General features: G+C 44.2%; 1 protein-coding gene across 1 annotated transcript; it reads right to left on the minus strand.

Annotated features, from left to right (window-relative positions):
- Nucleotides 1–81,136: 81,136 nt before the first annotated feature.
- ANTXR2 (ANTXR cell adhesion molecule 2) lies at nucleotides 81,137–238,450 on the minus strand. Its single transcript, XM_079990947.1, has 17 exons — nucleotides 237,388–238,450; nucleotides 226,454–226,525; nucleotides 220,828–220,899; nucleotides 216,155–216,236; nucleotides 215,448–215,555; nucleotides 214,393–214,461; nucleotides 212,780–212,860; nucleotides 189,456–189,513; nucleotides 187,773–187,862; nucleotides 183,764–183,833; nucleotides 159,863–159,941; nucleotides 156,400–156,495; nucleotides 151,416–151,460; nucleotides 146,937–147,032; nucleotides 143,992–144,159; nucleotides 140,018–140,098; nucleotides 81,137–84,511 (listed from the first exon to the last, which is right to left on the minus strand). The coding sequence occupies exons 1-17, from the start codon at nucleotides 237,588–237,590 to the stop codon at nucleotides 84,473–84,475; spliced, it is 1,509 nt and encodes a 502-aa protein (XP_079847073.1). The 5' UTR covers nucleotides 237,591–238,450; the 3' UTR covers nucleotides 81,137–84,472.
- Nucleotides 238,451–283,864: the final 45,414 nt, after the last annotated feature.

Consider the following 283,864-nt stretch of genomic DNA (forward strand, 5'->3'; position numbering starts at 1 on the left):
GCATGGCTCTTGGAGGGGAGAGGGAGAAAGAGAGCAGCCTTTTCGTGGGGGTTGTGTGTCATCGTTGTTGTTGTTGTTCCCCCCCCCTCCACCCGCCACCCAAACACTGTCTTAGGCTTGCCCCACTGCCTGGATGCTCAAGTCATCTGTCGAAACATCTGTGTTTATTTTGCATGACAAAGTTGTTCTTCGGCTTTGACAATTTGGGACCTGCCGGTTTTGCGGCTCTTCCACAGGCTCCTGCGGAAAGCTTCTGCGGCTGGCTTTTCCTTTCTCGATATAATACATATTACATGATCCCCATCCATATTTAATGACAAGTGTGCAATAGTTTTTTAATCTTTATAGCTTTAATGTGAGCGAGCGGTTTTAATAATTGGCGCTGCCATGGTGGCCTCTTCCCAGAAATAACCAGGAAAACTGCTGTGTTTTCAAACCCCCCTCAGTTGTGCAGGAGTGGGGGGCAGCGGCTGGGGGCTGTAAATTACAAAAACTAGGTTTCTAATAGAGTTGGCAGCCTCGCCTCGCTCTTTGGAAGTGCCAACCTGTAGCAATAATCAAAGACAGATGCCTTGACAGTTTGCAACAAAAAAGTTTTTGTGATGAGACGGCTCCAAGCTTCCAAGTCAAGAAAATTACACAGCAGGAGGGAGAAGGCCTTCAGAGACTTTCTGTCTATATGCTCATATATATTGATGTTTATATTGTACAAATGGCATCCTGAAAGAACATAAGATGAGGAGGAAAATTCTACTGGCTGAAACTGGCCTCCTGTTTCTTCCAGTGGCCACAAGCAGGAGAAGAACCACAATCCTTCTCTTCATTGCCTGGAAAGGGCACTGTGATGAGCTATGATGGAACCCAGTTAGTTTTTCCAAAGATTGGTGATTATCAGCTTGTGGTGCCACAATAGAAGAACTTTTTCTCTGTTCTTCTTGGATGCTCTCCCTGACAAAATGTAAGAGGCTCCATCAGTGTCCGCATTCTGACAGATATTGAAGACACACCCATTGAGGGAAGCATTCCCCTGAAATGAACTTCTGGTTTTATTGTTTTAACTGCTTTAACAACAACAAAAACAACTCTTTTATCTGTTATGCTTTTTAACTGTTTGCTTTGTTGCCTATTTTAATAAAGGATGTTCTAATGCCCCACCAGCGCTGATATTGTGTGTTTTAATTACGTATTGACTTAGTAGTTTTAAAGCCACTTAAAAGCCATTTGGGCACGTGAGCAGCATATAAATTAATAAATAATAACAGCAGTAATCGTTTCAGTGGGTCTACTCTGAGTAGGGCTAACTTTGGGAACGACCCCGGGGGCAGCAGCCATTATGACTACTAGTCACTGAAAGCGTTATTCTCCATGAATTTGTCTAGCTCAGTTATCTCAATTTCCACAGCAGTTTGTGATTTTTAAAAAACACTAAAAAGGAAGGGGGATCTGCATGAATTCTTACACATTTTGGGGGTGCATTTAATCTCATGTGCATGCTTCCATATACATTTTTGCCTATAGACATACTTTTTGCAAACAATTTCCCCCTAATGTGATTTTGTACATTATATTTCACTAGCAGGAGCATTTTTCTCTGCACTTACATACTTTTTAATACCCTTTTTGTGGGTGTGGGGTGGAGAACTGTGTCTCGAAATCTGGAGAAATGTAGATTTTAAAGGAGAGCTGAGTTTTGGTTTGTGTGCCGGTTTGAGAAATGCAAATGAGGTCGCTTCACCCTGAAATGAACACTTAAGTGCTTTATTTTTCCACCAGAAATGTTTTGTTTCGTAAGTTCATTAGTAACAGTTCATGGACACCAATGGCAAAACTTTTAAAATAAACAGACACACAATTTATCAAAATGTAAGCAAAACCAGCAGTTTAAAAACGAATAGACATAATAGAATTACATGTCTGGGTAGGCTTGCCTTAACAAAAAGTTTTTAGCAGGAGCCAAAAACAAGATAGTTCAGGCTCCTGCCTAATATTAATAAATAGAAGACAAGCTTGGCAGTTTCAAAGCTTTTAGTTTTGTATACTAACTACAAGTACAATAAGCATGCTAAATTAAATCACTTTAGGGCAGGGATGGAGAACCTGTGGATTTCTAGATATTTGCTGGACTATGGCCCGCATAACCCTTCGCCATAGGTTATGCTGTTCTGGTGTATTTTAATTATTTTAATTAATATATTTAAATATGTTCTGGTATGTTTCAATTATGGTTTATATTACTTTGTATTTTATGTTGTTTATAAATGTTGTAAGCTGCCTTGAATCTTAACTAGGAAGGCAAGACATAAATTCTAATAGTAATACTAATAATGAATGTTCCCTGATCCCTAGTGACTAGGGATCTTTTTTGCTCTAAATCTGTACCAGATAGACCTGTCCCCTTTGGTGGGACCATGCATGTCAACAAAAGTAAGGGAAAATTCATCAGCTTCCACGAGGACTCAAATTCTCAAATTCTCAAATTCAGGAATCTGTGGCCTTCCAGATGCTGGTAGACTACAACTCCCATCATCGCTGACAATTGGCCATGCTGGCTGGAGCTTATGGGAGTTGGAGTCTAACAACATCTGGAGGGCCATGGGTTCTCCATTCTTAGCTGAGACCTTTTATATGCACAGCGGTGTTAATGTAGGGTTGAGAACAGAAGGGCAGAGAGAGGCTGTGTAAAGCGTATTTACAAGCATTTTATTCAGCAGCAGGACAAAGGAAAAACATGTCTGCTCCCCTTCATGTCCAGGCAAACAGCATAAGCAAAAGCTATACACACAACGGAAGTTCCCAGCAAGCTGTGCTGTGCTGGAATGTAAACAGGCATGTGACATACAACAATCCACACATCTGTTCCTCTTAAGGTGGAATGGAATATCGTAACAGGCCCATCCATGAGGCAAACTGAGGCAGCTGCCTCATGGGGTGGCATCCAAGAGGCGCTGCCAGAGACATGTCCCCACCACCACCACCAGAGAAATGAGATGTGAATTCTGAGTTTCAGTGAGATCTCACAAGAGCACCACAAAATCTCACGAGACTCTGCGAAATTGGGCGAGAGCCCCCCTAAGTTCTGCAGAGGTCTACAGGGGCCTCGTGTGATCTCTCGCGAAATCTCTCAGAGCTTTGGTGTGATCTCACCAGAACCTGGAAGCTACAACCACACAACCCTGGTAAGCGAGGCTTTGGAGCAAGTGCCAAGGTGGTCAGGCAACACATGCATGACAGGTCAACATCTTCCTGTTTCACCTCAGGTGGAGGAATGGGATTGACCACCCCTAGGTGTGCATTCTTCTATGTGTGGGTCAGATAATAAAGTAACAGGGTCATTGGGGAATGGCCTTTCCTGAATTCATTGTCAATAAACCTCCCTGAATTGGATCAGAGTCCAGTCAAAGTCTTAAGTTGCTCTCTTGCTCTATTATTCATCTCCCTTTCTGTACCTTTCGTATGTTTTTCCTGGTCCATATCTTTGTGGCAGCACTGAAGTAGGGCTCACCTTTGGCGTAGCTCCTTTGGGATGGGTGCCCCAGAGCTGGCGCAGCGGTGCCATGTTCAGCTGCTCAGAGTCCTTCCAACCACCATCATCCCCATCAGTTCTCTCACAGGGGAAGGAACAAAGGGATGCCTTGTCACAGCCCTACTGCTGGCCAAAGGTATGCAATGGAAGTCATGTTGCAGCCATTCTTGTTTCAGGTTTCAAGAAATCACAAGAGAATCAACAGTCAAGTTAGCAACGTTGGATATGAAGGGCAGATGGGCTGCTCTGCTCCAGATGTTGTTACAGCTTGGGCTCAATAATTACAAACCTGTTAATAATACAGCAGAAGAGGGGGGGGGGACAACTGAAAGGAGCAAGAGGAACAGAGGGGTTTGCAAGAGCCAACAGCGCTGTGCAGGGACTGTCAGGAGTTCAGCCTACACTCGAGTAGGACCCTGGCAGAGACACATGTCCGACTGGCATGTTTTCTCCCTCCTGGTCATTTGTTCGGGCACTTCAGAAGCTTTCTTCAGCCTGAACATCACAGCAACCAATGCCAACCGACACTGGCACACTTGGGGATCCACAGAGTTTGCGCAACTTGCGTGACAGACCTTAGCAATTCAGCATTTTGGCTAATCTACTCTATTTACATATAAACACACACGGAGCACTGCAACATGGCTCTTTCTCTAGCATCAGACAGCAAAGAGAAAAAGAACAAAGGACAATAGTCCCACTTCATAGAACATCCTGTTTCTGTCACTTCCCACTCTGTGGAGTCAAAATATATACCGTCATGTGAAAGACAACAATCCCATGACTGCAATCATGGAGCCGGAATTCTAACAGGGGCTCCATGAGACCTGATGATCAGCTGATTGTTGAGCACTGTGAACCCAGGCTTTGCAAATTCTAGCAGGACCTGCAAAGTGCCTTTTTCTTGTCCCACACTTGACATCATGTAGTTTGTGAGGTGTGGGTCAGGTGGGTGGGTGTGGCTTAGCAGATCCAGCCTTAAAGAGGAGACCCCATAGTGCCACTAAGTATGGCTTTCACCAGCAAAATGGAGAGACGACCCAGTTTTTTACAATTCCCCACCACTGCACACACACTCTCCAGCCTCCCAATACATGAATCCTCTTGGGGGCTGCGGAGGAGAAGGGAATTGCTGAAAATTGTGTCCCTCCATGTTCTGCTAATGGCAGCCTTAACATCATTGGAGCAGCACCGTCAGTGACAACCTCAAGTAATAGGAAGCTAAATGCCTCTCAATGCCATTGAAAGATGGGCTGCTTGAAAGCGTATGTCAGAATTGTCCATTCTGCAGAATTTTCCGTCGCTTTCCCCTTCATTAGGGAATGCCTCAGAGGGATTCCTTTAAAGGCTCTGTCCTTTTCTGACTCTAATAGGCCCAAAGGACAAGGACGGGACACATTAATCAAGATTTCATTATACCTGGGGCAGAAGGACTGAAGCGACTGAAGAGGGGAAATTGGCAAAGGATGTTTTCATAGCAATAAGGCACATTATCCCTCGGTGTCCTGCAACAGGTTTTCCACTTATCCATCGAGCTCAGTAGTGCCTACACTGACTTGGCAGAGGCTCCCTGAGGTTTCAGGCAGGGGTTACTTCCACCATGACCCAGAAATGCCTGGGACTGAACCTGGAATTTCCTGCATGCAACACAGATGCTTTATCCTTTCCCTCAAAAATTGCACACTCCCCTCCCTCGTCCCTCTTTCTTTGACATTGTAAGGATGTGCCTATTCATAGCTGTCAATGTTTTCCTTTTTTAAAGGGAAATTCCCTTATTCTGAATAGGATTCCTCGCAAGAAAAGGGGAAAATTGACAGCTATACCTATGGTTGTGAGGAAAGATAATGATTTTAACATCTCAGTCCAAAGGCAGAAGTTCCTGTTGAAATAAACCCAAAGTTGGTGCGGTTGAGGGTAGCTGCCTTGTGACCAGTGTAGTCAAACTGAAATTTGCACCCTGATTCCCCCCTTTTGCATGTGCTTTCCTGCTCTCCCTTAGAGGAGACTGGCAGTGTATACTGAGGGGGCAGGTAATAATAAAATCATAGACCTGTAGAGTTGGAAGGGACCCTGAACATCTAGTCCAGCCCCCTGAAATGCAGGAATATGCAATTCTCCCATAGGGGGATTGAACCCACAACCTTGGGATCTGGCCCATTCGCTTGGCCCCGGGACCGTTAAATTGGATTTTACATAGCATTTAAGCTGAGCGACATTGGACCAGCAGAGCTTGGTGAAGCATTTTAGGGTTCTCCTTTATGCAAATAGCTTAGTGATATGCAAGTCATTATCATATTTGTTGGGATAGTTTATAGACTTCAGTATTAATTAGTTGTGACATTTTAAAAAGCAGCACATATAGGTAATTTCAATTTTTTTTTACCAGTTCTGCTTTCTACCAACCCAAATCAATATGACAGCTACTGCATCTAATGAGGGGGCAGAAAAAGAAAGGTTAACTAAAACACTATCAGTCTTCTTTCTGGGCAAACCAGGACAGTGACAGAAATGGACCAGGAACATTGCTTCTCATTAAGAATAAATGCAGCAAAACTGTTCCTTCTACTTTACCACCCATTTCCTTCTGGAAGGAAACCCAAAAGGACTTAAAGACTTTACATCACAATCCTATGTAATCTCCCCTGTATTGAAAGGGGCTTACTCTCTGGTAAAATTCTAGACTTAGGCCACACTCACAGAGAATCCTGGGAACTATAGTTGTTTACGGTGCTGGAAGTAGTAGCTCTGTGATGGGTAATCTATGGTTCCCAGCAGTGGTGTGTGGTCAGTGGACATGGGGACAAGGCTAGTCCCCTAAATGTTCCCAGTAAATTAGAGTATTAAAGTGTTATAGCCTGAAGCCTCCTTCACAAAACCCAGGGAGCTTCTGCTCAGCTTAGGGAGGTGTGATGCTAGTGGCTCTGGCCCTACGAAAAATTTCACCGCAAGCCACTGCTTCCCAATGTTCATTGTGGAAGCCACAACTATCAAAGTTGTATTGAAGTGCTTTTAACCTATAAAAGGTATAAAAGTCTGGTCAAAGGCGACTATGGGGTTGCTCATCTCGCTTTCAGGCTGAGGGAGCCGGCGTTTGTCCACAGACAGCTTTCCGAGTCATGTGGCCAGCAGGGCTAAACCACTTCTGGCACAACGGGACATGGTGACGGAAACTAGAGCGCACAGAAATGTCATTTACCTTCCTGCCACAGCGGTATCTATTTATCTACTTGCACTGGTGTGCTTTTGAACTGCTAGGTTGGCAGGAGCTGGGACAGAGCAACAGGAGCTCACCCTGTCACGGGGATTTGAACCGCCGACCTTTTGATCAGCAAGCCCAAGAGGCTCAGTGGTTTAGACCACACCGCCACCCGTGTCCTTTTAAACACATATGGTATATAATAAAGTATTGCTCTCACTTGTGGGGTGCCTCAGGGTTCTGTCCTCTCCCCCATGCTTTTCAACATTTACATGCAGCCGCTGGGAGAGATCATCAGGAGGTTTGGGCTGGGTGTTCATCAGTATGCGGATGATACCCAGCTCTACCTCTCTTTTAAATCAGAACCAGTGAAGGCAGTGAAGGTCCTGTGTGAGTGTCTGGAGGCGGTTGGGGGATGGATGGCGGCTAACAGATTGAGGTTGAATCCTGACAAGACAGAAGTACTGTTTTGGGGGGACAGGAGGCAGGCAGGTGTGGAGGATTCCCTGGTCCTGAATGGGGTAACTGTGCCCCTGAAGGACCAGGTGCGCAGCCTGGGAGTCATTTTGGACTCACAGCTGTCCATGGAGGCACAGGTCAAATCTGTATCCAGGGCAGCTGTTTACCAGCTCCATCTGGTACGTAGGCTGAGACCCTATCTGCCTGCGGACTGTCTCGCCAGAGTGGTGCATGCTCTGGTTATCTCCTGCTTGGACTACTGCAATGCACTCTACGTGGGGCTACCTTTGAAGGTGACTCGGAAACTACAACTAATCCAGAACGCGGCAGCTAGAGTGGTGACTGGGGGCGGCCGCCGAGACCACATAACACCGGTCTTGAAAAACCTACATTGGCTCCCAGTACGTTTCCGAGCACAATTCAAAGTGTTGGTGCTGACCTTTAAAGCCCTAAACGGCCTCGGTCTAGTATACCTGAAGGAGCGTCTCCACCCCCATCATTCTGCCCGGACGCTGAGGTCCAGCTCCGAGGGCCTTCTGGCGGTTCCCCCATTGTGAGAAGCAAAGCTACAGGGAACCAGGCAGAGGGCCTTCTCGGTAGTGGCACCTGCCCTGTGGAACGCCCTTCCAGCAGATGTCAAAGCGATAAACAACTACCTGACATTCAGAAGACATCTTAAGGCAGCCCTGTTTAGGGAAGTTTTTAACGTGTGATATTTTACTGTATTTTTGGTTTTTATGGAAGCCACCCAGAGTGGCTAGGGAGGCCCAGCCAGATGGGCGGGGTATAAATAATAAATTATTATTATTATTATTATTATTATTATTATTATTATTATTATTGTGTTGAAAATAAATGATTTGAGGTTTTGAAGATTCTCCTGTGAAAATAAAGCAAGTTTATTTTCAGCACCAGTGCACAATCCTTATAAAGGACAAAAAGGTGACCTACATCTTAGAGAGCAAGCTTCTCCATCGGCTCCCGTGAAAAGCCAACTCCGTCAGGCCTGCTCTCCTTCAACTGTCACCTGTCATTCCAGCAGGCTGCCTCCGTGGGAGAGATGAGCAGCAGGGCACCTTCCATTAGCTCCTTCCATAAGCTTCATGGACAGATTAGTTCCATCTGCCCCCCAACTATTTCCATTCCATCTGGTCATCATCAGAACCACTATTTTACCTTAAGAAATGGCTCCTGGGTCTGCTTCACCCCTCTTCCCTCCCTATCCCTTTTTCCTTTTGTGTCATGTCTTTCAGATTGCAAGCCTGCGGGCAGGGGCCACCTTATTCCAACTGCTTGCATGTAAGCTTTCGTGAGAGCCTTTTTGCCTAAAGAATCAGGTATGAAACAAACAAACAAACAAACAAAAACACAAAGCTATCATATAAAGATAAAGAAAGCCATATAAAAGCAGGTGAAACAAAAAGAAAATAAATCAGACTACAGTGCAATGGTCGAGTTGAGATTCTTGCATTACAGAGGGGTGGACTAGAGATGATCTTAGGGGTCCTTTACAACTCTACAATTCTATGTTAGGGTCTCAGGGATTGGGATGGAGAAAAGAAAACCAGTGTAAAAAAGGTCTGCATCCCCTACAAAATGCATGAACGATCCTTGTTGCAGAAATAGTCAAAGCTGCCTCAGGTGACAACAGTATATACTGGTATCAGCCTCTGGCTCCTGGCTATTTGCCCACAATCTCAGAAACTATTATTTTAGCCCTTGGGTAACATTTTCATGACTATGGTCCTCTTCAGCCAGTTTCGATCTGTCTGATGTCCTCCAGCTGATTCTAATCGTAGCCTGCAGGACATTATGTTGGGATTCTAAGGGTGCTCCCCTTTGCTGCTTTCATTCCCAACGTGTTGAACTCTTTGCGGAGATTACCATAGCCTTGAAAGGAGTAGGCACACGGAGTGAAAGGGAAGGTCACGGTGACTAAGAATAGGGGAGAAGTTGAGACTTAGCTTGCATTTAAAGCCAGATCTATCGAATGCACCCTTTCTGAAACAATGGGAGACTCATCTGAACTTTGCAATGCAGTTCTCCAATCAGTCAATGTTTGCAAATATGCAGCTATTGAGGGAAAGTCTGCATTATATTGGGGGCAAATGGTTGCAGAAAAAGAAATGTACTTTAATTAAAACTGCATCCAAAAAAAAAAAAAGGTTTTTAGGAGTAATTCACAGTAAAATGCTGATGAATTTTCATGAGGATATATAGATAGATGATAGATAGATAGAGATAGAGACAGAGATAGATGATAGATAGATAGATATAGATAGATGATAGATAAAGATAGATAGATGAGAGAGATGATAGATAGATAGATGATAGATAGATGATAGATAGATAGATAGATAGATAGATAGATAGATAGATGATAGATAGATAGATAGATAGATAGATAGATGATAGATAGATAGATAGATAGATAGATAGATAGATATAGATAGATGAGAGATAGATAGATGAGAGATATAGATAGATAGATGATAGATAGATGATAGATAGATAGATAGATAGATAGATAGATAGAGAGAGATGATAGATGATAGATGATAGATGATAGATGATAGATGATAGATGATAGATGATAGATAGATAGATGATAGATGGATAGATAGATAGATAGATAGATAGATGATAGATATAGATATAGATAAATGATAGACAGACAGAAAGACAGAAAGACAGACACACATCTAAAATTGCTGCAATGTGAACTCAATTTAAGATTGGAAAAATGAAAAACTGAGAGAACCAAAGACCCTTTGCATTCCTAATGATGACGAACAGCTACACTAATTGAAGTCAGTCTAAACCCTATTAAACTCTCATTGCTCCCAACTTGGGACATCTGATAACTGTAGCTTTAAGAAAATGAGAGCTTTTAAGAAGACATTTATGGCATTCTTTAGGGGAAGCCATGACAGTCCGGTTTGAAATGGATGAGAATTCACAGCGTATGGCTGCATTCAACAGGGGTACCCAACATGGTGCCCTGCAGACATTGCTGGACTACAGCTCTCATCATGCCCAGCCATTTGTCATGATGACTGGGGCCAATGGACACAGGATTCTAGCAGCACATTGGCTACCCTGTACACATTGGTGTACAGTTTCCATCCTGGTGTGCTAAGGAGCGTGCTTGCCATCCCATAGAACAGGGGTGGAGAACCAATAGTCCTTCAGATGTCAACCCAAGTTAGCATGGCCAATGGGCAGGAATGATGGGAGTTGTTACTTGACAACATCTGGAAGGCCACTAGTTCCCCAGCCACACCACAGAATAATGTGTGAGCTCATGCATGTTGAAAAATCAAGGCCTAAATCAAGGGCAAATTTCTCTGTTTTCTGAACATATGCAAGATCACAGCATATGTTCCACATCCCAACCTAGACACACTCAGTGTATGCATGTTGGTTTCTCTGCTTGATCAGGGGCCTGATCATGTACACAGAGTTCCTGATCATGTATACAGAGCTTGCATGCATGCATTCATGTATCGGATATAGATTGGAAAATGTTTTCTGTATCAGCATTTAGAGGGATCAAGCTGTGATCAGGTGTATTCACATTTTTCTATTAAGCAAAAATCACTTCCGCCGATCATTCTGTTATCTGGATAACTAAGAAAAACACAGGTTACTCTGTCATTCACTCAGCTTCCTTCCTTTAAAAGAATACTCCAAATTTTGGCTTCCTTTCAATCCCAGTTCAAAGACAAGCAGGTTTTGGATATCAAAGATTCACCAACAGCTTCTGCACAAGTGAAGCAACTTGATAACCCAGTGCTAGTTTCAGAAGCTCAACTGGCTCCAGCCAGAAGTCAGGAATGTAGCATTGCTGGTCCCAGAATGTGGAATACTCTTCCAGTGGAAATTTGGCAGGTATCCTTACTCCTAATTTTCAGGTATCAAGCTGACAGGTATGTTCAGTTGTTTAACCATTTGAAAGATGAGTCAGTCATTATTATGATTATTTTGTATTCTTTTTATGACAATTTGTGTATTATTTCACTTGTGCATTTTGTTGTATACCACTGTGGGTTAAACCACAGAGCCTAGGACTTACCGATCAGAAGGTCGGCGGTTCAAATCCCCGCGACGGGGTGAGCTCCCATTGCTTGGTCCCTGCTCCTGCCAACCTAGCAATTTGAAAGCACGTCAAAGTGCAAGTAGATAAATAGGTACCACTCCGGTGGGAAGGTAAACGGCGTTTGCGTGTGCTGCTCTGGTTCGCCAGAAGCGGCTTAGTCATGCTGGCCACATGACCCGGAAGCTGTACGCCGGCTCCCTCGGCCAATAAAGCGAGATGAGCGCCACAACCCCAGAGTCGGCCATGACTGGACCTAATGGTCAGGGGTCCCTTTACCTTTACCTTGATATTTTATATGAGGAGAAAATCTAGAATGTTATATATATACAATTTTTTACTGCTCTCTCACCCCCCCCCCCAGAAAAAGGAACCTTTTAAAAAGTGTTTCATAACCAGTTCATGAACTGCTTGAAACTGTTTAAACTGGAATAAAGGACTTTAATATTACCACTGACAATGAGGATTTCATATTATATGTCGAGCATACCAATTCTCAATATATTAAATTGATATTAAATACTAATTGTGTTAAGTCATCTTATGGGTGCCAATCTGCTTATTGCTGCTTTTGTTGCCTGTTCCCTTCTTAAAGTTAATTTAAGTCAAACTTTTCTTCTGAAAAATAATAATAAAAAGGTAAATATATTCAAGTCCTCATTTTATGATAAAAGAGTTTAGTGTGACAAAATCTGAGTTTCTTCCAGGTCCTGCTCATATCACCAAGTGTTGGGATTTCTTTATCAAGAAATGTTAAGTTGTATTTCTTTATTGTTATTTTTTAAAAATAAATTCTTATAACACCATGCCTATAAAAGGCTCATCACAACCCAAACACCATTCTAACCATTTAAGCATCTACAGTAAAAACTGTCTTTTTTTATTTATCTAAGGTGGGGAAAGATACAAATGCAATCATAACCCCCAAGGCGAAATTTTATGGCAGTTTTCAGAACTCCTCATAATAAAAAGTGCTCAAACCTACAAACATAAAAGTTTCCTATAAAATTTGTTTTAGATACAAGTCGTAAAGCATAAATTTCTTTCCCTTTCCCTCACCCGTCTCACTAGAAGGCAGGCTTGCCCAACTGCTAGAGGTGAATGATATTACAAATCCAGTGTTTACATAATCACCATAGCATAGGCCAACCCACACAAATCTTTCTCGATGTTGAAGTGGTTCCCTGATCCTCTCCACGTTCTTAAAGACTAGGGCAATGTCTTAACCAAACAGTTATTCATCTAGCAGCAGCAATTCCCATAACTGCAATGGGTCCCCCAAAAATGTCAACGTGACCGCAAGATATTGCTGCCATTTGCAGGTTATCCCTGGGCCCAGCAAACTGGGTATGTTTGGAATACTATTTGTCTGTGAGAAAATTTCCCTGGGCCCAGCAAACTGGGTATGTTTGGAATCCTATTTGTCTGTGAGAAAATTTCATCATAAAAAGGGTAGTCTGGATCGGAACTGCTCAAGTGGGAAATAAAATCCTATGTGAACCAGCTCTCTTAAGAGCATTGTAGCAAACCTGACGGCCAGTGGGACCACTAATAATGCGCCGAGGCCAAGACTGACTGACTTGACTTTATAAATGGTGTGAAGGAAAGGAGCAGAAAGAATTTCCACCCTTCTCTCATAGGGATGAGGGACATATTCCATTCAGTTCACATTTAAAGGCAAAACTACCGGACCTCCAGTTTCCGAAACCATGTAGGAACCAACACAGAGCTACACTGTGAATTCTCAATCTGAATCTGGCAATGCTCTGGCAGCGCTCTGAAGGATGTTGACAAGCTGGAACTTGTGCAGAGCTGGGTGACAAAGATAATCAAGGGTCTGGAAACCAAGCCACATGAGGAACGATTGAAGGAGCTGGGTGTGATGGCCTGGGACTTGGGCTCGGACTTGGAACCAGAGGATTCTCAGTCTGCACCGGATCCTTTGCCTCAGGCATCATCTGAACCAAGTCTGGGGCCTGATCCTGAAGAGTCCCAGTCTGCACAGGTTCCCCTGCAACAAACACCAGCTGGGCCGAGTCAGGGGCCTGAGCCTGCCCTGGCTCCAGATGCGGACATTACCTCTTTGCCTTCAGATGGGCCATCACTTACAGCTGCTCCACTACCAGTTGGGTCAGGGGAGGCTGAGGAGGCCCCTGGGTCTAGTAACCCACCAACATCTCCCGAGCTGCAGAGACTAAGGTTTGAGAGAAGGAGAGACCTGAGTACTCGCAGGAGGAGTGCTCACTTTCGGGAGAGACAGGGAGGTGAGTCACCGGTGGATCAGGACCATCCGCAACCCCGACAAAGATAAAAGGCTGTCGGACCCCGCCCCTGTACCTGTCTTTGCCTGGTCCTGCCTCGGCCCTGTTGGACTGACTCCTAGTGGAACCTTCGGATTCTGGACCGGTCCTGGACCACATTTCACGGGTTACCCCCAGGCCCAGCACACTGGGTATGTTTCACCTGGAAAAGAGGAGGTTGAGAGGAGATATGATAGCCATCTTCAAATATCTCAAGGGCTTTCACATGGAAGATGTTTTCTCCTGTTCTGGAGGGTAGGAGCCGAACCAATGGATTCAAGTTACAAGGAAGAAGATTCTGACTAAACATCAGGAAGAACTTTCTGACAGTAGGAGCTGCTTGACAGTGAAACAGACTCCCTCAGGAGGTTGTGGACTCTCCTTCATTGGATGTTTTGAAGCAGAGTTTGGATGGATGGCCATCCATCATGGATTTCTGCATTGCAGGGAGTTGGACTATATTACCCTCAGAATCCCTTCTAACTCTTCAATCCTATGATTCTGTGAAAGCCCTGAAGCACAGAAACCAACCCCAAGATCAGATCAGACTCTCGATCCCTCAGTGGGAATCAGTGTCATAGAGTTATTCCACTCAGTTCACTGTCTGAGCTGCCATGAACTGGGACTCCAAGTGACTCCAAGAGTTTTGCAGATAAATAGTCACCAAGTGTGATTATGATATTGATTCATGAGGTATTTTGCTCCTGTTTATCTTAAAGTAGACTGTAATTACCACTGGGCCTCCCCATTTGTGTCTTATGTAAGAAACTGGCTCTCGGAGTATTAACAAGCCAGCTGTTCACACTCCTTTAATATTTCCCTGTCTCCTGCTCCATTAGACGAGGGCTGGGTCTTTAAGTACCTGCTCGATTTGTTAATTATTAGTTGGCCCTGCGTACAGGGGACTGTCCAATTGGAAAATTTCTCACTTGTGCTTGTCAGTATTTATCATCTGGGATCTCGCCTTGCCACTTTAATGGATACCAATTAAAACAGAGATAAAAGAGCAAAGTTTCAAACTTGTTTAAAGGCATAGAACAAGGGAGGGGGTCTGCTAAACTTCAAGTGTACATCGTACAAACCCATGAGTGTCTGCAGAAAATAATGTTTTGGGAGCAAAGGAGTAGAAAGACTGGTGGGGGAGGGATAAAGGATTTTGGTTTTTTGCCCAACATGGCAGAGAATAATTGATTCAATGGGGAGTACCGTACGTTGGGAAGACATTCACTCAGCTTGTTGAAGCTGGATTTGCCTGAGCTAATATGTTGCAGCAAATCTGTCAGTACACGTTGGATTTCCAGAATTTGGTTTTTTCCGACACCTCCCTTTCCATGGAGGCACAGATTGCAGCTATAACAAAGGCGGCATTTTTTCATCTCCACCAAGCTAAGCAGTTGGCTCCTTACCTCTCTCTCCCTGACCTACCCACTGTGATCCACGCGACGGTCACCTCCAGACTGGATTATTGTAACTCGCTCTACGTGGGGCTGCCCTTGAGACTGATCCAGAAACTCCAGCGGGTGCTCCTTACAGGGTCCTCGCTGCGGGATCATATTCACCCAGTGCTATACCAGCTGCACTGGCTCCTGGTGGAGTACAGGATTAGGTTTAAGGTCTGGTTTTAACCTTTAAAGCCCTATATGGCCTAGGACCCTCATACCTACGGGACTGCCTCTCCTGGTATGTCCCACAGAGGACCTTGTGGTCTTCAGACAAAAACATCTTGGAGGTCCCAGGCCACAGGGAGGTTAGGCTGGTCTCAACCAGAGCCAGGACATTTATAGCTGTGGCTCCAATCTGGTGGAATGCTCTGTCACAAGAGACTAGGGCCCTGTGGGACTTGACATCTTTCTGCAGGGCCTGCAAGACAGAGCAGTTCCACCAGGCCTTTGGCCAAGGCACAACCTGACCCCCTCCTTTGGTAATCCTCACAGAACTCTAGCCCAATGGTTGCCATTAATTTGATTTGAACTGATTTTAGAATGAACTGATTTTAGAATGTTGTATTATTTTACTGTTGTTAGCCGCTCTGAGCCCGGCTTCGGCTGGGGAGGGCGGGATATAAATAATTTATTATTATTATTATTATTATTATTATTATTATTAATCAATAGCCGAAAGTGCCAAGTGTTTTTACCTGGTCCTGGAGTCAGCCGTCCTGCGACTGTTGAAGGTATTAGCCTGTTCTTGTCCTTGTGGCACTCAGCGGCACCAAATTATTCAAGGCAGTAAGAACAGAGAGGGATGGCAAGAAGTCCTCAATGGACTCAGCCCTGCCTTATAGTAAGCTGGACCATTCAGCCCAGCACTGTCTCCACCGATGGGTGGGTGTTCCTCAGGAGCAAACCATTCCCAGCCTAGCTACCTAAGGTTGTGTTTTCTAACAGCAGGTGTCAGGAGTTGAACCTGAGATCTCACACACACACGGAGCTGTTGCTCAACCGCTGTGATTTTAATATCAGTTGGACAGCCTGATCCCATCCCTGGCAGTAGCTGTCACTGGGCAAAGTACCCTGGCTGCCTTTGCAGCCTTCACAATGGGCCAAACTACATCTTCCATGGACAACACATGGTTTTCGGTGTCCTATGGTTCTTCATTGTGTAGCAAGCACACTGGAGGGGGTGAGGGATCAGCTGCTACATGTATTGGGAGTGAGGTTGCCATTGGCAGGAAAGAGGCCTCCTGCTGCCTGGTGTCAATTATAGGCCTGGCCTGCCCTACCATTGGGAAGAGTGAGGCAGACACAATGGACGGCACGTGCGGGGGGTGGGGGGTGGCAGGGAGCAATGTGTTGCTGGAGCAAAGTTTTATGTGTTATGTTTTCATGCCCTGGCCCTCCTAAGCTAGCCGGTATCCTTCAGGTACAGTGGAGGATACTCCCTGATCACTAGTTTTGAATTAAGATCTGATTCTTAGTATATAATAATACTAATACTACTACTAATACCACTACTACTACTACTACTACTACTACTAAATAAATAAATAACTATTTATACCCCGAGCATCTGGCTGGGTTTCCCCAGCCACTCTGGGTGGCTTCAAACAAAACACTAAAATACAATAACCTATTAAACATTAAAAGCTTCCCTGAACTTTTCTTCTAAAAGTTTGGTAGTTATTTTTCTTTTAGAAATATCAAGCCCTCAGCTGCCTAGGACCAGTTTACTTGAGGGATCGCCTTATTGCATATTGCCCAATCAACCACTCTGATTAGCGGAACTGGTACTTTCACAAGTGCCATGTAATATTTGTTCCACACTTGCAAGAAATCAATCATTCAGCATGGCAGCCCCTAGCCTCTGGAACTCCCTGCCTCTTGATATTAGGGCAGATGATTCAATCCAACTGTTTCCAATGCCTGTTAAAAACTTTTTTTTTGTTAAAGAACGTAAGAAGAGACCTACTGGATCAGGTTAAAAGCCCCTCTATCTTGTTCTCACAATGGCCAAACAGTTGCCTATAAGGAAGTCTCCAAAAAAAAGTCCACCCACACATGGAATGTAATGATGTGCACTTGTTTTCAAAATGTGTTAGTTTCATCTATGTCTTTTATCATTTCTTTCTGTCTACTGTTTTAAGGTCAATTTTTATTTCTTCTTTAAAATGAATATTTTAAATCCATTTCATGTATACCGCTTAGATTTTATAAAAAGTGGTCTATAAATCCTGTTAAATAAATAATTGACCTGCCAAGTCAGGGGTGCTTTCTGTACAAGTAGGGAGCTCTATCTTTTCCTTGGTCTCAGGTAGCAACATGTCTTGAGTAGGCTCAGATAATTGGATAGAAACATAGTATCATCCAGGTTTCAATCCTGGGAGGTGTAACGTTCCTAACAGCTTCAGATCATCTAAAGTGCAAGGGGATATGCCATCCTCACACAAAATTCCCTCTTGCTTTCTGTTCAGAATTTCGAAATACAGTGGTACCTTGGTTCTCAAATGCCTTGGTACTCAAACAACTTGGAACCCGAACATTGCAAACCCGGAAGTAAGTGTTCCGGTTTGCGAACTTTTTTCGGAAGCTGAACGTGCTCCATTTTGAGTGTTACTCTTCCGTTTTGAGTGCCACACTTCCGTTTTGAGTGTTACGCAAAGGTCTGTCTGTTTTTGCTATTTATTTTGTGTTTTTGTTTTTGCGACTCTTTCGTTTTTGTGACTGTGACTGTGTAGAACCCAGTTCAGTGACTGATTGATTGATTGATTGATTGCGTACATTGATTATTGCTTTCATTTTATGGATCAATGGTCTCGTTAGATAGTAAAATTCATCTTAAACCGCTGTTTTAGGGGTTTGTTTTTAAAAGTCTGGAACGGATTAATCCCCTTTGCATTACTTTCTATGGGAAAGCGTGCCTTGGTTTTGGAACGCTTTGGTTTTGGAATGGACTTCTGAAACGGATTAAGTTTCAGAACCAAGGTACTACTGTATAGGGGCTGAAATTTAAACCAGACAGCAGAAAAATGCAGAAGGGGACTAGTCTGAAAGCAGGCAGTTATTGCCCAATCGATGCACTCCATTCTTTTCAAAATGGAGGTTGAGCAACAACACCTTCCCTTCCCCAATATGACGAAGAAACAAAATTCGCTTGGGAATGGGGTGTGCAGTTTGTGCATTCTCAATGATTGAGAGCACAATACAGGAACCCTGGAGGAAACAGCCAAGCACCTGGGACTATGGATCCCAGCTGGAACCATCAGAGAGCTGGCTTGGCAGGAAGGTTTATTAAGCAGCGAGGGTGTTAGTGCAGAAGGGAGATGCTCACCTGCTAACCACAGCTGGAGGCACAAACACTGGGATCACTCCTAGGGGAGGTAGTAAAGGGATTAGTAGGCGTCCTGGGGAAATGGATGATATATTCCACACAGCAAAAGGGAATCTGAAATGAAAGGCCAGAGAAAAGAGTCCACTGATAAACAGGAATGGGGAACCTTTTTCAAGCAGGAGGCCCCATTCCTTCATAGACAATCTGCCAGGGGCCAGTGGAAGGCAGGGCCAGACGTGAAAGTGGGTGGAGCGCAGGTGGGACCTTGTACAGTAGGCTACATTCCTCCTCAAAGTCAGAGGTTCCTGCACACTCACATGGATCATTCTCCATCCTGGCAGTACCACAGTTCAAGGGCACATTCCAGCCAAGTAGAAGCACTTGATCGGGGTGCAGACCAGGGCCAAGATGTGGGAATGTTCAGGTTTGTAGGAAAAGATATATTGAATAAGTATTATCCTTCATTCACTCACGCTAGTGAGTGATATAGCACTGCAAATTCCCCTTAATATAGCTGGAAGCTAGTTTGCAGATTGTTTTGAATCTCTTAGGATTGTTTTCTGGTGCCCCCTTTTATCCCTCCTAAAAGAAGAATTGATGCTTTTGAATTATGGTGTTGGAGGAGACTCTTGAGAGTCCCATGGACTGCAAGGAGATCAAACCTCTCCATTCTGAAGGAAATCAGCCCTGAGTGCTCACTGGAAGGACAGATCCTGAAGCTGAGGCTCCAAGACTTATGAGAAGAGAAGACTCCCTGGAAAAGACCCTGATGTTGGGAAAGATGGAGGGCACAAGGAGAAGGGGATGGCAGAGGACGAGATGGTTGGACAGTGTTCTCGAAGCTACCAGCATGAGTTTGACCAAATTGCGGGAGGCAGTGGAAGACAGGAGTGCCTGGCATGCTCTGGTCCATGGGGTAACGAAGAGTCAGACACGACTAAACTACTAAACAACAGCAACAACAAAAGAATAAAGACACGAGAGCCTTTCTGAGTAAAGTAGCAACAAATTTTACTCACATTTCAGTTCACGATTAGATCCCTGAAAGGCAGGCTTTTCTTAATAGTTAACACAATAAACTGTGAGTTCATCTCATACAGAGACTGAGCTCATGCGCTGCTGGCTGAGAGCCAGCAGACAGAAAAATTACATTTAGAGTATAAAACGGCTGCAGGAGAGCAGCATGGCATCAGAATAGCAGCAACAAGAGATCAGCAGCATCTAGACGAACTGGAGACTGAGAAAATGACTGCGTGACTCGGCTCCCAGGTCACATGCAGGGGAAGGAAGCTCCAGACCAGTGGAACAGGAAGTTACTCTGATTGGATGTCCACCTGCCTGTGCCCACTCTAGGGAAATAAGGGATGTTGCATTTGACTGCACCAACGGATTACATCCCACACAAGAGAGGTGTGGCCTGTGAGAGTGATATGGCCTGGGAAGTGGGTGTGCCCAGGGCAGAATACCATTTAGATAGGTAAAGGTAAAGGGACCCCTGACCATTAGGTCCAGTCGCGGACGACTCTGGAGTTGTGGCGTTCATCTTGCTTTATTGGCCGAGGGAGCCGGCGTACAGCTTCTGGGTCATGTGGCCAGCATGACCAAGCTGCTTTTGGCGAACCAGAGCAGCGCACGGAAACGCTATTTACCTTCCCACCGGAGCGGTACCTATTTATCTACTTGCACTTGACGTGCTTTCAAACTGCTAGGTTGGCAGGAGCAGGGACTGAGTAACAGGAGCTCACCCCATCATGGGGATTCGAACCACCGACCTTCTGATTGGCAAGTCCTAGGCTCTGTGGTTTAACCCACAGCGCCACCCACATCCCACCATTTAGATACCCTCCAGCATTAGTCTGACAAAAATCAGGGTGTGTGTCTTTGGTGCAGTGCTGCCGCATGAGGCAACTGACTGACACAAGAGCGCCACACCAAAAGATGAGCATCTTTTGGTGCTGCACAAGTCACCTGCAAGCATCAATACTGTCTCATCCCCAGGACCTTCTGGAACCAAATTAGAAGCCAGGATGGCTTCTGTAATTCCGTGAATGTCCCGGGCAAAGAGGGACGGTTGGAGGGTATGCATTCAGCCCCTGGTTATAAAGTTATTCACCCTTGACTAATGCTTCTAAAAGTAACACAAAATAACCAGACAGGACGGTGGTGAGGAGCCCCAAGACTCAGTGGCTCTGTTTTTGCCAGATCACACTTTGTTTTGAAACATCTATATATCAGTGGTTTCTCGCACTCAAGTTGTAATGTTTCAGGCCTGATTCATATAATAATAATAATAATAATAATAATAATAATAATAATAATTTATTATTTATACCCCGCCCATCTGGCTGGGCCTCCCCAGCCACTCTGGGCGGCTTCCAAAAGAATATTAAAATACTATGATACATCAAACATTAAAAGCATCCCTGAACAGGGCTGCCTTCAGATGTCTTCTAAAAGTCTGGTAGTTGTTGTTCTCTTTGACATCTGGTGGGAGGGCATTCCACAAGGAGGGCGCCACTACCGAGAAGGCCCTCTGCCTGGTTCCCTGTAACTTGGCTTCTCGCAGTGAGGGAACCGCCAGAAGGCCCTTGGTGCTGGACCTCAGTGTCCGGGTAGAACGATGGGGGTGGAGACGCTCCTTCAGGTATACTGGACCGAGGCCGTTTAGGGCTTTAAAGGTCAGCACCAACACTTTGAATTGTGCTCGGAAACGTACTGGGAGCCAATGTAGGTCTTTCAAGACCGGTGTTATATGGTCTCGGTGGCCGCTCCCTGTCACCAGTCTGGCTGCTGCGTTCTGGATTAGTTGTAGTTTCCGGGTCACCTTCAAAGGTAGCCCCACGTAGAGTGCATTGCAGTAATCCAAGCGGGAGATAACCAGAGCATGCACCACTCTGGCGAGGCAGTCCACAGGCAGATAGGGTCTCAGCCTGCGTACCAGATGGAGCTGGTACACAGCTGCCCTGGACACGGATTTAACCTGTGCCTCCATGGACAGCTGTGAGTCCAAAATGACTCCCAGGCTGCGCACCTGGTCCTTCAGGGGCACAGTTACCCCATTCAGGACCAGGGAGTCCTCCACACCTGCCCACCTCCTGTCCCCCAGAAACAGTACTTCTGTCTTGTCAGGATTCAATCTCAATCTGTTAGCCGCCATCCATCCTCCAACCGCCTCCAGACACTTACACAGGACCTTCACCGCCTTCACTGGTTCTGATTTGAAAGAGAGGTAGAGCTGGGTATCATCCGCATACTGATGAACACCCAGCCCAAACCCCCTGATGATCTCTCCCAGCAGCTGCATGTAAATGTTGAAAAGCATGGGGGAGAGGACAGAACCCTGAGGCACCCCACAAGTGAGAGCCCAGGCGTCTGAACACTCATCCCCCACCACCACTTTCTGAACACGGCCCAGGAGGAAGGAGCGGAACCACTGTATGACAGTGCCCCCAGCTCCCAGCCCCTCAAGACGGTCCAGAAGGATGTTATGGTCGATGGTATCAAACGCCGCTGAGAGATCCAGCAGAACTAGGAAACAGCTCTCACCTTTGTCCCTAGCCCGCCGGAGATCATCAACCAGTGCGACCAAGGCAGTTTCAGTCCCATGATGAGGCCTGAATCCCGACTGGAAGGGATCCAAATGGTCCGCTTCTTCCAGGCGTGCCTGGAGTTGTTCAGCAACCACTCGCTCAATCACGCATGCCTTGCAAATGTGAGCTGAATTCACTTCAACTTCTGGCAGTGATGTAGTAACCACAACCTGCTCCCAAACACCTGGAATTCGAAGAAAAGGTTTTGTGAATGGAGTTCCAGGTTGCCTGCAGTAAATCCACTTCCCATGGGAACAGCCTTATACTGAGCCAGCCCATTGCCCCATCTTGCTCAATATTGTCTACACTGACCTCAAGGAGCTCTCTGGGATTTCAGACATTCCCAGCCTGACCTGGGGATGTCAGGGGTCAAACCCGGGACCTTCCGAATGCAAAGCAATTCCACTGATAAACGATAAAGCCTATTGTTCTATGAGGGCTTTCCAAGGCCACATAGTGGGCATCAAAGCCCAATTCTTCTACCTTCTAGAGCAACATGAACGGAATCTAAAGTGTGTGCTGGAGAGTCCCTTGGGTGCTAAGCAGCCTTCAGCAGACAAGTTCTAATGAAGCCACGTTAAAAATCTGCAATAAATTAATGAGAACGTTCCTTTTAGCAGCAATCATCCATACACTCCATTTGAGAGCCCCTTTTAATTATTGTTACTAATGGTAGAGTTTTGGGGTCACTGCTTTCCAGAAGAAGGAAGCTGAAAACTTCTTTCTGCTTGAAGCCAAGCAGCCAGCGGAATCGGCATCTTGCATATCTGGAACAACTAATATTTATTACCTAGAAGTCCCGCTTCATTTTGAGCAGCTGGGCAAGGGCATTGCCTCATTGGGATGCAAAGGAGAGCCTTCATGATTAGCTTTATTTTGTGCTCACTCTTGCTTTTACTACTTCCCCCATCTTCTGCTAAAATAATTGGTTTACAATGCTTCTGGAATCTCTGCTACCGCCTCCCAAGACTCTGCCCCTCCATTGTTTACTGTTATTAATTGCTACCCACATTTGCATGTTCTGATTGACTGGCTAAACTCAACAGGTGTTTTTTTCTTCCAGGATTTGATGTGTCATTTTCTCTCAAGGGAGAAGAAGGAAGAAGACCTGCCTGAAAGTGCAGAATAGTATTATTATTATTTTAAACTGACCCCGGCACATTGACCCATCAGCATCCTTGAACAACCAAGGAACCTGCACAACTCCGCGACTTCAGCGTTGCAGATGCCAGCTTGAAACTGGTTGCTGTTCAAGGATGGCCCTGAGGAAGAGCTCTGTCTTAAACATATTGAGCTTATTTAAATAAAAAACTCTGGTGCAGAGGTATATATTGGTAGATCCAGGGCCGTCTTTAGCATATGCACCACCAGGGTGCAAAGATCCACCCAGGGCCCCCAAATTTAGTTTAGCCACCCCTATTTTGGGGGGGAGCAAACTCAAAGTTGCTGAGCTTTTTGTGGGAAGGAAAATCGCTCACCTGTAACAATGATGCAGCAGAAATAGCTGCTTTTGTTTCCTGACTCATTGGGAATATTTGACACTACGGAGTAACAGAGCGATGGGGGGGGGGCAGAGACTTTTGCTCCATTACTTTTCACTGCCGCTGATCCAGAGGGACTGGTATACAGTAGGTATACATTTGGCGCCCCCCCCCATAATTTGGTGCCCCCCAGGAAAAGACAGCACCTCTTGCACCCCTAGGTAAAGACGGCTCTGGGTAGATCTCTGGCAGTAGTGGATGGCATGGTGGGGTGGAGGTACTTACCTGACCTCCTGGCAGGTGAGTCATTGCTGCTTGTTGGGAGTGGTGAGGTCAGCGCAGTGCAAACACACCAGTGGAGCCAATCCAGTGTTCCTGCCAGGCTGTTTGCACCACACTTCCAGTTCCTCTCCACACAGTTAGCAGCAATGACTCACCGGCAAGGAGGTTTGGGGTTGTTTGGGAGTGGTCAGAGTCCAGAAGGCTCATCCCTAACTTCAACTGCCCACCACCACAATCCTGCCCCCTCTAACTGGATATGAATCTTGGGGGGGGGGGTGGTTCAGACCCTCCAAGTGTGCCTATTTCCCAGGGACAGTCCCAGATTTACAGAAGCCATCCCAGTTTCTGATTTGATCCTAGAATGTCCTGCTTTTTCTTGCTGTTGTTTAGTCATTTAGTCATGTCCAACTCTTCGTGACCCCATGGACCAGAGCATGCCAGGCACTCCTGTCTTCCACTGCCTCCCGCAGTTTGGTCAAACTCATGCTGGTAGCTTTGAGAACACTGTCCAACCATCTCGTCCTCTGTCGTCCCCTTCTCCTTGTGCCCTCCATCTTTCCCAACATCAGGGTCTTTTCCAGGGAGTCTTCTCTTCTCATGAGGTGGCCAAAGTATTGGAGCCTCAGCTTCACGGTCTGTCCTTCCAGTGAGCACTCAGGGCTGATTTCCTTCAGAATGGATAGGTTTGATCTTCTTGCAGTCCATGGGACTCTCAAGAGTCTCCTCCAGCATCAGAATTCAAAAGCATCAATTCTTTGGCGATCAGCCTTCTTTATGGTCCAGCTCTCACTTCCATACATCACTACTGGGAAAACTATACGGACCTTGGTCGGCAAGGTTATGTCTCTGCTTTTTAGGATGCTGATGTCTCTGCTTTCCTATTTTCACTGGAGAAATGTTGGAGGGTATGGAGTTATGTGACCCTCGAGCCAAGGAGATAAGTAGCTATACAACTTTTAGGAGACACCTGAAGCTAGCCATGTATAGGGAAGCTTTTTTTAATGTTTAATGTTTTATTGTGCTTTTATATTGTTGGAAGCCACCCAGAGTGGATATGGAAGTTCTCAGTGGTGCCAATGATAACTTCTTCTTTTTTACTTATCCTCATAGGTGCATGGGGGATATTTAGAGGTGGGTGAGCAATGCCTTGGGATGGGAGGGACAACTCCCCTCTCCTCACATACTGTGGTCCCAGTCACAACCACACACCATGACTACGGGTAATTTAATAAAAACAAGAGAGGTAACAGCACACTGTGCGTTAAGCCTAATGTGTTGTATGACCTTATGTGCAGAATACAGAGGAGACAAGTGACTGAGGAAAAGCAAAGCCCTGCCCCCAGAGGTATTCGGCTGGCTAGTCTGAGAAACGGTGTTAAATAAGATTTCACTCCATCCAGCCAAGCAATTTTGACTCTCTTTGCATAAGCGAATATGGCCCGGAGAACAATATAAAAGGCATGCGATGCTGCAGAAGCTAAGTGGATACAGCTCTAGAAGTTGCCCAAATTGGACACCACCTGGGAACCATAGGTATGCAGCTCAGAGCTCCTGGAAAGAAGAGTGGTATATAAGAAATAATGGCAATGATCAACAATGGCAGGGGAGCAAATCTGAATAATAGAGGATATTTACTTATAGAAAGGAAAGTTGGCACTTCATGCTTTGCGTTATACCTGCTGTCAGCTAGACCCTGGAGTTCATTCTCTCCAGCTGTGTCTATCACCATCACACACACACACACACACACACACACACGCCCCATGTTTGTTTCCTTTTAATTTTAATCAGAGGGTGGCTCTCAGCTTCCCATCGGAATGAAATAGTAATGATTTTAGCAGGCGTTGTTTGTATTATTCATTGCTCTTGGCAAAGCAAACACCGATCTTATTATAATGCCACTGTTAAGATTTTGATAGCATAATGAAACCACCTGGATATACAGCAAACTCCGAGTCCTTGATAAGGTAATCTCTTTGTTTACAAGAGACAGAGTGTCAAAAATCCACCCGTTGCCAACAAATTTCACGCATCGTTCCCAGGACAGCAAACGGGAACCTGAGCACACTTGTTATCAACTCTTTTTTTGTTTTGTTTTCTTTTCTTTTTGTTTTACTTATCAGATTTATAAGCCACCTTTCCTCCCGTAGGAACCAACTGATTTATGGTTTATGATCAATTGCAATTCATAGCAGGGGGGTGGATGGCCTTTGAAACCCACCTAAACATTCCACAGAAGAAATGGTGAGGAATTGTTGAGTTATTCTTTGGTGAAATGTTATTAATTTAAATTTGTAGCTCAGCCTGAGTTGAAGGTTCAGGCTGGGTAATAACGAATCAATTTCCATCGCAGAGTAAAGAAAGCTTTCCGGGGAGATCAGTTGGGCCAATTTCTCAGTAAACATGAGAAGGATTCAAGTGTCAAAGAGATTACAACTACACAGATACATTTTACTGAAACAGAATAGTATCTAGTCATTCATCTACGGATGCCATCAGGAATGGACCAGAGTCTGACTGAGGAAATAGGTGAATCTATTTGTTCTCCATTTCTCATTTTTTCATTCTCTTTGCCCCATTTTTACATCTGTTTGCATTTTTTTTAAAAGTATGTGCAAACATTTGTATGCTGTGCTTTATGCAGGCTAGTTGATTTTGACACTGACAGAATTAACCTTAAGTTACAAATTGAAGGATCCCTGCTGCTGCACTTCCAACAGAAAATCCATTACAGTCCATTGTTCAACAGGGTTCCTCCTTTGATTTCCCTGCAGTGCCAAACTGCTTTTCAACCACCTCAAGCACAGACATGAAAGCAGTTTTGCAAGCCACTATTGCTAGCAGGTATTTCTGCTGGAGATGGGACAGTGGGAAATGAAGGAGAAATCCTACGTGGAATGGATACCCGCAGGGCAGGCGGGAAAAGGCAAAGTTTCAGCAAGCCCTCAATCTGTCTCCTGCTTGTCACTGAAGCTTCTCCCTGACCAGGGAGCAGAAGAGAAGTTGGTAACAGGCATTCAGATTCCTTCTGGCCCCAACTCTTCCCAACCCCCTCCTGTTATTGCTGCCTTCTTTCTGCTACTGCCATAAACAAATGCAATAAACTAGGCCACTGGTTTGCCCCAGTTTTCTGGCAGCCGTGCTCATTTTCCCTTGCCACTTCTTCCTTCCACTTGACAGACAAAAATGGAAAGAGAGCTTTTTGCCAGAACTGTCCAAAAAAAAAAAAAAAAGGCAGAAGGCCTTGGAGCTGAAACATAACTTACGAATTTTTAGAGCTCAGATCCAAGCGAGATCAACAAAAGTGACTCATTTGGAGCCCCCTAGTTTCCTGGGCACAGAGGTGCATGTCATTCTTCACTGCTTGAGTAGAAATGCTATATCGATCTCCTCTTGGAATTTCTAGAAATCTGTCCTCATATTTCCAGCAGACCACCCCAGAGAGCTACATGTCAGAAGGCAGGGAAGATCACTGAAGGTTTGCCCTACATTCCTGGAAACTGAGTGCTTACTTCAACCAGTTTTTCCTCAACAATAAGAAGATAAGAACATAAGAAGAGCCATGATGGTTCAGGTCAAAGGCTCATCTGGTTCAGGGCTCTGTTCTCACAGTAGCCAACCAAATGTCCCCAGTGAGAAACCTGCCAGCAGAAACCGAGGACAATGGTGGTCTCCCCACCTGCGATTCCATGCAACTGGAATTCGAAGGCATACTAGCTCCAGCAGTGGAGGTATAATATAAGAAATGCTTTTGGCCACATCAATGTTGATTATCTATAGATATAAATTGACTTTATTCCATTTACATTCCTAAGAATTTGGGTTGGGGTTGATGACAACTCTGTAAGCTCATCAAGAGGCCAATGATTTCAGAAGTTCAGGAAACCCTGGTTCAAGTCCTAAATAGGCCCAGAGACCCATCAACTCTACCCAAACAATACAAGTCAAGAGGAATGCTGGTCATTTTGTGAGTGGCCATTCTCTGACTGCAGCCATTTTGTGGCTGGCCATTTGTACACAGCAGCCATTTCGTGGCGACACCCTTGACACCTTCTCCAGATTTAATACATACAAATGGGTACAGAAAGGTTTGGTGGTAAAAATCAAAGGAAGCACTGTCCCTTAAAGTAAGCATACAAGTGGAACCTGTGGCCATCTATATATTGTTGGGCTCCAATTCCCCTCAGTCCCAGCCAACATGGCCAATGGCCAGGGATGGTGGAAATTGTAGCTCACCAACATCTGGAGGGAAACAAATTCTCCATCTCTGGCACACGGTCCAGGGAATCCTAAACTATGATTCTACACAGACTTACCTAGACAAAAAACCCCCCTGAAAATAGGGGAACTTAATTCTAAATAGACATACATAGGTTTGTGTTGTTATCTCTTCCTGCAAAAAAAAAGAAAAGCCTATAGGGTTGATGCGTAGGGGAAATGTGCCTTTTCTGGTGTGGTCGAAATCCCCATTGTAAGGTTCTTATTTCATCATAACATTCAACTCTTCTACTTTTCGCAAGTCAACTTCTTCTTTTTCCCCATCTTCAAACCTCGATATCACAAGTTCATTTTCCTTATTGTGCAGAAAGTCCAGAAGGGGTTGCCAATCATTAAGTTTTTTAAAGCTATTAGATGGCAAATCAGAAGTTTTCTCCCTTTTTCTTCTCTATCTATTTTCTTTTAATTTTTATGTTAAAAAAATGCTCAATCTTTGATGCTTATTTTTTTTTGGGGGGGGTGTAGTTATTCTTTCAAGCTTTAATAAAAATTCAACTGCAAAAAAAAAACACAACAGTCCTGATTGTAAGGCAGTTTTTCATGCCAGCAGCTTCTGAAAAGGTATGGGGATAATAGCATTTGCTCTTGCAGTGTCAACCATCACACTGATACAACACTGTAAGTGTAGGTGTTTATCCCAACTGATGGCTTGCACTGGAATTTAAATTGTTTTCAATTTCTCTTATAAATAAACTGCCTAAAAAGAAAATATGTAGTTGTTTCTCAACAGTGGCGAGGTTTCTTCTAGCCCAGGTTTGGAAACAGCAGCAATTACCAACAGTAGAAGAACGGCGACAGAAGGTAATGGAATATGCAGAAATAGCCAAACTAACAGGGGAAATTCGACAACAAAGCGAGGAAACATTTCAAAAAAATTGGGAAAAATTTATGTTGTATATAGGAAAGATAAGATGAAATAGTAAAACCAGTAGAATTGGAAACAAACCTCATAACGGGAAAGATTAAGAAAAGTGATGGATAATGAAAATAAGAAGCAAAATGTATAAGGAAACTAATATAGCTAACAGTAGTCGTAAATGAATACAGACAGACAACAAGAATTGTATAAACATGAGGACTTACTTGTTTATGGATACACTATGGACAAATATGGAAAATGAATAACAGTATATAAAATGGAAGAAAATAATGCGATAAAATTATATGTGATCTAAAAAACCAGAAGAAGGAAGGAGGGAAGTCAGCTCTGAAGAGCAAGTATAAATGTAAAATGTAATGCAATATGTGTATGTGGAGTATCTAACTGAAAAACTAATAAGGATTATTTTTTAAAAAATACGTAGTTGTTTCTAATGGCTTTTACATACTCAATAGTTGTTACTGTTTTATACATGTTTCCGTTGCATTGCGAAATCACTTTGAGCTTTTTTTCCCCCTAGGAAGCATTTTGCAAACGAAACAACGGCAATGACCACAACAGCAGCAGCAACAACAACAGAAGGAGCTTTGCATCAGCCTTGCACACATCCCATCCCCAGCAAGAGAGGCGATGTGAATATATGCAAATTCCATCGAAAGGCACTGGGACATTAGCCCGGGAACCTGACATGTAAATTAATTTCACTGCTCATTTTACTTTAAAATCACTGTTCCCCCCCCACGCTGCTGCATATGTGGGCTATGACTCTATCTTGTATTACCTTTCGGGTAAGGTTTAAAGCGGGAAGCCATGCAGAATAAATGCAAAGGGCGGAGGAGTGGGGGAGAATGCACATATGTTGTCAAGATCAGAACATTGGGGATGCTAAATAAAAAACCTCATAGGGCTTGGTTATTCTGCTTTCTACTTTTGACTCCTACCTGGAGAACAAATACTCAGGCGCTGCAATGAGGGGGTTGACTCTGATGATCCCTCTGGGCTTGTCATGTTGCCAGCACTGTGGAGGGGACTCTCAGGGATGCCACTGGGCAGCTATATGTCTTGGGGACTTACGTTTCCTTTCTTTCCTATTAACAAAGGAGATTTTGTACCTGATTTTTTTTAAAAAAAGAAGAAGAAGGCAAGGAAGACAGTTAATTATAGCTTAAGCTTCATATGCAGAGTTAATGAATTTTAACATGCACCAATTAATAACTAATTGAGTTTTGTGTCTTTGCAGCAAATGGAAGTTGGGGGGAGCATTCGAGGAGGGGAAATAGGTCTTGAAAGGGTTGGCTGCTTTAACTGTAATGCTGTTGGATCCATCTGGAAAAAGAATCTGCTTCTTTTGCCTTGTTTGTAATGATGTTCTCTCAACTAATATATATATATATATTATGGAGAAATAGGTGCTTGCGAGGGAATTAGGGGCTGTAGGGTGGGGGGTTGCCAAATATCTCAATTTCAGTTTCCCTTCCTTCCTTCCTTTCTTTCTCTCTCTCTCTCTCTCTCTCTCTCTCTCTCTCTCTCTCTCTCACACACACACACACACACATCCAGTTTTCCACATTCCCATATTGGTTTGCATTTTATTTAAAATTTTAAATAAGTCCTCAGGAAAATTCATCAGCAAGTTAGGTCAAATTTCTCCAAATATACCAATTTATGCGCAATTTCAGCTGATGAACATAATTCCGCAAATCAATTTTGCCTAATTGTAATGCATTTTTCAACGCTATCATATACAGTGGATGCTCGGGTTGTGAACATGATCCGTGCAGGAGGCATGTTCGCAACCTGCAGCATTCGCAACCCACAGCACCGTGTCTGCGCACACACGGGTCGCAATTCGGCATTTCTGTGCATGTGCAAAGCACGATTTAGCGCTTCTACGCATGCGTGAGCGTCGAAACCCGGAAGTAACCCGTTCTGGTACTTCAGGTTTGGCGCGGTGCGCAACCCGAAAACCCACAGCCTGAAGCATCTGTAACCCAAGGTATGACTGTATTATTATTATTATTATTAACCCACCCTTCACTCTAAGGTCCCAGAGTGGGCTATAGCATTAAAACTTTTAAAAACATTTTAAAACAACAGTTTCTACAGACATAGCATTGCTTGAAACATCAAATACAGTGGTACCTCGGGTTAAGAACTTAAGTCTGTTCTTAACCTGAAACTGTTCTTAACCTGAGCCTCCTGCTGCTGCCGCACCGCCGCCACATGATTTCCGTTCTCATCCTGAAGAAAAGTTCTTAACCTGAAGTACTATTTCTGGGTTAGCGGAGTCTGTAACCTGAAGCATATGTAACCTGAAGCATATGTAACCCGAGGTACCACTGTATTGGGAAATGGGGAGAAGAGACATGGAAACACCAAGTTAAAATCACATCTGAACAGAAGCCACCCAGGTCCAGGGGCAAACTGATTAAGTATAATCTGAGTTTTGCAGGTAAGTTTGAGTGGGCCCTAAGAAGTAAGCCAGCAATGGATTCACCATCAAGGCCATCAAAGCACTCCTACAGATCCTGCCCTGAAATTCCTGAAATTCACACAAAGAGCTGAAATTCAGTAAGCATAGGACTGCATCCAGACGGCCAGGTCTTTTGCACAATGTGCTTCTGATATGTGCACACACAAGAAGGGGGCAAGCCTGTACAACGACCCTGTGAAAACGCACCAATTTCATATATATATATACCGTATTTTTTGCTCTATAAGACTCACTTTTTCCCTCCTAAAAAGTAAGGGGAAATGTGTGTGTGTCTTATGGAGCAAATGCAGGCTGCACAGCTATCACAGCAAGAGGGATTGCTGATTTCACTGTGCAGCGATCCCTCTTGCTGTTCTGGCTTCTGAGATTCAGAATATTTTTTTTCTTGTTTTCCTCCTCCAAAAACTAGGTGCGTGTTGTGGTCTGGTGCGTCTTATAGAGCGAAAAATACGGTATTCCCCCCTTACCCAGAATGGCATAAACAGTATTAAGATCTCCTCGTGGCTGGCAGTTTCCAGCCTCCTCTTCTAGATCAGACAGATAAATATAACACGAGCCAAGAGGGAAGGGCTGGAAGCATGATAGTGACAATTTCACATGATAATAAAGTCAGAAGAACAGTAAATATCAAAGCCCTGCTCAGTCAGACATAGGAAGGTTTAGATCATTTAAATCCCTCAGCTAAAAGATGGCAAATGCCAGGAATGAATGCAGAATTCTAAGCAACTGATATAAAGGAACCAGCATAGCCAAAGGTAAATAGGTACCAAGGTGTGCAAAGAGATCAGGGAGGAAATTTTGGAATTGCATGGGAAATTCTCTACCAGCATTACGGACAGAGGAGGAACTTGATTCAGTTAGCATTTAAAGGTGGACGTACCTAATTCACATTTTCTGAAACAAGATGCACAAACCGAAATACAGCCTTCCTTGGAAATTCACACATCCCCGAATTTTGCAGTGCATCTCCCCATTTTTTACACACTCGGGTATATTTACACAGTAGGATAAAGTGTACATATAAATGGACATATTAGCAAAAACAACATACAAAAAAACACATTAAATTTGGGGGAAGTGCTTGCAACAATGTGTCTATTAGTCATACAAAAAATGCTTTTGTTAGGAGAAATCCACACCCAAATGCTGATTGGTTTTCATGGGAACAACGGCAGCAGCAAATTGCTGCAGAAATGTGGAGAGATGAATTTAAGACTGGAAAAAAATGAGAAATGTAGAGACCTGAAAATTGACAGATTTGACCATCACTACAACTCCTCTGCATGAATTGTAGTTCTGTAGCACCCTGCTTGTGGTTAACGCTTAGCTGGAATGAAATATTCAACGCAGCAATAGAGAAATTAAAATAATAATTTATTTGTCGGACAAATAAATATGAGGCACAGTGGTATATGGCTACCAAGCTCTGGCCTGGCCTCCTGCCATTCTGGCCAGCACTTATATTTCCTTAATCCAGCCCCCTTGCTCCTCTGTCCAATCAGCCTGGTTGAAATTCCTATTGGCTGTTTGCTAGAACCAATCACAAAAGATACACCCATTTCCTTTTGCCCTTTTATGGGAAACAAAAAGCTATATATTCTTCTATCTATAAATGACAAATAAGTAGTAATATATCTTACATGTGTCTCAACAAGGAACCTTAATTACCAGCTCACCTCACCCTATTGCCCTCCAAAACAGATGGTTTAATCTTAAATTTTTATCTTGAACAGATGTCAAGGATCTTGAGTTCACATCATCATTGAAAGATCTCCTTCTCTTGGAGGTCTTTAAACAAAGGCCTGACAACCATATGTGTGCTCTAATGATGTTTCCTGCTTGGCAGGGGGGCTGGGCTGATGGCTGATGGCCCCTGTGATCTCTTCCAACTATATGAAATAAGAATCTAGCATAAGGATTTAACATTTCTTAGCTTCTAATTCCTTTGCATAATTACATTTAAGCCAATATATTTAATACATAACATAGATAGCTTTTTAGAAGAATAAACCTTTTCAAAGTAAAAAAGGAAGGAACAGTTTCCAGCCTCAAAATAAGATAGGAAGAAACCTATCTTCTCCAGCCAAGCCAGTTGCCTTTTTCACTGCTCTTGACCTTTCAACCTTAGGAAAATATGGCTCAAGTTTAATGGGAGGCACATGGTTTTATTTTACTATTTATCAACTCTTAATTATGTTTATCTCTTTTTTATCTTCTGTAATATGTAGGGTCAGTGTAACCTTGGCTGTCAGCCTGTAATTCCCTTTTTACGACTTTGAGAATTGTTTTCTGCTATAAATCAGGGGGCCCCCTTGTCCAGGAGAATAAACATCTTGCCAAGGTTCTTAGGCAGCTGGTCTTCTGCCTGGCATGAACATTTGAAAATCTTTAAGCTCTTTTTAAGATACAGGCCTTAATCAAAAATATAAGCTTTGATAAAAATGCAGGCTTATGATTAGATGCCTCAGTTCAAGGCACTGATGGTGATGAGAAAAGCTCCTGATGTGCTCACAAACTTTTGCTTAAGGCAGAAGGAGCTGGTGGGCAGGAAGCTCAGTGCCCCTCCTGACCATATTTCTACACTCTAATTTAAACCTGTGATAAAATAAGGGCTCCAAAGGAGGTCTGGAGGGTGACAATGAGAGAAGGGGAGCTTTCTGTCGTAGCTTCCTATCTATGAAATGTTTTCTCCCCATGGAAATGAATTCCACTCAGTCTTCTGAGTGGAAGTAATAGTGCCACTGTATTCTGCTTTGGTCAGACCTCACCTGGAGTACTGTGTCCAGTTCTGGGCACCACAGTTCAAGAAGGACACTGACAAACTGGAACGTGTCCAGAGGAGGGCAACCAAAATGGTCAAAGGCCTGGAAACGATGCCTTATGAGGAACGGCTAAGGGAGCTGGGCATGTTTAGCCTGGAGAAGAGGAGGTTAAGGGGTGATATGATAGCCATGTTCAAATATATAAAAGAATGTCACATAGAGGAGGGAGAAAGGTTGTTTTCTGCTGCTCCAGAGAAGCGGACACGGAGCAATGGATCCAAACTACAAGAAAGAAGATTCCACCTAAACATTAGGAAGAACTTCCTGACAGTAAGAGCTGTCCGACAGTGGAATTTGCTTCCAAGGAGTGTGGTGGAGTCTCCTTCTTTGGAGGTCTTTAAGCAGAGGCTTGACAACCATATGTCAGGAGTGCTCTGATGGTGTTTCCTGCTTGGCAGGGGGTTGGACTCGATGGCCCTTGTGGTCTCTTCCAACTCTATGATTCTATGATTCTATGATTCTGTTGCTTTCCATGGAACTTAACTGTAGTTATCATTTGTTGGGCTGGCAATACCAGCAACCTTTAATATAGTAGACAGAAGGCCACTTGATTAAATGTTCTGTAAACCTAATCCACTAAAAGTCAGTGGGTAAACTCTCTTGCTGGGACTATACGTCTCTGTGTGTGTTCCTGTTGCAGCTGGCAAGTCTGGCAGAATTTGAGAGGGGGTCCTAATGGGTGGAGAGTGTCATTATATCATTTAGTCACCAGGTGGCATTGAATTAAGTTGTCTCTGGGTGGAATCAGGAGCTTCCTGCTGCCGTTCGGTTCTTATTTGACAATAAAGTTCTCTTCTAATTCCTCACTGGTGTGTCCTCCAAGTCTTCAGTGGCACCTTCAAGCTAGGGCCTGGCGATCTTCTAAATAAATTTACTACCCAAAATTATTTGGGGGAAACCAGAATAGTTAAACTCTTACAAAATCAATATAAGTCTTAAAGAAGTACCTACTGAGGCTTCTGTGCAGTTGTTTCTGAACAACACTTGGTGTCTGCAACATGCAACAGAATCCTATGCATGTTTACACAGAAGGAAGCCCTCATGGACTTACTCCCTGACAGAACAAGCCTTGCTGCCAATACTGAGGCTCTGCAGAGTGACAGAGCCACTAGTGCAGCGACAACCTGGGCACCCATTGGGAGAGCGGGCAGGCAAACTGGGCCCAATGGGCCCAGCTATGGGACTCGCTCAGGATCCAGCAAACCCCAGCCCAGTTCAGCACTCCCTGGTGTGAAGATCAAAACAGCTTGATGAAATGTTCTCCCTTTCTGAAAATGCTGAACCATCAAGATCAAAACTTTGGATGTTTATTATTGCATACCCTCCAACATTTCTCTGATGAAAACAAGGTTGTCCTATTCCATAATCAACATCATCATCATCATCATTTCATTCAAACCCCACCCATCTGACTGGATTGCCCCAGCCTCTCTGAGTAGCTTCCAACATTAAAAAAAAAAAAAACCCAACATAATAAAACTATACAGGGCTGCCTTCAGATGTTTTCTCAAGGATATATATCTCCTAGGCTTGGGGAGGTCGCATAACTCCATACTCTCCAATATTTCTCCGATGAAAACAGGGATGTCCAGGAGACTCTTGAGAGTCCCATGGATTGCAAAGATCAAACCTATCCATTCCTCGGGAAATCAGCCCTGAGTGCTCATTAGAAGGACAGATCCTGAAGCTGAGGCTCCAATACTTTGGCCACCTCATGAGAAGAGAAGACTCCCTGGAAAAGACCCTGATGTTGGGAAAGAGTGAGGGCACAAGGATAAGGGGATGACAGAGGGTGAGATGGTTGGACAGGGTTCTCGAAGCTACCAGCATGAGTTTGACCAAACTGCGGGAGGCAGTGGAAGACAGGAGTGCCTGGTGTGCTCTGGTCCATGGGGTCACAAAGAGTCGGACATGACTAAATGACTAAACAACAACAACAACAAGTTTTGCAGAACATTTCCAGAATCCAGGACTGTCCCTGGAAAATAGAGACACTTGATCCCGGAATGCCCCACTTTTCCTTAGGATGCCCCCATTTTCATCAGAGAAATGTTGGAGGGTATGGAGTTATGTCACATACACACACACACACACACACACACACACACACACACACACCAAGCCAAGGAGATAAGTAACTATACAACCTTTAGAGAAGACATCTAAAGGCAACCTTGTATAGGGAAGTTTTTAAATGTTATATTGTGTTTTTATATATGTTGGTAGCTGCCCAGAGTGGCTGGGGCAACCCAGTCAGGCAGGGGGCAAATATAGTAGTAGTAGTAGTAGTAGTAGTAGTAGTAGTAGTAATAGAATAGGACCCCCCTATTTTCATTGGAGAAATGTTGGAGGGTATGGAAATAGGGACACTTGGAGGGTCTGTTATTGTTCAGGATTTTTTTTAAGTGTACTGCTTGAGACTGTCTTGTTAACAGCCTCTAAGAAACCTTAACAACAACAACAACAACAACAACAACAACACAAGAATATCATAACAACAACTTTGGGGCAGTTCAAATTCTCTCTGTGAGGTTCTTAGTCTCAAGAAGTAGCCTCACAGTAAGAACATGTGTGTTGTTTTTTGACGTCCAGGCAAAAAGCGATGATATATTTGACTGCGGCCAGTCGAAGCTTAAAACAACTTGGGAACTTTGAGCAAGCATTTCTGCTCACACCAGTACCTGATATAAATATACACACCGACTGTGATTTTTCTTGTAACAAATGGCAAAAGATATGCTGGTGACAAGTCAGGTAGTTGTGGTAAAAGATGACTTTATTGCTTCCCTATAAGCCTGCTTCCTAAGCCACAGCCCCACCAATCACAGGCCAAGCAAGATCATTAGTTTTTGCACATGGCAGCAATGAAGTTGTCTCTACAGGTAAATCATCCCAGGATTTTTATAATCTGAGATAAAATTTTCAAACATTTCCCCCCTAAGTTCTCTTGGTTTAAGGTTTTAATCTTTGATTATTTATTGTACAGTCGTTTTTGAAAAGCACGACGAGTAGGACAATATACACAGTGGTTATGGCTGGCAAAACTGTGCATGACAATACTGTATTTTTAAAAAATAAAAGCCTTCAGTGGGTTTTGTAGGATAACAATGATCTTTTGCTTGCAAGTCCAACAGGACAAATAAAAAGCAGAAACACTGTCCAATGTGCATTGTGGTTGCCCACCCGTTAAACCAGCAGATAAATATTCTTTAGAAGCTGGATCCAAGAAAGAGCGTAAGATATCAATTTCCCCGTTTCCCCGACAAGGCTTCCAATGCATTTTATTCAAAAGAACATATTTTCTAGTGTTCTCTGTGATTGCAAGAGACAGAAAGCTATGTTAAGTTTCTGCCAGGATTAAATGTTGTTTCGAACTGTTACGTGAAAGATTTACCCTTTCTCTTTGTGCTGCCGTTGAAAGCGGGGATTGGGGCTGCAATTCTGCAATTTTCCGAGTTAAAGATATTGCTCTGCAAATTGTAGGGACCTCTCCGAGATATTATTCTTGTTTGATGTTCAGACAAAATGAAATAGGCATTTCAAAAATTGGGCATCCTCTGTTAAGCCCACCCTGCATTCGGAATGGATTGAGAAATGGCACTATATAGCTCCTACCTTAACTGGGAAAAGAGGCAATATAGAGTGCTTTTTCATTCTTCCTCTCTGCCAGGTTCATGGTATGCACTGGGGACTTGGCGGCACATCTTGCCACCACCTGGATTGCAGGAAGTTGCTCTTATCTTCAGTGTCCCAGCATACTGTCTCTTCAGTTCAGACAAAATGAAATAGGCATTTCAAAAATTGGGCATCCTCTGTTAAGCCCACCCTGCATTCGGAATGGATTGAGAAATGGCACTATATAGCTCCTACCTTAACTGGGAAAAGAGGCAATATAGAGTGCTTTTTCATTCTTCCTCTCTGCCAGGTTCATGGCATGCACTGGGGACTTGGCGGCACATCTTGCCACCACCTGGATTGCAGGAAGTTGCTCTTATCTTCAGTGTCCCAGCATACTGTCTCTTCATTTCCAAGAAAAAGCAATTTCTGCCCAGACACTGTTACCGGATGTTTGGTAACCCTACTTTAATTAATTTTGGGAATGTTTCACTCTGCTTGTGAACTGCTCAAATCAAGTAAATGAAATAAACCAGAATTTTTAAAATATACCTGCATTCTCAAAGGCGTGATCAAATAATAGCACACTTAACAGTAATGCACATTTGTCTGCAGTGGTGTAAACGTTGAGGAGATTTCACCCCTCCCATTCCAAGAATCTGCTGATGTTCTCTGCTGACTCTCCAGAGAGGAGGGGGCGGTTTCTGCTCACTACTTATTCCGCTTCAGCCTCACATCAATGAGAGAGACTGAGTGTTAGAGAGGGAGAGTGTTATCTCTGTATAGTTAAGGTTGCTGCTAACAGCAGCTGCAGACACTCAGTGCAGTTCAGCTTCTCCATTTAGCTCTGTATATAGTTTGTATGACAGTTGTAGATAGAATAAAAGTAGTTATTCTACAGAGCTGTTCTCCGAGTGGTTTGTGCTCTGCTGTACTCTGCTGTGCAACGACTGTCTTTGGGAGTGAATCTGGTGCTCACAGCTCTGAGTTGTGAGTCCACAGCACTTTGACCTGTTCCTGTGCAGAAGGTCACAGGAACTGTTCCTGGAAGTGCTACCCAGCTCGCCTAGCCCAGTCGGGGCTGAAGTGGATGAGTCCAGTCGGTGGCACTGGCTCAAGGGCAATGCTGACATTGGTTATGGGCCCAGTCGTTGTTCCAGTTGTTTCTGCAGTCGTCTCAGTCGTCCCAGTCACCAGAGGCTTCTGATGCTGATTGCGGGACGGCGGAATGGAGGCTGCGTGCTGGACTGATTTGCAGTGCCCGGAAGCAGAGCTGTTTCAGAGCAGAGTTTTCGAGCTGCAGTGGTGTAAACGTCACTGAGTTGAATAGGATATGGAGAGCAATTCTAACTCCTAATGGGCAGTGGCAGGACTTAACAGCACAATGGAATGTCCGCTGCATCCAGAGATTGACTCCTTCTGGCCAGAGCAGAAGGAATGAGAAAGTAAACTCTGATATTTTAGGCTCCAGGCTGGCACAGCAGAGAGACCCAGACCAGGTCCTTTTACATCTAGCTAAACAGGCTTAGGATCAGAGCTGGATTTACGTATAAGCCAAACAAGCTATAGCTTGGGCCCCACTCTCTTGGGGGCCTCCCAAAAAAATTAAAGGGGAAAAAACTGGATGTATATTTCCAAAATATAAGATAAAAAACAAATAAAATAAAACCTATATACAGCAACAGTGTTTTGTGTTGTGTAGGGTCCTATGATGTAAGGCATGGGCCCCGCTTGCTAGTCTGCTCCCTAAAATATCACTGGTTTCCTCATTTCTATATATAGGGTGCCTACATTCTGCATGGACTGGTTGCAGGGCAACATGTAGCATGCACCTGCAGACTGCAGTGTAGCACAGTTGAATGTAGGCCAAGCTGCTGTACCTGTTATTTAATATTAAAGAGTGCTTGTAGACTGATGATCAAGCAGCATAGACTGAAGGTATGAATCTTGTGCCTACTGACTGATTTCATGTAATACATAATTGCTTTATTTTGATCCCGTTATGGCTTTAGATACCTATTAGGTCCATAAATTACTGCATAACATATATTCGACACAAAAAACAGTGACAATTTGTTGTTGACAAAGGACAGCTGGACATATAAAGGGCCCCATTACCTTTAAATAGCTTAAGGTAAAGGTAAAGGGACCCCGGACTATTAGGTCCAGTCGTGGCTGACTCTGGGGTTGCAGCGCTCATCTCGCTTTATTGGCCGAGGGATGACTGGGGGGCGGGGGGCAGCATGACTAAGCCGCTTCTGGTGAACCAGACCAGCACACAGAAACGCCATTTACCTTCCTGCCGGAGCGGTACCTATTTATCTACTTGCACTTTGACGTGCTTTCGAACTGCTAGGTTGGCAGGAGCAGGGACCCAGCAACAGGAGCTCACCCTGTCGTGGGGATTCGAACCTCCAGCCTTCTGATTGGCAAGTCCTAGGCTCTGTGGTTTAACCCACAGCACCACCCACTAAATCCGGCCCTGCTTAGGATGCAGCAGACAATTGGCCAGCCCAGCTTCACCTCTGCTTCACTCTCAAAATGCCCATTTGGGGGGCATACACTGGAAAGAGCTTCTGCCAGATCATGATTTAGGTGGGCAGAAGAGTCCCCGCCACAGAGCCCGGGGCAGAGGGGCAGAGCTGGTTGAAGGCCAGCAGTGCTGCTCCATCCATACCAGTGTGATAAATTGGGCTTTGGGTTACTCAGTGAATCTCAGGAAAGTATTTTATGGGATTGTCAACTTTGCGCCAGCAAATCTGGAGGAATGCTCAACAATCAGGTCATCATGAGGAACTCAGAGAGGGCAGAGGAGCAATTGGCGAATTCCTTTTGTCAAGTGAGATAATAATGTCTTTTTGTTGTCTAATTTGTCACTTTTCCACTAAGAGCTGTTTGGAGAATTGTAAACAACCTTCATCTCCAGGGCAGTTCACCTGCGCAGTTCTGAAGTACAGGTTTGGATCTCTTGAAAGTATCACCTGCACGACTCCAGCACTCCTGACTCCCTGGAACACAGGCATCTGAGCACTATTTTCTAATATCTGCGAACAGTTAAATACACAAGTGAGGCTCTTTGCCAGCAAGTCTTTTATGATCAAACACCCATTGTTCCCTCTTTGAAGTGTATCACTTTAAAACCTAAATTAATTAACAATTAAAACATGGCTGGCGTGGTGGGCTCTCTTTTTTTCCCAGGAAGCCCACACATTTACAGAGAACCTCCGTAAACATATTTTGAGAGAGCTGTTTGGAAGCTAACGTGGGCACATAAAAGAGAATTTATTCATAGCTTTCTCTCTTACAATATGTATGTTGGTATCGTGGAACAACAGAGTCCTGCCTCTATTTTCTAAGCACTTGTGGGCAGAGTTTCATTGGATTGCATTTCCACAAGCTGTTACAAATGCAGTCTTTTCTGTCTTAATTTGTATTTGATTTTTGCATGCCCTCTCGCTCATCTAAAAGAATGATGCAGTCCATTCACATAAGATACAGAAAGCATGGTTCCAAATAACATTTGATGAAAGACACACACCCTCCTCCTGTCTCTTTCTTTCTCTTTCTTTCTTTTCATATTGTTGTTGTTGTTTAGTCGTTTAGTCGTGTCCAGCTCTTCGTGAGCCCCTGGACCAGAGCACGCCAGGCACTCCTGTCTTCCACTGCCTCCCGCAGTTTAGTCAAACTCATGCTGGTAGCTTCGAGAACACTATCCAACCATCTCATCCTCTGTCGTCCCCTTCTCCTTGTGCCCTCCATCTTTCGCAACACCAGGGTCTTTTCCAGGGAGTCTTCTCTTCTCATGAGGTGGCCAAAGTATCTTTTCATATATGAACCTCAAAAATTTTCAAAATATTTAGGCATGGCTCACAGTTCTCATCTGCCATTGAAATGGTACGCAAGCATTACTCTCCCGTAGTCCATTAAATCCAGTCCTGCTCTCTGGGATAACAGAGAACAAGTGCACTTCAGGTATCTGAAAAGTGCTATCTCGCACACCCTCAGTACGGCTGGGTGAGAAAATGGTTTTGGTGAAGATTATAATGTGACCTTCCCTAATTCACTCTTTCTGAAACAAGATGCAAACCAAAACACAGCTATCTTTCAAACTCTGCAGACCTCTGAATTTTGTGGTGCAGTTCTCCCACTAAATAATGTGTACATTATGGGAAAGCATGCATAAAAATGCATATATTTCACATACAGTGGTACCTCAGTTTACGAACTTAAACCATCCAGAAGTCTGTTCTTAAACCGAAACCGTTCTTAAACAGAGGTGCGCTTTCCCCAATGAGGCCTCGAGCTGCCGGTGCCCTTCCACCGTTAGGCTTCAGTTCTTAGACGGGGGTAAAGTTCGCAAACCGGGACACTACTGGTTTTGCGAAGTTCTTAAACCAAATAGTTCATAAACAGGGTTGTTCTTTAACTGAGGTACAACTGTGGGGGGGGGGACTGCTTGTAAAACATGGATATCAGGCTGAAAACTGATGCAGAAATGTGGGGAACCTGAGACTGGTAAAATGAAAAACCAAGAGAAACTGATTTGTCCATTTCTCCGTGTTTTGTTCTCCAGGCTAGACATGCACAGTTCCTTCAAACTATATTTAGAGTCCAGCACATGGGCAGCAACCAAAAAAACTCAAATAAATATTTTACGCCTCCAAGTTGTTTCGCTCCAGTGTCTGACAACAGATTCTACCTTCACTGCACATGCAAATTTCAAAGATGAAAATTGAAACTCGGAAACATTTGGCTCAGCCCCCATCATCTCTGACCGAAGTTTCAGCCTTCAGTCCTGGTACAATTCAATTTCACAGTTGTTGAGCAAGTTCGGAGAGCCTCTCTCCACACATCTGTATATGAGCAAGGAGCTCAGGCGCCCTCCCATCTAATGGCTGTGTTATTGCCTTGCTAGCAGCCCGTCCAACACCCCTTACAATTCTATTATGAATCATCCCATTTACAAGATGGCCATAATTAGCCAAGAATAGTGGCGGTGCAGGTGTGCTCCATGCCGCAAATTTCACCGTGTATTTAATTGACTCCTTTATGTGAGCAATGAACACATGGCACTTGGGTTATTGCGCTTCTTTAGAGGGTAATTTTCTCAAATGCTTTGTCTAAACATCATTTTTATCCACTTTCATATTTTTCAGGTGTGGCAGTGCCGGGCATCTGCTGGAAAAGGTAGAAAAGAAGGGAAAGCACAGCATGACATGGCCTTCTGTAGCCTGCGCAGCTTTAAGAAATTGATGGGTGCCATGCCTAAGTCAAAGCTTCCTGTCTTAGGTCATACCCCAATACAGTGGTACCTCAGGTTACAGACGCTTCAGGTTACAGACTCCGCTAACCCAGAAATAGTACCTCGGGTTAAGAACTTTGCTTCAGGATGAGAACAGAAATCGGGTGGCAGTGGGAGGCCCCATTAGCTAAAGTGGTATCTCGGGTTAAGAACTGTTTCAGTTTAAGAACGGACTTCCAGAACGAATTAAGTTCTTAACCCAAACTACCACTGCACATGGTACACTGATCCCATAGTCAGAATATATGAATTATATGAAGGCAGACTTCTTCACTGGTAGTACCAGTGTTGTGGAATGCCTGCCCTACTGAAATACAAGAGTCTCCAATCAGTATTGGCATTCCACCGGCCCTTGGAGACACACTCCCCTTCTGAGGGCCTGAGGGCCCCGTTCCTGCCTCTCTCCACCTGACCCAGGACAGGGCCTGACAGGCCTCATAAGGACTGTCGCTGCTGCCCAGCAAGGACTGGGGTATTTTGGAGGAAGTTTTGTTGGGAGTTTTTGCTGTTGTTACTGATATTAACTTAATTTGTATCTTTATTTTTATGTGAAAATTGTTCAGTTTGGTTATGCAGGTTTTAATGTTTCATTTATTTTTATGACTACAATGGACGCTTGGGTTGTGAACGTGATCGGTGCGGGATACACGTTCGTGACCTGCAGCATCCACAACCCGCAGCGGCGCGTCTGTGCATGTGTGGGTTGCAATTTGGCGCTTCTGTGAATGCGCAGCCGCCAAAACCTGGAAGTAACCCGTTCCGGTACTTCCATGTTTCGACGGTCCAGAACCCAAAAAAATGCAACTTGAAGCATCTGTAACCCATGGTATGACTGTACTTTGCTGTGTTTGTAATTATGTAAATCTTTTCATGTTGTAAGCAGCCTTGAGCATTGTTTTAACTGTGGAAAGGCGGCAAACAAATAAAATGATTATGGTGATGATGACAAGCATTCCCCTAAACACGAACTTTCTGATCTAACTGCTTTCATTGTTCTCCTAACTGGTTTAATTATTACACTTTTTAACAGGCTTGCATAAACCTCAGGGCTATTAACCTTGTTGTTGTTTAGTCGTTTAATCATGTCCGACTCTTCGTGACCCCATGGACCAGAGCACTCCAGGCACTTCTGTCTTCCACTGCCTCCCACAGTTTGGTCAAACTCATGCTGGTAGCTTCGAGAACACTGTCTAACCATCTCGTCCTCTGTCGTCCCCTTCTCCTTGTACCTTCCATCTTTCCCAACATCAGGGTCTTTTCCAGGGAGTCTTCTTTTCTCATGAGGTGGCCTAAGTACTGGAGCCTCAGCTTCATGATCTGTCCTTCCAGTGAGCACTCAGGGCTGATTTCCTTCAGAATGGAGAGGTTTGATCTTCTTGCAGTCCATCGGACTCTCAAGAGTCTCCTCCAGCACCATAACTCAAAAGCATCAATTCTTTGGCGATCAGCCTTCTTTATGGTCCAGCTCTCACTTCCATACATCACTACTGGGAAAACCATAGCTTTAACTATACAGAGCTTTGTTGGCAAGGTGATGTCTCTACTTTTTAAGATGCTGGCTATTAACCTTATCCTCCATGAATTTGTCTGATCCATCCTAGTAGCTGGCCATCACAGGCCTCCTGTGTCATTGAGCCCCGTAGTTTAATTATGTGTTGTGTGAAGTAGACTAGTTTTCCCCAGTCTGGGTCGCTCCAGATGTTTTAGGCTCCAACTCCCATCACCCCTGACCAACAGTCATGCTGGCTGGGGCTGATGGGAGTTGGAGTTCAAGAGCATCTGAAGGCCATCAGCTTGAAGTCCTGTTCTTTGGCAGGCTATGCTTCCTGAAAAGCAGGCTTCCCACTTGAACCTACAAAGCCTATGTAAGTAAGCCTGCTCCCACACCATTTCCTGCTGTGCAGTGGTTGGAGAAGGGCTGCCTTGGGAAGCCTGTCCCCTCCCCATACAAACACATTATTCAACCTGTCTGTATTTGCTACATGGAAAGGTCTTTAGATGTCATCCATTAAGCACTTAAGCAGGGCGCTCCTAAGCCTCCATTAAGCCATTGGCTCCTGTTATTATTCAGCTGTTTCCAAACCCTTCTTCAGCCACATCCTTCCCAGCAGAGGTGAAATGCTTTTGGTGTTTAAAGATCCAATCATGCGAGCAGAAATGAAAATTGTAAGATCCTACCTTTTAAAATATATAAAAAATAAAAATAAATAGATTGACATAAAACCTGCACCTGATTCCCGGGCTAGGCAGAAAGGCTGCAGAGCATATAGTGGTGTTGATGTTTTCCTGATATTGAAGTTTGGTTACAGATGGAAATTGGATGGAGAAAAACATTTTGGGTCGATAAGGGTGGGTTTCTCTTACTCCAGAATGCCTAGATAGATTTCATTCACCCATGTGAAAATATATGGGGTATAAATGCAACTGAAAAATATACAGGTATGTATCTATGTGCTGTTGTTGTTGTAGCTGCTACTGCTACTGCTACTGCTACTGCTGCTACTACTACTATAGGTAAAGGTAAAGGACTCCTGGACAGTTAAATCCTGTCAAAGGTGACTTTGGGGTTGTGGCGCTCATCTCTCTTTCAGGCCATGGGAGCCGACGTTTGTCCACAGACAGCTTTCCAAGCCATGTGGCCAGCATAACTAAAGTGCTTCTGGTGCAACGGGACACCGTGAAGGTAACCAGAACACACAGAAGCGCCATTTACCTTCCCGCTGCAGTGGTACCTATTTATCTACTTGCACTGATGTGCTTTTGAACTGCTAGGTGGGCAGAAGCTGGGACAGAGCAATGGATGTGAAAAGTTGGGAGGGTGAAGCTATTAGGATATTCCACAGCTGAATAGCAACTGTTCATTCTGGAGCAATAAAATGTTGTCCTGCAAAAGCCCCAACTATTTAATAGCTCTCCAAACTTTTTGATTCCAAAACATCTAAGCGCTTAAAAACAACAACCAAACTTTACCGGAGCATCAGTCATTACAGTCAAAACACAACCATTTGTTTTTACCAGTTTTCTTTGTTTCAGTTGTGCTAATGAAGTTTCTTTGCTGCAAGAATCTGCAACTTTGTGTGTATATGTGTGTTATAGCGTTGAAAATTAACACACCACGGTGTAGTTACAATTTCCAATAAAAATAAAAGACTCCGCTATTATAATGAGATGTTCATGCATGGTGGCGCTGGAATATAAACTCCTCTTTTTATTGTATATGTTAGCCATGGCAAATGAAGTGAGGCAGGGATAAATTCATTACATACAACCTCTCGCCTGCATCTCACAAATAACAGGCCTTAAACATTTCCATCAGAGAAATCTATTCCCTTGCATTGCTAACAGCCGTTAACCAGAGATGAATGATCGCTCCGCTGAGACGCTGGAACCTGAGGGTAATTTGGTACCTCCGCAAACATTTGGAAAGGTGAGGCAATTAAATATTGTTTGTGTAATGTTAGGTGGCTGAGTGGTTCAAGGCGTTTGGCTACGTCTCCCAGAAAGTGCAAGAAGGGAGCCTTATTCATTTCTATGGCATTATCATTGTTCCAGCTGCAGAGTCCTTTTCCATGTCACAGGGCTGGTCTCCCCTACGGATGATTGATATGCAATTTCTTGGTATCTTTATTTTTATTTTTTATTTTTTTATAATAATATTTATTAAGTTTTAACAAAAAAGAAAAAAGGGGTTACAAAACAGTAAAGAAAAACACAGGAAAATCCAAAATCCAAAATTAAACATAAAAAGAAAAAAGAAAAAAGAAAAATCCCTCTTTCTAATATCTTACCACTCATTAACTTATTTTCATGACTTCCTCACACCTCCCTTTTTTGTATTCCATTTAAAAATTTGTTCAGCAAATCCATACCCTCTTAGTTTACCCTTAATTGTTTATCCTCACATATTATAATTTCATATTTTCATCTAATATCAATCCATTCTTGCATAATCTTAGTTTGCCTTATTGCTAGAACCACTTCGTTTCATTACAACGTCATTAACATTCAATAATTTTACAGTGTTTCTGTAAATAGATTTTAAATTTCTTCCAATCTTCTTCCACCGACTCTTCTCCCTGGTCTCGGATTCTGCCAGTCATTTCCGCCAATTCCATGTAATCCATTACTTGCATCTGCCATTCTTCCAAGGTGGGTAGGTCTTGTGTCTTCCAATGCTTTGCAATAAGTATTATTGCTGCTGCCGTAGCATACATAAAAAAAAGTTCTATTTTTTCTTGGTATCTTTAAATGGTACCCTAGCTATCTGGGAGTTGCTGTTTTCCAGCTTTGCAGAATTCAAATAAATTGGCTACCAGTGTGCATCCTCTCTCTGCTAAGCACAGTTCTGATTTCACTTACTTTATTTATTTATAAAACTATTTATATGCCGCTCAGTCATAAAAATATATATATCACAGTGCTTTAAAAAGGTAAAGGTACCCCTGCCCGTACGGGCCAGTCTTGACAGACTCTGGGGTTGTGCGCCCATCTCACTTAAGAGGCCAGGGGCCAGCGCTGTCCGGAGACACTTCCGGGTCACGTGGCAGCGTGACATCACTGCTCTGGCCAGAGCCAGAGCCAGAGCCAGAGCCGCACACGGAAACGCCGTTTACCTTCCCGCTGGTAAGCGGTCCCTATTTATCTACTTGCACCCGGAGGTGCTTTCGAACTGCTAGGTTGGCAGGCGCTGGGACCGAGCAGCGGGAGCGCACCCCGCCGCAGGGATTCGAACCGCCGACCTTTCGATCGGCAAGCCCTAGGCGCTGAGGCTTTAACCCACAGCGCTTTACAGCTATATAAAAACACAAAACCAAAGAATGACATCATACAAAGTTAAAAGCAAAAAGAATTTTTAAAAAATCACTAAACCATTGTAGAGGAAATAGACAATGTGTGGGAATTGTAGGCAGACCTCAGACAAACCAAAGCATACAGTGCTGTAGTGCAATATTTTATTTTGTAAATAATTTTTATTAATTTTCAATTTCATATATCCAGTATAAGCCACATTCTAACCATACCAAATTACAATTACAATTCAAAAATAAACCAGTTGATAAGCCAATTATATATTTAGATGCCCCCCCATGTCCTAGATTTCAAGGTAAGATAAATTCATTTAATTTTGCTTCTGAAATCTTATTTAGTCCAATTGCATTTCAGTCTTAATCACAATCCCTTATACAACAGCTACAATGTTTTAAAATCCCATTCTTATTAACACATTTAGTAATTTATATTTCTGCAAGAAAAGTTCTATACCCTTTATAGTTCCTGTCTGTGATATTAATTTTGTATTTATAGTTATTTATTTTGTCCATATTATTTATTTTTGTCCTTGGGAAACATTATATATTCCTGTAGTGCAGTGTTTCCCAACCTTGGGCCTCCAGCTGTTTTTGAACTACAACTCCCATCATCCCTGACTAGCAAGACCAGTGGCAAGAGATGATGGGAATTGTAGTCCAAAAACAGCTGGAGGCCCAAGGTTGGGAAACACTGCTGTAGTGCATTAGTGGGGAAGCTGAAACCCTCCAGAGGCTGTAGGACTCCAACTCCCAATCAGTCCCAATCAGCATGGCAAGTACTGAGGGCTGATGGGAGTTGGAGTCCGACAACTGGATGGCCATCAATTCCCCAAGCTTGGCATAGAGAAAGGCAAGATGGCGGAAGGATGAGAGAGGAGGTGACAAGGTTGAAACCAGACTGACACGTTCTCATTTGCTTCTCTCAAATCATCGCAAACCCAGAGCAGAATTCTGAATCCAAGTCAGTGGTGTAAACCATGAAGCTGGAAGAAGAAGAAGAAGAAGAAGAAGAAGAAGAGTTTGGATTTGATATCCTGCCTTTCACTCCCCTTCAGGAGTCTCAAAGCGGCTAACAGTCTCCTTTCCCTTCCTCCCCCACAACAAACACTCTGTGAGGTGAGTGGGGCTGAGAGACCTCAGAGAAGTGTGACTGGCCCAAGGTCACCCAGCAGCTGCATGTGGAGGAGCGGAGACGCGAACCCGGTTCCCCAGATTACGAGACTACCGCTCTTAACCACTACACCACTCTGGCTCTCAAAAGCCAATCACCTACACAAGAGTCACCATCACCCACTTGAAGCAACGAAACGTCTTGTGGCGCCTTAGTCTCACTGAGTTTGGCAGGCTTGCATCTGATAAAATTGGTGCATTTGAGCATGCCCAGGTCTATCATGGATGGTGATTGCCAAGCTTTGGGGGGGGCACAGCTCTCCATAAACACACCCCTAGTGCTCCTATCAAAGCATTATTCAGAATACAGTGGTACCTTGGTTCTCAAATGCCTTGGTACTAAAACAACTAGGAACCCAAACACACCCATAAGTAAGTGTCCCGGTTTGCGAACTTTTTTCGGAAGTTGAACGTGCTCCGTTTTGAGTGTTGCGCTTCCATTTTGAGTGCCACACTTCCATTTTGAGTGTTACGTTGAGGTCTGTCTGTTTTTGCTATTTACCTTGCGTTTTTGTGACTCTTTCATTTTTGTTTTTGTGACTGTGTAGAACCCAGTTCAGCTACTGACTGATTCATTGCGTGACTGCAGTACATTGTTTATTGCTTTCATTTTAGGGACCAATGTCTTGTTAGATAGTAAAATTCATGTTAAATTGCTGTGTAGGGGTTTTTGAAAGTCTTGAGGGAAAGCCTGCCTTGGTTTTGGAACGCTTTGGTTTTGGAACGGACTTCTGGAACGGATTAAGTTTGAGAACCAAGGTACCACTGTAGTGGTTTGAACAACCCACTGAGGAAGTTAAAAAGGTAAAGGGACCCCTGACCATTAGGTCCATCTGTGGCCGACTCTGGGGTTGCAGCGCTCATCTCACTTTATTGGCCAAGGGAGCCGGTGTACAGCTTCCGGATCATGTGGCGAGCATGACTAAGCCGCTTCTCGCGAACCAAAGCAGCGCACGGAAATGCCGTTTACCTTCCCGCCAGAGCGGTACCTATTTATCTACTTGCACTTTGACATGCTTTCGAACTGCTAGGATGGCAGGAGCAGGGACCGAGCAACGGGAGCTCACCCCGTCGCGGGGTTTCGAACCGCCGACCTTCTGATCAGCAAGTCCTAGGCTCTGTGGTTTAACCCACAGCGCCACCCGTGTCCCACTGAGGAAGATAATAACACACTAAAATTCAAACGGTAACAATTAATTGCACATTTATTCAAAACCCAGTTGAAACCAATGGTGCCAGCTTTTCAAAGTCTGATGTTCATTTATGTCTCCAGCACCCCCTTGCTGCTTAGCACCTCCCTAGGTAAACTCACCCCCCAGGAGGCAGGATCACTCGCTTTGGGAACCCCAGGTCTGAAAGCTGAGTCAATGAATTGGCTGATTAACTGAATTAAATCTTGCAGCCCTAGCTCACTCCTTTGATACACAGTTGAGCCTTTGGGATTTTCTCACCGTTGTTCTATGATTCCGTCCCTCTTAGCTCCCTTATTTCTGGAATATGCATAGCTCTGCTGTAGTTCCCTACAAATTGGAGGTGACTTAACAGAAGGCCAAGCACATCCTGCCTCCAATTCCATTAGGTAAAGCTAACCGTGTTTGCCCGCTAGTTAGCATGTTCATAAATTCTGAATTAATCATAGCATAATAAAAATCTGCTAAGCTTTGGTTGTTAACTCTGTATTGAGTCTGCATTCCGTTGTTTATTCTCATTCCTTCTGATAAGGTCCATTGTCTCTAATATTGCTTTGCAAAGTGGGCGAGATAAATCAATGGTATTTAGGTTTTTTCCCAACCATCTGGTCTGGCATCCATCCCAAAATCAATTTTTAAAAGTTGGGCACAGTTCGTGTATTTTGCTTTGTAATCAAGAAGATCTCGGCAGGGAGCAGGGTGGGTGGGGGAGATAGAGAATGAGTGGGGGGGGAGTACCTAACCCATCTCACTTAAGGAATTAATCCTTTGTGTGTGTGTGTGTGTATACAAAACCACACACACACACACCCCACATTTTCATTCCTGGCAAGCTAAGCTGTATCTGGTGAATGTTCAAAGCGTAACATGAGTGGGTTTATCTGTCTCTCTCTTTTTAAAACAAAATGAATTTTGACATGGAATTTGAGTGCCCTGTTTTTGAAAATTTACCCTTCAATGAAACATGTGGGAGGGCTTTGTTGGAGACATACCACTCCCTTGCTTTGTTAGCCCCGAGAAGCTGTTCATTTCTGACTCATGTATCCATTAAAGACCCTTCTCCTCTCATTATAAAACTATCCTGCAGAGCCAAGCCAATTGTTTTTAAGAGGTGCTGTTATAATAATGAAATTGAATGCAATTGGGAGCCAGGACACTACAGACACAGATGGGGGGAAAATATATCTATTGTCTACTATCAATGTCTTTAAATAATTTAACACACACACTGCCAAGAAGGCAACACGGCCTTAAGCTCAAAAAAACAATTAAATCATTTCCTCTCTTTTTTTGAAAGAAAGGGGGGATGAGAAAAAGCCGTGAAATGCCCCTTTAAACTCCACCACCAATATTTTTCCTCCAACATTGCAATATTTGGGAGGCAGGCGCAAGTAGAATGATAAGAGTTACATACAGCAATTATCATCCAAACCTCATAGCACATCTGCTAACCCCATCAGGAGTTCAAGTTGGAACAGATGGAAACGGAAAGATACAGTAAAGAATCGGAATCAGAAATGGTCCAGTTGGAAAGATGTAATCCATTTCAGGTTAGAGAGAATGGAGGGCAAAGAGAATTTTTTGTGGGTGGCTGGCTGGGAGGAAAGCAGAGCAATATTCAGAGGAAGGGGCAAAGTTGAACTTGAAAAGAAAGCACAATGTATGTGATACATGCATTCAATGTATGCTTCACAATAAGCAAACCAATAATATTTGCAGAAGCCAAATGCTCACCTCTGTGAGGAGAAGTCCACAGGCCCACTTCCTTGTTTGTAACGGCCGTCACCTAAATGAAATCAGAAACACAACCAGTGAGATATAGACACTCCAGAGGAATCGTCCCATGTCATCCAAAACTCAGAGGTGACAGCTGTCCCCTCCATCTCCCAAAGCAGCTCTTCTGTTTTAACCTCTCATTCTTTATCCCCAGTTGCATTAAATGTAGACATCTGTCTGTTGATTTTAAAGACAGCGCCAATATTTGGAAATGACGTTCAGGAACCGAATTCCCCCCATTTAGAATATGACACCCAATTCTGGTAGGGTTGCCATACATCTGGAATACCACAGTCAGAAGCAGTGACTGGGCAAAAATCACTTAAATGTCCGGACATATGGAATCCATGTTGGAAGTCTAGATTTTGGCGAATTTCCTTAAAAATAGCTCACAAATCTCCTCTTTTTTAAGATTTTGCAAAAAAACAACAACAACAGCAAAGCTCAACAACTTTGGCCCAACTTTTTGAAATAAATATGGCAACCTTAGATTATGGCCATGCCTAAGTTTCCCTGAGGGATGCAGGGGGCGCTGTAGGTTAAACCACAGAGCCTAGGACTTGCCAATCAGGAGGTCACGGTTTGAATCCCCACAACGGGGTGAGCTCCCATTGCTCTGTCCCAGCTCCTGCCAACCTAGCATTTCGAAAGCACGTCAAAGTGCAAGTAGGTAAATAGGTACCGCTCCGGCGGGAAGGTAAACGACGTTTCCGTGCGCTGCTCTGGTTCGCCAGAAGCGGCTTAGTCAAGCTGGCCACATGACCTGGAAGCTGTATGCCAGCTCCCTCAGCCAATAAAGCGAGATGAGTGCCGCAACCCCAGAGTCATCCGCGACTGGACCTAACGGTCAGGGGTCCCTTTACCTTTACCTTAAAGTTTTCCTGAATTCTCAGAAGGCTCCATCACTGCTGGGGAGCCTGGGAAATTGAGTTTGTAATGTCTCTCACTTCACTTAATTGAGGCAGGAAAAATTGGAGGCATAGGGTAGAATTCAGCTTCATTCTAGCAGGCCTTGTGCTGGCTTCCACTAGCAGGACAACTTCATTGCATCTGGTCCATCGTGTCCCAGGGTCCCTGATGAACTTGAGTATGTTAGGAAGAAACTACCAATGATGACCTATACAGGTGGCTTCTGGTGTGGGGATTTTATTCCTTGCAGCAAAATCACCCCTGCTTAAATCAACACATTCCTAACAACCTGAAACATGTGAGAAGCAAAATGGTGCACAGAAGCAGAGAGGGCAAATGGAATAAGAATTTGTTGTAGGGGTAAGGATCCAGCAACTTCAGGATCTTCAGATCCAACAGACAAACAGAAGTTCAGATGTTTCTGCATGTACGGTTTGTCCTTCGTCCATTCCAGCCTGGGCACTTTGCCATGCAAGTGACCCATGACGTGAAGGGTCAAGAGAAGCAGAGTGCCTTATCGCAGTGTGTTGCAAGTATTTCAGTCGCTCTCGTTCGTGGCGTTTGGGCTCTTCGTTGAACGATGACCTAAATTGAGAAGCAGGAAGGGGAGAGAGAGAAAACAGCTGCCCCGACCACCATTGTTCCATTTCCAGCATGGATCGAGCCTCTGTAATCCCCTTGGATTTTATAGCTACCAAAACAGCTTGGGCCCATCAACAAATTGCAGTGGCATATGGTCCAGGTTTATGAGTAATCTGGCACACTCTTAGGGCAAGGAGAGACGTCATCCTTCTGCAAATACAGAATATTGTGTGTGCGCACACACACACAAGCATTTGCTTTATGTAGCTTGCACAAAAGAGCGTGCCCAAAATGTTTACATTTCAACATGTCATGTTTAAAAATCCATCTGTGGACAACTATATCATTCGAACAAAACCTGCTAATATTATTAATAGTATTTCAAGGTGTTCGCATTGCTATATAAAACTCTTAACAGATTACGACCAATTTACCTCCTTGCCTCGTACATGCCCATTTGACTACTACAATCTGTGGAACTGGCTCTTTTACAAGTGCTGCATTACTTTTGTTCCGCCTTCGTAAGAAATCAATCTTTCAGTGTCTGCACTTTGACCTGAAGAAGCGTCTCCACCCCCATCGTTCAGCCGAGGTCCAGCGCCGAGGGCCTTCTGGCAGTTCCCTCACTGTGAGAAGCAAAATTACAGGGAACCAGGCAGAGGGCCTTCTTGGTTGTGGCACCCGCCCTGTGGAACGCCCTCCCACCAGATGTCAAAGAGAAGAACAACTACCAGACTTTTAGAAGACATCTGAAGGCAGCCCTGTTTAGGAAAGTTTTTAATATCAATGTTATCACTTGATGCTGATGATGGGAGCCGCCCAGAGTGGCTGGGGAAACTCAGTCAGATGGGCGGGGTATAAATAATAAAATTATTATTATTATTATTATTTTGAAACTCCCTGTCCATTGATATTAGACAGGCGCCTTTGCTGCACCGTTTTCAGTGTTTAACCAGTTTCCCCAGGATGTATGTTGAAAATATATTTCAATACAGTGGTACCTAGGGTTACATACACTTCAGGTTACAGACTCCGCTAACCCAGAAATATTACCTTGGGTTAAAAGCTTTGCTTCAGGTTGAGAACAGAAATCACACGGCTGCGGCGCAGCGGCAGTGGGAGGCCCCATTAGCTAAAGTGGTGCTTCAGGTTAAGAACAGTTTCAGGTTAAGAACGGACCTCCAGAACGAATTAAGTTCTTAACCCCGGGTACCACTGTATGTCATTTTATTTAATAATGCATATTATTGAAACTGTTGGCTTTGCTTAGAAAAGGTTTAGGCTAACATGTTTTTGACGTCTGATTCTATTGGTAATGTTAACGTATAGTTTATTTAAACCACTTAGAGGTTTTAATGATGAAGTGGTATAGAAGTCCTGTAAATAAATAAGAAATAAGTCAAAACAGTAAACAGAATTCTATTGCTTATATTGCCATTGCACTATCACAGCAGCATCATACCATTTTAAACAGTCACGGCTTCCCCCAAGGAATCCTGGGAATTGTAGTTTGTTGAGGGTCCTGAGAGCTGTTCCTCTTCCCCTTACAAAGCTACAGTTCTCACAGTGGCTTAACAATCAATCCCTCTTCCCAGGGAATTCTGGGAACAGTTGTTCTGAGGGGAATAGGGATTTGCTAACTCTCAGCGGGGGGGGGGAGAGATAGCTGTTTAAAGTGGTATGGTCCTACTTTAAATATATAGTGCAGCTTCCTCAACCTCAGCCCTCCAGATGTTTTGAGACTACAATTCCCAGCATCCCTGACCACTGGTCCTGCTACCTAGGGATCATGGGAGTTGTAGGCAAAAAACATCTGGAGGGCCGAGGTTGAGGAAGCCTGATAGAGTGCAAATGGGGCCAAAGTCTACATCTGGCAGCCCTTCTGCAGTTCCTTGCAGCCCAGCTGCTTTTCATTTCTTGATGCTTTAGCCATGAATAATGTTCCTTTGTGCATAAACTGGGATTTCCCCCTTTCAAAACTGGAAGAGGGTGAAGTCAATATTAAAAGCAGACTGAATTCCAACGGATTTCTCCCGTTCCCCCTATTGTTCAGCATTTGAGTCGAGAACCCTCCTGGCAACTACAGATGGCACAGAGCTAATCCATTGTGTGCTCTTTGTCTGTTGTCCCATAAATTGTTTTTGCTGTCTCAGAATCTCAGCGTAGAGAGTCAAGAATGAAAAGGGCAACTTTTAAAGGGCTCATGAAGGCTATCGCTCAAGGGTGGGGAACTGTTTTCAGACCAAGGGCCACATTGGCTTCTAGGCAACCTGCTCAGGGGCCACATACCAATGGTGGGTGGGGCCAAAGGTAAAAGTGAACAGAGCAACAAATGTAAATTTTTGTTAGGAGTGAGCCAGCAGTAAATCACACTGTGCAAGTTGGAGTTAACCCTTTATCAGCAAAAACACGATCGACACGGGAATGTCAGGCCAAATAAGCACAGCTACTCATCTCTGGTAGGTCTTCTCCACATGGATCAGTTGCTGAGAATGAAGGTCCCTGCTTTATCACGGCCATCTAAGTCCCTTCCTCTCCAGGGTTTCTGCCCAGACACTGAGGTCCAGCACCCAAGGCCTTCTGGCAGTTCCCTCACTGTGAGAAGCCAAGTTATAGGGAACCAGGCAAAGGGCCTTCTCAGTAGTGGTGCCCACCCTGTGGAATGCCCTCCCATCAGATGTCAAGGAAATAAGCAACTTTCTGACTTTTAGAAGACATCTGAAGGCAGCCATGTTTAGGGAAGTTTTTAATATTCTGTTAGGAGCTGCCCAGAGTGGCTGGGGAAACCCAGCCAGATGGGTTGAGTATAAATAAAAATTTTATTTTCATTTTCTCCCTGTGCTACACCCGGTCTTCTAGAATGTCCCTATTTTCTGATGAATGTTGGAGGGTATGGTATTATAGGAGTAATAAGTGGTATGTGTTAAGAACTGTGGCGTGTTGCTGTTCAGAATTCCAAAAAACTCCCCTCCTTCTCTGGTTTCCCATTTCTCTTCCCCCAACAGCCACTGAGCATGCTCCATCCTCATCGAATGCTGTCATGGTCCCCCTCCTTTAGAGTCCCACACAAAGATTTTATTATATGTCTGCAATTTGTGGGATTCCACCAGGCCGATACCTCCCTTTTGTACAGGTAAAGGTAAAGGTACCCCTGACCATTAGGTCCAGTCGTGGCCGACTCTGGGGTTGCGGCGCTCATCTCGCTTTATTGGCCAAGGGAGCCAGCGTACAGCTTCCGGGTCATGTGGCCAGTATGACTAAGCCGTTTCTGGCGAACCAGAGCAGCACATGAAAACGCCATTTACCTTCCTGTCAGAGTGGTACCTATTTATCTACTTGCACTTTGTGCTTTTGAACTGCTAGGTTGGCAGAAGCAGGGACTGAGGAATGGGAGCTCACCCCGTCACGGGGATTTGAACCGCCAACCTTCTGATCGGCAAGTCCTGGGCTTTGTACATGTACTTTGCCTTATTTGGTTACCTAAGTAGTGGCACTGAACATTGGAAATAAAGTACTGCCAAAAAAAAAAAAAAAGGCTTGGAAACAGAATCGGGAAGCTCCCTTGATTCATCCTTCTTGTAACTCCATCGGCGGGGACAAGAAAGGTGACTCAGCACTGCTGATCCAGAACCTGACTCTAAATATTTGCAGAGTGATGGGACAGTTGGGCGGCTCCAGCTGGCAGCTGAGCTTCTCTCTCCGTCCTGAGAACAGGAAGTGCGAAGTGGCATTGGGGGAAGAAAATGCCGCCGCCGCCCTTTCTAAAATGCTTGTCACCATCACAAGCTTTCCTCTCAGCCAGCTACGAGTGGGTCGTGCATTTCGAGGAAATATTGGGGGGGGGCGTCTCCATGGCAGAAGAGGAAGTGAACAGGAACCTGATCGGGGGTCCCGTGTTGCATTTTCTCATTAGCACACCAGGTGCTGCCCTTCCAATGGGCAGGCGTCCAACGCTGGAGACCAGCAAAACAAGTTGGAATGGCAAGTTCTGGAGGGCAGGGCGAGCCGGGAGAGGACAGCCAAGAGATATTTGAGATGCCTACACTGCTGAGACATCCAATAAGCAGAGGAACGAGCCAGGGAGAGATTAGGAGGTGTGAATATTACCTTGTCATCGCTCACTTAAAATAAGAACAGTGGACGGACGTGGTGGGATTGGCAAGGAACTGCTGAACTTTTCAACTCCTCCACGAGCCTTCGAGCAAAACTGTTAGGAAAGGCACTGCCACACAAAAGCTACCCTCTAGCGGGGAAAGGGAAGGGGAACCTGTGTGACGACACTTCCCACCATCTCTGAACATTGCCAATGCTGGATGGGGCTGATGGGAGTTGGAGTCCATCAACTATATTGGCTGCCCATGGTCTAAGGCTTCGGCAGAACACACCACATTGCAATTCCATTGCAGCTGGGGGATATGAAAATATGCTCCAATTTTATAGATAACCTGTGCAGCTTGCCAGACTGGCTACATGCAGATCATCCATTAGCCACCCCCTCCCAATGCCTCACTTTCTCAAAACAATGTCCAACATGAAAGTGTTAGAATTCCTGCTCCATGATTGCAGTCATGAGATTATTGTCCTTTGTTCTTTTTCTCTTTGCTGTCTGATGCTAGAGAGAGAGGGAGCCATGTTGCAGTGGTCTGTGTGTGTTTATATGTAAATAAAGTAGATTAGCCAAAATGCTGAGTTGCTGAGGTCTGTTACGCATGATGCGCAAACTCTGCGGATCCCTAAGTGTGCCGGTGTCAATTGGCATCGGTCACTGTAATGTTCGGGCTGAAGAAAGCTTTTGAAGCTCCCGAACGATTGACCAGGAGGTAGAGAACATGCCAATTGGGCATATGTCTCTACCAGGGTCCTACTCGAATGTAGGCTGAGCTCCTGACAGAAGGAAGGTACCCAGCACTATCCTCCCAAACTGATGAAGGCAGCTGTGTGTGGAGCTTCACCTCTTCCCAACGTTCTCAGAACGTTAAAGACTGCTCTCACACCATCAAAAATGCTTAACAAGAGCGAGGGAGGGGGAAGGAAGAGGCAGGGAGACCACCGTGTCAGAGACCACTAACTCCTCGAAATACATTTTCAGATGCATTTCCCATACTGCTCTGATACTGGAGAGAGGACGCAGTCGTCGCAACTAATAGGCACCCTCCATGAATTTGCATCCTCCCTTGATAAAAACATCCAAGTTGGCAGCCGTTGTTGTTGTTTCGTCGTATAGTCATTTAGTCGTGTCCAACTCTTCGTGACTCCATGGACCAAAGCACGCCAGGCACTCCTGTCTTCCACTGCCTCCTGCAGCTTGGTCAAACTCATGCTGGTAGCTTCGACCATCTCATCCTCTGTCGTCCCCTTCTCCTTGTGCCCTCCATCTTTCCCAACATCAGGGTCTTTTCCAGGGAGTCTTCTCTTCTCATGAGGTGGCCAGAGTATTGGAGCCTTAGCTTCACGATTTGTCCTTCCAGTGAGCACTCAGGGCTGATTTCCTTCAGAATGGAGAGGTTTGATCTTCTTGCAGTCCATCGGACTCTCAAGAATCTCCTCCAGCACCATAATTCAAAAGCATCAATTCTTTGGCAATTAGCCTTCTTTATGGTCCAGCTCTCACTTCCATACATCACTACTAGGAAAACCATAGCTTTAACTATACGGACCTTTGTTACTCCATCTCAAAGATGGGTGCAACTGATTGGTTCATTCAGGCTATCTGGATCCCCAGCCAGTTTGGGCTTTTATAGGGTAAATCACGGACAGGGGACTCCCTTTGCTTCCCTGAGATTCACCCGCAGCCCACTAACAAAGTAAGAAAACTCCACCCAAAAGTAAGAAGCAGGTGAAGTGTGAAAAATGGACCTCCTCGAACATTGGCTTTTTTATCTTGCGCAGAGGGAGGTGGCTCATATGCAGAGAGCACAGATTAGTTTTATAGCAAAGCAGCCTGGCTCATTTGTTATAGTCCCATTGAAAGATACACCATCTTCCCAGGGCGCTCCTTGCTGAGAAGGTGTGCATGCCATTGTCGTTAGCTTTCTGTAATGAAGGTAGTTATATAAATCAATCAGGGAAGGGATGCTTTCCTTTCTTGTCACCCTGCTCTTTATTAAAATGCTTATATATTACTCTTGTCATTTTACTTTCACTCACTTACAACCCAGGTGAATTATTTTTATTGCTTTCATCTTCCGTGTTATATTTCATGGATATGGTGAAAGAAAATAGAGATTGATAGGAGCAAAATTAAAATATATTTTAAGCGAGGGAATCGCACACAGTCGGTGTTAACTTACATCAGTCTTTCAAGGAAGTATTTTGGGAGGAGCTGACCACAGCCTGCCTGTGTTCCTCTTATTGCTGCTTGCCTGTGCTCTCTTCCCTCCTCTTTGCTATGACGGAAAGGCCTGCAAACCCACCTTTCTCATCTTCCACTTGAAACCTGAAGCGATGACAGGATTTTTAAAAAAATACTTTTTGGAGGGTAGAAGGAAGGAGAGAACCTTGATATGTCTGTGCAGTTGGCTCAGCTATGCTCTGTTAAACGTAGAGCAGATGTGAACCAGAAGATAAGATGCACACACACATGCCTCCAGCTATCCCTCACGTTCATTTATTAATTAATTTAATTAATATATTGATATATACCGCCCTTTCACGAAAACATCAGGGCGGTGTACAGCAGGCATGTCCAACAGGTAGATTGTGATCTACTGGTAGATCACTGGACGTCTGCGGTAGATCACCGGTAGATAACTGGCTCCTCCCAAAGAAGACCTGAACCCCAAAAAAGGGGGTAGATCACTGCCAGTTTTTAACTCTGTGAGAAGATCACAGTCTCTTGGGAGTTAGCCACCCCTGGTGTACAGGAACATTATAAACCTTTTCAAGCAATGCAGAACAATCATTAAAGTGACTGGCTACTCAAGAACATTTATTTTTTTTTTTTAAATAATTTTTATTGCATTTTTCACAAAAAGGAACAAAAAAGCAAATTTTCACAAACATTACAAAAAGAAAAATTTTCACAAACATTACAGAAGAAAAGAAAACATAGACAAAAAAAGAAGAGAAAAAAGGAGATTTTAACATAAAAAAACAAAAAAAAAATCCCTCACTTTCCAATTATAACCTTCAAAACCTTATTTTCCTTACTTCCACCCGCCTCCCGATCTTGTATTCTATGTAATAATTAGTTCAGCAAGCTCAATCTTTGTTCATTTTGATTCTTGATCCCTCCCTTTGTGCTCTTATTTAACTCAGTCACTAGAACCCCTTCTTTCCTTTTCAATGTCCTCAACATTCAAAGATTTTACAGTGTTTTTGTAGATAAACTTTAAACTTCTTCCAGTCCTCTTCCACCTGCTCTTCTCCTTGATCTCGAATTCTGCCAGTCATTTCAGCCAGTTCCATATAGTCTATTACTTGCATCTGCCATTCTTCCAGAGTGGGTAGATCTTGTGTCTTCCAATACTTTGCGATGAGTATTCTTGCTGCTGCTGTAGCGTACATAAAGAAAGTTCTATCCTTCTTTGGCACCAATTGGCCGACCATGCCCAGAAGAAAGGCCTCTGATTTCTTCAAGAAGGTATACTTAAATACCTTTTTCAGTTCATTATATATCATCTCCCAGAAAGCCTTGATCCTTGGGCACGTCCACCAAAGGTGAAAGAATGTCCCTTCAGTTTCTTTGCATTTCCAACATTTATTATCGGGCAAATGGTAGATTTTTGCAAGTTTGACTGGGGTCATGTACCACCTATATATCATTTTCATAATATTCTCTCTTAAGGCATTACATGCCGTGAATTTCATACCGGTGGTCCACAACCGTTCCCAGTCAACAAACATAATGTTATGACCAACGTCTTGTGCCCATTTTATCATAGCAGATTTTACCGTTTCATCCTCAGTATTCCACTTCAACAGCAAGTTATACATTCTCGACAATATCTTAGCATTGGGTTCTAACAATTCTGTTTCCAACTTTGATTTTTCCACCTGGAAGCCAATTTTCCTGTCCAAATGATAGGCCTCTCTTATTTGAAAATAATGTAACCAGTCTCGCACCTTATCCTTAAGTTTCTCATAGCTTTGCAATTTCATTTTATCTCCCTCCTGCTCCAGAATTTCCCAATATTTTGGCCAGTTAGATTCCATATTGAGTTTTTTTAAGGCCTTTGCTTCCATAGGTGAGAGCCACCTAGGGGTTTTATTTTCCAATAAATCTTTGTATTTCATCCAGACATTAAACAATGCTTTCCTGACAATATGGTTTTTAAATGTCTTGTACACTTTAGCCTTACCGTACCACAAGTATGCATGCCACCCAAAAACGTTATCATATCCTTCCAAATCCAAAATATCCGTGTTTTCAAGAAGTAGCCAATCCTTCAGCCAGCAAAAAGCTGCTGCTTCATAATATAACTTGAAGTCCGGCAGGGCAAACCCCCCTCTTTCCTTTGCGTCAGTAAGAATTTTGTATTTTATTCTGGGCTTTTTGCCCTGCCAGACAAATCTAGAAATTTCTTTTTGCCACTTCTCAAAACAGTCCATTTTGTCAATGATTTGTAGCGTCTGAAACAAAAACAACATTCTTGGCAATACATTCATTTTGATAACAGCAATTCTACCCAGTAAGGAAAGTTTCAAGTTTGTCCAAATTTCAAGATCTTTTTTCACTTCTGACCAACACTTCTCGTAATTATCTTTAAATAAATTTACATTCTTCGAAGTCAAGTTCACCCCTAGATAGTTCACTTTTTTCACCAATATTAAACCTGTTTCTTCCTGAAACCTTTCCTTCTCTACTGCTGTCAGATTTTTCTCTAAAACCATAGTTTTTGATTTATTCAATTTAAAACCTGCCACCCGACCAAATTCTTGTATTATTTCCAGTGCTCTTTTAGAACTAGGGATTGGCTCCTGTAGCGTCAGTACTAAGTCATCTGCATAGGCTTTAAGTTTATAGTGTTTAACCCCGACCTGTATACCCTGAATCTGTTGGTCCCTTCTAATCATATTCAGCAAGACCTCCAGGACTGAAATAAAAAGCAAAGGGGAAATTGGGCAGCCTTGTCGTGTCCCTTTCTCTATCTTAACTTCTTCCGTTACTGCATTATTCACTATTAATTTCGCCTTCTGTTCTGAGTAAATCGCGCCTATACCGTTTCCAAACTTTTCTCCAACCCCCATCCCTTGCAAATTTTTCCTCATAAAGCTCCAGGAAATATTGTCAAAGGCTTTCTCCGCATCAATAAATATTAAAACAGCTTTTGTATTTATATTAACTTGTAGCTTTTCTAAAATGTCAATTAAGTTTCTCGTGTTATTTGACAATTGTCTGCCTGGGAGAAAGCCAGCTTGGTCTTTATGAATCATTGTTGCTAAAACTTTTTTCAATCTTCTAGCTAAAATATCAGCAAAAATTTTATAATCCACATTAAGTAGGGATATGGGGCGGTAGTTCTTTAGTTGTGTCTTTTCTATCTCATTTTTCGGTATAAGCGTGATGTAAGCTTCTTTCCACGACTCCGGCGCTCTTTTCCCTTCCATAATTTCATTGCCAACCTCCATTAGAGGTTGAATTAAGTAATCTTTCATGTCTTTGTAGTATTTGGAGGTTAGCCCATCCGGGCCTGGAGACTTGCCTAGTTGCAAGTTCTTAATGGCACCTTCAACCTCCTGTTCAGAAATTTTGTCGTTCAGTATTAATTTATTCTCTTGAGAGATTTTTTGTAATCCATTTGTTTCCAAAAATTTCTCGATTTTGATCTCATTCTGTGGCCCTTGTGAATACAGTTGTTTAAAGTATCTCTGGAAGCAGTCTTGAATCTCCCGTGGGTTTTGTATATTTCGTCCATTTACTTCAAGATTGGTAACAGTATTTAATTTCTGTCTTTTCTTCAGCTGCCAAGCTAGCAGCTTTCCACACTTATTGGCCGATTCGAAGGTTTTTTGTCTCATTTGTTTAATTTTCCATTCTATATCCTGGTTAACCATTTTCAAATATTGTGCCTGATGTAATTTAATTTCTCGTAGAATGTCCTGTGACTTAGGTTTAGTCCTTAATCTCTTCTCGCCTTCTCTAATTTTCTCTAAAATCTTTTCTTTCTTCTCCTCTTGAAGTTTCCTCTTTATAGCATTTTGCTGGATCAAAAACCCCCTCATTACGGCTTTACTTGCATCCCAGATTACTCTTTTCTCCACGGTAGTCTTCAAATTTATCTCAAAGTAGTCTTTTAGTGTTTTTTGGGCCTTTTTCACAATTTCAGAGTCTCTGAACAAGGTGTCATTCATTCTCCATCTAAAGGAACCAGTGGGTGTTAGTTTCATATCCATCTTCACTGGGTTATGGTCGGAGCAGATTTTGGGGCAGATTTCCACCTTTCGAATCTTGGGTGCCATCCCTCTTGTAATCCAAATTTGGTCTATTCTAGTCCAGGTCAAGTTGGCTTCAGAGAAGAAGGTCCCCTCTCTACCTAGGGGATTTTTAGTTCTCCAAATATCAATCAAGTCCATATTGTCTGTCAATTCAAAAAAGGTCTTTGGTAGTCTTCCATCTTTTGTGACTACTTGTCTTTCAGATTTATCCATATATGTCGAGACAACGCCATTCATATCTCCCATCAAAATGATATTTCGATCTATAAAGTCCATTAACGTCTCATGCAGTTTCTTATAAAACTCTGATTTCCCCTCATTAGGTGCATAGACTCCAATTATTACTAATTTCTCTCCTTGGAATTGTATTTCAATTGCCACAAATCGTCCATGTTCATCTTTAAGGAGAAACTTTGGTGATAATTTCTCTTTTGCGTAGATCACAACTCCTCTTTTTTTTACTTTGTCTGATGAAATAAAGTCTTGGCCTAACTTTTTATTTATCAATAATTTCCTTTGGAGTCTTGTTATATGTGTTTCTTGTAGGCAAATTAGGTCCAGTTGTTCCTTTTTCAGAATATGAAAAATCCTCTTCCTTTTGCTGGGGGAGTTCAAACCTCGAACATTCCAAGTTAACATCTGCAGAGACATGTTGTTGTTATTCTGATGTTCCACCAGTTGCTCCTAGAAGTTGCTCTTGGTTTGTCGGCGGTATCTCTTTCCGTTGGTCCAGTCCCAAGAGAGTTCTTCCTAAGTCAGGTGGTCCCAGTCCTAATATTTCCGAGTCTTTTGTTCTGGCCTCTCTTTGTAATTCTTCTCCAAAATTTCTCAGAAAACTCTCTTTATCTTCCTCTGATCTTATCTTAATTTTCTTTCCTTTAAATGTAAACGAGAGGCCTTGTGGGAATTCCCACCTGAACAAAATTCCGTTTCTTTTTAGCAGGTCCACCAAATTTCCGTAATTGGTTCTAAGATCAAGCAGGTATTTTGGGATATCTTTAAAAATCTCAATTCTCACCCCTTGGATATCGAGTGCTTTCTGGTAGTGTAGACTCAGTATTTTATCTCTTTCCTCTTTTGTCCTTAGAGCAATCAAGCAGTCTCTCGGCCTATTTTTCCTCTTAACCCTTCCCAATCGAAAAGCACTCACTATCTTAAATTCTTCTTTCTCTGGATCCAGGTCCCAGCACTCCTCAAATTCCGATGTCAACAATTCTATCAAGTCTCCTTCTTCTATTTCTGGGACCGATCTAATTCTCAAGTTGGTCTGTTTCTCTTTAAGTTCAATCAAAGAGAATTGTACCTTGTATTCGTCCAATTTTTTATTTATTGGTGGTATCTTTTGTTCTACTGCCAATACCCTCTCTTTGGCTTCCTCCGCTGTCTTCTTTGTCTCTTTAGACTCCTGCACCAGTCTGTCAATCGCCTGGGTGTTAGAATTCACATTCGTCCCCAAATCGTTTACTTTTTGCCCCAGGTCCTTAATAGTTGAAGTATTTTGATCAATCTTAGCTGTCAAATTTTGCAGAGCCGATAAAATCTTGTCTAATGTTGCAGAATCCGATCCTGTTCCTTTTGATTCTTCCCTTTCTGTGGCTTGTGGGACAGAGAGTCCTGCTGATGATGTTCTTCTATGCTGGAGTTGCTGCTGTGCCTGCAGCTGCTGCTGTTGTTTAATTTTTGCTCTTGTTGATACTTTATCTGGAGGCTGTAACTTGTCTGGTTGTTTCTCTTCCATTGCTTGCCTCTAGAAATCAAGGTCACTCACACAATTCCCAAGCTTCCTTCTTAGCTATAAACAATAGCAGCTGCAGTGGAAAATCCCCAGCTATAACACACAGTTCCTCTAGGGGAGCAGAATACCAAGTTGTTTCTTCAATAATTGTTAAACAGTAACTTCATCCGCTCCCCAGTTATCTTTCCAATTTGTTGCAAGAGTAAAAGAGTAAAAAAGTTATAAATTTGGAGGCTCCCTTGATTGTTACCAGTCCTTCTAAGCATTCAGTAGCAAAAGTTACAATGTCCATAAACAGTACTTTCACAGTAGCCTTGCATTTATTTAAGACAGACCGGCAGATCAGTGTTAAAAGTAAAGTGGTGGATTTTTTATCCCCCCTTCCCTACTTGGGGGGGGGGGGTTCTTTTGCTCTGACAGTGAAATTTAGCTCTTTATATAAAACAAGTCAGTGGTTCAAAGTTCCCTTGTCCCTTGCTTTTATTCTGTTTACAGGATCGGCGAAGCGGACTTCCTGTTTGCACTTTGCCGATTTCAGGTCCGAATTTTAAATTCAAGTTCAAAGTCCCGATCAAAGTTTCTAGTTTCAAGTTCAAATTTCAAGTTTCAAGTTCAAGTTTCTAGTTTCAAGTTCAAATTCAAATTCAAAATCAAAGTCCGATACTTGGTCTTAACTTTGATCTTTCCAAGTTCCCAATTCTTACTCACGGATAGCTGTTTTAATCCGATGTTTCACAGGAAAAAGGCCAGCGCTCTCCGGTAACTGCTATGCAGCTTCACTCCGCAGAAGTAGCGATCGGCTCCAGCACAGCGCTACACCCCCGCTCCGCTCCGGAGCTCTTTTCAGGGCTCCTTTGACAGTTCGGGGGGGCGCAAAGCGTGCCCGCTGAGCCCCACGGCCCCAGGCTTCACCCGCCTGTGGGTTTTTTGAGGGTCCTCCGCTTCGCTGTAGCGGTGGACCCGATTTCTGCGGAGCTTCCCCCTCCGTTTCAGAGGGTATCCGCCATTACCGATGGCGCCGCCTCCGGAAGCTTACTCAAGAACATTTAAAACAGCTGCATTGAGATGTCTCCAAGAGATGCCTGGAAGTTCAAGGTGAGCATGTCTGCTGAATTGCAGCTGGAAAAAAAACAGTTCCCGCAGCATAGTTCTGGCAATGCTAAAATGCTCGACTTCTGATTGAGGTCTGTCAGGCCTCTGTAAAACAGGGGACAGCTAATAGCACTCCTCCAGATGATCTCAGGTGGTCCTTAAGACGTCCTGGACACAAGTTGTTCGTGGCTTTGTGCATCGACGCAAGAGCCTTGAACCTGGCCTGTCAGCTTCTGGGCAGCCAGTGCAGATGTTTCAGCAAGGCCTTTAAGACAACAACTTGTAGTCCATGCACAGGGAACCTCACAACTTGGATTACTGCAATACGCTCTTTGCAGGGCTGCGCTCTGTCCCCATCAGCTGTCTAGCTGCTGCATTCTGCACCAGCTGGAGTTTCCTGACCGGGTCCAGGGGCAGCTCTGCAAGGAGAATATTGCAGCAATCCAAGTTGTGAGGTTCCCAGGGCATGGACTACAAGTTGTTGTCTCAAAGGCCCAGTTCTTAGGAAGGTGGTGGACTGTTAGCGAAGGCACATCAACACACACAAACCCTGTTTAGAGTTGTTACCTGTCCTGTACAATACAGAATTGTCCCGCATTTCAATGTGAAATGCTACGTCTTGTATTGACCTTCCCACAGACGGTCCAGGAATCGGCATGTTTTTACATGAGTCAAATGTGTTCTTCGATTTAAAATGCATCTCTGGGTGATTTGAGGGGCCTGCCTGGTGTTTTTACATGAGTAGAATGTGTGCTTTTATTTAAAATGCGTTTCTGGGTTATTTGAGGGGCATAGGAATTCGTTCATTATTGTTTTTCCAAAATATAGTCCGGCCCCCCACAAGGTCTGAGGGACAGTGGACCGGCCCCCTGCTGAAAAAGTTTGCTCTGGGTAGCCAAGCAAAGACAAATTTACAAATTTGTGTATATTTGTGTGTGCATGCTGAAATAGATTGTAATTGATTGCTTTGAAGTTACTTCAGCACCAGATGAAAAAAATAATAACAATCGTCCCCCAACCACCCTGCCCCACATAATAATAATAATAATAATAATAATAGAATTTATTTATACCCCACCCTTGCCTGGGCTCAGGACGGCTAACAACAAATTTAAAACACTTAATTATAAAAGCAGCATAAAATACGGTATAAAAACATGAATAAAAATAAAAAATCAATTAGCTGGTTGAATTGGTCCTACTTGGCCCTGCATTTTGTGAGAACAAAGGTGGCAAGCCTAACCCTCTTCCAAGACAGGGTGTTTCTAACACAGAAGTTGCACACCAGGGAGAAGGGAGCTAACCTAGTCTCCTTCCACGTATGTTTCTTTATTAAATGTACACTGTGTTTTGGAGCATAGGGGAGCCTTCTATCCTGTGAGCCCCTGACCTGCAGTCTGAAGTGGTGCAGCCCAAATGCAAGTTTGCCACCCCACCAGACCAAAGTCTTAGCAGCAGAATGAATGCAACGGTTCCCAAATCCGATTCAGATGTAAGTCAGAATATATAGATCATTTTCCTGGATATCGCATGGGCATCCAGTTAATCTGAATAGCTGGTGCTTCCCAGGCTGCCATTCTCTGTGTGTACACAAAAACAGCATTTGTCTCCGGTGAACTCTAATTGAAAAGGAAATGGGACCCTGTCGCTCTGGCCTTGGAACTTCTCAGCGCTTGGGGAACTGGGGCTATGTAACACTATGTATTTACTAGAGTTCCTTCCATATTTGTTTTCTGAAAAATTGCTCCAAAGCTCAGGGTAACGATAAAACGCATCAAGGCCATAGCTGTAATAAGACTCCAATTTCTGAGATCACATTAGTACAATAATGAATTTCACACAGTTGTTTCATAATTTGCCTAATCAAATAAAATCAGATCAACCATTACATTAGCAGAGCCCAGCCTCTCCATTCTAACAAGGAAACCGAAAAGCCCCTAAGCATTGCAATTCAGTTCATTCTCTTTATGCAGTTGTGTTGACTAAATTTGATCAGTAAGACGATTACTTAATTTGATCAGTAAGACGATGCTCTCCTACTAATAAATAAGTGGGTCCAGAAATTCTGTGCAAAATGCCTTTGATTTCCACGACTTCACTTTCACCACAGCCCACCTACTATGGTCAAAAGTGTGCTCTCAAATTATCTTAAAGACAGTTGATGGAATTGTACATGGTATTGGGGAAGTGGACAAAGAAAAGCTTTTCTTCCTCTCTCGTAGCACTAGAAGAGGGTTTCTCAAACTTGGGTCTCCAGCTGTCATTGGACTACAATTCCCATCATCCCTGACCACCAGTCCTGCTAGCTAGGGATGATGGGAGTTGTAGTCCATCAACAGCTGGAGACCCAAGTTTGGGAAGCTCTGCACTAGAACGTCTAATGAAGCAGGATGTTGAGAGATTCAGGATAGACAAAATAAAGTACTTCTTCTTGGGAGCTATGAAATTAGTTCCCAAAAGAGGCAGTGATAGCCATCAAACTGGACGGCTTTAGAAGAGGATTGGACAAATTCATAGAGGATAAAGGCTATCAATGGCTACTCAACCTGTAAGTTCTTATCTACTGTTGGAAGCGGTGTGCATCTGAAAACCAGTTTCTGGAAGACACAGGAGAGTAAAGTGCTGATGTGACCAGGTCCTGCTTGGCCTCTGGCATCTGGTTGGCCTCTGTGAGTACAGGATGCTAGACTAGATGGGACCCCTGATAGGAGGTTGTTCTTATGTTCTTAAGGTCCATCACAGACCGTTTCTCTTTGACATGGCTGGTTCCTCTTGAAAAGTCTGAAATTCTAAAACCAACAAAGGCACAATTCTCAATAATTTATCATTCCTCTTTGAATTTCTATGCCGTACTGTAGAAGACCTGGCCTTTAGGTTACCTGCTCAAACTTTTAGATAGCTCACCTCTGGTTGATGTGCACCAGCATAATGGGGCCACCATAAACCAGAGAAATGTGTGCATGCTTCAATAACTTATTCAAACTGAATTTTGAATGGGCAACTCCATGCTCTGCTTGCATCCAAGTATTAATTCTCATTGAGGTGGTTAACCAGTGTCCTGATTGTACCATTTCAGAGTATGCATGGGAATCCTTGCACATAGAAAATGGGCATATCAGAGATAAAGTTTTAATCCAGCATTCTCCCCAACCTGCTATGCTCACTCCCCTTTTTTGTATGAGAGAAGCATTTCACCTGCAGCCTGAAGTGGTACAGTCTAGACAGAGCTTTACCAAATTATTGATAAACGAGGCCTGAGATGTGACTGGTTTTAAACGGATTGGGTGGGGGCAGGGATTCAGAAATAGATCTCCCTCCCTCATCTGCTCTCTTTGTGTGCATAAAGGTAAAGGTACAGGGGCCCCTGACCATTAGGTCCCATCGTGGACGACTCTGGGGTTGCGGTGCTCATCTCACTTTACTGGCCGAGGGAGCTTCCGGGTCATGTGGCCAGCATGACTAAGCCGCTTCTGGCGAACCAGAGCAGCACACGGAAACGCCGTTTGCCTTCCTGTCGGAGCGGTACCTATTTATCTACTTGCACTTTGACGTGCTTTCGAACTGCTAGGTTGGCAGGAGCAGGGACCGAGCAATGGGAGCTCACCCCGTCGCAGGGATTCGAACTGCCAACCTTCTGATCAGCAAGTTCTAGGCTCTGTGGTTTAACCCACAGTGCCACCCGCATCCCTCTCTGTGTGCATAGTTATATACATATACCATAAGAAAGGCTGCTCCATTAAGTTGCATGACACCCTATCCAAGCATCCTCAGTCTGACCTCACCCACCCACCACCCACCACCCTTCTTACTTCCAACTAGTCCAGTCTGTCAGCTTCCTCCATGTTAGTCTCAGTGTTGACTTTGCAGAACTGAATGTGGGGGGAGATGTTTCCACCTGTCATTGGCTCCATCTTCACCTGTTGTTTCACCCAGCTCCCAGTCTCAGTTGGCAGCAGCCACCACGGGAGGGAGGGAGGGAGGGGGAGGGAGGGAGGGAGGGAGGGAGGGAGGGAGGAAGGAAGGAAGGAAGGAAGGAAGGAAGGAAGGAAGGAAGGAAGGAAGGATCAGTATTTTACACCTGTGACTCCTGGCCAAATGCTTGCATTTTGCAAGAATTGCCAAATTCTGAGTCAGCAGCAAATTTATTTATTGTTTAAGTGTCCACCCACAATCCGTCGGAAAGAGTGCCTAAGGATCTTTCCCCTTAATTCCCAGCTTCTCCAGTCATCTGCCTTTAGCACCACAGAGTAGCTGCTGCAGCTGCTACCCTGAGCTTAAATAGCAAACGTTCATGACCTTCTCATCCCGTTGTTTCATTTCACTGGAAGGAAAATTAATTTTCTGCACGCTGGAATGTGAGCCAGCTTGTGGTGTGCTTCTTTGGTCCCTGCCTCCTAAATAAGGAAAGTGAGAGGAAGCTGTGATGCTGTCGCAAACAGAATAATTTTGTCCCCATACGAAAATAACTTGCGCTGAGACCGTTCTCGCTGCTGCTGTACCTGTCATTGGATTCTCACACTTATTCCTGGACTCATGCCCGAGTGGAGGCCATGTAGCTGTGTGCTGTATGCGCTTAAACTGCCGGAATGCTTGGCAAGTCTAAATTGTCTGCAGAAAAAGCAGAATTTAACATTGTGTTAAATCCAGAAGTATGACATGCTTAAACTAACGGTGGATGAACCTGTCATTTTTGAATTCTAATTTTTTTCTGTTTTCTAATTTTTCCGATCCTAAATTCAACGCTCCACATTTCCACATCAGTTTACCTTTTTAACGGAAATTCCTCATGAAAATTCATCACCATTTCAGTGCAATTTTCTGATTGACCGCAATAAAATTACTTACTTACTTACAGTGCAAATTTCTCCAAACATATGCATCACAGTATGCAGTTTGATTAACACACACATTTTTGCAGCCCAGTGCCCTAATTTCCTCGTTCCCAACTTTCCTGTCTTTTTTTTTAATATGCTTTCACTGTTACATGCATTTTTATGCACACTAATGGACTCATTTTTGTACACATTGGTTAGAGAACCGCATCACAAAATTCGGAGAAGTGCGAATGATAATTGCATTTTTGTTCGTGAACTGGTCTGAAAAGTGCAGATTAAGTACGTTCTCATTAAGAGATGGATAGATAGAAAAACTATCTGTCTGTCTATCTCTCTCATTCCTGCCTTAAACCTACAGATTTTAATAGACGTGAAGTACAATACATGTTTACTTGGAAGTAAGTTCTACTGAGCACAATGAGACTTTCTTCCTTGTTAATAGGATGACAGTCTTGAACTCATCTAGTTTATCTTCCTTGAATTCAGAACTACATAATACAGACCTGTTTTCTTGAGCAGCTTAGTGTGGACTTCAAACAATTACAGTCGACCTAGTGTACTTACTATATAAGTGCTACTTGCATAGATTATTGTTATTTGCTTTGACTTTGTAAGAGGATTTGTATGGATAAATGACTTGACCAATTTAGATTTGACGGTCTAAATAGGGGGAAAGATAAAGAGTTGATTTGAGCTGATATGCTGTACAGTCAAACCTCGGTTCCCAAATGCCTCCATTTTGGAAAGTTTTGGCTCCCGAACGCCATAAACCCGGAAGTAAGTGTTTCGGTTTTTGAACGTTATTCAGAAGCCAAACGTCCAACGCAGCTTCTGCTCGAGTGCAGGAAGCTCCTGCAGCCAATCGGAAGCTGTGCCTCGGTTGTTGAACATTTCAGAAGCTGAATGGGCTTCCGGAACGGATTACGTTCAACAACCAAGGTTTGACTGTATGAAGTTTTTGTTACTGCACTTATTTATATAAACTGTGACCTTTTGTGATTGTGGAATAAATAAGGCTCGCAGTGTTGATGTGGCCAAAGCTCTTTTCAGACATTCACATCAGGTGTAAACATGGGGAGAGAGGTTACAGGTTTGCTCTGCTCTCCATTCATCCCTCTTGTTCCTCTCCACGAATTTGAGGAGGACAGCTGCCTGAAGTGGGGAGCCTCCTGTTGGCTTTTACAAGTGAGAACTGGAAATTTATAGAGCAGGACCTGGAATGTCAACCAGGCCCCACAGGCCACATTGGGGCTACATCTCTGCCAGGTCTTCAGAACAGGAAAGCTACATAAAGTGCTGGACCAAAGGATACTAGTTTTTTGGTCTAGGCCAAGTCAGTTGGTTCCCACCAGAGACTAACAAACAAGTGTCCCAATTCTGATCAGTGGGATGTTGGAAGGTATTACACATACTGCACTACCCCAGTCTATGTGGGTTGAATCCTGGACAGGAACGTTACCAGGGTCCACCTTGTTTCGTTAAGAGCTTTCCTGAAGTTGGCTCGATGAGCTCATAGACAGAAGAACTCCCTGTTGTTGTTTAGTCGTTTAGTCGTGTCCGACTCTTCGTGACCCCATGGACCAGAGCACGCCAGGCACTCCTGTCTTCCACTGCCTCCCGCAGTTTGGTCAGACTCATGTTGGTAGCTTGTAGTTTGTAGTTTGTAGCTTCGAGAACTCCCTGGAGCCTTAAAAATGGTCCTTCATGGTTCCAAAAAAGCTCTTACAAGTGGCTGTGGCTGTGTGTGTATGCAGGACTTTAAAAAAAACTTGAAAATGGTACTCAGTGCAAAGTGGAAACTAAAGTTCTTTAAGACATTGTATTGCATGAAAACACAAGAACCCTGATAGACTAAAGGCCTATCAAGTCCAGAATTCTGTTCCCACAGTGGCCAACAAGATACTTATAGAAGCCCACAAGCAGGGCAGGAGCACAATAAATGCTTATGACCCCAGCAACTGGCTTTCAGAGGCATTTTGCCACCGGTGTTGGAGGAAATGTATAACTACTCTATTCCGAACTTAAAAATGGAAAGTGTAATATTGGTGGTCAACAGAAGAGGTTTAACGACTCTCTCAAGGCAAATCTTAAAAAAAATGTAGTCTAAACACTGACAACTGGAAAACACTGGCCTGCGAGCGCTCCAGTTGGAGAACAGCCTTTACCAAAGGTGTCATGGGCTTTGAAGACACTTGAACTCAGGACAAAAGGGAGAAACGCGCTAAGAGGAAGGCATGCTTGGCCAGCCCTCACCTTGAGCAACCTCCACCCGGAAACCTGTATCTCCACTGTGTGAATCCAGAATTGGCCTCCACAGTCACTGACGGACTCACTGTTAAAACCATGTTCATGGAAGACAATCTTACTTGGCTACAAGGAATTACCAAAGAAGAAGAAGATAACCATCATGCCTAAGTAGCCATGGATATTCTCATTCTGTATGACATTTCTCAGTCCCTTTTAAATAGGCATTCCACCTTTGTGGCCTTACTGCCTCTTGTGGAAGCATCGCCTGATGCCAACCGTGTCATCATTTCAGTGCCAGGCAAAAATGTTCGTGCTTTGCCAGCCATTTGGGTTGTGATATTGTCCTATTAATCTCTATTTACAATGGTATTCTGAGTTTTTTTAATTGCATTTTCAAAGTTTGGTTGTGAATCATTTTCTGACTTTTTTTTAAATGGAAAGCAATGTACAGATTGTCTAAGCCTGACCTAACCTTACTAACCCCATCCCATATTTTAACTACGTGGTGTGTGAAATAGTACGTTCTTCTGTCTGCTCGAATGTCCCACCATTCAGCATGATTGGGTGACCTTGGGTACCTCTCCCGAAATCCACACAACTTAAGGACTTAAGGACGCAGTGAAGCATCTGGAATCTTTGATGTAGGACGTTTAATGAATATTTCAAATGAATAAATAGAATAAGTCCCATTGATTAGGTCCACCTAATTTTCTTTGGATCGCACCCAAAACCTTTCATTACAATTGAATAATTATTGCAGAACAAAATTGACAACAGTTTTTTCAGGACCCCCTAGTACCACGAAACAGATGGCACCTCCGGAGGATCAAAAATATATAACAATTTTAATTGAGCCAATTCAAAACAGATTTGCAAAATAAAATGGGACATGCCAGGTCTAATAAGTATCTTGTTGGAAATGATGACAAATTCTATAACTGCACAATAGATATTAAGGAGATGTTCATTAGCAAATGTAGCATTAACAGGCTTGATGTAAGCTCTTAATTTTTGATACATACCTTTCTACCTGATTTAATTCCCTTTGGTTGATACCGTTTTACTTTGTGCTCCATTTTGACATTCGATGTCACCTTGATCATATCATTCTCAAATTTCTGTTATTCCAAGCTTGAGCCTTCTCGTTCCTCTGAAACAAGTAGAGCAGGGAGAGTGGAGCTTGGTTCTGCTATGACAATCAAATCTCCATTTACAGGAAGAGAAAGGGAGGTTGCTGGCCCAACTCTTGAGGAAAACCTCTTAAAGAAACAAACACGCTATCTGAAGCTGCCCATGAGGAATAGCTTCGTCTGGCAGCTTTGGAAGCTACAGGAGCATTCTGTGATATGGGATGATCTTCCAGTTTTTCTGCTTTATGTATAATGCCCAAAGCAGAAATACACACAATAGATCTCAGTGGGAACAAACCACATCTGGTAAGCATGAACAGTACTTGTGTGACTTTGAGATGCACCTATATAAATAAGGTTCTTTTAGATGTAGATAGCACATCCAGTCTCCATAAAAGGTTAACCCTTGTTGATCCCTAGCTCATCTGCACTTATGGTGGGATTGATAAGATTTGTACTTGCTGGTCAGAAGGTCAGAGGTTCAAATCCCCGTGACGGGGTGAGCTGCCGTTGCTCGGTCCCTGCTCCTGCCAACCTAGCAGTTCGAAAGCACAAAGTACAAGTAGATAAATAGGTACCGCTCCAGTGGGAAGGTAAACGGCATTTCCGTGCATTGCTCTGGTTCGCCGAAAGCGGCTTAGTTATGCTGGCCACATGACCTAAAAGCTGTATGCCGGCTCCCTCACCGCAACCCCAGAATCGGTCACGACTGGACCTAATGGTCAGGGGTCCATTTACCTTACCTTTACAGTGGCTGCTAGGATCCTTTTAGCCCAAAGATGGAAGGATGACAAGGTGCCAACAAAAGAAGACTGGCAACTCAAATTGATGGAATGTGCAGAGATGGCGAAACTTACAGCGAGATTAAAAGAGAAAGACAACAAAGATTTTAAAAGAAGTTTGGAATGTATTTATTTTATATATACAGAAATATTGTAAAGAACTAGACTCACTAGCAGGTTTTGAGCAAACACTTACAATTAACAAAATAGAATGTGGTAGATGTTGAAAAATGTGGAAATAAACAAGTAGAATTCAGCTTCATTTTATTGGCTCACACCCAGCTTATCACCGCTTCCAAGTGCAGGTCTAACAACTGAACCACCTCTTCTGATTCTGATGGAACAGAGAGATGTAGCTGGGCATCATCCATGGAATCTGCAGGTGTTCAGTTAAAATAAAATGGGAGTTGGGTGGGTGGTGCATGTTTTCAGAGAGAAGAAGAAGAGTTTGGATTTGATATCCCGCTTTATCACTACCCGAAGGAGTCTCAAAGCGGCTAACATTCTCCTTTCCCTTCCTCCCCCACAACAAATACTCTGTGAGGTGAATGGGGCTGAGAGACTTCAGAGAAGTGTGACTAGCTCAAGGTCACCCAGCAGCTGCATGTGGAGGAGCGGGGAAGCGAACCCAGTTCCCCAGATTACGAGTCTACCGCTCTTAACCACTACACCACACTGGCTTGAATGACTTCTGTTGTAGTCAAAGTAGGAGCATACCCTGTAGGTCTGGGGTCAGCAAGGTTTACCTCTCCTGGGCCAATTCACCAGCGGAGATCCCTCCGTGGGTCAAATGGCGCATGCGCACGAGCGCCGTAATTTCCGGTGTCTGTGTCTGTGCAGACGCGATTTCCGGCATCTGCACATGCGCAGAAGAGATTTCCGGCGCCACAGAAGCGAGTCCCCGTGCCGCGCTGCATCAGTTTAGCACAGCGAGTGGCTCAGTTTGGGGGGCGGCTCATGGGCCAGTTAAACGACCCATGTGGGCTGCTTGTGGCCCATTGGCCTTAGGTTGCCTACCCCTGCTGTAGGAAGATGTGTGGGCTGTAATGTCAATCAGCATGAATAGACCTTCATCAATGCAGAATCCCATAAACTCAGACTATTTTGTAGGGCCAAATCAGTGTGTATGTGCATGTGCTGAGTTGTCTAACTGAAGAGTAGGGCAAATTTCTCCAGAATTTCTCTTTTTATTTAATGAACCAGTATTATGTAAACAATTATATAAGCATTTAAGAATGGATGGCATGGAATATATATATATAAGGTGGAAATCAAGCAGCAGAAAATATATTATAGTTATATGCTAGCCATTTCCAGCCTTGGGCTGTTTCTCTCCCCCACCCAGCCTCTCCCCAGAACAAAGCTGTTTATGGCATTTTCTCATTCTTTCTCCTTTAATAACTAGCCTGAACTGTCTCCTTTGTTTAAATCTGGGAGATGAATGTTCAGTGAAAACCCGCACCACTTTCTGGTTAAATTAAATACCAGGTGAAACAGAATGCTTACAAAATAACGATTCATTTAACCTCAGATAGGCACCAACTAATTAAATCATCATATTACCAGAATGAGTAAATACAAACTTGATGCGGCAAAGATTCTTGAAACGGACCCTTTTCTGCCAACACTGTTGTCACCATTGGTTATTCTTTGCTGATAAATCATCCTAGGGTTGCCTTTTCCCCCACTGATGAGTTTGTTATTTTATCTTTCTTTCTTTCTTTCTTTCTTTCTTTCTTTCTTTCTTTCTTTTTAAAAAACATAGTAGTGTTCTGGAACCTCCACCTCTTCCTCACACTTGAATTGTTGTTGTTGTGTCATGTCATTTTTAATTTTTTTGCTTTGAAGAAAAAGCGGAATATTTACACCTCAAATCTGTGCTTTCAAATGCAGGGCATAAAATCAAGCCCAGGGTTGCCTGCACAAATACAGTGGTACCTTCGGTTACAAACGCTTCAGGTTACAGACTCCGCTAACCCAAAAATAGTACCTTGGGTTAAGAACTTTGCTTCAGGATGAGAACAGAGATGGTGCAGCAGCAGCTGGAGGCCCCATTAGCTAAAGTGGTACCTCAGGTTAAGAACAGTTTCAGGTTAAGAACGGACCTCCAGAACGAATTAAGTTCTCCACCAGAAGTACCACTGTATGAGAGACTCAAAGAATCACAGAATTGTAGAGTTGGAAGGGAGTCCGAGGGTCATCTAATCCAACCCCCTTCAATGCACGAATCTCAGCTAAAGTATCCATGACAGATGGCCACTCAACCTCTGATTTAAAAGCTCCAACGAAGGAGAGAGCCCACCACCTCCCTAGGCAGACCGTTCCACAGCCAAGCAGCTCTTTCGGAAAGTTCTTCCTGATGTTTAGTTGGAATCTCCTTCTTGTAACTTGAACCCATTGGTTTGAATCCTACCCTCCAGAGCAGGAGAAAACAAGCTTGTTCCCTCTTCCTCGTGACATCCCTTGAGATATTTGAAGGTGGTGCAGTGGGTTAAACCACAGAGCCTAGGACTTGCCAATCAGAAGGTCGGTGGTTCGAATCCTCGCAACAGGGTGAGCTCCCATTGCTTGGTGCCTGCTCCTGCCAACCTAGCAGTTCAAAAGCATGTCAAAGTGCAAGTAGATAAATAGGTACCGCTCCGGCGGGAAGGTAAACAGCGTTTCCGTGCGCTGCTCTGGTTCGCCAGAAGCAGCTTAGTCATGCTGGCCACATGACCCGGAAGCTGTATGTCGGCTCCCTTGGCCAATAAAGTGAGATGAGCGCTGCAACCCCAGAGTCGGTCACGACTGGACCTAATGGTCAGGGGCCCCTTTACCTTGATCACATCTCATGTCAGTCTCCTCTTTTCCAGGCTAAACATACTCAGCTCCTTCAACCGTTCCTCATAAGGCTTGGTTTCCAGACCCTTGATCATCTTGGTTGCCCTCTTCTGCACGCGTTCCAGCTTGTCAAGATCCTTCTTAAATTTGGCTGCCCAGATTCCCATGGCCTTTTTCTGGTGGTCAGTCTCAGAAAGCCACCAGCAATAGGGTAGTACAAGAGAACTCTTGAGGTATAAAGGAAAACCCTTATTTGCTGCAGGCAAAGTTTTCTTTGAAACAAGGAGGTGATGGTACCACAATTAGACACTTTCACCCTAACGCTAATTCCAAAGCTTCCAGTGCCAGCATAGCTATGCATTGGCAAAGAACTACAGCAAGATTTCTCCTAAATTTCATGCTGGGAGCAGGGCCCGAGGTATTCATTTAGGGTGCCACAAGAATGCCGCACGTTTTTTCCAGCAAAAGAACTGTGTTCAAATGGGCACAACCTATAGGACTGGGCAATGATTTATCAGTTATGGGTACAATTAGGCAGCTTTAAGCTCCACAGCTATCAACGGGTGAATGAAGTTGTGTGCTTTAACCTGATGTGTTTAAAACAAGGGAAATTTCAGTGTTTATTTATTTGAGGTATTTATATACCACTTGATCACAGTGGTTTGTTGAATGATCATGCCCACTGTATGCAGTCTAAGCCTCTTGCAGTAACTCACTAATGCACACTAGCTGAGTTCCATAAGGCTCCTTGAAATAAATGAATTTTAATCTTTGGTCAACACCAGCTTTTTCTCTCATTTGTGAAACATTTCAACTACTGACAGAATACCAGTCCAACACGATAGTGTTCCTTTTGAGAAGCACTCAGCGATCTGCTTTCCTCACAAGGCAATTGCAAGCAATTCATATCCATGCATTATTTGTATGTGACCAACAATAAAATAATTGCTTCCTCATACAATGAAGATTAAGGCAGAAATACAGTTATATGTACAAGACTGTGTCTGGCTGATGAAGTGGTATTAAAATTTGCTCTTCTCAAAGTATTAACCAGAAATAACCTGGTGAATCTAAGCGCAAGAGACAATTGCAATACTTTGAAGAAGTTGTAATGTGTTTGTACATGTGTTGCTACCATTTGGGAGAAAAAGGAGAAGTAAAATATCAGTGGGGAAGAAGGGCAGCTTTTAATAGATTCCAGTTCTCTATCTAGGTATCTGAGCTATGCATCAGATTCCAACAGAAAACTTGGTATATTGTTCCTAGGGATGGGAGAAATTTGATTCAGTTCACATTCAAAGACGCATCTACTAAATCAGCACTTTTGAAACAAGATGCAAACGAAAATTTGAAAATTTGAAATTTGCACTTTGCTAATATAATTATGATGTATAAAAATGCAAAGTAACTCGGAGCAGGGCTTTTAATGTGACTGCCCCTATTCTGTGGAACAGCATTCCTGTCAAGATCCAACAGTTGCCCACTTTACACTTTCTGGAAACAGTAGAAAACAATTTTATTCTGACAGGTTTTCCCCAGCAGTTAAATGTTTTTTTTTTTACCACAAGCGCCTCCTTATTAGGGTTTTAGTCCTTTTAAAATATGCTTGCAGCTTTTGTGTTTTCAGCTGTTTTTATTTATGTGTCAATCACCTTGAGATGGTAGCTTAGAAAGGGACTAATACATCACTGGAAATAATAATAATAATATACTAGTGTGCATATGAATGTGTGTATTGCAATTATAAATTAAATTTGTATACTGCCCTTCATCTGAAGGTCACAGGGTGGTTCACGGCATAAAAATACAAAATGAGAACACAAAATACATCATAGAAGAACAAAAACAAACCAACAATCCCCTTGCCTTCTACAAACACATTCAACAGGCCACAGAAAATAACACACAATAATGCATTATATATGGGGAAATTGCAAACATGTTTATAATGTGCAAAAATGTATGCAAAACGTGTATATGGTGAGCAATTCGCACTAAAATGCTGATGAATTTTCATGAGGACTTTTTTTAAAAACACACACACACAAACTGATGTGGGAATATGGGCTATGGAACCTGAGTGAAAAATGAGAAAAATGAGAAAGTAAAATACATTGGCTTGTGAATCAATTAGGGTTGGCCGAATAAATTGAGCCATCCCTAATTGATGCACAAGCCAATATATTTTCATTTTAATGGTATTTTGGTAAGAAAAATAAAACTGATCTCCATTATGACTTGTATATTTACATATGTAAAGTGGGATTTTTATGTTTGTTTTAAAACCTCACCATAGAATGTATTACTGTAATCCATTGCATTCACCTATTTTTCACAAGCCCTCGTGCGTGTACACACACAAATACACACAGGCCCTTCATGATGTTCCTGGGAGTCCTGTAACCCCCCCCCCCCGAGTCCTCTTTTGTACTTTAGAAATATACTGGAAGAAAAGTATGTCTTTATTTCCCTAAATTGTGCTGTTGATATCAACATCTGCTGCAATGAAGTCCATTCTGACTCCAGTATCTTACCAAAGTGTTATGACTCCATCATGAATGCCATGAAACCTCATTCAGAGATTAATAGAGATGACTCTTATAATTTTATAAACATATAGCTTTAATACATTTAATAAACTCTGTTAAATTAATAATGCTTTGGTACATTTGCATTGAAGCTCACTGCACATGAAGTTGGCAAACACACCCGTGATTATTATTAAGCCAGGGGCTTTTAAAAAAGTAGGTATTAAATTATGTCCCTATTTCCATCAATATTTAAAAATATGCATTTCAGCTACTACATATATTTAAATATTGTAAGTATTTTTACATGAGTAACAAAAAAGGTTTCATAAAATAACGAACGCCATGTAATGTTAAACCCTGAGAAACCTTTGTTGTTCTGCATGAAAGACTATTATGATAAATAACCACATTTCGGTGTTTTATTTCTTGGAAATAGAAACTCATAAAGATGGAACTATATGATCAACATTAAATATGGCCCTTTGGAGTGCCACAAATATATTACCCATGTCTTCCTTTTAAATATTCATTTTGGTTTTAGTTTTCTGCAACACAGAGCAATCATTTTAGAAAGAAAATAAAGAAATTGCTTTAAATATGCTATTTTACAGGTAGCCATGGGTGTGTCAAGGTTATTTGCTTCCCTAAACATTTCACTTCAGAGGCAAAATTTCATGTTCAGTGTCTGAATTGATTGCAAATTTCACACTCAATGGTTCAATATCTTGACGCAAATCTATAGCACCGTTTTCCCCAGGTATGTGCAGAGCAGCAAATCAGAAAATGTACATTGTTTGGTTTTCGCCGTAAGCAGAGGAAGTCAGAATTTACACAGACATAAACAAGGTTTTGCAGTAAACTATAAATATCTGCTTGTGAAGGAACTGCAAGTGTTACATATTTTGGATATAAAACGGACAGCGTCGTCGTACTCTGACCCTGTCGAAAGGGTCTGCCGATCTGATCTTAGCTCCAATTCCATCCCCAATAGAGTCTGCCGAAAGTGATGGCGGCGGCACATTTTCCTGTCTTATTTACATTGCTAACACTGCGCATCGCCCATGCTGTAGCATCTGACAAATTTAAATAATTGTACAGCCAGCGTAAATCCCCTGAGTTAGCCTGTGACATGCCTTCTTGGAACTCATGTGATGACATCGGAAGGTGGGTCTCCTGGTCGAAACCAGAAGCCAAGAAAGAAGGTAACCCCCCCAGCAAAAAGAAGGCACTGGCTCTGGAGAGAAGAGCTTAAATAAAAAGAGTGGAATGACTTGTAGTAGCACCTCAGGTAAAGGATTTCATCCATGCGAGCTCACATGGGGTGTTGGCAACGCTACCGGCGATGTCAACAATCTCCAGCCCAAAATAGCTGTTCAGCAAGAGGCTACATTGTGTGGCGGGAGTCTTGCTTTGGGAACCAAGGGGAATTATTCCACGCCCCTTGGGATTTCAATGAAAAGCAACAAAGGGGATAATTAGACCAGCACGCATCCCTTTCGCTCTTTCCCGTCTTCCGCGCAGGCATGCCCACCAAACGTGAAATGTTCGCCTTTTCCCCTCAGACGTGATGGTTGTTGAACTTATTTTTAGTGTCATTTGATAAGCCTCCCTGCGCGCAGAGAGACATCCCACTGACCCAGCCACTGGTCATTGTCTATACCAGTTCCCATCAAAGTACGCGCACTTTGTCAGGTTTCGACTCGAATATCCATTTTGCATCTGAAGTACAGTATCAAAAGTGACTGGATCATTTGAGCCTTTTTCTTCAGCTGCTGCCTCCTTCCTCCCCCACAGTGCTTCCACTCACGCTAACATAATTTGGCACTGCCAACGTGACACAACACTGGTTTTTCCATTAAAAAAAATAATAATACATAGTTTGTCAACGTTTTACCAATGGCCGGCACTCCAGCACATTTAATTTATAAACTGAGGAAAGGAGGTGCCTCGTCTCCCATCTCCCTCTCTCCTTTCTTGGCCCCAGTGTTGAATTTCCACCAAAGCATGGTACCCCCTCAAAAAACTGAGTAATGCGCATACAGTAATAGGTCATTCAATGTCAAAAGGCATAAAAAAGATGAGCAAAACCTTCACAGGCTGCTGCTTGCTGTTGCCTTTAATTATATTAATTAAACTTTGAAATTCTCATGCACAGAGAGTTGCTGGCTTGTGACGTTGAAGAGCCCTTGGAGATTTGTGGGGTGGGGGTTGGGGGTTGGAGAGGAGAGAGAAAAGGACCCTGAGATGCCAGCGTTGTGGCAATGGCTTTTTTCCAATCTTATAACAACAACAACAATACATAAGCCTAGAATGGCTAGGTATGTTTACAGAGGCTAATGTTTTCATGTGCTACTGAGTGCCGAGTGCAAAAAAGGGGAAAGTTAGAGAGGGAAAAATATCGGCCACAATGCCAAAGCCTGGGGTAGTGTCAGTCCCTCAATCTCTGCTCGAGATCCCTGGTTACAGGCTGTCTTCCTGTAGAATAACGCTCTATTAATTTTTCTTCCTGTCCTGGGTACATAATGAAAGAAAGGTGTCTTCAGAAACTAAAGGGCAAAGTCTCGCTTGCCACCAATACCTTGAGGCACCATGTCTACGATTTTGTCATGCATGTGCACTGCTCAGTGTTAAAGTGACAAGATTTTCAGTCAGAAGGTTCCCGTAAGGCACACTCCGATGGGTGGCAGTGGAGGGGGCTGAGATGGGACTTGGAAGGATTTCGTGACATGACATCGCTGAGAGCAATGAACTCTTGCGTTTCCCCAAGCCTGGCGGGAATCTGAGTCTCCTGCCTGTGGCGAAGAGTTTCCTATTTGAGTAGCAAGCGCTGTCGTCGCGTCCAAGAAACAAGGCAGCTCCCACTAGGGGCACATGAAGGCTCGAGTGCATATTGTTCAGCTACAATAACAACAAAAGCCAATGTCATTGGTCATTCGGTTGTGATTCCTGGAACGGATCTTTTGTTGAAAACCTAGACGCGCGCACTTTATAACATCACCTTTAGGCCATAGCTTAGTGGCAGAATTATCTGCTTTGCATGAAGAAGGTTCCAGGTTCGGTCCCCAACATCTCTCCAGGTAGAACTGGGAGGGATTCCCATCTGGAATTCTGCCAGTCAATGTAGGCAATGCACTGGACCAATGGTTTGGCTTGGCATACGGCAGCTTCCTATGTTCCTAAATAATATAATACGGTAATGAATACTGCATGAGGTAACAAGCTGAGAAGAAAATGGCGGGCATCAGAGCTTAGTGCAGCAGTAGGTGGCTTGCGGTGGAATCAAATGCAGCAAAACTTCCAGGCTGAGAGGCTGAAGTTGTTCTGAGGATTTTGTTTAAGTGCTTTGTTGGCGTTCTTTGGTTGCATCGCAGAAGCGGCGGCTGTTCCTCCTCTTTGCCTTCCTTTACTGAGACTGGACTCGGGTGAAGTTCATGCAACGGCCCTAAAAAGAGAGAGAGAACACAATGGAGGTGTTAGTGTGAATGGTGGTAATAACTACATTTTAAAAACAAAGACAGAATGGTTGGATAATGGATATAATCCTTTGGGATATAATCCCTGAGAAGGACCATGCTATCCTATTGTCGGCAATAGGAACCCTGGCTATTCAGTCTTTCAGATAACTGGAATCCTACAGAAACCCATAGCATGAAAGAGAGAAAGCAACAGAGAGGCTCATGGCACCTTAAAGATTAACAAATTCATTAGCTTTTGTGGCCTACAGTCCACTTCATCAGATTTTGAAGCATAATTCAGGACAATACTTCATGCATCTGGTGACATAGGTCGTATTCCACAAGTGTTTATGCTATTAAAAAAAAAACATTGTTAGTCTTTAAGATGTTACAATAATCTTTCTTTTCATTTCAGCATGTTGTTGTTGCTATGGTCAAAGTACCATGAGTAAGAAATCCCTGCTGATCTAATGCAGATCACCAAGAGATGTGCCACTAGATCCTGATCTACTTCCTGCCCACCTGGGCAACCGATTAACACAACCATCCATCTGGGGAAAAAATGGTCAAAAGAAACATGTTGAAAGATCTGTCATTAATGGTTTCCCATATATTATTATCTCTGAACATTTAAACAATGCATATATCGATATTCAGTGGAAGACTCCATGGTTTGGTCTATCCTCTGGCTTTGCTGAAGACTAATCTCCAAATAAGGTTTGCTAATGACAAGCAAATGACACTACTTGTCTTCAAGGTTGGATATCTTATTGAGTATGAACCAAAGGATTAACAATGGGACACTGTCCAAGTTTTAACTTAGAGGGGCCTGATGTATTTGCTTTGGCTTATGTAAAGAACTCATGTCTGACATGCTCCTCTGATTTTGGCTCCAAAGAATAAAAATGAAGTCGGTCAGGTGATAAGCTTTCCGTGGATCAATTAAATCACTGTTTAAATCAGCATGGTAAAATACACTGTGTAATTTCTCACGGCCTCTTTCTCATAGAGTACTGCAACTGATTCTACAGCCATGTGGCTTCATGTTGGCCAACAAAAGCTTATGCTAAGATAAAGAGGTCAGTTCCACGGAAATCGTTGGAGGTTTTGCTACAACCGACTGAATGCAGATATTTTTCTGGACCGTTTAAGTACCATATACCCGATATCCCTAATAAAAAAAATTTACCATAGTAAACTAAGAGCATAACTCTCTTTAAACACATTGTCCACGGTGGATAGATTAATGTAATCATGATTTGCATCATCACCCAGCAGAAGGCCTTGATTAAAATCAAGAGCATGAGCAGCTTGCTCAGCAACCAGGGCCACACCGGGTATGCATCATGCTCTGAAGGAATGTAGATTTACATATATTAGTTGCATGCAATTAACATAATTTGCACAACACATTCAGGACCATGACTAGTGTCAGCCTACAGTTGGTGAAATTGCTGCTCTTCATGATTTAAATCAGAAACTGTTTTGAAATGTTTAGGTTGCTTTTGAACTAATTAACATACTGTAAGGCAATATTAACTAATATAATATACTTAATTGATTTTTTTCCTTTCCCTGCTTTTTTTGCTTTTTTGGAAAAAAAAAAAAGATCTAGCGAGGTCCTAGTGAATGCAAAAATACGCAGAATTTCAATTCACAGAAGAGGAAGGGAAACACCCAAACTCAGAGAGAGAGGATGGAGGATCTTTCTGCACTTAGAAGCCCAGAATAGCCCATGTGGACGGGGAAGGCAGATTCCACTTCTGACAACAGAAGATCTGGAACTTGTGCAACTCGGAATAATTACCTACATCTGATCCCAGCACACATCTGTGCTCAGATGTAAAAAAAAAAAACACCACACATGCCCCGCTTCTGCAGACAAATGTAAATGGCATATATGTCCCTGTGTCCTACACCTCTGATGCACAGGTTTTGTGTGTGCTCATCAAGCAATTTTGGGGTGCATATCTGGATCAGGCCCACTGCCTTTAAATCTACTCTGCTTCTTCTTTTTAAAGTAAAATCTACACTTTTTTTTTAACGAACCAATCACAAAAAGTATTCAACTAACTTTTACTCAGTAGACCCACTGAAATCAATGTGGATTCATTTCAATGGGCTTGCTCTGAGTAAAAGTATATTAGATACAAATTATGTGTTTTCCCCCACCCCACCCAAACCATTCATAGAACAGTAGCACAAAATAAATACAGCAACCCTAAACATATGTGTCCACAGCACTGGAGTAATCTTTCTGCAAATGGGGTTGTGGTGGTGCACTTGTCCTGAGGTTGAAATGCCCCATTCTAGGTCAGGAGCTGACACAACCATTAGGTGCCATCAAGGTCCCATTTTCTGTGGTGGCTACCCCTTTAGGCACCAGGCGAAAACATTCCTCTTCAACCAGGCCTTTGATCGATTAATATTCTACGTACAGCCTTTTAACTGTGGTTGTTTCTTGTTGTTTTTGTTTTAACTATTTATTTGTGCTTTTATCTTATACAGTGGTACCTTGGGTTAAGAACTTAATTCGTTTCGGAGGTCCATTCTTAACCTGAAACTGTTCTTAACCTGAGCTACTACTTTAGCTAATGGGGCCTCCCGCTGCCACCACCACGCAATTTCTGTTCTCATCCTGAAGCAAAGCTCTTAACCCGAGGTACTATTTCTGGGTTAGTGGAGCCTGTAACCTGAAGCGTCTGCAACCTGAGGTACCACTGTATTCTTATCTTGTGATCCACCCTGAGATCTTATGATGAGGGGTGGTATATAAGTCTAATAAATCACTAAAATAACTAAAAATCGCATTGGATTAAAACGCGGTGCCCAAAAAGCACCGTGAAATGCAGTCAAGGGACTGGAAAAGAGAGTGTTGTATGTACAATCTCAGTGGAGTGGGTTCCTATTACGGATAGAGAACTTTGCCATCTCAGTGCAGTGGTACCTCGGGTTAGAGACGCTTCAGGTTACAGACTCAGCTAACCCAGAAATAGTACCTCGGGTTAAGAACTTTGCTTCAGGATGAGAACAGAAATTGTGCGGCAGCAGCGGGAGGCCCCATTAGCTAAAGTGGTGTTTCAGGTTAAGAACAGTTTCAGGTTAAGAACGGACCTCCAGAACGAATTAAGTTCTTAACCCGAGGTACCACTGTACTGAGTAAATCACAGCTGCATAAGTTATAGATATAGACCAGCCTTCCCCAGCCAATGTTTTGAACAACAACTCTAATCATTGCTCACCATTGGCCATGCTGGCTGGGACTGTTGGAATCACAGTCCAAAACATCTGGAGGGCACCACAATTTGAGAAGGCAGCCACAACCACCAGAGACCACACCAGAACATTAAGACTAGCAAGATGCATCCAGTTCCCGGAGCTTTCTTATTTGTCTCACAGTGTATTCGCTTTGTGCCTAGATTTCCATAGCCGACAACTCTAGTTTTCTGATGGTAACGCCCTGGCCCATTTTCACACGTTGACTGGGGATCTGTAACCCTGAGCTGAAACAAGTCGGGCTTTCCAAATTAGCAAATGAAATATATTATGAATATTCAAATGAGAACACACATATGCTGGGTTCATATTTACTGGAAGTCAAGCAACCTAATCTAATCTGAAGTTTGAATTTTGAATAGCATGTGAATGAAGTGAAGAAGACAAAGACGGCAGGAAAACTCCCTCTGACTTCCGTGGACTCTGATGTACATATGTTATGGTGAATGTTTGAAAACGGTTGACGGTTGACATTTACATGGGAATGTTGACAATCTCAGAACTCTGTCAAGGTCTAAAGAAATCAAGAGACACCACAGTAGATGTTGACAGTCATCTAAATGTGATTGTCAGCATTCTCTTGTGTATGTCACAAAAGTAGGGGCACACATGCATGGATCTCTTTTCAGGAATCCACAAAATCCATCTGAGATTGTCAGGGCTCCAAATGCAATTGTAAATAGTCACCAACGCCAAACATTTATGCATAATCCACAGCAGTAATCATCATCATCATCATCATCATTTTGATTTTTATGGAATGTGTTCAAATATTAAAAGTGGCTCGCATATATTGCCTCCAAAATATATATAAACAAGAAACTAAAATGCAAAGTAAACTACGTTTTGCTGAGAACCCAGAACAAAAGCTTCTAAACTCTCATCCACAGAGGAAAAAGAATGTGAGCTTAAAGAAGCTTGTGCTTGTAACGACAAACCATGGTTTGCAGTTAATCTGAATGCAGTCGTTGAATCCATCATTATTACTGCTGGCTTGCAAATTGCAAATGACCAGTGTTTGACTATGAAACTAATCAGAAACCACCCCAAATAGCTTATTTCTGTGTGGGAAGATGTCACACTACTGATCTCACTACTGTCCAGTCTGGCTCACAACAGTAACTCGAGATACTTGTTGCTGGAGATACTGGGAAATGAACCTGAGACCTTGTACAGTACATACAAAGGCCTTTCTATCTCCCCATGGTTCTTACCACCCGCCACTATCCAGCTACCAAGCGAACAGAGGGTTATGAGATATTCATCCATGTCAACGGAGCATTTTCTCTTTATGCATTCTCAATTTTATCTCCCCCCTCCATATTGATGGGCTTGTAGATGAGAGGCATTAAATCAAAACCGTACATAGAAGGGGGAATCTTTTTGTGAGCTGCAAGCCTGCTTTATCCGAAGGCAGGATGTTGGAAAACACACAGAAAGTGCTAATTAGCTTTGAAGGTCGGGGTGTTGTATCGCCATTGATGTAACAGCAAAGATTCCATGCCAGCGCAGAAAAGAACAAGTTGCACGTGTAGGTAATGGAATGTGACAAGGTTTGCACTGCTTTGTAATGCATGCATGCAGAGGGCACATTAAAAGTTGCCACAGAAAGCCGGAGCAACTTCCTGGCATTGAAATTAATTTGCTGTCCCAAATCCTACCCAGAACCCATTGCTCCCGATTCCAGTTCCATACACATTTGAAACCTAAGGAGTGGAGTCAGAAATTCAGTGCATAAGACTTTAAGAAATAAATAAATAAGAACAGCCCCAATGCATCTGATCAAGGTAAATGTTTATATACCTCTTTTGCATGTGAACGGTGCCATTTTGGCTATATAAAGATCGATCCCAACCACTGAGATTGGGGGGGGGGGAGGGAATGCTATTGCATTATAAAGCTGTACAGTGGTACCTCGGGTTAAGTACTTAATTCGTTCTGGAGGTCCGTACTTAACCTGAAACTGTTCTTAACCTGAAGCACCACTTTAGCTAATGGGGCCTCCTGCTGCTGCTGCTGCGCCACCGGAGCACAAGTTCTGTTCTCATCCTGAAGCAAAGTTCTTAACCTGAAGCAATTATTTCTGGGTTAGCGGTGTCTGTACCCTGAAGCGTATGTAACCCGAGGTACCACTGTATATAAAAACCTTGCTCCTGTTTTTAGGGACTTTCTTCTTGTGACATCCCTCTCTTTTGAACTGTCTCCCCAGAGTTCAGTTTAATTGCTTTTGGGGTTTTCTTTCTTTCTTTCTTTCTTTCTTTCTTTCTTTCTTTCTTTTCTCTCTCTCTCTCTCTCTCTCTCTCTCTCTCAGGTCAGATCAGGCATCCCCAACCTGCGGCCCTCCAGATGTTTTGGCCTACAACTCCCATGATCCCTAGCCAACAGGACCAGTGGTTAGGGATGATGGGAACTGTAGTCCAAAACATCTGGAGGGCCAAAAGTTGGGGGTGCCTGGGTTAGATTTTGTTGCCTGCTGTGACCACACCATGGGTTTTTCTGTACAGCTTTTATTTTTTACTCTATGTTTTAACTGGGGAGGCCATGGCTGAAGAATGACTAATGAACTATTTAAAATAAACTAGTGTTAGATATGGGATGGAATTCACTGATCGGGATTTCCCTCCTCCAGCACAGAAAAACCTAAGGAAACTGAACCACCTTCTCAGCCCCACTGCCACAGTCTGTCATTGCGGTGGCTTAATGTTACATTCATGCCCTCTTACTCAATTAAACAATCAATACATCCAATTTGAATTCAGATGTATCATGCCTTGTAAATCATTGGGTCATAAACCTTAACAATACCAACATGCAGTCGGTATAAAATTGAACTAAATTAGTGTCTTAGGGCTACACTAATTAAAACATGAGTTATGCAGGCATCCCATGATTGTCTCATGAGTGATCAGCGTAGCTTGGGTGGGCCAATACACTTAAGGATGCAGGTTTAAGGAACGGGACCTGTTTTGGAATCCTAAAAGAGATTTTAAAGCAGCACACATATTCGATGCCTTTATCAAGCTTGAACTTTCCCCCTTACTCTCTCAAAAAAGCCAAGTATCTGGAATCCTCTACAAGAGACCAGCAGCATAACATTTAAAAAGAAGGAAAAAAACTCAGAGGAACTTCTGCAATGGACCTTGTAGGCCACTTCTAGGATCGCTCTGCCTATAAATAAAAAGGCAGTATTAAAGACATTGGGTGACATCCAAAGTAAGTCATGTCCACGGAAATCAATGGACTTAAGTCCATTACTTTTAATGGGTCTGCCCTGCGTATGACTTCACATCTCCTGCTGTGAATATGATTAGTGCAGCATGTAAGGCAAGCACCAGCCATTTCTAATTTGAGTGACAATTCCCGTGAACTTCACTTTAAATTATTTTGGGGGTGCCCGTTATCTTGTGAAAAGGTGCTATAATGAATTGAAAAAGGTATTTAAGTATACCTTCTTGAAGAAACCAGAGGCCTTTCTCCTGGGCATGGTCGGCCAATTGGTGCCAAAGAAAGATAGAACTTTCTTTATGTACGCCACAACAGCAGCAAGAATACTCATCGCGAAGTATTGGAAGACACAAGATCTACCCACCCTGGAAGAATGGCAGATGACAGTAATGGACTATATGGAACTGGCGGAAATGACTGGCAGAATCCGAGACCAGGGAGAGGAGTTGGTGGAAGAAGATTGGAAGAAATTTAAAGACTATTTGCAGAAACATTGTAAAATTAATGAATGTTAAAATGATGTTGGATTGAAATGAAACGGTTTTAGCAATAAGGTTAAAAAGAGTATGTAAAAAATGGATTGATAATCAGATGAAAATATGAAGCTATAATATGTTAAGATATAGAATTAAGATAAAAACAAAGAGGGAAAGGATTTGCTGAACCAACCATGTGAACTGGAATACGAAAAAGGGAGGTGTGAGGAGGTCAGGAAACATGTAAACAAAATATAAGATATGAAAAGATTGGGGTTTTTTTCTCTTTTTCTCTAATTGTTTTTTATTTTTCACTTTTCAGGTATTTTGTATTTTTCTTTTGTATTTTTGTATTTGTAACTTTTTCCTTTTTATTCTGTAATTACTTTCTTTTTTCTGTTGGTAAAACCTCAATAAATATCTTTTTAAAAAAGAAAAAAGAAAAGAAAAGGTGCCAGTTTCAGGAGGAACCGAATCCTTTGCGATCGCCCAAAAGAAAGAAATGCAATGAGTTGCTTGTCTTGTCGAAAGTCAGTATTAACTTCTCTCAATGTTACTCTGATGTTTCCACCGAAAAAGGACCATCTTGGCTGTCTCTTGGTGCAGACCCGAGTTATCGAGCCCGAGCTTCCACAGCCACCACTTGGCCATGAACCACCATTGGCAGCAATAGATCTATGCTTATTTCCTTGACATCTGATGGGAGGGTGTTCCACAGAGCGGGCGCCACTACCAAGAAGGCCCTCTGCCTGGTTCCCTGTAACCTCACTTCTCGCTGGGAGGGAACCGCCAGATCTATGCTTAAGATCTATGCTTAAGATAATATTTTCACTCTTTTGCTAATCATGCTGTTAATCATAGGGCAGCTTCCTATGTTCTTCCAGCTAGACAGGTGACTGGGAGTGGCCGCCGAGACCATATAACACCAGTCCTGAAAGACGTTCATTGGCTCCCAGTATGTTTCTGAGCACAATTCAAAGTGTTGGTGCTGACCTTTCAAGCCTTAAACAGCCTCAAAGGTCCAGTATACCTGAAGGAGCGTCTCCACCCCCATCGTTCTGCCCGGACACTGAGGTCCAGTGCCGAGGGCCTTCTGGCAGTTCCCTCATTGCAAGAAGCAAAGCTACAGGGAACCAGGCAGAGGACCTTCTCGGTAGTGGCTCCCGCCTTGTGGAACGCCTTCCCATCGGATGTCAAGGAAATAAACAACTATCTGACTTTTAGAAGACATCTGAAAGCAGCCCTGCTTAGGGAAGTTTTTAATTTTTGATGTTTTATTGTGTTTTAAATATTCTGTTGGGAGCCGCCCAGGGTGGCTGGGGAGGCACGGCCAGATGGGCGGGGTATAAGTAATAAATTTTTATTATGACAGTGGTACCTCGGGTTAAGAACTTAATTCGTTCTGGAGGTCTGTTCTTAACTTGAAACTGTTCTTAACCCAAGGTACCACTTTAGCTGCTGCCGCCACGCAATTTCTGTTCTCATCCTGAAGCAAAGTTCTTAACCTGAGGTACTATTTCTGGGTTAGCAGAGTCTGTAACCTGAAACGTCTGTAACCTGAAGCATCTGTAACCCGAGGTACCACTGTATTATTATTATTATTATTATTATTATTATTATTATTATTATTATTATTTCATTCTCTCTCTTCATGTGAATGAAGGTAGCGGCACTCTAGCTCTACGCAACTCGCCAAACAACTGTGAGATTATATATATATATCCCCCCCACACACAACTGACATAACTTTCCAGCACAGGCATACTTTTATCAGTACAACCCTCCCTTAACACACCCACCTGACAGCACTGCTGAGAGGTAAAATAGATCATGTGCACACTGCAAAAATCCTGAAGCAAGATTGCATGCAACCGTTTCCTCCGGGTCCTCTTAAATGGCAAGACCTTATGCTTTTGGACAAATGAGCGATAAAGCACAAGGCGCTGATAGCACAACAGTACAGAACTAGTAAAAAATAAATAAATCCCAAGGTATTTAGTTGCAAGCATTTCCCTCTTACCCTGTTACATTTAGCATTTAGGAGCTGACATCACCAGCCCACTGCTGAACTTAAGTGTCATGTTTTCCAGTCTGGGAGGTGTTAACATTCTAGCGGCGTTAACATTCCCCTGTGCCTCCTCTGGCTCCCTGCACAGGATGTATTTCACTGCTATAACTGCTGGAATATTGGGCTCACCTCATAAATATCCATGGACACCTGCAGTTTAGTTTAAATACTGTATATATATTTAAACACAGGGAGTGGATTGATATATTTACTTTGGAAAGGGATTAGTAAACGCCAACGCTCTAGGCGGCTTTGAAATGTGGCCAAGGTTTGAAACAGGCACTTCCTCGCACAGAGTCTTTGGCTGACAAAAAGTCCTTCAAGAACAAAGACTAAGGCAGTCAGATTGTGTCCTTTAAGAGGCTAACTCAACCATTTCAGCACATACTTTCAAACAGCCAGATACATGCAATATTCACAGAAAGTGAGTCTAAAAAAAAATTAATTAAAAAAACACCAGATCACATTTTCAAATGTCAAAGGCATTCTGACTCTAGATTATTACTCCACCCAGATTATTACCAGATTATTTCCTAAGGGATTATGTGTTGTATATCTTCCTTTTGTGGCTGTAAGTCACTTGGAGACCTTTGGGTGACAAGCAACTAACAAGTTTAATAAATGAAATAAAATGAGTGCTAAAATCCTCCTTGTTACTTATCTGGGTGATGTTCCAAACTATGCCAGGGTGAGACAGATGTCTCCCAGATTTCTATGCTTCTGGATTGGTGGGATTCACAGGCACAAGATAGGCCTGGGAGTTGGAAGTGGGGTGGGTCAAATTCACTAGGTCTCTCTGCCCATATCTGCACCATAAGTTCCAAGAATTATTAACAGCCATGGCTTCTCCCAAAGAATCCTGGGGAATGTAGTTTGTTAAGGGTGCTGAGTTGTATGGGGAATCATGATTCCCTATTCGGCATTTATACCTGGTAAACAACATGGGTGAGGTTTTAAACACCTTGATGGGGAGTCTGAACAGGCTTGTTCACATGTTACGCAGAACACAGGCACAAGCGTGTTTCTACATATGCACAAATGTCTGTGTGATAGAAACACGAAAGTGATTTCATGCATATGAAATCGGAGCCAGTGAATGTTAAACGCATCCCTCGTCACAATTAACTGGAAGTAAATAAAATGGAATGGGCTAAAAGTAAACAATTCCAATGCCATCTTCAGGTGGATAGCTTCCTAGCACAGTAAATTTTGAACATACAAACAATTGGTGTGGGGAGGGATGGAGGTAGAAGAGGAGGTTTACTTGGTGCCAAGATTTTGACTTTAAAAGCTGAGAGAAATTTTGGAGTGCAAGATCTACACCCTTGTGCAAATTAATTGAAACAAAGCATGTTTTCTATCTTACTCGTAATCCTGTACTCAAAGCAAACACGAAAAATCCATTGATCATTATGGTGTCGGAAGCCTGCAACCAATAGAAGGAATGATGTGCTCGCCACAATATATTGAGGTTCTACGAAAGAGAGTTATTCCAGAGCTGGAAAAGAGGTATCCTGAGGGTTCTGGGATACTGGAGCAGGACTTAGCCCCCTGTCACACATCAAAAGTGGTGAAGAAATTCATGACAGAGCATCAAATATAGGTACTTGATTGGCCAGGGAATTCCCAGGACGTAAATCCCATTGAAAATTTGTGGGCTATACGCAAAAGTCGCCTCTGTGCTGTAGACTGTACAACTATGGAGAAGCTCATTCAGGCGCTGATTCAAGTGTGGTACAGGGATCTGAAAATCAACAGTGACTGTTCGAAACTAGTAGACTCCATGCCGAACCATGTTCAAATGCTGCTTAAAAATGGCGGAGGTCATATCCGTTAGTAATGTACATACATGTGAGTTTTGTACATGTATATGTGAGTTCTGTGTGATAAACTACATTGTTTGTTTCAATTAATTTGCACAAGGGTGTATGTCCCAGGAACCCAATTGCCCCGCAGAGGATCCTGCAACCCGGGTAATGAAACAAGTGCTGTGTTCTGCTGCAGAAAGGGTCCCAAGAGAGTCAACAGACTATTATTGCCCATGGTGTTTTTTTTAGTTCGCAGGCTGCTATTAGAAAATGCTATTAAGGGCAGCTTTTTTATCCCTGCTAATAGTGCTTATTTTGTAACTGGGCATATGGACCTAACAACCGTGCAGCCACAGAGCATAAACCCCTCACGTACGCGGTTGTCAGTCATTTAACCTGGTGGGCGCTGGGCCTACAGAGGCAATGCAGGCAGTTCATACTGATGCACCCACGTTAACAGCTCTGTCACCACTAGAAGAGCAAAGAAACAAACAAATCAAGGTTATTTTCAATGGTGGGCTTTATCTGCCTGTGCTCAGAATGGGCGGTCAGGTAAGAGAAGCAATGTGTCTTCCTCCGTTCGTGAACTGACCTGGGATCTTCGGATGTAGGGCAGTACACAAATTTAATTAATAGTAATAATACTGTAACAGAAAATGTTCATAAACAAACTGGTTTTACATGTAAATCTTGGGCCGATTAACCATTAGTGGTGAAACTGTATACAGTGGACCCTCCAAATATGAACTGAATTCATTCCAGGGGTCTGTTTGCACCCCAAAAATTATGTAAACAGAGGAGCGCTTCTGTGCACGCACACAGCGCGATCAAGCACTTCTGCGCATGCGCGTGGTGAAACCTGGAAGTATACACTTCCGGGTTTGCCGTGGCTGTAACCTGAAGATTCCGTATCCAGAGGGATATGTAAGTAGAGGTACGGCGGTATTTTATTGAGTTTCAGAAACCAATTCATTGCCTATATTGTATATTTCTTTTGTTTCTATCCACTTAATGTAGCTTGCCAACTCTCTGCACGCAACCTATTTCATTTCCAGGCCCATAAAAAAGGTAAAGGTACCCCTGCCCGTACTGGCCAGTCTTGCCAGACTCTAGGGTTGTGCGCTCATCTCACTCTATAGGCCGGGAGCCAGCGCTGTCCGCAGACACTTCCGGGTCACGTGGCCAGTGTGACAAGCTGCATCTGGCGAGCCAGCGCAGCTCACGGAACGCCGTTTACCTTCCCGCTGGTAAGCGGTCCCTATTTATCTACTTGCACCCGGGGGTGCTTTCGAACTGCTAGGTTGGCAGGTGCTGGGACCAAATGAAGGGAGCGCACCCCGCCGCGGGGATTCGAACCGCCAACCATGCGATCGGCAAGTCCTAGCCGCTGAGGTTTTACCCACAGCGCCACCCGCGTCCCTTCCAGGCCCATAACATTCACTAAATGTTCACTGAGTGGTGGCAGAAGTAACAAAAAGGAATACAGCCCTAAAGCGAGATGAGCGCCGCAACCCCCGAGTCGGCCACGACTGGACCTAATGGACAGGGGTCTCTTTACCTTTACTAATTGTAATAGTAACTGTAGCACAAGTAGTAGCCACAGTATAGATAACTGCAGTAATAAAATATAAATAAAATATGAATAAACTGTCTGCGGACAAACTGTCTGCGGACAAATGCGGGCTCCCTCAGCCAGTAAAGTGAGATGAGTGTCGCAACCCCAGAGTTGTTCGCAACTGGACTGGACTGGACTGGACTGTCAAGGGTCCTTTACCTTTTTACATATTGACTGCAAGTGAGTATTATAACCAGCACCAGCACCTGAAAGAAGCCAAGATACTTCCTGGATGTGGAAGGGATGGGCTTGCTCAGCTCTTGTAATATGTGGATCGTATCAGACACATCTCTCCACCAGCAAATGCCCACTTCCATCTGCTGTGATTCTATATTTTTGCAGGGTGGGGACTGGCAAATTAAACCAGATGGATGGTAGTTACAGCTGGGGAGATCTTTCTTAACCCATCCACACCCTTCCAATTTTAAGGCCTACAGAAATAATGCAAATAAGCTTTGAACTTTCGGGAAAAGGCCTGTATAAATGCTAAGTACTAGCAAATAATATAAATGACAGCACTGTTTCCTTTTGTTAGACCCTATTGTTGTGAAGCAAAATGACTATCAAGTTGTCTAACTGGTACCATTTCATTAGCAAATAATATCGTAACAGTAGTTGTTTGATATACCTCATTTAAGCCATTATTTGCCCGTCCTTTTGAACTATACATCTTTTTTTTTTCTTTCCACTCAACAGGCAACCGTGGAACTTGCTGTTCCAAATACTTGCAAAGCAGCATGGCAATTATTTAAATTAATAATTATAATTTAAATAATTGCCATTATTTCTACATAATAAACTAGGAAGGGCGGGACTCTAAAACAAGGAATGCTGCGCATGAGATTGCTAAATGCTGCAGTCATTAAGAACAAGGATTAAAATAGTATTGGGGTTTAACTCTTCAAGGAATGAAGCCAGATTCCTCATTAAGACAGTGATTGATAGATCCAGAGGCATAAGAGCTGAACCAGTACTTTAAACAGAGGAGGCAAAAGCAACAGAGACCCTCGAACACATTCTGCATATAACAGCCCTCTAGATCAGTGTTTCCCAAGCTTGGGTCTCCAGCTGTTTTTGGACTACAACTCCCATCATCCCTAGCTGGCAGGACCAATGGTCAGAGATGATGGGAACTGTAGTCCAAAAACAGCCGGAGACCCAAGCTTGGGAAACACTGCTCTAGATGCCACTGTCACCCAGCTGTCATTCCACCAACCAAAGCAGTTGTTATGCTACCGGACAGCTAGCCTCTGAAGCACTGTTCAGCGCAATGAGTACTAAGCCCACCCCAAAAAGAGTCTAAATGCCCGGGCACACTCCCTCCCTCAAGGCTAGGTGGGTGTTTTTGCTCCTTTATGTTATTTTTTCTGGCTACAGAGAACACAACTAGAAGGTTCAACTTTTCCTCATGGAGGGATTCGTGGGGTTTGTGATAAGAATTTATTTGTTTGTTTGGTGTGTGTGTGTTTTTTTGTATGTGTGTGTGTGTGTGTGTGTGTGTGTGTGAGAGAGAGAGAGAGAGAGAGAGAGAGAGAGTGTACAAACAGCTGCAGGGCAGCCAAAGTCCTGATTCAAGCAATTCCTGAGTGGGTGGTGCAGCATCAGGGATGCAATATTTGCATCAAGCACACTACAGTGGTACCTTGGGTTACATACGCTTCAGGTTACATACACTGCAGGTTACAGACTCCGCTAACCCAGAAATAGTACCTCGGGTTAAGAACTTTGCTTCAGGATGAGAACAGAAATCGTGTTCCGGCGGCACGGCGGCACCCCATTAGCTAAAGTGGTGCCTCAGGTTAAGAACAGATTCAGGTTAAGAACAGACCTCTGGAACGAATTAAGTACTTAACCCGAGGTACCACTGTATACTGCTTTGTTTCCTTCAAATTATTTTTGAGTGCCTGCACGTGTGCATGCACACATGTGCGAAGAAGGGATGCATTTCCTAAATCAATAAATCGAAGCCATGGGACTCCCATGGAAAAGAATACAACAGCCCCTGGAGAGAGAGGAGAGCAGGCTGAGGGCTGATCAAACAAAGGCAAGCAGAGTATCTCACCCCATCTCCCTGAGGCTGGATGTAAATAAAGGTGAGAGATAGGCAGCATCTCTCTTTGAATCAAGCCCCCGGCATGCCCTACTTCTCGTTTTTTTGAGGGGGGAAAGACCCATCTCAGCACCTTGTCAGTTGCAACTGTGGACACAGCACAATGCCACAGGAAGGGCTGAGCTGACCCATCAACGCCAGCCCTGTGATCTCAGCAGGGTGGACAGTCGGGAGAGCAGATCTGGCATGACAGTTAAATGTGCTCTCCTCGCCTTCTGATGACATGCTTGACAAACAACCTTCATGTTTCAGCATTCAGATATTGTCAAGGGTTGGAGCTGCATGCCGCTGCAATTTTCAGCTGGCCTAGGCTCAATTTAGGCACTAGAAGTCATACTTCCGAGGGTGTCCCAGAAGCCAGCTTGGGAATGAGAGCCCTCCGGCTGCACGCCGAGTCTAACTGGGTCATACAATAAGTTGCCCCATACTGAATCAAACCACTGGTCCGTTTAACTCAGTACTGTCTTCCCGAGACCAGGGAAAAGAGTCGGCAGAAGAAGACTGGAAGAAGTTTAAAGACTATTTGCGGAAATATTGTAAAATTAATGAATGTTAAAATGATGTTAGACAGAAATTAAGTGGTTTCCAGCTGTAATGCTTAAGAGATATGAAAAATAAGGTTTAGAAATAAGTAAAAACTAATGGAGAGGATTTGCTGAACTAACAATTTGAATTGGAATATAAGAAAGGGAGGTATGAGGAGGCCTGGAAAATAAGTTAAAAGAAAATAAGTAAACGGAAATTCTATGTGTTTTTAGTTGTTTTTATTTTTGTATTTTTGTTGTTTTTTCTTTTTCTTTTATATTGTATCATTTCTGAAAACTTTAATAAATATTTTATAAAAAAATAATAATAACTCAGTACTGTCTACACCAGTGGTTCCCAAACGTTTTTGGGCCACCACCCTCTTGGCTCCATAAACCCACTACCCTGCCTTGTACAATGCATGATTCAGAACAGCATGACCCACTAAGGAAGACAATAACACAATAAAACTCAAAAAGGGTAACGATTAATTGCACATCTATTCAAAGTCCAGTTAAAACTATCTGGCTTAATTAATTCAACAAAATTGATTCGTCAGGGTGGGAGGCAGCAGCGGGTCAGCAGTAACTCGCAAGGTATATGTGGGTTTAACTCTTTATTCGAAGAAACAAAACAGCTCATGCCTAGTGAGAACAGCAACTCTTCCCGTAAGCCTTGCCCCAATGAGGGAGTTGTGAGGACTGAAGGCCTCTACCTCCCCACAGCTCTCAAAGTCTCCTCCTTCCTAAGCAACCTGAGATTTCTCCGCCTTGTCTGTCTTTGCTCTGCCTTCTTCACACCTCTTCTGGTTCTGGGAGACTGAGGGGAGTTGGTTGCAGCAGGAGGGGGAGACTCCCAGGCTTCTTCAGCAGCCTGCCTGACCTCTGCCTCTTGGCTCCCCTCCCCTCCTCTCCAGCCTCCACTTCTGTCTCTGAGTCTGGACTGCTCTCTGCCAAAGCCTCTTCCTGCTCACTAAACCCTGTTGCCTCTTCAGCTTCCAATGCCTCCTCCTCCCAGTCTGCTCCCTCTGATCACTCATTGTTGCTGCCCTACCACCACTCCCCTGGCTCTGAGTCTTCTTCCCTTGGGGGGTTCCCCAGCTGATGCCTCCCACCTACTCTGCACCCAACTAGACTATGGCACCAATGGTACCATTTGATCCAGTGATACCAGCTTTTCAAAGTCTGATAGTCATTTACATGTGAAGTGCCTCCTGCTGTCACCTTGCCTCTTAGCACTACTCCAAATAATCCCACCCCCACCCCCCCGGGAGTGGTCCTGCCCACTTTGGAGGGACCGCCTCTCCTGGTATGTCCCACGGAGGAACTTACGATCTTCAAACAAAAACATCTTGGAGGTCCCAGGCCACAGAGAGGTTAGGCTGGCCTCAACCAGAGCCACGGCTTTTTTGGCTGTGGCTCCAATCCGGTGGAAGGCTCTGCCACAAGAGACTAGGGCCCTGCGGGACTTGATATCTTTCCGCAGGGCCTGTAAGACAGAGCTGTTCCACCAAGCCTTTGGCCAGGGCACAGCCTGACTCCCTCCTTTGACAATCTTCACAGAACTCTAGCCCAATGGTTGCCATCAATTTGATTTGAATTAATTTTAGAATGAAATGTTTTTAGAATGTTGTATTATTTTATTATTGTTAGCTGCCCGGCTTCGGCTGGGGAGGGCGGGATATAAATAAAAAATTATTATTATTATTATTATTATTATTATTATTATTATTATTCAGGCAGAAGGCCTTCACCAGCCCTACCTGAAAAATGTTAGGAACTGAACCTTCTCCATGCAAATTATATTCTCTACCACTGGGCTATGGCCATTCCTGGATGAGGTGACTAGAGGCTGTTGGAGGGATTGCAGGCCTTAACAGCATTAAACAGCTGCCCTTTGTCCTTGCTCTTTGCCCTTCCTACAGGTGACCATGTGCCCTTCTGCACATCTGCCCATGGCTTCCATGCTTGACCTTACACTTCCTGCCCTCTGCCACCCCAAGACTTTGAATCGAAAATTCTCAGAACAGCTGAATCTCCTGGAAGCAGATTTTAATTTCCTCCATGTCTTCCTAGCAGGGAAGGGGGAACCTGTGTGCCCCTACAGATGTCATGCGACCACAACTACCATGACCCCTGCTGGCTGGGAGTGATGGGAGTTGGAGTCCAACCGCATTTAAAGAGCTGCAGGTTTCTCTCCCCTCGAGTTGCCTTGAGTTTTCAGGGAGATAAGTAGCCTGAAATATGCAAGTGGTTATCACATCCTCTGACTCGTTTCAGTTGGGATAACTCACAAAAGTGGAAATATGCCAGCCTGGGTGATTGGCACAGTCCCACACGAGGCCCCACACGAGGGGCTGCCTACTTCTGAGACAAGCTCTAGATTAGGCACCCCAACCTTCAGCCCTCCAGATGGACTACAATTCCCATCATCCCTGACCACTGGTCCTGCTAGCTAGGGATCATGGGAGTTGTAGGCCAAAACATCTGGAGGGCTGCAGGTTGGGGATGCCTGCTCTGGATCATTTATCAGTGGCTTAGTGGGCAAACATGTGAACATCTACGCCATGAAAAGCTAGCCCAAGCTTGGGTCTGTTTTGGAGACTACAGTTCCCATCATCCCTGACCACTGGTCCTGATAGCTAGGGATGATGGGAGTTGTAGTCCAAAAACAGCTGGAGACCCAAGATTGGGAAACCCTGAGCTAGCCTTTAAACCCCTGATTTCTGCAAGTCAAGGTCCTGCTAAAAGCACGAGAGGCCAGGTCATTCTACCTGGACAGCCGACACCTCTATCAACACACATAGAGCTTTAACCATCAGTTGTGTACAGGTCATTCCAATGAGCTGGAATTTCTGCTACAGATTTCATTTCCTCTATAGCTATTAAAAGATGTTTTTCATTGGGGGAGGAAGAGGGAGGTGATTATATCCATAAATTCTTGTCAGGTTTCTCTCCCTCCCTGCCCCCACCCCCTTCTAAATGAAGACATGGCAGCTTTCAATAATGAAGAAAACATATTTTGATAGCTATTTTTTTATGGTGTGCTGATAGTTTTAAATATACAGCGTAGCATATGTTTAACACAGAGCATATGGGGAAAAGGGAAAAGCAGGTTTTGATTCCCAGGCAAAATATGATTCATGCCTTAGCTGCCACTGTGCAAACACTGTCAGTGTAATAGATTAGGCAGCTATTAGCCATGGAAGTTAAGTGGAACCTCCATGGCCAGCGGAGTATATCTTGGAATACCAGGAACCAGTGAGATGCTGCCTCCTGCTGTTGTTTTTAGGCTTCCTAAATGTACTTGGTTGGTGACGGGTGAGAGAACGGATGCTGAACCAGATGGGCTTTGGGGCTCATCCAGCAGCTCCCTATGTTTCAAGGACACGACTTCCCCCCAAGATTTCTGCGGTCTGTAGCTCTGTGAAGGCTCAGTTCTTTGGAGGAATTTGTGGGCTTTAAATACAAGGAAGATCACAGAACTGAAATTGGGCCTCTTGGGCTTTCAAGTCCAACCTTCTGCTAGATGCAGGAAATCAAGGAGTTAGAGCAATCTGCCCTTTGCATAAAAATATAGACACCTGCCTTATACAGAGACAGACTAACTCAGGCTACATTCACGTGCCCGTTTATCCCAGTATACCTGAAGGAGATTCTCCATCCCCATTGTTCAACCCAGACACTGAGGTCCAGCTCCAAGGACCTTCTGGCGGTTCCCTCACTGTGAAAAGTGAGCTTACAGGGAACCAGGCAGAGGGCCTTCTCGGTGGTGGTGCCCGCCCTGTGGAACGCCCTCCCATCAGATGTCAAGGAAATAAACAACTATCTGACTTTTAGAAGACATCTGAAGGCAGCCCTTTATAGGGAAGTTTTTAATATTTGATGTTTTATTGTGTTTTTAATATTCTGTTGGGAGCTGCCCAGAGTGGCTGGGGAAACCCAGCCAGATGGGCAGGGTATAAATATATTATTATTATTATTATTATTATTATTATTACTTCCCCGATGTGTCCGTAACAGATAATTCTCACATTATGATTGAGTTTCCACATGATGTAAAAGAAGCTTCCAGAAAACTACAGTGGTACCTTGGCTCTTGAACAGCCTAGTTCCCGAACCCACACAAACCGTCACAAACCCAGAAGTGAGCGTTCCGGTTCTCAATTTTTTGGGGGGGAGTCGAACGTGTCCTGAGTCCTGAGCTTCTGTTTTTAAAGAGATCGTGCTGATTGGGCCAGTAAGGAGAAGCATCCTGGCACTGCTCTACAGCCCAGCCACTTTGACGTGTGTGTGTGAGAGAGAGACAGAGAGACAGAGACACACACACACACACAGAGAGAGAGAGAGAGAGAGAGAGAGAGATCTTGAGTTCTTGAAAGATCACACTGATTGGGGCGGTGGGAAGAAGCATTTTAGGGGTAGTTTTTCAACAGCCTGGAACGGATTAATCTATTTTGCATTACTTTCTATGGGAGAGCGTGCCTTGGTTTTGGAACGTCTTGGTTTTGGAACAGACTTCTGGAATGGATTAAGTTTGAGAACCAAGGTACCACTGTAATGGAACATAGTGCATGTTCAGCTCTCATTTGCAGCCCCATTAACCTGAAAAAAATCACGGGAACAGAGCGCCATTTAATTTTTCACTGCTGCTTCCATGGGGAAATCATGGGTGGGTATGGAGGGACACAGAAGGACACATGTGAAGGGAGGGGGAGAAGTGAAGTCATCCAATAACGTTCATCATTGTGTCACATCACACCCATTGCAGTGAATAAAATAACATGCCAGTATATCAGTCAAAAAGCCACCAGTCCATAACACAATAGGTCCTGCAGCGCGAAAGGAATGTTAGGAAAAGGGACAGAAGCACTAGCATTATAATCCGGGAAATTGTAGCAATATTCCCAAAGGCTGAAGGAATCCTCAGTACCATCTACTGACTGGCGGTGCCTCTCCAAGCTCTGAGAAAGGATGTATTTCCCAGTCCTACTGGGAGATGCTGGGGATTGAACCTGCGATCTTTGGCATGCAGCGCAGATGCTCTGCCACTGAGCCAGAACCCATTCCTGAAGACCTCCAGTGAAATTGGGCTGCTCAAAGTTGGGCTGTTTGTTTTAAAATGACCCGAGAATCTATTGTCTTTGTGGTGAAGCAAACACCTCAGTCAGGGGCACATTCTGCCTTCCGGTATGCCGCGAACGATTCCAAGTGGTGGCGGTGACATGTGGCAATGAGAATTGCACCCTCGGAAGCATCACCACAGGCTCGAGAAAACCAGGAGAGGGGAGAGAGGATTCCAGTGGCTGTGTGAACCCCAGACAGCTTTGCAGATTAGCGACAGAACATCAAAAATAAGCTTCACGGGAATCAAAGCTACGGAGAGCAGATTCTCTGACAAGGAGCAAATGCCAGCAAGGTGTCCTGCGGAGCAAAGTGCTGGTTACTGCAGCATGAGAAATGCTTGCAAACACAGATGCAAGCACGTGAAGAGTGAAGAGCAGATGTCACTCACAGGGACAGAGATGGAAAGGTCTAGGGATCAGGCACGCTGTACAAATCACAAGCTATTTTTCTCTCTGATGCAAGGTCGCCAGGTCAGAGCAGTGGGAATGGTGTGCACAGTGATGGGTTCATTATTGCAACTTTGACAGAATTACCAGAGAACGCCTTGCCTTGCCAGAAGACATACTTGTGCAGTTGTCTTTATTTCAGAAGGAAAACAAAGAGGCAGGGCCTGCCTTGAAAACATAAGAAGAGGCCTGAATGCAGCCAATGGCCCATCTAGTCTATCATCCTTCATGGCCTAGGACTCTCATACCTACGGAACCGTCTCTCCCGGTATGCCCCACGGAGAGCCTCAAGGTCCATAAATAGCAACACCCAAGCGGTCCCAGGCACTAAGGAAGTCAGATTAGCCTCAACCAGAGCCAGGGCCTTCTCAACACTGGCTCCAGCCTGGTGGAACGCTCTGCCTGATGAGACCAGGGCCCTGCAGGATCTGATTTCTTTCTGCAGGGCCTGTAAGACAGAGTTGTTCCGCCTGGCCTTTGGCTTGGAGCCAATTTTATTCCCTACCCCTCTTTCTTTTTTCTTTTCCTTTCTCCTCCTGCGATGAGGCTACATTTTGAATATTTTAATGTTTCAATATTTTAATGTTGTATTTTAATTTTGTTTTTAAGTTGCATTCATTCAACTTGTTTTTATTATTGCTTGTTAGCTACCCTGAGCCCGGCCTGGGCTGGGGAAGGCAGGGTATAAATAAAATATTATTATTATTATTATTATTATTATTATTATTATTATTATTATTATTATTATCCTCTTCTTCCAGAGGCCTGCGGAAACCCTACAAGCTGAACATGAACACAACCACACTCTGCCCATATGCAATTCCCAGCAACTGGTATTCAGAGACATAATGACTCCGAGAAAGGAAACAGAAATAGCCTTGTCAAATCCTGGAGCCATCAGAGGAAGCTTAAGGATGGACACTTATTGTGGCATTGAGGAACCAGTTCAGAGCTGACAGCTTTATAGGACTATGTAGATGCCTATTGGCTCCTTTGCACCACCTGATCCTAGGGGAGTGGGTAGCTGAAATACTACCCTCTGGCCAGTGAAGGCACTGTAGCACAGCACAGAGTAAAATATCAGCTTCTTCCTCTGCCAAACTATTGTGGTGGCCCAGAGAAAGTGCATGGGTCTACTGCTGGAGTCCCTAATTTGGGAATCTTACAAAACATGCACACAGCTGCTTATGAACTTGAAGTTTGGGGTCAAAACATTTGAAGAAAATGCATTGAAAAAATGTGTACAGTGGTACCTCGGGTTACAGACGCTTCAGGTTACAGACACTTCAGGGTACAGACTCTGCTAATCCAGAAATAGTACCTTGGGTTAAGAACTTTGCTTCAGGATGAGAACAGAAATCGTGCAGCGGCAGCAGCTGGAGGCCCCATTAGCTAAAGTGGTACCTCAGGTTAAGAACAGTTTCAGGTTAAGCACGGACCTCCAAAACGAATTAAGTTCTTAAGTCGAGGTACTACTGTCTTTCCAGAGAAAGCATTTTAGAAATGCATTTTAAAATATCTATTTACATGCAAATTTTGTTACAGATTTTTAAAAACTAAAAGTTGAAGATGAGACTGTGGGCACGGGGCAGAATGGACTTAGTTATTTATAGTAATATTTTTTTATTAAGGTTTTCCCTTAATGCAGTAAAATTAGGGCTACGAAACATAAAAACAGAAGAAGAAAGGGGCAGCAGAAAGAAAGTCAGAGAGAGAGCAAGAGAAAAGAAAGAAAAGAAAAGAAAATAGACATTAGCAAAAAATACAAAAGAAGAACTTCCGATTTCCCATCTGCCGTTTACATAAAAGAAGAAAGAGGAAGAATGGGTTTAGGACTGAAAGCATCGAAAGGTGGTGGAGACCGAAAAGAGACCAATTCATTTTCGGTTCCTACTGCAACTGCTTACATTGCCAAAGAGGCAATTCTGAACCAAATCAAAGCTTGCCTCTTTGGCACATATTCAGAGCAACAGAGAAAAGTTGAGCTCTTCAGCCTATTACTCTCTTACTTTCACTATAGTCTTGGAGACCGCAAGAAGCTACCAGAGGCACACAGGGCTTTAACTCTTTGCCAGCGTTATCCCTTCAAGAAAACATGCAAGGAGTGAGAGTGCGAGGCTTGCAGGCGCCCTTTGCATCCCATTAAAAAATAAACAGCTTGGGATCTACTGAGCATTCAGGCGCATGATGGCAAAGCCCAACTGAAGGTGGGACACCAGATGCAGATGTTTTGCACTCAACAGCGGCATGCTCTCTCCCTGAGATCCATTAAGTGCTAACAGTCAGCCAGCAATTTTTTATTTTTATTTAAGGGCTCCAAGTACTCTAGGCATTCTCTCCCCCCCAACCCTTTATTCGACATGCACTTCCAGATAAATGCCAGTCATTTGGCCCAGGCTGAGTCACAGAAGGTGCAAGAGGCACAGATGGTACTAATGCATAAATGTAATCTAGCAAAAAAGATGCCAGCGCCAACTCAGAAAAGGTTCCAAATAGCTGCGGTGCATTTGCAGGAACATGTAACGTGACTGGCAAGGTGAGCGTCGTCGAGGTTGCCATGAGCTTACTCTTCCCCAATCAACCATCCAGGTTCTAATACAGTGGTGCCCCGCAAGACAAACGCCTCGCAAGACGGAAAACCCGCTAGACGAAAGGGTTTTCCGTTTTGGAGGCGCTTCGCAAAACGAATTTCCCTATGGGCTTGCTTCGCAAGACGAAAATGTCTTGCGAGTTCCTGCGGGTTTTTTCCCTCCCCCCCTTTTTCTAAGCTGCTAAGCCGCTTATCAGCTGATCCGCTAAGCCGATAAGCCGCTAAAAGCCTCTAAAAGCCGCTAATAGCGCTAATCCGCTAAGCCGTCAATGGGCTTGCTTCGCAAGACGAAAAAACTGCTAGACGAAGAGAATCGCGGAACGAATTAATTTCGTCTTGCAAGGCACCACTGTACCATATTCTCCAGGCATATGTAGGTAGAAGAGGAGCAAATAGAAACTGTATGATGCTGATCTCTCACAAGGATTATGAAGGAAGAAAGGCTTTTTTACTCTGGATCCGGGAGACATTCGAATCAGCGAACGTTTAAAGGCAAATATACCTAATCTGCACTTTCAAAAACAATCTGCAAGCCAAAGCGAAAGACATCCTCTGAAATTTGCACGTCTCTGAATTTTGCAATGCCCTTCTCCAGTCAAGTAACTTATACAAAAACGTGTGCCTTCGTATGTTATAAGGTAAAGTGAGCAGAAGGATGCATACGTTAAAGAAAGTAACACATTTTTTTTTAAAAAAATAGCATTATAATGGGGAACGTTGCTTAACAAAAATGTGCATATCAGGAGAAACTGCACAATGCAAGTGTATACGGGGGGGAGGGATAGGCGTGAAACTGCTGATTCGTTTTTACAAAACTGTTTTTAAAATCAAAATCGCAAAGTGATGTAGAAACATGAAGAACTGAAGTTAAGATTGGAAATATGAGAGAAACCAAAAACTGTTATCACCCATTCCTGTGTGTTATACTCTCATTTCCTCCAAACCTGCCTGAGGAGAAACTTCTATGGGCAGACCCAGGTGTTAAAAAGAAATAGGCACCCCATGTCAAGTTCCCACTGCAGCAGGTGGCTCAATTTAGCCAACCTGGTGCCCTCCACATGTTCCAGTTCCAGCAAGCATACAGGGGAGCTGAAGTCCAACATTTGCAGCACCCAGGTTGGTGAAGGCCGCTCTAGATGTGAGGTAGGAAATACTCAGAGCAGTAATAGCAGACAAGAGGAGAGGATCTGCAAATTGTGGGTGGACTTAACCATTAGCATGCTGAGAAGTCCAATCAAATCATTGATTTCCAAGGGTGCCTAGGACTATAGCTTAAACAGATGGCTACTTGTATTGAGGCACTTGATAGGTAGGTTCCAAAGACTCGCAGCACAATCCTACACATTTGCTCAGAAGGAAGGTTCACCTTCGGTGGGGCTTCCACCCAAATACGGAAAGCACACAGCTTTGCAGTCTAGCATAGCAGCCATAAAGGTGAAGGGGCCCCTGACCATTAGGTCCAGTCAGGGCCGACTCTGGGGTTGCGGCGCTCGTCTCGCTTTATTGGCCGAGGGAGACAGCATACAGTTTCCGGGTCATGTGGCCAGCATGACTAAGCCGCTTCTGGCGAACCAGAGCAGCGCACTGAAACGCCGTTTACCTTCCCACCGGAGGGGTACCTATTTATCTACTTGCACTCTGACATGCTTTTGAATTGCTAGGTTGGCAGGAGCTGGGACAGAGCAATAGCAGCCATAGTTAATTACTAATTTCTGCAACCCAACCCACTGTGGAGTGGCAGGTTTCGGAGGTCGCTGTCTGATGGCTGCAAGTGGCTGCAAAATGCCCCGATGAGCTGGGTTTATCCATGTGAGCAAAACATCCAGATGGCATCACTGTGGCATGGGAGCCGGTCACAGGGAAGATGTTCCCTGCGTTTCATTCACAAGGGGCAACACCTTGCCCCCAAACCTTTAGCTCATTTTGGAATTGGTTAACTGTTGCACTCCCTTAAAGTCAGAAATAGGTTCAGTTGATTTCCGAGCCCAATTCCAAATTCACAAGCCCCATTGCACACTTGATAATGTGAAAAACGAGTGAACTACAGGCGTGGTTTGTTGTTTTTTTTCTTCAACTCAGATTGCAACCTGGGCTAGAGAAAAACTCTGAGTTCCTAATCCTCACCTCTGATTGCAAGTGAGTATCACAAGCCAAAAAGTGGGACAGTGGAAAGCCATCTAAACCAAGCTTTGTTGTTTTCAAGCAATACAAAATGCTCTTCCCTGTAATATTTATAAAACACTCCTAGTGTTCTAGGTGTGATGGTGCAATTCACAGCATATAAGCAGATGGGGTAAATCCCAGGAAAAGGAAGGCAAAATTTATTCTTAAAAAGTTTATTTCTGCTGCTGCTCCCCTTACTGGTTGTGATTTTTATGACGGATTATTTTGTAACATTTCATTTTAGTGTATTCTTATGATTTTGTTTTAATGTGCATGTATTCTCTGCACTGGGACCTTTGCCTGAAGGGCGGATTACAAAAAGCCCTAGAGTAGAAAAAACCCCACAAGTTGCCAAGTTTTCAATTCTTAAAAAAAGGAACCTATGCTGCCAATTCTCGTAGTAGACCAGTATAAAGTAAGCAGCACATAAGTGGCACACAAAACACTACCAAGCCATTGTACGTTCTAAATCTTATATTAATAATCCAAAAATTGAGAGAGCTATGTACAAGATCTACTACAGAAGCCACAAACAGAAAACCCAGAAATCCCTAGAGTAGAAAGAAAAAAACCAAGTTGCCAAGTTTTCAATTCTGGCAATGTTTTGGCAACATCCATAAAATGGAAGCCGCTTTAAGATCGCGAAGAGTGTAAAACTAGAGCAGCGAGCCAAACTAAAGCGAAGCCTGCAGTCCTTACTTAGCTCCTCTCTGGAGTCCAGGTACAGGGAAATGGTCTCACATCAGTGCCTGATGCATCCTGCCATATGTGCTGCAATACCTAAGCACAGGGGGAATGAGTTAAAGGACAGGAGCATCAGCCTTAATTGGAGTAAGCTGTCAGGACAGGGACGGACTCACTTGCTTGAAAGCCTGCCATTTGGACATTAAAACAGCCACGTGCCAGGAAGCCCCTGCCCTCCCCAAAGGGCAGCACAGATTAAACTCAAATGATGAGGTTAATGTAGAAAGAAATGTTTTTGATGATGCTTGCAAGAGACAAGCTGTTTAGAAAGGCTCTCCCCCCACCCAGCTGTTTTATTTGCTGTTTTGCAGCTTCCTGCGCGGACGGTGTGCAGAATTCTCAGCCCCCTTGAGGGTCCTGCTGGGGCAGTAAAGTGGGGACTTGTACAAAACAGCAGATATTCTGGTTTCAGCCAACGGATCTTTCATTCTTCCACCAACACCGCCATGGAGTAAACAAGTATTTTCACAACAGAAAGGCACTGCTTTTGCCTTTAAGGAAGGGAGGCTGCCTTTGAAGGAGTGGAGATAGGAATAGAGGTGGGACAGAAATATGGATCTCAAGAGATGCATTATCGAAATGGGGCAAGATTCACAACCCCGGAAATTCTTATTCAGCTCAAATTAATATCCAAGCAAGGCAAAGACTGAGGTTAGCTAACAAAGTAAACTAATCCAATGTGTTTCAATAGGGACAAACATATGGTTCTGTACTTAGGAAGAACCAGATGCACAAATATAAGAAGGGGGACACCTGGCTTTCTAGCAGTACATGTGAAAAGGATCTAGGGGTCTAAGCAGATCACAAGTTTAACGTGAGTCAACAGTGTGATGCAGCAGCAAAAAAACACTGTTGTTATTCTAGGCTGCATCAACAGAAGTATTGTGTCCTGGTCAAGAGAAGTAACAGCATTGCTCTATTCTGTTTTGGTTAGACCACACCTAGAATACTGTGTCCGGTTCTGTGCACCACAATTTAAGGAGGTTGTTGACAAGCTGAAACATGTGCAGAGGAGGGCAACCAAGATGATCAAGAGTCTGGAAACCAAGCCTTATGAGGAACAGTTGAAGGAGCCGGATATGTTTAACCTGGGAAAGAGGAGACTGAATGGAGATACGATAGCCATCTTCAAGTATCTAAAGTGCTGTCACATGGAAGATGGAGCAAGCTTGTTTTCTGGAGGGTATGACTCAAACCAATGGATTCAAGTTACAAGAAACGAGATTGCAACTGAACACCAGGAAGAACTTTCTGACAGTAAGAGCTATTCAACAATTGAACAGACTCCCTCAGAAGATAGTGGACTCTCCTTCCTTGGAGGTTTTTAAGCAGAGCTTGGATGTCATTGATGTTTTAGTTGAGATTCCTTCATTGCAGGCTTTGGTATGGATGAGCCTTGCAGTGCCTTCCAACTCTATAATTTTACGATTCTATGGTTCCTGCTCTCTACAGCCTTTGCTTGCTGAACGGATGAAGAGGCCCCTCCCCCCACTTCTTCCCAATTCCTGTCACACTGTTACCGTTGGTTTCCCAGCATTCCTTTCACCTCACATGCAGCCATGGCAGTGTACCAGGAGTCAAATACCTCCCATCCCTTTCTATATATACTGTCGCTATCAGAATGGCAAGAAAGTCAAGATGTTCGGGATGTGGTGTATGGTTGTTGTTGTTGTTGCTGCTGTTGTTACCCTGCCCATCTGGCTGGGTTTCCCCAGCCACTCTGGGTGGCTTACAACATATCTAAAAGCATAATAAAAACATCAATCTAAGTAGAATCTAGGGACGCAGGTGGCGCTGTGGGTTAAAGCCTCAGCGCCTAGGGCTTGCCGATCGAAAGGTCGGTGGTTCGAATCCCTGCGGCGGGGTGCGCTCCCGCTGCTCGGTCCCAGCGCCTGCCAACCTAGCAGTTCGAAAGCACCTCCGGGTGCAAGTAGATAAATAGGGACCGCTTACCAGCGGGAAGGTAAACGGCGTTTCCGTGTGCGGCTCTGGCTCTGGCTCTGGCCAGAGCAGCGATGTCAGGCTGGCCACGTGACCCGGAAGTGTCTCCGGACAGCGCTGGCCCCTGGCCTCTTAAGTGAGATGGGCGCACAACCCCAGAGTCTGTCAAGACTGGCCCGTATGGGCAGGGGTACCTTTACCTTTACCTTTAAGTAGAATCTAAGAGGGTTAGACAAAAACATATGGATGGTAAGGCTATGTCCTGCCTTCATAGATGGACAGTTGCTGGGAATCACAAGTGGCAAGAATGCTGTTGCACTCGGGTCTTGTTTGCGGGCTTCCCACAGGAATCCGGTTGACCACTGTGAGACAACATGGGCCACTGCTCTGATATATCAGGCTCTCTGTCTGTTCTTAATCTTCTCTGGACTCAAGAAACAGAAATTTTGTTTCTCCAAGTGCTGTTGGGGGCCACCCAAGACAGACAGGTCATAGCCGAGAGTTTAGACTAAATGGGATCCACCTGGAGAAGGAAGTGGCAAACCACTCCAGTATTTTGCCAAGAAAACTCCATGGACATAAAAAAGAGAGGAGAAGCTTTGAGAAGAAAATGAGAGTTTCCAAGGCATGCTGTGGTTCACAGGGTCATAAGGAGTCGAACACAACTAAACAACAACAACCTATACCATAAATTTCAAGTGTTGGGTGAAATGGACTTGGAATCACAGAACTGTAGAGTTGGAAGGGACCAATTACAGGGGTAATCTCGTCCAGGAATCTTTTGCTCAACGTGGGGCTCAAAACCTATGACCCTGAGATGAAGAATCTCTTGCCCTACCGTCTGATCTATTTCTGTCATGGCTCCCACCTTGAAGAAGCTTTGGGGATTGGAGATCTCCAGACCTGATGTGGTATGGTGACTATAAAGCATGAGAACTGAAGTCCCCCGACTTCCTCGCTGCCATAAACTCACTAGGTAAGTGTAAAGGTTACTGTTTCAGCCTTACGTTTGCATTATGGGGAATGGGCTATCAAGGGGGACCCCCAACAAAATTTTGTGCTTTTGAACACATACAAGAAGACCCCCAAAAGGGGGGGGCAAACACAAGCGCTCTGTTGGGGTCAAAACGGGCTGTGCAAAGCAAATGGGAAGCCACTAGGCATTTATTGCACAAGGAAAGCTTGAACGGAAAGGAGGATGTTTGATAGATTTAGCACCATTCAGGAATAATTACTCCTACTGCAGTCATTAAAAAAAGAGATGATTAAATCACATGAACATTAAAATAATGCTGGAGTATAAGAAAAAGTTCAGATTTTAAACAATACTGCAACGTGAGGCTCTTCCAAAGAAATAATGAAGTCCCTTGATGAGACTAAGTATTCCACAAAGTTGCCATTCTTTTTGCTCACTCAGTCCGGTGACAAATTTAATACTATTTCCCTCCCCCCCTCGGTTGTTTAGGAGATTTAGAACCATTTCCACTCTTTTTGAACGTCATGAAGACAGGAGAATAAAAGGGGCTTGAAATGCCAGCTCTTGTGACTTTGCCGAGCGTAGATAAGACTTTTTAACCACGACGATGGGATCCATTTGCAATTTAATTTCAATAGGCTGCTAAGCTCTTAAATACATTAAGCATATTGAGTGCTCTGGAAAAAGCCCACCCCCCAAGCCCGGCCTTTCAATTTTGCTGCTTTCAAGAACAGAGTCGTCCCGTCTCCCCCGACTTCGAAGCCTCCAGGGCAAAGATTCACGCAGTGGAGCGTGACCACATGGTATTTCAGTTCCTACAGAGAACGGATCCCTTTCTTACTTACATCATTTTCCTTTCCTTTTAAAAATCTAATTTAAGGTCATACTAGATATGGTGGTTGCCGGGTAGTATGATATGATATACAGTGGTACCTCAGGTTACATACGCTTCAGGTTACATACGCTTCAGGTTACAGACTCCGCTAACCCAGAAATAGTACCTCGGGTTAAGAACTTTTTTCAGGATGAGAACAGAAATTGTGCAGCAGCGGGAGGCCCCACATATTGCTCTGCTTTCCTTTGGACCACATCTTTGAGGCTGAGCGGGGGGTGGTCCTGTCATCTGGGCAGCCCAAGACCTTCATACACACTAACCAGGCTTGCGCCTCGGGGAGGGGGCTTTGGTGCTGTGAATGCACTCACCCCTGGAGGTGCACTCCATTGTCTCTCAAAACAGATGAATGCCAACAACATACCGTATTTTTCTGTGTACAGTGGTAACTTAATTCGTTCTGGAGGTCTGTTCTTAACCTGAAGCACTCGTTCTTAACCTGGAGGTCTGTTCTTAACCTAATGCGGCCTCCCACTTCCGCCACGAGATTTCTGTTCTCATCCTGAAGCAAAGTTTTTAACCTGATGTACTATTTCTGGGTTAGCGGAGTCTGTAACCTGAAGCATCTGTAACCCGAGGTACCACTGTATAAGACTAGTTCCCCCCCCCCTAATAATTACAGTGGCACCTCGGGTTACAGACGCTTCAGGTTACAGACTCTGCTAACCCAGAAATAGTACCTCAGGTTAAGAACTTTGCTTCAGGATCAAAAATTAGGGTCCCCAAAAATCTTATACATGGGGGTGTCTTGTAGACAGAAAATACGTTACATATATACCACTGTATCATAAAAGTTTATCACAGCGGTTTACAACAATATGGAAATATAAAATACGAAGGCAAAATTGTAAAAGTTTTTGAGTCCACCAGAACGCTTGATCAGGCTGGATGTGGAAGGGCCGTAATTCAATGGCAAAGCATCTGCCTTGCATGCAGAAGGCCCCGGGTTCAAATCCTGATATCTCCAGGTAGTGTTGGAGGACAGAGCTGTTGCCAGTTGGTATCGACAATACTGAGGTAGATGGACTCAGTGCAAAGTATCTTTCTAGGTGGCAGGTAGCAGTTACAGGACTACTGCTGGTTTGGAAGTGAACACCAATATAGGCTCCCCAGCTCTTCTGTCCTGCAGCTGCACCAGGAGAACTGCAGACTGTTGAGAAGGCTGAATCAGTTAGCCACACCCTGGAAAGCAACTGCAGGGACTCTGCCACAGCTGTAGCTGCTTCAGGGGCTAAACCTTTTGTCACGGCTAAAATGGCCGCTGTTTCTTTAATGCTTAAAAAAGCTGGGTCAGCATGAGTCAGCGGCCTGAACTGGGTTGTATATATAGAGTGAGAAATGTTGGTTGGTTAGTTAGTGAAAGCTGGTAGTGTTGATGTGTATAGTTGGTCAGTCGCTTTTGCACAAAGACTTTTAAGAATAAAAGCAGAAAGCACTCTGCAAGAATATTCTTGTGGACTCTTTTATGCCAACAAGGGTCTGAGGACCAGGCTGAGGAGACAAAGGGAGGTCAGAACCCTTTCCTTTTGCTTTTTACAAACACTGACACCTATTGGGTGGGCACTTGCTTGTGGGTGGCAGCTGTGTTTGTGGTTGGCACACAACTGCAACTCCTGAATGCCAAAAGTGTGATTCATGGTGCGCCAGGGTTGTTGCTATTTTCTACTTTTAGTGATTTATTGTTCTTTCGTAATTGTATTCACTGTAGTTTTATCATATTTCCTTTTTGTATTAATCTGTTTGCCGCTTTGGGAGAAATATGGTTTAGTGCTTGGCCTTCAAGCCATTGACACACAACGCTTACTTATGACAAGTTCACATCCTGATACTCAAAAGTAACCAAGAGGCATCGATGTCAGCTGGACATTGAGCTGGACACGGAGATTTATATTCCTAGTGATTTCTTGCCTGAGTTGCACTTTGTAAAATACAGAACTAAGATCTTCCCTGCTGGAAGAAATGATTTAAACAAATGGCGGGTGAAGAAAACTGAAGTACACCTGGGTTAACTGCTCATGGCTACAACGCAAAGCAAAAAAGAAAAAAGAAAGCAATGCACCAGATAATTAAGCATCAGAGGAAGGAAACTTGTTCTTTAATACTCTAGCGTGTTAATGCTTTTTCCACCTGCAGGAACAATCACAGGATGTGCAACCCACTATCAAGTAATTTTGATTTCCACTCTGATACTGTGATTGCTTCTCATGAACTCTACATGCATCAATGAAAAGCCTTCTTCTCCTTCACACAGCACAGAAGAGATGTAGCCCATGGGTCGGCAAACTAAGGCCCACGGGCCGGATCAGGCCCAATTGCCTTCTAGATCCGGCTAGTGGATGGTCTGGGAATCCAGGCAGCCAGCATAATGGGCAAGAGATGGTTTTTGTGATTCAGCCAGGCTTGGGGGTCAAAAGTGAGGCGGTCAGCTGCTCAAGAAAGCCCCTTCTCCGTTCATCACTTGTGCACAGCAATATTTTCTTCCAGGTTGGGGAGTGGGGAAGAGGGAAGGGGAGCCACAGTTCAGATTTCCTGACTCAGCGTGGCCAACAGATTTTCCATTCACCCACGCAAGTCCACACGCTCTCCAGGGCTGACAGGAATGGCGCATTTACCTCAGCCCCCACCCCGCCTTACGAGAGAAATAATAACTGTCAACACATAAAACACAAAGGAAGCAGCGTGGGTGTATGAGGGAACACCCCCCCAAAAAAAAACATTTGGGCAACGTTGGGGTTGGTCCCAATAAGGGTTTTTGCCAAAAATGTGGGTCATAATCATGGCAACATATAGTCTGGCCCCCCACATGTTTTGAGGGACAGTGGACCAGCCCCCTGCTGAAAACATTTGCTGACCCCTGATGTAGCCTAATGAGAACAGGCTTATTGCACTCAGCATATGCAGAAATAATCCAAAGTCCTTGACGTACTTATGATAACAGAGGATACAAGAGCGGCCTACAACGAAATGTTGTGGTGTTGAGTGCTTCTTTTAGCCAACCTTCGTATCTTCCAGGACAACCTTTCCTGTCACTGTTGCCCAGTCACAAGCAGTGAGCTGGTGAGATTTCTGCACCTACTGAGAACACACTCCATTCTCATTGAGCTGTTTTCTTTGTGGTGGCAAGGGGTGGGGAAAATTTCTCCCCTTGTGCTTTCTTCTAGAGTTTTTTATACACTTCTGTAGTTCTTGGGGCACCCACCCGAATCCACGCCTCGCTCCCTCTTGTGCACTGTTATTTTTTTTTAAAAAAAAATAATTTTTATTAACTGGCCAATCACATCAAATTAAATCACATCATATAAATTCCGAATTACAAAGCCAAATTTTTAAATTTTGTTGGGGGAACCCATACTTCAAGATCCAAAGGGGAATTCAGATCATCTTCTTATTACTGTGTCAATGTCCAAATCAGTCCCAATCAGTCCAAACAAAGTTCATAATTCTATCCAGTCTTATCTTGGTGTTGCCACATCATATCTTGTTCGTATAATTTCTCTTTTTCCTTTACGATCTCTTCTGTTAGTCTCCTTAAGCCGATAGCAAGTGTAATAATCCTGTGTGGATTTCCCGTTCCTTCACTAAGTCCAGATGGTTTCCATATATCTCCTTCGTAGATAACATCACTTTATCCATCGTAAATTTTGGCATTTGTCGCTCTTAAGTCCCACCGAGGAGTTGATTCACGATATGTAAACAACTCTATTTCTCTCTTTCTCCTCCCAGACCCAAGAGCTCCCACAATGCCTCACAAAATGGCGAACGGCATTTTTTCCTGACTGCGTCACTCCAAAACTCTTAGCTTTCCAGCTTCATCTTGAAACATTGCTTTGGATCGAAAGTTTATCTCCACACAGCCTTAAATCCACAGCTTAAGTCCTTAATTTCTGACTCATTAGGGGAGGGGGATTCTTGTTAAATCACATAAAAAGGTAGAGGCAGGTTTTTCCCCCCTCCCCCCTCAGTCATTACCGTATCTTGACGTTCTTCTCGTATTTTATTGTTGTCTTGTTATCAGAGATCTCTTCTGTCAGCAGTATTTACTCCCCTTTTTCCTTGATGTATGTGCAATTAATCATGTCCAAATTATTTCTTTTAAAGATCATTGCAACCAGCGGCGCAAATCGGGGACGGCGTCGAGGAGTGCCGAAAATCCCACAGGAGGGCTTTGTGCCTAGTGCCCCCACCCCCACAAATTCGGGGGTGGTATAGGGCACAGCAGGCAAGGGCCGCCCCCCCCCGTCCCCCCCATAATCCTGGGGGGGTTAAGGAGGCTAATTACCCCCATCATAGCCTCCAAATTACCTCGTGTGGGTCGGAGAGATGTTATTGTCAGCCATCTTCCGATGCGCCACCTAGTGGCCCCCCTCTCTTGTGCACTGTTAAGGTATCATTCTGGTGACATAAGAATCTTACTTTCCCTACTAGTTCATTCGTCTGTAACAAAACATTTCTAACAAATAGCCCTTTACAGCAGAATGGGGTGGGTGGATGGGTGTTTGTGAAGGTGTACTGGGTGCTTTCATGATGTCATAAACAACGGCATGAGCTTTGGGGTGTGATTAGTTCAATCCCATTTTCAGCACAATTAACTGCTTAATTGTATGCCTATATGTAAACGGAAGCGCACATGCTAAGTTATTTTAAAGGATGCATTTTAAAGCTCTCTTGCTGTGTAAAGGTTTGTTTCAAATTATCCAGTTAACTAAGGAAAAACTTATATGCTTCTTTACTGAAATTAAGTTGTTTTGCAGGCTTCAGCATTTTTTAAAAAAGAAATAGAAAACATGGCTGGAACAACTGTGATCAGGTGTGGAGAACCCTTTGATCTCCAGAAGTTGCTGAGCCACAACTCTCATCAGCCACAGAAAGCACAATCACTACTGAACATCATGAGGTTTCATTCTGACTTAAACATGCTTGGGATTAAAACTCAGACCTTCCAGTTTAACCAGAATGTGGATTACTAACTGATTTGGTTTAACTTTGGAAATGCAACTAGAAAGAACTGTGGCATTGTTGGTGGCACAGTCACCTCTTAATTCAGACTCACTTAACATAGATATTGATGGGTCTCCCTAAGGTAACATGGTTTTCCCGGTAGTGATGTATGAAAGTGAGAGTTGGACCATAAAGAAGGCTGATCGCCCAATAATTGATGCTTTTGAATTATGGTGCTGGAGGAGACTCTTGAGAGTCCCATGGACTGCAAGAAGATCAAACGCATCCATTCTTAAGGAAATTAGCCCTGAGTGCTCACTGGAAGGACAGATTGTGAAGCTGAGGCTCCAATACTTTGGCCACCTCATGAGAAGAGAAGACTCCCTGGAAAAGACCCTGATGTTGGGAAAGATGGAGGGCACAAGGAGAAGGGGACGACAGAGGACGAGATGGCTGGACAGTGTTCTCGAAGCTACAAGCATGAGTTTGACTGAACTGCGGGAGGCAGTGGAAGACAAGAGTGCCTGGCGTGCTCTGGTCCACGGGGTCATGAAGAGTTGGGCATGACTAAACAACTAAACAACAATAACATCCCTAAGGTAACACGAGTTGGCGCACTTTTGGCCATGGCCAGATTCCCACCCAACACAGCCATGTGAATGGAAAGGCAGTGTATATTTCAAATAAGCAAATCAAAAAATCTCCAGGTCCCCAAACAGCAAAAGATGATTCCAGGCTGAGAAAAACGGCAGTGTGAAAATGTCTGCTATTTTCCTTCAGCCAAACAGTTCATAACCTACAGCATCCAATCATCCTTTGCAGCGTATGATGTCAAAAACACTTACTGCACAAGCAGAGATCTGTGTTTCTTTTGCCACAGACAATAAATCTTTAGTGTCTTCTCCTGATACGCATCACTCCACTTGATGTCAAGAGGCACCAAACGTCTCTCTCTTCCTCTTTCCAACAAGGTCACTTTCTACGGGCTATGCAACTTTGCCAGACTATATAGGCATCTTTGATAATTAATATATGCTGGTAACTTCATCCCAAACCATCTTTTAAGTGCTTTGAATGGCTTCATTTATCTATAGCAGTCTTCATTAATCTGGTGCCCTCCAGATTTTTTGGACTACAACTCCCATCAGCCCCAGTGAGCATGTTCTGACTTCGACTGATGGGGACTGTAGTCCAGAAAAACCCAGAGAGTACGAGGCTGAAGAAGGCTGATGTACAAGAGCCACCGTGACACTCATGACCAGAGAACTGGGCCCGTCTTTCTAGGGACATTTATCTCCAAAAGAGGCATGCTCACCTCTTATTTGTTTTAACTGTAATTGGGATATGTTCTTTATACTGAAAGAACTGAAACTGAAACTGACACATACATGGAGTCCTTAATTGGGTCCCACCTTGGTGGGTATCAGAGATAAAATTGGACATCAAAGAGCAGGTTTCTTAGTCTTGCTGGGCCTAGAACATTTCATGTTTCATAGCTTACAACCAACGCCTTGCAGTGTGCTGGAAACAGATATTTGCACCTGCCAAAACTAAGATCATGGCCACTGGTCCCATCACCTCCTGGCAAATAGAAGGGGAAGAAATGGAGGCAGTGAGAGATTTTACTTTCTTGGGCTCCATGATCACTGCAGATGGTGACAGCAGTCATAAAATTAAAAGACGCCTACTTCTTGGGAGAAAAGCAATGACAAACCTAGACAGCATCTTAAAAAGAAGAGACATCACCTTGCCAACAAAGGTCTGTATAGTTAAAGCTATGGTTTTCCCAGTAGTGATGTATGCAAGTGAGAGCTGGACCATAACGAAGGCTGATCACCGAAGAATTGATGCTTTTGAATTATGGTGCTGGAGGAGACTCTTAAGAGTCCCATGGATTGCAAGAAGATGAAACCGATCCATTCTGAAGGAAATCAGCCCTGAGTGCTTACTGGAAGGACAGATCCTGAAGCTGAGGCTCCAATACTTTGGCCACCTCATGAGAAGAGAAGACTCCTTGGAAAAGACCCTGATGTTGGGAAAGATGGAGGGCACAAGGAGAAGGGGACGACAGAGGATGAGATGGTTGGACAGTGTTCTCGAAGCTACCAGCATGAGTTTGACCGAACTGAGGGATGCAGTGGAAGACAAGAGTGCCTGGCGTGCTCTGGTCCACGGGGTCACGAAGAGTCAGACATGACTAAACCACTAAACAACAACAACAACAACCTAGGTCAAACTTTCAAGCTAGACACAGGCAAGGCATAATCTCTAGGCTTTCATTCCTTATCTGGAAGAAAAAAATTGTACCCTACAACAGTGTATTGATTTTCTTAAAAAAAACCCAATGCTTTGTACATGACAAAACAGAAGGAGTAAAAACTTCCTACTATGAGAAACAGCCAAGTGGAAATTCCTATCGGCCCAAACCAGGTTTGCTTAGTGCTGGAAGGGAGGACGGAAAAGCGAAGTTAACCGATATTGCTTTAGCTACAATCTCATGTCACTTATGTGTCCGGGCCGACTAAGAGGAGAATGTCCGTTAAATGGAGGATGACAGGTAGTAATTATTTGAAAGCAATAGATCGTACGTGAAACAAGGACGGCTGGGATGAGGTGTCAAGAGCAGGCCATTATCGCTGACAAGGCTGGAGTCAGCCGTAACAGCTGTCTCTCTCCCCCAGGTGAGCTGACCCTGGCTTGCCGTAATCCCAGCTCCACTGAGGCCGAACCGGGCAGAGCTCAGAGCTCAGTCCCAGGAAGAAAGACATTGCATGGTTATTAATTGCCATTTGGACAATGCAAAACCCTTCGTTCGTTGCAAATCTTCTCTGGGATGCTGGACTTCCCTTTACAGCGCATATGCTTGCCTGTTACAGCATGTCTCCGGCTACCAGCTGCTTCACTATTTAAGGCATTATGGGATGCCCTCACTTTTCCACCAGCCCTTGCCCCGACCCCAGATCGTAACGGGCCAGTAGGACCGTTTCTTTACAAGAGAGAAGGGTATCGCGCAGCCGGCAATTGGGACTGTCCAATTCATGGGGGATAAGACCATCAATGGCTACTAGCCGCAATAATAATGTTTGTCTGTTTGTTGCAGCTGCTGCCCAGCAAGGACTGGGGTATTTTGGGGGAAGTTTAGTTGGGAGTTTTTGCTGTTGTTACCGATATTAACTTTTTGTATCTTTATTTTTATGTGGAAATTGTTCAGCTTGGTTATGTAGTTTTTAATGTTTTGTTTATTTTTATGACTATTTTGCTGTGTTTGTAATTATGTAAATTTTGATGATGATGATGATGATATGGCTATGTTGCACCTCCATGATTAGGTGGTTGTGGTCCAATATCTGCACTGCTCTTCTTCTGCTAGGCCATTCAAAGCTGAGTCTTCCCCAATGCCTCCCTACTCACAAGTAGACTCTGCTTCCTAAGGAGGCTCATGGTGAGAAAGCCTCTTACACCAATGTAAATCTGACATGCATTTTTACAGGAAATTTTATTTTATAACAGTATACATTTTTCAGACTGCTAAAGTTTGGAAAAGCTTTGTTTTTAACATCCAATTTTATTGGTAATTTTATTGTACAGTGGTACCTCGGGTTACATATGCTTCAGGTTACATACACTTCAGGTACAGACTCCGCTAACCCAGAAATAGTGCTTCAGGATGAGAACAGAAATCGCGCAGCAGCGGCACACCAGCAGCGGGAGGCCCCATTAGCTAAAGTGGTGCTTCAGGTTAAGAACAGTTTCCGGTTAAGAACGGAACTCCAGAACGAATTAAGTACTTAACCCGAGGTACCACTGTACAGTGTTATATTTTACATAGAGGTTGGGACAATTAAGCAGTGTATTTATTTACTGTAACCTGACTTGGGACTTCATGACGAAGGGTAAGTAAGAAATAATAATAATAAAATGGATATGGTTACAATCTCTGCATTTTCATGGTAATTTTTTTACTGCAGGAACCGTGAACCACACATACACAAATGACAGCCAAAAATGGCTTTCGCAGTCTCAAAACTACAAAGCCCATAATGCAGTGTGGTTCAAGTATGTTTTGTTTTTTAAGTGCGTCTGCTCAGACATCTGGGATCTTTAAAACCCCATATGAACTGAGAATACTGAAGGACAGGCAACGTACAATAAATTGCCAGAATTGAAAATCAGGCAGATTTCCAACATAATTTGCTGGTGGGTGCTGAGAAAATGGAAGTAATTTGCTTTTGGGGTTTCCACATGCCTTTTTGTAAGCTTCATTACCACTATCCTTCTTCTCATCAACATTTAGCCACAAAAAACATAATGGGGGGAAATGTACATTTATAACACATCTCATGTGTCCCAAGATGCCTCAATATCATCATGCTTTCTCTGTGTCTTTTTTTTTTTAAAAAAAAAAATCTAAATATACCTGTCAGGGGTTCAGGAGCAGAGGCACAGGGAGGAGAGGAGATGGAGAGCGAGGGGGAGGAATCTGAGGGGAGCGTAAGAGAAGAGGACAGTGGACCGAGGGATTCCACGAGCCTCTCCAGCGAATCGGAAGATTCACAGAAGGGGGCGCCAGTGGCCAGGGGTAGGGGGTTCCCAAGGGGAACGCCCCAGGAGCAAGGGGGCAGCAGGGACTCCCAGAGCAGTAGTTGGAAATCAGGACCAGCTTCCCCACCAGAGCAGAGTGGGGGGGAAGAGTCCCAAGGATCGGGGCCAGTGCATTCCCCACCAGGGAGAGAAGATAAGGCAGGGCTGACCACACCTCCATCAGGGAGTCAGACAACGGAGGAGAGGTCAGATCCGGCCAGTATCCCGGAAGAGGGAAGCAGTGACAGAAGCAGTGTAACGGTCAGGAGGAAGGCCACTGGGTTGGCGCGAGAGGCAAGTTAAAATGTACAGGAGCGCGGGACAGCAGAGAGTGAGGATTGGGAACCGGGTCCTAAAGCCCGCAGGAGGGAGGGGGAGGAGCTAAGCGACTCAGCGTCGGAAGAGTCCAGAAAGGGCAATGCCCCAGCGGGCAGGAGGACCCAGAGGAGGAGAGAGCAGCGTAAAAGGTGGAGCCGGGCTAGGATCTTAAACTGGTGTCATAGGGGAGGAGACTCAGACGGTACTTCGCCGGTCTAGGCTTTAAGACGTAGAGCTGCGCGCTACGGCTTGGAAATGGAAACTGAACCTCAATAAAGACTTTTGTACATAACTACAGCCTAGCGTTGGTCCTCTGTGAGCTGGGACCTAGAGGCAGCTCTGACAATACCTATCTGAACTAATAGGCTTCTGTTCCATCCTTCCATCCTCTCCTGGGTTCTCTAACCTTCATTAGTTGGTGTTTGCATCATCTTTTCAGAAACGTCAGATGCCATCACTGCCTTCATTCTTTATCACTTCTTCTTATTCAGACAACGCAACCCTAAGAAACCTGCTGCCTTTTCCTTTTGTGTCTTAATTGCTCCCGCTGTCACTTTAGGACAAGGCAGGCTCCTTCGACAGGAAGGGAGGCTTAGCATCGAGTCAACCTGCAAATGTACAGCTGTGGCTTTGGTCCAGATGCTGGGAAAAGGTTGAATGCAATGTCCCCCGCCAAAAGCAAAACTTCCCAAAGCCTTGTTTCAAGGCTGCAACCATTACTGCTTCCGTCTCTCACTTAAAGACATGGAGTAACAGGCCTTTCCTTTGATTTGCATTCCTGGGCAAGAGCTGATCTGTGAACTACCACCATTTATTTCCGGCTAAGTCTCAGTTCACACAGCCAACCACCATCAGAGATGGGGCTCCAGATCAGGAGCCCACTGCAATTTGGTGAGTGGAGTGAAGTTATGAGGCTGAATTATAGAATTGTAAAGGGCCCTCAAAAACCACTTAGTCCAGCCCCCTGCAAAGTAGGAATCACAGCTTAAGAATCCCCTGCAAAGTAGGAATCACAGCTTAAGAATCCTTGGCCACATCTCCAATGAAGGAAGATGTTAAAAACAAAAACTGTGACCCAAGCCTATAGCATGTTTGGAAGCTCAAACAGTAAGGTAGCTTCCTTACTATGGAAAGCACCTGCCATGCTCTGGCACCAGCTTTTGCCAACGTGGTTCCCTCCAGATGTTTTGAGCTACAACCAGCGTTAGAAACTTAGATATGCAGTCGTACCTTGGATCCCAAACGCCTTGCGAGTCGAATGTTTTGGCTCCCAAGAACTGCAAAGCCAGAAGTAAGTGTTCCAGTTTCCAAACGTTCTTTGGAATCCAAACATCCAAAGCAACTTCTGCAGCTTCCGATTGGCTACAGGAGCTTCCTGCAGCCAATCGGAAGCTGTGGCTTCATTTCTGAACTTTTTGGACGTTGAATGGACTTCTGGAACGGATTCCATTTGACCTCCGAGATACCACTGTATAAGCTTGGTGCTAAATGGTTCCTTAAACCAGGGTTAAAGGTAAAGGTAAAGGGACCCCTGATCATTAGGTCCAGTCGCAGACGACTCTGGGGTTGCGCTGCTCATCTCGCTTTATTGGCCAAGGGAACCGATGTACAGCTTCCGGGTCATGTGGCAAGCATGACTAAGCCGCTTCTGGCGAACCAGAGCAGTGCATGGAAATGCCGTTTACTTTCAGAATGCAGGAGCCAGACTGCTGATGGGTACACATGGCCAGAAACATGGGATACCATTGTTAAAACATCTACACTGGCTACCCATCTATTACCAAGCTAAGTTCAAGATGCTTGTGTTAATTTACAAAACCCTAAACAACTTAGGTCCTGGGTACCTTAGGGACTTCCTAAACCAGAGCTTTCCAAAATGTGTGTCACCTGATATGTGTCCGTATCTCTTATAAGGGTTCAGCTTAACCGCCGGTTTGCTAATAAAACTGAATTACGGTGTTGCGAAACGATGCGTGTCTAAAAAGTGTGTCGCCAACATGAAAAGTTTGGAAAACTCTGTCCTAAACCAGTCCAGTTTAGTCACAGATCATCTACAGGAATGCTGATTGTCCCATGAATTAGAAAGGCTCATTTGACATCAACATGAAATAGAGCCATTTGTGTCATCAGCCCAGTCCTCCGAAATATTCTGCCTATTCCACCAGGCTTATGCATGCAATCAAGAATCCATCTTTACCTGCAGCCTTCTGGGTGTTTTGGACTGTATCTCTCATCATTCCCAAACAGCTATGCATCTGACTGCAGTTCTGGCTTGTAGACTGCATTTGTAATTTTAATGGTATGGTCTTGAAACTCACTGAGTGGTCTTGGGCAATGCAACTTGGATAAACTTGTAATGTGTGTGTGTGTGTGTGTGCACATCTATGAAAAAGCATCTAAGAAATTGCAGTTAACACTGCAATCCTAATGTTACTTGCCTGGAAGTAAGCACAACTGAGTTCAATGGGACTTAACTTCTCAGCAGACATCGTTACAATTTCTGACCATTCCACTAACTAAGAGCACAATCCTAACTAAAGCTATTCAGAAGTAAATTATACTGAATTAAATTATGCTTACTCCCAAGTAAGTAGGGTTAAGACTAACTAACTTACCAACACACATGCCTGAGTGCCTTGCAGAAGAAATAGGAGGCATACAACAAATGCAGCGGAACCTCAGTTTTCGAGCGTCTCGGAAACCAAACGATTCGGAACCCAAATGGAACAGATTACATTTGACAGCCAAGGTTCCACTCTAAATATTAAAAATAATTTATATAATCCCTTTGGTACCCCAAGTTACATTTTGTAATACTTTGCTCCTTCACGCTTCCAACAATCTCTTAAGGAAAACTGTTGTTATTTCCAGTTGAAGAACTGAGGCTGACGGTGTACATACTGGAGACGAACGATCAACGGGCAGAATTTGAAACCGATCACAAAAAAGCTCAATACTGACAGCCTCCCAAATCACCCACAAACAGATAAAAAGCCAATACTCCCTTTCATGAAGTATCAAAACCATATATTATGGATTCTCCACTGTGACCCCCTCATTCTTAGAAGTTCAACTATTAACACCCTCTTAACAGGAAAAAAAGGTGTGTAGGTAAATGCAGGCAAAAAATAATAATCTAACTTTTCTATTGAAAGTCATCCCATAGTATTAGCTAGAAGAGAACGGATGGCATGTCAAAGAGGCAAATAAGAGTAATGAGGTCGCTGTCCTCAGAGGGTTATGTTAAACAGCATTCAGGGGTCAAAGGTTAAGCTGCTCCTTATCATTAGGTTAGCTGCCTGCCAGAGACTATTTAATAAAGGCAGCATGGCTAGCCCATTTAAATGGAAGCGATTGATTTTCATTTAGCATTTGTCCACCACTGCCAAAAAAATCCATTTCAGGGTGACCCACCACAAGCCAAGTCATATGTATCTATATCTATAGTTAGTGACAGAAGGCAGCAGCGCTAAGGCTGCGCTACCTGTAATTGAATTAATACACCCTCTCTGTGTTTTGCTTAAGTAAAAAAAGGAAGAAAGAAAAAGCATACCTTTATGTTTCAGCTGCATTCAGGTTGCGACGCAAACTGTCAAGTGGGAGCATTTGTTAGCATTAAAATGCTAAGAACAGTGACACAGTTAAATGGAAATAAAAAGATGGGCAGCAAGATCTGTCACACCCCATCCTTCATGCAGGCCCATTTTTGCTGCCCGTGCCGAGGTTGATTTCGGGGAGGGGGGGGCGGATGTTGGGTGTACATGGCGGGGGGAGCCGGGAAGGTTTGTGTCTGATTCCATCTCTCCTGACGTACTCCCATGGGCATAAAACAAACCCGCAAACCTTTAATTGGTAGATCAATCAAGTAAAGTTTCAGTTCATTAATCAGTGGGGGCTAATTTTAATTGTGAAGGGTAAATTTTAAACCAGCGAGGCTGTGAATTCAGGGCACGTTCGTTGTTGATTTCACTTCCGGCACGTTATTGTAACAGGGGATGAGAAATAAGGTATTAAAGCATGGGTTGGCAAACTAAGACCCAGGGACTGGATCTGGCCCAATTACCTTCTCAATCCGGCCCGCAGACGGTCTGGGAATCAGCGTGTTTTTACATGAGTAGAATGTGTCCTTTACTTAAAATGCATCTCTGGGTTATTTGTGGGGCCTGCCTGGTGTTTTGACATGAGTAGAATGTGTGCTTTTATTTAAAATGCATCTCTGGGTCATTTGTGGGGCATAGGAATTCGTTCATTTTTAATTTTTTTCAAAATATACTCAGGCCCCCCACAAAGTCTGAGGGACAGTGGACCGGCCCCCTGCTGAAAAAGTATCCGGCCCCTGTATTAAAGGCTTGTCCTTTCTTTATGACGCTGGACTGTAGCTCTTTGCTTATCAAACTCTAAGTTGTTCTGCACTTCTGTGATCGATATCTATAAAAGGCACTTGCAGAATGAGACTTTGGTAAGATGCAAATTAACTGCTTTGTTTTATGGAACTGTGAAAAGCCCTCCCAGCAGAAGTCAAATAGAAAACAGCTCTGTGATGTTTAAAAGACATCTATGGGAAGGCATGCTTCCCATAGAAAGTAATGCAAAATGGATTAATCCGTTCCAAACTTTTAAAAACAACCCCTAAAACAGCATTTTAACATGAATTTTACTACCTAACGAGACCACTGGCCCATAAAACGAAAGCAATAAACAATGTACTGCAGTCACACAATCAATCAATCAATCAATCAGTAGCTGAACTGGGTTCCACACAGTCACAAAAACAAAGCAAAAAAGCTGCAAAAGCTGCAAAAATGAAAATAAATAGCAAAAACAGACAGACCTCAGTGTAACACTCAAAACGGAAGTGTGGCACTCAAAATGGAGCACGTTCGGCTTCTGGAAAAAACCGGAGCACTTACTTCCGGGTTTGCAGTGTTTGGGTTCCAAGTTTCTTGAGTACCAAGGCGTTTGAGAACCAAGGTACCACTGTATTATCTAGTTAGAGAATGGAGCTTTCTCTTGACTAGCAAGCCTCTACAGAAAACCCCAGAAAGACCAACTACAGCTGGCAATTACAGAAACCCCCCAGTGGCCGCTGGATCAACAAGAACAATAATTTATTATTTATACCCCGCCCATCTGGCTGGGCTTCCCCAGCCACTCTGGGTGGCTCCCAACAGAATATTAAAAACACAATAAAACATTAAAAATTTCCCTAAAGAAATTTTCCCTAAAGGACATATGCCTTCATATGTCTTCTAAAAGTCAGATAGTTGTTTATTTTCTTGACATCTGGTGGGAGGCCATTCCACGGGGTGGGTGCTACTACCGAGAAGGCCCTCTACCTGGTTCCCTGTAACCTCACTTCCTGCAGTGAGGGAACCGCCAGAAGGCTCTCAGAGCTGGACTTCAGTGTCCAGGCAGAGCGGTGGGGGTGGAGAAGCTCCTTTGGGTATACTGTTCTGCGTGGAGAAGTGCTTTCTTTTGTCCTGAATCTCACAACATTCAGCTTTTTTTGCATGTCTGCCTACACTGGATTGCTTCCTACGGGTTTAAAACACATACAAAACGTTGGCACTTATGACTGCGTTTCTTTTAAAAATGCACAAAAAGAAACCGCCTTTCTTAGAAGATGCACAACACCCCTAACAGCGACGCCTCGAGAAGTTAAGACGGCACAGATCTTACTTGGTGTGTGCACTTGGTTATTTCGAAACGTTAATAACTCAACTCTTTAATATTTCTCCCTCCCCCTCCTACTTTTTAATATCTTAATGAAACTGTACTTCATTAATACAGGCTATGAGCATGCAAAAATTAATTGTGAAAATAATAAAATCACCGAGAGTTATAGGAGTACAATAAAAGGAAGGGATGGGAAGAGGTAAAATGAGATCTTCTTCTTCTTTTAAAAGTGCCCACCTGAAACTAGATACTTCCCATTTGGTTCACTTGCAAAGCCTTCCTCTTTCTGAACTATGTTTCTGTCTTTAAGCTTCCAAATAATCAAGTTTAAGGGTTCTGTATAAATAGCAGTTTTTTAAAACAGTGATGCAAGTGGTCTTTGTCTTAGCAGGGCTGTAAAGCAAGGTGTGTACACACAAGATTCAAATTTATTATAGCGCTGCTTCATAGCCTCCAACATTTCTTTCATGAAAACAGGGATGTCCTATTCCATAATAATTATAATTATACCCCGCCCATTTGACTAAGTTGCTCCAGCCACTCTGGGCGGCTTCCAACATATATAAAAACATAATCAAACAGTAAGCATTAAAAAACTTCCCTATACAGGGCTATCTTGAGGTATCTTCTAAAGGTTGGCTCAGGGACCACACAACTTTATGCCCTCCAACACAGGCATAGGCAAACTCAGCCCTTCAGATGTTTTGGGACTACAACTCCCATCATCCCTGACCACTGGTCCTGTTAGCTAGGGATGATGGGAGTTGTGGTCCCAAAACATCTGGAGGGCCGAGTTTGCCTATGCTTGCTCCAACATTTCTCCAATGAAAATAGAGATGTCCTAAGGAAAAGTGGGACATTTCGAGATCAAATCAGGCACCAGGATGGCTTCTGTAAATCTGGGACTGTCCCTGGAAAACAGGGCCACTTGGAGAGTTCTGCTGCTTACTCCCTTTTCCAGCAAATCCAGAGCTCCTGAAGTCAACAGCTGCTGAGATTTCAAAGGCTACCATTTGCATTTAGCTCCAGCTTTCATTGTGTGGCTGGATTTTTGAGGCTGGGGAACATTTGGTCAAAACCAATGTTTTTCTGCAAATCTCCATGTTCTGCAATAAATAAACATCTTCAGTTCTGCTAGCGAAGCGTTACCTTAGTTACCATCTATGCCTGGCCTCGGTCCAGTATATTTGAAGGAGCGTCTCCACCCCTATCGTTCCTGTCTGGACACAGAGGTCCAGCGCCAAGGGCCTTATGGCAGTTCCCTCACTGTGAGAAGCCAAGTTACATGGAACCAGGCAGAGGGCCTTCTCGGTAGTGGCACCCACCCTGTGGAATGCCCTCCCATCAGATGTCAAGGAAATAAACAACTATCTGACTTTTAGAAGACATCTGAAGGAAGCCCTGTTTAGGGAAGCTTTTAATGTTTGATGCATTACTGTATTTTAATACGTTGTTGGAAGCCGCCCAGAGTGGCTGGGGAAGCCCAGCCAGATGGGTGGGGTATGAATAATAAGTTGTTGTTGTTGTTGTTACATGGGAAAGAGATGAAATAGCTGATGAACCCACACAGTTCTCTCAAGGTAATGGTGGAAGAGGTGGTTTTGTTTCCGCAAAAGGTAATATCCAGCTTGGACTGAGATGGGCGTGATTCTAGATCAAAATCAGCAGGCCAAGACTTTACAACAGTGTGGTCCAGATTATTAACAATGATGCGCCCAATCTAAAATTTAAAATGCTAAGCAACATGCGATGTCCTTAATGCTAGTAGCTGCGCCAAGTTATGTTACCAGGAGCTACTGACAGAGAGAATTAAATACAGAGATTTATGCAAATAGTTATATTGCACATGGGCTAGTGACAGCTCTGCAAACACATGTGCTCACCTCCATACAGACATAGAAAAAAACTTATCTAATAGAAAAATGTGTCCATGTATTTTGGAGGTGCGAAGAGAGAAGGGGAGAGAAATGAAAAAAGTGGAAGACACCTTCCTTTAAAATGGCAAGTAATAAATACAGGACCCTTTAAGGAAGCCTTTTACTACAACTTCCATTCAGCTGTAGTTACATCATTTGTACATGGTGTGCATGAGAGCATAGGTGCATCTATTTCAGTGAAAATCTGTAATCCAGTGAATCCCCAAATCCCAAACTATTTATCATTATCTACACAGCACTATCAGCGTGCAGTCAGTGTTATGTTTTAACAATCACCCAGATATGATTGTCAGCATTTACTTGGAACATGTCCAAAAAGCGGGTAAACATATTTATTTTCAGTCATTCATAAAATTCATCGGAGATTGTCAGCGTTCACGTGTGACTGTCAACAATCACCACATTGTAACTTTCACTATGTCTCTGTGTATGTGTATACAGACACACATGCATATATATCAACAAAAAACCCAGTGCAATATGGACTTTTAAAATATACTGTCAGTCAATAAATCCTGTGTCTATACAAGCGCATCATATTTCACAAAAGAGCATCTGATGTTCCTATGTGGACAGTGTGTTAAGGACTTCCCTAATTAATAACCCAGATTAAAACCTCTTGGCAATCAATTAAGATTAATGACAGACGTCATTCTCCATTCTCTGTATGTGTCTCCCCCCCCCTTCTCTTTCTTGCCCCTCCTCCCGATGCCCCCTTCACAAGCTGTGAAAACCTTGGGTCGTGAAACTTTAATCCTGTTATCTGTTGCCTTCTCCATCTGAAAAGCCTACAGATTAACACAGCAGACATTATCGAATTTACAACCAGCCGCTCGGACAGCTGCCCTATTTTCTACAGTTAATGGAAAAGGAACTAATCTGGTTAAGAGCGCGGGACTAGTTCATAAATCTGGGTGCACAAGACAGTTAAAGCTGTCACGTTTCCTCTGGAGAGGAGCAACTGAATTAAACTGTCAGCTTTCTGCTTGCTGTTTCTGGGAGGGTAGCAAGCCCTTCTGTAAACTAGACTAATGAGATACGCAGCATTAACATAAACCACGTCAGTTCCCAACAGGTCATAATGGCTGTGCTGGAATCAGGGAGTTTGCGTTTTTATGATGGAGCATAGTTATATATAGATATGGAAGGGGTCTCATTCCCTGGCAGCCTCGTTCCGTTTAAAACGCAACTGCTTTTGTTCCCATCTACCTCGTAGCGGGGCATCCTGGTGGAATGCAAAAAAAAAAAGGGAGGAAAAATGGCTATATCAAATATTGGCAGTGCGCTGCAACAGAGAGGGCCAAGGTAAACTGCGAAACAATCCCAGCCCTCTAATGCTTTGCAACGTAGCCAAGTTGATATTTGACAGCTGCAATGGGGAGAGGGAAATTAGCAATGCACACAGGAAGAGAAAGGAAGGGGGCTTCACCTTCCTGAGCAGACAGGATCCCACCTGCATGCTTCTACGCAGCAGGTTGTACAGCGCAGCACATCCCAGGTATTCATCACAGTCAATTTGCTGCCTTGCGACTGGCCGCCAATATTTGTACCCTCCACCATTTGTAAGAAACAATTTTGTCTCCCACTCTCCTCTGCAGTCGTCTTAAAAAGGTAAAGGTCCAGTCGTTACCGACTCTGGGGTTGCGGCGCTCATCTCGCTTTATTGGCCGAGGGAGCCGGTGTACAGCTCCCTCCCATGTGGCCAGCATGACTAAGCCGCTTCTGGCAAACCAGAGCAGCGCACAGAAACGCCGCTTGCCTTCCCGCCGGAGTAGTACCTATTTATCTACTTGCACTTTGATGTGCTTTCAAACTGCTAGGTTGGCAGGAGCAGGGACCGAGCAACAAGAGCTCACCCCATTGCGGGGATTCGAATCGCCGACCTTCTGATCGGCAAGTCCTAGGCTCTGTGGTTTAACCCACAGCGCCACGTCATCTTAGGATCAAGCAATAGCCACTTCTCAAGGATGCAGCATGTTCAAGCAGCCACTGCACACCAAGGGGGCTGTCGTATGATCAGGGTCAAACATCCTTTAGCCCTCAAACACAATCCACACACAGTTGGTCTTCCCAAGGGAAGAATCAAATGCCCAATGCGCCAAATTCTGAGTACACAGAGGTACAGAGGGCAATCCAGAAAGAGGGACTGGGACTTCACTGACTGGATACTGGGAATAAGAGGCAGTGTGGCGTTAAGGGTTGTTCACACATTAAAACAAACACAGGTGCAAGCAGTCTCTACAAGTGTTTGTGTGAAAGGGCACACACTTGCTCGGTTGTAAAGCTCAGCTGCAGATGATCTATCAATGAGCTCTGACTCCCTTGCCCATGAAGTGAGCTAGCAAAAGAAACCACAAGACATAACCGGCTGTACTTTTGAATAAATAAGGTGTACTATTCATTGTATCAAATTGTAAATTTCAACAGAAGTCTCATAAAGTTCAACAAAAAAAGCAGAAGACCCAGTGGATCAGTTCATGCTATAGTCAGTTCATGCATAAGGTCCATACATATATAAGTATCTACAGTGGTGCCTCGCAAGACTAAATTAATCCGTTCCGTGAGGCTCTTCGTATAGCAGTTTTTTCGTCTTGCGAAGCAAGCCCATTGACAGCTTAGCGGATTAGCGCTATTAGCGGTTTAGCGGCTTTTAGCGGATCAGCTGATAAGCGGCTTATCAGCGGATCAGCTGATAAGCGGCTTAGGGCTTAGGAAAAGGGGGGGAAAGGGGGGAAAACCCCGCAGGAACTCGCAAGACATTTTCGTCTTGCGAAGCAAGCCCATAGGGAAATTCGTTTTGCGAAGCGCCTCCAAAACGGAAAACCCTTTCGTCTAGCCGGTTTTCCGTCTTGCGAGGCGTTCGTCTTGCGGGGCACCACTGTATTCCACCTGTCTGTTCATAAGAGTCCAATAATCCACATAGAGAGTTGTTAACAGTTCCACAGAATCCTTTCACAGAGTCTAAGACAAGGATTTCTGGAATATTAGCCTTGTTTCGCCATCCTAGGTGTCAGGGAAACGGGAAAAGATGAAAGGACAGAAACCAGCAGTTATAGAGAGCCTAAAGAGATTATCAGCAGCTTCTCGTCTGACAGTGGGTCTGACGTAGAGGGGAAGGAGGAGGAGCCTGGGACAAGTCATTCTGTACACAGAGGAAGTAAGGGGAGGAGTTTTCGCAGACTTGCATGCTGGGTGAGGAAAAGGAAGAAGAAAGATTCGAGGCAGCAACTGCGCACAAGGGGAAGGACGCTAATTGAAACGCTGGAGATGTACATTTGAACTTTGTCAATAAATCAAATGGTTTGGAACTGGCTGGGAGCCTGGAGTCTTATCTCTGCCAGCTGGACAGCTTTAAGCCTCTGACACTAGGCTTTGTCAGTAGTACAGGCTCATATGTAATGTTACAGGACAGTGGATCTTATAGCATAGTATTGGTTGCAAAGCTAATATTCCGAAAATCCTTGCCTCTGATTCTGTGAAAGGATTCTGTGGAACTGTAACAACTCTTCATGTGGATTATGAACAGACATATATACACTTATATATGTATGGACCTTATGCATGAACTGACTATAGAATGAACTGATCTACTGTGTCTTCTGCTTTTTTCGTTGAACTTTATGAGACTTCTGTTGAAATCTACAATTTGATACAATGAATAGTGCACCTTATTTATTCAAAAGTACAGCCGGTTACATCTTGTGTGTTTATTATGTTTCACGTAACCAGAGGTTTGTTGTGGTTTAGCAAAAGAAACCAGGCTGGGGTTTCCTGGTAATGCGTAGGCAGGCGGCAAGCTCAATATAGCAATCTCTGCAGCTTGATTGTGTAAAGAAACAGATCAAGAAACGCAAGCTGATTCTTTAACACATCCGCTTTAACTTTTTGCTGTGCTGTGTTGCAACTGGCTCTGGCATTCCAGAATGCTTTGCAAGAGGCAGGAGGGAGTTTGCTCTTGAAGCCTGTTTGGTAACAAGGGGTTCTCAAAACTCCACCGCTGCGTTCAGAACACGACCTGCAACCACCAGGATCCATTTCCTATTTTAATTCTAGAGCCAACTCAAACAAAGCCCTGATCCTGAACCAAACTCTGCTAGACCCCAGCAAATTGGCACTGTGCGAGGGGTAGTGAAAAATCCGTTTTGACTTCATAAGAACCATGAAGTACAGCATGCTTGCATCTTTTCAGGATCAACAGTAATTTTCAGTGTCAGTAAGTTTCAACAGCCAGCAAAACCTAAGAGGAAGCGGGGAAAAATAATAATAATGCCCTCCGCACACAAAATAAAAAAACTTTGAGTGGTGTATGAGTCTGTGTGCCAGTGTTGGGCTCATAAATCAAAATGCATGAGCCGGCTTAGATAAGGAGCAAAGGAGCATAATGCGCATGTTGAAAGCTGTGCCAGTTTTCTGTCTATTGCTGCCCGAAACCCCTTGAACAACAAGCACTGGAGGGAGGGGGGAGCCAACACTATCTCCTGCAACAGCGCGACAAGGTGTCGCTGCGACAGCGTTTCAACACTCAGGCGGCTGCCTCGGTTGTAGCGATGTGGTCTGAAGGTGAACGTAACCTCAATTAAATCCAAGAAGCACTTCTGAGAATTAATTGGCTGTTTTACAGAACAACCCCAAAAGTATTGCTGATCTCCCTTTCTTCTTCTCCCCTCTTTCTCTCTCTCCACTTTAAACAAACGTTGAGGGTGTGTGGCGATGCATCATTTATAAATTACCTTGCTGGCACGCACACACACACACAATCTACACCCGCCCCAAAACACCGCTTTGAAAAATGGGGGAAAAACAAAAACAAGCCCAGCTCCTGCTGAGGACTCCAGCACGTTTGATGGAAAGCCTTCAAAAGAGTTCATGGCTTAATGCAGGCTGTCTATGTGGGGACTTCGATCCATACCTGCTGTCCCCTGTCAGTCCCTAGAAACTTGGTGGCAGATGTTGCCACGTTAAGTTGTCTCTGAAGTGGCGCTCTCTCCCCATCTCCCCACCACAACAGAGTCAAACTACATTAGATCTCTTCTATTTGTGCCTCGGGCATGTTTGGGAGCGCAGCTGTGCCAGCCGCCACCCACTTTACCTTTCGTGTTTCAGGGCTCCCCCTCTCCCCCCCCCCCCCGGGCAGGAAATCTGAGACCAAAAAACACTGTTTTTCCATCCTTAACTACATCTGCTGACAACCCAGAAGCCTCGCTGCAGGCTGGCGGTGGAGTTGGGCCTCTGCTCCAAACAGATGTCGACAACAACCTGCTAGCTCACACCTGTACAAGCCTCCCTCACCTCGCCAGTTGCGGGCTGAAAAATTCATGACTCCGAGGAGTTCCGTCCACAATCAAAGCTTTTCTGATCAGCGGAGGGTGGCCCTCAAACTGGGCCAGCATCGCTCTTAAGTGTCTGGAAGAACTGCGGAAAGGAGAGGCGGGAGAGAGGGCCCTCTCCTTTCTGGTTCTTGATGCTTCAGCTTCAATTATTTCATCAGAAATTCGCATTCAAATGGGGCTTCTTTGGCAAAGAGATGACAGGAGCCCCTTTCGTTTCGCTCGCTGTTCAGCGTGACAGTTGTATTTGCTTACTGTGGTTTTGTTTACTGATTCACACTCGCGTGAGGTACTGATCTGAACTGAGGAATAAACGAGCAAATTTTCCTTCAGGGGATTAAAATGTGCTTCCCCCCACAACCCAGGCAGAAGCTGTGTTCTTGCAACACCACAAGTCACACCCAAAAGATGATAACGGTCTTTAGCACTGTGTTCAGCAGCCAAATTATAGACTCTGTTTTCAACTCTCTCTCTCTCTCTCTCTCTCTCTCTCTCTCTCTCTGATTTTTTCCACAGAAATCAAACGCTGGCTGCTGTTTGTTTTAGAGGTAACGAAAGTCTTCTTCCCTGTCGTGTAAGTAACTTACAGAAACCACCTCATTCTTGCAAGCATGTAAAAGGTGGTCAATATTTAAGCTATTCTACTGGCAAGCACCCAAACCCCTTGCTTGATCCAGAAGTGAACAGCCACAAAAAGGGTTTGGGAACAAGTAAAAATAAATTCAAGAGTCTGCTGCCTTGTTTTAACTGATCAAAATGTATTGAATGGGTAAGATAACTGATGAATGAACTAAACACTGAATCTTGATGCATGCTCTATTAAAGATAAAGAATTTTGGATAGGAGGTGGCTGAGGAATTTAACAAAGACTCAAACATACTGGCTTCCTCTTCATCAGCCTCTATCACATCTGCATGCTCATGTCATTTTCTCTGTGAGTCAAATGCTATAATCAAATTTAGCACTGACAGCCAAATAAATTCTGTAAATATCTCTGTTTCCTCCCCCCACTCCAAACACACACATTTCCTGTTTGTCAGTTTCCCAGTAACTCAAAACCTTGCCAGAATTTTGCATTACTATTTGGGATCAACAAGTCTTGGATATAAAGCGAATGGAAAAGGCAAAACAAATCCACCAGGTGTCCCTTGCTCTTGTGGTTTTATAAAGTCCCAGTAAGTAAAGATGTTGCTAATTAGTCACAGCCCTCTGATTTATATTAAAGGTAAAGGTAAAGGTACCCCTGCCCGTACGGGCCAGTCTTGACAGACTCTGGGGTTGTGCGCCCATCTCACTTAAGAGGCCAGGGGCCAGCGCTGTCCGGAGACACTTCCGGGTCACGTGGCCAGCGTGACATCGCTGCTCTGGCCAGAGCCAGAGCCAGAGCCGCACACGGAAACGCCGTTTACCTTCCCGCTGGTAAGCGGTCCCTATTTATCTACTTGCACCCGGAGGTGCTTTCGAACTGCTAGGTTGGCAGGCGCTGGGACCGAGCAGCGGGAGCGCACCCCGCCGCAGGGATTCGAACCGCCGACCTTTCGATCGGCAAGTCCTAGGCCCTGAGGCTTTAACCCACAGTGCCACCTGCGTCCTCTGATTTATATTAACTGCATGCAAATATAATGTGTTATTTGCTACAGCCCTCCATTTAATGGGATTTCAATGCCCTCCCCCTTATAGGCTTCAGCCTGGGGGGAAGTCAGGTCCTCAGTCCTAAGCTTAATGTCCACTTTTAGGTCTGGCAAAAGCATCCCTTTGCAGACCGCCATAAGTCACACAAGGAGCGACTGGAATTTCAGCCATTCTAAGGGAAGGAGATCAGAGACTAGTGGTGTACAGCATCTGTTCTTAGATATCAGCAGCTTGCGTGTTGCTAGCTTGCACTACTTTATAAAGATTTGAGGAGTGGTGTTATTACGCCTCTACTAATACCCATGCCAGGTCACTCAACCATTGCTACTATGTCTAGCAGATCAAGATAACCAGGTGACAGCAGAAACTTAAAAAAATAAATGAATAGCAGGGGCGATTAGAATAAGATCTATTACTTGATTGTTGATGTAAAGCTTTGGAATGTACCGTACTTTTCTGTGTATAGGACTAGGTTTTTTTCTTTAAAAATTATGCTAAAAAGTGGGGTTGTCTTATACATGGATAGTGCATAGGGTGGGTGTGTTATTGGTTGCTACAGCAACGGTTGGTGTTGATTGGCTGACGCTGTGGCAATTGGGCGGGTGATTTGCAGCTTCTGCCGTTGAGGGGACAGATGAGAGGCGGATTTTAGGACATGTGTGGGTGAGCGATTTTCAGCAATCCCCGCTTAAAAAACCTCAATAACCCTGGGTAATCCCCACCCCCAAAAAACCTCAACAACTCTGCTATCTTCCCCCATTTTCTAAAATTTGAGTCCCCCAAAATATGGGGCATCTTATACATGGAGCGTCTTATAGACGGAAAAGTACGGTGTTTTGTAGAATTAAACCTTTACCTCTATGTTCAGTACAACTGTGCTTTATTTTACTGCTATGGCTAGTGGCTGATGCAAACAAAGATTCTTCTGATCTGGTCTGGTCTGGTCTGGTCTTCAAGCATCTCCAGGAAGCGATGGGGAAAAAACCTTGACTGAAACCCTGGACCTGAATTTATGTAGGCCATCTTTCCATACACAAAAGGGAAGAGCCCTGTGGAGAGTTGTGAACAGCACAGCAAACAGGCCACAAACACATAACACGCACCTCATCTCCCTGCTGCGGTCGCATCAAAGATACTCTGTCATACTGCCGCCTCAGCAAAGCCCACAGCGCATCAAGACGACCCTGCAAAGAGGAGACCAAGAGGACGTTTGATTAGCTGGCGTACATGATGGCAGTTCTCAGAATCATTAGCCGTCCTTGGATATGTCTCGGGGAGCGTCTTCCGCCAAATGACACTGTAGGACAATGAGCGCTCCTTAAATGGGATGCTATTAAGGCATAAATTTCGCTTAATGGGAACACATTGAGCCAGCGATGTGTGATTAAGTAAGTGGTTCTTAACAATGTGTTAAATGAGTGGGAAATTCTAAGTTCAGGTCTTTTACTATTTTGACTTTAAGGGACTTTAAAAATAACACAAAAAACCCTGCATGCACATATGAAAACCAAGTAAAGATTAAGCATCTTGTTGGTCGAAAGACTTTTCCAAACTCTCCTTTGTTTAAATGAAGTTTGTCTAGTCAAAGCAGGTGCTTACTTCTAGTACTTTAAAAAAACCTAAGTCTATAAAAAGATCCAGCTGGATCAGGTCCATAGCCCATCTAGTCTACCATCCTATCCTCACACTGGCCACCCAGGTACCTGTGGGAAACCTGTGGGATGTGAAACACAAGAGCAGTCAAGTACAACATTCCTAGAGTGAACATGTTTACACATGGGGAGGAATGTTTGTCCAGCCAGCAGGTAAACTTCCTGTTTCCTTCTGGGCTGGGACAGACTTCCTCTGCATGTGACTAGAGGTGGGCGTGGCCTCACCTGTGCAGGTAATGACAAAAGCACAGGACAGGGCAGCCATCTCTCTCTTTGACTACATGCATCTTGGCTTCCAACCAAGAGAGGAAAAGGGGACTGTCTTCTCATGAGATAGTTTCTAGGTAAATGTTACTTTTCTAAGCTAAGACTGCCTTCGGGGATCCTATTGTGAACAGAATGATGTGTGAGTAAACCTTTTTATACTTTTATAGAAGTAAACCTTTTTATACTTTTATAGAAGACTGTGTCGTGTCTTATCTTTTATGACGGAATAAGGGGAAAATACCTGAACAGTTATTATAGAGGCTTTAGCGAGCCTGAGCAAACACATCCTCTGAGTTTAAACAAAAGGGGAATGGTACTCTGCTAAATTGTGAACTTGTTAACACAAGTTGGAAAAGGATATAATCAGACAATATATCCTCTCCTGCATTCCCACAAAACCTGCAAGCAGAATTCAAGCATAAGATAACTCTCCCCTCCTGTGGTTTCCAGCAATCGCTATTCACTAGCATTGCTGAGTCTGACTTTGGAAGGAGAGCGTACTATAGCTAGTAGCCATTGACAGCCTTTCTGCTCCATGAATGTGTCCAATCCACATTGATGGCTCTCACTGCCTCCTATGGAAGACGGTTCCAAAGTTCAGCTATGCATTTCCAGTATTTGAGGCCGTTATGCCTTCCCTCCTTGTCTCGGCAAAACACCTCCTGAATGTACCCCTTCAATTTTGTGGCTTAGGGCCCTCGTATTTACGGGACCGCCTCTCCTGGTATGCCCAGCAGAGGACCTTAAGGTCCATGAATAATCATAGTTTAGAGGTTCTGGGCCCTAAGGAAGTCAGATTATCCTCCACCAGGGCCAGGGCCTTCTCAGTGATGGCTCCGACCTGGTGGAATGCTCTGTCCCATGAGACCAGGGCCCTGCAGGATTTAACCTCCTTCCACAGGGCCTGTAAGACAGAGCTATTCTGCCTGGCTTTCAATTTGAACTTAGCCTGATCTTTTATTCCCCTTCCTTCCCTCCCCCTCCCCTTTTTATGAAGATTACCCACTCTGGGATCCCACAGATAATTCTCCTCTGGTCTCCTTGCTGGCCCAAATAGGACTAATTTAGCCAGCTAGCCCTGGTGATCATCTAATGTCTATTGGATGGATTTCCCCCCTAAATTGATTTTTGAATTCTGAATGTGTTGTTATTCACGCTTTATACTGTATTTTATGCTGGTTTTTGTTGCATCGATTAAGTGTTTTAAATTTGTTGTTAGCCACCCTGAGCTTGATTTTCTGAAACGGGAAGGGTGGGGTATAAATTATTATTATTATTATTATTATTATTATTATTATTATTATTATTATTTACAAGACTACCTCATATGGGTCTTTATAAGAGGCAGCACACTCTGGAGTCTTGAGGAAATTTATGGATCCTGGGCTGCTGCAACTAGAATCAGCAAGTGGAACTGTCGCCCTTGGGAGGTTGTAGACTCTCTTTCATGGGGGGGGGAGGGTTAAAGAAAGGTTGGGTGGCCATCTGTCATGGTTTAATGTGTTTTAAACCGCTTTGAGATTCTTTCTTTAAAATATAAAGCGGTATAGAAATGAAATTATTATTATTAATAATAATTATACACCTTTAGGCGCCAGTCAAAAAAGTTTCTTTTAAACCAGACCTCTGGTTGACCTGATCAACATCCTACATACCATTTTAAAATGTGGCTCTTTCTTGGGGGGGGGGGAGTGTATTATTGGGTTATTGTTTTATTTTTATTTTATATACAGTCATACCTCATGTTACGTTTCCTTCAGGTTGCACGTTTTCAGGTTGCGTCCCACGGCGACCCGGAAGTACCAGAAAGGATTACTTCCGGGTTTCGCCGCTCACGCATGCACAGATGTGCAAAATGACACCACACGCATGCGCAGAAGCAGCAAATCGCGGCCCGCGCGTGCACAGACGTGCAGACACGGGTTGCGTTCTTTTCAGGTTGCTAACGGGCCTCCGGAATGGATCCCGTTCACAACCAGAAGTACCACTGTACTCTGAGAGCTCCGGGTATAGGGTAGTATATTAATAATAATAATAATAATAATAATAATAATAATAATACTCTTCTCTCCACCCAGCCAACTTGCATCTTCTCTTTTGAGTTCCACCACAGCCTTCAGGCCCTGCACACTCCCGTTCTTTCCTGACTCTACCCCTTCCAATTGCTGCTCTTTCCTTAATGCGCTGATGCCTTTAACATCCTCAGGGAGGGAGAATGTGTTGCCCTCCAGGTGTTGTTGGATTACAACACCCATCATCCCTGACCACGATGGGAGTTGGGAGTCCAAGAACATCCAGAGGGCCACAAGTCCCCCATCCCTCTCCCATAGAAAATCCCATCACTATTAGAATGGCAAAACAAACTCTGGCAAAATTGGGGGCAATTGTTAGAGGCCACTAAAATACAGAATAATTAGAGAGTGGGATGGAGTGAAGGAATATATGAAAAAATATGGTTCCGGAATTGAAATATTAATAGAGAATGTGTAAAACGTGCAGGGGTAAGCAAGAAAATAATAATAGAATCAACTGAATAATTATTAAATTATAATAACACAACAAGATGGAAAAAGTAAAATATTGAGATCACACATGGGTGAAGGGAGTGGGGGGGTATATGGGAACCTATAGTATCATTTATAATATAATTTGTTAATTGTGTTGTATTTACATACAGCAAAGGGAAGCCTAGAGCCATTAGATATATTTTAATTTAGGTAATCTATGTAATAGGCTTATGTTAGAAAATGAATATGGATTTTGAATTTGATGTTTGTATGTATGTATGTATGTATGTATGTATAAATAAATAAATAAATAAATAAATAAATAAATGTCCCCCATCCCTCTCCCATGAGATATCTAGTTGGCTCCATGCACCTTGATAGGATCATGCCCTATCCCTTGATATGAGCTAATCTGAAGGAGGCCTGGTTTAAGAGTCAAGGCTCCTAATACCTCCAGATGTTCCCTTTGTGTGCACACTTTGTGTTCCACTACCCTCTCAGCAACCCACTGCCAATGCTGTTTCCCCCAGTGGTCTTAAATTTGTATAAATGGGGGCTTGGTTTCCCCAGGCTTCCCAGCTGTCCCAGTTTGCCCCATTAGACAACTGCAAAGCAAACACTGCTTTCAATGACAAAAGACCCAGTGTGTACCTTAATAGGCGTGTACCACTTTTCCTGAGCAGGCAATGAGGTAGGCTTGGGTCTCGGAGGTCTAGGCTGAAATGGCTCATCCGGTTCCTCAGGGATTGTCACCACAGCATTTTTGGCTTTCTCTAGTCGGGCGCCTTCTTCGGTCGACCCTTTATCGCCCCAGCGAACCTGCAGAAAGCAAGACCCGTTCTCAAGGTGGCCTTGTGTAGGGACACGCAGTACTCAAGCCAGTGGTCAAGGTGGACCAGTTTGCATGTAGCGCTAAGCCAAGCCTTGGCTCACTCCATACCAGCACACAGGTGAACTCCCAGACCAAAGATAATGGACCCCTCCCCTGGTCCTGCAGAACTGCCAGGGCTAAGCCATGCTTTGGCTTAGAATCACATCCAAACCTGGGCTTATGGTTTGTCTCTCCCAAGTGGTAAAGCAAGAACAAACCTTGGTTACACACACCTGGTTTTCAAACGTAACCTTAAGCCAAACTATGGCTTCCCCCTTGATGGAGCAGCAGCAGCAGAACCAAGGAAGGAACACTACGGCAATCTTCAGTCCAGGAACCTGCATGTTTGCTCATTCATGCTAAGATAAAGGTAAAGGGTAAAGGGACCCCTGACCATTAGGTCCAGTTGTGGCCGACTCTGTGGTTGCGGCGCTCATCTCGCTTTACTGGCCGAGGGAGCCGGCGTACAGCTTCCGGGTCATGTGGCCAGCATGACTAAGCCGCTTCTGGAAAACCAGAGCAGCGCACTGAGATGCCATTTACCTTCCCGCTGGAGCGGTACCTATTTACCTACTTGCACTTTGATGTGCTTTTGAACTGCTAGGTTGGCAGGAGCAGGGACCAAGCAATGGGAGCTCACCCTGTTGCAGGGATTCGAACCGCCAACCTTCTGATTGGCAAGTCCTAGGCTCTGTGGTTTAACCCACAGTGCCACCCACATCCCTATTCATGCTAAGCCACATGCAAATTGGAATCTTACAGTTGCAAAAACAAATGCACTGATTCAAGTATAATTCTCTATTAAGCTCTAAGTTACAGAAGAACCCCAGGTATTCACTCAGAAGTGAATCCCATTGCATTCCAGATGCTGCAGCACTGGATCATCAGCCGACATGATCATCCACATAAAACAGATTTGGGCCTGTGGCTAAGAGACAGTGCCTTGCCTAAGCCAGAGCACCTCCTCCTATGAGTTTATGGGATTTGCAGATCATGCTTTTAACCACTACACTGCGCCAGCTGTGGAACAATAGGAGCTTCTGATACACATGGTCTGCAGATGAGAATACTGATGCCACACTGTAATTTTTTCCAAAAGGATTGTAACATGTCTTGAAAAGACTTGTTCTTTTCTGCATTCAGTTGTAGAAACAAGCTTCTCTCTCTCTTTTTCAAAGCCCTGAAGAAATGAAACCGATGAAATCAGTTCTTCCCTAATTCTGTGGAGAGATGCCTAAAACTGCCCTTTGAATAAACTTAAAGGGGGAAATTCCAAGAAGTCTGACATCAGGGGAAGTAAGTCAATCTGGCTACAATTAAAAATTAGTCAACTGAGGGAGGCTTTCTAAAAAATTAAAATATTAAAAAGAAACCCATATTAACTTTAAAAACCCAACTTGACATCAAATCAGGTACCAGATCGCGTGAGAGAAGTCAAAGCAACCATGATCTACAGACCTCAAAAAATAACACATAAAATTTCTTTGAGCTGCAAGAAGAGCCTTGCTGGAACCAACACAAGATCCAGGCTTTGGTCCAGCCTTTGCCAATCTAGTAGCATCCAATAGGGCGGGGCAGAGCCACTCACCTGACCCCTGGCATTACTGCAGCTTACATGGGTGAGACTGGAACAGAGTGGCAGCAATAGTGGGGCTACTGAAAAACAGTTGCTGTGCACGTTAGGCCTGGCATCCCTGGCATATCCTGTTTTTCTAATAAAGAGTTCACATACTCCATGCGATTTACTGCTGGCTGGCTCCCGACACCTGCATTATGTTGTAGGACTCCACCTCCTGTCAGCCCCAGTCACCATGGCCAATGGTGAGGAGAGCCGTCACCCAACGACCCCGGGTGTGGAGCACAGGTTCCCTATCCCTGTCCTGTCCCAAGTTGTTGTTGTTTAGTCGTTTAGTCGTGTCCGACTCTTCATGACCCCGTGGACCAGAGCACGCCAGGCACTCCTGTCTTCCACTGCCTCTCACAGTTTGGTCAAACTCATGCTGGTAGCTTTGAGAACACTGTCCAACCATCTCGTCCTGTCGTCCCCTTCTCCTTGTGCCCTCCATCTTTCCCAACATCAGGGTCTTTTCCAGGGAGTCTTCTCTTCTCATGAAGTGGCCAAAGTATTGGAGCCTCAGCTTCACGATCTGTCCTTCCAGTGAACACTCAGGGCTGATTTCTTTCAGAATGGATAGGCTTGATCTTCTTGCAGTCCATGGGACTCTCAAGAGTCTCCTCCAACACCATAATTCAAAAGCATCCATTCTTCGGCGATCAGCCTTCTTTATGGTCCAGCTCTCACTTCCATACATCACTACTGGGAAAACCATAGCTTTAACTATACGGACCTTTGTTGGCAAGGTGATGTCTCTCCCGGTCCCAAGTAGGAAGCCACAAAGAAGAGCTGCAAGGAGGGTCAGTTGCACAGGAACACAGGAGTCTCCATCATACTGCGTCCATTGAGATCAGTACTGACTACTCTGAGTGGCTCCACTAAGAGGGCTCTAGCCCCTCTCTCCTCCTCCAGCCCCTCTCTCCTACACATTTCCCCCTTTGTTGGAGAACTACAGGGGAGGAGAGCAGCACTTCCATTTTCCTGGCTCATCATGGTAACACGTGACACAGCGCACAGTTGCCAGCGCTGGAGGCAAAGCCGAGAGACACCACTAGCGCCTCACAGCTTTGCATCTCGAGCGGCAGCAACTCAAGGCTCAAGAAAACAAACCTCCATTCTTTTAATTCCTCCAACTCCTCGCCCGCCATAGTAGGAAGCATCCACAGTTGGCCATTTCTTGTTAGGCAAGGGGTCTTCTTCTTCTTCCTGAGGAAAAACCCAAAAGAGATTTGAAGGGGAGATGTTTGTTTAAAAGGGAAAGAAATTGCTCTTAGGTTAGAGGTCTTTTCCAACCAACTTGCTATTGGCCCTTTCTGAAGAAAGGGATCTAATGAAAATAGGAGATGGTGAATTGTCTCCTTTGGGTTGACCAAACCCAGCCTTTCTCTCCCCCTTCCTTCACCCAGCATGCTTGCAAGGATGAGCTCAGAACTTTCTGATTTCAATTAACCACAGTTTAGTATTATGCCTGAACCCTAAACTATGTTCCGAGGGGAGAGGGAATCAGGTGTTACTATTAGTATGTAAAAGTGTCAGTTTGCATTTCTTAGCACGGAAAACATTGATCTGATGTGTAGAGCTCTTTCCTATTCTGATTAATTCAAGAGTGTTCTGGAAAGTGTCTTTCTGTGTGAAAGAAACAGGCAGAAGGTTTCTCATGTTTGGGTTATTCCTTTTGGGAAGCTGAGTACAGTGGAAGCTTGGGTTGCGAACATGATCTGTGAGATGCACATTCGCAACCCGCACCTGCACACGTGTTGGTTGTGATTCGGCAGTTCTGCGCATGTGGAAAGCGCACTTTAGCACTTCTGCGCAAGCACGACCGCCAAAACCCGGAAGTAACCCATTCTGGTACTTCCGGGTTTTGGCAGTCCGCAACCCGAAAAAACACAACCCGAGGTATGACAGTACAACTGGTTTAAACTTGTTCTGTTATCTTTCTGTCAAGGTCAGGGTGACTATAATAGTCAAGCCAGGAGGAGCTTCGGTTTCACTCACTTCTCTTCCTATCTCTTTGTTCTAGTGTGGTGTTCCGTATGCTATAGTGTTAAGGTTTAGTCTTATTATAAGTTCTTGTCAAGTTTAATCTAAGTCTGCTGCAACTGGATTTCTTATGGACTGTGCCAATCCTGAATGTATTGGATTTGTGACCATTATGCTCATTTGCCTTCCGTAGCAGTAAAGCTCTTCTGGATGGAATACAATTGCCTCTGGTCTATTTTTGGGGAACTCTGCTACGTGTTTAAAGTTTTTTCCTCCACGCAGTGTGACATAAAGCCCTTGGCAATTTGGGACTAATTTATTTGAGAGGTGGCCTTACCCTCAAGGTCAACAACTTTGATGTGCATAACTGGCACTGTTACAAGTGACACATAACACCTGTTTCACATTTGTAAAAAATCTATATTTTAGGGTTGCAGCACCTGCACTTTGGAAGTCCCTGCCTACTGAAATCAGGTAGGCACCTTCACCATACTCTTTACAGGACTTTCAAAAAACATTTTTGGTTTGATAAGTCTACCCAGATCTGCAGGATGTCAATGTATATATGCTTTAATCTCTTTTTAGTTTATTTCACTTTAAAAAAATGTTCTTAATAGTTGTTTCAATGGATAATTTTATTGTTTTATTCTCTTTGTAAACCACTTTTGAGGGGGTTTTTTGTTTTGCTATTAAGTGGTACAGTGGTACCTCATGTTAAGTACTTAATTCGTTCCGGAGGTCCGTTCTTAACCTGAAACTGTTCTTAACCTGAAGCACCACTTTAGCTAATGGGGTCTCCTGCTGCTGCCGCGCCGTCGGAGCCCGATTTCTGTTCTTATCCTGAATCAAAGTTCTTAAACTGAAGCACTATTTCTGGGTTAGCGGACTCTGTAACCTGAAGCGTATGTAACCTGAAGCGTATGTAACTCGAGGTACCACTGTATCCGGATTTTACGAAAGAAAGAAAGAAATGCTATTACCTTAAAGTAATTTAAGGTTGCAACCTTAACCCTTCTTGTAAGTCCTACTGAATTCAATAGTTCCAAGTACAGGCTCCCTCAGCCTCGGCCCTCCAGGTGTTTTGAGACTACAATTCCCATCATCCCTGAACAGTGGTCTTGCTGGCTAGGGATCATGGGAGTTGTAGGCCAAAAACATCTGGCGGGCCAAGTTTGAGGAAGCCTGTCCAAGTAGACTTGGTTAGGATTGCCCCAGAAGTATGTACTATCCTTTCTGTTTCAGAGCAACTTAAAATATGGGTGGATGCATAACTGATGTACACGGTGCAACCTGGAAATAAGCTTTTATTGAAGAGAGCACTTAAGTATATATATATATATATATATATATATATATATATCTGAGATATTTGATATGATCAGAAGATGCTCCCGTGTTTAAAGCTCTGCTTCTGGGGGAGCAGGGGAAAGCATGAATAAGATCTTCTCTGAATCAGAAAGCAATTTTCCCCCTCCCTCCTTCCCGGTGCCTTCATCCACAGAACGCATAAAGCTGAGATTCTGGTTATGTGCAAGGAAAATCAATTTGCAGCGCAATGCATTTTGAAGTGTCTATTACCCCCCAATTCCCATTTGAGCAACACAGGCCCTTTACCTATGTACTTCTGGGGAACCAATCTGTCTAATGGAGTACGCCACATACACAGAAATGTCACCCTACACTCGACTACCAATATTCGCTTTGTTTATTGCTGCTCGTTTGACTACCAGGACTTAAATTGGGGTGGTATATGATCAAACATGTTTCTAAAATACCCCAAATAACATCAGGAGTTGCCATAACCACTATCACGCTGCAAAAAAAGGTAGAATCAAGCTTCTTCAGGCAAAACGTTTGGGGTTTGTTTTCAGGGTGGGGAAGAAAAAAAGGGTAAGCAGTCTGCCAGGTGACTTGCTAGTAGGAAAATTTCCTTCCAGTAGCACCTTAAAGATCAACTAAGTTAGTTCTTGGTATGAGCTTTCGTGTGCATGCACACTTCTTCAGATACACTGAAACAGAAGTCACCAGACCCTTCTATATAGTGAGAAGGTGGGGAGACACGAAAGCTCATACCAAGAACTAACTTAGTTGGTCTTTAAGGTGCTACTGGAAGAAAAGAAAAGAAAATTTATTTTGTTTTGACTATGGCAGACCAACACGGCTACCTATCTGTTGCTAGTAGGAGTCACCTTGAAGGGACAGATACTAGAGGGAATTACCCCTCTGTTGCCTCCAATTCTGGGACACCATTGGGAGCCAAGGGCAGAAACCACATGAAACTGTATAATGGAAGGTGGAAGGGCCCTGAGTGAGATTCAGGGAATTGAAGTTCACTCAAAGTGAAAGACCGGGAGAGGAAAGGGTGTGAGCTGGGAGGGCCTGTCATTTTCTGTGAGTGGCCAGGATTAAGAGCTACCTTTGAGAGAATGTTGTGCATCTGTGCACTGTTTCTGTATTTTAGACATCCTGTTTCTGATTTCCCTCTCCCCAACCTTATTTTTCATGCCATTAAGAGAAACCATATTTTATTACATAACTACATTTCTATCAATGTTTTGATTTTGATGCTATACAGATATCACGTTACGTAGTGACATTTGTGTTACGTATCGTAAACTGCCTTCCATTATCATTTGCAATTCGTTGTTTATTTAGAACTTATCGTTTTATATAAATTTAAGAAATGAAATGAATGAAAGAAGCAGCATTCTGTCTAGCTCAAAGCCCTCATCACGGGATTCTCCTTCATGAAGGTAATAACCCAATACAGTGGTGCCTCTGGTTACGAACTTGATTTGTTCCGGAGGTCCGTTCTTAACCTGAAACTGTTCTTAATTTGAGATACCACTTTAGCTAATGGGGCCTCCCGGTGCCGCCACGCTGCTGGAGCATGATTTCTGTTCTCATCCTGAGGTAAAGTTTTTAACCCAAGGTATTATTTCTAGGTTAGTGGAGTCTGTAACCCTAAGTGTTTGTAACCTGAGGTGTTTGTAACCCACTGTACAATAAATGATACCCTCTTAAGGCAGATATATACACTGGACTCGAAACAGAGTTTTCATTGGAAATGGCATCCCTGAATTACAGTCATACCTCATGTTACATTTGCTTCATGTTACGTTCTTTCAGGTTATGTCCCGCGGTGACCCGGAAGTACAAGAAAGGTTACTTCCAGGTTTCGCCACTCACACATGTCCAGAAGTGCAAAATGACGTCACACACATGCGCAGAAGCGGCAAATCGCAACCCACGCGTGCACAGATGTGCTGCTGCGGGTTGCGCTTTTTTCATGTTGCGAATGGGCCTCCAGAACGGATCTAGTTCACAACCAGAGATACCACTGTATCTGCCTTTCCTTTCATAATGTGTAGGACCACCTATCCAACTCATGATGTCATCATGTTCCATGTTTCTGTACCCCACCCCTCACCTCAATCCCTATCTACGTAACCAGGTGATTCTGGAAGAGACCAGGAAAAGGTACCACCTGGGATAAGAAATGGGCAAGTATCTCCAGCTTTGCTTATTTACATTTCTGAGTCACTGGCTCCAAGACAGAAAAATGTGTCTGCAGTAACCAACCTCCGAAGCACTTTCACAACTTACCTCTACTGGAGCTGGTGGTGGAGGGGGAGGAGGGTCCTTGATGACCTAATTTGGGGAGGGGGGAGTGGAATAAAGGATAAAAGGCAAAAGGCAAAGATCACTGAGACTTGCATAGTAACAGGATAACCCGGCTTCAAATTCTCTGCTACAGAGATTTTTATACACACACAAACATATATACAGTGGAACCTCAGTTTTAGATTGTAATCCATTCCAGAAGACCATTCGACTTCCGAAACGTTCAAAACCTGAAAGCGGAAGCCTCAATTCAATAGGGAAACTCAAAACAGAAGCTGCATTGGACATTCAAGTTCCAAAAAAGTTCGGGAACCATAGCGTTTACGTCTGGGTTTTTGGTGTTTGGGAGCCAAAACATTTGAAAACGGAGCCATTCGACAACAGAGGTTTGACTGTATAATATGTGTATAGCTATAGCTATAGATAGATACAGATACATACATACACAAACTGCCCTTTATGAAAAGACCTCAGGGCAGCGTACAACATTAAAATGTATTTTTACAGAGCATAATAATAAAGACATAAAACAAAGCACAGTAATAGAAAGCATAATAATAAAAATAACTGTAATGATTATTCCTCCCCACACACACACACATCTTTAACAGCCCATAGATAATTTAATGGCTGAAGGCCTGAGTAAAGAGGAAGGTTTTTGCCTAGCGCCTAAAGACATGTATTGGTATTACATTCTTGTGAAGAAGCTGGTAAAATGTCGGTAACTGTTAGGTGGATTTGCAGCCAGTTTGACTGACCAAACCCAAAGAGTACTCATTCATGGTTCCTTGTTATCCTGGAAGGAAAGTGGAAAGTGGGGTGCTGCAGGATTCTGTCCTGGGCCCGCTGTTGTTTAACATCTTCATAAATGACTTGGATGAAGAAATTGAGGGATGCTCATCGATTCTGCAGATAACACCGAACCGGGAGGGGTTGCTAATGCCACAGAAGGCAGGATAGGGATTCAAAATGACCTTAACAGATTGGAGACCTGGGCCCAAATGAACAAAAAGAATTTCAATAGGGACAAATGTCAGATTCTGCACTTAGGCAGATGCACAAAAATAAGATGGGAGCGGGGGACAACTGACTTACTAGCAGTACATGTTAAAAGTACCTGGGGGGTCTTAGTGGACTACAAGGTAAACATGAGTCAGCAGTGTGAAGAAGAAGAAGAAAAAAGCTAATTGTGTTCTAGGCTGCATCAACAGAAATATAACATCCAGATCAATTCTGCCTTGGTCAGACCACACCACCTTGGAGGCCAATAGTGGAAGAAAGTGAGCGTATCAAAGTGTTGGTGTTGACCTTTAAAGCCCTAAACGGCCTCGGTCCAGTATATCTGAAGGAGCGTCTCCACCCACATCATTCTACCCGGACACTGAGGTCCAGCACCGAGGGCCTTCTGGCGGTTCCCTCACTGCGAGAAGCTAAGTTACAGGGAACCAGGCAGAGGGCCTTCTCGGTAGTGGCACCCGCCCTGTGGAACGCCCTCCCAGCAGATGTCAAAGAGAACAACTACCAGACTTTTAGAAGACATCTGAAGGCAGCCCTGTTTAGGGAAGCTTTTAATGTTTGGTGTGTATTACAGTATTTTAATATTTTTGGGGAAGCTGCCCAGAGTGGCTGGGGAAGCCCAGCCAGATGGGCGGGGTATAAATAAATTATTATTATTATTATTATTATTATTATTATTATTATTATTATTAGTTCTGTAAATTTGTTAATAAGTGCATGAATAAAAATGGTACTCAAGTTTTTCTTCTATAAAGCACAGCTCAGTGTGCTTGGGATGAGGTTCTTTTGCAATCTCCTCTGCAGGCAGCGTTCTTAGCTGTGTCAGCAGAACTGCATCAAATGGACCCAGGTAACCTGCGTACTTTGCACAAAGTCACATGTCCAAATACAAGCATCCTGCCCACAAATTAATTTGATTGATCTTTCCTTTCAAAATAAAGATGAGCATCCTTATCATAGGGGAGGGGGGGTGTAGGCAACTTCTGCAGGCTGAGAACTTGCAGATGTTAAAAGACATAATATTGCAAGGCGGCCAGCATTTCTGTTTAATTCAGATTTCTTAAATACCATCCCAAGGGCCCAGGAGACTCAATCTCCAGTTTATTTACCATATGCAGACTTTTGAGTCTTCTCCAATTTTATTTGAGTTTGGTTATATTATCATCGTTGTCAGAAACGGCCTGCTTCGTATTTTATTTAGCCACGAAAAGGAAAAGAAAACCCCAAAAAAATTAAGGCGACTATTTTGGAGGGCAGCTGATTCCTTCTTTCTTTCTTTCTTTCTTTCTTTCTTTCTCTCTCTCTCTCTCTCTCTCTCTCTCTCTCTCTCTCTCTCTTTTAATTAAAAAAATTATAAATGTGTTTTATTTTTTTATTTAAAAACGAGTTGCTTCAGGCAACAGTCCCTTTGATCTGCTCATTAACACTTTTCAAATGTTCGAACGAGGTGGGCATTAAGAAATGTCAGCACCAGAGCCCAGAGCCAGCTTGATGCAGTCATATGTTCTAACATTCAGAGAAGAGTGAAAGAACTGTCAACAGTAAACTCCTTTTTTTTAAAAAAAAAAGGGGGGGGATGGATGGGGGGGAAAGGAGAGAAAGAAGTAAAAAAAGAAAAACCAACAACCTGGTTGTGTGCATGGACTGTAGATCAAGTGGGGTGGGGGGGGCTTTCAACTGGCTCCTGCCAAAAATTAAACAGCATGCCCAATTCATCTGACATGCTAGATGCCAACTGGCGACTGCCAAAAAGAAAGCTGAATGGAAAGAGGAGGGGCAGCATATTTCCCCTTCAACGTCCTTTTGTTGTTGTTGTTGTTGTTGTTGTTGTTGCTCTAGCCCTACAGTATTTTTTATTTTTAAGATAGAATCATAGGAATGTAATATATTGTGCTCTCTTTTTTAGATAAAGAATTAAATATATATTAATGTATGGGTTATCTAGTCCAACCCCCGAAATGCAGGAATATGCAACCATACGGGGATCAAACCCGTGACCTCGGCATTTTCAGCACCATGCTCTAACCAACTGAGCTAACCGGCAAGGCTGTAGACATGGGATAAATAAAGAGGTGCCTTAAGCAAATCAGTTTCAGTTGCTGAAATAGAATACGAGCCTTATTCCCATCGGCTGTCAAGGCTCATCTTGGGACACAGATACAAAAAATAATAATAAATAAATACAGGAGGAATGTAAGACGCTTAAGGTCGCTCGGTAGAACAGCACTTGCTTTGCATACAATAAGTCCCATGGTTCAGTCCCTAGTATCTCTGCCTAACCACGAGAGTCACAACCAGCCAGTATGGTCTTTCATTTGCTATGAAAGCAACTTCCGACAGTCCTACCCAAACAAAAACAAAAACCTGTTAATACTATTATATGGCACTTTTTCAGTGTTCAAAGGGCTCCAAGCAAACTGCCTCACCCATTCTTTGCAACAATCCTGCAACCCACATACAGTCACACCTCATGTTGCATCCACTTCAGGTTGTGGACTGCCAAAACCTGGAAGTACTGGAATGGGTTGCTTCCAGGTTTCAGCAGTCGCGCATGCGCAGAAGCGCCAAATTGCACTTTGCGCATGTGCAGAAGCACCGACTCGCAACCCACGCCTGCGCAGACGCACAGGCGCGGGTTGCGAATGCTGCGGATTGCGAACGTGCATTCCGCATGGATCACATTTGCAACCCGAGCGTCCACTGTATTACAGTTGGGAAGATGTGAGGTGTGGCTTGGAGACTGCGGTCACATTTGGACAATCATATACTGTCTCATTATGTTGAAATGTGAAAGCGTCTTATGGTCCCAGCCCTTCTGTGCCTCTGTTCACATGACGGAGCAAACGAACGAACAAACCAGGAAATTTTCCAGTAGCCTTAATTTCAGGCTTTGCCCAGAGGGCGGCAACATGAAAATGGGCCTTCTCTACAGTGACTCCCCATCTATGGAAACCTCTCCCCAGGGAAGTTCTCCTTTAGGAACCAGGTAAAAATGTTCCTTTTTAACCAGGGCTTTGGTTACTTTGATTGACATCCTATGCCCTTTTAAAATGTGGCCTTGGGGGGGGGGGGGTTGTTATTGGGTTGGTTATATATTTTGTGGTTTGTTCTGTGAGCTGCCCCAAGACCTCTATAGGGCGGTATATAAATTCAATAAATAATAACATGAACAGCAATGATAATACAGTCGTACCTCAGAACTCAAACGGAATACGCTCCGGAAGTCTGTTTGATTTCCAAAACGTTTGGAAACCAAGGAGCAGCTTCCGATTGGCTGCAGGAAGCTCCTGCAGCCAATCGGAAGCCATGTCGGACGTCTGGATTCCAAAGAACATTTGCAAACCGGAACAACCACTTCTGGGTTTACGGTGTTTGGAGCCAAAACGTTCAAATTGCAAGGCGTTCTACTTCCGAGGTATGACTGTAATAACAGTAGTAGACTCGCAACTTCGAAGCAGACCATGGTATTATGAAGCCATGGTTTGAAGCTGAACTAAACCATAGTTCGGGTAAAACAGGAAGCAAAAAATGGAAGACCTCCTGGCTTGTTTGCCAGCTAATACAACAGTTGCAGAAAAAGATAGACTTGCTAGATCAGGATAAAGGCCCTTATAGTCCAGCATAGTAATCTCACAGTGGTAACGAGATGTCTGTGGGAAGCCTGTAGACAGGCCCCATGAAAGCAACAGCCCTCTCTCCACTGTGAATACCATTCACTGGGAATCCCAAGGCATTCCGCCTGCAATAGTGGATTTTTAATCTATTATTTCTATTTATTAGATTTCTATACGACCTTTCATCCAAGGATCACAGAGCAGCCGTCTCTGCTTTTTCTGGGAGCAAGTTCCACAGTCTAACTGTGTATGGTACAATGAAGTAAGCCATTTGCTACCAAGATAACATAGGTGGAAGAGATAAGAATGTCACATTGCAGATTTATTTCACTCACTATTTTGCAGCACAGGGGCCAAAACCACCACATGAGGGCAAGCGCCAGCAACAGCAGCAATACCAGGATAACTATAAGTGCAATAATGCCATTTGCCTATGGGGGGGGGAAGAGAAGGAAAGATCATAATTATATTTGCTGAAATTATATTTACTATTCATTTATTTCAGAAAATGTATATACCGCCGGGTTGTTGTTGAAAAAACCCACAAAGTGGTTTACAAAAAGAATAAAAGTGTGTGTGTGTGTGTGTGTGTGTGTGTGTGTGTGCATTACACTACGCTGAAAACATAACCAGTTCACAAGGCACATCAGATGATCTACAGTACCAATAAGAATGGCAAAATTCCATCTCTGTTCTACTGTAAATCACCTACTGCATTGGATTGGCTCATAATCTCTGTTGCACACTTAAAGGAATTTGCAAATCCATTCATTTTCAGGTGGCGGAAATGCAGTGGAATTTTGATCACGTGCACAAACCTTTAAAACAGTTCTCATCATTCATCACTCTTAAGGGTATCCAAATTGGGTTGTTGTTGTTCTGAAAAACAACCACCCTAAACTAAACCAGAAACAAACAAACAAAAACACTTAATGAGGTTCTTCATTTATTTGTTGTCTGGCCCTGAAGATACGATTTTCCAAATTTCTATCTAATGTTTATAAAGCGTACCTGAATTTATGGACAGCCTAAATTCAGTTGTTCTCCTTAATTTTTCTCTCTCTCTTAGCAAGTAAAAGAATATCTTAACAGCACAGGAAAGAAAGAAAGAAAGAGAGAAAGAGAGAAAGACATCTTCTGCAGCTGCAATATTTAGGACTTGCTTGTTTCAGCAGTGTATTTTCCTGAAGCTGCTGCCTCTTCTGGCAGTGAAAATATGCAAATGTGTTTCCTGTTTATGAAAACAGCATACAGGGCTAGGATGCCAAATGAGTAAGTAAGTTGGCTTCAACAAAGATCAGGCTGCTGATTTTATTCCTCTCTCTTTTATATCTTTAAAAACCCCTGATAATTCAGTTAAATAGATAAGAATCCACCGCCCCCATCCCACCCCATTTCCCTGCTTCTTGCTTACAGTTTTTCACAATGCAAAGGGAAAAAAATACAAACAAAATTGGATCAACAATACTAGCATTGAAGTCTCCTGAAGCGTTACCACTTCTCCCTGTCTGCTGTAAAAAAATGTTGATCCTGCTATGTCTGCTAACAAATGGTCTCAGTATAGCAGACAAATAAAATAAAATCAATTTGCAAAATTTATTGTTGTTTTATTCTTGCTACAATCGTTGGATTTTCTACTAGCAGGAGTTTTTGCTTTTGCTTTTTCCAGGACAGAACATTAAGTCCTCTTTATAATGGTAAAACTGCTGTCTGAACTCTGCTTGTAGTTAACCTCTGGATTCTTCTCCAACAGCAAGGACATTGGGTGGGTGCTAAGTGATAAAGATGCTTCTCAAAGGGGCTTGCCAAAGGAAGTGGTTTTGGAAGTCCTAGCAAATGGGCCTCATGTGTACATAAGAACTTTTTCAAGTCTTCCCCTGTTTCTGCCGATGTAACCAAAGCTGTATCACCCACAGACAAAAGGGAGGTAGCAGCAGACTCAAGGTAAACTAAGGTTTGCAGATGCCCAGGAAATGCTCAAGGGGAATAAGGAGCAAAGAAGGTAAAAACATCAACAACTCCTCTGACAGTCCCATAATAACCTGATAGCACAGAATATTGAGGGATGAAAAAGTGGGGAAATGGGCAAGCAGGTGGGTGGGGTGACTGGAACAGAGGACAGAGAGAGAGAGACAGAGAGAGAATATGAATGGGAGAAATATACTGTATTTTTCTGTGTATAAGACATACCCTATTTGGGGGGACTCCAAATTAAGAAAATGGGGGGGGGGGGAGATTGCCCAGAGTTGCTGAGCTTTTTTTTAGAGGGGGATGCCGAAAATCGCTCACCCGCCTGACCTATGCTCTGCCACTTGCACGCGTTGCAAAAGCGTTGCCAAATCAACACCACCCCTTGCCACAGCCACCAATAACATGCCCAATAATCGCTGACAAACTTCAGCTCACGGCAGCAACCAATCCCACTATCTGTATATAAGACGACCACCAATTTTTAACATCATTTTTAAATAAAAAAAAAAACCTTGTCTTATACATGGGAAAGTACGGTATATGGAAAGAATCATCTCGTTGTCACTTCTTGGTTCATTTTGAGAATCTATTTTGAAGTCTCCCATGGTGGAAGAAAGAGCTGCCCAGAGACATCAACGGAGTCCTGTTGTCCAGGTCTAGACAAAATCACCTGCTCCACTCCTGATCTGATCTTGGGGCAGAGAGGTTGGAAGAAGGAAGAGCAAATCTGGATGACTGGATTCAGATACTGTATTTTTCGCTCTATAGGACGCACTTTTTCCCCTCCAAAAATTAAGGGGAAATATGTGTGTGTCCTATGGAGCGAATGCAGGCTCCTTGGCTTCAGAGATAGCAATGCAAAGCCTCTGAAGCCCACGCTCCAGAGGCTTTGCGTTGCTTTCGCTGAAGCCTGGAGAGCGAGAGGGGTTGGTGCGCACCGACCCCTCTCGCTCTCCAGGCTTCAGCGAAAGCAACACAAAGCCTTCAGAACGCAGCGTGAGTTCCCGCTGTGCTCCGGAGGCTTCAGGTTCCTTTTGCTGAAGCCGGGAGAGCAAGACTCTCCCAGCTTCAGCAGAGAGGGAGAGCTACGCAGCGCCCCTTCAGCCAAGCAGGAGGAGAAATGGAAGGGGCTCCGTTTCTCCTGCCGCTTCGCTGAAGGGGCGCTGTCAGGGAACTGCCATCGGAGCCAGAGGCGGAGGGAAGGCTCCAGAGGGATGCCGGAGAGGGTCCCAGTAGGGAGAGAGGCAGCCCATCCGCTGGGGAAGGAAATCAGCGTAGCACCAGTAGAGGAGGGGGGCAGATGGGGGAATCGGAGAGAAGGCTCCAGGACTCCTCGCAGGAGACCAGTGGGGAGAGCACGGGTCCTCCGCTGCCCACACCCTCCCTGCGCAGAAGACTTCCGCGCAGGGAGAGTAGGAGGAGACTGGGCGTCAAAGAACTTCTATGCTGGAAGACGTTCAAGAAACGCCCACTGACGGATTCTGCCAGCGATTGAGACAGCCACGGATGGGTGGCTGTCCGGACAGAAAGGGTTCACCCAGGTAACCCAGCCAGATGTGGCACCAACTTACACACGAGCAACCCCCCTAGAACCATTACAGGCGCTGAGCAGAGAGGAGGAGAATTTTTTTTCTTGTTCTCCCCCCTCTAAAACAAGGTGCGCCCTATGGTTGGGTGCATCCTATAGAGCGAAAAATACGGTACATTCCCAGGAATAGAAACCTTTTGATATGGACACTGCAATTTAAAACCAGCAGCACATCAGCCATAATTAAAAACAACAGTCAAGTATTCCTCTTTCCTGGCTCTTGCCGGATATGTACTTACACATCTCGTTGCGGTAATAGTCAAAGAACTGGTGATGGGAGACTGTCCTCTGTGAAAACTGACGGAAACCTCCATCGTTCTGAAACGAGAAGTGAGATGGGGGAAATAACACATGAAAAATGTTTTTACTCAGTATGTTTGTTTCAGGACTCAGTTGTCCAGCCAGATTCAGTGAAAACAGAACAGGGAATGGAGCAAGTGAGACAGATCTTGCAGACATTACCAATTTGCTAAATGGCTCAGATCTAAAGCTTTGGGGCCAAGCAAAGATGGGTGGGTGGAAATGGATGGGAATAATTAGCACGAAGTTCAAATCACTGCTCAGTCATGGAACCAGCAGAGGTGGTAAAAGTGTTGCAAGGACTAAGCCATAATGGGGACGGGGCATTGCATGGTTGAATGTTTTCCCAGGGGATTGAAAAATTGATGGACTATGCAGAACTGGCAAAATTGACATACAAGCTACGGGACAAGGATAACTGTGACTTTAAAGATGAATGGGAACCCTTTACAAAGTATTTGAAGACGCAACAAAGCGAACTGGACTCCTTGGCTGGTTTTGAATAAACATTCACAAACCTTTTATTGATAATAATCAGCTAAATAGTTTGGGGATCTATACAACTGTGTAACATGCAGAAAACCGCATTTTTAGAGAAATCAAAGACTGGAACTGAGGGATGTCGGGGGGGTGGGGGGGTTCTGTGGGAGGAGGGAGGGGGAGGGAGGAAAAATGGGGGGGGAAATAAGGATGATATGTTTCTGGATAATATGTTTTGTTTTAATTTTGAATAAAAAAGTTATTTAAAAAAAAGAATGCACACAAAAAAGAGCATTTTCCCAGGGGAGGGATGGAAGCCTCACAAATCTATGCACATAAAAAGTCAGCATGTCAAGCTAAACCTCTAAATCACTGAGCCTCTTGGGCTTGCCAATCAGAAGGTCGGCGGTTCGAATCCCTGCGAAGGGGTGAGCTCCCGTTGCTCAGTCCCAGCTCCTGCCAACCTAGCAGTTCGAAAGCACGAAATGCAAGTAGATAAATAGGTAAACGGCATTTCCGGGCACAATGAGACTCATCACGGTCCTCTGTATGCCAGTAGCAGTTTAGTCATGCTAGCCACATGACCCGGAAAACTGTCTGTGGACAAATGCCGGCTCCCTTGGCCTGAAAGCGAGATGAGTGCCGCAACCCCATAGTCACCTTTGACTGGACTTAACTGTCCAGGGGTCCTGAACCTTTACCTAATATTCTATGCACATGGAGTTTTGCATTCAGTCATCCAAGTCGAGGAATAGCCCCAGGTGCCTGGGACCCCATACAGTGATACCTCGGGTTACATACGCTTCAGGTTACAGACTCCACTAACCCAGAAATATTACCTCAGGTTAAGAACTTTGCTTCAGGATGAGAACAGAAATCGTGCAGCGGTGGTGCAGCGACAGCAGGAGGCCCCATTAGCTAAAGTGGTGCTTCAAGTTAAGAATAGTTTCAGGTTAAGAACGGACCTCCGGAACAAATTAAGTACGTAACCAGAGGTACCACTGTACTATTGCTAAGTAAGAGCCGCACAGCCGGCGATATCTGATAGATGGAGAGCTGTGCTTTGATCAGAGTATCCTACCTCTGCTCTGAATTTACTGTGTGGTCTGGGGCAAGTTGCCAGATCTTCTCACGACGAAACTGCACCTTATGCCAAATGCGAGTACACAGAGATGTCTCCAGTTTTTCTTTAGGTCATCGCAGAAATGGGATGGAGGATTGTTACAGAGGCAAAGGTACACGGGATGGGGAAGTTCATCCATTTCTTCAAGGAATTATCAAGGCAAAAGTCCTCCCTCCCCCGGTGCAGATATGACATTTAGGTAAAATGTTCCCATTTAGTGCCAGCAGGAACCAGACTTGCCTGTGGCCTGAGTTTGTGTGGATTTTTGGCCTGGTCACAGGTGGAAAGGAGAGGGATACACCTCACTTCCCGTATAATTCAGTCCCAATGCTGCAGTTAATTAAAGTACAGTGGTGCCTCGGTTTATGAACTTAATCCATTCCGGAAGTCCGTTCTTAAACCAAAACCGTTCTTAAACCGTGGCGCACTTTCCCTGGTGAGGCCTCCTGCCGCCAGTGCCCTTCCACCGTTCGGCTTCCGTTCTTAGACCGAGGTGAAGTTCGCAAACCGGGACACTGCTTCCAGTTTTGCGGAGTTCATAAACTGAATTGTTCATAAACAGAGCTGTTCTTAATCCGAGGTACCACTGTACAGTGGTACCTGGGGTTAAGTACTTAATTTGTTCCAGAGGTCCATTCTTAACCTGAAACTGTTCTTAACCTGAAGCACCACTTTAGCTAATGGGGCCTCCTACTGCCGCTGCGCCGCCGGAGCACGATTTCTGTTTTCATCCTGAAGCAAAGTTCTGAACCCGAGGTACTATTTCTGGGTTAGTGGAGTCTGTAACCTGAAGCGTATGTAACCCGAGGCACCACTATAGTAGTATGCTAAGCTTTCAGCCCCCTTCATGGATCACTGCCTTGCCGTGGCGAAGGGGCTTGAAGAACTCAGAGAAGCTATGAACTATGCCGAGCAGGGCACCCAAGATGAACAGGTCATAGTGGAGAGTTTTGACCAAACGTGATCCACCTGGAGGAGGAACCGGCAAGCCACTCCAGTATCCCTGCCAAGAAAACTCCATGGACAAAGACAACAGGCATATAAAAGTTATGACGCTGGAAGATGAGCCCCTCAGGTCGGAAGGCGTCCAACATGCTACTGGGGAAGAGCGGAGGGCAAGTACAAGTAGATCCAGAGCTGATGAAGCGGCTGGGCCAAAGCCGAAAGGACGCTCAGTTGCGGATATGCCTGGAAGCGAAAGGAAAGTCCAATGCTGTAAAGAAAAATATTGCATAGGAACCTGGAATGTAAGAACCATGAACATGGGTAAGTTGGAGGTGGTCAAAAATGAGATGGCAAGAATAAATATTGACATCCTGGGCATCAGTGAACTAAAATGGACGGGAATGGGTGAATTCAGTTCGGATGACCATCATATCTACTACTGTGGGCAAGAAACCCGTAAAAGAAATGGAGTGGCCCTCATAGTCAACAAAAGAGTGGCAAAAGCTGTACTGGGATGCAATCTCAAAAATGATAGAATGATCTCGATACGAATCCAAGGCAGACCTTTTAACATCACAGTAATCCAAGTTTATGCACCAACTACTGGTGCTGAAGAAACTGAAATTGACCAATTCTATGAAGACTTACAACACCTTATAGAAGTGACACCAAAGAAGGATGTTCTTCTCATTATAGGGGATTGGAATGCTAAAGTAGGGAGTCAAGAGATAAAAGGAACAACTGGCAAGTTTGGCCTTGGAGATCAAAACGAAGCAGGGCAAAGGCTAATAGAGTTCTGTCAAGAGAACAAGCTGGTCATCACAAACACGCTTTTCCAACAACACAAGAGACGACTCTACACATGGACATCACCAGATGGGCAGCATCGAAATCAGATTGATTATATTCTCTGCAGCCAAAGATGGAGAAGCTCTATACAGTCAGCAAAAACAAGACCTGGAGCTGACTGTGGCTCAGATCATCAGCTTCTTATAGCAAAATTCAAGCTTAAACTGAAGAAAGTAGGAAAAACCACTGGGCCGGTAAGATACAATCTAAGTCAAATCCCTTATGAATACACAGTGGAAGTGAGGAACAGGTTTAAGGATTTAGATTTGGTGGACAGAGTGCCTGAAGAACTATGGATGGAGGCTCGTAACATTATACAGGAGGCAGCAACGAAAACCATCCCAATGAAAAGGAAATGCAAGAAAGCAAAGTGGCTGTCCAATGAGGCCTTACAAATAGCGGGGGAGAGAAGGCAAGCAAAATGCAAGGGAGATCGTGAAACATACAGGAAATTGAATGCAGATTTCCAAAGAATAGCAAGGAGAGACAAGAAGACCTTCTTAAACAAGCAATGCAAAGAAATAGAGGAAAGCAATAGAATGGGAAGAACCAGAGATCTGTTCAAGAAAATTGGAGATATGAAAGGAACATTTCGTACAAAGATTTCCATAATAAAGGACAAAAGTGGAAAGGACCTAACAGAAGCAGAAGACATCAAGAAGAGGTGGCAAGAATACACAGAGGAATTATACCAGAAAGAAACGGATGTCTCATATACCCCAGGTAGTGTGGTTGCTGACCTTGAGCCAGACATCCTGGAGAGTGAAGTCAAATGGGCCTTAGAAAGCACTGCAAATAACAAGGCCAGTGGAAGTGATGGTATTCCAGCTGAACTATTTAAAATTTTAAAAGATGATGCTGTTAAGGTGCTACACTCAATATGCCAGCAAGTTTGGAAAACTCAGCAGTGGCCAGAAGATTGGAGAAGATCAGTCTACATCCCAGTCCCAAAGAAGGGCAGTGCCAAAGAATGCTCCAACTATCGCACAATTGCACTAATTTCTCACGCTAGCAAGGTTATGCTTAAAATTCTACAAGGAAGGCTCAAGCAGTATGTGGACCGAGAACTCCCAGAAGTGCAAGCTGGATTTAGAAGAGGCAGAGGAACCAGAGACCAAATTGCAAACATGCGCTGGATTATGGAGAAAGCTAGAGAGTTCCAGAAAGACATTTACTTCTGCTTCATTGACTATGCAAAAGCCTTTGACTGTGTCGACCATGGCAAACTATGGCAAGTTCTTAAAGAAATGGGAGTGCCTGATCACCTCATCTGTCTCCTGAGAAATCTCTATGTGGGACAAGAAGCTACAGTTAGAACTGGATATGGAACAACTGACTGGTTCAAAATTGGGAAAGGAGTACGACAAGGCTGCATTTTGTCTCCCTGCTTATTTAACTTATATGCAGAATTCATCATGCGAAAGGCTGGGCTGGATGAATCCCTAGCCGGAATTAAGATTGCCGGAAGAAATATCAACAACCTCAGATATGCAGATGACACAACCTTGATGGCAGAAAGTGAGGAGGAATTAAAGAACCTTTTATTGAGGGTGAAAGAGGAGAGTGCAAAATATGGTCTGAAGCTCAACATCAAAAAAACGAAGATCATGGCTACTGGTCCCATCACCTCCTGGCAAATAGAAGGGGAAGAAATGGAGGCAGTGAGAGATTTTACTTTCTTGGGCTCCATGATCACTGCAGATGGTGACAGCAGCCACGAAATTAAAAGACGCCTGCTTCTTGGGAGAAGGGCAATGACAGGCCTAGACAGCATCTTGAGAAGTAGAGACATCACCTTGCCAACAAAGGTCCGTATAGTTAAAGCTATGGTTTTCCCAGTAGTGATGTATGGAAGTGAGAGCTGGACCATAAAGAAGGCTGATCGCCGAAGAATTGATGCTTTTGAATTATGGTGCTGGAGGAGACTCTTGAGAGTCCCATGGACTGCAAGAAGATCAAACCTCTCCATTCTGAAGGAAATCAGCCCTGAGTGCTCACTGGAAGGACAGATTGTGAAGCTGAGGCTCCAGTACTTTGGCCACCTCATGAGAAGAGAAGACTCCCTGGAGAAGACCCTGATGTTGGGAAAGATGGAGGGCACAAGGAGAAGGGGGCGACAGAGGACGAGATGGTTGGATAGTGTTTTTGAGGTTACCAGCATGAGTCTGAACAAGCTGCGGGGGGCAGTGGAGGACAGGAGTGCCTGGCGTTCTCTGGTCCATGGGGTCACGAAGAGTCGGACACGACTAAACGACTAAACAACAACAAGCTTTCAGCAGAAAATGTCATTTGGCCCTCAAGAGATTTATGGTGATCAGCCAGCTGCAAGGAGCACCAACACCAATGGGGTGTTGAGATCAGGGCCACCTTCACACGAGTTTATCCCATTTCCCTTCCCATTTCCATAACTGTTAATATCTGCCTTATATTTCAGCTTTCACATGATGTAAAAGCCACTTGGGGAAAACTAATGGAATGTAGCATACATTCAGCACTAATTTCTGTATTAAGGGAGACCTACAAGTTAGGTGGGGGTTAAGTTCCGAGGATCGCCCCTAAAGCCAAAATTGCATAGAGTCAAAACTCATTGGGTTCAATGGTGGGGGAATTGCCAAATAATAAATAAATAAATAAATAAATAAATAAATAAATAAATTATTATTATTATTATTATTATTATTATTATTATTATTATTTATACCCTGCCCATTTGGCTGAGTTTCCCCAGCCACTCTGGGCGGCTCCCAATCAAGTGTTAAAAACAATACAGTCATTTTCCAAAGTCATTTCCCCCAGAATCCAGCCCCCCCTTTTTTAAAAAATGAAATTTTTGTTATCAGCATAAAGCCAAATGCTTGCAAATTGAATGCACACAAGTTTGCATAGTTACCGTATCTGATTTGGCTGGAAGGGGAGGGGGAGCATTTGCAGGCCCCTTAACTCAAAACTGTGGTAGTAAATTGGCAAAATTTGGACAGCATGCCAGCACAAAGTTCTGTTGTGTTTTCATGGAGGACTCATGGGGGAACAGAAGCACACACGAGTAGAAATGGGGGGATAGCAATGATGCGCAATGATGTTTAGTGCCCTGTCACTTCACACCCACTGCTAGGAATTTTTTTTCAGCATGATGCGCCAGTCTATCAGTCAGAAAGCCACAGTTCGCTAACACAACAGGTATAGCAGCATGAAAGAAAACAAGTCAGAAGTGCTAGCATTATAATCAGGAAAAGTGATGCCATGTTCTCCACGTGTAAAATGCACCCAAGGTAAAAACATAGCTATTAATCAACGGTGCCTCTCGCTTGGCTAATGCGCTCCTGTTGTTGTATTTTGCCTTTTTTTAAAGCACTATTTAAATGAAATATTGTTTTATCGCATTTTAATGTTGCTTCTCTCTCTCTTGTGTGAACAATGAAGAGCGGGTTATAAATATTTTAATGGGGTTGTTTTATTGCATTTTTCATTGATGGCGTGCTTTAAATTATTTCATATTTTAACAACTTTGTGCGATTGTTTTTTCATGCTTTGTAAACCGCTTAGAAACCATCTGGGGCATTTTGCGCTATATAAATCAATTAAACGCTAAGAGACAATAATAGCTTGTTAATTTAAATAAATAATAATAACCACATTGGGCCATTGTGAGGGCTGAACCTGGTAAACAGCCGTGAAGTCCTTTGCAGTTTAATAAATGCTGAATCAATGGAGAAAAGGGCAAGGCCCAAGAACAGCTGATTCTGCTTTGTCTGCAACTTATTTTGACTCAAAGTGAAGACTGTTAAAGCCTGATTTGCCAAGTGGTGCAAAACTATCGACAGAAAACCGTAACCACAGAACCTAACCAGCATTTTATCCTGGAAGCTATAAAAGTGACAAAAATAACTAGTCGAAATGAGTTCCCTGAATTAGAAAATATGAGATTTTAAAAATACACATATTTGTAATGCTGGCAGTGAATTCGATGGACAATGATTTACCCATCTCAGAGAGAGATACCATGTGGTCTAAAGATTCTGGTCCCGCGGTGAGGACCAGGGATGTGCCGAACTACCATTTAGCTGTGTGAAGTACTAACTCATGTACATAAAAATTTCAAGATTGGCAATAAACACACTAATTACCACTCTGACAACATACATACAGCATAAAAACCACTAATTATAGCTGGTTGAGGCCTTCTGTGAAGAGCAGGCAGGCATCGGAGAAACATAAATAGTAAAGTGGTTTTTCATTTCTTCAAATAACCCTGGAAAACCCAAGCACATGGCGAGGATTATAGATCAGCTGTCCTCCACTTCCCAGGCTTTGACAGGAGATTCAGCAAGTTTCCATTTATGCTTCACTTTGAACTACAAGGGGCTGATAATACACAAGGCAGTCTTTAGTGTTAAGCACTCTAGCCTTGGTATCCAGTTCCACTTTTATTTACTCCTGTGATAGGAATTTTGAGATCTTAGATATATGGTAATGTTCATAAGCGTACCAACCAGGCACGTACATAGATCAGCACAGGAAGACCAACCTGGAACCATTTTGATTCCTAAACTGAGCAAATGTTTTCTCTACAAGGTCAAAGTGGGAAACCTCCCATGGTCTCTTTCCTCACAAATCCTGTCTTAAGGGCACATTTAAGATATGAATATGTGAGCCTGTGACCTGGCCCAGGAACTAAGTATTTATCATTACAAAAGACTGGCCAGGCTCCCCAGGAAATCCAGTCAAGTAACCTGCCAGACAGGAGATAAACAACGACAGGAGAAAAAAACATTCAAATTTTATGTTTTAGACCGCCTTTTTTGTAATGTAGGTATGATGTACCTGAGGGGTGGTCTTAGGTTACACCCCTTCTGTGATGTATGTATGATGTTTCTGGGAGTGGTCTTGATCTACAGGGTGGCAATTTCAAAAGTCTTTATAAGGACTTGCACACCATTGTTCTGGGTTCCTCCTCTTTCCTGAGGGTGAGGGGAGCACCCTGTTGCAACCGATCAATAAAGATCAAGCTTACTAGCTGCTTTGCTTCTCAATATTCTCTGGTTGGCCTCTGTTGTCTTCTCCTACCAATAGGGAACCTATGTAAAGACTCCATATGGGCTCTTGGATACTCCATAAGGGAAAAGGGCAATTTTTGTTTACAACACTCCCACATTTGAAGTGGTCTTCACTTCACTCTTAACTTGCACCTGAATTATTCCCGAAGGACAGAAATTTAAGAGGAATTCTGCCTTTGGGACTTAATGTAGGTGCACCCTGGTTTCTGTTGGAAGCCGCCCAGAGTGGCTGGGGAAACCCAGCCAGATGGGCGGGGTACAAATAATAAATTATTATTATTAATTATTATAAAAGTTAGATGCCAATGAAGCACAAGGCAAAATTCCTCTTGGATTTCTGCAATATTCTGACTTCTCCAGGATGCCAGTTTCCAAAAGATGCTGCTGTCAGACTGGATCTGTTTCCTTCTCTCAACCTTCAGCTGCCAAAATGCCTGACAAATATCTCAGGGAACAGACTCATTGAGCACATCAAGTATCAGTTCCGTTTTTTGATATGCAGCGGCAAAGATTAAGGGACACCGGATTGACAGGGAAGTTCTAGGAGCGATGGAGTCAAGTCATACAGATCATCTTCACAGAGATAAGTGTTTCAAGACCTAAGAAAAACCATGTCACCTTTGCAAACGTCATGTTTGAGAGCTGCAAGCAACCCTTTCATTTGTTTTGATCTCTTTGAAATGTATCTGCGGCATGTTTTGTGCGATTTAAATAAGCACCTCAGATCAAGATATTGTTAGCAGGCTTGTGGAAGTGCAAGCTTTGAATGATCCAGTGTGGGGGGGAAACTGCGGTAGATTATATGTTCCAAGTTTACCCAAAGTGGAAGGGACTGCAAAAAAATATGAAATGTGGCTTCCACTTCAAGAAACTGACCCAGACCTAATGATGAACAACAGATCCACAATTGCAGTTTCTGTCCATTCCTCAGCGATGCAAGCATGAGTTCAGTTCACCCAATTTATGCAGCCATTTGCTTCTTTTTTAGGGGGGGAGTCAGCACAAAAATGTGTACAGTGGTACCTCGGGTTAAGTACTTAATTCATTCCGGAGGTCCGTTCTTAACCTGAAACTGTTCTTAACCTGAAGCACCACTTTAGCTAATGGGGCCTCCTGCTCTGCCGCACTGCCGGAGCACGATTACTGTTCTCATCCTGAAGCAAAGTTCTTAACCTGAAGCACGATTTCTGGGTTAGCGGAGTCTGTAACCTGAAGCGTATGTAACCCGAGGTACTACTATACACATTTTCATGACTTTCTACAATACACGCAATTTTGTATAGAATTTTGCATCGCAATTTATGCATCCATTTGCCTTTTTTTTAGGGGGAAGGGGAAGTCGCCACAAAAAATGTGCACACGTTTTCATGACGTTTCTGCAACATGCGCAATTTTGTATACAATTCTGCATCGCAATTTATGCATCCATTTGCTTTTTTTTTTTTCAGGGAGAAGCGGAAGTCGCCACAAAAATGTGCCCGCATTTTCATGACATTTCTACAACATGCGCAATTTTGTATACAATTCTATATTGCAAACTTTGGAAGAGGGCGAGGAGCGTGCTTCGGTTCATGAAATGCAAATTAGGTAGGCTCGCTTTAAAATGCAAATCATTTCTCACCCATCCTTACCCAAGCGCCAGATTGCTTAGGTTAGGCAAGGTGACTTCATCACATGCTTTCAAACAGTTCCCTGGGACAAGGCCAGTAATGGAGGAAAGGGATGCTCAAAACAGACCCACCGGATTGTTTCTCAACTATCCCAGGGCTGACAAGGAAGTTTCTGGAACAGTGGCGAAGTCAGTTTTGGGGTTTAGCTTGAGGGCCGATGACTGTAAATAAACCTTAATGGCCAGTGCAATTCTCTCTTTTCTTTGTGTTTGGATTGGGTGATGTTAAAGATTGAAGGAGAGGGAGATGGCTCGCTGCCACATGTCTACTCATCTTTGGTTAGAGAAGGGCTTCCCCTTCTCTTGAATTACAACTGACATTTCAATCCACTGTAACCTATTTGCAAAGTATTCATTTGCTCCTTTCTTTATGAGCATCCAATAAAAGATTGCCATTTTACGATCCATTAAAAAAAGATGGGGGGGGAAATTAAATAAAAACCATGAAAGACATTTGCTGGAAGCAATAAATAATTTACTTCCAATTTCCACGCACTGAAGATTAAACTGGCAACTGCTCAAAAAGTTATTAAAATGATGGTAAGTAAAGAGGGTTTTGGAATTGAGGTACCAGAGTTGTGTTTTTTTTAAAAGAAGTCAATAAAGGACTGCAACATATTTTCAGGACTTGGGGCATTCGAGATATTGAAAATAAGAATTTGTTCAAACTACCAGAATTCCATTGCAGGGTGTGTGTGTGTGTGTGTGTGTGTGTTTCTTAAATGACCTTGCTAAAAAATGGGAACGTAAGGAATGAACGCTATGGTTTTCCCAGTAGTGATGTATGGAAGTGAGAGCTGGACCATAAAGAAGGCTGATCGCCGAAGAATTGATGCTCTTGAATTATGGTGCTGGAGGAGACTCTTGAGAGTCCCATGGACTGCAAGAAGATCAAACCTCTCCATTCTGAAGGAAATCAGCCCTGAGTGCTCACTGGAAGGAGGTGAGAAGAAAAAGGTTACCTACCCCAGACCTGGGGAATGGACTATGTATGACATTCTAACTTACAGCAACATCTTCCCCATCACTTCATCAGAGCACGATGGCACAAAGCACAAGGCTGAACTGAAAGAATTGTGGGAATTCCCCCCCCCCCACGCAAACACAGATGTGTGGGGCACCTTTACTGTGTCATTTGCTGTATGATGAAGATTCACCTCTTTACCCTGGCCTTTGACACTTGAGATGATGAAAAGAAGAAGAAGAAGAAGAAGAAGAAGAAGAAGAAGAAGAAGAAGAAGAAGAAGAAGCTGCATATCTCACTGGCTTACCCCACCCACTCTGGGCAGCTCCCTACAAAATATTAAAAACACAATAAAATATCAACCATTAAAAACTTCCCTGAACAGGGCTGCCTTCAGATGTCTTCTAAAAGTTGCGTCATTCCTTATCTCCTTGACGTCTGATGGGAGGGCATTCCACAGGGCAGGCGCCACCACCGAGAAGGCCCTCTGCCTGGTTCCCTGTAACTTCACATCTCACAGTGAGGGAACCACCAGAAGGCCCTCGGAGCTGGATCTCAGTGTCCGGGCTGAACGACGGACATGTGTATTCTCAGGAGCTGCCCTATTCTTATGATAGGTTTTGTTTTGTTTTTTGAACTATTTCTAATCTTGTGTTTTTAATTGCTGCAATCCAACTCCTGGGGCCTTTTTGCGATGGGTGGGTAAAAATTCAAAACAATACAATTCCACAACTCTGTGGGCTGAGTTCTGTATTAATTATGCTTTGTGTAGGAGATGGGCGGATGCCATTTAAGTGTGTGTTATTATCTCCTGAAAGTAATTCTCTTTTCTTTTCAAGTAACTCAGGAGTTCTATTAGCTCTCTCTCTCTTTATATCAGCTTTTTTAAAAAAAAACAAACCAACAAAATAATATAAAAGCTTGCTGGAAGAAGCAGGCCAATGTTTTTGCAAGCACGCTTAGCTATACCATATGCCTGCTTAAATCATTTCTATCAAACAAGTTGTAGGGTTCATTTCAGTCCCGCTTTCCTTTCCTTCGCAATACGCTTACTGGTATTTATCCAATTTGTGCTGTTCCTCTTGCCAAATTGCAGGTTTGAGATCTCAACTAGGCGGAAGGACAGCTGCGCTATTGTTGACCGTCTCACCAAAATGAAAAAGAGGGGGGAAAGAGCTTGCAGGCACAGCCCAGCTCACCAGAAGAAGTCAGTGACAGCTGCCTCTGTTGGTCATTACACTCTATGGAACAACCAGGGCTCTGAGAACTTCGAAAGGAAAAAAGGAGATATTTTTGGCCTTTGAGGGCAGAGGGAGTTGCATGAATTTGAGCTTTGTTGTAAAAAAAGTGCAAACGAAGACTTAAATAAACTGTCCAGCCACGTTTCCCATCTCACATTGTTCTGTCTCCAGCTTTCGGGACAGAACATCCAAAGCAGAAACATAACTCTCTGATATAGAGCAGGCGATAAGCCCTTTGCCAGTTTTCTGTCATGAGATTTGTTGTTCTTCTTCTCTCCTTCGGCCCCCCGCCTCCCAAACCACCAACTTGCTCCCATTAACAGCAATTTCCCAGCTGTTCCAAGCTGGGCAGCCATACATCAACCGAAGAAACGAATCTTAAGATAAGATGCCACCGCTTTCAAAAGAGGGATGTTTCCAGGCTCGTCCTAGCACCAACAGATAATGAAACATCTGGGTGGGACTAGCTGAAATGCCCTTTGTTTGAGAGAAGGAATCAATCTCCTGAGCTAATGGGCACTTGGCGATCTTTCCCACATGTGTGGTCTGCTCTATATTCCTCCCTCCGCCCAAGTGCCTTTTCAAACCCAGGAGGGGAAAAAGCAGAGATCTCCGGAGTTATTTCAAAGAATGCCATTGTTGCGACAGCAAGCGAGGAGAGACTGCGTTAGATGGAGCAGACTAATGGGGATGGGGGCACATGTCCGCAGATAACAGCTCAGAGACTATACAGCTGGCTTTGAGGGCTCGTCCACCAGCACGCTGTTAATTATTTAAAGGAGAGGGCAGAGGGAACGATCGTCACATCTGTCACCCGCATCCAGGCAGGACTGCCACTGTTCGCGGGACCAGATGTGTTTATTTGGGACGTACACTAACTAGCTCCTTAATGGTTCCGAATCCTTAGCCAAAAGTTAATTAGGCAAACACGCCGAACATTCGTCACCTTGCATGGCAGCCCTTTTTCCTGCCTGCCTTTTTTTGTGGGGTGGATAACAAAACAAAACTTTGATCAGTTCTCACGCACAATTTCTCATACCAACTGGAAAACACCAAATTGGGGAAGCTGAAGTCACCCGGCTGCAGTGCATTTATCTATCAGAGACAGATAGTGACATCAACAAATAAAATAACAATTTGGGGGGGGGGGTTGCACCCCACTGATCTGACTACGTTGCCCCAGCCACTCTGGGCAGCTTCCAACATAATATACAGAAACATAACAACAACAACAACCACAATATCATACATTAAAAAATCCCAATACAGGACTGCCTTCAGAGGTCTACAGAAGGTTGTATAATGATAAGAGAAATAGAGAGATAGGAGAAATTGGGCTGTCAATAACTCAAGTTCTCGTCTTTTAACTCAACAGGATCATTAGCTATCACAAGTTCCAGAGGGGTAGGAACATTATTATTATTATTATTATTATTATTATTATTATTATTATCATTATTATTATTATTATTATTATTATTATTATTATTATTTGCCCCTTGAAGCAAAAACAGAGGGTTCTATTGCACCCCGAAAACCAGAAAAATTGTTAATAGGCTATAGCTAATTTCAACAGACATACTGGCAGGAGCATAGAGATGCAGAATTTTTAAAGAAGAAAAATACAGCAGCTATATTTTAAACAAAAAGGGTTAGGGGAGAATTTTGCTTCCATTTTTCATTTCAAGGCAAGCTTTGCTAACACTTTTCAAAACAATACAGAAACCGAAACACGGCTATCCTTTGAAATACGCACTTCTCCAAAGTTTGCAGAACAGTTCTCTTGCCATGTAACGTGTACAAAAATAACAATATTAGGGCAAAAGATCCATAACGATGTAGATACTGGTGAAACTGACATGCATATTATGAGGGGAACCTGCATGGGAAACATGTATATCAGGCAAGATTACATACTTTAGGAGAAAGTCACACTAAAATGCTGATGAATTTTCAAGAGGATATAAAAAAAGAATTCTTCAGCTGATGTGGAAAATTGGAAGACTGGAAAAAATGAGGAAGTGGAATTGGAAGATTTCTCCATCCTGAGCCCAAACCAGAAAAAAGAGGAGTGTGAGGGTCTTTTAAATTCTTTTTTAAAATATTCTGGGGAGTACTGAAGTTTCAGAGAAGTTATTCAGGGGCTACGATTCAGGGAATGGTACGATCGAGGGGGTCAGGGAAATAGGTGCACACTCCCCACTGCTTGATGCTTACAGATGCGCTCCTTGCATTGTTTGTGATATCTGAATGCAAACTTCTCAAGAGTCAGTTCTGCCTGAATAATCATCGCTGGCTGCCGATCCGGCTACCGAGACCCATCCAACCTCTTGTAACGTATTAACCCCTGAACATCTGGGGACTGGGTTATCTGAAAGACAGCCTGCCCAGTACAGGCATGTAAGATCACCCAGGGCATATGGGGAGATTGTATTTGTGGCACTGCAGTCCATAAAATGCCACAGGGCGCTGACCCAAAAATTGGCATTTTCTGCCATTGCCCCTGCACTGTGGAAATTTCCTCCCTCTGCAAATATATGAAGCATAATCTATTCGTTGCTTCAGGTGTCTTTTTTGCCCAAGCTTCCCCTGACAGATTTGCTATTTCTAGATTTCTGCTTACAAGAATACTGCCTTACTCTCTCTTTTAATGTTTTTATGTTGTTTTTGTACATCGCTTATGGAATTTTTTTATTTTTTAAAAAAAGATATTATATGGTCTAGAAATGCTTGGGGGGGGGGGAATAAATGAAACCACACTAGTAAGTATTTCTGCAGCATCTTAAATACAAATAGATTTAGTGGACCAGAGCCCACTTTGCCACAAACGACTGTAGTCCACAAAAGTTTCTGCCAGACTAAACAGGTTCGGCTTTATGGTGTCACAAGACTCTTTGTTGCTTTTGCCAAAGGAGACGAACAGCACAATCTGAACCCAAATCCCTTGGGTGAGAGTTGAGCCATAATGAAAACCAGGGAGCCGAGGACAACAAGGGCAAACTGTATCATAGGGGTAGTAGAAAGAGAGGAAGAAGGAAAGATGAAAATTGTAAAATCATAGAGTTGGAAGGGACCTAAGGGTCATCTAGTCCAACCCCCTGCCAGCGCAGGAATCTCAACATAGTCGTCCCCCATCCAATTTGAAACCATACCAGACCCTGCTTAGCTTTGCAAGGACAGTAGTAGTTTAATCGCTACACCACTATACACAGAATGAAAGGGTTTAAGGTCAGTGAGAAAGAGAAGGATTGGTTTGAGAAGATACAGTGGTGCCTCGCAAGACGAAATTAATCCATTCCGCGAGTCTCTTTGTCTTGCGGTTTTTTCGTCTTGTGAAGCACGGCTATTAGCGGCTTAGCGGCTTAGCAGCTTTAAGAAAAAGGAAACAAACTCGCAAGAACTCGCAAGACGTTTCGTCTTGCGAAGCAAGCCCATAGGGAAATTCGTCTTGTGAAGCACCTCAAAAAACGGAAAACTCTTTCGTCTAGCGAGTTTTTCGTCTTGCGAGGCATTCGTCTTGCGGGGCACCACTGTATTGAATTATTTGGGTAGGTTTGAACACTTTGGGGCAATTAAAATGTCAAAAGTTAAATAAACCTTGTGGATGGAGGAGTGTTAACGTATATAAAGGTAAAGGTAAAGGTACCCCTGCCCGTACGGGCCAGTCTTGACAGACTCTGGGGTTGTGCGCCCATCTCACTTAAGAGGCCAGGGGCCAGCGCTGTCCGGAGACACTTCCGGGTCACGTGGCCAGCGTGACATCGCTGCTCTGGCCAGAGCCAGAGCCGCACACGGAAACGCCGTTTACCTTCCCGCTGGTAAACGGTCCCTATTTATCTACTTGCACCCGGAGGTGCTTTCGAACTGCTAGGTTGGCAGGCGCTGGGACCGAGCAGCGGGAGCGCACCCCGCCGCAGGGATTCGAACCGCCGACCTTTCGATCGGCAAGCCCTAGGCGCTGAGGCTTTAACCCACAGCGCCACCTGCGTCCCGTTAACATATATAAAACTGTACATATGGTTGATTTGAATATGTTATTATTGATTATGTATATCCAATGTATCAGCCGCCTGGGGGATTTCACTGTTTATGTTTTGGTTGTTGGTAAAAAATAAAAAAATAAACAATTTTTTAAAACAATCGCTGCACCACTGAGACCAGTCCGATACATACTTGATCAGTCCCATTGAACTCGATCAGACACGCTTCCAAGTAAATTGTGTACAGTGCTGCAGCGATGCACAACAGCCAAACCTTTTATGAGGGGGGTGGTTTCACCTGACCTCACATGAGGATAGATTTTTGTCTTCAAATGATATCACATTCCCCCAAGCACGTCTCAACTGTGTCTGTTTTGTGCATCCAACAGACCCCCGTCGCTCCCATCTGAGGCCAGATGCTGCTGTTGCGCTGATAAAAAAAAGCTAAGATTTCAAAATATTTTTTGCTGTAGTAAAAGCACAGATCCCACTTCAGTCTCCAAATTGCTTCATGAAAAGGAATGTGTGTGTTGTTACAGAGTCACCATAATGAAAAAACAACTCACAGAGACCTCTAAGGCCACAAAGCAGAATTTAGTGCTTTGGGGTTTTCCACTTTTGTTTCGTTCCATAAAATACTGGATTGTGCAATGTGATACAGGCTGCAAGCCATGTCTCACCTTAAGTAAACCTATGGGGGGGGCAAGACCTTTGCAGGCTATAGGGGCAATCATGAGGCAAATAGAAAGAATGAACTGAGCAGGGGGTGTTAAAATTTTGTTATGACCTTTGGGTCCCACCCACCCACCAAGGCACTCAGGACAGAAAAAAAATACCGTATTTTTTGCTCTATAAGACTCACTTTTTCCCTCTTAAAAAGTAAAGGGAAATATGTGTGCGTCTTATGGGGCGAATGCTGGCTGTGCAGCTATCCCATAAGCCAGAACAGTAAAAGGGATTGCTGCTTTCGCTGTGCAGTGATCCCTCTTGCTGTTCTGGCTTCTGAGATTCAGAATATTTTTTTTCTTGTTTTCCTCCTCCAAAAACTAGGTGCGTCTTGTGGTCTGGTGCGTCTTATAGAGCGAAAAATACGGTAGCTTTCTACACTTTACCGACCTTATGTAGAGTGAGAGAGAAAAGACATGTCCATTGGCCAACCAAGCTTTTGAGACAGAGCAAAGATTTGAACCCAGGTTCCTGCAAACATCCTAAGATATCCACTGCAACAAAAGCTAACAGTACACTTATAATATTTTATCGTAAGCATGTTATTTTTGAACTGCAGCCGGCATCTCTGTTTTAGGCATCTCAGTAGCACTCACAACACCAAGCACCTTATTAGGTTAGATTATAGATTCTTATTATAGATTCAATCATATACACCAGTGGTTCTCATAGGGTGTGGCGGGAGAGGATTACAAGCATGGTGTAAAGGACAATCAAAGAAACATTTAAACATTTCGGTGTATTATAGTATAGCATATTTTGAAAAAATATATTATTTGCAGAATATGGATAAGTATCTTTTCAAAACGAGAGCAAGAGCATCAAGTGATGCTGTTATAAATCAAGCACTGTCAGGGGTTGTTTCTTTGTTTTCCAACGTATTTCTTATCAATTAAAAAAAAAAATCAAAATTTTTATTCTGAAAGTGTGGTCCAGAGTCTGAGAACCACTGATAAAAAGGTAAAGGTAAAGGACCCCTGGACGGTTATGTCCAGTCAAAGGTGACAATGGGGTTGCGGCACTCATCTCGCTTTCAGGCCGAGGGCGCTGGCATTTGTCCACACACAGTTTTCCAGGTCATGTGGCCAGCAGGACTAAATCACTTCTGGCACAAAGGAACACGGTGACGGAAACCAGAGCGCATGAAAACGCCGTTTACCTTCCCGCCGTAGTGGTACCTATTTATCTACTTGCACTGGCGTGCTTTTGAACTGATAGGTTGGCAGGAGCAGGGACACAGCAATGGGAGCTCACTCCATCATAGGGATTCGAACCGCTGACCTTCCGATCGGCAAGCCCAGGAGGCTCAGTGGTTTAGACCACAGAGCCATCCGCATCCCTAGTACCACTGTTATACACCAAGGGCAAATGCATTCTTCAGATGTCTATCCTTACTTAGCCAAAACACCGCAATCCATGAACGAGCGAAAGGGAGTCACACAATTTGGGAGAACTTTTCCCCAGCCTGCCAGGTATTCCAGCTCCAGGTACAACTTCCTGCTAAGCTGGAGGACATGGGAAATACAGAAGATACCAATTTCTGGGGGGGAAACAAGGAGGTTCCCTTTATTACTCCAGCCAGAGGATAAACATGGATTATCAGTCGGTGGAAGAAGATTGGAAAAAATTTAAAGTTTATCTACAGAAACATTGTAAAATTAAGGAATGTTAGAAGGATGTTGGAATGAAGCTATGTGGTTTTAGCAGAATTGTTATAAAGGATTAAGTAAAAATGGATTGGTAATTAGTGAAAGAGGAGAATGTAAAATTATAGTATATCAAGATAAATTTTTAGGATAAAAACAAAGATGGAAAGGATTTGCTGAAATATCTAATTGAACTAGAATACAAAAAAGGGAGGTGTGAGGAGGTCAAGGAAATAAGCAAAGGAAAGAAAGTTATGTAAAGGTTGGATTTGTGTTTTTTTATTTATTTATTTATTTGTTTTTGTTTTTGTGCTTTGTCTGTTTAACTTTTTCTATTTTTCTTTCTGTAACCTTCAAAACTTTAATAAAATCTATTATAAAAAAATAAAAAATAAACATGGATTATCAATTTACCATGCAGTTCATGCAGGGAAGTCTTTACTATTTGCAAGCACAAGTGGTCTGCAGCTACAACGTCAGCTTCCTAGCAGTGGTATCACTGATGCTTAACAGTATAGAGAGGGGCAAGCTGGCACTTCAAAATGCTGCAAGCTTTCCTCGTACGGAAATTGCTCCATCCCCTTGATCGTCTTGGTTGCTCTTCCCTGAACCTTTTCCAACTCTACAATATCATTTTTGAGGTGACCAGAACTGAACAAACTATTGCCAAATGTGGTCACGCCATAGATTTGTATGACAGCATTATTATGTCAAACAGTTTAAGCCCTGTGTTGCAAACAACAGTCAGTAATATCCAAGGCAACATGATGACCAAATACAACAATACGATATCAATATACATTTTTAATATAATATTAAATATATGAAATCACATAAACAGGAAACTTATGAATCTCTGAAAGTCACTGAAAGTCTTATAAGTATATAACTCTTCTTTCAGAGACTTGCATAGTCTTCAAAGACTTGCAGAGACATATAAGACTTATGTTTATTTGGTTTTATGTTTTCAAGAGAATCCATTAAGAGTGCATATTTTGTGACTTTCAGAGATTCATAAGTTTTCTGTTTATGTGATTTCATATATTTCATATTATATAAAGAGTGTATATTGATATCGTATCATTGTATTTGGTCATCGTGTTGCCTTGGATATTAGCGGCATTATTATGTCAGCAGTTGTATTTTCAGTTCCTTTCCTAGTGAATGCTTACTTCTAAACATGGAACAAGGCACAAACCACTTTACCTCCCTGAGCTTCAATGCCTAAAGGTAATTCTCTCCCACCCCCAGCCACAGTCGCTTCCAGCCAGACTGGAAAGGGAAGCGAGACATTTTAAGCCACATGAGCTACACCTGATAAAATCTCAGAAAGTGGATGTATAAGATTTTCTATAGTTTGGCAGCAGAGCATTTTCGTGTCCTCCAGTATAACCAGCACAACCAGAAGAAAGCAGATCATGAAAAATAAGAGAAATTAAGTGTTTATCTTGTGTTTATACAGGTTGCAGAATGTTCATTCTAACTCAAAATGGTCAGGCTTTCCAATTTACTGTCCTGCTTGCCTCAAATTTGCCTCAAATTTAGGACATCAAAATCCAACCCTATGGGATTTGCTGATGACACAGCAGGCTGCATTCCTTTGCTATTGGGTGCAAAGCCCTGGATGACATTTTATCAATCTCGATCACACGGTCCTGTCAACAGAAATACGAGATTGGGGCTGGAGTCCAAGCTAAGCCACTGTCCTGCCAGCCATACCAATTTATTTTAGGTTGTTTGGCCTCTTTCCTTGTCGGCCTGCCTTGAGTTTAATAGGAGTAGATGTGCCTATCTGCCCCCTCCGTATATTTAGGGAATTCCTGGAGGTTGTAAAAACTGGCAGGGGGGTAAAGCAACTTAATCTACACTGCTTCCCATGGGGATTGTGTTGTGTGTGCTTTTCGGGCGGGGAGGTGGGAGCGGAGCATTTTGCAGATTGCTCGCTGCTAAGTTAGCAACCAAAGTTCACTCCCCTCAAGGGGAATAACTGGGAGCTCTCCAACAACAGCACAAGCTGTGCCAATGGAAAGTCAGAAGTTCAAATGTGTACATTTGCTTTCAGAGCTGTCGGCTGACTAACTCGCCACACACTGCCTAGGCCAAACTCCTTCAGAATTCTTTAAAACAGCAAAAAACAAAAAAAACAAAAAAAACTGAAGTCCATCGCACACATACCAGGATGAAAAATAGTAAGTCAACACCATTATGTAACATCTACACCTGACCGTAACAGGCTAGTCTAGAGGCAGTGTTTTATAAAGACGGCCCCAAAAAGAACCTCTCCTGGCTACCAAGTACTTTGCCTGCATTGCCACTGCAATTTGGTGCTGTGCCAACTGCAGAAACACTTTACCGCCCGACAGTCACATCCCAGAACAATAAAAATACAACATGTTCTGATAATTTGCACCAAGGTTTAAAAGACACACGGCAGTAAAAAAAATCCAGCACATTTAACGTTCATTTGGCAGGTTGCGCTGTGGTGATCATCTCAGAGCCCCACGTGATACATCTGTTGCTGGGCTGCTGAATCGCTTTCAGATGGCAATTGGGAAGATGGAGCAATGCTCTAACACTCCTCCCATGCAACTAAACATAAAGAGTTTACCACACTAAACCACCCTCCATGCAGCTCTCTGACATGCTAGTTTTGAATGTGAGGAGGAAAGCTTATGTGGGGAAGCATTCAAACCTTTGTTCCTTCACATGCAGAATGAAGTGATACCATACAAACACAGACACATGGGACACTCCTTTGCATTGTGTCAGTGGAATAAACAATAAATGTCCCAGTTTTTGATTGCTAACAATTAGTCACCTAAAAGAAGGATGTTCACATGATACCATACAAACACAGACACATGGGACACTCCTTTGCATTGTGTCAGTGGAATAAACAATAAATGTCCCAGTTTTTGATTGCTAACAATTAGTCACCTAAAATAAGGATGTTCACAACTAATACAAATTATGTTTCATGGAAGTAATGTTTATTCTCTTCCAACCAAGGGGAATGTTGGAGACTGTAATTTGAGTGAAATATCCCATTTGCATCTTCGGATAGTAAAGTATTTGTATGTTATTTATGGAAAAAGTCCAGGATAGAGAACATTAAGTTATGTTTACAATGGAGAATCATCGTCAACAAAACAGCTGATCGGGCAAAGTATTTTCTATTGGTGAGCAATGAAGTTTGTTGTTAAAACTCTTCCCAAGGACTCTAGATTCTTTGGGCATGATTAAAAAGACTGATTCAAAATAGATTGCAAGCAGTTTTCCATCTTCTGTTATATGTAATACTGTACTTATTTTCCTATTTGCATTGTTCATTCATTTGTATACAATATATTTGAATACAATATAGAGCACTTTTATATTTTGGGGCCTTATTCTTGCCTATGCAGTTATACTGAGTCCATCTGACTAAGTACCAGCTACAATGACTGCCAGCGTCTCTCCAAGATTTTGGGCAGGGTTCTCTCCTAGCCTCACCTGGCGATGGCACAATTTGAACCTGGGACTGTGTGGAACCCAGTTCAGCTACTGATTGATTGATTGATTGATTGATTGTGTGACTGTGGAAATGGATAAAAGCCCCCCATCCAAACAATGACTATCATCAGTGCAGGTAAGAAAAAATAATAATTTTTATTTTTATCATCTGCAATACTGTCTTATTTCTTTTATAGTACAGTACATTGATTATTGCTTTCATTTTATGGATCAATGGTCTTGTTAGATAGTAAAATCCATGTTAAATAGCTGTTTATGGGGTTGTTTTTAAAAGTCTGGAACAGATTAATCCGTTTTGCATTTGCATCTATGGGAAAGTGCGCCTTGGTTTTGGAATGCTTTGGTTTTGGAACAGATTTCCAGAACGGATTAAGTTTGAGGACCAAGGTACCACTGTAGTTCTTTTCTTTCCAAAGGGAAAATCCACATAGAAAAACAGTGGAGTAGAGGGATGTTCTACTGCCTTGCAGAATATCTTCAGAAAAAGCAAAAGCTACGAGGCAAACCCATAGTTACATGCTACACGGACCATCTTAATGGACTCTTTACTTTGTGCCTCCAGTGGACAGATGGCAGTGAAGTTCTTCTCCTGCTACAAAGCAGGTTCCTGGTTGCATGCTCCCATTGCTATTTATGTTCTGCTTCCTGACTAGCTTGTGTAGCACAGAAGAAAAGCTTCCCTAAGTATGTAAGCAATTTAATCTAAGCAAATGTGATCTCGGAAGCCCAAGGCATATCTGAACATGGAAGGAAGAATTAGCTTTAAAGGCTACATACAGGATCTTCAGGCAAGGCCAGTGACACTTAGAATAAGACCTGGACAATGTTTCAGCCATAATGTTGTGAAGATTCTGCTGCGGATGTTAAATTAGTGCCTTGTTTTATCATCGCACGTTGAGTGCTGTTACACATCTTGACGCACAATTTTAATAATAGCTTGTAAGTGTCAGTGGTAATGTAAGCCGTTTAACCATGAGACCAAAGATCGTCCGGAAGAAAGCATATTACATGCCCTGTTTTATTTTATTTTTAAAAGGGAGCTAGCATGCACACAACTGTTGACAAGCCAGAGCTTTTCAGAGTTAAATGAACTGGCTGTGGGTTCATTTTTACAGTCTTCTCCAAATCTGTTTGGTCGCAAGCTATCTAAAACTCATTTCAGATCTGGTGAATCTCCCCAGTGAATTAGCTCACAGGAAGGGATCAGTGAAAGAGGGAGGAGGTTACCAGCTTTTCTAAAACACAGTTCTTTTCTAAAACACAGATCAAAGCTACAGCCAAGTCTATGTCTCCCAAACTTTAGAAACTTTAGAGGATGCATTACTCATCCTCAGAGATGCCCTTTCCATATTCCTATAATCTACGTTTCCTGAATGAACACTGACTCATGCAGAGTCACTCTAACACTAACACAAACACCCCACCACCAGCAAACTGGGTGTGACTGAATGATCCAATTACATTTGTTTCAGAAAATTCAAGAAAAATTGCCTGCCCTCAGTGGGACCTGATAGGAGAGAGGCATAGCCACAACCTTCACTCATACAGAGACACCATGAGCAACCTCCTTGGCAGATGGGTGCTTTGGGCTCTCCAGAGCTTCTCTCTATTAAATGAATTAATCATGGCACACAAGTGTGAACTACTTACTGGCCAGTTTCATTAAGAATAGGTGCTGGGCAGAGGATATAGTCAGTTCCCACCTCTATGGGCCTTTCATCTGTGAGGAGAAAACAAAAACAAAGTGTCACATAACCTTAATTTCACAGGATAAAAAGCTGAGGTCCAACAATAATCAAAGATCCACAGGTTCCCCTGCTCTAAGCTAAACTTAGAAGCAGTATGCAGAGATAGCTGTTCAAGAATCATGGAATCAAATACAGTGGTACCTCTGGTTACGTACTTAATTCGTTCTGGAGGTCCGTTCTTAACCTGAAACTGTTCTTAACCTGAAGCACCACTTTAGCTAATGGAGCTTCCCGCTGCCGCCCTACTGCTACCACGCGATTTCTGTTCTCATTCTGAAGCAAAGTTCTTAACCTGAGGTACTATTTCTGGGTTAGCGGAGTCTGTAACCTAAAGCATATGTAACCCAAGGTACCACTGCATTCACACAACCCCTGCAATGCAGGAATCACTGCTAAAGAATCATGGCAGATGACCTTCCAACCTCTGCTTAAAAACCTCCAAAGTGAACCCACCACCTCCCTTCCACTGTCCAACAGCTCTTACTGTCAGAAAGCTCTTCCTAATGATTAATTGAAATCTCCTTCCATGTACAGTGGCACCTCGGGTTACAGATGCTTCAGGTTACAGACTCCGCTAACCCAGTAATAGTACAGAAATCAAGAAGGTGGCGGCACAGCGGCAGCAGGAGGCCCCATTAGCTAAAGTGGTACCTCAGGTTAAGAACAGTTTCAGGTTAAGAACAGAACGAATTAAGTTCTTAACCCGAGGTACCACTGTAATTTGAATCCATTGGTTTGGGTCCTACCCTCCAGAGCAGCAGAAAACAAACTTGTTCCGTCTTCCATCTGGAAGCCCTTCAGATATTTGAAGATGGCTATTCTGTCACCTCTCCATCTTCTATTCTCCAGGCCAGACATACCCAGCTCTCTCAACCCATCCTCATAAGGCTTGGTTGAAGATGTCTCAAGTCAGTCTAACACGGGACCATTTAGAAGCTATTTAAATCCAGTTGGGACCCACCCAGCTGATCTCCCTTTGCCGTCCATCCTGGGAGGAAGGAGATACAAACTCCTGATAACCCAGCTCTCTACCCACTGGCCCACAAGATATCACATACCTCTTAAATACAAAGTCAAAAATTTCCCGGCCATTTCCCTGCTTTATGGAACCTTTCAGCTGATGCCTTATGTGGCTTAGGACCCCAATACTTATGTGGCTTAGGACCACCTCTCCATGCATGAACCTATCCAGACCCTATAATCAGCATTTAAGACCCTTCTTTGTGTGCCTCCTCCATTTGCAGAACAAATCTTCAGTGGCTCCTCGATTGTGGAAGGCTTTCCGCAAAAAGATGCACACGGCACCATCACTGTCAACTTCTAGGTGCTAGGCAAAGATGTTCCTGTTCACTCAAGTATTGGCTCTCATTTGGAGTCCTATGCTATGATAATGTCCCAGCCTGTTTTGGTTTTCAACTTTTAAGTAGGGCTTGGGTACCATTTGTCCTTTTTTTGTGTGTGTGGCAGGATGTCCACTTTTAGTCTATAACGTTTTTCAGTCTTTTTGATGTATTTTTTGTGCTATTCGTGATTTATTTTTTTACATCGCTTTGAGACATTTTATGTAGTAAGTTTATTTAGTAAAGGCAACAAATAAATTAACATTCATTTTTTTATTATTACTATTACTACTTTACGAATGTGTTAGAAGGGGCTCATGAAACATTTCTTCTTGTGAACAGAACATTTTGCACTAGCAGCTAATTCCAGATTGGATACTAGCACAAACAGAGTGGGTTAGCATATGCCCATATGCTTTTGTCTTAAATGCCCTCATATCAGAGAGTACTGAGGGAGAGAAGGTTGGTCTTCTTCTGTTCTCTTTGGCAAAGTTCCTTTACACCATTTGGCAACCACCACCCCCCACTCACAAAAAATGAGAAGGCGTGGAAAACCCGGCCAAATTTTAAACACAGACATGCACACAAATCTACAACCTGCAGCAGACTGAGGAAATGTTTAACCTCTCAAACCAAAGTATGTCCACCTGGCAAAATTCTTTGTCTTCCTTCACTGATGTGCAATTTACTGTGCTTTAGACACAGATCTCGCAAAATGTGATAAGACAACTCTTGTGGGGATATGAGGCAAAAAAAAAACAGGGTGGAATAAGGTGCCACTTAGGTTTGGCCAAGCTTAGGGGTATTGGAACACTGCAGATGGTGACAGCAGTCACAAAATTAAAATACGCCAGCTTCTTGGGAGAAAAGCAATGACAAACCTAGACAGCATCTTAAAAAGCAGAGACATCACCTTGCCAACAAAGGTCTGTATAGTTAAAGCTATGGTTTTCCCAGTAATGATATATGGAAGTGAGAGCTGGACCATAAAGAAGGCTGATTGCCGAAGAATTGATGCTTTTGAATTATGGTGCTGGAGGAGACTCCTGAGAGTCCCATGGACTGCAAGAAGATCAAACCTCTCCATTCTGAAGGAAATCAGCCCTGAGTGCTCACTGGAAGGACAGATCCTGAAGCTGAGGCTCCAATACTTTGGCCACCTCATGAGAAGAGAAGACTCCCTGGAAAAGACCCTGATGTTGGGAAAGATGGAGGGCACGAGGAGAAGGGGGATGACGGAGGACAAGATGGTTGGACAGTGGACGAAGCTACCAGCATGAGTTTGACTAAACTGCAGGAGGCAGTGGAAGACAGGAGTGCCTGGCATGCTCTGGTCCATGGGGTCACAAAGAGTCGGTCACGACTAAACGACTAAACAACAACAACAAGACACAGATCTCACAAAATGTGATAAGACAACCCTCGTGGGGATATGAGGTGCAAAAACAGGGTGGAATAAGGTGCCAAGCTTAGGTTTGGCCAAGCTTAGGGGTATTGGAAACTGTCTTATAGTTGATCAGTCCAATTACCCATCAAGACCAGTATTGCCTTAGCGTCAGCGTCTGCTTGATGTTTTTAGTTATAAATGGCTGGGATTGAATCCGGGACATTCTGAAGGCAAAGCACATGCCCTACCGCTAAGCTACAACTCTAGCCTTCTGAGTATGCGCATATACCCTCGAGTCTGCTGTTCACAATTGGAGAAAAACGTGGGGAGAAACCAGTTCAGTGAATAATAAGCAGCCAATCGGAAGCCGTGGAAGCCCATTGGACATTTGGGTTCCAAAGAACGTTCACAAACCGGAACACTCACTTCCGGGTTTGCGGCATTTGGGAGCCAAAACGTTCAACTCGTAAGGTGTTTGGGATCCAAGGTACGACTGTACTTTAAATGCATGGTGTGGATACGACCCATATCAAAACTATGCACTACATGAAAACACATATAGCTAGGAGACAAACTAGATGAGATGTTTATCATATGATTTACTCTGACATGCTTTATTTAATAATAATAAAAAATAGGTAACTCGGGGCTGGGGGTAGAGGAAGAAGAAGAAGAGTATGGATTTGATATCCCGCTTTATCACTACCCGAAGGAGTCTCAAAGCGGCTAACATTCTCCTTTCCCTTCCTCCCCCATAACAAACACTCTGTGAGGTGAGTGGGGCTGAGAGACTTCAGAGAAGTATGACTGGCACAAGGTCACCCAGCAGCTGCATGTGGAGGAGCGGAGACGCAAATCCAGTTCCCCAGATTACGAGACTACTGCTCTTAACCACTACACCACACTGGCTCAGGATAAACATCTTGCTGCACTTTGCCTTCAGCCTCAAATATTTCCTTAAGTGAAAACCAGCTTTGCAAGAGCAAAAACCTGCTAGAAAATTCGGAGCCAAGAAACGTGAGTGGTGGGGGAGTGAGAGCTTCACTGAGCTTCCAAATTTTCCCCCACCAGTTTTAAAATGCATTACTGCTGGCTTACACCAGCTCCCAAGAACTGGGGGGGGGGGGCAGAGGCAAAAGTTTCAATTTGTGTAACACTGTTTTGCACTTTTCGAGGATACTTACCAATTTTCATGCCATAGACCTCGTAGGAGCAGAAGACATTGTTCACATTCCTTCCCAACATGAAACCTCGCAGAACGACCTGGAACTCCTCTGAAATCAGGGACACCAGAGAGACAGTTAAAAGATTGGGGGAAACTGTGGGAAGAGGGATTAAAATTTACAGCGTGCAATGCTCTGAAATAAAATGTGATGAAAATGATGTACAGATGGTATATTACACCAGAGAAATTAGCCAAAATGTATAAAACAAGTAATAAACGTTGGAAATGTAAAGAAAAAGAAGGATCATTTAATCACATGTGGTGGGAATGTAAGAAAGTGAAAAGCTTCTAGGAAATGATATATAATGAGATGAAAAAGATGTTGAAATATACATTTATAAAAAAAGAAGCAGCATTTTTACTTGGCATTGTAGGGGAGGATATTAACAGACAGGATAGCAAATTGTTTTTATATGCAACAACGGCAGCAAGAGTATTATTAGCACAGAAATGGAAACAAGAAGAATTACCGACAAAAGAAGAATGGCAGACGAAATTAATGGACTATGCAGAATTAGATAAGAATTCAGCTCTGCCCTCCGCGGCCAGCGAGTGTGACACCATTTCCGGGGATGGGGTGGGGGGGACTCAGATGCGGAGGCAAAGTCTCTCTGCCTCTAATTCCGAGCCCCTTCCCACAGAAAAGGGAGCCTTGCTGGCTGTGAAGAGAAGGGGGAAGGGAAGCCACTGCCGCCACCACAACACAGATGTGGGACGTCACAGGCACACGCCTGCACATAGTATGTGTGATGTCAGTGGAAACAGTTGGCAACCGCCTTCAGTTTTAACCTGAAGATTGCCACTTGTCCCGTTTTAATTTTAATTTTAATTTGTTTGAATTAATTGTGGGGTGTATCTTAATTTATCGATCGCTTGTTTTTATGCACTGTCTTACTCTAATGATGCTAACCGCTCTGAGCCCGGCTTTGGCCAGGGAGGGCAGGATATAAAGAAAAAAATAGTTGTTGTGACTATTATTATTATTATTATTAAAAATTATTAAAGTTTAATGAATATTACAAGAATAGTATTTAAAAAAACATATAAACAAATACATATAAACACAATTATCTACATATTTACCAAATAAAGACTTCAGAAGAAGAAGAAAAAGGAAAAAAGAAAAGAAAAGAGAAATACTTTCCATAAGCAATAATACCAAATTTGTATTTCACACATTACTATATAAAAATCTAAAGTGGGAACGGGACTTAGGCTATACAATTGACTTGGAAGATTGGAAAATATTATTATTATTATTATTATTATTATTATTATTATTATTATTATGTCACATGTGCTACATACAGGCATGTGTGCATGATGTCGCATGTCAGCCTTACGGTGGCAGGCACCCAAAATCCTGAGGGTTAGGTGGCACGCCTGATGGCAGGTGTAGTCCATTAACATCTGGGGGCCCCCAGATGTTAATGGACTACACCTGCCATCAGGTTCACCATGTAGCCCAATTCTGGCCTTATCTGCAATGCCGTCACTGGCAAGCTGGAGAAGGAAGGGAAGCACCTTTAATTCGCATCTTCCTACTCAAGCATATGGCACGCCGAGTTACACATTTTGCCCAAGGAAGAAACAGCAGGATTGTCAATATTTGCACGCTGTTTTCCGGCCGTAGCAAACTCACCTCCCACGCAAACGCTTGATGGCTGCAGATCTATATCTGGGCACGACTGCTTCAATATCTGTTTGTGAAAGTGGGAATTGAGAAGGGGGGGGGGGAGAGAGAGCATTATAAGATTTATCAAAGCAAAATGGAGCAACTGTAACTAACTTCGCCTAGATAGTCTTTATAGTCATCCGATCCAAACGTCAAGGCAGATTTCGAACGTGCCTATGCCTTTCAGAGCAATCCTAATCCCCACTGGAAATCCGTTGAGAGAGTTTAGGATGGGGCAGAGACGGACTCCGCAGCACACCCTCCCCACAGGCCCTCAGTGGGAAACTCTATGGGTGTAAATCTCATCATCTGAGGCCCTTCTTTGTGTGCGGTCTAGAGGCCTTTTCTGTGTTGGCTCCCCATTTGTGGAACGCTCTCCTAAGGGAGTCTCACCTAGTGCCTTCTCTACATATCTTTAGGCTCCAGGCAAAAATGTTTCTCTATAACCAGGCCTGGTTGATTAAACCCCACACATACATTAAGTAAAATAGAAACATCGCCACCCGACCCCATCCCCACTCACCATTCGTCCCGCCACCTCTTTCCCCCTTTTCTTCCTAATGTAACACTAATGCAGGTACAGGCAAACTCCGGCCCTCCAGATGTTTCGGACTACAATTCCCATCATCCCTGACCACTGGTCCTGTTAGCTAGGGATGATGGGAATTGTAGTCCCAAACATCTGGAGGGCCGGAGTTTGCCTATGCCTGCACTAACGTCTCAACAGATGAATCTGATCTGTAGAAAATGTAACTTGAGAAAAGAGACGTTGCACATACTTTTGTAAGCCAAGAAATATTTAATACATTTTAAAAAAAATTACGGCTTTCCAAATGTGTTTGTGGGAGAGAGGATTATTGGTTTGTTTTGGCTTTACTGTATTATGCATTTCACGTCTTCATTTTGTATTGTTATGTTGCAAACTGCCCTGTGATCTTCGGGTGAAGGGCAGTGTACAAATTTAATTAATTATAATACAAAACTATAAATATACACAGTTAATTATAATAATGCCAGAAGGGGTATTATAAGGAGGTTTTGAATTCTGGTGCTGAAGGAGATTCTTGAGAGTCCCATGGACTGCAAGAAGATCAAACCGATCCATTCCTAAGGAAATCAGCCCTGAGTGCTCACTGGAAGGACAGATCGTGAAGCTGAGGCTCCAATACTTTGGCCACTTCATGAGAAGAGAAGACTCCCTGGGAAAGACCCTGATGTTGGGAAAGATGGAGGACACAAGGAGAAGGGGACGACAGAGGACGAGATGGTTGGACAGTGTTCTGGAAGCTACAAACATGAGTCTGACCAAACTGCGGGAGGCAGTGGAAGACAGGAGTGCCTGGCGTGTTCTGGTCCATGGGGTCACGAAGAGTCAGACATGACTAAACGACTAAACAACAACATCCCCAAGGGAATGTTGTTGAGAGTAGGGGACAGCCTTGGATCCCCAAGATCCAAAGACACACACCCACACACACACACACACCCCTGGTCACTTCCACAACACACCTATAGCTCAAGCTCCCTATCTACAGCAACCTGGAATTGATACAGGTATTTTCCTTCTCGTTATCACTGGCAAGGAAAACAGCAAAGATCAAGAACCAAGTTGTGGGTGGGGGACGAAAAACAGAACAGAAAATAAACATATATTATATCAATCCCAAACAGAGCCAGAAACAGAAAAAACATGAGCAAAACCAGCAGCCTCAACAGTAAAAGAGTTGTTTAAAACACTACCAAATGGGGTCCGGGTGTAAGCAATACTGAAGGCCCATCAAAATAAGATGGTATTCACTAAATGCTTGAAGACCAATAAAAAGCAAACAGATAATTCCCCTGTGAAAGGGAGTTGGTTTAAATTAGACTGCCATGAGACTGGGAGGGTGTAGAAATTACACAGGCAAACCTGTTTTGTAAAAGCAGGGGTTGCCAATATCAACGTGGTGCCCATGGCCGTCAGTACCACCTTCGGTGCCCAGAAAAGACTCAGGAAATATCCCCTCAAAAATCTGCAGTACACAAGAACTTCTCTTGTTCTTTCTGCTCATACACCTCACGGTCAAACTCCAAGCTGCATGCTCTTCATCTTTGCCCCAAAGACCTGTTGGTTTCAGGATTTGTTGGTGTTGTCAAGTGACATGGCAACTGGTGATGCTTTGACAATTTCACCATATCCCAGCCCAGTCTAGAGAGAAGGCTGCAATCCCAGAAAAGCAAGAGATTTCAAGAAATGCTTTTCAGAAGAAGAGTAAGTGGTTGTGCTTTCTTGCTGTGTAAGCACTGGTTTTCATAGGGCTCCATTTGCATATGCAGATAAAGGGGCAGGACTATGCAGATAGAAGCAGGCTTGATTACCAATGATTGGTTGGAAGCAGGTCCAGGCCACATCTCATTGGTCTCTTTGAATATACCTTTACCCTCATCCAATTGGCTTCAACTTATGAAAACAACCTGTGGGAACGCATCGTGAGTTCAAAGGTCGAAGTGAGCTCATGGTCACTTGCTCTGGAATAGAGCAAATTCCTTCCAAAAGACACTTGCTTCTTATTTTCAAAGGAAGGTTTACTCAAGAGTTGTTTCCCAGACACACTACAGACTACCCTGTTAATCACTCATTCTTGCTGATTAAAATAACTTTAACGTACAGATGACATCAAGCCAAAATCAGACACAGAGTTCCCATGAGCAAAGCTACAGAATATAAGCCCTTTAAACTTTTACTTCACTCTGCTTGCCAGTAATTCCTGTTGCGGCAATAGGAAGCTGGGTGCATATCAAAATTACACCATCTCTCTAGGTTTCTGCATTTCAGTTTCCTATGCAAACGCTTAACAGACACATGCAACAGTGCAAAATATATCAAGTTGCTGAGGTTTTTCTGTTTTGTTTTGTTTTGTTTTAATGTACTCACAATGGTCTTAGTCTGAGTATAGGCTATTCTCAGCCCCTTTTCACTATCCAGTAAATGGCAATGTCCGAGAGATAACATGATCCCATCAAAATAAAGTTGTTGTTATGTACTGAGTTGAATAGGATCCAAAATGCAGCAGTCTGATTGGTCCTAGAACAACAGAATTTAGAATGCAGCAGTCTGATTGGTCCTAGAACAATAGGATTCAGAATGAAGCAGTCTGATTGGTCCTAGAGCAATAGGATTCAGAATGCAGCAGTCTGGTTGGTCCTAAAACAGTAGGATCCAGAATGCAGCAGTCTGATTGGTCTGCTGGAGCCACCCAATCCAACTCCAGGTGGAAGTGAATTTGCAACCTGATTGGCCTATAGAAGAATCCCAGAATTAGCCAATCACGTGGGACCCATTGTGTAATGTATATAAAGCAGACATTTCGGGGGAACTTCCATTCCTCACTACCATGAGCTGAATAAAGAGCATGAAATCCACACTCAACTCTGAGTATATTTCAGTTGTGCTTCTATCAGGATCAAGGAGGAAGGGATGGAATTGAGCTCCATGCGTTTTTAAAACCCACTCCAGTGGATGCAGCTCAAAATACATTCTGCATATTAGAATGGCTAACAATATCCTCCCGCTTCTAAAACAGGCTGTAGTTCTATGGAATGTCCACAAATATCTCAACAGCTCAGGCAACAAAACTCTCAGCAACAAAATGTCAAAGCAATGCTTCTTCTGTGAGAAAGGATTGTGGCAGGCTGACCGAGGATGAAAATCTCACACAGGCCCTATGCAAGTAGGAATCATGTGGGGCAGGGATTGGAAAACGAGTTGTGGGGAAGATAGGAGCCACAGGGGGGCAGGATATTTTTTGGGGGGGCAGTTGGAAGAAAGGGGCAGAGTAACCAATGTGAACCTCCTCTGCCTATCTGAGTTGCTGAGTGGAAAGTGTGTTTCAGAACATTTATTGTATGCACAATGTGGATACCCACCAAAATTTCATCCCCAACACAAACACCTGGATGGCTCAGTTGGTGAGGGCATGGCGCTGATAATGCCAAGGCTGCAGGTTCGATCCCCATATGGGACAGCTGCATATTTGGGTTGGACTAGATGATCCTCAGGGTCCCTTCCAACTCCACGATTCTATGAAACTATTATCTGGATTTGCCACTTGCCAGACAGCAACAAAAATGCACAAGCAATGTTAAAATAAAATAAGGTAACAGAAGCCATGATAAAACAATTGCTGGATGAGACCATCACCGGACAGCAACATCCTCTTACATCGTATTGTGAATCTAAGCACAGTTATTAACTTCCTTGACAGAACAACGTAGAGAGAGCAAAATAACTGATGTCATCTTTTTTTATTTCCTTTGTTTTGCACCAAATATAGGATCTGCTTTGTCTCTGCAGAGAGCTGACCACCACCACCCCTTTCCCAAGAGTTTCTGGACTGCCAACGATCAATGATACCCAAGAAAAGCCTTTTTTATTTTATTTTTTTAAAAAAGCTAAAGGACAAAACTGAATGGAGCTTTGAAATCAAGAACCAGTATGGAGGATTGGAATCCTGGATGCAAACCTTGAAGATCAGAGTTCAAATTCCCCACTCAACCTCTGATTTATAACATTTCATTATGGCCTTAAAACCCATTTTCCCCCTCCAGCTTTGCAAAACTTATAGCAGGCTGCACTCGGAAGAACTGTTGGGTTACTTCAGGGACCTTGGACAGCAAGCGAAGTTCACAAGCCAATTATAGCTTAGCACATCTAGAAGAAGGCCTAGCAACTATGGCAACCAGATTTGTTTGACAAGGTTTTATCTCACTCAAACATATCCGTTCTTGCAATTTTCAAGTACAGTTCTTCTCCCACGCAACCAAAGATCGAAACCACATCCTTTTGTCTGTCATTTTTACATTGGCAACAGGATTTGCATTGTTAGTTCCAGTTAGCCGGAGAGCACCTCTTCAAATTGAATTGAATTGAAATTGAAATACTTTTTTTTTTTATTAAAGTTTTCAAAAATAAAACAAACAAAAAAAGGAACAACAAAAATACAAAAGTACAAAAATACAGAAATAAAAACAATTTAAAAAACACGTAAAATTTCCATCCACTTATTTTCTTTTAACTTATTTTCCCGACCTCCTCACACCTCCCTTTCTTATATTCCAATTCCAATTGTTTGTTCAACAAATCCTCCACTAATTCTTTTAATTATTTCAAATCCTTATTTTCCCTATCTCTTAAACATTACAGCTGAAAACCACTTAATTACTCTCCAACATCATTCTAACATTCCTTAATTTTGCAATATTTCTGCAAATAGTCTTTGAACTTTATCCAATCTTCTTCCGCCGCCTCTTTTCCCTGGTCTCGGATTCTGCCGGTCATTTCTGCCAGTCCCATATAGTCGATAATCTTCATCTGCCATTCTTTCAGAGTGGGTAGATCTTGTGTCTTCCAATATTTTGCGATGAGTATTCTTGCTGCTGTTGTCGCATACATAAAAAAGGTTCTGTCCTTCTTTGACACCAATTGGCTGACCATGCCCAGAAGAAAGGCCTCTGGTTTCTTAAGGAAGGTATATTTAAATACCTTTTTCATTTCATTATAGATCATTTCCCAGAAAGCCTTAATCCTTGGGCACGTCCACCAAAGGTGAAAGAATGTACCTTCAGTCTCTTTACATTTCCAACATTTATTATCGGGCAAATGATAAATTTTTGCAAGCTTGACTGGGGTCATGTACCACCTGTAAATCATTTTCATAATATTCTCTCTCAAGGCATTACATGCCATAAATTTCAAACCGGTGGTCCATAACTGTTCCCAGTCAGCAAACATAATGTTATGTCCAACATCCTGTGCCCACTTAATCATAACAGACCTCACCGTTTCATCCTGAGTGTTCCATTTCAACAGCAAGTTATACATTTTTGACAAAATCTTAGTTTTGGGTTCTAACAATTCTGTTTCTAATTTCGATTTTTCCACCTGGAATCCAATTTTCTTGTCCAATTTATAAGCCTCCATGAAATACTTTCTTGTCACTTGTACAACCTGAATACAGTGAGATTACACGAGCACCCCCCACTCAGCTCTCTTAGTCTTAATTCCCCTTGTTTACTGATGCACACCCACCAAACCCGAAAGTCAGTTGCCCTGTTGTTATCTTTTCATTCAGCAGCCTAACAGCCCATGGATAGAAGCTGTTTTTTACCCTGTTGGTGCAACTAATCATGCTTCTATATCTTCTTCCTGAGGGCAGGAGATCAAGGAAGTGCCGGCCAGGGTGTGAATCATCCCTGAGAATTTTCCTCACTCTCCTGAGGCAACCTTCTTCTGCAATGTCATCCAGCGGATTCACGGGACAGCCCATAATATCTTGTGCTGTATTCACCACCCTCTGTAGACACTTCCTATCAGATGATGTCAAACCAGCATGCCACACCGTGATGCAGTATGAAAGGACACTTTCTATTGTAGACTGGTAGAAGGAGATCATCAAATGTTGATTGACATCGTTCTTTTGCAATACTCTGAGGAGATGGAGTCTCTGTTGGGCTTTCTTAACCACCTGGGTTGTATTGATTTTCCAAGTAAGGTCTTCACTGAGATAAACGCCTAGGAATTTAAAGGAAGAGACTCTCCACACAGCCCTCCCCGATGTACAGTGGGGCTGGTTCTCCTCTCTTCCTCCGAAAGTCCAACACCATCTCCTTTGTCTTGCTGATATTAAGCTGCAAGTTGTTCCCTAGGCACCATGTATGTTCTCCCCAAGATTGTCCCTTAGGAGGCCTCAGGTCGGTGTGAAGCCCACTCCTCTGACCATCAGAAGAAGGAAGCCCCTGTTCCCATGACCATAGGAAGGGGTGGAAATGGAGGACAGGATAGGTGCAGGGGGTGAGCAATCGGAAAGGGCTGTAGGTCAGTCAGAGAACATCTGCCTTGCATGCAGAAGGCCTCAGACTCAATGACCCCTGCCAGAAATTCTAGAGAGCTTCTGCCAATCAGTGTAAATGGACCTTTGATCTGACTCTGTATGAGGCAGCTTCCAATACTCTGTGATCCTAATATGGGATCTCTTCTGACACTGGGGAATCATAGAATTGTAGATACAATACGATACAATACGATAATCTTTATTGTCATTGTCCCATACAGAACAACGAAATTGAAAATCTACACCAGACATTTAGAAACCAACAAGCCTGCTATCCCAGCATGGTTAGCCCCCTAAAAAACTCTGATACCCCATAATTAAATACAATATACTCCCATAGAGACTAACTTATATTGCGTTTAAAACCAAAATCACATTTGAATAGAAACTGTTTCTCAGGCGGCTAGTCCTAGTCTTTATAACCCTGTATCTTCTTCCAGAAGGCAGAAGCTGAAAGAGATCATTTCCGGGGTGCGCACTATCCTGTGCTATCTCTGCAGCTTTCTTATGGAACCTGGAAGCGTAGATTTGATCCAAGGTGGGAAGAGTGCACTCAATTATTCTCTCTGCAGTCTTTACAACCCTGGACAGCATTGGTTTTCCCTGACCGTGCAGCTCCCAAACCACACAGAGAGACCATAAGTTAATACACTCTCAACAGTACAATGGTAAAATGCCATCAACAGGTCCTTTGAGAGATTATTTTTCCAGAGGATTCTCAGAAAATACAACCTTTCAGTAGAGCTGAAAAAGGACCCTGAGGATCATCTAGTCCAATCCCCTGCACTGCAGGAATATGCAGAATGAACCTCCTCTTCCAAGGTGAGGAGATGGTCCAGTTCAAAACTACTGGGGTTAGAAACTCACATATACAGTGGAACCTTGGTTCTCGAATGGCTTAGCTGACAAACAAATCGGCTTCTGAACGCCGAAAACTGGGAACTAAGTGTTCCAGTTTCCGAACATTTTTTCAGAAGTCGAACGTCCAATGCGGCTGTCGTCTATTATTTCTGGGGCACTGGTGCCAATCGGAAGCCGCGCCTTGGTTTTCGAACGTTTCAGGAGTTGAACGGACTTCCGAAACACATTAAGTTTGAGAACCAAGGCTCCACTGTACAGTGGTACCTCGGGTTATAAACTTAATTCATTCCGGAGGTCCGTTCTTAACCTGGAACTGTTCTTAACCTGAGGTACCACGTTAGCTAATGGGGCACTCGCCGCCACGGCACGATTTCTGTTCTCATCCTGAAGCAAAGTTCTTAACCCGAGGTACTATTTCTGGGTTAGCGGAGTCTGTAACCTGAAGCGTCTGTAACCCGGAAAGCTCATAACCAAGCGTGGGAGAGCCAGGTATAAATGAACATATCCAGGATGGATTTTTAAATTTATTTTTTTGATCAACACACTCTATACATTGACAATTAGCAAAATATGCTAAGCGTCAATTCGTTTCACAGCATCCTTTGATGTCGCTTAGCCCTAGCACACAGTTCAAAGGATTTTGGCAGCCACTGCTACCATAAATCATAACTCTCCTGACATCTGTTCCTCCCGTGAAATGGCAAACAGAGTTCAGGATTCTGGGCAGGCCTTCAGAACAGCTGGATCTCTCCTCCCCTGCCCCCAGAAAGGAAGAAAAAACAAGTTCAAGGGTCAATATCCAGCGCGCATGTGGAATACACAGAATGTCACAGCTTTAAAAGCAATAGGAAGATTTCACTTACATTTCCTAAATGTACACCATTCACTGCTCTTTGCTGCGGATGATGATGAAGATGATGATGATGATTAATTAACTGAATTTACATCCCACCCTTTCCTGCTGAAGGAGCCCAGGGTTGCAAGCGTATCAGTAATTAATTTAATTTTATAAAGGCCAAAGCATTCTAAAAACAATTACAGTTAGATGCATCTAAAAGGAGTTACAGTTAAAGACATTATTTCATCCAGTATTCCCACGATGCCAGAAAAAGTATTGTTCTCTCTCTCTCTCTCTCTCTCGGGCCAGTCTTGACAAACTCTGGGGTTGTGCGCCCATCTCACTCAAGATGACAACTAGGCTGCTTAAATCCTGCCAAAGCATGACAGTGCACGGGATAGCAAATGTACATTTGTTTCTAAAAACAAATACGTTTCTTTATTTTTATTTATGAAATCAAATGTATATGCCGTTAGTTGTTAAAACAAAATTAAAGCAGTTTGCCATTATATTCTAGCACAGCGGTCCACGCACAAGACTTACTTAATGTAAATCTTAGCAAGCCCAGTGTTCGGCCTGCTCTTGCGATGCTTGCCAAATTTGTGCACGCTGGCTGCAAAATTTACCTTGCAGAACCCTGAGTCAATAAAAGAGCAAAACAAAACCACATACACAAATTGCATTAACGGTTTTCTCGCTCCAGACTATGATTCAAGGACTGGCAATGTCTTCAAGGGAGGCCAATAATATGCAGATGTGGTTATTTTTTCCCCCTATTTGTTACTATGAACACCATTATGCAAAATTCCATTGGGTATTAATGGAATAGAAGCCAGTCCAAGAAACAGCCGATTAGGATGATTCGGACTTTATATCATTCATTTTTCTTTATATATTGACAGAAACAGCCTTGAGGTTTCTCAGAAGGTCAGAGCAGGTTGTGACAGGAGTAAATGCATCAGGGACGCCGTTGTACTTCTACGAAGCTAAGCAGGTTTGACCCTGGAAGTTGCTTGGATGGGAGCCCTCCTGAGAGCATATAAACTGTTCTGAGGTTCTCAGAGAAAGAACCGTTTAAAACAAGGTGGGCATATAACAAAATGTTGCAGCATCTCCTAACAGTATTTCCAGGTTAGCTCATTCCACCCCTCTCCACTTACATTTTTCTTTTCTGTCTGACAATCAATTTTCTGCAGATGTTGAGCATAATCAGTTCTCAGTGGGCTGTTTGTGGGGGACAGGACAGGGATAGTGGGGCTTCCATTAGGATTTTGGTTTTGGTACTTTTGCAAACCTCAGGACTCCCAAAACAGTGTTAGAAACTCAGATATATACAGTGGTACCTCGGGTTACATACGCTTCAGGTTACAGAATCCGCTAACCCAGAAATATTACCTCGGGTTAAGAACTTTGCTTCAGGATGAGAACAGAATCGTGCAGTGGTGGCACAGCGGCAGCGGGAGGCCCCATTAGCTAAAGTGGTGCTTCAGGTTAAGAACAGTTTCAAGTTAAGAACAGACCTCCGGAACGAATTAAGTTCTTAACCTGAGGTACCACTGTACAAGCTAGACGCAAAATGCCTCCTTAAACCAAGGTTACAGTCATCAAAATGGAACATGCAGTTGCCATTTTGGGGTAAGGTGGTTCTAAAGTCTTGTTTCCCCCCCCCCCCAAATAATGGCAATGGGGCACCATTCAAAGCCTCCAACGGGGCATCAGCAGCACCAAGGAGAAAATGGATTGCTCATATGGCCGATAACTGAAAGCAGTCGAGATCAGGATAATCCTCAGGGTCTTCTTTGACCTCCTCCGAAACATCTGTAGCCTCAGAGGGGGCCAAGGCCATCAGAGCTGCTTCCTGAGGTTACGTCAAGATAGCACACTAATGAAGTGGAACAAAAGAGAGGGCGAGAGGAAGACAAAGTCCCACCCAATTATTCACTTAAGGAGGAAGCAATCCAGGAGTCACTCAAGGCCCACACGAAAAAACAAACCACAAGGAACAGCAGAAACATCACACTATTGGGTTTGCCAGCTGGCTGGTGCGCTCGCTCTCTCAGCAGTTGTTTTCGCCTGCTGGGTGGGTGCTAGAATTTCTGCTGGTGAAGCCAGAATTTTAAAGAGAGAACGATTTCTCCCTCCCTCCCTCCCTCCCTCCCTCCCTTTCTTTCTTTCTTTCTTTCTTTCTTTCTCTCTCTCTCTCTCTCTCTCTCTCTCTGCCTTCCACTCTGCCTGGCTAGTTTCTCAGGGGTTGCTGCAATGCACATTTGAACCACAACAACATCTTTCGTTATTGCTGTTTATTCAGCATGCATCCCTTGAGAACGGTGCTTCGGAGAGATCCCAGTTCCGAGGAGCTTACAATCTAAAACTCAACACAAGGGGAAACAACAAAATCGATTGGGGAAGAAGGAGCAAAGAGTCTGGGAGCTCCCCTTTGGGAGCCTGCCATTTTGCACATGGTTTCACTTACCATGTCGTGCAAAGCCAGCCAATAGAACCCGGTTTAGGAAACCAGAAAAAAAGAACAATTTAAAAGAGAAGTGTGCTTTAAAGGAAGGGGGAAAGAGGAACTGCTAAAGAGCTGGTTTGCAAAAATATGTGACAGTGCAGAGCTAGAACTGTTACAGGTGCCACTCGTTCCACATTTGTACAAAATCAATCATTTAGTGCGGCAGCATCTGCACTTTGGAACTCCCTGCCACTTGACAGCTGGCACTGTATTCTTTTTGGTGCCTTCTAAATACATTTTTGTTTAGGGCAAGCCAATCCAGATATGTAGAATGCTGGCATGCTTTAATCTGGTTTTAGCTTCTCGCTAATTTTAATTCTATTTTGAACATTTCAAATAGCCATTTTTTTCATTGACAATGTTCTTCTTTTACTCTTTTTGTAAACAACTTTCATTTTTTTTAAAGCAGTATATAGATTTTACAAACTAAAAACAATAAAAATAACTTTACGGCGCTACTTTGCTGTGACAGCTTTTGCAAAAGACGTTTCTAAGTGGAATAGGGAACTGCAGCCGAGCGGTAAACTGCATGCTTTTATATGCAAAAGGTCTAAGGATCAGCCCCCAACAGGCTAGCAGGCCTTTGCAGCTGTTTCATTTTCAATTTGCCAGTCACTTTTTAGGTTTTTAAGGGTGTTTTATGTTTTAACATCGTACACTGCCCTGATAAGTCTGTGATATGAAAGTACAGAATGACAGTCTGATCAGACTGAAAGCTTCATTCCTCAATTTTCTGAAGACAGACAGGAGAGTTAGCAGGTTTCCTTGCAGGCTGAAATGCTGCCCAGGCAGGAATGATTCCAAGCAGGACTGACTCTGGATCAATAAGTCCAGAGAGAAACTCTGTGGAACACCACAACTAAGACAGAGGCATGCCTGGAGGATAAACAAGGAAAGGATACAACCCAGTGCTTAACTGCTGAAATGCTAGAGGGGAGGGGAACCGACACAGGAGCTAAAGCAAGTTGAGGAACATTTGACTCCCCATATATTGTTGGACTCAAACTCCCATCAGCTTCAGCTATCATAGCCAATGGTTAGAGACAATGGTAGCTGTGGTCCAACAGAATGCAGAGAGTCACAGATTCACCACCCCTGGGTTAAAGCCTGAAACCGAGGTACAGTGGTACTTCGGTTTTCGAACAGCTTAGTTCGTGAACAACTTGGAACCCGAACGGTGCAGAACCAGAAGTAGATGTTTCGGTTTTTGAACTTTTTTTTGGAAGCAGAACATGCTGTTTTGAGTCCCCGTTTCCTGTTGCACTGCTAATTTGCGTCCCCCTGTGTTTCCTGTTGCACTGCTAATTTGCATCCTCCCATTGTAATTGAAGCCTTCTGTTTCCAATAGCAGTGTTCTGAGGTGATATTTGGAGCTTATATTTGGTGCTTTTGTTTTTGCTATTTATTTTGCATTTTTTGTTTTGAGGCTTTTTTCAGTTAATTTGTTTTTGTGACTGTGTGGATCCCAGTTCAGCTACTGATTGATTGATTGATTGATTGATTGATTGTGTGACTGCAGAAATGGATAAAAGCCCCCCCATCCAAACAATAACTATCATCAGTGCAGGTAAGGAAAAAAATTAATTTTAATTTTCATCATCTACAATGCTGTTTTATTTATTTTATAGTACAGTACACTGTTTATTGCTTTTTTATGGATCAATGGCCTCGTAAGATAGCAAAATTCATGCTAATTTTTTGTTTTAGGGGTTGTTTTTGGAACAGATAAATCCATTTTGCATTATTCTCTAAGGGAAAGTGTGCCTTGGTTTTGGAACGCTTTGGTTTTTGAACGGACTTCCGGAATGGATTAAGTTTGAGAACCAAGGTACCACTGTATTTGTTTAACTTTGAAGAGGAAGGCACTCAGTATATGCTAACGGGGCATTCTGTAAAGGAATGGCAGAGCCAAACCTTGGGAAGCCCTGGCTTTGTGATGGCCTGGGACTTGGGCTCGGACTCCGAACTGGAGGAGTCTCGGTCCGCACGGGATCCTTTGCCTCAGGCGGCATCTGAACCAAGTCTGGGGCCTGATCCTGAAGTGTCCCAGTCTGTACAGGTTTCCCTGCAACAAGCAACAGCTGAGCCGAGTCAGGGGCCTGAGCCTGCCCTGGCTCCAGATGCGGGGATTACCTCGTTGCCTTCAGCCTGGCAATCACTTACAGCTGCGCCACTACTGGTTGGGTCAGGGGAGGCTGAGGTGGCCCCTGGATCTAGTAACCCACTGACGTCTCCCGAGCTGCAGAGACTAAGGTTTGAGAGAAGGAGAGACCTGAGTACTTGCAGGAGGAGTGCTTGCCTTTGGGCGAGACAGGGAAGTGAGTCACCGGGGGATCAGGACCAGCCGTTACCCCATCAGAGATAAAAGGGTGTCAGATCCCGGCTCAGGTTGTGGGAGCAACATTGCTGTATGTTAGATCCTGTACCTGTCCTTGCCTGGTTTCCTGCCTTGGCCCTGTTGGACTGACTCCTCATGGAATCCTTGGATTCGGGACTGGACCTGGACCGCGTTGCTCGGGTTAACCCCGGGCCCAGCACAGGCTTTAGCTAAGATTCCTGGATTACAGGGAGCTGGACTCAATGACCCTCGGGGTCCTTTCCAATTCTACGATCCTCTATGAAGCTTGGAAGAATCTTGGTGAAGTGGAAGCAGACGAGACTGGGATAAAGAGTGTGGAACAGAGTGGGAAATGTTTATTGCCTATCTACAAAAGCATTGTTAGGAAGTTAATACAGTGGCAGGTCTTTTAAAAAACACTTGTAATATTAAGAAAAATGTTTAAATTTGGAGATAATTAAAGATAAGGAAATTATTGACATGTATAAATTAAGATAATATAAAAGAAGCAGGCGAGGGAATGGAGGGATGTCGAGGGATCTGAGTAATCCTAAAACGTGGATTTAATATTGTGTGAAAATGTTTTATTTTTTATTTGTTGTGGTTTATTCTTTTATACTTATGAGATGATAATGTTTAATTGTGAAAATAATTTTTTTAAAAAGAGTGGGGAACGGAGGCTGAGAGAGATGCTCTGGAGTTTGGCGTTTGTTAAGAGCGTTTACCGTATCAGTTATGTAATGCAACCAATAGCAGTTTAGTGGTATCTGACGAGTCAAATCGAAATCATAAGGCAAACCGTGCAGAGGAAAGCAGAGGAAGGGGTGGGGAGGGAAAGAACCTGGGACCTTATCAGTTAAGTTGCTGCTTAGGGAGCAGCCCTCTGTGCACCAGGACATTATACGATTTGTAATATGTCAGGGGATGTCAAATTAAGCCCTGTGCGGTAGTGAAGGGTAGGAGTATGGAGAAATATTCCCCTTCCAGGCCATTGAGCCCCTTTAACAACTCCACACAGCCATTCACCCCCTCACCTCCCCAGTAGCTCTCTGCTCCTCTCCCATTTCAGCTGCATGAGCAGAAACCTCTTAACATGTTTGTTCTAAATCTCACAGCAAGTGCAGCTCCAGCGCTAGGCTATCCGTGTGGATTAGAGGAGAGAGTGATATAATCGGAATAATTTTCCTCCATGCTCACTTCATGCCTCCCTTCCTTCTCCTCCAAACTTCTTCTTCTTCTTCTTCTTCCACTTAAGCATTTAATGACTCGCTTCCTGGCTGCCCCAGCACACAAAGCCAAGCATATTTCTTCCTCTTGCAGGAAATGTTCCTATTAAGGAGGCTCGTAATTGGTAATCAGATGCTCCCTGTAAATGGATTCTGTTCTTGCAAAGGAAAAAAAGCGGCACATGGGGCCAGGCTTCAGATACACGGCTGCTGGCTGGCACTTCTCTCTTCTAGCCTCTCTGCTTAGTTGCACCGAGAGCAGGTGATTGTACAAAACAGCAGGGCAGGAAAGTTTTGACACAGCATGGAGAGCAACGTGGAGCAAACCTCCTGCTGGCTGTTCACCTCTATCGCTCTTGAAACAGCAAAGGTTGCACTGCAACAAGAGCTTTGACTTCTCCAAGCCTCTCTCCACACTCAACATGGGAACATAAGAACAAAGGCCAATCTAGTCAAAGCTCCTGGTCTCATAGCGGTCAGTGAGAAGCCCATGAGATGGGCCTGAGTGTGAGTGCACTCTTCCAAGCCGTGACTCTCAACAACTGGTATTCAGAGGCATACTGTCTTCGAAAGTTGAGGCAAACATAGCCATCATGGATAATAGTTCATAGCAGCTTTTTTCCTTTGTATAATTCTCTTTTAAAGGCATCCAAGCAGTGTTCAAAATTGGCCAGGCACATTTTGCACTAGAGCTGGACCATAAAGAAGGCTGATCGCCGAAGAATTGATGCTTTTGAATTATGGTGCTGGAGGAGACTCTTGAGAGTCCCGTGGATGGCAAGAAGATCAAACTGATCCATTCCTAAGGAAATCAGCCCTGAGTGTTCACTGCAAGGACAGATCCTGAAGCTGAGGCTCCAATACTTTGGCCACCTCATGAGAAGAGAAGACTCCCTGGAAAAGACCCTAATGTTGGGAAAGATGGAGGGCACAAGGAGAAGGGGACGACAGAGGACGAGATGGTAGGACAGTGTTCTTTAAGCTACCAGCATGAGTTTGACCAAACTGTGGGAGGCTGTGGAAGACAGGAGTGCCTGGCGTGCTCTGGTCCATGGGGTCACGAAGAGTTGGACACGACTAAACGACTAAACAACAACAACAATCAGCCACTTGGGACCGAGTGAAGTTTCCTGGGTGCCAGGATAGTGCCTAATGTCTCCACCATCTGGAGGTGCGTGCCTGGGGGATCCTCGGACCTTTGCTGTTTTCACACACATCCTGTAGAATTCTGTCTGTGATACAGTCCTACCTCATGTTACGTTTGCTTCATGTTACGTTCTTTCAGGTTATGTCCCGTGGTGACCCGGAAGTACCGGCAAGGGTTACTTCCGGGTTTCACCGCTTGCGCATGCGCAGAAGTGCTACATCGCGCTTGCGCGCAAGCACCAAATCACGCACCTGCACAGATACGGCACTTCAGGTTGTGCTCTTTTAATGTTGCGAACGGGCCTCTGGAACGGATCCCATTCACAACCAGAGATACCGCTGTATTTTATCTGCACAATCCAAACCAATTTCAGAAACCCAAAAGTTGCATTGAAAAATCTTACTTTTGAGACATCTGGCCCCAAAATGGCAACTAGGCATTCCCTTTTGGGCGACTGTAACCCTGGTTCAAGGAGCCATTTGGTGCCTAACTCAGATATCTGAGTTTCTAACACTGCATCCATTTGGTGGGTTAAAGCCTCAGTGCCTAGGACTTGCCGATCGAAAGGTCGGCAGTTCGAATCCCTGCGGCGGGGTGCGCTCCCGCTGCTCGGTCCCAGCGCCTGCCAACCTAGCAGTTTGAAAGCACCTCCGTGTGCAAGTAGATAAATAGGGACCGCTTACCAGCGGGAAGGTAAACGGCGTTTCCGTGTGCGGCTCTGGCTCGCCAGAGCAGCGATGTCACGCTGGCCACGTGACCCGGAAGTGTCTCCGGACAGCGCTGGCCCCTGGCCTCTTAAGTGAGATGGGCGCACAACCCCAGAGTCTGTCAAGACTGGCCCGTACGGGCAGGGGTACCTTTACCTTTACCTTTAACCCTGGTTCAAGGAGCCATTTGGTGCCTAACTCAGATATCTGAGTTTCTAACACTGCATCCAAGTTGGTGGCTATCACAACCTCTTGTGAGAGGAAATTCCATAGTTTTAACTGTGTACCGTGTGAACAACTGCTTTCTTTTGCCTGTCCTGAATTGTCCAATATTCAGCCTCTCTGGATGGTCCCAGGTTCTGGTATATGATGAGAGAGGAAGAAAAATGATACTTTGAGGAGAGAGCTGAGCTGCTTGTAGAGAAGCATCGAAATGACGAACACACCAACCCACAGCAAGGCCACTTCCTGTGATTGCTCTCCTACCTAGTAACAGGATGTGTGAAGATACCACAAATGCAGAGAGCTGAACTGCTTCAAACCACACACACACACACACACAAACACACACACAGACACAGACACAAGCCACGCTGAAGCCACTTTCCCCATGATGCTCTCCCACAATGAAGCAAGATCTGCATGGAGCTGAGCACACAGACCAGACTCAACCTTCTTTGCCTTAGTCCTTAGACCACAGCAACACCAGACAAGATAACAAAATTTAAAGCAGATAATACAATTGACATAAACTTTAAAAAAACAAAACTAAAAGGTAAAGGGACCCCTGACCATTAGGTCTAGTCGTGGCCGACTCTGGGGTTGCGGCGCTCATCTCGCTTTATTGGCCGAGGGAGCCGGCATACAGCTTCCGGGTCATGTGGCAAGCATGACTAAGCCGCTTCTGGCAAACCAGAGCAGCGCATGGAAACGCCGTTTACCTTCCCGTCGGAGTGGTACCTATTTATCTACTTGCACTTTGACATGCTTTCGAACTGCTGGGTGGGCAGGAGCAGGGACCGAACAACGGGAGCTTACCCCACCGCAGGTATTCAAACTGCCGACCTTCTGATCGGCAAATCCTAGGCTCTGTGGTTTAACCCACAGTGCCACCCACGTCCCTTAAAAAAACAAAAACAAAAAAACTACTCACTATTTAAAACTAGTAAAATTGCATATAAAAATGTATACAGGAGGAGAAATTCTCACTAAAATGCAGTTGAAATTTTCAGCAGAATTTTTTTGGGGGGTGGGGGGAGAAATCACAAACTGATGTGGAAATGTGGGAAAATGAACTTAAGGCTGGAGAAGCATGAAACTGAGAGGAACCAAAATTGGCATATTTAGCCATTTCTTCTGATGGCAAAGCAGCACACCCAGCGCATGGAATGTGTGGCTGACAAGGGTGAAGACGCAAGAGATTCCCTATGGCGACGCGATAAAGGAAATTTTTCTAGAGATGTTTTATAGATGGAACATAACACCTAGCAAAATATTCAAAATGTATAAAACAAAATCCAAAATGTGTTGGAGGTGTAATCAAGCAGAGGGGACGCTGCTACACATGTGGTGGACCTGTAATAAAATTAAGAGCTTCTGGGATATGGTATATGAAGAGCTGAAGAAAATATTTAAACAAACCTTTATAATAAATAAAAAAACCCAGAAGCTTTTCTGCTGGGCATATTAGACTCCAACATTGCAAGTGTAAATAAGAGAATATTCCTGTATGCAACATCAGCAACAAGAATCTTAATTGCAAAAAAAAAAAAAAAGGAAAAAGAGATAGTACCAACAACAAAAAAGAATGGCAAGAAAAATTATTTGACTACCTTGAATTGGCCAAAATGATGGATACAATTAGAGGACAAAAATTCCAAAAAGAATGGGGAAAATATAGAGATTACCTAAAAAAGCAGTGTCCTAAAATCAATACCTGGACTTGCTTTGAGTAATTTCTGCAAAACGAAATATGGTGTGAAAGTATAAAATATAGAGAAAGGTAAGGCAAAGGAAATGAGAAAGAAACAGTTTACTAAATATGAAATTAGACCCGCGTTGAGGACGAAGGAAGCCAATTAGAAAAGAATAAGAATTGAAATACCCAACAAAAAATTTATAATTTAGGCAGAATATTTGGACTAGTTGATATGTATTTGTATAATTTGGAACATTCAATGTGATTGGATTGGATTGTTAAAATTAAATATTTTTTTTTTAAAAAAAGAATTGAAATAGGGATATACGTTTATTATTTGTTTTGTATCTGTATTTTTTTAAAGGTCTGTTCATTGTGTGTGTTTGTGTTATAATAATAAGCTAATAAAAAGCATACATATACATATACATTCCCTATGGAGATACTTCACCTGCATGTGCACAGAGTTGCACCCTACAGGATAGAGCAGATCATCCCACATGTTTTGCATAACTTATTTGGCTTTTCCTAGTCCCGGGAGCTAGGAAATACCCAGGGCCGCAAGCCCTGCTCTTCCACCACCCAGCTAGAAATCCAACTCACATTTCATGCTTGAAGGAGAGTCTTCTCTCAAAACAAACGTATTGCAAAACACACACAAAACGCCCAACCACTACTGTTTGGCCTTTTTGCCTCTATTCATGAAAAAGCCATGCCAAATAAAAATAAAAATGTTTTTGAATTGCATTCTTCCTCCGAGCAGCTCACAAGGTCTACACATCATTTCTCCACCACAACCCCTTTTTCTCAGGCAGGTCAATTATCTTTCTGCCTAACAAGAGTTGTGGCCAAACAGGGATTTGAACCCAAATCAGCTGAGTCAAAGCCCAGCATTCTGCCCAGGACACCACACTGGCTCTGCTCATTTTGATGCATCCTAAAAATGAGAATAGATTGCTCATGATATGCATCTGATATACATGCAATTCCTACACTTCTCTTTTAGGCTAAGCAGGTTGCTTCCAAAGAACATTTTTTAGAAGGGCATAGTATCTGCAATGAAAGATGGCTCTGCAGGAAAGCAAGGGAAACTTATACACTCGTGAGCCCTGAATTTTCACATTGCCAGAGCATTTATTCCACTTGCTCAGGAAGCCATACTTCCAGATAATTATCAGCCAAACTAGATCAGTAAACCATTACTGATCGGATAACTAAGTTGCCTTCAGCGTTTCTTCTTAAGCCACTAGACTTCCCTCTCGGATTGATGGATTCTGACAAGCCTTTCGTTCACTTAGATGCTTTGCAAAGTTGGGAGACGTTAACAGTGCCAGAAAAGCTTGCAAAAGTTCACTGGCAGGCTTATAGCGGAAGAGGATTGCACACAGATCTCTTACGTTGTTTAACTTTACACAATTCCCAGAGGAGCAGCCCTGTTAGGCTGTCGCAGCCGAAACAAACAAGAGGCTTGCGACACTTTAAAAGGCTAACAAATGCATGATGGCATAAGCTTTTGCAGAGCGCAGCCCTGCTTCCTCTGGCGCATAAAGTGTTATCCTCAGTTACTCGTTTATATGTGCATGGCTTGAGGGGAATGGGGGATTGCAAACAGTGAGGTCAGGAGGGAAATGAAGCGAAGAATACGCAGAACAGCAGCCACAGTAGTTAGTGATAACACAGAAATTCTGGCGTCTATATGCTAATTAACACATATAGTGTGATTATGGGAGGGGGGGGGAAACCCACTAAAACTTTGTCCCAGTTCTTTTTTGCAAGCCAAATCCTATGCATATCATCTCAGAAGTAAGTCATAAGAAGAAAAGAAAAGCAATATGACTGAATCAGGTAAGTGCTGGAGACGCAAAGAGGTTGCATATGTAGAGGACTTGTAAAAGGGTAAAAGAGTATTGGGAAATGATCCGTAACGAATTGAGAAAAATGTTTAAAAGGACTTTCCCCAAAAAACCCAGAGTCCTTTCTGTTGGGGAGAATTCAGACTGAAATTCCCAAGTGTCAAAAAAGGTTATTTATGTATGCCACTACTGCAGCCAGTAGGGACGCAGGTGGCGCTGTGGGTTAAACCACAGAGCCTAGGGCTTGCCAATCAGAAGATCGGCGGTCCGAATCCCTGCGATGGAGTGAGCTCCCATTGCTCAGTCCCTGCTCCTGCCAACCTAGCAGTTTGAAAGCACGTCAAAGTGCAAGTAGATAAATAGGTACCGCTCCGGCGGGAAGGTAAACAACGTTTCAGTGCGCTGCTCTGGTTCGCCAGAAGCAGCTTAGTCATGCTGGCCACATGACCCGGAAGCTGTACGCTGGCTCCCTCAGCCAATAAAGCGAGATGAGCGCCACAACCCCAGAGTCGGTCACGACTGAACCTAATGGTTAGGGGTCCCTTTACCTTTACTATATATACAAATATCTACAAGCTATAATAGACAAGCAGTTCATACAGTCAAACAGAGTACCTGGCTGTACCTTAAGGCAAATAGGAAAACCTTTCTCTCTCTCTCTCTCTCTCTCTCTCTCTCTCTCTCTCTCTCTCTATGACCACACTCTTCTACACCACCACACTTACTACTGGACAGGTTTCCCTTTTAAACCGAGGACAGCCAATCAACTGACAGCAAATTACTGCTGAGTCTTTCTGACTCAGCACTTCCATAGAAAGTATTGCTGGCTGATTGCATCAGCTAGCAAACTCAAGCCTGCAGACTTACTATCTCACACAGCATTCTGTGAATCCTGACACCCTGTTCTCACAGTGGCCTGCCGGGAGCCCAGGAGCAAGACCTCCATACAAGAAGGCTCTCCTCACTTGCAATTTATAACAATGGGTATTCAGAGGCATACTGTCTCCAAAGCAGAGGCGGAGAACAGCACCAGTTCCAACTATTGGCTCATATTTGGGTGTGAACAGATTTGTTTTCATGTATCGACTGACTGGTGAACTCCCAGACCACTTCGACTGCAGCTTCAGATCTTTTCAACCCCCAATGACTAGCGGAAGCCAAATACAATCTACTGAGTAAACTTATGCAAAGGTTGCTTATACAGTCATTATTGCTTATACAATTGGTTCCGGAAGTCCTTTCGGCTCCCGAAACCATTCAGAAACCAAGGCGTGGCTTCCAATTGGCTGCAGGAGCTTCCGCACTCAAGCGGAAGCAGCACTGGACGTTTGGCTTCCGGAAAATGTTCAGAAACTGGAACATTCACTTCCGGGTTTTTGGCGTTCGAGAGCCAAAATGTAGAAGTACCAAGGTGTTTGAGAACCAAGGCACAACTGTACTTTGCATGACCTTACATTCATTGCAGAAACTTCTCTACCAAAAGTTGAAATTCTCAAGCCAGTTTCTACCTTCCTTGTAAATTCCATGAAGTTGTACAGACAATCAAGCCCTGGTTAGAGAAATCTAGCTCTCAGACACTGAAGAACAATGGCCTCAGCTTTAAAATGCATTGCATTTCCTTTGCACTGAAATGAATGGAGTGGAGTACATATTGGCAATGTAATTTACACCATGAATTATGTAAGTTACATCATTTCACCACAGCAAACAGACAAATAACATACTTCTTGATGAAAGGCATAATGCAGTGGAATTGAAACAGGGCTGCATAAGACAAATACGGAATGGAATGAAAAAGCCACGCCTTCTTGCATCCCGACTACCAAGCAATAGTTTGTGGTTGCCACCAGCTGGGTCTCTATTCTAGTGCTTCTATGGTGCATCCCACAGCATTAGTGTAATTGAAGAGTTGGAAGAGACATTGAGGAAAGGACCTTGTCCTACCCCCCTGCAGTGCAGGAATCTCAGCACGTTGTCCCCCATCCAGTTGGAAACCGGACCAGATCCTGCTTAGCTTTGCAAAGGGGCTAGGTGTCAGGGGCCTGCCATCGGAACGGGAGGGAGGCAGGGATGCCATTGGGATACAGGGAGCCGCAGAAACTTCTGAGGAGCAGTTCCTCGTCCAGCGGTGGGAAAAGCCACACTTCCAGTGGAAAAGAGTAGGAAAGGCCCAGCCAAGCAAGGACAGGGCTTGAAGATGCTGCTGAGAGCCCAAGCGCCTCACCTAGCCCGGTTGGCCAGGGGGCACACATGCCACTTCCATCGCCCAGTTTGCGCAGAGGGGTGAAGCCCAAGGAGGGGAGGCGGAGGTTTGGGGTGTCTAAGATCTTGTGTTGGGGGGAAAACCAGAAGGTGCCACTCCCGGATTCTGCAAGTGACTAAGACGGACATGAACCTTGTGTATCTGCACTGTAAATAGTTTGCACAATGAAACCTGTAAAAGATAGGTCGGAGTCCTGCCTGGTTACATTTGACAGCAGCAGTTTTATTGCTGCCTGTGTAAGATAAAAAGGAGGAGATCTCTCATATTCAAACTGGATTATGGAACAGACAGAAGCAGCAAGTTTCAGTGGCATGGCAATCCTTTTTTTCCACCCTCCCAACTTGGGCAAGATGAAATTCTCACACCGGACTCTGGAGCCATAGTTCAACAATCCATCGAGAGAGAAATACTCCTCTCTATTCAGTCTGGGGCCTTATGTAGTACCTAGCAGCTCCTAGATCAGGGATAGTTGACGTGTATTGCTGGACTTCAAATCCCAAGCTGCCCCAGCCGCTGTGGTCAATGCTTAGGGATGATGGGGAGTGTTAGTCCAAAAACATCTGGAAGGATGCGGTTTAGCCATCCCTGCCTGAGAGATCAGATCTCTGGAAGCCACATCAATCTGAAACGAAGCATTCAGGCTAGAGAAAGCTCAGGCAGCTTAATATTTCGCATGAAAGACGATGCCACAAAAGTAAATAAGATTTCACCACCTTTACATGAAAAATTAAGGCAATATGTGCCTTCCAGAATACTTACAGAATTAATTATCCCCCGGAGGGCTTGGAATCCTTCCTTGACTGGGAAGACTTGCTCCTTAAAACCAGCTATCCTTTCAAGCTAAGGAAGTAAGGACAAAAAAATATGAACAGCTAAACCAGCCTTTGAAAAACAACCATCACAGACCAGTATCCTGGTTTCACAGTGGCCAACCAGATGTTCACGGCAACTGATATTCAGAGGCCTACTGCCTGCAATAGTGGAGGGAGAACATAGACATTATGGCTAGTCACAAACTGAAGGATGCATAAAGGAGAACCACACAAGCAGATGGGGCTGTTTTTGCTCTTTGTAGTTGTTCTCAGACAAAAAAAGATGCTGCTTGAATGCAACTTGTATTTTTAGCTGGGGTAACAGCTGCCTAGAAAAACAGCAAGGCTTTGGCCATGTGTACAACTCTTCCTCCTGTCTGTATGTCTGTTCCTTGGGTCCTGGTCCAACAACGTTCATTTTTATTTATTTTTTAAAGTCAGATCTGTGCCTCGTTTTTCCTATGAGGAGCTCTGCCCAAGGCATCAGAGAGCAACCACCAATGAGAATAGACAACACTGGGTTAGACTGGCCAATGGCCTGGCTCAGTGTAACAGGGGTGGAGAACCTGGGGCCCTCCAGCTGCTGCTGGACTACAATTCTCACCATCCCTGGCCATCAACCAGGCTGACTCAGACTCTGGGGGCTGTAGTCCATCACCATCTTTTAGACGGCCACAAGTTCCCCATCCCTGCAGCAGATGGTAGCTTCAGACTTGGCCTCTACATGCAGCAGAATGAGGAGGTGACAGAATGGGCCGTACCAAACTGCAGGAGGGGGGGTCACGGTTTTGAATGCTTTCCTACATGCAAGATTCACTGCAAACACAAACTGCTTTGACATATCTACATCTACATCTACATCTACACCTACACCTACACCTACACCTACACCTACACCTACACCTACACCTACACCTACACCTACACCTACATCTACATCTACATCTACATCTACAGCTGTAGCTGTAGCTGTAGCTGTAGCTGTAGTTGTATCTACCATAGAATTGTAGAGTTGTGTCCTGGGCAGGAGAAGAAGAACAGGCCTTTTCTGTTGCAGCTCCTCATAGAATCATAGAGTTGGAAGGTACCACAAGGGTCATCTAATCCAACCCCCTGCAATGCATGAATCTTTTGCCCATTGTGGGGCTTGAACCCATGACCCTGAGATTAAGAGCTTCATGCTCTCCCTACAGCAATAAACCATAAAAACCATACAATAAAATCCATCTACACAAGTTAAAAACAGACATCAATTAACCATTGTGGAGGGATGCATTTCTTAATTGCCTACATAGGCCTGGATGGAATAGGAAGGTTTTCGGCAGGCATTTAAAAACTGACACAGGGGCATGTGTGTTTTAACATGGTGGGGGGTGGAGGGACAATTCAAAAAAGGTATGTCCTACTGACAACCTAAGGATTTTGCACCTTCATTCTGCTGCATATACAGGGCAGGTCTCCTAGAAGCTGTATCCAATACCAAGGAAGTGCGTAAATCTTCAAACATTGCCAGCAACTTGTTTATCGTCTCAACACGGTGTCCTGTAATATAGCCCCTACCTGGTCTTGGTCAAAATCAAGGACTCCGACGCAGTAGACTCTTGCTCCCATATCCCTGGCAAGCTCTGCCTTGAATGGAAATAAATCAATAAAAGTTTTATGCATTTGCTAGAATATAACAAGGTCCTGGTCTGACGGCATTGGCTACCAATTCATTTATGGGCCCAATTCAAAGTGCTGGTTTTGACCTATAAAGCATTAAACAGCTCAGAACTGCAATACCTCTCCCCATACGAACCTACCCAGATCCTGAGATCATCTTCTGAGGCCCTTCTTCATGTGCCTGCTCCACAAGAAGTTCAGAGGGTGGCAACACAAGAACAGTCCTTTTCAGCTCCCCATTGATGCAATGCTCTCCCCAGGGAGACTTGCCTGGCACCTTCATTATACACCTTTAGGTGCCAGGCAAAAACGTTCCTCTTTAACGAGGCCTTTGATTGATCCAGTGCCCTTTTAAAATGTGTTGGGGAGGGGGGTTATTGGGTTGCTTTTGTTTCCATTTTGATTATGGCTTTTGTGATTTTTATCTTGTGATTTTATCTTGTGAACTGCCTTGAGATCTGTGGGTATAGGGTATAGGGACGTGGGAAATGCTGTGGTCTAAACCACTGAGCCTCTTGGGCTTGCCGATCAGAAGGTCAGCGGTTTGAATCCCCATGACGGGGTGAGCTCCCGTTGCTCTGTCCTAGCTCCTGCCAACCTAGCAGTTTGAAAGCAGGCCAGTGCAAGTAGATAAACAGGCACCACTACAGCGGGAAGGTAAACGGCGTTTCAGTGCACTCTGGTTTCCGTTGCACCAGAAGCGGTTTAGTCATGCTGGCCACATAACCTGGGAAGCTGTCTGTGGACAAACGCCGGCTCCCTCGGCCTGAAGCAAGATGAACACCGCAACCCCATAGTTGCCTTTGACTGGACTTATCCATCCAGGGGTCATTTAACTTTTCCTTTACAAATTTAATAAATAACAACAACAACAACAACAACAACAACAACAACAACAACACACAGGCAAGCACTGAACCAAGCAGGAGGCACAGTTTCAATTCAACACTCACCTCTTTTTCTGCATATTGCGGTATATACCCTTGCAACTGTCCATCCGTCAGAGCGATGATGATGCTGTTTGACTTCAAGGCTCCAACCTCCTTGATCTGCTTATTTGCCTGAAAAACAAAAAATGTGTGCTTATCACTGTCATTGGGGGGCTGAGAACTGGGACAAGAGGAATATAGCCATTTCAGATAAGGAGATGTGGGCTGCTGAAATTATTAACAGTTATAATAACTAATGAGCTAAGGGCCCATTAAGCTGAGGCCAAGTTAGACAAAGTCGATTCAGGAATCTTTTGCTCAACATGGGGCTTGAACCCACAACCCTTGCCTGGCTGGGTTTTTTGAGGGGTTGTTTGTTCTATAGAACCAGGAGGAGGGGAAGCACCTGGATTGGGACCATGGGGGAGGAGAGCTTCGCCCCATTGCCCCTGCTATGGTCCTGATCTAATCCACCTTCCTGCTTTAAAAAAAAACAGCCACACAAGAACTAAATATGTAACTAATTTCATGTCACAATTGACCCAAGAAGGGCAAGATACCTTGAACAGCAACAAATCATAGAATTATTGTTTGTAGAGTTGGAATGCAATGGAGGACTCATTTGCCCAACATGGGGCTCAAACTCATGACCTTAGATTAAGAGTCTCATACTCTACCCACTAAGCCATGAGCCACTATATCATTTAACAGAGAGGGGAAGGAGAACTTACTTCTTTTATTCCTTCATGTATGTACGTTTCACCTCCTGGCTTAACATTACTCAACTCTTCAAGGCCTCTCTGAATTTCGTTCCTGAAAATGAAGAAGAAAGCAAAAGATTATTAAACATTGGATTGAAAATATTGCTGAATCCTTCAAGCATCCCTGACCCCATCTGGAAAGAGCTTAAGAAGAGAAGAAGAGTTCTGCTAGATCAATCCAAAGGCCCACGTAGTCTAGCACTCTGTTCTCACAGCGACCATACGAAGCTTGCAAGCAGAATTTGGGTGTAACAACCCTCCCCACACTTGCAATTCCCAAAAACTGGTATTCAGAGACTTACTGTCCCCAATGGTGGAGATGCAATAAGGTCAACCTTTGGTACTAGCCATGATGGCTACCATCAATGAGATATAGTGGTACCTCAGCTTAAGAACAGTTCTGCTTATGAACGATTCGGGTAATGAACTTTCGCAAAACCAGAACTTTACCTCGGTCTAAGAATGGAAACCAAATGGTGGAAGGGCACCGGCGGCAGGAGGCTTCATTAGGGAAAGCACACCTCGGTTTAAGAACAGTTTCGGTTTAAGAACAGACTTCCAGAACAGATTAAGTTCGTAAACCGAGGTACCACTGGACACTGAAAACACCTGCATAAAGTAGGGCTGGGCATCATATTGATATCTTGTCTAAAACTGACTTGAAGTCCATATCGTGATATTGGTTTCATAATTTTTGACATGGCAACATATCCCAAATCATGATGTGTGTGTGTGTGTGTGTGTGTGTGTGTGTGTGTGTCTGTGTGCGTGATGCAAAAATCACAATGTGGGGAAAACTGTGAAACCAACCAATGCCTCTACATAGTTCCACCCTTATTTCAGACATCATGATATACAGTGGTACCTTGGGTTAGAAGAAGAAGAAGAAGAGTTTGGATTTGATATCCCACCTTTCACTCCCTTTAAGGAGTCTCAAAGCGGCTAACATTCTCCTTTCCCTTCCTCCCCAACAACACTCTATGAGGTGAGTGGGGCTGAGAGACTTCAAAGAAGTGTGACTGGCCCAAGGTCACCCAGCAGCTGCATGTGGAGGAGCGGAGACGCGAACCCGGTTACCCAGATTACGAGACTACCACTCTTAACCACTACACCATACTGGCTCTCAGTGGGTTAAGTACTTAATTCATTCCAGAGGTCTGTTCTTAACCTGAAACTGTTCTTAACCTGAAGCACCACTTTAGCTAATGGGGTCTCCTGCTGCCGCCGCACCGCCAGAGCATGATTTCTCTTCTCATCCTAAAGCAAAGTTTTTGACCTGAGGTAATACTTCCAGGTTAGCGGAGTCTGTAACCTGAAGCATATGTAACCTGAAGCATATGTAACCTGAGGTATCACTGTATCAGTCTCTCACGATGCTGAAAACCAGGCATCACCCAGCCCTAGCATAAAGTGGACCCCCAAATCCAAATTTTGTAAGCAGAAATATATTGCCCATAAAAAGGCAACGCTGGAAAAATACCTGATAGCAGGCATTCACAACTGCCTCTTTTTCTGCACAGTTCGATTGAATCTTATGCACATTTAATTTGTGCGATTTCAGCCTTGCATGGTTGAAAGCTGGACGGTTGAAATTGTGCAAGTTAAATGCATGCAAGGTTTTCCTGGTGCAAAAAGAGCTTTCAAGCTCTCTGTCTTGCTTACCAGGCAAGGCTTGCTCAACCCACCAGCTCCAAGATGCTCTGGGATGCTCAGGCAGGGATGGTTCCAAGGGTTTGAGTATATGGGTTTTTGTGTATATGCAGAACCTTTGGGACCGAACACCCACATTTGCAAATGCCGATTTTTTGAGGCCTGTTGATCCCTTCCCTGCTCCTCACCCATAAAAAGCCTTAAGCCAAAATCTAAAAGGTAAGATTGGAGAAACTTGCACAAAAGCAATTTATATCCGTACTGGCAGTCCTGGTTTCAGCAGAAGACATGCTGTGCACTATAGATGGCAGCTGAGCAAGTTACGTAAAAGTTAATGCAATCTGTTTAATCCAAAATATTTTACACTTGGTGTCTATTGAAAACAACTTGAAAATGATTATGTACGAATGCAGATTACAAAGCAGACACTTTGTGCTTGCCAGAAATGAGTGGCAGCATGTCCACAGGCCCCGCAGCGCTTCTGCTGCCAAGAAACAAACGACAAATCAAGTTCCAGTCATTCTGAAACAGATTTCGCAACGCAAAAAATAGCTCTCGTACAATCAGTTCAGTTTTATTTATCCAGCATACAACCAAGACCTCCCAGTAATCTGACACCTCCAGACCTATTTCAGCTCTGGGGCCCAATGAACATATATATATTGTTTTTAAAGGAAAATCTAAGAAAGAATAAGATTCTGCAAGCAAGGGGGGGGGGAGCAGGTTGCCATCTGTCCACTAATATTCTGGAGCAGAAGGTAAGAATAGCCTGCTGGATCAGAGCAAAGGTCCATCTAGTCCAGAATCCTAGCTTCACAGTGGCCACTGAGTAGAACACAAGCAGGCTGTGATCCCAGTTGCAGTCTCCACCAGCAATTCCCAGAAACTGATAACCAGAGGCACACTTTCCCCCGACTCTGGATTTTCTTCCAGAAATAAATATAAAGGTAAAGGTAAAGGTACCCCTGCCCGTACGGGCCAGTCTTGACAGACTCTGGGGTTGTGCGCCCATCTCACTTAAGAGGCCAGGGGCCAGCGCTGTCCGGAGACACTTCCGGGTCACGTGGCCAGCGTGACATCGCTGCTCTGGCCAGAGCCAGAGCCAGAGCCGCACACGGAAACGCCGTTTACCTTCCCGCTGGTAAGCGGTCCCTATTTATCTACTTGCACCCGGAGGTGCTTTTGAACTGCTAGGTTGGCAGGCGCTATATATATATATATATATATATATATATATATATATAAAGAACCACATTCTGAATTCCATCTCAATCCCTGGGACCAACTGCCCTACACCCCAAACATATTTCAACAACAAAAGCTGAGATTTACACAATTGTATAGGGGACGCTTTGCTGAAACAAAGGCGAAACAAAAACAAAAAGACCAACGACGCCAATTCCTAGGAGATGGACACCTTGCAATAACGGACCCGTTCTGTGAGACTCGTCTTAGAATTCAAGACAAAAGGAGGAAAGGACAATCACGTTGACGGCAACTTGGAGGCTGCTCTGCATGTGATGAATGGTTACAAATAGAACGTCTCCTCTCAGTGCAACATATGTGCATGAATCTCACACCTCTGCCTTTCAGAAAAGGCACATTTATATCCCCAACAGTTACCCTGCCTGCTCCCTTCCTTCCTCACCCCTCCTAACAATTGCTTCAACAAGTCTTTCAAACTTGCAACCGAGAACAAGGAGGAAGATGGCTTAGTCCCAATTAATCCACCGCCATCGCCAGCTAACGCAGATTTAGACTGCATTTTAGAGAGTCTGCAGTGCCCGCTTACTTTGTCCTGGAAATCCTTGCAACGTAGCTCAGTTGGCTACAGCATGGTGCTGATAATACCAAGGTTGCAGGTTCTATCCCCGTAACGGACAGCTGTATATTCCTGTGTTGCAGGAGGTTGGATTAGATCAGTTTCCTCAACTTGGGTCTCCTCCAGCTGTTTTTTGGACTACAACTCCCATCATCCCTAGCTAGCAGGACCAGTAGTCAGGGTTGATGGGAAGTGTAGTCCAAAAACAGCGGGAAACCCAAGTTTGGGAAAGCCAGGACTAGACGATCCTCAGGGTCTCTTTCAACTCTGTGATTCTAACACTTCAAGGCAGGAAGCATCACCTGCAGTAGAATGAAGTGGCAAGGTGGCCTGTAATACTTGAAGGCTGCATTGAGAGCAGCAGGGTGCTGGATAGGGACATGGAGAGATCCAGGTTCAAATGTCCATTCAGCCATCAAGCTCAATAGTTGACCTTGGGTCAGGTGCTGCCTCTCAGCCTACCTTACCTGTTGTGAGGATAAAATGGGATGGGATGAACCATCTACACCACCCTGAGCTTGGAGTAAAAGGGATATACAAATGTAATAACAGGAAATAAATAATCCTGCATTCTGAAAGCAACCGCCCATCGTGGCTGCTTGTGATTCCTGCATTACAGGCAGTTGGTCTATACAGTGGTACCTCGGGTTACATACGCTTCAGGTTACATACGCTTCAGGTTACAGACTCCGCTAACCCAGAAATAGTACCTCGGGTTAAGAACTTTGCTTCAGGATGAGAACAGAAATTGTGCTCCGGGGGCGCAGGGGTGGCAGGAGGCCCCATTAGCTAAAGTGGTGCTTCAGGTTAAGAACAGATTCAGGTTAAGAACAGACCTCCGGAACGAATTAAGTACTTAACCTGAGGTACCACTGTATGAGTCTCTTCCAACTCTAAACTTCTATGGGTCTTTGAAAGGTGTCCTTATTACCGGTACTTATAACAAGGAGCCACTATTGGCACTGAATCGGGCCTAAAGCGAATTCCTCACCAACGGTAAAACTGTACTATTTAAGAAACACTTCAGGTGATTAAAAAGGAACCGCCATTTTATTACTTTTGGGGGAAATTGCCTTAGGCCTAATTCAGGGCCAACTTAATTCAGTGTCACTTAAAATAGTATTTACTAGCATCAAAAAAGCGGGGGAAAGCAATGTTGCAATTTGCTTACCTGTCTTGTGTTAATGGTAGAATGACCGTTGCTTGCATGGAAAACACAATGAAGGAGACCCTCATCTGGTTGCTTTTAAAGACAAAGAAAAATATCCATCTGAGAGACATAAATCAAAAAAAGGCTGCGCCCACGTGCGTTTCAACGGGATCTGTGTCAAGACAGGACTCTGAGGATCTCTCCGTCTTAACCTTTATGACAGAATCCGAGTAAACACAAAGCCCACACAGGAAATAGCTAACATCTAATATCTCCCTCCTTGCTCAGCAGTTCTGTATTTCAGCTGACCTACTGCATAATCGGCTCACTGGAAGGACAGATTGTGAAGCTGAGGCTCCAGTACTTTGGCCACCTCATGAGAAGAGAAGACTCCCTGAAGAAGACCCTGATGTTGGGAAAGATGGAGGGCACAAGGAGAAGGGGGCGACAGAGGACGAGATGGTTGGATAGTGTTTTCGAGGTTACCAGCATGAGTCTGACCAAGCTGCGGGGGGCAGTGGAGGACAGGAGTGCCTGGCGTTCTCTGGTCCATGGGGTCACGAAGAGTCGGACACGACTAAACGACTAAACAACAACAACAACTGCATAATCGTAAGAGCTGTGCCGGATCAGACCAAAAGCTCATCTGTACCAGCGCCCTGTTCTCAAGGCGGGCAGGTAGATGCTTTTCAGAAGCCCAAAAGTGGGATCTGAATGTAACAGGGTTTTCTCCACCGATGGGCCCAGCAGCTGCTGTTTGGAGTTGTACTGCCTCTGAGGTTCTGCCGAAGGGCTGACCTTTGGAAGAAGGAACGCGCACTACCTGTGCACAATTCAGACCTTGTTGGCATCCATCAGTCTCAAGAGACAATGGAGTGTGCCTTCTCTGCAGAGTGCAAGTGTGTATGGAAGTCCTGGGCTGCTAGACCAGTGTTTCCCAACCTTGTGCCTCCAGCTGTTTTTGGACTACAATTCCCATCATCCCTTGCCACTGGTCTTGCTAGTCAGGGATGATGGGAGTTGTAGTTCAAAAACAGCTGGAGGCACAAGGTTGGGAAACACTGTGCTAGACAACAAGATCCCCCTCTTGGCCTTGCCGATGTGGTCCAAAGGAAAGCAGAGCAATGTGTTTGGCCGCAGCCTAGCTGCAGGGGTTGCCAGAAGGAGGCATACAAGGCACCATCTAACTGTCTTATGAAGGTAAAAAGCTAAAGGGACCCCTGACCATTAGGTCCAGTCGAGGACGACTCTGGGGTTGCGGCCCTCATCTTGCTTTACTGGCCAAGGGAGCCAGTGTACAACTTCTGGGTCATGTGGCCAGCATGACTAAGCTGCTTCTGGCGAACCAGAGCAGTGCACGGAAACGCCGTTTACCTTCCCGCCGGAGTGGTACCTATTTATCTACTTGCACTTTGACATGCTTTCGAACTGCTAGGTGGGCAGGAGCAGGGACGGAGCAGTGGGAGCTCACCCCGTCGTGGGGATTCGAACCGCCGACCTTCTGATCAGCAAGTCCAAGAGGCTCAGTGGTTTAGACCACAGCGCAGCTTTTATTTTCCCTGAAGATGTCCCAAAAGGCAGCGCGTAACAATTCTAACAACACTGCCCTTTGTATTGGTAATAATAATAATAATAATTTAATTTATACCCTGCCCAGAAAACTGGGCTCAGGGCGGCTAACAACAAATTTGAAACACTTAATTGTAATACAACATAGAAGCAGTATAAAATACAGCATAAAAGCATTAATAACAATAAAAATCAAAGTTCAAAATCAATTTGAGGGAATTTCATCCAATAAACATTAGATAATCACCAGGGCTAGCTGGCTGAATTGGTCCTACTTGGGCCAGCGAGGAGGCCAAGGGAGAATTAGCTGTGGAGTCTCAGAGTGGGTAATCTTCATAAAAGGGAAGGGGGAGGGAAGAGAAGGGAAATAAAAGATCAGGGTGAATTCAAATTAAAGGCCAGGAAGAATAGCTCTGTCTTACAGGCCAGGTGGAAGGTAATACTGTCACTGGCAACAGGTACCTATTAGAAGAGTATTCTGCATATCTGTAGTTTGTAAGCATTGTTTTTCTGTTAAAATGAGAATTTAATACACACTTTCATATGGAATTGGATCCTGCTAGTTGTTGAACTGTGTTCTGGGAGACCCCCCACTGTGTTTAGAATGCCTGGACAACATAACCAACTGCGGTGGAAGTGAAAGCTTCTGAATTTCTTCTCCTGACTTCAGAGGGGAAGGGAGAAAGTGAGCCCAAGGCTCCCTGCAGCTTGTCCCTGCTTAGGCATATTGCACCAAACCATGGTTTAGTGTGACATCTGAACACAGTCACTCTGGCCCCTATAAAGACTTCCAGGTCAGGACTGCTCTTTGGTCTGAACAACTAGGAGATACTGCACCTTGTTGGCTATAATAAGCCATCTAACTTTGCCCCCTTCTGCCTTCTCTTACCCCACCCTAAGCTCAAAATGACTCGAACCATCACTCAATAGAGCTCTTTCCCTGCAAATGCTGGGGCCAGAACTGGGACCTTCTTTGTGCAAATGATGTTCTCTGTTGCAGCTCAGCCTCAGTCCCTCTCCTAGGTTCTATTGAATTTGTCTCCATACATAAACAGGTAGTTATATGATCTGGTGTTAGAAGTGCCTATAACTGTGGCAGCCAAGGTGGTTCTCTGGAAACATTTTAGACTACAACTCTCATCCTTGATCTGTTAAGAATAATAGTGAAGGACTGATTTCGTTTTCATTTTTCAAATTTAAGGCATCATCTTAAGGAGCTTCTTCAATGGGTTTGGCTTAACAAAAATGATAGGCAATTTCATTACCAAATACTTTCTTCTGCATTTTTAAATTCCACTATCCAGAAGTTCGGTCGTGATAGGAAGAATAGGAATACTTTTAAAAAATAAACATTCTCACTGTAATTTCGAGGCTCTTAAAAAGATAGAAAACGTGTGCTGTGCTGCTACTGCAGACCTACATCTCTCAAGCCCAGCAAAATGGGAAACAGATGTACAACTCATACCGGAATGATCTAATTCTTATAATGAAACCTGCTCCGCGTTTTCACCATATGCTGCGCTGAGCAGCATTTATCAACCATTAAGTAGTCCCATTTCTCTTTTAAAAGGGGGGGAGGGGAGGGAAGAAATCTTATTAAGCTGTTAAGAACTGTTCATCAAAGGATTCAGCCAAATCACTTTTATTTCAGCCAATTCAGCAACAAACAAACAAAGTGGAAGGGTGAGGCCTCTTGGCTGGAATAAAGGATGACCAAAAGGCTTTGGAATGGCCAATCAGATCATTTTTGGAAAAGATAAACATCTCTTTTGCCAGTAACTGAAAGCCTGAGCCACATGGCTTTTTTGGAACAACCAATTAGATCCTTTTTATTAACTTACCGTGTGTGTGTGTTTCAACTGCATTCCGTTCCTTGTTCTACAGAAAACTCATTTTTTGACTTTAGGAAGATAGATGCTAGCAATATGCAATTAAGGCCTGCCTAGTTCACATGACTTTTCGCCAGCTGGTCCAGCTGACAATCGCCTTCTGTATCGCATTTTCCATAGGAAACAATTAACTGCAACAAGGTCTGAGCAGCTACTTCCCACGCTCTCAGTGCCTAACCAGGACATGCCTAACCAGGACTGGAAATAGTCTATATTTTGTTCTTAATATCATCCTCTGATTTCTAGGCAGCACCAAGTATTAGGAAGAGCAGAATTAGCAGATGCAGAACAGGCAGGTTTTGCATTCATTTGCTTAGATTGCACAATTGATCCTGCTTCTGCTAGCCGTGGAGAAAAACAAGGTGCTACAAAGAACGACAGAAGCAACAGCTTCTAATAGTTCAATAAACACCTCCTGCATATTCACAAAGCCATCTCCCCAGGCGCAAAGCCCAGAACAGGCACAGCCAAAACGGTAACCTTGTGATGTCGCAGGACTCGAACTTCCAACAGCCCCAAGACAGCATGGTCACTGGTCAGGGATGATGGGAACTGTAATCCAAAAATATCTGGCAGGCACCATGTTAGATACCCTGGTTGAGAAATGCAGTATTTTTGTTATGCGAAAGCAAAAGAAGAAAAGCTGCAAAATTCTGTGTCGGACACTAAATTCTCTCCTTGTGCAATGCGACTGGAGGTGTGTGCAATACATGCAGCTTTGACTTCAGTGCACAATGCTGGAAACTGCAACCGTGGAATAAAAGGTTCAAAACCATGTATTGGGGTTGAATCCTGACAAGACAGAAGTACTGTTTTGGGGGGACAGGGGCGGGTGGGTGTGGGGAACTCCCTGATCCTGAATGGGGTAACTGTGCCCCTGAAGGACCAGGTGTGAAGCCTGGGAGTCATTCTGGACTCACAGCTGTCCATGGAGGCACAGGTTAATTCTGTGTCCAGGGCGGCTGTGTAAAAGCTCCATCTGGTATGCAGGCTGAGACCCTACCTGCCTGCAGACTGTCTCGCCAGAGTGGTGCATGCTCTGGTTATCTCCCGCTTGGACTACTGCAATGCGCTCTACGTGGGTCTACCTTTGAAGGTGACCCGGAAAATGCAATAAATCCAGAATGTGGCAGCTAGACTGGTGACTGGGAGTGGCTGCTGGGACCACATAACACCGGTCCTGAGAGATCCAGCGCCAAGGGCCTTCTGGCGGTTCCCTCATTGCAAGAAGTGAGGTTACAGGGAACCAGACAGAGGGCCTTCTCGGTAGCAGCACCCGCCCTATGGAATGCCCTCCCTTCAGATGTGAAGGAAATAAGCAGCTATCTTATCTTTAGAAGACATCTGAAGGCAGCCCTGTTTAGGGAAGTTTTTAATATCTAATGCTGTATTGTTTTCAACACTCGACTGGAAGCTGCCCAGAGTGGCTGGGGAAACTCAGCCAGATGGGCGGGGTATAAATAAATTATTATTATTATTATTACTATTATTGCTACTACTACTTTGACTCCAGTGTCCACATTGTCTCAATATGTGTGGGAGAGGAGTTTTCCCCTTAACTGGGGACTCTGGAAGAAGCTATTCTGCTGGGAGCAGAAGACTCTGCTGGGGCTCTGAATCCTCTGCTGATACACCCCACAGGTCGAGGTGTGATGAACTTCCACAAGTCAACAACAGGCCACCCCTTTTCTCATGCCACCCTTCTCACTGACCCTGTTCCATCCCATGCTTGAGCGTGTTTGCCTGGCTGGAATACATCCTTGAACTGTGATAATTCCTCTTGCATGAATGGAAACACGTGCTTGTAGAAATTTCTGCTTTAACATAGCCTACCATACATAAACAAGACTTTTTACTTCCCAACACTGGAAGATTGCCCACAAGGGAATGTGTGCTTCAGGCTTAAAAAGATTCTGCATCCGAGTTTTATGTGATTCAAAAACCGTACGAAACAAAAACAAGTAGGAATTTCAGAACTCTTTACGATGTATTTTTATCAGCACTGCACTGCATTCCGAATACATTGAGAGAATGTGATGTTGTCATAAGGCGCCTTATGTGAATGAAAAGCATGTCTGTGCCTAATTCTTTTGAGAATGGTTTCCAACTGAAGATTACGCATCACAGCATTTGTTTTGCAATCTTTCGTGTCAAAACTAAACCTAGAAACCATAAGGAAAGCAGCCCACCTCACAAATCTGTCCGTCAGCAGCCTCACGAAGTTAACAATTTCCGACCAGTGGTTCTTGACACTGTGTGACCTGTAAAGAAGAAAGAAAATGAGCAGGAAATTATGAAGGGGCTCAAAGCAAATAACACACCTGGCTTTAAATAATTGCATGAAATCTAGGGATGGGCAAATCTGTCAATTTTTGATTCTCTCCGTTTCTCATTTTTCCTCTCTTGATTTCAGTTTTCCACATTTCCATACCAGTTCGCAATTTTTTAACAACAACAACAACAAAAGTCCTCATGAAAATCCATCAGAATTTTAGTGTTAATTTCTCTAACTACACAAATTTCTGCAAGCAGCTTTCCCTAATATAATGCAATTTTCTACGCTCTTTAATGAATATATGCACTTATATGCACACGCTGCATTAGTATGCATGGTTTTTGTACACATTAGGTGGCTGGAGAACTGCATTGCAAAATTTGGAGAGGTGAAAATTTTGAAGGATGATTGTATAAAGGTTTGCATGTTGTTTCGGACAGTGCGAATTAGGGAGGTTCGCCTTATATAGTAGCCATTGATAGTCTTATCTTCCATAAACTTGTCTAATCCTCTTTTAAGGCCATCTTAGTGGGTGGTTACAACTACCTCCTGCAGGAGTGAGTTCCAAAGATTAACGATGTGTTACACAAAAAAGTGGACACGGGTGGCGCTGTGGGTTAAACCACAGAGCCTAGGACTTGCTGATCAGAAGGTCAGTGGTTCAAATCCCCACGATGGGGTGAGCTCCCATTGTTCAGTCCCAGCTCCTGCCAACTTAGCAGTTCGAAAGCATGTCAAAGTGCAAGTAGATAAATAGGTACCACTCCGGCGGAAAGGTAAACGGCGTTTCCGTGTGCTGCTCTGGTTCGCCAGAAGCGGCTTAGTCATGCTGGCCACATAACCCGGAAGCTGTACGCCGGCTCCCTCGGCCAATAAAGCGAGATGAGCGCCGCAACCCCAGAGTCGGCCACGACTAGACCTAATGGTCAGGGGTCCCTTTACACGAAAAAGTACTTTCTAACATTCAGCTTCAGTGGATGCCCACATGTTCCAGGAAGAACAACTTTTCTCTATCCACTTTCTCCATGCTATGCGTAATCTTGAAAACTTCTGGCCTACATTAATGTATGCTTCCTATGTTTCTGTGTTACATATTCTAAGGGGATATATTTTTGACACTGGCATAGCTTTCTGACAACAGGGATATAGTATTTCCTATTATTGTTATCTCTCAATGACTACAGACCAATAGCCCTAACATCTGTTGTTATAAAATGCTTTGAGAGATTGGTGCTAGATTATATTAAGGCTGGTCTTCCATCCACTCTAGACCCGTTCCAGTTTGCATACAGAAGGAATAGATCTACTGATGATGCTATTTCCATCGCTGTCCATACTGTACTGAGTCATCTAGAACGACAGGGAACCTACGCAAGGCTGTTGTTTGTGGACTACAGTTCTGCCTTTAATACAATTCTACCAGACAGGTTATTCCTTAAAATGACCAATTTGGGTATACACCAGAAGATCTGCTTGTGGGTAAGGAATTTCCTGACCGATAGGCCGCAGACAGTGAGAATGGGACCTTACCACTCTTCTACTCTAGTATTAAGCACAGGAGCCCCTCAGGGGTGTGTGTTAAGCCCCTTCCTCTATTCCCTGTACACATCTGACTGCACCCCACTGTATAAGTCCAACACAATCATCAAATTTGCGGATGATACAACAGTGGTGGGGCTCATTAGTGAGAATGATCAGGCTGCTTATAGGAAAGAAGTACAGGGGTTAATTCAATGGTGTAAAGAAAATAATCTTATGCTTAACACCAAAAAAACCAAAGAACTCATAATTGATTTTAGGCGAAAGAAAAGTGTATTTTTACCATTGCACATAAATGGCGAGGAGGTGGAGAGGGTTGGTAGTTTTAAATACCTGGGCACTTACATCTCTGAGGACCTCTCATGGACTGCAAATATTAATATGGTTGTGAGGAAGGTGCAGGGGAGGTTGTATTTCCTGAGAATGCTCAGAGGATTGAATCTATCTCAGCACCTACTTCTGTCCTATTATCATAGTACCATTGAGAGTGTCTTAACCTATAGTATATTATCGTGGTATGGGAGCAGCTCTGGAATGGAAAAAAAAGCCTTACAGAGAATAATTAAAATTGCCCAGAATGTTATTGGGCTCCAACTACCAACCCTGGATGAGATCTTCACGTCTCGCAGCTTGAAGAAGTCACACAATATCCTGAGAGATCCCACCCATCCTGCTCACAACCTCTTTGAACTGTTGCCTTCGGGCAGAAGATATAGGACAATGAAAACACGAACCACATGCCTTCTGAATAGTTTCTATCCAAGAGCTCTGATTGCACTAAACAATGATCTCAGGGCCAGTTGTAAGAAATAGCAAGCAGTGAGTAGTAAGGAATGAGATAGGTTTTAGGTTATGCTATGCTTCTAATAGGTTATGTTATATTCTGGATTATGTATGTTTTAATAGATTATGTCTGAATAGGATGAGAGTGTTGGAGATACGTGTAAATGTGTATGTGAATCCGGTCTTGGGTGTTTGATTTTCGTTGTTGTGTATACTGTGTATATACGGACAATGACAATAAATTTATCTAATCTAAATAATAATGATGATGATTAGATTTCTTAACCTCCCCTTCACCATGCAGTTCTACGGCGTGTTGCCACAATTTATAAAATACAATACAGTGGTACCTCGGGTTACATATGCTTCAGGTTACAGACGCTTCAGGTTATATACTCCGCTAACCCAGAAATAGTACCTCGGGTTAAGAACTTTGCTTCAGGATGAGAACAGAAATCATGCACTGGCGGCATGGTGGCAGTGGGAGCTAAAATGGTACCTCAGGTTAAGAACAGTTTTAGGTTAAGAACGGACCTCCGGCACAAATTAAGTTCTTAACCTGAGGTACCACTGTATGGAAATCAGTCAAAACAAATTACAGTCAAGAGAGCAGGGTGGGTGCTAAAATATATCCCTCAGGTGTCAATAGCCAGGGTAAAAAAGTTGTATCTCTCAGCATGTAATGAAAACTACATAATGGAGGTGTCAAATACATCTCTGTGAGGAGGAGAAGGAAGAAGAAGAAGAAGAGTTTGGATTTGATATCCCACTTTATCACTACCCGAAGGAGTCTCAAAGCGGCTCACAATCTCCTTTCCCTTCCTCCCCCACAACAAACACTCTGTGAGGTGAGTGAGGTTGAGAGACTTCAGAGAAGTGTGAGTAGCCCAAGGTCACCCAGCAGCTGCATGTGGAGGAGCGGAGACGCGAACCCGGTTCCCCAGATTACGAGACTACCGCTCTTAACCACTGCACCACGCTGGCTCCCAGGGGACTTCCACAGCAGATATATTCCCGTTTCAGGAAAATGCAGTGCCTGAAGTAGACCGTTCCTTTCTTTAGAATAGCCTCCCAGCTCAGAGCACTAGTGCTTTTCTTTCGAGAGCATCTCAAGGAATTGCCCCATTTGTGTGACACAGTCACAAGTCATGGTACATCCCCTCCAGCAACTTCTGCATTTGACCTGTGGGAACAGAACCCCCTCTTCAAGGGCAAGCCACAAAACCCTTCTTCCTCTGTTTATTTACCACCTACTGCCAAACGCCAAGGTCAAAAGAACTGCCACGACCAACAACCTCAAAAGCATCTTTCTGCTTCAACAACCAAGGGTGGACTAACCTCGCATCCCATTCTCCACAAACTGATTATGGTACCACACAGATGCCAACAGCAACATCTACATATCCCACAACTTCCTTCTCTCACATAAGCGTACAAAAATTTGCATCAATTTTACTTCAGCAGCCTTTGGAACCACAAAAACCCGTCACGCACAAAGGCAGAGGCTTTTGAACTACTTACTGAGGGTTCATCGGTAGTTTCTCTGGGGTCCCTCAATGAGAACATCATTAATGGTGCTTCTCCAACGAACAAGCTTCCTAAAACTACCAATGGTTGTCTGCAATGTACAGCAGCAGGAGTCGGCTGTGTTTGTGCATGTTCAACTCATGACAGCCACAATGGAGCTCAGGAGCCCTGCCCAGCACTTGTGTAAACTGATTGCACACCAGAACATACCCCTTCTACAACACACATCACTTGGACAGCAGAAACACCAGTGTGGAAAGCACTGTACCACCCAAAACTCTTTTGTCTTCCAAAACTGACACAACTAACAGTCCATTCAGAACACAGGTTATTATACAGCGGTATCTTGGTTTAAGATCAGCTTAGTTTATGAACAACTTGAATTAAGAACACTGCAAACCCGGAAGTAGGTGTTTTGGTTTGTGAACTTTGCCTTGGAAGCAGAACATGTTCCGCTTCCTGTTGAATGTGTTCCATTTGTAAATTGAGTCCCCCACTGCTATGGGAAAGCACGCTTTGGTTTAAAAATGCTTTGGTTTAAGGTTTTTTATTTCCAGAATGAATTAAGTTTGTAAACCGAAGTACAACTGTACAGAGTTAAACCACCGGTCCATGCAGCTCAATACTGTCAACGCTGACTGTCAACTACGCTCCAGAATTTCAAGCAGGGGTCTTTCCCAACCCTCCTTGGAGATGCTGGGAATTGAACCCAGGACTGGGCCTTCTGCATGCAAAACAGATTGAGCAAAACAGATTGAGCCCTTCAGGTCTGGCACTCAGCGGCTGCAACTCTGAACAGAAAGAACCAGCCCCACTGTACACAGGGGAGGGCTGTGTGGAGAGAGTCTCTTCCTTTAAATTCCTAGGAGTTTATCTCAGTGAAGACCTTACTTGGAAAATCAATACAACCCAGGAGGTTAAGAAAGCCCAACAGAGACTCCATCTCCTCAGAGTATTGCAGAAGAACAATGTCAATCAACATTTGATGATCCCCTTCTACCAGTCAACAACAGAAAGTGTCCTTTCATACTGCATCACGGTGTGGCATGCTGGTTTGACATCTGATAGGAAGTGCCTACAGAGGGTGGTGAATACAGCACAAGATATTATGGGCTGTCCCGTGAATCCACTGGATGACACTGCGGAAGAATGTTGCCTCAGTAGAGTGAGGAAAATTCTCAGGGATGATTCACACCCTGGCCGGCACTTCCTTGATCTCCTGCCCTCAGACAGAAGATAAAGGTAAAGGTAAAGGTACCCCTGCCCGTACGGGCCAGTCTTGACAGACTCTGGGGTTGTGCGCCCATCTCACTTAAGAGGCCAGGGGCCAGCGCTGTCCGGAGACACTTCCGGGTCACGTGGCCAGCGTGACATCGCTGCTCTGGCAAGCCAGAGCCGCACACGGAAACGCCGTTTACCTTCCCGCTGGTAAGCGGTCCCTATTTATCTACTTGCACCCGGAGGTGCTTTCGAACTGCTAGGTTGGCAGGCGCTGGGACCGAGCAGCGGGAGCGCACCCCGCCGCAGGGATTCGAACCGCCGACCTTTCGATCGGCAAGCCCTAGGCGCTGAGGCTTTAACCCACAGCGCCACCTGCGTCCCCAGACAGAAGATATAGAAGCATAATTAGTCGCACCAACAGGGTAAAGAACAGCTTCTCTCTGTGGGCTGTTAGGCTGCTGAATGAAAAGATAACAACAGGGCAACTGACTTTCGGGTTTGGTGGGTGTGCGTCAGTAAACGAGGGGAATTAAGACTAAGAGAGCTGAGTGGGGGGTGCTCATGTAATCTCACTGTATTCAGGTTGTACAAGTGACAATAAAGTATTTCAATTTCAATTTATTGTTTGTTGCGCTGGTAGTTGCATTTTGCAGTATTTATATACTGCTTTCCAAGCAGACCTCACAAAGTGGTTTACGTAACATTATTACAACAACAGCAACAAAAGTTACAATACAATGGGTAGGATGACTTGTTTGTTTAGTGCTTTCTGCTACTTCTCCACTCAGAGCAAGTAGATGGGCCTGTCGGAGAGGCCACTAGGGGAGCTGGATGGTGAGAGTCCCTCATGCTCAGTTATTTGAACTGCTTAATCCATGCACTTCTGGGCTCCTGAGGATCAGCTGCACTACCATAGCATGTCTCCAAGGGACACTGCTGCTGATCAAGTTAGGGAGAAGAAGGTACATCTCAGGTGAATGCAGGAGACTCGCGGGTGGCGCTGTGGGTTAAACCACAGAGCCTAGGACTTGCCGATCAGAAGGTTGGCAGTTCGAATCCCCGTGCCGGGGTGAGCTCCTGTTGCTCAGTCCCTACTTCTGCCAACCTAGCAGTTCGAAAGCACATCAAAGTGCAAGTAAATAAATAGGTACCACTCTGGCGGGAAGGTAAACATCGTTTCCGTGCACTGCTCTGGTTCACCAGAAGCGGCTTAGTCATGCTGGCCACATGACCCGGAATCTGTCTGCGGACAAACGCCGGCTCCCTCGGCCTATAGAGCAAGATGAGCACGCAACCCCAGAGTCGGTCATGACTAGACCTAATGGTCAGGGGTCCCTTTACCTTTACCTTTTACTAAATACAGAAATCTGAATGAATTAGGCCTCTAAGGACCAAAGGAGACATGCTGCTGGTCACACAGTTGTGCTTTCTTTGGCAAACAGCCCAAGGGACACCCCCAGGACAACAAAGCGGTGAGCTTAACCCTTTGCCTCCCATTTGGCTCCCGGTCAAAATGTGCCACACTCCTCTCCAACGATTCACAATGGGAGAAACTGTCCAACTATACAAAGGGAGTTTTCTTCAGATTGTGATTAGCCAGGGTGGGGTAGCGTGTTGATTGTGATCCAGCTTCACTGGATCTCCACCAGCTCCAGTGTTACAAGAGAGGGAGAAAAGCTTTTCTCTATCTGCTTTCTACAAGCCATCCCTAACATATGTCATTTCACCTCTCACTTGCCCTTTCTGTAAACTAAAACTTCCCAAGTGTTGCAGCCTTTCCTCAAAGAAGAATCACTCTACACCCTTGGTCATTTTGGATGCCTTTTCCAAACTTTTCCCAACTCTACAAGGTCCTTTCTGAGGTGAAGCAACCAGAAGGGGACACAGTACAGTCGTACCTTGGTTTTCGAACAGAATGCGTTCCGGAAGTCCATTTGACTTCTGAAATGTTCAGAAATGGAGGCGTGGCTTCCAATTACGCAGGCGCGCCAGAAACAATAGCAGAAGCTGCATTGGATGTTCGGCTTCCAAAAAAAGTTCGGAAACTGGAACACTCACTTCCAGGTTTCAATTGTTCAGGAGCCAAAACGTACGAGTACCAAGGCATTCTACAACCAAGGTACAACTGTATTCCAAATGCCGTCACACCATAAGACATTACAGTGGTACCTCGGGTTACATATGCTTCAGGTTACACATGCTTCAGGTTACAGACTCCGCTAACCCAGAAATATTACCTCGGGTTAAGAACTTTGCTTCAGGATGAGAACAGAAATCATGCTCTGGCGGTGCGGCGGCAGCAGGAGGCCCCATTAGCTAAAGTGGTTCTTCAGGTTAAGAACAGTTTCAGGTTAAGTACGGACCTCTGGAACGAATTAAGTACTTAACCTGAGGTACTAGTGTATGTTATCAGCCGATTTATTTTCCTAATGATCCCTAGCATGGAATTTGCCTTTCCACAGCCACTGTACACTCAATTGACATCTTCACTGAGGTATCTGCTACAGCCCGACGGTCTCGTTCCTCGTCAGCCACCGCTTCTTTGTTATGACTGAAATACAAACGTAGTCTATGTGACGGTAGCTGACATCACCCATTACAACATTTCCTCTTTTGGACACTTCCTCAATTTCATTCTTCATCTCAAGATCTCCTTGAGCAGGGAGCATGATAGCATGTCTCCAGAACTAAATTACTCTTGGGTCCCCATATGACCATGCACAATGATTCTCTGAAGGAGTCTGCCCCTTTGGGGCAGTGTTAGAAACTCAGATATATCAGCTAGGTGCCAAATGGCTCACTGAACCAAGGTTGCAGTCACCAAAATGGAACGCCTAGTTGCCATTTGGGGGCAAGATAGCTCTAAAGTCTTATTTTTCAAATGATGGACTGATTGTGATTGATTCTCATTTAAACATCTGGCTTGTTCAGATGACAACCTCGAGTTAGGTTAAGAGCTTTGAGAACTTAAAGAAGAAAACTCCCTTGATCCAGGGACAGTCCACATATATATTGGCCTATTCCGACCTCTTTTTCTTAATGGTGACTGCTCCTGTTCAGGCTGCACAGAAAAAGCATTTGGGTTCCAGAAATTCATTCCGATTGTGCAGATAAAATATAACTACAGTGGTACCTCGGTTTACGAACTTAATCCGTTCCGGAAGTCCGTTTTTAAACCAAAGCCATTCTTAAACCGAGGCGTGCTTTCCCTAATGAGACCTCCCTCTGCCAGTGCCCTTCCACCATTCGGCTTCCATTCGTAGACCGAGGTAAAGTTCGCTAACCAGAACACTACTTCCGGTTTTGCGGGATTCGTATACCGAATAGTTCGTTCACAGGGCTGTTCTTAAACCGAGGAACCACTGTTTTAGAATTCTACGTATTAGTGTGTGAAAACAGTCCAGATCCAATGATTCCCTAGGTGGTGGAAATGTCAGGCCCCATCCTGGCACGCAGGCATCCTCACCTGGTCGCAAATTGTTAAAATCCAGATACACAATGCGCCTGGTACCTGGCTAATTGTGAACACTGCTTTGGGGCATTCTAGCTTGCTGGACTCAACGCCCTCTTTGGCATTCAGAGCAGCAACACCTCCAGTATATCCTTCCCTGTCCTTCCTATAGAAGTTTATACCTAGACACAGTTGTATCCCACTGACACTTTCCACCCCAAAGTTTCCATTATGCTCACTATATCAATTCCACCCTCTAAGGCCAAGGACTCCAGTTCATCCACTGTGGCTCAGAGACTGCACTCTCCTTACAAGACTCCAGTCCTGAAGTTGCAACCTCAAGAGGTAGCATGTGGCATGAAACACTATTCATCAGCTACCGCTGATGTGCCAGCTGCACCCCACCTTAGACACAGATAACCTTGTCATGCTTATCCATGCACGGATGGCATCCAAGCTAGACTTCTGCAATGCACTGTGTGAAGCTATTTCTGAAGAATGTTGAGGAACTCCATTCAGCAGCCAGATGGTTAGTTCGGTTTAGCTAGAGTGGAATTTTTTGACCGTGTTAAAAAGAAAAAAGGAAAAATCTGTACTGGCTTCTTCTTAGCACTCCAAATGCAATTCAAATGCAGGTTCCAATGTATAAAGCTCTGGAGAGCTTAGTATCAGGGTTTCCAAACACTCATCTTCTCCGATATGACCATGCCCATTCCTGAAGTCAGGGTTGGGGAATCCCTGATGATGCCAGTCTACACCTCCCATCATCCCAGATCACTGGTCCTGATGGGAGATCAACATCTGAAGAGTCCTAGGTTCCCTGTTCCTTTCTTAACAGCATGACCTGAAGACGTCCATGTTCAGAGGTTAGAAAGGTGGCAAATTGGAACAGGGCCTTTTCTGTAATGGTGATTCTACTGCAGACTACCCTCCCTAGAAATATTCATTTGGCACCTCCTATTCCACTATCTTTGAGGTGAATTCAGTGGTGTGTGTGTTTTTTAAGTATATTTTTTTCTGCGCTGTGTGTGCGTATTTCAAAAAAAAGTGGCTATCAAAGTTTTAACTAACATATATTGAATATCTGTATTGTATTATCAGTACTTTTTAAGAAATCATCATTATAAGTCATGTTTATTTGCCTGTTGCTAATTCCTCCAGAGGAAAAGCACTAGGAAGGAACAAGAGTAACTTTCTAGGTTTCAGGAAGTCTCAAAGGGGCTTCACCCTGGAACCCCATTTTTATATATTTATCCTAGCCCCACTGAGAGCAATGCAGTTAGTAAACATGACTAATTTAGGTTCGCTAATTTCAATGAGTCTAGTTACAAGTAGGTAGCCGTGTTGGTCTGCCGTAGTCAAAACAAAACAAAACAAAACAAAATTATTCCTGTAGCACCTTTAAAAAAGGTAAAGGTACCCCTGCCCGTATGGGCCAGTCTTGACAGACTCTGGGGTTGTGCGCCCATCTCACTTAAGAGGCCAGGGGCCAGCGCTGTCCGGAGACACTTCCGGGTCACGTGGCCAGCGTGACATCGCTGCTCTGGCCAGAGCCAGAGCCAGAGCCGCACACGGAAACGCCGTTTACCTTCCCGCTGGTAAGCGGTCCCTATTTATCTACTTGCACCCGGAGGTGCTTTCGAACTGCTAGGTTGGCAGGCGCTGGGACCGAGCAGCGGGAGGGCACCCCGCCGCAGGGATTCGAACCGCCGACCTTTCGATCGGCAAGCCCTAGGCGCTGAGGCTTTAACCCACAGCGCCACCTGCGTCCCCTTAGAGACCAACTAAGTTTGTTATTGGTATGAGCTTTCATGTGCATGCAGTGTATCTGAAGAAGTGTGCATGCACAAGAAAGCTCATACCAATAACAAACTTGGAGTTGGTCTCTAAGGTGCTACTGGAAGGATTTTTTTTTAAAAAAAAATTGTTTCAATGAGTCTATGAGCAGGCCTTAGCTGATGACAACCCCAGGTTTTTAACAACCCTCCCCACCCCCCCAAAAAAAGAGATCCTTTGAGCATACACAAAGGGCATTTCCTTCATTCCTTAGCAGTGTAAAGCCCAGCTGTAGACTTTGGGGTGCCAGTGGGATCCCAAACCGTCTTGAGCCCCAGAACCAATCTGATGCGACGGTGGTGGCTTTCTTTTCAACGTGCCGTTGGCGACGCTGCCAAGGGAGGCTCTCCCAGCGGAGAAAGTTAAGGGTGGTTTGGCGGTGCGGTTGGGGGAGTTTGGTGGGCGTCAGCAGGCGGGGGGGTCCCTCCCCTCCTCCTCCTCCCTCTCATCCCTCCCTCCCACGCAGGTAAGCTTCTGCCCCTTTCACTCACTTGTCTAGGACGAAGTACAGGTCGTAGGCTCCTTTGCACGAAGGCTCCTCCTGGCCGTGAGCCGCCAGCAGCAACAGCAACAGCGGCACTAGCAGCGCAAGCCAAGCCGGCGCCGCCTGGCCCAGCGGATCCGAGGACCAGCTCCTGCAGCAGCCCGGCCCGGCCCGCAGCCCGGCCTCGCTCAGCCTCCTCCGGCCCCCCATGCCTCCTTCTTCTCCCTCTTTGCAAACCGCCGAGGTCTCCTGGCTTGCAGAAGCGGAGATAGAGAGAGAGGGCGCCCTGGAGGAGAGAGGCTGGACGGGGCGGAGAGCCGAGAGCGCGCCGAGGACAAAGGGGAGTTGCAGCAAACTCTGCACAAATCCCGAGAGGAGGAGAAATCTCCCACCCTGGAGTCCCGCTGGACAAACAATAGAGGCTGCAAAGAGAGAGAGAGAGGCGGCTGCAGGAAGCGCAAACGGAGCCCCCGTGCGCTCTGTGCAGGGCAGGCGTGCCTCCCCTCCGGCTCTGCCAAGCCTCCTCGGCCGCCGCTTGTTGCTTCCTTCCCCGCTTGCAAAGTATTGATTGCCACGCCGAACCACCAATGGCGACCCGAAAGGCCGAGAGAGGAGATCCGCGGAGAGAAAACTTTGCGCGCGCGCGCCTGGACGTCTTTCCTTTCTGGGTTCTGTCCTCCCTCTCTCCCTTCTGCTGCTGCGTCTCCTATTTTCTCTCTCTCTCTGTGCGTGTTTTTGCAATCCCTTTCCTTGACCTTTTATGGCGCGAGGCAGATGTTGTTGTGACTAATTTTCTGTGATTGATGATTGCCAGAGGAGAAGGAGGAGAAGAAGAGGTTCTCCCCACCCCAAAGCCAGCGGCTTTTCCGGGGTCTTTTCCTCAGCCCCCTTCCAAGAGGCCGAGAGTGGGCTTGGCCAGCGTGGCCGGATCCTGCCTGCGCCTCGTCTTGCTTCGGGAAAGGACTTTTTTTAAAAAAAAGAACCGAGCAGAGCGTGTGGTTTCACGGCGCGCGTTCAGATTTGCCAAAAGCAGACGCGCTTTTGTTTTTTTACAGGGGTGGCGAAAAAACATCGGTTACTCCAGCCTGACTATACAGTATCTGCTTCTGCAAAAGGCCTCAGGGCTCCAATCGCACCTCTGCAATAAACTCTCTTCAGGGTTGCCATTGTGGTTGCCCGTGGGCACAGTGGCGACCTTGGGGTCTTGTCTTGGTGCCCACAAGGACTCTAAGCCCCACTCACTTCCCCTGACCCTGGGATATGAGGAGCTGAGAGGAGTGTGCCTTTTTTTTTTGCCCCTGGAAAGTATACAAAAGTTGAGCAGGAAGTTTGAAGAGTGACACTCTCCCCCCACCCCACACCCTTAGTTCTTCACCTCTGTGCTTTTCAAGATTCAGAGTACAGTGGTACCTCGGGTTAAGTACTTAATTCGTTCCGGAGGTCCGTTCTTAACCTGAAGCTGTTCTTAACCTGAAGCACCACTTTAGCTAATGGGGCCTCCTGATGCCGCCGGAGCACGATTTCTGTTCTCATCCTGAAGCAAAGTTCTTAACCCGAGGTACTATTTCTGGGTTAGCGGAGTCTGTAACCTGAAGCGTATGTAACCTGAAGTACCACTGTAATTCTGCTGAACCTGGCATTTGCCCAGATCCCATGGGAAAGAGAAGTATGTATGCAAACTTGCTTCCTTTTGGAACATGATTTAAAATGGAGAACAAAAACATTTAGAAATACGGTCCAGACTTATGAACTAAAACGAGACTGAATAAATAGTTCTTTGAGGCCTGTTAACAAACAAAGAGCCAAACTCTTTCATTCAAACATCTCAGAGGGGGTTCGCAACGTGAAAAGACAAAATAAAAAGTACATAATGATAACGGGAAGAAAACAAAGCCACACCACAAACACATTTAAAAGGACATAGAATGTTCATCCACCAAAGGTCTGGGAGAAGAGGAACGTTTTGGCCTGGTGCCTAAATATGTATAATGAAAGTGTCAGGTGAGCGTTCCACAAAAACGGAGCCACTGCAGAAAAGGCCCATTCCTTTTGTTGCCACCAGACCTCTTGTGGAAGTGGCCCACGAGGACGGGCCTCAGGTGATGACTGCAGGGCCTGGGTAGGTTTATTTGGGGAGAAGCAGCCCGTGAGGCATTGCTTCAAGAGTACAACCTAGCTCCACAGAGATGAGGTCACCAGCCCATCCATTAGCCAAGCTGAGCCCACTGTCTCAGATGGCAGATCAGGACGGACAGCAGATCAGAGTCCTTCCTTCACACAACTACAGTGGTACCTCGGGTTAAGTACTTAATTCGTTCCGGAGGTCCGTTCTTAACCTGAAACTGTTCTTAACCTGAAGCACCACTTTAGCTAATGGGGCCTCCTGCTGCCGCCGCGCCGCCGGAACACAGTTTCTTTTCTCATCCTGAAGCAAAGGTCTTAACTCGAGGTACTATTTCTGGGTTAGCGGAGTCCATAACCTGAAGTGTATGTAACCCGAGGTACCACTGTACACCATGCCATCACCTGGCTGGCTGAACCAACTGGCTAGCCGTGTTGCCACCGCTAGTCGACCAGCTACAAGGCCGGCAGTTGTTGCCTAAGACTCTAGGCAACAGAAAGGACACCCCCAGCCCTTTGTCAGAGCTTGGCCCTGCTGCTGTGAAACTTGAAACAGTGGTTGCTACTGTACTCTGGTGGCAGCAACAGGCCCAGTCTAGCACCACCTCACCCATAATGCCTTACTCCAAGGAAGGGATGTTCCTAAGAGATGGAAATGGGAGAGATGGCTCCAGAGGAATATGAGGGAATGTATATTTGAACCCTTGTAAGCTCTGCGCACAACCTTGATGGCAGAAAGTGAGGAGGAATTAAAGAACCTTTTATTGAGGGTGAAAGAGGAGAGTGCAAAATATGGTCTGAAGCTCAACATCAAAAAAACGAAGATCATGGCTACTGGTCCCATCACCTCCTGGCAAATAGAAGGGGAAGAAATGGAGGCAGTGAGAGATTTTACTTTCTTGGGCTCCATGATCACTGCAGATGGTGACAGCAGCCACGAAATTAAAAGATGCCTGCTTCTTGGGAGAAGGGCAATGACAGGCCTAGACAGCATCTTGAGAAGTAGAGACATCACCTTGCCAACAAAGGTCCGTATAGTTAAAGCTATGGTTTTCCCAGTAGTGATGTATGGAAGTGAGAGCTGGACCATAACGAAGGCTGATCGCCGAAGAATTGATGCTTTTGAATTATGGTGCTGGAGGAGACTCTTGAGAGTCCCATGGACTGCAAGAAGATCAAACCTCTCCATTCTGAAGGAAATCAGCCCTGAGTGCTCACTGGAAGGACAGATTGTGAAGCTGAGGCTCCAGTACTTTGGCCACCTCATGAGAAGAGAAGACTCCCTGGAGAAGACCCTGATGTTGGGAAAGATGGAGGGCACAAGGAGAAGGGGGCGACAGAGGATGAGATGGTTGGATAGTGTTTTCGAGGTTACCAGCATGAGTCTGACCAAGCTGCGGGGTGCAGTGGAGGACAGGAGTGCCTGGCGTTCTCTGGTCCATGGGGTCACGAAGAGTCGGACACGACTAAACGACTAAACAACAACAAGCTCTGCGCAAACGTTAAGTGCTATTGTTATTGATATGTACCTGGCTCATTCGGTCCCAAAGGATGCCACTCATTTAAAACATCTGTGCAAAGTCAAATCTAAACACAGATGCTATTTAATTTAGCAGACGAGACAGACACAGCACCCTGGCTGGGCTGGGCACTTTTCACACTATCCAAGGCTGATACTTGGGGAGGTAGGAAGGCCACACAGCTATGGGTGGATAAGGGGTGGAGTTCTTCATGGAAAGCAACCATATATACCCATGAGATACCAGACAGTGGGGATCAGTAGAGGCCAGCATTTATTTCAATGCAGTTTTTGTGTTTCTTGTGAAATCTTTGTATCAAAAGCGTGATTGTAAACAATGGCAATCATATAAAAAAATGCTCAGGGTCTCATACGTGGTTCTCCCCCCATGCTTTTGATCCTCAAAACAGCCCTGCGGGGCACATTAGACAGAGGGGAGAGTGATCACCCAGGCAGTTTTGTGGCAGACTGGGGATTGAACCTGTGTCTTGCTGGGCCTAGTCCAATTGTCTAAGCACAATTGATTGCTGAACTGAGTCCTAAGCAATGGCTTGCTTCTCTCTTTTTTTTCTGGCTCTAAAGTTAGAAGCCAGAACTTTGACTTGGGCCCAGAAGCTAATTTCTAGCCAATATAGACGCCTCAACACATATATTGAGGCAGGGAATGGGGGGGGGGGGAGCAGTGGTAAGCCATAGCCTAGTACTGTCAACAAACTGTCAATTCAACTCCAGCTCATTTCCAAGCAAAAAATGTCAGAGGCGCTGTAATTAGAAGTGCCTAGGATAGAAAGTTCTGAGAACTTGCCAAGCAAATGCTCTGTCGTTGCATTACAGTCCCTCTTTTAATGTTTGTGGTCATATTTTGTCCCCATCACACTGCTGCTGTAAAAACCTAAGAGTGTGTAAAACCACATGAGAATTTCCTACACCAACCCCTGTGATTGCTTGTGGTGCTCATCACACACACACACACACACACACACACACACACACACACACACATCCTTGTGCAATTTCAGACCCCTTATTCTGGGGACTTTTCCAGACTCCATTTATGGCAACATTTTTTTACTTATTGCACTGTACAGCGGACGCTCGGGTTGCAAACGTGATCTGTGAGGGATGCACGTCCGCAACCCGCAGCGTTTGCAACCCGCAGCGGTGTGTCAGCGCACACGCAGGTTGTGATTTGGCGCTTCTGCACATGTGCTACCACCAAAACCCAGAAGTAACCCATTCCGGTACTTCTGGGTTTCGGCAGTCCATAACCCGAAAATACGCAACCTGAAGCGTTTGTAACCCGAGGTATGACTGTACTTCCTCTGGTAGTGTCATGCAAACCTGCCATGTGGTATCGATGGGAATGGCTTTGATGTGGCAGAAATCGTTTGACGCCCCACCATCCTGGGGGCCCCATTCCAACTCAACAATCCCATGAACCACACCTACACCACTTTTGACCTCTGACCTCAAGCATGTGGGTGTGGCATTTGAAGGAAATGCTGTCCGGGACCTTGGATAACTTTTAGGTAACAAGCGGCCAATAAGTCCAAATAATAACAATACCCACCATCTTGTTTTACTCATGAGATTGACAGGCTTTTGGTGTGTTTTTTAAGTGCTACTTTGAAGAGCTCACAACACAGACCTCTGCATCTGTGCATAATGTCAAAGTCCTTTTCCTCTTCATCATTTTCTTTTTTTTTTGGGGGGGGGGGTCTCGGTAGGCCTTCTCAGCAGTGGCACCCTCCTTGTGGAACGCCCTCCCATCAGATGTCAAGGAGATAAAGAACTACACAACTTTTAGAAGACATCTGAAGGCAGCCCTGTATCAGGATGTTTATAATGTTTGGCGTTTTACTGTTTTTATATGAGCTGGAATCCACCCAGAGTGGCTGGGGAAACCCAGCCAGATGGGCAGGGTATAAATAATAAAAGTATTATTATTATTATTATTATTATTATTATTATTATTATTATCATCATCATCACTACTACTACTACAGTGGTACCTTGGTTCTCAAATGCCTTGGTTCTCAAACAACTTGGAACCCAAACACTGCAAACCTGGAAGTAAGTGTTCCGGTTTGTGAACCTTTTTCGGAAGCCGAACATGCTCCGTTTTGAGTGTTACACTTCCATTTTGAGTGCCACACTTCCGTTTTGTGTGTTACACTGAGGTTTGTCTGTTTTTGCAATTTATTTTGCGTTTTTGTGGCTGTGTGTGTGTGTGTGTGTGACTGTGTGGAACCCAGTTCAGCTACTGATTGATTGTGTGACTGCAGTACATTGTTTATTGCTTTCATTTTATGGATCAATGGTCTCGTTCGATAGTAAAAAATATGTTAAATTGCTGTTTGGGGGGTTGTTATTAAAAGTCTGGAACGGATTAATCCATTTTGCATTACTTTCTATGGGAAAGTACACCTTGGTTTTAGAATGCTTTGGTTTTGGAACGGGCTTCCGGAGCGGTATAAGTTTGAGAACCAAGGTACCACTGTAATATTATTACGGATACATATCCTTCTAATTTGGAGAAGGTGGGTTTTTTGTCCTTGCTTTCATCCTCCATTTTGGGGGATGTGACATCCATCGCCCGCTGCATGTTAGAAACGGAAAGTGTTGGCATTCTAGTAGCTGCCGATTCATTGTTATCCAAACCACTATTTTGATGAAGAGGAAAAAGGGGTGACCATGCACCACTGAGGCATAATTCTTCAATTATACAGCCTCCCACCACCACTGTATCCCTCGTAAGTAGATGAAGATGACAGCCTTCTTTAATCCTTTTTCCAGGAGTAAGATTGCAGCCAAGGTCCACTGTTGAGCGCTTCAGTTCCACTCCCCAACATCTGTTGTTAGTCTTATTATCACATTTGTTTTAGCCATTCAGCGCCCACTAAGAGAACAGCCCTCGGTTAAAATTCCCTGCGCATATGTAGGCAAGCAACAAGTCATGTCAAGAAATACAGCTGTTCTGGAATGGAAGAAAAATGTGGCATTGCTTCATGTTAGATGGCTCTTGGTGACTTGAGCGTGCAGCAGATGTTCTGTGATGCAAAAAATCAGCTGAATGTGATAGTTTATTGCACCTTTCCCTCCACCACCTGTCAAATTTCAGCACAATTGGATTCAGCTATTGCTTTGGTACCCCAGTCTGAATTTTAAAAAACTTGATAATGAGACATCCTGATTGTGATGGGACTTTCTTCTGTGTAAGCAAGCTCAAGAACTTCATCTGAGGCTGCAGTCCTAAGCATGCCTAAGGTAAAGGTAAAGGGACCCCTGACTGTCAGGTCCAGTCATGACCAACTCTGGGGTTGCGGCGCTCATCTCACTTTATTGGCCGAAGGAGCCAGTGTACAGTTTCCGGGTCATGTGGCCAGCATGACTAAGCCGCTTCTGGTGAACCAGAGCAGTGCACGGAAATGCCGTTTACCTTCCCGCCGGAGTGGTACCTATTTATCTACTTGCACTTTGACGTGCTTTCAAACTGTTAGGTTGGCAGGAGCAGGGACCGAGCAACGGGAGCTCACCCCGTCATGGGGATTCGAACCGCCGACCTTCTGACCGGCAAGTCCTAGGCTCTGTGGTTTAACCCACAGCACCACCCGCGTCCCTCAAGCCTACCTCAAGCGTCCCGCATGCCTACCAGGAAGCAAATCCTATTCGACAGAATGGCACATACTTCCAAATCACCAAATTCAGGTTCAAGCTACTAATCTCATGCAGCATACCTACTCAACATATATCAGGTGAACCCCTTAACTATCATGGCTTCCCAAAAGAGAATGTTAAGGTTTGAGGAGGCAGTGGGAGATCAGCGCAGTGCAAGTGTAGCAGCAGAACCAATCTGACACCGTGGCCACACTGCACTGAGCTCCCTGCATTTTGTCCTTCACCCTCTCAGTTACCAGCAGTGACACTGGGAATCTGGGAGAGCAACACTGCCCTGTTTGCATCACTATGCTGACACCAAGCAGAAATAGGCCTTCGGTTGGCCCTGATCTCAACCATATCTGTTGCATGCTGCAGTACAGCCAGAGGGCTCTTTAACCTCTTCCCACCCAGTGTGAACTGCAAGTTGAGGCTCCTGCCAGCGAGCTACAACAAACTGCTCGCTCCTGTACTCAAGCCAGGAAGATGAAGAGGAAGAGTAGTGAGCAGCCAGAAGGAAGAGTTCCATGAAAACCTCCATTAGGTTGGGAGATAGAAGGATAAATGGCCTTACGGCTGGTGAGGGGCTATTTTTTTTCAAGAGCAAATCCGTAGGTGAAGTACATGCTGTTGGCTCTTCTTAGAATCAAAGAATTGTAGAGTTGGAAGGGACCCCGAGGGTCATCTAGTCCAACCCACTGCAATGCAGGAATATTTTGCCCAACTTGGGGCTCCAACCTATGACCCTGAAATTAAGAGTCCTGTGCTCTACTGACTGAGCTATCCCAGCAATTGCTCAGCACTTGACAATCCAATAATCTGTACTCCTAAATTTAGTTTGTTTTCTCAGTTGTGTTTATGATGTTACTGTTAAAAACGAATAAAATACATTTAGAAGAAGAGGGGGGAGAAAATATGGCCCCTGTTCAAATGGAGTCAACGGCCAGAGGTCTACAAAATCACGTGCAACCCGTAACATATCCTAAGGCCTCCACAATGGCCAGCTGTACTGTCTCTTAAGAGCAATGTACCTTTCTGAAGGTAATGGATGACAGCCAGTGCCTCTGAATGCCAAAACAATTTCCAAAGGGGAGGGAAGCTCATCTTTTACATGATACTCTTGCAAGTTTTGCAAATCCGTCTTTCAAAGCTTCTTGGCTTCCATGAAAAGGCAGGGACTTCTTAGCAGAATTTCATCTGCTTCTATGTCCGAACATTGAGACATAACTCAAGAAGATCCCGACAGTCTAAGATGAATGTCACCAATGGATTATTTTGGACAAATATATTGCTTTACGGATTAATTGTTTAATTTAATTTTACATTTTTTTCCCCCTTGTTAAACCTCCCCCACTCTTTGAATTAAGATCTTTCTTGTTCGTACATGATAAAACACAAGAAGAATTGAGCAGCAGTTGCACCGGTGATAAGCTAGCAGAGTCAATATCTTTAATATCCGTCATTTCCTTGACACTTCTAACAAAATTCTTTCCCCAAACTGAATTGACAGTAAAAAAGAAAAAGGAGTGGAGAGGCACACCGTAAGACTTCACACAGAATTTTAAACAATGCGCTTGTTAGATTCAATCGTAACACCATTCCAATCTTGTGAGATCAAACACATCATTTCTGTTTTCCCTGATGTCGCCTTATGAGCAAAAGCAGCCATTTAAGCAAGAAATATTCAGTTTCCAATGGAGCCACGAGCCCTTAGAATGCTTGGAGCAAGTGTTTGGGTTGCCAGGAACTTTCTTTTGGCTGGTCCAAGGAGAAAAGTGATTTTAAACAGCTGATGTGTGGCTAAGGTCTGCCCATCCAGATCTGCTATGCTAAAGAGCGAAGATATAAGGAGGCTCAATTCCTGGTATCTTCAGGTGGGACTAAGAGAGAATCCTGTCTGAAACTCTAAACTCCTGATACCAGTCAGGGTCAACTGTACTTGGTTAGATGGACCAGTGATCTGACTCAGTAAAGGGAAGCTTCTTCTGTCCTAAATTGGAGAAGACATCCAAAGAAATCCATACCTGAGGGCACAGTCACATGGGGAGGAAGCAGAAGGATCTCCCACATCTTTAGGAAGTCAATAGCAGTCTGCTGAGTATGAAGCCTAGTATGGAGGCAAGCTGTGCTGGTCCCGTGGGTTACTCAAGAGGCGAGGTCCAAGTCCAGTCCATGGTCAAAGGTGCAACGTGAAGGCAGTCTGTAGTAGCTGAAGCTGAGTGCAGGGCAGGGAGTCAGATGAGGTCAGGGACAGGCATGCAAGCAGGGAGCCAGGGCGGGTCAGGACCACAGGCAGGTAAGCAGGACAGGGTTCAGGCAAGAACTAGCAACCAACAATGTTGCTCCCGCAACTTGGGACTGGGGCTAGCTGGCTTTTATCTGCCCCAAGGCATAGGGCGGCCCTGATCCTCTGGTGACTCACCTCTCCTGGCCTGGAGGCGAGCACTCCTCCTGCAGGAACTTAGTTCCCTCTGCCTCTCTGCCCTTAGCCTCTGTAGCTCGGGAAAGGCTGGAGGGTTACCGGACCCAGAGGCAACCTCAGCTTCCTCTGACGGGGCTGAGAGTGGAGCACCTGCAGGCAATGGGTCCTCAATCACCTCAGGAGCCAGAGCAGACTCAGCTGATGCCTGCACCTGAGGATCCAGCACAGGTGAGGACCCTTCAGGCTCATGCCCCAGCCCCGGCTCAGCTGGTTCTGGAAGCAGGGACTCCTTTGCAGGCTGGGATCCCTCAGGTTCAGCATCCGAGTGTGAATCCCAGGCCATCACACAAGCAGAACTTAAATTGGGTTGTCAACATGATGCCCTAGAAATGTTGGACTCCAACTCCCATCAGCCCCAGCCATTATGGTCAATGGTCAGGGATGATGGGAGCTGTAGTTAAATAACAACTGGAGAAGACCATGTTGGTTACCTCTGACTTAGGTCAAATCTGCAATTCTATACAAAATAAAAAAATTCCTTCCAGTAGCACCTTAAAGACCAACTAAGTTAGTTCTTGGTATGAGCTTTCGTGTGCATGCACACTTCTTCAGATACACTGAAACAGAAGTCACCAGACCCTTCTATATAGTGAGAAGGTGGGGAGGGGTATTACTCAGAAGGGTGGTGGGATTGGGGGTTGGCAGATAGCTGTGATGAGCCTGTTGACAACTCTTAACGACTGCAATAGGTCTTACAGGAAAAAGCAAGGGGTGAGAAGGTGAAAAATGGCTTTGTCATGTATAATGAGATAAGAATCCAATATTTTTGTTCAGACCAGGTCTCTCCATGGTTGTTCAGACCAGGTCTCTCTATGATTCCTTGTCATCTGCCTATGTGATGTAGTGGTCAGAACATCAGATCCGGTCTTGGGAGTCCACAGTTAAATCACCGCTCAGCAATGGAGCATTTTGGGTGGCCATCTACTCCCAGCCTAACCTATCTACATAGTTATGGTGCGGAGGACCGTGTCTGCCATCTTGATTGATAAATGCAAGAAATATAAATGTGGCTTTGCATTGCAGAAAAATGGTTTGCAAGCTGTCCACCATTAACTGAGAACCCATCAAAGCTTCTGAGAACTTTCAGGGTTCTTGAGAATAGAGTTTGAAAACCACTTCCATATAGCAGAACACTTTGAAAGGAATTATCTGTAGCCTGAGTACATCAAATGATTACATGAGGACTAGCCTCAGTGACTCATTTCCTGTGTTTTACGGATTTCAAAATCTGCTTTTATACACATTGTTTTTGTAACTTAAGTGATGAGCCAAGCATCACTTATCATTTGCCCCCACTGCACCCTGGTGTTATCTGGTATGTCAGAGTTTATTTATCATTTATAGTTATTTACAATACATCACTTTTATTGCCGCTTTCATGTCCTGAGTTCCTTGTGATCATTGCCTTGTTTATCCTGATGAAAATGGTTGAGGTTTGAGATCTTTTTTAAAAAATTACTGCTGTCTTTTACAGGCTCTGAAACTGGGAGATAGGGTCTTCATGAAAGCCATCCAATGGGTACACAAATAGGGGATAGTTTGAACCCAGGTTTTTGAGACCAGAGACTAATGCTACCCATAAAACCAAACTGGGTACAGTGGTACCTCGGGTTAAGTACTTAATTCGTTCTGGAGGTCCGTTCTTAACCTGAGACTGTTCTTAACCTGAAGCACCACTTTAGCTAATGGGGCCTCCTAATGCTGCCGCACTGCCGTACAATTTCTGTTCTCATCCTGAAGCAAAGTTCTTAACCCAAGGTACTATTTCTGGGTTAGCAGAGTCTGTAACCTGAAGTGTATGTAACCCGAGGTACCACTGTACTTTGGCCATATGAAAAGGTACCTTTGAGCTTCTCTTGTAATTGTTTTCATTTGACGAATGCTAGAAAATATCCCTAAAACAGCATCATAATGGAGCAACCCGGGGGTAGCTACTGTGATGTTGTTGAACTCCAACTCCCATCAGGCATGGACAATAATCAGGGATGTTGGGAGTTGTAGTCAACCAACATCTAGAAGGCACCATACGGTCTACTCTTGTAGTAACCCTGCCTCCACCATTCCACTGAATGCCAGCTGCTGAGCAGAATGCTATTGCACTCATGTCCACCTTGTGGGCTTCACACAGGAATATGGTTGGCCCCCATGAGGTTAGGATGCAGCCCTAGATGGTCCACTAGCCTGATCCAGCACGGCTCTTATCTTCTAATACCTTTAGCTCCCCACAAACCCTGCAGCTTGTCCCCCTAGTGTGAACTCCTAGAGGAACTGATGTTTGCATCATCCTCTCCTGTTCCTGGCCACACAACAAAAATGCTGGCTGGCTCTTCCCTGAACCTGCAAAATCTGGGGATTGTTCTGCCAGTCCTCACTCGAAAAGGAAACTGCATTGAGCCAGGATGTGAAGAAGATCAGTTCCAGGAAGGAGGGGAGAGCAGCCGTTGAACGAGTGCCTCTCCACTTCCTGACACTCTCACGAATTTGCACGCCACCTTGACTCCGCTCCTTATTGATCTCAGAGACACAATGAGCAACTGGAAACAATAGGTTTTTATTTTGCTTTGCCAGCATTCACAGTCCAGGTAAATGGAGGCTGGAGGAACATTACATAGTTGTCAACTTTCAGATTTGAAAATAAGGGATCAGCAGCCTTGAAAATAAGGAACCAGCAGCCTCACCTGTCCTGGGGACAGTCTACAGGATATCTAAGAATTCAGGATAGCAGCGGTAAGCAGTGGGAAACGGCGCTGGAATAAGGGAATTTCCTGTTAAAAAAGGGAAGGTTGACAGCTATGAACATTGCCCAGTTGTGGGGCGTGAAGGCTGCTCCCTGCAAGGCCCTTTCCACCTGGCCTAGGGGGCTGGACCCACACTCACCAGCCCTACTATGTTACGTAAATATGTATTCTGTAGTTGACCTCCTTTGTTTTTTGTTTTGAAATCTTTAAGATAATATTTTAGTTTTCTGTTATGTTGCTTTGACTGTGTACTCTACTTTCTTTAGATTGTTTTATCTATGTTTTATTGATTTAATATGCTGTAAACCGCTTTGATATTTTTCTTTAAAATATAAAGCGGTATAGAAATTTGAAAAATAATATAATATACCTATCCATTCTTAAGGACATCAGCCCTGAGTGCTCACTGGAAGGACAGATCCTGAAGCTGAGGCTCCAATACTTTGGCCACCTCATGAGAAGAGAAGACTCCCTGGAAAAGACCCTGATGTTGAGAAAGATTGAGGGCACAAGGAGAAGGGGATGACAGAGGACGAGATGGTGGGACAGTGTTCTTGAAGCCACCAGCATGAGTTTGACCAAACTGTGGGAGGCAGTGGAAGACAGGAGTGCCTGGCATGCTCTGGTCAATGGAGTCACGAAGAGTCGGACACGACTAAATGACTAAACAACAACAACAACAACAATATAATATAAATGGGCCATCTTTCTATTGCACTCTCTGGGTGTAACACTGATTTGAACACTCTCCTTTTTAAATTCCTTTGAAACCATTTTTCCTGACTGACAACAGAATGAGAAGGTGAGTCGTCATAAAGGATTTGGTGCTGTTTTTTCCAAGCCTAGTTTCATTTTTTGGCAACAATAAACATACCCTGGGTGAAATCCAGCACTTCTGTGCCATTCACAGAATGGCTTTTGATCCAGCTGGGGCATCAGCTAGCACACAGTTCTTCAACTTTGGGTGCCCAGATGTTGTTAAGACTGCAACGTGCATCTTCCACAGCCAGATTAGCCAATGGCCAGGGACAATGAGAGTTATGGTCCAACAGCATCTTGGGGCCCAAGGTCAAAGGACTGTGCACTATCATAAGAGGAAAAACAGTTTCCTTCAGTCCCCCTTTCCATTGCAGTCCTCTGTGCCTCTGTGCTCCCTGAAACTCTATACCCTAGGATTGGGTTAAGACAATATGGGAGGTGGCATGGAGGTGCAGTGGGAAGAGGAAATCAGAGAACCTTGTTTCTCCTCCTCTTCCATTAGTGCTTGCTTTTGCTGGATCACCAGTGTGGTGCAGTGCTGTAGAAAGTTGGACTGTGGTTCAAATCTCCAGGTGTTCAAATCTCCAGGGTTCATATCTCCATGAAATTGACCAGGCGACCTTGAGCCTGTCTCTGCCTCTTAGCCTAACCTACCTCACAGGGTTGTTGTGGGTACTGGACCGCTTTGTGGGGATTGTACACCACCTTGAACTCCTCAGAGGAAGGGTGGGATTTTAAACAAACAAACAAACCAGCTGTTCCATGAGTAGGGCAGCAACTCTGGAAGTGTTTCATGCATATTATCTCAATAACTCTTATTACAAGCCGATAAACAAGCCAAAACACAGCCATCTTTCGAAAATTCGCACTTCTTCAAATTTTGCAATGCAGTTCTCCAGTCAATTCGTGTTTATCTTTTAGTGAAAATAGCATACATAAATGCATTACATCAGGGAGCATTGCTTTGCAAAAAGGTGTGTACATTAGGGGGGATTTCATGCAAACATATGCACATTGGGATTAAATTCACACTGAAATGTTGGTGGATTTCCATCAGGACTGGTTTTAGTTTTTGTTTTAATGAAAACTGATACTGAAATGTGAAGCTAAGATGGGGGGGGGGGGAATAGAAAATCCGAAATGGAAAGATACTCCCATTCCTACCTGTAAGGTAAATCTTTGCTATTTTCGCCACATGATGGGTTGAGGCTGCATACATACCATACTTTTAAAGTGCATGATACACGCATCCCAAGGAAGCCTGGGAAGCGTAGTTTGTTAAGGGTGCTGGCAATTTTAGCACTGTGTGGGGTAAACTGCAGTTCCCAGGATTCTTTGGGGGAAAGTAATGTGCTTTAAATGTATGGTGTTCAGGCAGCCTGGAGCCCAATAAATTGCCAAGGGCCTCCTTGCTGAGGTGAGCACATCATGAGGCAGAGACTTTTTATACCTCATTTTCATAGTCACTGCATTATGGCAGCAACTGCACAGGAATGAGTACCGAAACTGCATGACCATGTTGGAGGTTTGATAGTTGTTTAATTTTTGTTTCACTCTCAAGGATGTGATATACCACATCTGGGTTCAGTTGACCACATGTGGCTAATACGTTAAATATGGAGGCAAAGGAAATACCATAAAAATATTACAGAGATGACTGAGGTTCACAAGGCAGGAAGTTGGAAGTTTTCAGTGTGGTTGTTAGCAAACTGCTTTTAAAGAGGGTGGCGGGTGTCCTATCCTTTGATACAGTTCAGTTCTCTGAAACAAGATACAGCACAGGAGACTTTGGTAATCGACTGCGGTTCAAGGTTTCCAGATCAGAATGCCTGAACCCTCATATCCCAGCTAGATCCTTGAGATCATCTACAGGAGCAGTAAAAGGCAAAGGACCCCTGGACAGTTAAGTCCAGTCAAAGGTGACTATGGGGTTGCGACGCTCATCTCGCTTTCAGGCCGAGGGAGCCAGCGTTTGTCCACAAACAGCTTTCCGAGTCATGTGGCCAGCAGGACTAAACCGCTTCTGGTGCAATGGTACATGGTGACAGAAACCAGAGCGCACGGAAATGCTGTTTACTTCCCACCACAATGGTACCTATTTATCTACTTGCATTGGCATGCTTTCAAACTGCTGGGTTGGCATGAGCTGGACAGAGCAACGGGAGCTCACCCCGTCACGGGGATTCGAACCACCAACCTTCCGATCAGCAAGCCCAAGAGGCTCAGTGGTTCAGACCACAGCACCACCCCTGTCCCCTAACTGCAGGAGCATCATTGATCAGACCCCAAATTATCAAAGCCGATTGGACAGCAACAAGAAACTGAGACTTTAGTGTCATCAGCTGAATTCTCTGGAATTCACTACCAATTGAGATTCAGCAAACACTTTCTGGTTCATTGTTTAAGTGCCTGCTGAAAACCATTTTTTTTAATTCACTCTGGCATTTAAGAACACATCTTTCCATAATACTGTTACAAAGTGTGTGATGCGGTGGCAAAAAAGCTAATGCTATTCTAGGCTGCATCCACAGAAGTATAGTGTCTAGATGAAGGGAAGTAATACTACTACTCTACTCTGCCTTGGTCAGACCACACCTGGAATACTGTGTCCAGTTCTGGGCACCACAATTTAAGAAGGATGTTGACAAGCTGGCATGTGTGCAGAGAAGGGCAGTTCATGGAGGAAGAGAGTTCACAGCATTACATCTCGAACCTTTGCTAACTGGCTCCTCCCCTTCTCCAAATCTTTCTGTTTTACAAGGGACACATTTTACCTGTGTGACCCCATGCCCCTGCCCCTTAACCCTGAAAGTCCCTGTTTTGCACAGATCCAAGGATCCTTCTTTGATGTGCTGATGAATGACCAATGGCTTGCACTTAACTAGCCTGGCCAAGCTAGTTTGCAGAAGCTAAATGCAGGAATTTCCCCGTGTTTGGCACAGCTCAGGAGAATTGCTGCAGCCTGTATTTTCCTTTCAATACCCCAAGTATTAGCTAAAAGCTGACATTCATTAATTTCTATCGTTCACCAACTTCCCAGAATTATGAGCACCTTTGCACTCCCAGACTCTGGTACCGCAGAGCTATAACAATGCAGTAGTTAGCTGACCTCTGATTTTAAAATTTTATATGGTTTTTACTGTATGGCTTTATGCGTGACTTTTGCAAACCACTCCAATATTTTTTTATGAATAGAAGTATATAAATATTTTTTATAAAGGCAGAAGTTCAAAAGGAGAAGGATCTCCATCACTGTCTCCATGCTGGAGGGAATACACCTGTTGCATTTCTGCAAGACACATTCTTGTGGAACGGAACAGAGACCTTCCGAAAAAAGACAGGAGTTCCATGAAAGTGCCCAGCAATTCAAAAGCAGCAGCGCTTTCTTATTTCCCTACAGGAAAACAGACAATAAATGATTAGCAAGCCTACACTATAATGTTAGAAACATCTGAAGATGCATGTACATACCAGAGTGTAAGGCCACATTCAAAGCATACCTTGGAAGCCCCAAAGCACTTTAAACAGTCATGGCTTCCCCCAAAGAATTCTGGGAGCTGCAGTTTGTCTGGGGCGCTGGACATTGTTAGGAACCTTGTAGCTGCCCTTGAAGCTGACCCAGAAACTCCAGCGGGTGCAGAATGCTGCGGCGAGGCTCCTTACGGGGTCCTTGCCATGGGATCACATTCATCCAGTGCTTTACCAGCTGCACTGGCTCCCGGTGGAGTACAAGGTCAGGTTTAAGGTGCTGATTTTGACCTTTAAAGCCCTATGCGGCCTAGGACCCTCGTACCTATGGGACCGCCTCTCTTAGTATGCCCCACGGAGGACCTTAAGGTCCATAAATAACAACACTTTGGAGGTCCCGAGCCTCAAGGAGGTTAGATTGGTTTCAACTAGGGCCAGAGCCTTTTCGGCACTGCCTCCGACGTGGTAGAACACTCTGTCACAAGAGAATAGGGCCCTGCGGGATTTGACATCTTTCCGCAGGGCCTGCAAGACGGAGCTGTTCTGCCTCGCCTTCGGCTTAGACTCACTCTGACCCCTTATATGGGATTGGCTTTTTTGCTGGCCCATGTAAGACCAGCATGGATAGCTGGCTCGGGTGAATATCTGATGTTTCCTCCCTTTATGGTCTTGATTTATTGGCTACTACTAAAATACATTTTACATTGTATTTTAAGCCGTATTTTAATTAACTGTTTGTTTGCTGTTGTTTCTTTTTTCTTCCTATTACATTTATTGTAATTCATATTTCGTGTTAGCTGCCCTGAGCCCGGTCCTGACTGAGGAGGGTGGGGTATAAATAAAAAAAATAGTATTTATTATTATTATTAACTCTCTGTTCCCCTCTTGGAGCTACAATTCCTAGAGTAGTTCAACTATCAACCCCTCTTCACATGGGGAACAGCTGGAAAACCTTCCAAAAACTTGGAAAACTATCTGGGGACATATCCTAGCCAGGCAAAAACATTCAAGGAAGGTGCCAAGCAGTGCTAGTGAAGCATATAGTGTTGGACAAGAAGATCTGGAGGGCCAGTTAGAGTCCTAGTGAGCTGCATTTGGCCCCCAGGCCTCAGACTCCCCATTCCTGCTCTAACCACTACACTGCACTAGCAGTTGGGGTGTCAATTGACCAGGAAAAGTCAATTTTATACGGCCTCGGTCCTGTATACCTGAAGAAGCATCTCCACCCACATTGTTCTACCCAGACACTGAGGTCCAGCTCCAAGGGCCTTCTGGCAGTTCCCTTCCTGCAAGAAGTGAGTTACAGGGAACCATGCAGAGGGCCTTCTCGGTAGTGGCACCTGCCTTGTGGAACAACCTCCTTCCAGTTGTCAAAGAGATAAACAACATCTGAAGGCAGCCCTGTATAGGGAAGTTTTTAATTTTTGATGTTTCATTGTGTTTTTAATATTCTGTTGGGAACTGCCCAGAGTAGCTGGGGAAACCCAGCCAGATGGGCAGGGTATAAATATGTTGTTGTTGTTGTTGTTATTGTTATTATCTATACTTCACTTCATCCGAGGAACACACTCAAAATATATATACCATGATAACGAACAAAACACTACCTCCACACACACACAGTTTAACAGGCGATATAGATTGTTTTTGCCGGGCACCTAAATATATGTAATGAAAGCGCCAGGTGAGCCTCTCTGGGGAGAACATTCCACAAGCGGGGAGCCACCGCACAAAAGGCCCATTCTCATGTTGCCACCCTCCAGACCTCTCGCCGAGGAGGCACACGAAAAAGGGCCTCAGGTGAGGATAGGGTCTGGGTCAGTTCATATGGGGAGTTCTACGGAGTATTCCCATTGCAGTGAGGAAAAACATCTGCCAACTGCTCTTGTCTGCATATCAAGCTACGGGAGCTGTTTGAAAACTTGGCAACCCTAATCCACCACGTGGCTGTCATGGATCACAACAGCATGTTTTGGTATCAGTCCTGGATATCCTGCCGTTTGGCGGTGAAAGGGAACAGGGTTAGACATGTTGAGTAATATATGACAGAGCAGTTGAGTAATATATGACAGATTAAAACGTTTTTATTATTGAGGCAACCAAATGACTTAAAGCGATCTTACGCAAAAGCAGTAGTCATACACCTTCTAGTGACTAAGTAGAGAAATCCTGTTGATCTCAATAGAATTTACTTTTGAATAAGCACCCTTAGGGATTGTGCTGTTAGATTTTATTTTATTTTTACATTTTTGCCTAAAGCTTTGGATAGATACCAATCTTCCAACAACAACAAAAAGAACCTATTTTTTAAAAAAACAGCATTCCAAAATGTCTGGGAAATCTACAGTGGTACCTCAGGTTAAGTACTTAATTCGTTCCGGAGGTCCGTACTTAACCTGAAGCTGTTCTTAACCTGAAGCACCACTTTAGCTAATGGGGCCTCCCGCTGCTGCCGCGCCGCTGGAGCACGATTTCTGTTCTCATCCTGAAGCAAAGTTCTTAACCTGAAGCACTATTTCTGGGTTAGCGGAGTCTGTAACCTGAAGTGTATGTAACCTGAAGCGTATGTAACCTGAGGTACCACTGTACAGAGGAAGAAAAAATATTTGTATCCCCAAGAGGAAATACGCGCCCCAACGAAAAGAGTTTGTCTTATAAGAGTTAGAAAGATAAGTCATACTAGAGTTTCAGAAATATGGCAGGTAATGAATATCTGTCTAGAAAAATCAGGTGGGGCTTATGGAAGTTTTTAACTTCCCCACCGAACAGTCTTTACGTGGATGATTAAAAATGTATCTCTGCAGAGAACATTTCGTTAATTCATCAGATATTGTAGGTGGGGAAGTTCTCTACATGTTAAAGCCTGCTTGAAGAAATGGATTGTGGGGGGGCGATACAGCAAGCATCTGTAGATCGTGCAAACTGGTGGCCTGGAATACTGGCAACGCCTTATATACTAATCCAGCTGTTTCACACCTGGTGCCTCCAGAGGTTTTGAGGTTTTGAGGTTGCAACTCCCATCAGCTTCAGTTATCATGCCCTGATGGGAAATGTTGTCCAAAACATCTAGAGGGCATCAGGATGGAGAGGGCTAAAAGAATCATAGAACTGTGTGGGTCATCTAGATGAGGGTCATCTAGCCCAACTCCCTGAAATTCAGGAATCCTGAAGGAACACCATTTCAGATAAAACCACAGCGGACTTTGCTACCAAACTCTGCCAATTTGTCCTTACCCACAACAACTTCAAATTCGGTGATGACCTGTTCCTTCAGATCAGCGGCACAGCAATGGGCACCCGCATGGCCCCACAGTATGCCAACATCTTCATGGCAGATTTAGAACAACGTTTCCTAAACTCCTACCCACTCAAACCTCTCTTGTACCTGCGATACATTGACGATATTTTTATCATCTGGACACATGGTCAACAGACCCTGGACACCTTCCACCAGAAATTCAATGATTTTCACCCCACAATCAACCTAACAATGAATCAATCTATGCAAGAAATACATTTTTTGGACACTACTATAAAAATACAGGATGGGCGCATAGACACCATCTTATACCGTAAACCAACTGACCGACAAACATATCTACATGCCTCTAGCTACCATCCCAAACATACCAAACAGTCCATTGTATATAGCCAGGCACTACGTTACAGCCGCATCTGTTCCAATTCTACAGACAGAGATTCTCACCTAAGAGATCTACAGCAAACCTTTTTAGAACTAAAATACCCAGCAGATGAAGTTAGACAACAGATCAACAGAGCCAGACTGATACCCAGAGAGAACTTGCTGCAAGACAGACCCAAAAAAGAAAATAACAGAACACCTCTAGTCATCACATACAGCTCCCAAGTTAAAACAGTACAACGCATCATCAGAGATCTACAACCTCTCCTGGACAATGACAGTTCTCTTTCTCAAGCTCTGGGAGGAAGACCTTTCATTGCCTACAGACAGCCACCCAATCTTAAACAACTCCTAACCCACAATAATACTACTACCAGACTTAACACGGACACTGGCACCAGAGCCTGCAATAAACCCAGATGCCAACTTTGCTGCCACATACACCCGGACAACATCATTACTGGCCCCAACAACATCACACATACCATCTCGGGACTATTTAATTGCTCATCGTCTAACATTGTGTATGCCATCAAATGCCAACAGTGTCCTTCAGCTCTCTATATTGGACAAACAGGCCAAACCTTACGCCAAAGGATAAACGGACATAAATCCGACATCAGGAATCACAAGACAGAGAAACCAGTAGGAGAACACTTCAATCTCCCAGGACATTCTATACAAGATCTCAAAGTAGCTGTTCTATTACAAAGGAATTTCAGAAATAGACTGGAAAGAGAAGCTGCTGAATTGCAACTTATCACCAAACTTAAAACCATGGAGAGACCTGGTCTTAACAAAGACATTGGATTCTTATCTCATTATACATGACAAAGCCATTTTTCACCTTCTCACCCCTTGCTTTTTCCTGTAAGACCTATTGCAGTCGTTAAGAGTCGTCAACAGGCTCATCACAGCTATCTGCCAATCACCCATTGCCACCACCCTTCTGAGTAATACCCCTCCCCACCTTCTCACTATATAGAAGGGTCTGGTGACTTCTGTTTCAGTGTATCTGAAGAAGTGTGCATGCACAAGAAAGCTCATACCTAGAACTAACTTAGTTGGTCTTTAAGGTGCTACTGGAAGGAATTTTTTTTCTTTTATTTTGTTTTGACTATGGCAGACCAACACGGCTACCTACCTGTAACAGGAATCCTGCACACACCGATCCCTGTAAGATCTGATGCTGTAAGATTTTGACTCCTTCCATGCAAACTGAAGGCGTAAATAGGTGAATAAACCTTATTTATTAAAGCTACGACTGTCTCCGCTGTGTTTTGATTCTCCAAAGGAATACAGACTTCAGATGAGTGCCTGGAACCCCCATGGATTCTTATTCCCACTTGGCAGAGAGAGGGGGAGGCACCCCAACTTTTGTAACAGTATGGAACATGTCATGCACACAGCTGAAAGTGGCGGACTTGAGTACTATGGCACCCTGTGTGAGGCCCAAATTTCGCTGTGGTCTAAACCACAGAGCCTAGGACTTGCCGATCAGAAGGTTAGCAGTTCATCCCTGCTGCTGAAGTGTATACAGTGGTACCTCAGGTTAAGAACTTAATTCGTTCTGGAGGTCCGTTCTTAACCTGAAACTGTTCTTAACCTGAGGTATCACTTTAGCTAATGGGGCCTCCTGCTGCCGCCCCACTGCCGCCACGTGATTTCTTTTCTCATTCTGAAGCAAAGTTCTTAACCTGAGGTACTATTCCTGGGTTAGCGGAGTCTGTAACCTGAAGTGTCTGTAACCCGAGGTACCACTGTACTGGTGTATGTGCAGAAATCATGTTTGCTGCATACGGTACAGAACTGCCTGGAGTTTTGCTCGAAAGTATCCCAGTTAAGAATAAACCAATGTTAGATTAACAGGGAGGGCATTCTTCCAGGGAAGGAGAGAGAGAGAGAGAGAGAGAGAGAAGTGAAAGTGAGAGAACAGGAGAGAAGGCAAACATTGGAATGTCAAGTGAGTTACTCTTTCTCAGGAACAGGGGAGGGGAGAGAAAATTGCACATGGGAAGAGAAGTGTTAAAAACAACTGCTTCTAGCGCTGCTGCCTGGCGAAAATTATGTAAATATTTATGCAGAGACATCTTTGCCGAGCACATCGAGTGGCATCGTCTTGCCAGGGTGCACATTCAGCAACACAGTTGGAGCAACAGCCTGAAAAGCAGATGTGCCAATTTCCTGTATCTGATTATGATGCTTCCTAACTGCAGCAGAGCTGTGGCAACGTCCTTTTCCTGGTGTGACTCCCCACCTTATTCCACTTTGGGTCGTTGCTGCTGCAGTCAGGGCACAGTTAACTAGGAAGTCTTGCATTCCTAGGGGGAGCCCAGTCAATGACGTCATCCCTTAGCTCAGTTGCTTCCAACTGTGTTTTGGAGACCCTCCATGCTTCTTCAGAAACTTATTGGGGGCTTCTCAGAAAAGTGTCAGAAAAGCTTCCCAGAAGACAGCTCACCACTACTGATCCTTCCCTGCAGTGTGCAGCCACATGGAATGCTGGGCATGTGCCAATGTTGCACCGCCTGTTCACATGCAGCAACGATGAGGCTGAATAGGACCAGCTAGAGCTCTGTGTGGATTGAACATGTGCTGCAGGATAAGGATGGGGAATCAGCAGCCAGTAGTCGACAGCGTGGTAGGTCTGTCTGTAGGCATGTGTAGTTATAAATGCTAGGAGAAGATAGGTTTATTAGATATTATCCTTCCTTCCTCACATTTGAGAGTTCAGCAGAAGCTTAGATAGGCTAGTTTTAGCCTTTTAGTTTAAGTCAGGGGTAGGCAACCTAAGGTCTGAGGGTCAGATGTGGCTCAATCGCCTTCTACATCCAGCCCACGGATGGTCCAGGAATCAGCGTGTTTTTACATGAGTAGAATGTGTGCTTTTATTTAAAATGCATCTCTGGGTTATTTGTGGGGCCTGCCTGGTGTTTTTACATGAGTAGAATGTGTGCTTTTATTTAAAATGCATCTCTGGGTTGTAGCAGGAACCCCCCACCCCAATCATTCAGTTTGTACAAACTTCACACACACTCACACTCACACACTACATACGCTATGCTTCTGTTATAAATTCATAGAAAATCAACCATACATTGGATTTGCACTGTTCCACTTTTATTTTACTCCATGAAGGAAGGACTACAAAATGGGGAAGGTTTGATACAGGGCAGCCATAATCCCTTCAGCATCCCAGCACATACACAGGAGCCCTGCCCAGTTGCTATGCCAACCCTGATGGTCCCAGACAGAAGACAATCAAGATCACAAAGAACTTGCATATGGGAGTGGATTCAGCATGGACTGAAACAAAGGACACTGATCAGATCTTCCCTCAGGGGGCAGGAAACTGCAAACTCCCCTTTGTCTCCTGGAAGTTCCTGGAAGTAACTCATGGGGAGGGGGAAAGGAGGAACCAGCCAGGTGACAAGACACTCAGGTTACCACCAACTCCTCCCTCAACCCCTCCTTTCTGTAATGTATGCATGATGTTTCTGGGGGTGGGCTTGACCTAGAGGAGGGGAATTTCAAAAGTTTTTATAAGGTCTTGCGCACCATTTTTCTGTGTCTTTTCTCTCACCTGCAAGTGAGGGGAGTACCCTGTTGCAACAGTTCAATAAAGGCCAAGCCTACAGGCTGCTGATTTGCTCCAAATTACTCTGATTGGTGTCTTTACTTTTTGTCCAAGGGAGCCCTCGGATTTTTCCGGTAACAGGGTTATTTGTTGGGCATAGGAATTCGTTCATTTATTTTTTTTCAAAATATAGTCTGGCCCACTAAAAGGTCTGAGGGATGCTGGACCGGCCCATGGCTGAAAAAGGTTGCTGGACCCTGGTTTAAGTAATCCAGGATGCTTTGAGGCAGGCTGGATTCTCCTGGTATTTCCCCCTTTTCTTCTCCTTAAAACAATAATCACACGAACAGCCTTGTAAAAGGTAAAAGTAACATTTGTTGAAGAGTAACAAATACAGCAGCTTTGTTCAGACAAGCTGAATATGGTAATTCAGTTGCAAAGGCATGCTTACGTCTAGTTTAAGATGGAGTCTAAGCTGTGGCTCAGGCTTAGCCTATTGTTCTCACATTTCTGGCTTGGTGGTGAGGTGAAGAGTGAAAAGAAGCAGAAAAGCAACTAGCAAAGAAGAAGTGCCCGGATTATATATGGCTATGCTCTCCCCCTGTCAGGGCACTGTGGAAATGGCTCTCAGAGTTCTCTCTAGAAAACTACAGGGGGAAAAACCTCTGTGAGATTCAGCTCCTATCATGTTCCTATCTAGCAAACATGCATTGTTGGTTTGACTGCATGGTAAATATCCCACAAGGGCTTCTTGGCTCACCTGATCTCCCATCAGCTGAGTCACTGCTCTGTACCAGAACATGGAGGGGGAGAGACAAACTCAGCATGGTGCAAACACACAGGCAGGAGTGTGGCGATCACACAGGGTCCCCGGACGTTTCACCATCTATTGATCCCTGTGCCACCACTTTATTTCTCGCTGCCACCACCCAGGCCCTACCTGGGACAATACTGAGTCCAGTCAGGGTTAAATTGGAACACAAATTTCTGTTTATTTATTGCAGTTTAACAAGCGTGTGGTTTCATAAAAGGTATTGGTCAATTACAATCATGGGGTGCCTATCCAGACCTATAACTTTGCTACCTGCTCTCACTCACTAAACCACCTCTCAGATATTTACTTGTCTTCCTAGCTCCTAACTGTTCCTGACTCAGCTTATTTCGCTACACTAACTCAACCTACCCACAGACTCTATCCCAATTCACTCCCACTCCAACCAACCACCCAACTCCCAACGAACTCCCTCCCTTCGCCCCTCCCAGAGCTGGTTTCATAGTCCCTCTGACTCCACCCCCTGGGTTCTGATTGGGTGACTTGTTTAACTATTTCACCTCCAGCACTCTCATATGTTAACATCACAAGGAGCACCAGAGTAGAACGGCAGCCCCTCTCCATTCTGGTATGCAGCAATGACTCAGTGAGCCAGAGGTGAACTGTATAACTCCCCTCCACTGTCCATTGCTTTCTGCAGCCCTCCATATTTAGGCTTCACTATACACTATACCTTTAAAGCACATTTGATGCACGTTCCTTCCCTCAAAGAATTCTGGGCACTGTAGTTTGTTAAAGGCTCCTGCAAATTGTAACTTTGTAAGGGATAAACTTCAATGCCCAGAATTAATCGAGGGAAAGAATGTGTTTTGAATGTGCTTTAAAGTTACAGTGTGTCTACAGGCATGGCTGGAGTACAATTCCCACTCACCCCCCTTGACCATTGGCCACACTAGCATAGGCCATCCTGGGCATACAATGTGCTACAGAATACTCTGTGATGCATAGGAATTCTTGAGCAGACAAAGCAATGGAGACACTAACCTTGAGTTGACACCCTTCTTTGGAAATTAAACCAATGTCCAGACTTTAACATTCAAAAACTTTGCAGAAATTTATAGCTACAGGTGAATTAAAACATAATATTTACAGTCACATGCTTGTTCAAGCATGGGCTTACAGTCTCTTCTTCTAACTTCCAAACAACTGTATCGTTTCCTCTCTTTCCAGAGCTCAGCACTCAGCCGTCTGTATCTCAGCAAGACCATGCCTTGCATCTCCTGTGAGAGATTTCCACTTCTACCTTCTTCTGCAGCTTCGTTCTCTTTCTTTCAAGCAGAGAAGAAGCACTCCAACGCTCTGTTCAAGTTAGCAGTGTTCAGAGTGGATTCTAAAACACAGTCAACTTGCTTCACATAAAATGGAGTCTCTCCTTCACTAGATGACCTCCCAGGTTACCAACATTAGCCAATCACATGAGAACTACTAGAGAACTCTCTAGAATTCAGTTACCAACCGTTCGAATTTAAACACATAGCGATGCATACAAACATTTACAATTTCAGTGAACTGAGTTACTATATTTAACAAAGATGGCCCAGTTGGCACACCATAAGCCAAGAGACATAGGCCCAGAGTGTGCTTCTAATATAGGAATAAATGCAACAAGTAGGTGGCTCAACACAAATGTGGTATATGTAAACTCTGTGGATGGCACAATTCCAAGGAAGTGCAGAACAGCACAGGATGTGGTTAGAAGATGCAAAATTAAGCTTCCTTGGACTCCCAGCTTTCATTTTACAAAGCAAGAGTCTACTCCTTGCGGACAAGAGAAAAGAGAATGGGCATCAGATATGAGTGTGGGCAGGGCAAAGGGGAACAACGAAAACTCTGCAAACGACAACCAGGGTATACTGCAGAAGCACAACCTAACACATGGAGAAACGTCTGTCTCACATATCATGGAAATAAATGTGTTATGCCTTCATTTCCATTTTGTGGAGACAGTGCATATTAATTCTCCCCAGCACCCTAGGACTCCCCACTTCCATGCACTACATCCCATCTGAGCAGAGAAACTCTGACAGGAGTGTGGGGGCGTGGGGGCGTTTAGGAATATGTGTTGTGCTAAAGTCACAGCAAATGTGCAGGCTTAGGAGAGGTGGGGGAGACTGGAGAAGGCCTGCAAAAAATAGATTGCCCCCGAATCTTAGATGCAGAGCCTGTTGCGGTCCTAGCCTCCCATCCATTTTGCAACATGTATTCCTGTGTGCTATGAGTGTGAGCATGTAGGAGTGGACCAGATGTCTTGACAGGGCTCCTCTTCCTTACTTGTCTCCTTGAGTACAGAAGGAGAAGCTCCACCACTTGGACCAATGTCACCAGAACGTCCACAAAACCATGAGAGCCAGTGTGGTGTAGTGGTTAAGAGCAGTAGATTCATAATCTGGGGAACCGGGTTCACATCTCCGCTCCTCCACATGCAGCTGCTGGGTGACCTTGGGCTAGTCACACTTCTCTGAAGTCTCTCAGCCTCACTCACCTCACAGAGTGTTTGTTGTGGGGGAGGAAGGGAAAAGAGAATGTTAGCCGCTTTGAGACTCCTGAAAGGGAGTGATAAAGCAGGATATCAACTCCAAACTCTTCTTCTTCTTCTTCTTCATTGATTGCCTGTTTCCATATTCACCTGCCCAGACTTTACAGTCAAGTAGGGGCACCCTCTGAACAGTGCTATTTATGCGATGGGTGTGACATTATGTATTTGTTTTATTTATTTCAATAAGATTTATATACTGTGTGACTGTGTTTTCTATTTTTAAAACTCTCAACGCTGTTTACAAGGAGAATAAGACAATAAAAATATCAGTAAAAACAGTTAAAAACAATTATTTAACACATTAAAAAAAACCCAGCAATAAACTAAAAATAGATTAAACATATGACATGCCTCTGGGTAGGCTTGGCAAAACAAAAACGTTTTTAAAAGGTAAAGGTAAAGGTACCCCTGCCCGTACGGGCCAGTCTTGACAGACTCTGGGGTTGTGCGCCCATCTCACTTAAGAGGCCAGGGGCCAGCGCTGTCTGGAGACACTTCCGGGTCACGTGGCCAGCGTGACATCACTGCTCTGGCGAGCCAGAGCCGCACACGGAAACGCCGTTTACCTTCCCGCTGGTAAGCGGTCCCTATTTATCTACTTGCACCTGGAGGTGCTTTCGAACTGCTAGGTTGGCAGGCGCTGGGACCGAGCAGCGGGAGCGCACCCCGCCGCAGGGATTCGAACCGCCGAGCTTTCGATCGGCAAGTCCTAGGCGCTGAGGCTTTAACCCACAGCGCCACCTGCGTCCCACCAAAAACGTTTTTAGGAGGCACCAAAAAGAGTACAGCGAAGGTGCCTGTGTGATGTCAATAGGCAGATACGTTCCAAAGTGTACATGCCACCACACTAAAATATTTATTTATTACAAGCACAGAACAGGTATCATGGGGCACCTGTAGCGCTGCTAGTTCTGCAGATGGAGGCGGTCAAACTAGCATATATGGGGAAAGGTGGACTTGCAGGTGTGAGTGGGCTTTCTCAATACCTGCATGGTTGTGGAATGTCCTCCCCTCACAGACTTGACTGGCCCTGATGGGCCTTCAGGACCAGATAAAACACAATCATTCACCCAGATCTTTGGCTGAACTGGATGTGGAGTTGTGTAACACACACACACACACCACACATCTGCACTGTAAATTTCAATTACTTCTTCTTTTTTTTTTTTTTTAAATACATTTTTATTCAAAATGTACAATCACACACATCGAAAAAAGAACAAAAAAAAACCAAAATACACTTATTAATAAACATATTAATTCTAGATAATTTACATTCTCTCTCCTCGTTTATACAAAGCACAAACAAAAACAAATACACCAACAAAAAATTCTCTATATTTGGGCTCTATTTAAGAGCCCTGGACTCCCTTCCACCCTTTTGGTAAGTATCAAATAAATTCCACGATCACGTATTTTCTTTTTAATCTTAAATATTAATTTTTCTCTGTAAGTGTTAATCCTAAAACCGCCAGTGCTTTCTAGAGTTCATTTCCAATATATTTCCAATATTTACTCCAGTTTTTTTTGAAATTTCTGTTCATCATGATCTCGAATTCTGTCTGTTAATCTAGCAAGTTCAGCATAGTTTACCATTTTTACTTTCCAGTCGCTTATGCTAGGTATTATTTCCGTTTTCCAGTTTTGCGCCAACATGGTTCTTGCGGCTGTGGTGGCATAGAGGAATAGCATTTTGTCCTCTTTTTGGATTTCTTTGCCTGGCATTGCCAGCAAGAAGGCTTCCGGTTTTTTGGGAAAGGTGTATTTAAAGATTTTTTTAAGTTCGTTATAAATTAATTCCCAAAAAACTTTCACTTTATTACAAGACCACCACATATGGTAGAGGTCGCCTTCTGCTTCTCCACACTTCCAGCAACTTTTATTCTTTAATCTATACATTTTTGCCAGTTTTGCCGGCGTGTGATACCACCTATACATCATTTTCCAGATATTTTCCCTCAATGCCATACAAGCCGTAAACTTTATGTTGTTATTCCATAGTTCCAACCATCTTTCAAACTCGATATTGTGACCGATATCCATCGCCCACTTTATCATTACCTCCTTCACCTCCTCGTCTTTTGTGTACCAGTCCAATAATATGTTATAGATCTTAGATAGAACTTTACTCTCACCCTCTACCACTTCTTCATTGAATCTAGATTTTTTATCTTCAAATCCTATTTTCTTTTTATCTTCATTCAATAAACCATTCACCTGGTGATATTGCAACCAGCTAGTAAATTGGTTTTTAACCTCCTCATGCGGTCTAAGTTTGACACCTTGTTCTGTTTTAATTATAAGTTCTTTATATGTGGCATTCTTTTCTTCCATATTGATTTTCTTAATAGCCAGTACCTCTATTGGTGAAATCCACCATGGGGTCTTTCTTTCTAGAAGATTTTTGTTCCTCTCCCATACCTGAAATATAGGTCCCCTGAAGATGTGATTTGAGAACCCCCTGTGTATCTTGGCTTTTCCATACCACAGGTACGAGTGCCACCCGAACCTGTTGTCAAAGCCCTCCAAATCCAATAAATCTGTGTTTTCCAATTTTATCCAATCCTTTAGCCATACCAAACATGCCGCCTCGTAATAAAGACTCAAATCCGGCAGGGAGAAGCCCCCTCTTTCTTTTTTATCCACCAATATTTTCATTTTTATTCGGGGTCTTTTCCCTTGCCAGATATATCTTGCGAGAGCTCTCTGCCATTCTTTGCATCTACTCAAACCTCTAAGTACAGGAATTGTTTGAAATAAAAACAACATTCTGGGCAGAACATTCATTTTAACTACCGCTATCCTTCCTAGAAAGGATAGTTTCATTCTCTCCCAGATTTCTAAATCTTTCTTAATCTTCCTCCAGGTGACCTCATAGTTGTCTTTATATAAGTTGATATTTTTTGTCGTGATCCAGACCCCAAGATATTTCACCTTTTTAGCGGTCATAATTCCCGCCCTTTGTTCTAATTCTGTCGTCTCATCCTTTGTTAATTTTTTGACTAACATTTTAGTTTTATTCCTATTTACCTTGAACCCTGACACAGCACCAAATTCTTCAAGGTTTTGCAGGGCTTCTTGTACACTTTGTTTTGGGTCTTCTAATGTTAATACAATATCGTCAGCAAAAGCTTTGATTTTGTATTCCTTTGATCCAATCTTAACTCCTTTAACCTCTTTTGATTCCCTTAGTCTCTTGTTAAATATTTCTAATATTGTTATAAATAGTAAAGGAGACAGGGGGCATCCTTGCCTAGTTCCTTTAAATATATTGAAGGCATCTGATGTTGAATTGTTTATTACCAGTTTTGCCTTCTGTTCCCAATAGATAGCCTCAATACCTTTTCTGAATTTTTCTCCTATCCCCATCATTTTCAAACTTTTCTTCAAAAAGTCCCAAGAGACATTGTCAAATGCCTTTTCGGCATCTATAAATATCAGCGCCGCCTGTATATCTATTCTAGTGTCTAAATATTCGATAATGTCAATCACGTTCCTAACATTCTCCCTCAGTTGTCTCCCCGGAAGGAAGCCTGTTTGATCTCTATGAATTCTATTATTTAATACTTTTTTTAATCTTTCTGCCAATACGTCTGCAAATAACTTGTAATCGTTGTTCAATAACGAGATTGGTCTATAGTTCTTCACGTCTGAGGCATCTACGTCCTTTTTGGGAATTAATGTAATATAGGCTTCCTTCCAGGTGTTCGGTATCCTTCCTTCTTTTAAAATGTTATTCATTACTTCGCATAGAATTGGCGATACCTGTTCACTTAATACTTTATAATATTTGGCCGGTAGGCCATCTGGTCCTGGCGCCTTTCCAATCTTCGTCTTTTTTATTGCCCTTTGAATTTCTTCTTGTGTTATCGGCTGATCTAATGACTCTTTTTCTTCCTCTGCTATTTGTTGCAGGTGATGTTCTTGTAAAAAACCCTCTATTTCACTATCTGTTTCTTTCCCTCTTTTATATAAATCCTTATAATATTTCTGAAATACCTTTTTTATTTCTTTTGGATCCTCTATTATCTTGTCTCCGTCTTTTATCTTGGATATCGTGTTTTGTTTCCTCCTTTCTCTTATTTGCCACGCTAAATATTTCCCGATCCTATTAGCTGATTCGAAAAAATTTCAATTACTTCTATACCAAATAATAATAATAATAATAATAATAATAATAATAATTTATTATTTATACCCCGCCCATCTGGCTGGGTTTCCCCAGCCACTCTGGGCAGCTTCAAACAAAACACTAAAATACAATAACCTATTAAACATTAAAAGCATCCCTAAACAGGGCTGCCTTCAGGTGTCTTCTAAATGTCAGTTAGTTGTTTTTCTCTTTCACATCTGGTGGGAGGGCGTTCCACAGGGCGGGTGCCACTACCGAGAAGACCCTCTGCCTGGTTCCCTGTAACTTGGCTTCTCGCAGCGAGCGAACAGCCAGAAGGCCCCCAGTACTGGGCCATCATGCCCCCCCCCAAGAATCCTGAGATTTGTTAGGAGACCCCCCCCCACCAGAGCTACAATTCCCAAAGTTCCCTGAGAAGAGGGATTAATTGTTTTAAACCACTATGGGAATTGTAGCTCCTGCCATCTGGGTTTTTGTGCTTGCCAAGAAGGATGAGGCAGTGAGGAGGTTGTTGCAGTGCAGACACGGAGGCGGGATGGTGCCAGATGTGGGAATATTCAGGGAGGCAGGAGAGAATATATTGTGATTAATATCCTTCCTAACTTGAGCTAGCAAGTTCTATAACTTAGCAGAGTTTTAAACATTCCCCTTTAAACGCGCAGTGGGTAGCTGGTTGCAAGCTTGTTTAAGTTTCTCAATATAGATTCCTGGTAAGATCCCTTATTTTCCCTCTTAAAAGAATGAACACACAGCAATCTTGTTTAAAGATATAAAAGTAGTTTACTCACAGCATCAACAGTTCACAGTTGGATCCCTGAAGGCAGACTTAGTTACAGATATATACATGTGAGTCTACCCCATATGGAGATAGTCCAACAGGGCATCTCTAGCTAAAAAAGCTGCTCCAACAACGAGAGGAAGTCAAAGAAGAGAGAGAGATGGCTGCATGCTTTGTCCTTTTGCGTTACCTGCACAGGTAAGGTCATGCCCACCTCTAGTCACAGGCAAGAGGAAGTATGCTCCAGGCCAGGAGGAAACAGGAAGTTTTTGACTGGCTGGAACAAACATCAGCAGCTCCTACCTAATCTCTTAAATCTTCTCTTTTCTCTGAGTTCCTTGTTTAAATGTATACAACATCTCACAGGATGCAGCTCTTGAACGATGATGAATACATCTGATCTGTAAACAGTATCTTGAAATGAGGATGTTAGCAGATGTTTGCGAGGAGCGCAAACTAATTACACTGCTTCTAAATCACAAAGCTGCTTTGCCACAAAAAATCTGCTTATTAGTTTAATTGCACAAAAATGCAAAGCAAAACACAACAAGCCACTCTAGCCAAACTTGCGATGACCGCACTAAGGCATGGAAATGTATTTGCCACCTTGAGAGCAGCGGGTGTCCTGCGCTTTCATCGGCAGCAGGCAGGAATTCAACGGATGAAGTGCTTCCCTACAATGGAGATTCAGAATGCTTTACCTATTGACTTTCTTCCTGGTGTGCAGATCGTGGGCACAGGAACCTTCCCTGCATGTAAAACTCTTGCAAGATTTATACTGGATGAGAGCAAATAGGTGCAGACAGGCATGGAAGAATGAGGCATCCAGCCTTGCAATTTAGGCTTAGGTTTCTTAAATTTATGTATTGTATGTATGTATTCTTAAATTTATGTATTAAGGGAAGATTTGACAGTACAAATGCATAACACTGGTGTTGCATTTGCCCAGGAAAACAAAAATGTCTTGCGAGGTACCAAAATGATGGCAAGGTTGGTGCCAAACAGGCCATTTCATAAATGGGGACCATTTCCTTATCAGCATCCTGTGGACTTCCACTGGAGGCAGCACACAAGGAAGGACTTCAGGGTATTCCCCCAGCTACAACTTGCAGAGTTCCCTGGCAAGAGGGATTGATTGTTAAACCACTCTGAGAACTGCAGCTCTGTGAGGGAAAACTGGGTCTCCGAACAAGTTCCAGAACCCTTAACAAACTACAATTCCCATAATTCTTTGGAGGCATGACTGTCTAATGTGGCATGATACTGCTTTAAATGTAAAAGGTAAAGGACCCCTGGACGGTTAAGTCCAGTCAAAGGTGACTATGGGATGTGGTGCTCATCTTACTTTCAGGCCAAGGGAGCCGGTGTTTGTCCACCAATGGCTTTCCCGGTCATGTGGCCAGCATAACTAAACCGCTTCTGGTGCAATGGAAACCAGTAGAAATGCTGTTTACCTTCCTGCTGCAGTGGTACCTATTTATCTACTTGCACTGGTGTGCTTTCAAATTACTAGGTTGGCAGCAGCTGGGACAGGGGCTGGGAGCTCACCCCGTCGCGTGGATTCGAACCGCCAACCTTCTGATCGGCAAGCCCTAGAGGCTCAGTGGTTTAGACCACAGTGCCACCCATGTCCCAATGTATAGTACAGATGGAGCCTAAGTCTGGAGCAAAGAAAGCTTCACCACACATTGGACATTTTACTGTATTATTAAAGTTCTACATCTTCCCCCCACCACTGCCTTCCAGTATCATTTTGAGGTTTGCCTCTCTCTTTTTGCTGTCATGTGTTTGTCATTGCCAATTCTTACTCTCTGCCACCTCTTTTATTGCTAACAGCTGCTATCTCATCAGATCCCAGGCTTCCTCTCAGACTTATTTAAAGGTAAAGGTAAAGGTACCCCTGCCCGTACGGGCCAGTCTTGACAGACTCTGGGGTTGTGCGCCCATCTCACTTAAGAGGCCAGGGGCCAGCGCTGTCCGAAGACACTTCCGGGTCACGTGGCCAGCGTGACATCGCTGCTCTGGCGAGCCAGAGCCGCACACGGAAACGCCGTTTACCTTCCCGCTGGTAAGCGGTCCCTATTTATCTACTTGCACCTGAAGGTGCTTTCGAACTGCTAGGTTGGCAGGCGCTGGGACCGAGCAGCGGGAGCGCACCCCGCCGCAGGGATTCGAACCGCTGACCTTTCGATCGGCAAGTCCTAGGCGCTGAGGCTTTAACCCACAGCGCCACCTGCGTCCCCAGACTTATTTGCATGGGTACAAAACGGACAAAGAGTATCCGTAAGTTTGCAAGCAGAGGATACATAAACAGCTGTGTGCAAATGCACAGCTGAGCCACTGCTGCCACAAGGACTCTGTTGACCTCTCCTGGCTTTGCTGGGTGTCTCACCAGAATGATGCAGGACCAACACACTGAAGCTGAGATTGTGCAACAGTGTAGCCTGCATAGCGGATGCAACTTTAGGAGGGAAAAGCTGAGATTGTGCAACAGTGTAGCCTGTATAGTGGCTGCAACTTTAACGAGGGAAAGCATTTAAAATCAAGCACTATCTGTGCACACATCTGGCTCCAGGTGTCAGCAAAAGTTCCTGCTGCACTCAGACATCTTTTAAATACCAGCGTGCAGCTGACAGAAACAACTTTTCAGCCAATCGGTTGTTTTGGAGTTGGCTTTCAAACTTTAATCTCACTCCACCTGCTGCTATTTATAGAGAATTGCATGTAAGGGACAATTCTGTCGTGTGACTGGATCTCTCTGTTTTTCTGTGTGGAAAATCTGCTGCCATTTGAGCGTATGTTTATGCACGCTGCATGGAACAATTTCTAGATGGATGAAGTGAGGCCAGTTCTTCTAATTTGGGGGGATCTGTGTAGAAGGCAGTATAAATATATACCCCACCCCACCCCAGTCAAATGTTATTAATAAGATCCACAGGTGTCAATGATAGGTCCTTGGCTTAGTGGGACAGAAGACATGCTTTGCCTCTAGAATGTCTTAGGTTCAATGCCTAAGGTTCAGTGTCTGATATCATTAGGTTGGGAAGGGGAAGAGGTTATACTGTTTTGGGGTTTTGTTTCGTTTGCTGCTGTGTTACGTATTTTTGTGTTTTCGTACTGTAAACCGCCTTGTGATCCTTGGATGAAGGACAATAATATAAATTGAATAAATAAAATAAGATATATATCCACAGCTTTATAGCAGCAGCCCCAGAACTGGTGCAAAGAATTTTCCTCCCATTGACTTCAACATCCTGCTTTAAGGCAACCACAACTCTTGATAACCTTTTCAGTGCCACACAGATTAGGGAGATTATATATATACCCCTGGGAGACACAGGTGGCACTGTGGGTTAAAGCCTCAGCGCCTAGGGCTTGCCGATCGAAAGGTCAGCGGTTCGAATCCCTGCGGCGGGGTGCGCTCCCGCTGCTCAGTCCCAGCGCCTGCCAACCTAGCAGTTCGAAAGCACCTCCGGGTGCAAGTAGATAAATAGGGACCGCTTACCAGCGGGAAGGTAAACGGCGTTTCCGTGTGCGGCTCTGGCTCTGGCTCTGGCTCTGGCCAGAGCAGCGATGTCACGCTGGCCACGTGACCCGGAAGTGTCTCCGGACAGCGCTGGCCCCTGGCCTCTTAAGTGAGATGGGCGCACAACCCCAGAGTCTGTCAAGACTGGCCCGTACGGGCAGGGGTACCTTTACCTTTACCTTTATATATACCCCTAAGCGTTTTGTGAATCTAACGGGAGAAGAAACAATTTATTATTATTATTTTAAAAAAATAGTTTCTTCTCTAGCACGGTGAATTGTCTGTTGCATTGTTACCCTCGATGGTGACCTTTTGTCCATTTACTGTACTAATTTTTCCCAATTTAGACTATAAAGTGGTATTTTCTTGAGCCAAAATGAGAGTACCCCTAAACATTTTTAAAGAGAAAAAGCACTGTATATATAGTGTTTTAAATGAATTATTGTTATTATCATTAATATTATTATGATTTATCACCCACCCTTCACCCTAAGGTCCTAGGGCAATTAAAACACCACATTAGTCTAATGAAGGTGATAGGTGCACCTCTGTGGGAAGGGAAGTCATCAACTTGGGGGCTACCACAGAGAAGGCCCTGTTCTGGGCCACTACACAAACACCCTGAGCTTCTGAGGGCGGTGGAACAACCAAAAGGGCACCCTCCATCAATCTTAGCACCCAATATGGTTTTTAGGGAAGGAGGAGGTCTGTCAAGTATTTGGGGTCTGAGTTAGCCCTAAACACTAACATGAGCACCTTGCATTGGGCCTGAGAACAAACTGGCCACTGGTGCAGCTGTTTTAAAACAAGGACTAGATGAGATTGGAAGGAAATCTCAGCCAGCAACTTGGCCCCTGCATTTGGACCAGTTGAAGTTTCCATGTCATCTTTAAGGGCAGCCCCATGCACAACACATTGCAATGATAAACCTACATTGGCTCCCAGTACATTTCCGAGCACAATTCAAAGTGTTGGTGCTGACCTTTAAAGCCCTAAACGGCCTCGGTCCAGTATACCTGAAGGAGCGTCTCCACCCCCATCATTCTGCCCGGACGCTGAGGTCCAGCGCCGAGGGCCTTCTGGCGGTTCCCTCACTGTGAGAAGACAAGTTACAGGGAACCAGGCAGAGGGCCTTCTCGGTAGTGGCACCCGCCCTGTGGAACGCCCTTCCAGCAGATGTCAAAGCCATAAACAACTACCTGACATTCAGAAGACATCTTAAGGCAGCCCTGTTTAGGGAAGTTTTTAATGTGTGATATTTTACTGTATTTTTGGTTTTTATGAAAGCCGCCCAGAGTGGCTGGGGAGGCCCAGCCAGATGGGCGGGGTATAAACAATAAATTATTATTATTATTATTATTATTATTATTATTATTATTATTATTATTCTCCAGTCTGGAATTTACCAGCGCATAGACTACAGTGGCCATAGCTGTTGGTGAACTGACTGGAGCTGAAAAAAGACAAATTCAAAGAACAACAAAAGATAAAATTCAGAAGAAACAACAGTGACCATATCAACCGTAATGACAACAGATGCCTTAGAAACAAATAGATCCAGAGAGCAAAGCACATCCATATTGAGAAGTTGGGAAGTGCAGCAGAGTTATACTATTGTATTATATACTATCTTGATATTGCCTTGCTATACTGACTGTAAAACTATTTCTATAAAAACAAGAAATCATCACCAGGTCCATAGGTGAGCAAACACAGAAGGCGGTGAGAGAGAGGCCATGATCCTCATGGTTAAAATCAAACCCAATGGATTCAAAAGCATTGTGTTTCTTTTGTCCTCAGGCTAGTGTCCCTTTTATTTCTGGGTCACTCTTTCTAATAAAGCCATTTGCCACACTTTATAATGCAGCAGCTCCAAATCTACCCTTGTTAAAATCTTCCCAGCTGCAGCGATAATGAATCTGGATGCCGACAATGAACAGCAAATCTGTTCCTTCTGTGTCAAAACAAAATTGGGTCTGAGAGATGGGTTTAATGAGGCCAGCTGAGGAGGAGGGTGTGCCCACTCCCCATAATGGAACTGAATTCTTGAAAAACACCGAAGGCAGGTATTGATAAGCTGGTGCCTCCAAACTCAGTATCTAGATAGGATACAACCTTTGCAGCATTTGTACTTAGCAGCTGTATGATCATTCCAAAGCAGGGTAGAGAATCTCAGGCCTGCAGGTTTGACTGCTAGCTTCCAGGCTGTGGGATGTGAAACACAAGAACAGTCAAGTACAACATTCCTAGAGTGAACATGTTTACACATGGGGAGGAATGTTTGTCCAGCCAGCAGGTAAACTTCCTGTTTCCTTCTGGGCTGGGACAGACTTCTTCTGCATGTGACAAGAGGTGGGTGTGTCCTCACCTGTGCAGATAACGACAAAAGCACAGGGCAGGGCAGCCATCTCTCTCTCTGTGACCATTTTCGTTGAAGAAGCAACATCTGCTTAGCCAAAGATGCTCTCTTGGCCTCCAGCCAAGAGAGGACAAAGGGACTGTCTCTTTATGGGATAGTTTCCAGGTGTATGTAACTTTTCTAAGTTAAGTCTGCCTTCTGGGATCCAATTGTGAACAGAATGTGAGTAAACTCTTTTTATACTTTTATAGAAGACTGTGCCGTGTCTTATTTTTAATGAGGGAATAAGGGGAAAATACCAGGACAGTTATTATAGAGGCTTTAGTGAGCCTGAGCAAACGCATCCACTGTGAGTTTAAAAAAGGGGAATGTTACTCTGCTAAAATTGTGAACTTGTTAACACAAGTTGGAAAAGGCTATAATCAAACAATATATCCTCTCCTGCATCCCTGAACATTCCCACACAGGCCTCCCTCTCGCTAGCCCTCAGGAGTGTCCTCTAGCCACAGGCCTCCCCAGGCTACAACCCTCACTGGCCCTGCTGGAGTAGGATAGCGGCAATGGGTGCAATCCTAAACACACTTATAGGGAGTAAGACCCATACCCCTGAACATTTTGGGACAGAAATTTGGGGCACTAGCACTACCCCACCATCCCGCTGACCCCATCATTTTCCTCCTCCCTGCCACCAACCCCTTCCTTGCATGTCTGCTCATCACCGCAACCTGCTTGCTCTCGCTCTCCTCTCCCTCCCCTCTCCTTGCTTTGCTGTCTTCCACCTCCTGCTTCCCAGTCTTGGGAGACGCTGTATGGATCAGACCTTCCTCCTTCTCCTCCTCTTCCTCTAGCACCGCAGGCGAACTTCCAGAAGTGCCATGGCGGAAGGCCTCAGCCTCAGCCCACTATTCTTGAAGGAGCGTCTCCACCTCCATTGTTCAGCCTGGGCACTGAGATCCAGCTCCAAGGACCTTCTAGCAGTTTCCTCACTGCAAGAAGTGAAGCTCTGGGAACCAGGAAAAGGACCTTCTCAGTAGTGGCGCCCACCCTGTGGAATGCCCTCTCACCAGGTGTCAAGGAAATAAACAACTATTTGACTTTTAGAAGACATCTGAAGGCAGCCCTGTTTAGGGAAGTTTTTAAATGTTTGATGTTTTATCACATTTTTAATCTGTTGGGAGCCACCCACAGTGGCTCGGAAAACCCAGCCAGATGGGTGGGGTATAAATAATAAATTATCATTATTATTATTATTATTATTAGGATGAAGAGGAGTGATAATGCACCAGGTCAAGGTAAGTTTCCCTTCTGTTTTTTTGATCCTGTGCTCTGGGGTGAGCCAAATGACTGACACCACAGAGCAGAACCGCCCAAAATGCAGATCTTTTGGTCCCACACTCTGGCATGGCCAGAGTACGGGATCCAAAATGGGACACCTGAAACTGGGATCAAAACCCTGAGCAGCTTCTGTCAATCAGGGATTGTCCCAGTTAAATCGGGACACTTGGGGGCTATGATATTGTTCATGACTGGTATGAATCAAGAAGTCCCTGGCTTGGATATTGCCTGCCATGGGGCCACCAGGTGACCTTACACAAGCTGCATTCTCTTAACCTTATTCCTTCATCTACAATAGGGTGGTGATAATAATAGTAACAACTTCACAAGGTTGTTGAAACTATTATATCGGTCGCTAATGTGGAACCCATGGAAATGATGGTACCTTTGAGGTCTTCTCCTGGCACCAACAACGCTTCTGAGGTCCCACCCCAGCCCTTCAGTCATGTGATGGTAAGAGTGATTACCCCTTTTCTCCCTTAAAAAGTTGTTGTTGTTGTTGTTTAGTCGTGTCCGACTCTTCGTGACCACATGGACCAGAGCACGCCAGGCACTTCTGTCTTCCACTGCCTCCCGCAGATTGGTCAAACTCATGCTGGTAGCTTTGAGAACACTGTCCAACCATCTCGTCCTCTGTCGTCCCCTTCTCCTTGTGCCCTCCATCTTTCCCAACATCAGGGTCTTTTCCAGGGAAGTCTTCTCATGAGGTGGCCAAAGTATTGGAGCCTCAGCTTCACGATCTGTCCTTCCAGTGAGCACTCAGGGCTGGTTTCCTTCAAAATGGAGAGGTTTGATCTTCTTGCAGTCCATGGGACTCTCAAGAGTCTCCTCCAGCACCATAATTCAAAAGCATCAATTCTTGGGCGATCAGCCTTCTTTATGGTCCAGCTCTCACTTCCATACATCACTACTGGGAAAATCATAGCTTTAACTATACAGACCTTAAAAAGTAGAATGGAGGAATTTGGAAAAGTGACGCTCTTTCCCACTTCCTCTTTCAGCTCTTTGTGCTCTCCAAGGCTCAGATTAATTATACCGGATGTGATTCTTACACAGATCTTTCGCAAGTGCAAAGCATACATGGTCTCTCTGAGAGGCGTGGTGGCTGATCTGAGGGAAGGTGGGAGAAGCGACTTAGGGCCTATGGGTCTAAAGAAGGTTGCTGACTCCTGATCTAAACAGTGCATCCGTGAAACACTCTGAACACTCGAAAGCACTATCCGATTGTTAAATAGCACAGGCTACATCTGCGAACCGCTAGTTCCTGGGTGATCTGTTGCTGATTACAGCACATAAAAACAGGTGCTCGCCCCTATGAGAACACTCTCGTCTCCCAGCTAGTTTATTTCAGAGTATTTGTCTGTGAAAGAGTGGAAAGGAAACGCAAACGACTATCAAAAGCTTCATAAAAAGAAAGTGTGCCCCCCCTAAAAAAACACACACACCCCCAGAATTGAAGCAAATGTGGCTTAGTAGCTGCACTGGTTACAGAATGGACAGCATATTGTATGTGCTGTGTTAGGGTATGTTATGAATAACAAAATCACTGGAGCATTTACATATTTGTTTTCAGCAATTCTGGCAGTTGGGTTTCACCAATCCACGCCTCTCTGCCAGAATCGCTAAACAGCTCTACATATGGCTTCTGAAGTACCATATGCCCTGGAAAATGTTAGCTGATGCTTAATGCTGCTGCTGGGGGCTGCAGCAGGCCACAGTCTTTATTTAGATTTGCATTTGCCATTTCTGAACAAAGAATATCCCTGAGCAGGCAGCAAAAGAGCCAAAGTATTTGCTGCATACTCGGAAGGCACCAGAAAAGCAGGATGTGGTTGTTGTTTTTATGAATTAGGTTGCACAAGTGACATTCATCGTGTTAGATGCTAAGAGCTCCATGCTAAGCAGAGCAGATCACTGCCATTGCAAAGATGGCCGAGATGGCTCTCTGCCTGGCATCAGAAATGCCACATGCAAAAATGAAACAAGGGGAACATACATTCAAAATCCTGCAGAAACTCAGCTGTGGAGTCTGGCCACTCATAACACTGCAGCTGGGTACACAGCACCCTCTCCTTTACAAATGAGATGATCTGCAAAGGGGAAGGGGGGGGTTCTTAACTCCTTCCATGCCAATAGGCTTGTTCTGAACCTCTCCCTCCCTGAGCTGCTTTTACCCCCATGGGGTTCCAGATCTGTGTTCTGTACTAATATGTGTGCCAGGGGGAGAATAAGGCTGCTACTTGCACAACCAAATGCTTGCTCGTTTCCTATGCTTTTGAGCACAACCCTATCCATGTCTACTCAGAAGTAAGTTGTTGTTGTTGTTGTTTTGTTGTTGTTGTTTCTAGAAAAAGAGATGCCGGAACTCACTAGGAATGCCTCCCTTTTTCTCTTATAATAGCAATAGCGCCTACCTGAGAGGTGCCAGAGTGGAGTTTTGGCAAGTTTCAGCTGAAAAAAAGCCATGGTGATGATTAAAATTTCTATACTGCCATTCATCTGAGGATCACAAGGTGGTTTACAATATAAAAACACAAAAATACATATCATAGGGACAAACGAAATTGATAACCCCACATGCATACCGTTTAAAAGGCCATAAATAAATAAATAAAATCATTGCATTTAATGGGGGTTACTACCAGGTAAGTGAGTAGAGAAGCACAGCCTAATTCAATTTTTAAGAACTTAAGAAGAGACAGGGCCAGATTGAGGTTTGATGAAGCCCTAAGCTACTGAAGGTAATGGGGCCCTTCATGTATCCAGCTGTCCTTTGTCAACAACAAATTGTCGCTGGTTTTTTGTTTTGAATATATGCTATGTGGTAATTTATGGACCGAATAGGTATCTAAAGCCATTTGCACATGTTGCCGTGCAACAAGTCCATGCAGAATGTAGGCACCCTATATATAGAAATGGGCAAACCAGTGATATTTTAGGGAGCAGGCTAGCAGGCAGGGCCCATGACTTACATTGCAGGAGCCTACCCAACACAAAACACTGTTTTGTGCTGTATGTAGGTTTTATTTTATTTCTTTTTTAATTTTATATTTTGGAAATGTACATCCCGGGGTTTTTTCCCTTTAAATGTTTTGGGGGGCCCCAAGTGAGTGGGGCCCTAAGCTATAGCTTGTTTGGCTTATACGTAAATCTGGCACTGAGAAGAGACCTGCTGGGTCAGGTCAAAGGCCCACCTAGCTCAGCATTCTGTCCACAGGAAGTCTGCAGGCAGGACCCGAGTGCAACAGCATTTGACTCACCTGTGATTCCCAGCAACTGGGATTGAGATGCACATTGCCTCCAACAGTGAAGTGAGCACACAGCCATGATAAAGGTAAAGGTAAAGGTACCCCTGCCCGTACGGGCCAGTCTTGACAGACTCTGGGGTTGTGCGCCCATCTCACTTAAGAGGCCAGGGGCCAGCGCTGTCCGGAGACACTTCCGGGTCATGTGGCCAGCGTGACATCGCTGCTCTGGTGAGCCAGAGCCGCACACGCCGTTTACCTTCCCGCTGGTAAGCGGTCCCTATTTATCTACTTGCACCTGGAGGTGCTTTCGAACTGCTAGGTTGGCAGGCGCTGGGCCGAGCAGCGGGAGCGCACCCCGCCGCAGGGATTCGAACCGCCGACCTTTCGATCGGCAAGTCCTAGGCGCTGAGGCTTTAACCCACAGCGCCACCTGCGTCCCATACACAGCCATGATGGCCAGTATCTATTGCTAGCCTTAACCTCCACAAATTTGTCTAATTCTCTTTTAATGCCACCCAGTTTAGAAGCCTTCACTGCATCCTGTGAATGTAAGTCTGTTATGTACTGAGTTGAATAGGATCCAAATTGCAGCAGTCTGATTGGTCCTAGAACAATAGGATTCAGAATGCAGCAGTCTGATTGGTCCTAGAACAATAGGATCCAGAATGCAGCAGTCTGATTGGTCCTAGAACAATAGGGTCCAGAATGCAGCTGTCTGATTGGTCTGCAGGAGCCACCCAATCCAACTTCAGGTGGAAGTGAATCTGCAACCTGACTGGCCTACAGGAGAATCCCGGAATTAGCCAATCACGTGGGGCCCATTGTGTAAATAATATACATAATAATATAAATAATATACATTATTTATATACATACAGCAGACATTCTGGGGGAACTTCCATTCCTCCTCATCACTATGAGCTGAATAAACAGCATGAAATCCACACTCGACTCCGAGTATATTTCAAAGTCCATAGTTTAAATATGTGCCATTGTGTACAGTGCTACCTTGGGTTACAGACGCTTCAGGTTACAGACGCTTCAGGTTACAGACTCCACTAACCCAGAAACAGTACCTCGTGTTAAGAACTTTGCTTCAGGATGAGAACAGAAATCATGCAGTGGCAACGCGGCAGCAGGAGGTCCCATTAGCTAAAGTGGTACCTCAGGTTAAGAACAGTTTCAGGTTAAGAATGGACCTCCAGAACGAATTAAGTTCTTAACCCGAGGTACCACTGTATTGCTTTATAGATTATGAATGTCCCTGTTCGGTAGAACCTTCCTGCAGCATTACCTCTGCTCCCCCCAAAACCCCCACTTTGCACTCCTGGCAACAGCTGTGCCTGGGATTTCTCCATCACCATATTCAGTGTCTGGGAGCTGTTAAATAAGTGCATGTTCCTCTTTTGGTGACTACAGCATGAATGGCCCATCCAAGACATCATGCCACAGGGACAGGACTTGCATTGTTCCAGGCTTTTGAATGGAGTTAGCTGAGATATTTAGCTGCCTGTTATTGAACATACAGTAACCAAGTGTTGAGAACAGGGGAGGTAATGGGAGGGTATCTGCATGCCAAACTGGTATGAATAGGAGTACTAAAGTTGATTAGTATCCATGTATTACTCTAGGAAAGAGGGAGAATTTTGGTTCCACTCACATTTATAGGCAAACTCTTTCCAAAACACAGCCATCCTTCAAAATTCACACTTCTCCAAATTTTGCAATGCAATTCTCCAGCCAACTAAAGTGCACAAGAATGTAAACTTTAGGCTGAAGTGTTCTTGAAAATCCATTAGATAGAGAGAGAGAGAGAGAACATGCAAAAGTGTGTTAAATTTTGGGGAATTGCTTTGCAAAAAATAGACAAAAATTGCATACAAATATGTGCATACCTCAGCACAAAATGCTGATGAGCAGGTGTGCCAACTTGGATAAAATATTGGATGGGCCAGGTAAGCCCTGCCCCACATGGTCAATCACCAGATTTGAATGGCAATGTCCACCAAACTGTCCTTCACAGGACCCATTTCTGCCCCCTGCCAGGACCTTAAAACAGGGAAAACACCCAGCGTAGAATATGCTCAGCTAGTCCTGATGCGCCCTGAGCCAAGGTGTGGCAAGACGCCATCCCCAAATGGAATGGAAGCCTCTGGATTGGCAGAAAACGGGTGATTGGCATCGGGGACAATGGCTGTCAGGACTCTGGCTTCTTCGCGAGTCGAAAAACCCTGGCTAATGAACACTCTCTGCACCTCGCAGATGTGCCACCATCTGACATTCCAAATCTTTGACACACTAGAGCACAGCTGGACAACAGGCAGATCTAGGAAAGCATGGCAGTCTTCCACCCTGTTTTAATGGAGCTCAAAACTCACTGCAGGTGGGGTGGGGGGAAAGGGACGTACAGAGCAAAGGCACAGGGAGCAGGAATAAAGCAACATCTCTCGCACCCTCCCACCCCTAACTTCATGCTCTGCATAAATCAGATTAGCATTGCCACCACACATACCAATAGACTCCCTCCAACCCCGCAAAGCAAGAAACGTAGAATAGCAACACGCTTGCAAAACTGACCTAACACACAGCTTCTTCTGGAGCAACTCCTACCAGCAGCTTCCTTGCCAGTAGGAATATTGCCCCTTTTGATGTTTTGCATGGATGTGCGCTCATGAATACTTCCTTCAGGCAAGTTGCTGAATCACAACTTATTACTAAACTGAAAACTATGGAGAGGCCTGGTCTGAATAGAGATGTTGAATTCTTGTCTCATTACATACGCTAAAGCTATTTTTGGTTATCTGCATACTATTCCATGCCTTTTCTTGTAGGACTAATTGCAGTCGTTAGCAGTCGTCAACAGGTTTACCATACCCATTGAGTCCATCACTCATCTCCTATTACCCTTCTGAGAAAAACCCCAGCCCACCCTCCCACTATATATAAGGGGCTGGTGACTTCTCTGAAGAAGTGTGCATGCACACAAAAGCTTATACAGTGCTACCTCAGGTTAAAGATGCTTCAGGTTACAGATGCTTTAGGTTACACACTCTTCTAACCCAGAAATAGTACCTCAGGTTAAGACCTTTGCTTCAGGATGAGAACAGAAATTGTGCAGCAGCAGCACGGCAGCAGCGGGAGGCCCCATTAGCTAAAGTGGTGCTTCGGGTTAAGAACAGTTTCAGGTTAAGATTGGACCTCTGGAACGTATTAAGTTCTTAAACCGAGGTACCACTGTAGCCAGAACAAACTTATTTGGTCTCTAAGGTGATAAAGGTAAAGGTACCCCTGCCCGTACGGGCCAGTCTTGACAGACTCTGGGGTTGGGCGCCCATCTCACTTAAGAGGCCAGGGGCCAGCGCTGTCTGGAGACACTTCCGGGTCACGTGGCCAGCGTGACATTGCTGCTCTGGCCAGAGCCAGAGCCAGAGCCAGAGCCACACACGGAAATGCCGTTTACCTTCCCGCTGGTAAGCGGTCCCTATTTATCTACTTGCACCCAGAGGTGCTTTCGAACTGCTAGGTTGGCAGGCGCTGGGACCGAGCAGCGGGAGCACACCCCGCCGCAGGGATTCGAACCGCCGACCTTTCGATCGGCAAGCCCTAGGCGCTGAGGCTTTAACCCACAGCGCCACCTGCGTCCCCTCTAAGGTGATACTGGACATTAAAAAAAAAAATACATTCTTTTCCTCCAGGCAAGCAAGAGAAGTTGTCGCAGTTCAAGGACACATTCCATCCAGGCGAAAAGACTCATGGAGAGTGCAAAACATGGCC

This window comes from Podarcis cretensis, assembly GCF_951804945.1.
Source record: "Podarcis cretensis genome assembly, chromosome: 9".
Taxonomy (NCBI): domain Eukaryota; kingdom Metazoa; phylum Chordata; class Lepidosauria; order Squamata; family Lacertidae; genus Podarcis; species Podarcis cretensis.

Coding starts and splice junctions, on each gene's coding strand:
- ANTXR2 (XM_079990947.1), bottom strand. CDS start 237,590: ATGGGGGGCCGGAGGAGGCTGAGCGAGGCCGGGCTGCGGGCCGGGCCG. Junction 156,496..159,862: donor CTATTACCGCAACGAGATGT/GTAAGTACATAT, acceptor CCCCCCCCATAG/GCAAATGGCATTATTGCACT. Junction 144,160..146,936: donor GAGGAATTAAAAGAATGGAG/GTTTGTTTTCTT, acceptor TGCTTTCTGCAG/GTTCGCTGGGGCGATAAAGG.